Raw genomic sequence first — 273,697 nt, 5'->3', positions numbered from 1 at the left:
AGGGCAGTCACACTCAGAAATAAAAGGAACCTGATCAAATCTTACTCCAGTTGCGGATCTTAACCAAACATCGTAAGATTTGGTAGTTCAGCCTTCTTTGTTATTGACAAGACTGTATGTGGCAGCTCTTTCTAGAGCACTGTAGATATTCAAAGGAAGACCTTTTCTCTTGCTATCTGTAGTCCACCTGTAGTCCTGAAACTTCAGAGAAATTTTGCATAAGTGACCAACCAAAATGCTTTCTGAAGCTTGCACATGGCTAAATGATATAAAAAAACTCGTCACACCACTGGAGCGTCTCGGGAAATGCTATCTTACAAATATGGGTGGTGTGATTTCTCTTTAAAGAGACCATTGCTGTCTTATATGCTTTGAGCTCTTTTTCCTCTCTGACAGCTCTTCTGAAGCTCTTTATGAGTTGAACGAACACAAGAATCCTGTCAGTCACCACTGAGAAGCAATGCAGATTTACAGCACCATCACTCAACAGTTTAATCTTGGTCTGAAACCACACACAGTCTGTTTCCTTCTTGATCCTTCTTTTCTAGCAGTATCTCCTTGTACTCATCACCACCACTCAGAGTCCACTCCATGCCACTCTGTAAAGCCATAATACTGAGTGGACCAAATAGGCAGCCGCTCAGTGAGGGGAGTGTGACCCTTCCTAGTATCTTATCCCTTTAAAGAGTTTACAATCAAAACCTACCATATAGGAAGAAAAATGAGCTCAGTGGAATTGTTGAAGTGCCCTACAAAACACTTAGTGCTGGAGATAACAGCCTGTGGAGGCTGGAGTTACCCCTCTGCTGCAGCACAGGGCTGCTCGTCTCACTTTTTTGTTTTTTCCCAATGCAGATGAAGATGGAGAGAACACGCAGCAGAGGAAAGACAGTGATCGTCAGCAGATGGAGCGCAGCAGTAAGTGCCCCCGCCACCCTGCAGGGAACAGGGAGAGGTGTAGGCAACAAGGGTCCAAGAGTGATGGGTGAACAACGAGCCTGGGGATAACCTGACTTGGCGCCTGGGGGCAAGAAGGTGTGCTCCTCCACACCGCGTGCCAGGGCCACTCAGACATAGAATCATAGAATCATTGAATCATAGAATCATAGAATAAGGAAAAGACCTTTAAGATTATCAAGTCCAATCGTCAACCCTACACCACCATGTCTACTAAACCATGTCCTGAAGTGCCTCGTTACTAGTGATAGCTTCACACTGAACCATGCCTGACAAGATCCCCAAGGATGTTGCAACCGTTACTTACATGCCACAAATCCTCTTCTCTGCTGTGGAGCTCTGCACAGTGCAAGCAGAGGATGTGCCCCCCCAAGCAATGCTTGCTGGGGTTTCACAGCTGGCCACAGGGTCCAGTGAGGTTTTCTCCTTCCTGACCGCAGGGATGCAGTGAATTCCAGGGCTGCAGGAACAGCTCACTTGTTCATTTACGCTTCTGCATAACTATACAATAAGAGTCCTCAACAAGCCAAGCTTGTATCATTATAAGGGAGGAAAAGATCTGAGCATTGGGAAAGGCTGAGGAAGCAAGAGCCTGAGCCAGAAACAGCAGCAAATTCTATGTTTATACCTTCAAAATATATGGCTGTTCTCACTGTATTTCCCTTACAGAGGTTTTCTGCTTTTACACTTACAGTAGGAAGCACAGCAGCAGACTTTTTACTGCCCTGGCAAAATCCCACATCTGCCCGTTTTCTAGAAATCCCTCTCACAAGGCCAGACAGGCAGACCAGGGGGTTGCTGTGCCTGTTGGTCCTCCATGTTCTCTCCTGCCCCAGGTTTGCCCAAGGACTGCAGCGAGGTCTCTGCTGGCAGCCCCAGTGGCATTTACGTCATCCAGCCTGCCGGGCTGCACCCCATCGTGGTGTACTGCGAAATGAACGTGACGGACGGGGGCTGGACGGTCATCCAGAGGAACCGGCAGAGCACGGAGATCACCTGGGCCGAGTCCTGGAGCACTTACAAGTACGGCTTTGGGAATGTGCGCAGCGAGTACTGGCTGGGCACTGAGTACATCCATCAGATCTCCAGGCAGAAGGTCTACCAGGTCAGGTTTGTCATCTGGGATGCCGCAAACAACACCAAGTTTGCAGACTACAACCTCTTCAGTGTGGAAGATGAGTCCCAGGGCTACCGACTGAGGCTGGGAGCGTACTCGGGGACAGCAGAGGATGCCATGGCCTCAAACAGTGCTTCTACCGTGCACGACAACATGAAGTTCTCCGCCAAAGATCTGGATCAGGACACTTACAGCGGGAACTGTGCCTCCAGCTACGGGGGCGGGTGGTGGTACTCGGCGTGTTATGCTGTACGGCTGAACGTCAAGGGGGCCATAACGTGGGGCAGCCTGTGCAACGGGAACTGCAAAGCCTCTGCCATCCTCATCAAACCTGCTCCCTACTGCTAGTTGCATTTTTGTTTCCTTTCTGTCCAGCCTGAGGCTAATTCTGGCTCTGCAAAGAGAAGGAAAAAGGCAAAACCTGTCATGACCAAACCTGGTGTCCTTGGGGGGTCTCCGCTGAGGTTGGTCATACCCTAGCTACTGAAGAAACTCAGGCATCTTCTACTTCTTCTCCCTCCTGTAGATTCCTTCTGCTCCTCAACTGTGCCTTTATCCTTTTGTTCAGAGTCAGATCATTTTAATTATGTTAATAATCAGAACAGTATCTTGCAAAATCTGGAGTTTCCAGATCTGTTGTGTCCTCCAGATAAAATGTGAAACAGCCAAACACCAGTGGATCTATATGGCTGTATAAGTTAATTTACATCCTTAACTTCAGGCAAACTACCTAATTTTCACTTGCTGAAGATCTTGCTCAAGATATTAATGCGCACAGTCAAATTCCCACTCTGTACCTTCTGCATTTCAGCTTAATAGTTGTTAAATATTCAAATAAATCTATATTCAAAACACTGTCTCAATTGTAAAAGCCTATTTCAAATCTTTGAAGTGCTCACAGAGGTTAATGTGGTAGAAGGTTTCCACCACTGAAGCTCAGGTTTACTGCAGGACAGACATTGGGGACTGGAGGGCAAAAGCAATGCATAAATAAAACTTGAAATACTGCATGCAGACTTCTGCCTTTGCACACAGTAGTTTTGCGTAAGCATAGGAAATGTCAAAATGTTTTCACTTTTCTCAGCAAAGGTGCGTTTTGGGTTTTGTTGTCCATGCAACTGGCATCCCTAAGTGCCCTGGGGAGCTCTTCTCCTGAGCCAGGGCCACGATGACTTCCAAGAGTTGACAGCATGGAGGGAAGGCACCGTCCTGCCTTTGCTGTTTGGAAACTGAAAAGAGATTTCAAACTGCTGTAAAATTTCCATGTGGAAAGATGTCCCGTGTCCTTCAATCCATCCGTCTGGCATCCGCAGGATGCTCCTCGCAGGCGGGGAATCGTGCTGCTCTATCAGCCAGTGTGGTGGTTTGCAGGCGGGCACTGCTGCACTTACAGCAGGGTGACTTCCACAGCCACCAGCGGCAGGTGGAGGAAGCAGGATGAGTCCATTGGTGCCCTCATGTTCCCCTGGCAGGAGGACGTGACCTGGAAGCCCTCAAGCCGAAGGTGAGGAAGGGAGGCAGCCTGCCCTCAAAAACGTCCGCGTGACCCCTTGTTCCTGTGCCTGGACTTGCTAACGGCAGCCCCAACACACTGCCTGGGCATTCCAAGAGCTGAAGCACATGGAAGGCTGCAGGCCCAACACAGTTGGGCTTAACAAAGAAAGGCTGCGGGCTTAGCACAGTTTATAACTAACATGTCCCAGGAAAGGTGATATATGTGAGGTGTTTTATGTCTTCAGGGATTTTAAGACTGTGCTGAGACATCCCGTTTGTGGAGGAAGGACTCAGATCTGAACCAGCAGGAAAGAGCAAAGGGAGGGAAGAGCTCAGAAGAGCTCTGGCACGGGTATCAGCAGGTAAGCGAACAGACAGCATTTGCATTGATTTATGTCAGGACTCAACATTACAGCTCAGAAGATGCAGAAGTGTTCGAACAGGATGTATTGTCTCTGCCAGGGTCAAGCCTATGGACACACCAATTCCATCACTGACCATCAACTCACCAATGCAAAACAACGTTTCCCACAAAAATTTACATTTTTCTTGAAAGGATTGATATGTTCCCTTCTTTGAGAGAAGAAGTATGTCAACAGATGCCATCCATTTCAGCTTCCAGCCACTGTGCTAAAAATGCCTACAATGTGAATTTTAGAGTGTCTTTGGCTCAGTGAGTTGAGAGCTGCCTTCCTCATAAATGGAGAAAGACAGGCTAGCAAATAAAAATTGGTGAAAACAAATCTTTTATTATCTTGTTATGCTTGTGGGGGATTTTTTTTACACTATGGTTTTACTGGCTCTGTGTGTCTGCCTTTTGAAGTGGTATTTCTCTCCCTGCCTCCTACCACCTCCTGTTCAACCCCCTTTGCAGTGAGTCATGAGGTGCATGACAGGCAAGAGGAGGCAGCTGCCAGCTCAGAACTAAGACAGTACTCAGTGTAGGAGATGAGATAATAACTTCAATAAAATGTTCTCAGCTGTCAAATTTGGGAATTTCTTGTTGCATTTAGAAGTCTTTTTTTGATTAACTCTCTTGCCTTGAGATAGATGTGGAGATATGTGATTAAAGTGACCCTCCCCTGCAGGGTCCGATGGATATGCACCCGCCATACACCGCTGATATGGGGGAAGGCAGCAGAGAGGCAGCAGCACCCACCTGTGCTGCGTTCCCATCAGCATGTTCCCCTCCACAACAGGAAGGAGCATACCATCGGGTATCCCATCCTCGTGGTGAGTGTCCTTAGCTAAATGCCGAAGAGTCTTTTTTGTGCCGTGCCCTCTTGTTATCCCTAAACACTGTGACTTCCATCAAGTGATAACTTGCTTTTTCTACAAACTCCAGGGCTGCTGTGTGCCCCAACATCTCTTCTGATCTCTCCAGAGGGGCCCAGATGGTTTGTCCCATAGTATCAGAGACGCGGTGTGGCAAACTAGCCCTCTCCAGCAAGGTCCTCTTTCTAGGCAAGCAAGCTAGCACCCACCACCATCACGAAATGCACTTAAAACGCAAAGGCAATGTGAAAATACGTGAGTTGAGAACTATAGAGACGCATTGCTTACATTTCTCCTGGTCCCCAGAGGGTGCTCTTGCCCCAGGGTTTGCCAGGCAGCTTCCAGAGCGAAGGAAGCGTGGCAGGCAAGGAGAGCCCAGAAATATTGCCTAAGGCTGCAACTTTCTCTTCCATGCTTGTTATTCTGTCCTACTGCTGCAAGGAGCGCTGACAGCCCGTCAGCACAGGCTGAGCACAGGGGATGAGCAAGGCCGTCTGAGGAAGAAAGCACCAAGAATCGTGTTTTGTGGACAGACAGCAGAAAAATTCTTTCCAGGCAGAGGGAATACAATCACCTTTCTCTAAACTAGGGTTTCCCAACCTTTTCCAAAGGATTTAATTATTTGGGAGAAGAAACTGATATTCTACCTTCCCCAAAAAGCTTTCGCTACTTTCCCTTAGCTGTCCCCTTGTGATCTGACCCACTTCCACTTGGCGCTTGCACTTCCCCTCCCTGCGAGTGCACCCTCGGCCCTGGTTCCTCCCACGCCACATCAGGTGATGCCTGTGCGAAGACTGGCTCTCGGAGGAGCAGATGCCGATGCTCTGTGCCCTGTGTCTGCCTGCCGTAGTGCTCTTGCACACAGGGACTCCATCCCTGGGGTCTCCTCGTCATGGGCTTGCAGGAATACTCAGCCTCCTGACGCGGCTGCTGAGTTCTCTTTGTGCCTGTCTGCCTGCTGGGGAACAGGGCTGTGTGTCTAGTTCCCAAATTCACCTTTTGTGGGTTGTCTCTCTCCTTCATTTCACAGCATCCTGGTGAAATCCTGCCCAGATGAATAAATGCAGCTCCATGGGCACTCGCGCGCCCAGGGCAAGCCAAGGCTGGCCCCATTCGTGGGCAGAGGAAGCAGAGAAGTGATGCACGGTTGGCATGATATGGCAGCACCACCACAAGCAGGACTGTCACAGCTGTGACAAGTGGCAGTGCTCCCCCAGCTGTCCTTGCTCGCAGAGCAGAGAGCACTTCCAGCAGCAGAGACAGAAACGGGGCCAGGTCCCCATGGTGAGTCACACATCTTCAGATTTTAAGAGCAAAAGCCACCAGTGATTCTGACAAAGCCATTCTCTTTTGCCTGCTATTTCTCATTAAGGCCATATTTCACTTTCACTGCTTGTAATTACAAGCACTCTGTCTCTAGCAGGAATGCTGTGCTTTATCTGGGCCCTGCATTTCCCAGGCAGTCCCTGGAGCCCTTTCTGGTAATGTGCAAAGATCATTTGAGGTCACCTTCTCACGTATGTGCTATTTGGCCACACCAAAGGAGAGCTTGCCTTGGCACCTGAACCCTTCTGTGACTTTGGAGTGTCCTAAGATTAAAACCTTAAATCTGACCCCCACAGCGCAGCGCTGAGCCAACAGGCTGCAGTCTAGGAGCAAAGCACCAGTAGCTCCTGCTTCCACCTCCTCCAACCTCTACTAATTGAGCTCTGGGGTGATAATGGCATCTGGGATAGTTCTTGGCATTTTCTTGATTACAGAAAATCCTAACGAACAAGTAGCAACAACGCTGTATCTGGTTCTGAGCCATTTGGGGGGGGGTTTCTGCCACAGCAATCTGGAGATCCAGCCTTCCCAAACGAACGTGTTCACAACAAGATTGCAGATGACCATACCATCGTGACACTGGAACTTGCCATCACTCAGGGGTCCTCAGCCTCTGAGGTGAGACTGCATCTCAGCAACACCTTTGTTGGGATTTCTCTCCTGCCACCACCTGTGGCCTCATGTAGCAGCACCAAGGAGGGCCTAGGTGTTCCCAGAAACAAAGGGATGGCCATGCCAGCTCCTGGTGAAGAGTCTCATCTCCAGCGGGAAGTGCGTACAGTGAGCCCACGACAAGAGATTTCAGTCTCTTCCTCCATTCTTCAACTGCCGTGATGAAGAAGAGCCAGTGACCCCATGGGAAATCTGGCAAGACCACCAGCATGGCACCATCTCCTTCACCCACCCCTGCAAAGCGAGAACCACTGCAGGCACTGCTGGTTGGACTGTACCCAGGTTTTATGTGCCAGCATCCTGCAGTTCAATCCTTTAACATTAATCCAGTCCTCTCTGTGGGCCACCATTTGGTGGAGACTACCTACAGAAATTTCATCTGCTTCCTGACGGAAAATGGGGGCCTCGGAATTGTCTTCTAGGAAATGTGGTGAGCTTGCACAAGCAGGGATGGCAGGGTTCAGGAACACAGACCCTAGGCTACCTTCTGCTGCTATTACATTCAGAGGGGAGCGGGTAGCTGGCAGGGACGGGCAGCACTACAGCAGTCAAAGCAGGAGACAGAGGAGTACCTTGCTGCTTGTCCCAGGCATCCAGCTCTCTTCAGTGAGGCAGTGAAGGCTGAGAGAAGCTCTGAAGGACCACAGCCTCCACAGCACTGCTGTTTGTGCATAGCATGGGTGAGATGGCTATGACAGGCTGGAGATGCCTCTCACTCTGCGGGTTTGGTCTCTGTGCTCACCAGCTCCCGCCCGTGCAACAGGAGGCCTTGGGTGAGCGTGTACCTGTGTCCTGAGCTCCATGAGTGAGCTTGTTTCGTACACGCAGAGTATGTAGACCGTCAATTTTAATAGTTCCAGTCCTAAATCAGTTTATCTAACTCCTTGTTGAGTCCATTTAGACTTCTGGTTTCACAGCATCCTGAGATGAACCTGCTGGCCATTCTTTTGCCTGATGTCCCTGCTTGGTGTTGAATAACCATTGTCTAACCACTCTATTCCTGCTGCATCAGTGTCTTCATCCCTAGCACTCCTCACTTGTCCCTTTTCTAACACGGGCACTCCTGATCTATTCAGCCTTTTCTTGCAGGGATGCCATTCCCACCTCTGATCACCCAGTTTCCTCATCTTCCTTCCTCTTTCCCAGTTCTTCTACATCTTTTGTGAGCCAGGCACCAAGACTGCACACAGCTGCGAGCACCCTCTGGTTTATACAGCGGCAAGTGATGTTTTCTGCTGAAAGCCTTTCCTTGCAATTTCTAAAGCTTTTTCACTTTTTAATTGCTCCTGAACCTTCAGCTGATATTTTCAGAGAATTGCCTACAGTCACCCTCAGATCAGCCTCTTGAACAGTAATTGTTCAAGGAGGAGCTGCTGCCCCAGCGTTCACACACCGTTTCTGGTGTCTCACCCACACAAACTCACACTCACACTTACTCCTGGGCGCGCTTCCTCCTTCTTCAGGCTCAACCCTGGCTTCCCACAGCAGAGTCTCAGGCGTCAGATTTTATAAAATAATTAATTTAATTGAACGGTGCAGCAGCAGGATCAGCCCGGGCTGGGCTCCTCCAAGGAGAGGGACCCGGAACAAAGAAATCCTGGGACAATTACACCCCTGGGTCCCACACACCCGTCCCTCACGCGCTGCCCATGCATCCCTTAGTGCAATGGTGATTTTTTGGTCGGGGGTCTTCTGACATCTCACTGCATTCCTCTTCTCTGTCCAGGCAGGCTCTTACCTTGTTGATTTGCAGTTTCAGCTGAGGGTTGGAGCCTCCTGATCTTCTGCTTTACATTCCTTCTGCACCTGCACTCGCTGGCAGAACATGGGGAACTGAAGAGTCCCAGACTTGGGAAAAACACTACCAAAACATCAGTGTGATATCAAAACACTTTCCCATGCTAAAAGACTAATCACAGCACTGTACCAGCTGCTACGAAAACAACTCTATCGTGGTCTAAAGGCTTCAGCAAATCTAGCTACTCATGCTCAGTGAAGCTAAGCAAATGTCACAAATCACACCATATTATAATCCTAAGAAATTTATTCCAATTAAAATTTATTTATGTTAAACAACTAATATCGCTCAACAGTAATAGCTAATTTAGAGTCCACCACTGCGTACAGTTAGGGATGTACTTCACTTTATCCTTATCAACATTGAATTTCATTTGCAACTTTATCACCCACTCACTCTGCAGCCTGAAATCCTTCTGCAGCTTCCTCCAGCCACCTTTGGATATGACTGTTCTGAACTATTTTCTCCACCAGAAAATGCTGCCACCGTGCTATTTACTGCCTTTTCCCCATCACTTATGAATATGCTGGAAAACCCAGCCCCAGCAGAGATACTTGTAGCATCCAGTAGGCAATCTCTCTGCACTGTGGAAATTTACCAATTAGTCTTATCATTGCTTCCCAGCTTTTCAAGCTATTGATCTCCTATAGCTCAGTGTCTTTGAAAACTCTGTGATGGATCTTTTTAAAAGCTTTTTTTGGATTACATTATATTGATTGGCTCACTGTTGTCCACATACACCGCCTCTCCTTCCAACAACTATAACGGATTTCTGAGCCATGACTTTCCTCTAAAAAGCTATATTGATTCTTCCTCAAGTTATTGTATTTATCCACGAATTCCCACCAATTCCATGTTTATTACAATTTCTACCACTTTGCTAGGTGCAGAAATGAGTCTTCTAACTCTGAAGATCCTTAGATGAGTGACTGAGCCTTTCAAAACCAGAGGCTATCTGTGCCACCTCCATTCTCTTGGTAGGCAAGTAACAGGTCACAGCCCACCGTCAGCAGATTCGAAATGTTCTGGTGGTTTGGTGAGGGCTCCCGGGCGATGGTCTCTGGTCCTGGAGGTCTGGAGCTGTTCATCTGATGGATGAGATCGGCAACTTCTTTGCGTTGACTTCTCAGTTTTAATTCCTGCCACCAACCCCACAGGGGTTCGGAGGTGGAAACCCTCCGCACCGGTGCTCCCATGGCAAGCAGCCTCGGCACGGCAGGGTCCCCACCGCCAGCACTGTGGTGAATTCATGCAGTGCTCTTCCCTCTGTCCTCCCCACCCTCAGCATCCCTGGGGCATCTTCTGCAGAGCCTACAGGTGCTCTGGCAGACTTTCCGTTTCTGATAACTGTGAACAAGATTTTAGTATTAGTTTTTGTCTTTCACAAACTGCTTGGTAAACTTATTTTTGACCTGCCTTTAGTGGTTTTTACTTTCCACTTGCTGAAATTCATAATGCTTGATATTTTTCTTTTTCTTTGAAGGTGATTTACACCTTCTGAATGGCCTCCCATAGTCTCCTCCCCTCTCTTTGGTGTCCTTGCTGGCTCTTTTGATCCTCTCAGTATCTGGCTGTGGTTAAGTTGATCATATTTATTCCAAACCTTCACCACAGTGTCTGTAAATGCCCTCCCTACGTTTTAGCCTTTTGCCACTTTGGACAAGTGCTCTGGGAACTCTGATCTCTAACCTCCCATGTGACAGTGCACATTTTTGGGACACCCTTGGGACATCCATCTTGCGATGCACTCAGGACCACAACTCCCTTGCCGCACTCTCTCCGAGACTGTGTTGCATCTGTTGTACCATGGCTATACCTGGCATCGCACATTTTAGGATCCAAACAGTCAGTTACAAAATCCCTCAGCACTGCAGCCTTCCTGTTTCTGGGGGGGACCCCTGCTCTGGTCCACTGTCTGCTGGGGAAGAGTCCTCTGCAGGAGCCGTCACCCCTTCCCCAGGCTGGGTGCCCTTCGCCCATGAGATTTCCCTCCTCTGCAGCACAAGAGCTGCTGGACGGGGATGAGGGAGTTATGATGTACCTAAAAGCCTCACTGATGTATTTCCCTGCTTCCCTCAGACATACATTGTCCCAGAGGACCGAAGTCTGCCTGCAGCCAGTGAACAGATGGCAAATGATCCTGGGCAAAAACCTGTAAAGTCCCTTTTGCGCAGCATGGCCCTGCACAGAGGAGCGCTCCCGGAAAGCCTGCAGATATCTGATCTCTTTGTTTCTCTTGCGGTTTGCCTAATTCTTAGTTTCCTGGGACACCCACATGCCCATTATTGCTTTAAAATGTCTGCAGACAGTACTTTTAAAATTACTTCTCTCTTCTGCACCTTGACAGGCTGACAGGAATCACAGAGGGGGAAGAGACCTACGCAGTAACACAAATCTGGCTGAAAAATGAAAAAATGGTTCCTAAGTGAGGTTTGCACCAGTCAGTGTGAAGACTATCCAAAACAGCTATTTGTGCATATTCTTATTCCAGCTCTGAAAAATACCCTGGTTGGCTGCTCACTCCTCCAGAGCACCAGCAGGACCCCCTGTGCATACAGAGGGTACTCTGCTCCACCTGCAAGGTGGATTAAAGTTCAGCTGCCTGCAGCCATCTATGTTAGCTTTATGCCACCGCTCATCCCATGTTTTCATCGGAGGTGCCTAAATGCTGCACCTGGTGCTCTCCGGGCATGTGTGCTTATGCCAGGTTGTGGAGCTGGGGAAGAAGTTGCCAGAAACTAGAGAGAAAAAAAAGTGTTTGAGCCTGAAATGATACCCACTTTGTCCCCCTGCGGCTCTGGTCAGTGAGGAGATGCTTGTGACACAGGTCTGGCTGGCACGGCACATGCAAAGAGCTCTCAGTATTTATCAAAGATCAGCTGGCACGGAGCAGGGAAGGGGGCTGGCACATCAAGCCTTGCCTGCCTGCATCTCTCAGGACGCCTCGGAGGCGAAGGTAATCCATCCTAAGGACTGCATGACTACAACAAGGTGTGTAAATCCCACTGCACCTGAGGTCATCGTTGTCCTCTCTCGCATTCAGCGTTTGCAGCCCCTCTCCTGCTGGGTCACACCTTGGAGCAGGCTTTTGCCTGGGCTGTTTCTCAGCTTGGCACACGCCTCAGTGACTTGACGTGCTTTGTGCTGAGCTGGGTGCCCGTTGCTATAATTTTACCTGTTTGTGTCCCTTAATCTGTATTTGTTCCCTTGGAAGTGCAGGGAGATACATTAGGGCAGAGGCACTAGGTAAATACCGCCCGCTCCTCTCCCCGCCAGCGCGCAGCGAGCAGCGATTAACCCCGGGTAAACAGAGCCGACTGCCAGCGAACCCGTGGCCACCGGCGAGGCGGGGACAGGGGATCCGCAGCCGCTCCTCCCCGGGTTTGCAGAGGAAATAAAAGCCGGGGCCATCAGGCACGTTGGGAGAGCGGGACGGCGGCACAAAGCTGAAGCTCCTGTGGCAGGTGGCCGGTGGCTGGTGGCACGCTGCCGTGGCCTGGCTGACGGTGCGCCATGGGCGGGATCAGCTGCCACCACTATAAATAGGGCCGGCGGCTCGCCGCCCCAGCAAACCGAAAGCTGAACCTCGGAGCGTGGAGGAGACGGCGTGGTCCAGGGTGGGGCGAGCGGCACCAAGGAGGAGGTGTGGTGTGGGGTGTCCTGTGCTGGGGAGCCCAACGGCATGTGCTTGATGCCAGCGCGGCACCTGTAGGGCTCCAGCAGAACCAGGACGTGGATCACAGCGCTGGGGTGGGACGATAAGGGCTCCTCAGTAGGCGCTGAACGATGGCAGGAGCTCAGGTGGGGCTCTCAGGACCCTTCCCGGAGCCCCCGGTTGGGCCATGCCCCGTCTCTGACTCTGACTCGGACTCTGAGGATGCGGCCGGGGGCAGCGCAGGACCAGGTGCCGGGGCCCAGAACCCCTCCCAGGTCATCCACAGCGGCCACTTCATGGTGTCGTCCCCGCACAGCGACTCACTGCCCCGCCGGCGCCACCACTGTACTGAGCCCAAACCGGCTGATCCCCGGAGCATCGACCCGACCCTCACCCGGCTCTTCGAGTGCATGAGCCTGGAGTACAGGTGAGTCCCAGATCCCTCTCTCTGGCATGAGTCTCATGGACCCTCTCAGCTCTTTGAAGGCGTGAGGCTGTCCGAGCCCTACTGCCCCTCTGGGAACCTGCTGCTAACTGCCAAAGTGTCCTCGTCTTCTTGTCCTTTGGGTTGTGATGTACAATCTGCTCAAAAAAACCCATCCTGGGAGGTTTCAGGGAGAAAGAGCTGGTGCTGGGTTGTTGGCCATGGACCTAGATGAGAAGTTCCTCCTGTTGTCACGTGTAGCTTAACATTCTTCCACCTTCCAAAGAGCTCTGGAGTCACTGCACCCAGCTGTGGCACCCTCACGGCCAGGTCCTGCAAACTCTGTAGAGCAGCAATAACCCTGTGGGCAGCCAATGCTCAGTCTTTGGCAATCCAGCCCAGAGCAGGAGTCCTGCCTTCCCGTCCTTGATTCTGCCCACATGTCCCGAGGTTATTCCAGGACGTACAGCAGCACTCAGGGCTGGATGGCTGCATGGGGCTTTGTCCAGGGCCACCTGAAAGCTTTCCCACTTCTCTCCTGCAAAATCAGATGGGTGACTGCATTGTTCCCCCAACCACACAAATCACCCAGGATGCCAGGGGCCTGCTTGTCCCACAGCTCCTTGGTGGCAACAGGAGAGCCTGCATTGTGTCTCTTAGTGCCTTGGTCCACATTCTTGGAGGCAGGTCCCCTCTTTTGCAAAGGCCCCAAGGCTTTGAGTTCTTTCATCAGGGCGACTTGCTCTACTGGTGTCAGTACAAAACTGCTTGCATAGCTTTCCCAAAATGTCCAGATGAAAACCTGGAATGACAATGTCCTACTGATGCCGCATAAAAACAAAACCTCAGGAAAACAGCCTTGAAAAGTTGCCCATTGCCTTGTTCCATGCAGGGTGTCATTCAGTTGCTGACCTCTCAGGTATGCCTTGAAGTCCTCAAGTGCTCAACACGATGGAATATGTGGTCACTACCAGAGCAGCCCTGGTGACGCTGGGCACTGGGACAGCACTCCAAGGATACTAGTTGCCACATAGCTGTGTACATCTGGCCCATCGCCACATCCCAGATTGCATGGTTTTCCCACAGCCAGTGCGGCACAGCTCTCCTCTGAGGTGCTGGTGAAGCTGGCACTCTGTGGGAGCACGGTGATCTTCAGCATGGGGTGACCCAGCTGAGGGTCATGCTTCCTGGTCACGCAAGTCACCCCTGAGTGCCAGGCACAGGGAACACTGAAGCACTGGTGGCCCCACTCTCCTTTGCTCTCCCAGCCCCAAACTTGCCTTACTCTGAGCCTTGCAGCTTGGGGCTGGAGGACCAGACACTACTCCACCCCAGGGTGCTCAAGCTCTTGACTCCTGAGATGCCCCACAGCCTCTATGTGGCCCTGAGCTCTGGTGCTGCCCAGGCCGAAGGGAAAGGGACAGGGCGCAAGTGCTTTGGAGTGGCCCACAGCAGCTGTATGCCACCCAGGGCTGGCCATTACACTGAAGACAGGGCTCCATCACTCCACTTCTCTCTACCTGTTGGACTCTTTCAGGGCCTTGTTTCCCTCCTGCACACACCAGCCCTGAGCCTGGCCCCATGGCACACCGCAACTGCAGTTGGACAGTAGCCCTCAGTGAGGAGGATCCACATCAGCTACAAAGCATTAGTGCCACCACTGATGGCCACCCCGGAGTCCAGAACACTAGAGATGTCTCCTGGCTGCTTTGGTGCAAGACTAGGTCTTGCTCAGCACCTGTGGGAGCAGTTCTTGGTCTGCTGTGGAGCCAGGGTAACTGCAGGCCATGGGTTCCAACCAGGGAAATGTTGACATTGGATGTTCTCTGAACCTCATGATTGGTTCTTCTCTCTGGGAGTTCCTTCCATCCTTAGACGCACTCCCCCTCCACCTCTCAGCCATCATGCTCTGCAGCTTGCCAGCACCCTAAGAACAGGATGACAAGCACTGATCAGAGATTAGGTTCAGGTGAACCTGGGCCTGCGATGCAGTGCTGGATATGCCTGTCCACAGGTGGGACTGGACTCTGGCTCTAGAGCTGACCACTCTGCTGGCTAGCTGCTGTTCAGGCATTTCTCTTCTCCCTTTGGAAGCCCATGGCAGCTTTGCTAATACATTTTTGACAGACTTGTAAGCAGTAGTTGGAGGAAGGTATTAGAGGGGGGAAATAGACTTTAAAGATACTTGGTGCACCCCTACTTTTAGTTTTATCTGATTTGATACTTCTCTGCATCATCTGCCATTTCACCCCTTCCCTCCCAGCCAGGTTCCTCAGAAGGGGTGTTGGTGCAGCACAGCCTCAGTTGGAGTAGTCAGCCACATGTCCTCCAGTCTTCAGGAGTGCATCCACAGTGATGCTGTAGACTAACTCCCTATCAAAGCAGAAACCACACAGAGGTATCAGTTGGGAGGCACCTCTGGAGTTCTTAGTCCAACCCCTGTGCAGGGCAGGGCTAACTCCAAAGCCAGATCAGGTTGCTCAGGGGCATCACTCTGATGGATAGAGAGCAAGGATGGTGAGCCCACCACCTGTCCACCCTGTCCCACTCTCACAGGAAAGAGTCCTGTCCTTGGCTCTAACTGGAGTTTCCCTTGTTCCAGCTTGTGTCTGTTGCCTTTTGGCCTTTCTTGGTGCATGTCTGAGAAGTGTCTGGCTCCATCTCCTCTGTAGCCTCCTTTGGGTAGTTGAAGGCAGTAAGTAGATCCTCTCTTCACCTTCTCTTCTTCAGGCTGAACAAACCCGTCACTCACCCTCCTCTTCTGTCATATACCTTAGGTTCCAACCATCCTCCTCCAGGATCACTCCACTTTGTGAACCTCCCTCTTTTATTGGGGGGCTAGTCTGGACACAATATCCAGACTTGGCCTTAGGAGTGCTGAGCAGAGGGGAGCTATCACTTCTCCTGACCTGATGGTTCAGCTGTGACTGTTGCAGTCGCCCATCCCTTGCTGTCTGGGCTCACACCATTTCAAAGGCAATACACTAACTCTTTCTAAACAGTATCATTTTTCAATGGCTGTAGCAGAACTGTCCTTTGGGTAGCTGTAATCCCTCCTCTTTTCAGCATTCCTCTACAGCGCTTCACATATGTTTATGGCAGTCCTGTCTCAGCTTGAGCAATCGCCCCAAGGATCTGACGTATTATCCCCCCATGGGCTGGACTGTGCATCACCCCCTCGCTGGGAAAGAAACACTCTCTCCACATCAAGACTTGCTTCTAAGGATGTCTCAAAAAGAGGCAATCCCCCCCACTGAGATCTTTCTCCTGGGGCTGGGATAAAGCAGTCCCCAGGCCCTTTGTAGCCATTTTCCAGGACACTTCCAGCAGCTCTCCTTAATGATTCTCTTCCACTCTTTCTTCCTCTGCAACATGATGCATTTCTTGAATCCCTTCCTTAGACTGTTGTTTCTCCCATGGATGGACCTCCTTGCAGCACGCTTGCTTCTGCCATGTTCCCCCAAAAAGCTGAGCACGTGGAGCTGAACTCCTCCAGGAACTGTTCACACTTTGGCCTTAGCACAACCTCCCCAGCTGAGCAAGTTTTTTCTCCCAATCACCGCAGCATCACTCCCTGGTGTCCTGCCTTGCAGAGCTGGTCTCCTGGTCCCACACACCTTCCTGTGACCCACTGCAGGGAATCATTGGGTGACTGACCTGCAGAACTGTTCTCCTGAAGGGAGAAAAACTGGGTGCAGATGGGAACTGCAAACTGCAGCCACTCATGGTCTTATCTTGCACATGTCTATCTCGTGCTTCAGAAGAAGCCTCCTGTAGCTGTTCCCAGAGTCTTCTCCCCTACAAATAGTCAGAGGGGAGATTTAGCAGGTGGGGACATCAAACTAGTAAGTGACATGGACTATTTACTCTGCCCCTCTTGTGATTTAAAATAAGGCAGGGTTTGATTACACCCTCACATGCTGATTCCCTACTAATTCATCCTCCTGACAAGCTGACAGCAGGCTCTGAGCCTTTCCTAGGAGAAGTGGAATTGCTGCTTTAGCTTTGCCATACTCTCTAACTGATCCTCTGATTCACAGTGCCTGAAACTCTCATGCACAGGGGCAGAAAGCACTCATGCAGAGACCACAGCAATGCAGACACTGAGCTACCCTCTCCCCATTTCCTTCTCTCGGGATTAGCCTGCACTTTCCTTTGCCCTCCCGGCAAATTGCTCACCTCAGTTCACTACAGTTCATCAGCATTTGCCCGCAGCCCTATGCACTAGCTCAAACTGGCAGGAGATGACTCGCACCGATGTGGCTACATCCTGACATTGCTGGGTCCACCCGCACCATTCGATGAGGCTTCGGTCTCATCCAGACCTGAGACCGTCTGGGTCTGCCTATGCCCCTGCTGGAAGGCAGTGGGAGGCGAGGGATCGGAGCTCCGTGCCGATGGCAGGCCTGGCTTGGCAGATCCCTTTTGGACTTTGCGGTGGGTTGGGCAGCTTCTGCTATGAATTACCCGCACAATGGGCAATAGCGGGTCTGGCGAGGGGGAAAGGCTCATGCTTGGGCTGAACCCATCCATGCTGCAGTGTGGTTGTGCTGTCATTAGTGGCAGGGAGCTGCACACCATTTCTCTGTCATTTCCCAAGGATTTGGGGCTGATCCTGTTCAAGCAGTGTGCAGAGGAGCTGGGCTAGCGTGCAAGCCTGTTCCCATGCTGATGCACAGTGGGGTCATACCTCCAGACACCACCAAAATAACGGGCAGTGGAGATGTACCTAGCTTGGCTCACAGCTATCCAGCTTCCTGGACAACTTTGCAAGAGGATTTAAATTATTTCCCTTCTCATCTGGGGCACTTCATGCTTGTTTTGCATGGAGGTAAATGGCTGCCCGAGAGGCAGAGCTGTAAGGGCAGAGGAACTCCTATCTGGGAGTAAATACACAGAGCAGGTCCCTATCTAATCCCCAGAACAGCCTATTAACACCTTTGTTACAACACAGCCCTCGAATTACTCCAGATACACCCATGCATCTCGCTCCCTCCAGAGGCAGCAGCAGAGCTGGAGCAGCAGCATTTTCATCAGCACAACACGGTAAAGAAAAAAGCACATTCAGGTAGCGGACATTTGAAGTCAGATTTGAACACAGTCATTTTGTGCTTGGGGGCACTTTATAGGAAAGTTGTGGTTAGATTTTTAACATTCTTTCCCAGATTCTGGATTTTAAAACATAAAAATTCAAGAAAAAACGTGACTTTGGTAGCAAAATTTGTAAGAAATTGAACATGAGCTTTTAGGGCTTCCAGGAAAGGCTGTCCTCTTTCAGGCAGCCCAGGGCCAAGCTGCGTCCTGGCAGCCCAGGAAGCCAGGGGGGCTCTGACAGCCCATCAGGGCTCCTGCCACACTTGGGAAGGCCGAGCAAGCTGGTACCTGCCAGAGGACCCCCAGCTTCACTGTTTCCCTCCCGCTACTGCCCGTTTCTCTTCGTGCAGCCCTCCATCTCACTGGATCACCCTGCATCTCCTCCTTCCTCCTCTTGTTGATAGAGAACAAAATACTCATTTTGCCACGACAGCTGGGGCCACAACACCTTAAACTGCTGGGCAGGCTAAATGAATCATAGAGCAAACAAGGTGCTACTGGACAAAACAGAGTCGGTGCTGACCCACACCAGGTGTGGTCCCAGGCTGAGCCCTGCTCCCCCCTCACCCCATCCCACAAAGACCCCTTAGCCAATGGTGGGATCTGTGTCCCCATTCCCCTGGCAGCGTGGGCCAGCGAGACCCCCAGCCTGTTTAGGGCATCCCAAACCTTTCTCACGGCTCAGCGTGGGGTTTGCATCCATCTCCCTACGGAGATAATTTCAGGGAAGGGTGGGGCCATTTTCAAGGCAAACCAGGGAGCAAAGATCATCCTGATAAGCCCCAAAACTGAAAGGATCGTTAATGGGGAAAAAAGGCGGTTAGTGGCAAAGCCTAAAGGCATCTCCCCTCTGCCTTCCGGTCCCACAGCAACTCCATGGCCACGGCCCCACCAGCCTTGTGCGTGGCCGAGGTATCCATCTGCGGCCACAGGGCTGCAGTCCATGGGCTCGGGCTGCTCCTTTAAGCTGGCTGTCAGGGCGGGCGGCACCAGCGAGGAGCGTGGCTGGGTAGCCTTGACCGGCAGGATCTGGCCACATGCCCGGGGAAGCCGTCCCTTCCATTGGCTCCTCTGCTTGGCACCACCACACTGTTTGCATTGTGCCAGTGGGGAAAGTTCAAAATCCTGGTGATAGCGGAGTGGCCAGTGCATAGCCAAGTCCTTAACTCTCTGGGGGCTGGAGCCACGGGGACTCAGGTCCTTCCCCGGCCCCTGGGGCCATGGGTTGGGCTGGGTCTCCCTGGGCCACTGTCCCCGTCCACCCCTGCAGGTGGGAGCACCTGCTCCCAGACATGTCCCTGCATCAGGCCCTGGTGCCAGAGGGGTCCTTGTTCCCCACAGTGAGATGGGACAGCAGCACTCTCCTCTCCTCTCCTCTCCTCTCCTCTCCTCTCCTCTCCTCTCCTCTCCTCTCCTCTCCTCTCCTCTCCTCTCCTCTCCTCTCCTCTCCTCTCCTCTCCTCTCCTCTCCTCTCCTCTCCTCTCCTCTCCTCTCCTCTCCTCTCCTCCCCGGCACACTCCCTCCAGCTGCAGAGCTGTGTAGGACCAGCACGGGGCTCTCACTGCCTGCACTGCTGCCTGTTTGGGCTGCCTGGGTTGAGGACAGCACCCTGCCTGCAACAAGCCACCTGCCCGCTGGGCTGCACGGAGCTCTGAGCCGAGCTGGCTGAGAGAGGGAGTCCCACTTGCCATGCCATGCCATGCCGTGCCGTGCCATGCGGTGGGAGGCAGATTTCAAGGCAGGTTAATGCAGAATCAGCCAGAGTCTTTGAGGGTGCTCAAAGGTTTCACAAGCTTGAATGAACAAGTGTGCGACTTCTTAAAGCATTAGCCAGGTACTGGTCTCATCCCCAGCACCTCCCTGGAGACACAGCTCAAGGGCACCTTGGGGTGCCCCTGAGGAGATGCTGGCAATGGAGGAATACAGCACCCCTACACCCAGCCCAGCCTCTACCTTTCCTCCTCCCTGCATGTGCTAAGGATAAGTGGGCCTCAAAGCAGCACCGAGATCTTTAAGGGACAAACTCTTGGCTGTGGAGGGACATGGGCTTCCCAGGGAGGGGTGCCATGCAGATTCCAGCCTGCTCCCAAAAGGTTCCTCCATGCATCCAGCATTGCTCCAAGGCCACGCCTTGCTGGGCTCGCAGGGAGAGGTGAAGAGGACCCCAAAGTAAGGAAGAGGGACCCCAGCCTCCCCCATGGAGCTCCTGGGGCAGCAGGACCCTCAGCACCTCCCCGGCAGGTGCATGCGAGGAGGTCGTGTCCCTCAGCTGGAAGGGACACAGGACAATTAGTCAAATAAGACTGCCCACACTGTGGGTCCCATTAGGGACATCACTGCCACCACAACGAGCTGCAGAACACGGCTGCCTCTGGGAGCTGGGAAATGGGAAGGAGGGAGCCCAGCTCAGGCTGGGGGCCAGGGTTAGGGGCACAGGTCTGCAGGGATGGGTGTGGAGAAGAGCCCAAGGCAGTGCTGGGCTGAGGGCAGGGCTGGTCCCACTCTCTGCCCATCTTGGGGCATAGGCAAGCATCCCTTAATGTCCTTAACATCCTCCAGCTTGCTGTCCTGCCTTCCCAGAGCCATGCAGATGGCTGTCCCTGCCTGCCCTGCTGCCTGCGCCTGCCCCCAGCTGAAGGTAGCGTTTCCAAGCCTTGCCTGGCGTTAAAAGCAGAGTCAGAAATAGCTGCCCAAATGCTGTGATGAGGCAAGAGCCACAGCAACACATGTCCCCGGGTGTCTCGGTCGGGCAGGAGACTTCCCTTCCCATCCCCCGGGGCCGGGATGCAGCTGTCCTGGTTGGAGGCAGCGCAGTCCCTCCTCAGAGCTGAGGTTCAAGCCCTGATGAATCAAATCCTCTATGTGCTGTCTTTTAATCCCAGGGGCTTGGAGAGGCTCGTGTGGGTCTGTGAAGTTCACGGTTCAGGTCTGTGCTGCTCTCAGGGTGACCAGGAGCTCAGGGTGCTCCCGTGGGTGCTCCATAGGTGCCTGGCAAGCAACCTGCAGCGGAGTCACATGGCTGCACCTGCTCCAAACTTGCCACCAGGCTGGTGGCCCCAGGCATCTCTTGAGGCACAGCCCCCTTGGGGGGATCCTCAACTGGGAGGGCTCTGGTATGGTGCCCTTCAGCCTTTCCTTTTCTTGGCGTTTTAGTGGGAAGCTGGTGTCTCCAAAGTGGAAGAATTTCAAGGGGCTGCGGCTGCTTTGCCGGGATAAAATTCGTCTCAACAACGCTATCTGGAGAGCATGGTACATCCAGTGTGAGTACAGGGCCAGACCCCACTCTGTCTGCCCAGTGCTGGGAAATGCCAGGTGGGATGGGGCTGGCACCGGGGCAGCAATGTACGGGTGCATGGGCACCCTCCCCCACCCAGGGATGGAGCCATAGGTAAAGCCAGCTGTGTTTTCCCCGTGCAGATGTGGAGCGGAGGAAGAACCCTGTGTGCGGCTTCATCACCCCACTGGAGGGGTCGGAGGCTGATGAGCACCGAAAACCAGAGGTAGGGCATGGTGCCTCGCAGCTCTTTGGGCCAGGAGCAGGTCTAGGTGGCACAGGTGGGAGCTGGGGATGCAGGGGGAGCAGAGCTCGTTCTGTTTCATAGATTTGCTGGGAAAGGTGTTTCTGACATGGCACAAGGAAACCAGCCCTGGCTGCAGGGTGCTGTGGCTGGGGGGCTCAGCCGTGACACCCTGTCCTGCCCCTGCAGGCTGTTGTGCTGGAGGGCAACTACTGGAAACGCCGCATCGAGGTAGTGATGAGGGAGTACCACAAGTGGAGGATCTACTACAAGAAGCGGGTGAGTGGGTCTGCCCGTGCTGCTCCCCGTCCCGTGGCAGTGCCAGCGGTGGGACAGGACATCAGCGTGCCCAACATGGAGCCATGGCTGACCAGGAGCGGGACATGGCAGGCTCTTGCCAGCATGAGAGGGATGCTGGCTGCCCCCATGGTGCCGGTGGAGGGGAGCTCGGTGGGGACCCCATCCCCAGCTGCCTGCGGTGCCGCAGTGTGCTCCAGCAGCCTGACCTGAGCTGACTGTGCCCTGCTGGGTGCACGATCTGGGGCTGGGTTTGGCAGCGCACCCACAGCGCGCGTGTTGAAGTGGGTCAAACAGGTACACGGCTCACCCACAGCGCTCCAGTGGGGCCGGGATTTGCTGGCATGCTGCTGGCAGCCACATCTCACCCCAGCAGCACGTGCTGCCAGGCAGGCCGGCTGGCTCCGCGTCACTCCGGGTGCCCGCTCTCAGGCATGCTGGCACCACGACCTTGGCCGCCTGCCATGTGGGGTGGAGCGTGGTCCAGCCTCCTCCCCAGCTACTCGCTCCGAACCGATAAAGACCAGGGGTGCCACAGGCGGGCAGGGTGCTGGCAGCCTCACACCACCACACACCACTGGTCCGCCGCTGTGGCAGCTGCTCAGCCCAGACCCTGTGGAATAAAGGCAGATGTGAATTCATGGTGGCCACGCTGAGCACCCCAGGGAACACCCTCCTGAGCATTGATGCCCTCTGCCCTGCCCTGGCTCTGCCCCACACCGTGCCCACCCTGGCTGGGGAGTGATACAGGCTGTCTTCTCCTTCCAGCTCCGAAAGTCCACCCGGGAGGGAGAGCTCTCCAGCCCAAAGCAGGTGAGTCTGCTAGGGAAAGGTGCGGAGGGGGGAAAAGGGGGGTGCAATGTGGATCCCTGCACTAGGCAGCTTGGGAGAAGGGTGGATGAAAGCCCCAGGGCATGACAAACCCAATGGGATGGGACGCCAAGCATTTGGGATGCCGGATTCACCCTTCTGGAAGCACCAACATGCCAGCTGTGAAGCTTGGGAGTGATAAATGCTGTGGGGAGCATGGGAGCTGCCAGGGAGACCAGCTGGGGAGCCAGGCATGGACCCCACCCATGAGAAGTGCCCACCTGGCTCCTTTGCTTCACCTCATGCAGGATGAGGATGTCTGGAGGCCAACAGAGAAATGGTGCAACCAGCTCTTCTGCAATGTGGTGCCCATGCTGCTTGGGGATGAGGAAGAGGAGCCGGGGGGCAGGCAGCACTTCGACTTGGACACCTTCCTCTCAGACATCTCTGACACCCTCTTCACCATGACACAGACGCCCAGCACCCACCAGGCGCTCCCTGAGGATGGTAGGTGCCCCATACTGTGCTCTCACTGGAGGTGAGGAGGAGGTCCAGGCAGGCAGCATGCCCTGTAGCACCTTGCTGCCTCTTGGCTTAGTCCCTGAGAGATGCTGCCTGTGTTCTTTGGGCAGACAGGATCTCCTGGCATCCCTCCTGCCAGGGCAGGAGGAGGGGATGCTCCTGCCCTGCCCAAAAGGAGTGAGAGTTCCATGTGGGCTGGGTGAAAGCATCCTCACCTCCACTGGCTCCCCACGGACTGGCCCAGGCTGTCCCAGGTGGGATGGGCTGAGCAGCCCAGGGAATGCTAGCCCGGTGAAGGATCTAGCACCAGACCCCAGGGCAGGGCTGCCAGCCCTGGGTAAGCAATGGGCACATCCTGCCTTCCATGGCCACTCTTTGCTGTCCTGCCTGGCCAGGTCCCTGGAGGTCCTGCAGCACCAGGCTGGTCCTGCACCAAAGATCAGCCTTTCCCTGGGGTTCTTGGGCACTGGATGAGGTCCCAGAGGTGCTGGTGGGCAGGGTGGTGGGGACGGGATGGCCCTGGGTCTCTGTAAGGTGGATGCCCATCTCCCTGCCCATGCACTGCTACGGGGCAGGGTGCAGCGATGCGGGGTGACGTTGGGGTGCCAAGGAGGGGTGGCAGCCAGGCAGGGGTGAGGGCAGTGGTGGGAGGAGCCCTGAGGGAGAGTCTTGGGAGTGCAGTGGCTGGGCCCCGATGTTGCAGCTCTGCCCTCTTCCAGCGTATGTTGGGAATGCTGACATGATACACCCGGACTTGGCACCCCTGCAGCCCAGCCTGGATGATATGGAGATCTCAGGTAAGAGCCAGCCTGGATGTGGTACCACATCCCACACAGCCCAGCATGCTCTGCACCCCATGCAGACAGGGCCAGAGGGTTGGCCAGGCAGCAGCAGGAGCTGCTGGAGCAGACAGAAAGCACTGGACATCCACTGGCATGGAAAAAGCAGCGTGCATGGGTCATGGTGCTGTGGGGCAGGGGCTCGGCATGCCTGACTGCACCTGGGGCAGAGCAATGGCAGGTGAGGAAGGGCCTGGCCAGGAGCTGTGAGAGGGGATTTCTACAAACAAAGGGTCTTTCCAGGAGTGCCAAACCACCTTGTTTTGGCTGCAGACAGAGAAAGGACAATTGGCCCACACAAGAAAGAGGAAACCTCTAGAGAGCGTGTTCTGTGCTGCTGTGCCCCCTCCTCATCCCACTCCCTGGCCAGTCCCAGGCTGAGCAGCCCAGGGACTGCCTCAGAGCTGGGACCACGTGCTGGGCTGTGCTGTGTCCTCTGGGGACAGGTCACTGTCCCTGCCAGGCTGGCCTAGAGATAAACATGGCACTGGTGTCCAGCTGGGGCAAGAGGGACACTGTGAAACAGACAGTGGCAGCTTCCTCCCATGGGGCTGCCACCAGTGCTGCCAAGCCGGCTTTGAGCCATGAGTGTCCATGAGCACCGTGGAGTCAGCTGGGACATGTCCTGGTACCAGCTGTGCTGTGCAGTGTCCTTGTATGCCAGGGCAAGGCACCACTGGGACCAGCTTTGCCCTTGAAAGTGCCAGGGCTGGTGGCCTGGGCACACTTTGCAGGGTGGGAGCTGGTGTGGGCTGGTGGCTGAAGCCCTCCCAGCTACTGCTGGTGGCCTCAGGCGGCAGCAGCATCTCTAGACCCCTCTGTGCATCTATAAGCCCTCTGCAAGCTCTGTGGCCAGTCTCCACTTCCTTCGGTGGGAGGAAACGAGGGTGCTTGCACCATATGGCTGAGGGATGATGCAAGACCAGATGCTGGTGGGGAGGAGGCTGGGGCACTCTGATGTGCCAGGGCAGGAGGTGGGAAGGCTCTTGCCAACCCCCCTCGGCTCATTCCCCCCAGAGGTCCCATCAGGGTGAGCTGTGCTGGGCAGAAGGTCTGTCCCCATTGCTGGCCCTTTGCCTTCTGTCCCCGGGTGCCCCATGTGGCCATCAGTCACTGGGAGGTGGGACAGCTCCAGAAGGGTCAAACTGATAATTGTCAGTGTCCCTTACCCCTAGATGTCCTGCATGGTGCTGGAAAGCTGCACCAACCCCTTTCAAGCAGTACCTCGCTGCAGTGGTGTCACAACAGCAGCCCCAGCACCTCTCTTTGTGGGCCAAGCTGCCGTTTCTGCCATTGGCATGGCATGGTCCTGCGCTCAGCAGGAAATGGCAAGTGGCATGGCGGTGCCCATCTGGACCCATATATCTCTATGAGCAGTGAAGCTGTCATTTTTTTCCTGGGGAAAAGGCCTGCATTTTGCTCCGGGGTGATGCCTGGAAATGGGTTGAGTCTTACTGCAAGCCACTAAATTGCAGGAAAGCATCCCTTCCTGTTATGCCCATGCCCAGCGGTTCTGCATGGGGGGACTGCGGGGGCTGGGGAGGGTCCCAAACCCAGATGGGCTCTGGGATGGCATCCCAGGTGTGACTTGTTGTCTGCCCAGACACGGGCTGCTGAGAGAGGCTTGTGTGTCCCAGGGCAGGGCAGGGCAGCACCCTGCGGGGTGCTCCGAGACTTGTGGGTGGGAGTTTTGTCCCAGACATGGCATTTCCTGGGCATGGAGCAGCTCGCCCCAATGACGAGAGTCCTGCGACAGCCAGTGCTGCATGTGTGCGAGTGATGTGTATGCTGGTGCGACGCAGGTGTGTGCTGGGCTGCGTGGGTGTGCGGGGCAGAGGTGTAGGAGCAGAGAGGTGTGCACACACCATGCGGTGGGCAGTGCCGGGGGTGTGTGCCCACAGGCCTGTGGGAGGAGTGGGGAGAGGAGATGGGGTTGAACACTGGGTGCCAGAACTGCAGGTGCCAGCCAACCCAATTGTGTCCCCAAGGCCACCTTTCTAGCAGGGTGTGCAATGGCTTTTTGTGGCTCGGGAGCAGGGATCCCCCCCGGCAGCCTTGTGCCGAGCACTACGGTTCAAATGTTCAGGGTGGGCACCGCGACGGTTGGCACAGGGCTCCCGCAGGGTCACATGGCTGTCACCGTGTCTGGTAGCTGTGGCAGAGCTCGGCGCCTGTCAGTCAGCGTGTATAAACCAATCCCAAAATGAGGAAGCACCTCGTGTCCACAGCGGGTGCGGGAGCGTGGTGTGGGGCAGATGGAAAAGTTCTGACAGCAGAGGCGAGGGAGCAGCCTGGCCCCGTGCCCTGCTGGCACCGTGCTCCAGGTAGGACCCGCACTGGTACCGGGGAGCTGGGGTCTGGGCTGGCCTTCCTGTGGGGTGGCATCGCCCCACAGCACTGCAGGGCTCTCCCAGAGCCCGGGGCCAACACTGGAGGGTCCTTGGTTTGGGAAGGGGCTCTGTAGCTCCGAATCCTTCTGAGAGCAGCCCCAGGTTTGAACGTGATGCCAAAGGCATGGTGTGCCAACTGCACGGACTCTTCGTCCTCGAGCAGCAGCATGCCCTGGCCACGCTGCACAGCCTGGGAGCAGGTCAGGGTGATGCGACGGTGGAGAGGAGAATGGGCAAGAGCTGTGGGGTGGAGAAGGGGCAGGAGAAAGGAAGGACAGGGTGTCTGGGGGCTGCCAGCTGCCACGCGGGGCAGCATCCACCATCCATCCCTGCAGCACAGTGAGAGGCACAAGAGGAATCGAATCTGCAGAGCTGGGCACCAGAAATGCCTATAAATACCCACAGAGCTTCAGTGCTGGTGGCAGGGGATGGCATGGTGAGGGACAGTGGAGTGCTGGGGGCAATGTGGAGCTGGTGCGGCACCCTGGAGAGGCTGAGACCCTGCCTGGCAGCACCGCGACCCAGGCTGAGTGCCGGCCATGGAGGGGCAGGGGTGGCTCTGCCATGCTCCTGGGCATTCACTGGGCAGGGGGAAGGGGCGGTCTGAGGGCTCAGCAGGGCAGCTCAGCGGTGGTACTGCCCCATCTCGCACCGGTGTTACCCTCAGCTGGCAGCACATGGCTCTGTTGGAATCATCACCATGCTCAGCCCCATGGCATCCCTCTCTGCTGGCATGATTGCTCCTCGGGTGTAGATTCAAAAGGGTCTCAGGCCTTTGTGGGGCTCATCCAGGGCACCCCAGGAGATGGAGCCTGCTCCAGAGTCCTTGCAGCCTGCCGGTGCCCGTGGCACATGCCAGGCAGGCAGATCCAGTGTGTGAGCTCAGCCAGGCTCTCCTGCAGCAGCACGGGGCCTGGAGGCAGCAGTGCTCACACCAGTTGAGGGGTTGGGAGAATGGGAGCATCCAGAGGGGATGCAAGCGCCTGTGTCCTGGGGCAGCTGCTTGGGGACAGAGCCTGTGCCAGGGGCTGCTGGGCAGCTGCCTGCAAACCCAGCCAGAACTCCTGCTCCATCCTACGCGGAAGCATCCAGCAGCCCCATTCCCACCGCACAGCCATCCTCTCCAGGGAAAACCCTCCCGGTGGCGATGCCCGAGCCAGCCCTGGCACAGGCAGTGGCAGCGCCGGCACCAAGATGAGGTGTGAGTGGGGCTGATGTGCCCGGGGAGCTCATTTCACCAGGGAGGCAGCTGCCCGAAGTGTCAGGCCAGCCCTTTGCGCCACGGCGTCTGGGCCTGCGGAAGGAGCAGGGTTGTGGGAAGGGGAGAGGAAGGGAGAGGGAGTCACGGCAGGGTCATGGGGCTTGGCTTCGGGAAGGCTATGGGATGTGGTTAGCCACAGGCTGCATGCACGGCAGTGGTGGGGCAGGGAGATGAGCACTCACCGTGACCCGTGGGGACTGTCCCCCGTGGCTTGGGGATGCTGTGACCTGCTCCTCCGAGCCCTCCCGCCGTGGCTGCCCCACAGCCTGGGTGCTGTGGTCCCTGCCGCAGCCGGGGCTGGTTCAGGAGGAGCGGGACAGCCACGCACCCCGCTGTGAGTAGCGCTGGAGCACGTGGCGCCCAGCTGGGTGTCAGAGACAGGGACCTCACCCTTGGGTGGCACCCCGGGCGGGTTTTCCTGTCCCTATGCGTGTGGCAAGGCTGGCCCTGGGCGCATGGGCTGCCTCTTCCCTTCACGCTCTGGCGTTTCACAACCCGGGCACCAAATCTGCTGGCAGAGCTGCCCCTGCCCCACAAGGTGAAGGCAGGACTGGCAAATCTGTGGCAGTGCCAGTGATGGGGCACAGCTCCCCCCAGCATGACCCGGGGCTTGTCACCCCTCTCCAGGAAGGTCCCCTCATCCCCCTCACTCTGTTTCCACTTGGCCCTGCAGATATTTTCAGCGGCCACCGACCACCGCCACCGCAGACACAACCAGGCTACCAGGAGCCACCCTGCTTCGTGCCCATGGCCGAGCCCCTGTTCAGCAGTGGGGGGTCCCTGATGGGCACGCGGGGGCTGCCCGCCAGCCCCGAGGCCCCGCTCCCACCTGGCACCCTCCTCCAGGTGAGCGGGACCCCGGCCTGCGGCCCGCGGCTGCCGGTGCCCCAGCCACCCCCCCTGACCCTCCCGTGTCTCCCGCAGCCCGGCGGTGCCTGCCAGCTCAGCCTCCACGGCGCCTTCCTGGCCCCCGAGCTCCCCCCGGCCCCCCTGCCCCCCGAGCACCCTGCCGCGGCCCCTGGCAGCCTCAGCTCCCAGCTCCGACACAAGCCCCTGCTGCAGTACGGCCTCCCGGGCAAGTGCCTCGGCCTGGAGCCGCCGGGACCCCCCTACACGCCCCCCGGCCCATCCCCTGGTGCGCCGCTGCTGGGCCCAGACCCCCCGTTCTCTCCTGCCTCAGCCCCCCGCTCCAAGTTCCCCTATGTCGGCTCGCCTGGCGCCTCGCTCCTTGCCCACCCCACCTCCCCTCTCTCGGTGCCCTGCTTCGCCCCCCATGCCCCGGAGCTGGGCTACGCTGTGGGCATGGTGCCCTCGGGGTACCCTGGCCCAGCCGCCCCCCAGCTACTGCCCCCCGCCCTCCTGGGCGACCCCAGGTTTGCCCCCCCCAAGGGGCTGCCCCAGAGTGGGGGTGGGCAGCCGAAGGCGAAGCCCTGCGGCACCAAGGCGAAGAGGCTGCCAGGACCCCCTGCGCCGCCCCACCTGGCTGTGCCCAACCCCTGCCTGAGCCAGCTGCTGACCACAGGTAATGGGTCCGGGAGGCTGCGGGGGGGACACAGGGGTGGCCGGTGGCAGGGGGGGATGCTATGGGGAGGATCGGAGGGGCCCTGCTTTCTCTCCAGGGTTAAGACGCTGCAGATGCTGGGCAAAGCACATGGCTGTCCCCACAGTGGGGCAGAGCCAAACCCGTGGGTGAAGCTGTGTCCGGGGGAGCCCCCTGGCCTCAGCAGCCCCTGGAGGGAGACAGGGCCCAGGCGGCCCCAGGGCTTGGCCACAGGCACCACTGCAAAGTCCCAGTGTCCCCAACCTGGGCTCCATGGCCCCCCATGGATGGGCTGAGGGGTCATCAATGTCCTGCCCACCTTGGTTCCCGTGCCTGTGACGGGACAGGTCCCACCGAGGCTGTCATGTCTGGCCTGTGCTTGGCTGGGGACAGGCTGGGGGTCCCTGCCTGCACAAAGGCTCCCAAGGACATCCCCACTGCGGAGAGCAAAGGCACCTCTCCCCAGGGGCTGCTTCACCCTTCTCTGGGGCAGATGGGCAGGGCAGGGGCTGCAGCAACGCCGGTGCAGGGGCTGGCGGTCCCATGGGATAGGAAAGGTCAGCCCAGCCCCGACAGCCTCATGCAGCAGCACCCTTCTGCTCCCTGCCCTCTTGCAGCCAAGCAGGAGCCAGCCCTGGATGCCCCAGGCCTGATGGGCACAGGACTCATACCCACGTCCCCTGTCTCCCCGGTAAGCACTCGCCAACCCCCCAGGTTGGGAATTGCCCCCCATCTCAGGCAGTAGCCTCTCCTGCTCGCTGGGGCAGGGTAGAGCCACACTATGGCAGGTGGGGAGATGGGGCTCTGGGGGGGTTACCCACTGCAATATGGGGTGGGACAGGCATGGGGTGAAGGAGGGGACACTAGGATGTCACCTGAGTGTTTTCTCCTGTAAAAGAATCAGGGCAGAGTGGGAAAGACCCTGCTTGCAGGGCCCCTTATCCTGGCAATGCTGCCCTGGGGTGATGGGACTGGGGCTGCCCCCGCAGATGGTGGGATGTCCCATGGGGACAGGGCTGCATGTCCCCCTCCCTGGTCCCCTCACTGGCGTTCGGTTCTCAGTGCCCAGGCACTGACTGACTGAAGGGGAAGGTCCGGTCCCCGGCGTGCGTGGGGCGCTGGCCCCCTGACCTCCTGCTACCCTCTGCCTTCTCCCAGCAGCAGAGCACTGTCCCCAACGTCCCTGCCGCCTTCCTATCCAGAATGGCCCAGCTGAGCCCAGGGCTGGCTCCTGGCTCCAGCCCTTCCCAAGCGGTGCCGGTGCCAGGCACCCAGCCAGGCCCACTGCTGGTCCCCAAGGCAGAGCGGCTGTCACCCACCTCGGCTTGCGGTGAGTCTCAGGCACCCCAAGGAGCTCCACAGGACACCGCGTTTCCTGCAGGGAGCTTGGACCAAACGTTGTAGGAACACTTCATTTCAGCTTCAATCCCAGCTATTTACATTTACCCAGCTGAGCCTGGATGATTTCTTTCTGTGGTGGAGGGCACAGCGCCTTCATCTGCCTCCTTCTCCAGGGGCAGAAGCAGGAAAAGACAAAAAAGAGCAAAATGTCAGACTGTGGTTTTGAAAACCCAGACCTTGGTTTTCGAGCAGGAAGCTTTCATCTGCAGAAACCAGAGTGGCAGCTGGAAACCAGGCTCTGGTGGTGTTCCCAGTTTCGGTTTGGTGCTGCAGCTCACAGCCTTGCTGCCCTCGGGACTGGTGATTTCCACCCCAAGAAACGCCGGGAATTTAAAATGTCACATCCCAAATGTTCCCATTTCTGAGCAGCTGTAAAATGAGTGGGATTTGGGATAAGGCAAAGTGATAAGACGTTGTTGGATGCTGGACCAGAGCATCTGTGTCAGCTGGGTGGGGTGGCTGCCCCGGGGCCAGGGCAGCGCTGCAGGCTGCTCCTCTCTGCCTGTCCCAGCGCAGACCCTGGTGTCAGCCCGTCACAAGGGGCTGCTGCTGCTGCTGCTGCCCCTCTCCTCAGAGCATCACCTTTGCTTTTCCAGGCAGCGACTGGCCCAAGCCCGGCCAGGCTTCCCCAGGACCTGCTGTGGGGCTGGGTGCTGGCATCTCCCTGCACCACCCCGTGTCCCGGCGGGGCAGGCCTGAATCCAGCAAGGTACGGCAGCACTGCTTTCACTGTGGGGGCACCATCCCCATATGCATCCCCCTTTTCTGCTGCCCCCCAAACTCCCCCCCCCCTTGCTGCAAGGTTTGGGCCCCCCCATCCCCAATGGGGCAGGTGGCCCAGGGCCGTCCCCACTGCCAGGAGCTGCCTGACAGCGCTTGCCCACAGATGGAGAGCCGCCGCATCACGCACATCTCCGCCGAACAGAAGAGACGCTTCAACATCAAGCTGGGCTTCGACACGCTGCACAGCCTGGTGAGCACGCTGAGCGCCCAGCCCAGCATCAAGGTGAGCGCCCAGGGCTGCGTGGACCCACCCTGGGTCTGTCCCTGTGCACGGGGCTCCTGCCCTGCACCACAGCCCCCTGCAAGCCCACAACAGGCACGTGGAGACCTGCGCGGTGCAGCCATGCCAGGGTGGTCTGGGCTCTGGAGCCTGTGGCAGAAGCTGCCAAGGCTCAGCAGTGGGGAACACCGCACCTCGTGCTGCCACCCCACCGCATGAAGTGCCAGGTGCCCCACGCCCTGCCCACCCCGGGGCCTCCCTTCGCCATCTCACCCCTGCGGCCCCACAGGTCAGCAAGGCCACCACCTTGCAGAAGACAGCCGAGTACATCTGCAAGCTGCAGCAGGAGCGGGCAGCCCTGCAGGACGAGGCACAGCGGCTGCGGGAGCAGATCGAGGAGCTCAATGGCTCCATCAAGTAAGAGAGGCATGGCCAGGGGAGGCGGGAGGGAGCCACTGCCTACATCGGGGTAGCCAAGCAGGGCAAGCAGCAGCGCCGGAGAGGCAGCAGGACATGGCAAGTCTCCTGAGCACCTCCCAGGACCTGGATTTGACTCTGTGCCCCCTCAAACCCTGTTTCCAGGGTGGGGGATGCTCAAGACGCAGTGCTGTGTGGGACCAGAGTGTGGGGCCGTGCCCCACAGCTGCCCTGGGAGGGGGACACTTCCTGCCCAGCTCTGCTGAGAGCTGAGGTCTTGCCAGACCCTCTCCCCACCGGGTGGCCCCTGTGGCCCCCAGGCTCCTGAACATGGACCCACATACTGCTTGTGCCCTACAGCCTGTGCCAGGAGCAGCTGCCCGCCACGGGTGTGCCCATCACACACCAGCGCTTCGACCAGATGCGCAGCATGTTCAACGAGTATGTCCGCTCCTCCACACTGCAGAACTGGAAGTTCTGGATCGTATCCTTTGGGGCCGGCGCCTGCTGCTTGCTCTGACCCCTCCACCAAACATCGGGTCCTCTGGTTAACCCGCTCCTTCCAGGTCTGGGGGGTCCCTCTAGCTCGAGAGCCTCTGGGGACTAAGGGGAAATGTTTTCCAGTCAAAGGCACATGGTGGGAACATGCCAAGATGCTGTGGTTAGGAGGAAGCTTCTGTTACAAGGATGCAAACGGAGTAGGAGTAAATGGTCGGTCCTCAGGGAAAAGGAAAGTCACCAGCAGAGCTGAGCTTGTGCAGGGAAGAGCTCCTGGTGACATGGGACTTGCTCTGAGAGGCAGCAGCCATCAGCTAGGGATTAGACACAAAGCTGGGGACATGGTGGCTTGGCCTTGGTAGCCATGTGGCACACTCTGGAAACCCAGGTGTGCCCACACCCAGGACACAAGTCTGGGCTCCACACGGTGGAAAGGATGGAGGGGATCAAGGGCCAGGGAATGGGTGGTCAAAGGACTGGACCTGCTTCTCCATATGCAGGGATTAGACAGACTGGGACCATTAAGCCTGCAGAGACTGTGAGGTCTACACAATCCCAAGTGGCAGGGGGATGGGCAGGCCTTGCTGCCCACAGTCTGATCCAGTGCAGGCAGCCCAGGCAAGGCAGAGGTGACTCCTGACGCAGGGTTCGGGAGCACTGTGGAGCTCCTTCCACAGGACACTGGGGATGCTAAAGCCGACATGGGCTCCAGGACATGGTCACGGTGGAGGTATCTGCTGTGGATTCCTACATGCACAGAATCACCCATCCCCAGCGGTGGTCCCTGCAGGGTGGGAGCACCAGGAGAGTACACTGGACATGCTGGTGGTGTGCCCTGCTCCTGTGCACTCCAGAGGACACTGCACTGGCTCCTTGAACTACTCTGGAAGAGTTGTCTCATGTCTAATCAACCATTTCTGGCAGCCTCAGTCATGACAGGGGTTACACAGTTCTCCCACTGCCTGCCCTGGGTGACGCTCAGGTCCCCATCACCCCAGCAGTATGGGCTGGTGCCCAGCGTGGCACTGTGCTGAGGAGGGCACCCGGCAGGTCTGCCTCATGGCCAGGCAGGGAGCTTTGTCCTGCTGCCTGTAGGAGGGTGCTGCCCACACCTGGTGGGTGGGAGACCATGGCCTTGGCAAGGCTGGTCCTTAACTCCGCTGCTCCTATCAGTTCAGTATCATCATCCGGCCCCTCTTCGAGTCTTTCAATGGCATGGTCTCCACGGCCAGCATGGAGAGCCTCACCCAGACGTCTCTCGCCTGGCTGGACCAACACTGCTCCCTCCCAGCGCTTCGACCGAGTAGGTGGCTCTTCTCCTGTCTGTGCACCCTGAAGAAGCCAGGTTGGCCCACTGGCATGGGCTGACAGAAAAGCAGAAGGGAAAAGGATGGGAGGGTCCTGGGGGGCAGTGGGGCTAGTGCTGCACCACGCTTCTGCTGCACGGGAGGGAAGCACCCGTGGGACGTCTTGGGGCTGCGTGCTAAGTGCTTTTCCGCACTCCTTTCACACCCACGCTTCAGCTGAGCTGGCTGCTGCTGCCCTAACCCAAGAGCCTGGGTCCTGGCTCGGCAGAGCCCTACAGAGTGGGTTTCGCTCTTTCTGCTGGGGACGGTGGCAGGGAGCCTTGGTGCCATTCCAGGGGCTGGAGTGGGGACAGGAAGAGCCATCTTCCCCAGGATGGGTTAACCCGGGCCTCTTCCAGCCCCCAAGGCACGGGGGGCAGCTGACATGTACCATGTCTCCCTGCAGCCGTCCTGAGCTCCCTCCGGCAGCTGAGCATTTCCACCTCCATCCTGAGCGACCCGGCCTGCATCCCGGAGCAGGCGACGCGGGCAGTGGCAGGGATGGCAGGGATGGGCCATGGCGGCGGCTCCTCCTAGCTGCCCCCCAAGGGGCTTTCCCAGCCTTGCTAGGACCCTCGGTGCTGCCAGACGAACGCCCACCAACGCCAGCGAGGAGCCCCCAGCGGGGCTGCGGGGCCACCACGGCCAGGCTGCTGGAGCACGGGGCAGCGCTGGCTGGCAGCAGCCTGGGGCCGTGGGGGTCCCTCTCCCATGGGCACCGGCTCGGGGGGTCCCTGCTGCGGCAGGGGTGGGGGCCGCTGCCGGCCCCCTGGTCCTGCACCCCAGGGCCTGCCAGGCCCCCGAGCGGCTGGCGCAAGGTGGAGCCCTGGCACCCTCGGCCAGGAGGCCTGGCCACGGGGAGCACCTGGCGGGGCCCAGCCCTGCTGCCTGATAAAGGACTCGCTCTGCCCACGGGCCCAGCCTGGTTCTTCCTGCCCCGGGTCTGCTCTGGGGCAGGGCTGGGGAGCAGGACCGGGAGGGATGGGCAGGAATGGGCAGGAGCGGGCAGGGTGAGGGCAGGGGTGGGTGGGGGAGTGAGGGCTGGCGGGGGGGGGGGGCAGGGGTGGGCAGGGTGTGAGGGCAGGGGCGGATAGGGGGGTGTGGGCGGGGGTGGGCAGGATGTGAGGGCAGGGGCAGGCAGGGGGTGAGGGCAGGGGCAGGCAGAGAGCTGAGGGCAGGCCCGGAGCGGAGCAGTACCACCTCCGTTCCGCCAGGGGCCGCCCTGCGCGGAGCCCGCAGGGGGAACAGCGAGGAGCCTCACCCGCCCCCTTGGCGCGCATGCGTGCGAGGAGTGGAGGCCCCCCGCAAACCTCCATGCCCCGGCGCATGCGCGCGGTGCCCCGCGGGGCGGGGGCGGTCGGTGCCTCCCCGCTGGGGTGGCGGCGGCGGGAAGATGGAGGCGGTGGCGCTCGGCGGGTCGGTGGTGCCAGGCGTCCTCGCCTTCCTCCTCCTCATCCTCCTGCTGCTGCTGGCGGCCGCGCTGCGCCGCGCCGCCCCGCGGACATCACCCGCCCCCCCACCGGACGGTGAGTACCGCGGGGCTGGCCGGGCCGGGCGGCGCTGAGCTGAGCTGACCCGACCCGACCCGACCCGACCCGACCCTCCGCTCCCCGCAGGGCCCAGGGCGAACGGCGCCGCCGCCGCCAGGCCGGAGGAGTACAGGAAGGCGAAGCAGCCGTCGCGGGCCCGGAGGAACAAACCGCAGCAGCACGACTTCACCCACCGGCTGCTGGTCGCCGCCCTCAAGGTACCGTGTGTGCCCCGGTGCCCCGCCACCGCCCCCCCTTCCCGCTGTGACCGCGCTCTCTCCGTAGGGCCACAGCGGCTCCGTCTCCTGCCTGGACTTCAGCAGCAGCGGCAAGTACCTGGCGTCGTGCGGCAGCGACCGCACTGTCCGGCTGTGGAGCACCCGGGACTTCACGGCGCGGGAGCACCGCTGTCTGCGTGCCAACGTGGGGCTGGACCACGCCGAGCTTGTCCGCCTCAGCCCTGACTCGCGGTAGGGCCAGGCCTCCCCACGCCTCGTCACCATCGTCCCCCGGGATCGCTCACGGCGTATCGGCACCGTGGGGGCTGCGTCCCGCACGGGGTCTTGACGGTACCGCTGATTCGTGACAGCCACGGGTGCTTTAGTGTGGTGCTCGGAGCAAATATCCCAGTGCCCCGCTTGCCACCCCCGAGGAAGGCGCTTTTCAAGGCCTTTGCCAGCGGGTCCTGTGGTTGGGCTGAGCCTCTCCGGGGTGCTGGGAGAGAGCTCTGGCTGGCCGAGAGGGGTGGTGGAAAAGCACGCCTTGGCACTCCATGAAGCGGCCTCTGTCAGAGAGAGGACAGGAATCTCATTTCCAGATGTGGAGTAATAAATTCTGTTCTTTTCCATTCAGCATTGCAGTTGAGCTAACACAGGGACAGAACTTGGTGGCCTCGTAAAGCACGCAGCTTTTTACCTGCCAGCGTATCCCTTTCCCTGGGTGCCACTGAATGACCTATTAGCTTACCTGTTGTAGCTAGGCTGAGCTGAGGTAGCCCGTTTCTTAACGGTTTAGAGTGTCTGTGCTTCCACAGGGCGTTCATTGTTTGGCTGGCAAATGGCGAGACTGTGCGTGTCTATAAAATGACTAAGAAGGATGACGGCAGTTTCACCTTCACTGCAACTTCTGGAGACTTCCCAAAGAAGCACAAGGCTCCTGTCATTAACATAGGAATTGCAGAGACAGGTATGGAAATGAGCTGCTCGCTCATTTGGAGCTCAAAGGCTCCAGATTGGCTTTGATTTCCTTGAAAAGCAAGAGCTGCTGGGCTGAAAGTCTTGGAGTTTTTGACAACTTCAAGGCCCATTTCTGCACTGGTACTTGATTCTTTGTGGTCTCATAGGTGTTTTCTTTTTAACCTTTGTTTACTACTGAGTGAACTGAAAGATGTCTGTCCTTTTCAGACAGATTATATTCCCATAAACACAGAACTAGCTCCCCAATATGCACAGTCTCTTAATTTACGTTTTCAGGGATGCTGCTGCAAAGAGGTCTGGTCTCAATATTGAGAGGATCGCTGTTCTCTGGCCCACCATTCTCTCTTTAACCAGTCAAAAATCTCTCTAGTGAGTTCATATGGTCTGTCTGGGACTTCTGGGATATTGTAGAACAGAGTCTGGGGGGCAGGGGGTATGTGGTAGTAGTGAGGGCTTGATGGATTAATGCTTCGGATGTGTGGCAGCGGGCAGTTGGAAGTGGCTGGATCTGAGTTCACTTCTATAATAGGAGAGCAGAGAAAATGTTAACTGAGACCTTTGTTCAGCTGTGAAAGTGAAAACTTAAAACCTGCAACAAGTAGCTGAAAGGTAAACAGGCAACTCCCTGTCCGGGCTGAGGTGGAAAAGGGGACAGCGTTGCAAGTGGAAACAAGCAGGAGTCCAAACTGCTGACACAGCCAGTAATCACAGGCAATACCGGTGTGACTTATAGTCAGCTACCTGCCCGCAACCCGTGACTTGAAAGCTACAGATACCTCGAGTTGTGCTTTACCCCGCTGGGGAAGATCAAGTCTGCTGCATTACTCCTGTGGTACCAGCTTGGCGCTGAGCTCTGAAGCGGGATCTGAGGGGCGCTGGGGCAAGAAGCGCATGTGGCCTCTGCCGGCTGCTGCAGTCAGTGGTGCACTAAGGCATAACCAGGAGCCGAGTCTTCCAACAGTGCTCTTTACTCTGTCCTGGGAGATTGATGCTCCTTGAATTTTGGTGCTGCTTCTGGTTTTCTTGACTGCCGAGGTACAGGGAGAGGTTTCCCTGCTTAGGGACTGTCCCCAGCCTTTGGTAAGTCTGTGGCAGCGTTAGGCCTGGGAGTTCTCCTGATCTCTGCCTTTTTTCCCCCCAGGAAAGTTTATTATGACAGCTTCCAGTGACACTACCATCCTAATCTGGAGCCCGAAGGGTGAAGTCCTGGCCAGCATTAACACCAACCAGATGAACAATGCCTATGCCACAGTGTCGCCCTGCGGAAGGTGAGGGGTGGGAGGTGTTCCAGGCTGCTCCAGCTGTGGAGCTGCTGCAGGAGTGAACAGGAACCTCACTCCTTCGCAGAGGACATCATCAGTTCAGACCATTGGCAGTTAGCTGTTATTTTAATGCAATTTTCTGAGGGTTCCACATTTTTAAAAGGGATTCTGCCCCTGAGAGCAGCCCCTCCAGGAGCGCTGACCCTTGCCTGAGTGGTCTCAGACAGTCGGTGGGTTGCTGTTGTGCCTCAGTGCTGCTGTTCCTGGTAACCATCTCCATTGCCTCAGACAGCAGAAGTGGGACAATGCAAATGACGTATGCAAAGCAAACAGCATTTCTAAGTTGTGTGTAACCTTTTAAAGGTTAATTATAAAATTAAAATCCCTATTACTGGGAGGTTTGTTTATCAGGAAAATCTTGTTCTCTGCTGTGTCTCTAACTTGTTGCTGCTGGAAGACTTGCTGTGCTCCAAGCTCAGTGAGTTTGGGGATCAAAAGCCTTTAGCTTTTTTACTTTGGCCTAAGAGTTTCTCATTCCTAAGCTGCTCTGGTCCCTGGTGGCCTTCCGTAGTGTTCCCTTTACCAGCCTGGTTTCAGCAAAAAGTGAAAACTTCAGCTGACCAAAGCAAAGACTTGGCCCTAGGAGTCTGGATACGTTTGCCTTCGTGGAGCACCATCTTACGCACCTCTCTGTGCCAGAGGGCTCCCCCTGGCCCCTGCCTTGCTTGGGCGAGGCAGAGGAGAGCTCTGCAGGGCTGGCCCCACGGCCCAGCCCGAGGGGTGCTCTGTAACTGATACCCTCTGTCTTTGCTTGTTCGTTCACCCAGGTTTGTGGCGTCCTGTGGCTTTACCCCTGATGTGAAGGTGTGGGAGGTGTGTTTTGGCAAGAATGGAGACTTCCGGGAGGTGGCCAGGGCTTTTGAGCTGAAAGGCCACACCGCTGGTGTACATTCCTTCTCCTTTTCTAATGACTCGAGGAGGTGAGTGTGTGCTACCTGCAGTTCAGCCTGGTTCACCATCAGGACACGTGAGCTTGCCCCTTCCAGCATATGCCAGCTGCCTGCGCGGGGGCCCAGACCCCATGGAGGCGTGGGGGTGCTGCCACGCCACCTGTGTGTTCCCCGTGGGTTTCCTCCTGGGGCGCCTGTTCTCTGTGTGCCAGGAGGAGGATGAGGACTGTACATGTGCGCAGACTCACACCTCCCAAAAGAGTTCTATGGCCACAAAAGATTCCTGATGTGCAGGCGTGGCAGGGGAAGAGGTGCTGTCCAATTTCCTTGCGCTCACCCGTGCTCTGTCTCCTGGCTGTAGGATGGCGACTGTTTCCAAGGATGGGACGTGGAAGTTCTGGGACACAGACGTGGAATATAAGAAGCAACAGGATCCATACCTGCTTCTGACGGTGAAGTGCGAGGTGACAGAGCCTTGTCGCATCGCCCTGTCCCCCGACGCTCACGTTGTCGCCATCTCTAGCGGCGCAGACATTGTTGTGTACAACACGCGGAGAGGAGAGGAGGAGGAGCGCTTTCTCGGCGTGCACGGACAGTCCGTAACAGACTTGGCTTTTGACACCAACAGTCGTTACCTGGTGTCGGCTGGGGACCGTGCCATCCGCGTCTTCCACAACACCGCTGGTCACCGGGCGGTGGTGGAGGAGATGGAGACCATGCTGAAAAAAACTGCGAATAAAGCCACCCGGGAGAGGCTGGAGCAGCAGATCTCCAGTGCCCGCAAAGCGCTGGCCGCCATCTACGGCAAGAAGCACTAATCCCCCCTGCAGTGCCGCCTCCTGGCTCCCTCAGCCACGTTCTGCCTTTTGGGGATTTTTTTTTTAATAACGCTAAATAACTTGTAATAAATGAGTGCGCGATGAGGTTTAGAAATGGGATTTTTGTGTGGTTTTTTGGGGGTTTTTTATCTTTGATGCTACATCGGGGGGGGGGGGTGGTTCTGTTGCACGGGAACAGGCTTTAGCTGCCTGCATGCAGGCAGGGCTCCTTCCACCCGGGTCGGGGAGTTGAGTTGAGGCGATGCACGGCCCGGGGTGGCTCTAGGCCCGGTACGGCGCCTTAGGCGCCGTACCGGGCCTAGAGCCCGCCCGGGTCGTGCCCGACGGTAGGCAGGACTTGCCCTAACGTAAGATGGCGCCGGCGTCACCGTCGCCCCGTCACCGCGTGTCCTCCCCACCCTCAAAAGGGCGGGGCGAGCCGCGCAGGCGCACTACGCGGCGCTGCGCTTTTCCCTTCCCCCCCTTACTCCCTGCCTCCGGGCGTGGCGAGCGTGGTGACGCAGGACGCTCAAGGCGTGGGCGGGGCGCGCGCATGCGCGGAGAGAGGCGGCGGGTGCTGCGGAGCCGGGGCTGCCGGGGCTGCGGGCGCCATGTCGGGCCGCTCGGTGCGCGCCGAGACCCGCAGCCGCGCCAAGGATGACATCAAAAAAGTGATGGCGGCCATCGAGCGCGTCCGCAGATGGTGAGAGGCGGGGCCGCGGGGGGGGGGGGTGGGGCCTGCCCGGCGTGCAGCCAATCACCGCACCACACGGGTGCCGGTGGAGGTGCTCCGGTGGCGAGTATCCAATCAACGTGCTGCGTGGGGTAGCGGGCGGGGATAGCGAGGCAGCAGCCAATTAGCTTGTTCCCTTTGCTCGGGAGTGTGGAGGGGACCGGAAGTGCCGGTGATCGGCGGGTGGCTCGACCAATCACAACGAGGTGTGCGGGGTGAGGGGGCGGGGTGCGGCGGTGCCCTGGATTGGCGTTCCCTTGGGCCAATCGAGGGCTGGTGGGCGGGGCTTGTTGCCAGGGTACCCCCGGACCCCGTTTCCCTGGTAACTTCCCCGCGGTGAGGGGGGGTTCGGCGCCATTAATGGCTGTGTCCGCGCAGGGAGAAGAAGTGGGTGACGGTGGGCGATACCTCCCTGCGGATATTCAAGTGGGTGCCCGTGGCGGATAGCAAGGAGGTGGGTACCGCGCGGGGCCGGGCCCTTTCCCTCAGGGCCGCCCCGGGCCTGCCCCGTGGCGGGGGCCGGAGCCGAGCCGGGAGCTGCCGCCCCCAGCCCCGGCTGAGCAGCTCTCGTCAGTCGCTCCGCAGGGGGGAGCCCCGGGGGCTCCCCGGCGCAGCTGCTGCTTCCCCGGCCTCTCCAGCGGCGTCGGGGCCTCCCGACGGTTGTGCCTCGGAGCCGGCTCGCTCAGCCGTGAGCCTGGGCTGTCGTGTCTCCCGTGGATGTCCATCGGCCATCGCCCTGCAGCCATGCTGATGGATCTGGCTGCTCGCAGTCCTTCTTGCCTTAATCCCTAGAGGACTTGCTTTTATTTGGTGGTACTCCTCAATAGGTGTCAGCACCTCCTCTTACTCCCTATTCTGAACTCTTTGCAGCTGAATTTTACCTCTCAGTTAGAAAAGTGCCCAAAAAGGGAAAGGTCTGCACCAGCGCATCCCTCTGGGCTGCTGGGAGAAAGAGCAGGGAGCGGTTTGTGCATCCTCTTGCCAGTGGTGGGCTCCTGTAACCTTGTGTTTCTGTTTTTCTTTCTCTCCTCAAGAAAGAGAAATCCAAATCGAGTAGCAGCACTGCCCGAGAACCCAATGGCTTCCCAGCTGACACCTCTGCCAACTCCTCTCTCCTCCTGGAGTTCCAGGGTGAGTCTGGCTCAGCCTTCAAGCTGGTGAAAGACTCTGAGGCCATATAGAAGCTGGGATGTTGCTGGCTTATGTATGCTATGTGTATTGGTAAGAGCAACGTGTGTCTTCAGTGCAGGGTTGTGCTGAAACTGTTAAGTTTTGCAGTCAGCAGGAATCGTAATCATTTGCTTCTGGAATCTTCCTGTGGGAAGCTTCGTGGGGAACTGGAGGAGTGGGGGTTCCTGTTCCCACTTTGCAGTCCCTGCTGGGGAGAGGCTGGTAGTTGCCTGCGGCTGAACCCCCCCTGCTTCCAGCGGTGGCTTGCATGGACCTTAGGACGAAAGGGCAGAGGATCTCCTTGACCTTGCTCTTGATCCCGAAGCACTGCATCCAGCCACGAGCAGGACGGGCTCTGTAGTGGAGCTGAGCAAGGCTCAGGCAGTGCACGGACTCGCTGCCGGAGCAGAGCGTGTGCCTGTCCCCCACCTCTCCACTCAGCTTGCAGTGCAGCCAAGGAAAACCGGGGAATGTGTTGGCACTTCCAGTAGGTGTGGTGAGGAGGTTAGCACTGCAAGTCTGCAGTTTGGGACTGCTTTACCTGGAAGAGGCGCGTGCCAGGATTGCCTCCCTGTCTGGAGGCAGGTGCCAGGCGTTGCTCCTGCTTTAGATCACTGCCTTGCAAACAGGAGAGGTACAAAGCCCTGGTACGTGGGCAAGAGGTCTCCTGCCCTCGAATGCCCGGCTGCCTGGGGCCCTCGCCAGCTGCAGACAGGAGATTTGGCAGTGCAGTGCTTTGTGTCGCCCCTGCGCCTGCTGCTCGTTCTTTCTGAGCAGCCCAGGGTCGCTCTCTGCCCGCTCTCTCCCTGGGCAGAAGCACACCCTCTCCTGTGGGCCAGCCGTGTCCCAGCAGGGAGTCTCGTGCCCAGCAGCGCTTGCGTTGATTGGTGACAGTGGATCCCCTGTACTCTGACCGTCTCTGTCTCTGTGCTCTTCCTTCTCCCTAAGACCCCGGCTCTTGGTGCCACCCTCGGCTGCCTGTGCCCCTGGGTCAAGGTGCTCTTCTTCACTAGGTGCTGTTTCTGCAGATGAGAACAGCAACCAGAGCTCCCTGTCGGATGTCTACCAGCTCAAGGTGGACAGTAGCCCCAACTCCAGCCCCAGTCCCCAGCAGAGTGAGTCCATGAGTCCTGCCCACACGTCCGACTTCCGCACGGACGACTCGCAGCCACCCACACTGGGGCAGGAGACACTGGAAGGTGGGTGCTGGGCTGGGAAGGGAGAGGGTGGACAGCTGGGCCCGGGGAAGGCTCTGCCAGAGCCGTAGCTCATCCGGTGGGTGACTGAGGCACTGCTGGAAGTGGTCAGGGCAGCAGAGGTTTGTGTCTTCTGCCGGAGCTCTCCTCGCCTGGCTCAGCACTGAGCTAGGTACCGCCGTGCTCCTGGGTCGGCAGTTCCGTTAATCTTTCTGTTCTCCCCAGAGCCTTCCCTGCCTTCCTCGGAAGTTGCAGATGAGCCTCCCACTCTCACAAAGGAAGAGCCAGTCCCCCTTGAGACTCAGGTAAGGGAGGGGGGATTGAAACCGTGTCTAAATGCGCCTGCAGCTTGGCCCTTTCACCCTTGTTGCTGCTTCTTGTAGCAGAAATGTCTCGATGGATGGACTTGCTCTGCAGTCCCAAGGTGCCCTCCAGGAGCTCCCCAGCCTCCCGGCTGGTTCAGTTCAGATGTTAAAGTGTCAGGAAAGGATGTGGAAGTGGAGTCAAACAACAATTTTAGCTGACTCCAGGGCTGAAGTGGGTTCCCACTCCTGCTGCCTTGGGCCTTCCTCACAGATGAAAGCCAGGGGTGTCCCCACAGCCATGTCCAGGTCTGTGTGGCTTGGCGGGCACACTGAGCTCTGTCACTGCCCGTGACCTCTGCCTCTGGCTCTTGCAGGTAACTGAAGAGGAGGAGGACTCCGGTGCACCGCCTCTGAAGAGATTTTGTGCCGATCAGAACTCTGTGTGCCACACGGCCTCGGAGAGCTAGCCTGCCCGTCCCCGGGGAGAGCGCCTTCGCCAGCCCCTTGCAGAGCCGCCTGCCCTCCCCTGGGGACGGGGTGCTTCCCCCTGCCTGCCCCTTCCCTGGGGATGCCACTTGCGATCCAGCCTGCCCAGCCCTGCCCTGCCATGGGGGGCAGGAGTCTATGTCCCGGGCGGATGGGGCTGCCACCAGTACCTGCAACTTTGCCTCTATTTATTGGCTCCCTCTCTCCCTGCTGCCCTGCCCTGTAGTGGGGGTCTCTGGCGGGTGGCCTGTGTGTGCGGGGGCAGCTGTCTGCAGGGCTCCCTGCCCTCCGTGGGCACTGGCAGATGCCGTTTCCTTGCTTCTGGCTCCCCTGCCCCCCCCCCCCCCCCCCCCCCCGGGTGCCGAGAACGGGAGAGCCGCCCTCCAGCCGCACGAAGTGATTTTTCCCCTCCCGTGTGAACGCAGGCGGGAAGCGGGATGTGCGGGGGGGGGGGGCGGGGGCAGAGGCGGAGTCCCGCCCCGCGGCGGCAGGCACGTACTGGGACGCTGTGCAATAACTGCTAGTTTAAGCCATGGATATTCGGAGGAACCGGAGCGCTCCCCCCGCGGAGGGCAGGTACGGACCGGCCTCTGCTCTGCCGCCGGGCGCTGGCGAAGGCCCCCCCTCCCCCCCCCCCCCCCCCCCCCCCCCCTCCCCCCCATTCCCCACCCCCCACCCCGACAGACAGAGGACCCCTGCGCCGCTCTACGCACCCCCGTTCCCGGGACGCGTCAGGGTGCCGGGCCGCCCCAGGAAGCTCTCCCGCCCCGGGGCTCTGCCCCCGCCGCCAGCCCGCAGCCCCGCCGCCGCCCCACGCCCGGGCCGCCCCTCCCGGCTTCCCCCGCCACCACTGCATGTCCCGCCGAGTCTGTGATCGAGCCTGGCGAAGCCGAAGGCGCGGCCGCGCGTGGAAGTGGAAAGTTATTTTAGCACTGAATAGAATATTTTTAAAATTAAACTATTTGAAATACAGCGCCCGGTGTCTGCGGGGCGGGACCAGGCCGCCGGCGGGAAGTTCGTAGGGGGCGGGAGCGCCGGGAAAGGCCGCGCAGCGCCGGGAGCCGCCCCCCCCGGCTCCGGCAGCCCCAGCCCGGTGCCCGCGTCCGCCCCCGGGAAGGTACGAGCGGGCCCGCTGCGCCCCCGCCTTGTCCCCCCCACCACAGCCCGGGCCCGCGGTCCCCTCGGCCGGTGCCCAGCGTTATCCGGGGGCGGGCGGGAGGAGACGGAGCGCGGCCCCGAGCCGGCGGCGGGACCAGCCCGGCGCCATCTGCAACAGCCCCGCCGAGCGGGGCACCCCCCCTTCCCCTCCCCGGCCGCGCCGTCCCTCGGCGGGGGCCCGCTCCGTTCTGTTGCCCGCTCCCAGCCCGGGAGGCGCCGGGCAGATGGTTCCCGCGGCCCCCGCCCGCCCGGGGGCCCTGGCGTGGGGTCGGTAGGGCCGGTACTGTCAGCCGTCAGCTCCGGGATAGCTGGGGTATGTTTTGTAGGCAGCTTCAAGATACCGATTAGAGCCCGATATGCAAAAAGCCTAATAAATTAGCTTAATTAACACGACGTCTGTGGGTGTCTTTGCAATAGTCTGTCTTTGATTTGCTTGTGCGTTGCAAATAATGGTTTTTATATCCCAGGTTGTTAAATCTAGTGGGTAAGGCTAAGCCAAAGGCATATGGTTTCCTTGGTCACGCTGCCATGTATACTCATTAAGTGGTTTTAATAATTTATCATTTCAGGATCAGGATGGCCAGACAAGAAGGGCAGCTGCTGGTTAATTTGAAAACAAACTATCCCGATCTGGTGGTAGATATTGAGAAAATAGTTTTAGGAGAGAGATCCAGAAAGAAGACCTCTTGCAATCAGAAAAGGCAACGAAGGGAGCTTTCTATAGCGGTGTGCGCATTGCTGAATTCAGGAGGAGGAGTAGTGAGGATGGAGAGTGAAGACAAGAATTACTGCTTTCAGGAGCATGGCATTGGTCTGGACATAGAGCAAAGTCTCAGGGAGTGCATTGCCTGCGCCGAGACCAGTGAATACTTCACCTGGATGCAGCAGCGGAGTCACTTGCTGCTTTTTGTTAAAACATGGAGCTGTGGAGGTCCGGAGCAGAAAAATGCAGCCACAAAGCCGCGTATCTGTAGCTTGAGCACTGGTTTGTCCCATAGGTGTTTCACTTCAGTTCTCCCTATGACTTCAAGCGGCGCTGCTGAATTTCTGAGGAAGAAGGAAAGCTCTGCCAAGTGCCGTGATGAGAATGGGCCAAGCGCTAAGAAAGCTCTGATGAATTTTGATGGGGGAGCGAAGGAGACCCCTTTGAACACCGAAGAGCACAACATCCAAGATGCCGCTGCCAGGCTTTTAAAAAGAGACAAACTGATGTTTGGGGAGGTTCTGGGTTTCGCAGAGACAACACATATTGAATTTAAGAACTTCTCTACACAGAATATCTTGGAATACATTAGAAAAACCCTTCCCAATTATGCCTCTGCCTTTGCAAACACTCAGGGTGGTTATTTGTTTTTTGGAGTGAATGACATCGGTGAAGTCATTGGAAGCCATAGTAAAGTGGAGAAAGAAGCTTTAGAGAAAACAGTAGCTGATACCATGGGCTCACTGCCCGTCCATCACTTCTGCAGCTCTCAGGCTGGCGTGCAGTTTAAGACTCACACCCTGAGCGTTTGTGACGAAGCAGGCGGCTTGCAGGGCTACGTATGCGCTGTGCGAGTTGAACCGTTTTGCTGCGCTGTTTTCCACAATAACCCTGAATCCTGGATGGTGATGGGTGACACGATTGAAAGACTGAGCGTCAGGAAATGGACGGAGCTCATGACAGCTGCAGACCCAGGTAAAAGCTGCATTTGCATTAGTGCCAACTTCATTCCTGCCTCGGTTTGTAAACTTTCAGGCGGAAAGACCAACTTCCTTTGTTCTGTGTTCTCACCAAACCTAGAAACGGGGCTTTGGCCCATGGCACAGTCATAGGCACCAGGGGTGACGGTATGGTAACTGGCCTCTATGGCAAACCGTTCTGTGAGGTGTTCGTTACTCTCTGAACTGGTTCAGCAGGACTTTTTGAAGCACTCCCAACTGGAATAAGCCTTCCTAGGGATCCCATATGCCCCTAAATGAAGTGGAAGGATTCGGAATCTCCCAGGACTGGAAGCTTAATGGAAGCTTCGTCTTAATGAGAATCACAGAAAACTTTTGAAGCTGGCGTTGTCTGTTCAGATATTCGGGAGGGAGTGATGTCTTGGTGGAAATCTGGCCCCTTTAGGTTCCTAAAAGTTTATTTTGAAAAACAAAAAAGTCCTTACTGGTGCTGATCCCCATGGAGTGAAATCCCCAGTGCTTGATGCACTAGCAAGGATTAATCTCCATGCCCTGGTTTGATCTTTGTAGATCCACCATCTTGGCACCAGTTGTTTGCCAGCACTAGAGCAAAATAATCATTTTAGCTGTAATGGTGGTGTCAAACTGACCTGCAATTTTTCTTCTCCTTCTCCTTATCAAATACTAATCACATCTGTTACAAAGTCAGCAAAACTGCGGTAGCTACTAAAACCTGGTCAGTCGTCTCTTCAGAGATCAGCTTGAGGTTGAGAAAAGTCCTTTCAAGTCTGCAGCTCAGCCAGCAATGCGGAGCGTGCAGCAGGCCGCAAGCCACTCCCCCTTTTGAGGCTTACACGCATGTCGGATGCCTACCGAAACATCACTTGTACACCCAGTGTGGCTTCGTGGTTGTTAAAGGCTGTTTTGAAGGAGCAGGGGTGCAAGGCTTTGCTTGTTTTAAGGCATGTTGTCCCACTTTGTTGTGAAATCCTTCCCCTTCAAAAGCTGTGTCCTGCATTTTGTTCCATCACCTGTGTGGCGAGTCCTAGAGAGTTTATTCCGACTGCGGATTTGAATAAGAGTTTTTCAGTCTTAAGGTGAAACTATCCTTCCTTTCCTACAGATTCCCTGTAACACAGATTTCACTTGAGTGTGTGTCCATGGCAGTGACTGCATGAGCAAGGAATATACTAGCCAAAGGGGACCTCCTGTCCCAGCGGAGCCCTGGCCGTGCCAGGCGGCTCTGGCCCCATGTGAAATCTCTCCTGTGGCCTTGGTCTGCACTTAAAGCTGGCATGTGGTCTCTTCAAAGGACACAGTCACTTTGTGACTCTGCAAAAGACAGAGAGGGTCATGTTGAGAGGAGGGGAACAAAGCAGCAAGGTCTTCTGGAAATGTGCATCTACTGAAGAGACCCGTGTACACGTAGGTGGTTCCTGTAGGGTGCTGGTGCACTGAATGGGCACGTCAGGTGTCTTACCTGTGTGCTGGGGTCTCAACAGACTCATCCCACGTGGGGTCTAAATCTTGCCTTTGAACTGTAAAACCATCTGTGCTGTGAGCCCTCTCTCCTCTACAGCAAAAGATCCTGTTGGTTTGACAGGATCATTCTTAACTATGTAGGCAGCATTTTCTTGAGTAGGACTGCGAAGGGAGGTTTTAAATTAATCATTCTAGTTACTCTTTAGTGCTGGGTTTTAAAAGTTCATATGGAAGGATTTTGATGGATATAACATATCTTTTTCTTCCCCTAAGATCTTTCAAAGCTGGCTGATAAATTTGAGAATGAGCTCAGTTTGTCAAATAGTCCTCCTCTTGTCAAGCCAGTTTACTCAAAAGCGGGTCTCCAGTGTGTGTCTGAACTCCAAGAATGCCTCTACCCAGGTAAGATGTTTATTCTGGATATTTTTTTGAATTTAAGATTGTATTGGACAGAACTTCTAGGAATGTAATGTGATATGAGATTTTAGGCATACAACTGTTAGGTATTTAAAAGATGCAACTAATCCAAGAATGTTCAATTCCCTGATTTTTCAGGTGCTTCGATCTCTTCTCCCATTTTTGCCACTAAATATAATCCCTAATGCACACCATTGCTGAGGATATACCTACCGTCCCAGGGGTTTGAGCACTCTCTGTCCCTCTTATGCTCAAAAATCTTTCTATGGACAAAAAAGAGAATAATTTATTTCTAGCATAAATGAAATCTAAGTAGTCTAACCAAAGAATTATTTTTAGTCAAGATCTAGTTATTACAGGTAAAGGAAGAAAAAGACAATAAATTAATATCACTGTGAAAAAAGTAATAATAATAATAGTTACCTGCCTGTTTCCTAGTACCCACCCCTGTTCCTGGCCTTATACTCAGCCTTCCACCGCCACTCAGGATCCCGCTGTCGATGGTTCCAGTCTGCTGGGGGTTGTTAGGGCGAGTGGTCAGCATCCCCGGTTCTTCTGTAGCTGATGTTGATGGTTTCTTTATCCTACTCCAGGATTTGCTTGGGGTCACTTGCTGTAGGTTTGCTAACACACTTTTACACCTTGTTCTTTCTTCACTGGGCTGCAAGTTCAGTGCTCCGTTGGAGTTTAGTAAACAGTGTGTTTCACAGAACTTACATACTTGTTCTCTGTTACCCTTAAAACCAGTTTTGTCCAGCTCTGGGGCTGCATTTCTTTATCTGACCATCTGAGAGCTGTTTCTGGCCTTGGGGTCTCCTGTGCTCTGTCTCTCCCTGCCCCACACCTGAATTCAGCCCTGCATCCTGTATCCCACGTCTCAAGACCTCTGCTGTCTTACCAGACCTGTGTTTCTGCACTCTGCATCTTCATGTTATAGGCAGAAAGATCTCATCTCGTCCTGTGCAGAAGACCTGCCTGTTGCTGCTGTCTGTATAAATTGATGGTTGTTATCCACAGCCACCTGGTTATTAGAAAAAATGCCATTACAGACAAACCAAGTGAAAACAAAGCTCCAAACAGGTCAACAAAAATTCAACCAAAGTAACCAGACGAGCCTCTGACCGGAGACCTTGCAAACTCAGTGCAGGCCCCATGGCTTGGTGCTACCAACACTGCATTGCTGGTCTGCGGGGCCAGGCACCAAGCACGTGGGTATCGGATGTCTGACTGTCTTGGACGTTCATCTAACTTACTGCCCTGCTCACTGCTACGGGGGAACTTCAGGCTGGGACACGCCAGGGAAAGTAAAGCTCAGCCCTTACCGTGCAGGGGTGGAGAACCCTGCCTTGGTTTTATTTTTTAGGTGAAGACTTTGATTATTTCAGAAACACTGTGGCTATAAAAGCCAGGATGGTTGCTGAGCAACAAATACTCCCACATACCAAGCCCTGAAAAACAAGGTAATGGGAGTAGCTAAGGGCAATGTAAATCCTATAATGTTCCTGCAGAGCAGGGCTGTGGCTTTAGGTCAAGCCCTGAGACCAGGGGAGAGGTGCGGAATTCCAGGTCCTTGTCCAGTATCGCAATCACTCAAACAGATACCTTCTCATTAAACATAGTTCGTGGATTTTTTTTTCCAAATTCTGACCTAAGGATGTATGTATACTTGCTAATTTTTCTAATTATTTTTGTAATTTTGCTATCTTTTCACATACGTTTTCAGGATTACTCTCAGGTGATTGATTTACTGACGGGTTAATAGTTGTTTGGTACAGGATATGCAATTGCTGTTTCTTGATGAGAGTGTGGTTTTCTTAAATGGAAGGCTGTATGACACAGTGCAGATGTATGCTTGCATTTGAGATTTGTCTGTGTGTTATGAACGTGCATGGCTGTAATTTTAACCTGTAAATTTAAGACAAGATTTGTGTTAATATTTTTTAAAATTACTGTTCCTTGTTATTTTGGAGGAGCACCCAGTGTAGTGTTGTGATACCTTCATGTATTCCCCTATGTTTAACAGGAATGTGTATCTATACATCAAGAGACTGATGATGCTTCTAGGTGCCTTTTCGCTTGCTGTACGCATTGTGTTTTACCCGTCAGGAGTGTAGGAGATGCTGTAAGCAGGATGTTCCATCTGCTTCAACCACCAGTCTCTCACTGTGGCAGCAATATATCTGTCAGAGGAATACCTAAATAATGAGAAGGCAGATAGAAAGGAGGCAGATCCCTCCAAAGAGACTTTTTCTTATTCCATTTAGAAGTCAAGCATGCCTGAAGCATGGAGTTATACCTCTTTTATTCATATAAAAAATCCTCACAGATTTACCACCAGGTATCATGGGAGTGCGGAATTTTTTACTCACGCTAAATCATTTACTTTGATGACCTTGCGGTATAATATATTCCTTCAGTAACTAGTGTGTTGAATAAATTATTTGCTATATTTTGGTGTTCTAATCTTTGATTTCTTTTTTTCTAGTGGGTTCTAATGAAATCAAATGGAAACCAGAAACCATCTGCGCCGACCTGTTCTCAGAATATCCTGGATTAGAGGATTTAATGAAAAAACAAATCCATCCACTTAACAAGGGGGTACTGATATTTTCAAGGAGTTGGGCTGTTGACATCGGATTGCCACAAAACCAGGATGTTGTGTGTGATGCTCTCTTAGTAGCTGAAAATGCATATCCAGTTTTGTATACTGTAGTCAAGGATGCCTCTTCTGCCGAGTCTGAAAACTCGAGAGAAACTGCTTTTGCATTAAAGCAGAAACTAGTCAATGATGGGGGATACGCTTCAAGAGTGTGTGTGATTCCCCAAGTACTGCACCTGAATGGCACAAAGAACCAGATGGAAGTTGCGGAGGACGATGTTCCCCAGCAAGAAAACCTGTGTGATTATCCCAGTTTATACCCAGAGAATTACATCCTCACCTCCAGGGACATCCCTGCATTCCTGCGTGCACTTGTGATTGTCGTGCTGCGCTTTAAGTCATACTTAAGTGACCATCTTGGCTGTGAGATTTTCAACCTTCTCACTCTCAAACAGTATGAGCTCCTCTCCAAGAACCTGCACAAAACCAAGGAGCAGTTTGTCCTTGGTCTTCCTGGAACAGGGAAAACAATCGTGGCTTTGAAGATCATTGAGAGAATAAGAAACATTTTTCACTGTTCTGCAGAAGAGATACTCTACATTTGTGAAAATCAACCCTTGAAGAAGTTTGTGGGGTAAGCAGTAATGTGCATTTCCCCTTTTTTATTTCCTTCCATCCTCTGTACATGCAGCACAAACCCTGCTGATTCTGCATCCATTTGCCAAATATAGAACTTTGGCTGACACAAACACACAACAGTCATCTCAAGAAAGATGTTAATATTGAAAGTATTATTGAGCTGAGCTCTGGCCCAGATCCAGCGTTCGCTGACTACAGCGAGAATTCCACATTCAGTGATTGCTGGATTGTGTTAGGCCTTCAAAAGATGACGGCCTTAGCTTAACAGTCTATTATGGCTGGTGGGGCTAATGCAAGTTCTTGTGCAGCTGTGCTAGGAACTGGACCTTGGACCTGGGCCATCTAGACAAGGAGAACAGAAACGAATGCCCTTTTGGTAGCGGATTTCAGGCAGAGCAGTTCCCCAGTCCTGTTCTCACTGCGTTTCCACTTATGTCAACATGGAGAGGTCAGCCGGCCACCACAGTGGACAAGGCACCTTGCATCAGGGAATCGCAGCCTGGCTCAGGCATGGCAGTGCCCACGCAGCAGGCCCTGGCCCCAGCAGGCAGAAGGTCCAGCAGAAGTGCTGCCAGTCCCTGCTCACCCTGGGGAGAAAAGGAACTCCCTTCCGTGGGCCAGGCAGAGAGGGCAGAGGGTCACCCTGGGGAGCCTGGCCATGGGGTGCCCATGTAGGAAGGTGGGCCTGAGTCTCCTCCTCAGGTAGATCCAAAGTTGGTGAGGGCTGTGCAGCTATGCCTGTGCACAGCCATCCCGCTGGAATAAATGTTTCCATGGGGAAAATGATACAGCATGCTGCAGCTGAGATGGGAAGTTTTGCATTTTTAGACAGTAAGCAGCAATAGCCCTCCAAGGAAGAACCCACTGAGAAATGGAGGCAGTCAATATGGATTTGTCTGGTCATATCTTCTTCTTATTTACAATACTTTTTTTTTGGGGGGGGTGTTTCGGGGTTTTTTTTAGAAATGAGATCTGCCGGTCTGTGACACGTGTTGCCTTCTTAAATGGGAACTTCCCAGAAGTGAAACACATTGTGGCTGATGAAGCTCAGAATTTTCGTGAGGAAAACTGGCACCTATGTGCCCGGGAGCTAGTCAAGAACAAAAGTGGCGTTTTCTGGGTCTTCCTGGATTTCTTTCAGTCCACTCACCCATATGGCTGTGGTCTTAAGTTTTCAGAACTGTATCCTCGGGAATGGTTGACAAAAGTGGTCCGTAACGCCAAGCAAATATACAATGTCATGTTTAAGGTAATGGGGGAAATCCTCCAAAATCGTAACACATATATGCCCTGTAAGGTGCTGGCAGAGTTGTTCACACAGGCTGAATGTGCCCATTCTTTGCCAGGCGACTACATAATAAAAAAAAATATGGGAACACTTGAAATGGCAGAGTATGTGACCAGGAAGTGCAACAGCTATATCCAGCAAGGCTATCCTGTCAAAGATATTGCAATCCTGTGCAGTACACAGCATGCAGCCCAGGAGTTCGGTCAGATATTGGAACCTGAGCTAAAAAAACGAGTCAGGAAATTCAGGGTAAGGTTGGTCTTGGGGTCAGCGGAGAATGTTTTAGAAAATGTCATTGTTCTTGACAGCATCCGACGCTTCTCAGGCCTAGAAAGGAGGATTGTGTTTGGCATCCACCCTGTCCCTGCACAAGAGGAGGTAAAACTCAATCTTTTGCTCTGTGTGGCATCCAGAGCCAACACCAAACTCCATTTGCTGTATCACAAAGAAGAGACGTTTTTAAGAGACTCACCTTTAGACGACAGCTTGGGCTATGGACACTAGAATGCTTCACTCATTTTTTGGATCATAGAATGAATCATAGAATCACAGAATGGTTTGGGTTGCAAGGTACCCCAAAGCCCGTCCAGTTCCAACCCCTGCCATGGGCAGGGACACCCTCCACTAGCCCAGGTTGCCCAAAGCCCCATCCAACCTGGCCTTGAACACTGCCAGGGAGCCAGGGGCAGCCACAGCTTCTCTGGGCAACCTGTGCCAGGGCCTCAGCACCCTCACAGGGAAGAATTTCTTCCCAACATCTCATCTCCATCTCCCCTCCTGCAGCTTCAGGCCACTCCCCCTTGTCCTGTCATTCCCTGCCCTTGTCACCAGCCCCTCTCCAGCTTTCCTGGAGCCCCTGCAGGGACTGGAAGGGGCTCTAAGGTCTCCCCGGAGCCTTCTCTTCTCCAGGCTGAACCACCCCAACTCTCTCAGCCTGTCTCCACAGCAGAGGTGCTCCAGCCCTCTGACCATCTCCATGGCCTCCTCTGGACTCGCTCCAACAGCTCCATGTCCTTGTCCTGGGGACCCCCAGAGCTGGATGCAGTACTGCAGGGGGTCTCACCAGAGCAGAGTAGAGGTGCAGAGTTCAGCATTTTGTTCAGTGATATTATAGGGCAGCCTTAAGATTTTTTTTTTTAATGCCCTTTCTGTAGTCGATGCAAAAATAAAAAAATTATGCAGTTTCACATACATATTTCATCATGTGTAGGCCTGTAGGATGTCACAAAATTTACTTTAATTAAAGGACATTGCCACCTGGAGACAACAAATTGGTGAAAGTGGCAATTGCAGAAGGAAGTCAACAATTACAAACTACTTGGATAAACCATAGAACAGTTTGGAGACTTGTACTTTCAGTTCCTCTGCTCTTTAAGCTGATTGCATATTCTGACTTCTTTCAGCACTAACAGAGTGGAACCACTGGTTGGAAATGCAACAGGGGCCATCCCTGTTTACGTCCCTGCTGGTGCTGGTGCAAATGGTCAAAACTCTGCTTTTCTCAATGGTGGGGAGAATTTTGTGAATTTTTAGCCAAATCATCTCTTTTCTCATCCAAAAAGATAGAGCCACAGCTTGCTTTCGGTAGCTGCTCACATTTGTACCAACTCAAGCTGTTTAGAAACTGCAGTGGGTCACCAAGATTTCCCCATTCTAACTGGGACTATTGAAGTATCGAAGTCAACAGGCCACTGCAATGTAGTACATATGTTGACAGCCCAATTCTTACTGTCATGTCAAATTTGACATAAGCAGTATGGCTCTTCAAACTCTGATTGTGCAAAAACCTGTTGAGAATCTACCATATAATTACATCTTTCTGTGTCAGATTCCAACTGTTGCCAGAGCTTTGCCAATGTTTGTCTAGTAATGTAGTTCCTGTTATTGCTTACTCTTAGATTTTAAAAAGCTGAATAAATAGTGACATGATAATGTCATATTTGCCTGGGGAAAAAAAAAAAAAAGATATTTCACTGTGACTCTTGTAAAATTGTATCAGCTTTCTGCTTTTCTGTAATAAATTGCTTTTTCTTATTTTGAGATCTCTAGTATTTGTGGCGGCCAGCATTCCAGATCTGAAAATGCGAGAGCCTTGCAATACCTGCAGGGCCGCCTAGGAATTTCCACCATAGGTAATGGTCTGAGAAGGAAGAAGATCTAAATCCTACCAGGTTTGGTACTTCAGGCTGCTAGTGTGCCAGTTAACGTCAGCACTGCAGCACACTTAAGTGAATATGCCCTTATTTTTATTTTTTTTAACAGAATCCTAGAATCACCTGGAGCAGGTTGCACAGGATTGTGTCCAGGCAGGTCTTGAATCTCTCCAGAGAAGGAGACTCCCCAACCTCTCTGTGCAGCCTGTCCCAGTGCTCGGTTCACCCTCACAGTGAAGAAGTTTTTCTTCATATTGAGATGGAACTTCCTGTGTTCCAGTTTGTGCTCGTTGCCCCTTCTCCTGTCACTGGGCACCATTGAGAAGAGTGTGGCCCCATCCTCTAGACATCCGCCCTTTAGATATTTGTAAGTGTTGATGAGATCCTCTCTCAGTCTTCTTTCCTCCAGGTTGAACAGCCCCAGCTCTCTCAGCCTTTCTCATACAAGAGATGGTCCAGGCCCCTCATCATCCTTGTAGCCCTCCGCTGGACTCTGCCCAGTAGTTCCCCTCTGTCTTGAACTGGGGAGCCCAGAACTGGACACAGGACTACAGACGTGGCCTCACCAGGGCAGAGTAGAGGGGGAGGAGAACCTCCCTCGACCTGCTGGCCATGCTCTTCTTCATGCACCCCAGGATACCATTGGCCTTCTTGGCCACGACAGCACACTGCTGGCTCCTGGAGAGCTTGTTGTCCACCAGGGTTCCCAGGTCCTTCTCCACAGTGCTGCTTCTCAGCAGGTGAACTTCTAACCTGTATTGGTGCTTGGGGTTATTCCTCCCTAGGTGCAAGACCCTACACTTGCCCTTGTTGAATTTCATTTGGTTCCTCTTTGCTCAGTTCTCCAGTCTGTCCAGGTCTCACTGAATGGCAGCACAGCCTTCCGGTGTGTCAGCCACTCCTCCCAGTTTGGTATCATCAGAAAATTTGCTGAGGGCACGCTCTGTCCCCTCGTCCGGGTCATTGATCAATATGCTGAATAAGACTGGACCAAGCACTGACCCTTGGGGCACACCACTAGCTACAGGCCTCCAACTAGACTCTGCACCGCTTATCACAACCCTCTGGGCTCTGCCATTCAGCCAGTTCTCAACCCACCTCACTGTCCACTCATCCAACCCACGGTTCCTAAGCTTGCTAACGAGGATGTTATGAGAGGTGGTGTCAAAATCCTTGCTGAAGTCAAGTTAGACAACATCCACTGCTCTCTCTTCATCCACCCAGCTGGTCATGCCGTCATAGAAGGCTATCAGATTGGTCAGGCATGATTTCCCCTTGGTGAATCCATGCTGACCACTCCCAATAATCTTCTCCTCCACATGCTTATTGATGACCCCCAGAATGAGCTGTACCATCACCTTTCCAGGGACAGAGGTGAGGCTGACTGGCCTCTAGTTTCCTGCGTCCTCCTTCTTGCCCTTTTTGAAGACTGGAGTGACATTGGCTTTCCTCCAGTCCTCGGGCACCTCATGTGTTCCATGACCTTTCAAAGATGATTGAGAGCGGCCTAGCAATAACATCTGCCAGCTCCTTGAGCGCTCATGGGTGCATGCCCATGAGTTTGCCTAGGTGTTCTCTAACCTGATCCTCCTCAACCAAGGGAAGGTCTTCCTTTCACAAGACTTTCTCTCCTACCTCCAGGGTCTGGGATTCCTGAGGGCTGGCCTTAGCAGTAAAGACTGAAGCAAAGAAAGCATTCAGTAACTCCACCTTCTCTGTATCCTCCATCAGCCAGGCACCCACCTCATTCAGCAGCGGGCCCATATGTTCCCTAGTCTTCCTTTTGGTGCTGATGTATTTGAAAAAGCCCTTCTTGTTGTCCTTGACATCCCTTGCCAGTTTTAATTCCAGCTGGGCCTTAGCCTTCCTTGTTGCATCCCTACATTATCTGACTACATCCCTATATTCCTCCCAAGTGGCCAGTCCATTTTTCCATGTTCATTAGACTTCCTTCTTTCCTTTGAGTTTTTCCAGTTCCTTGCTCATCCATGTAGGTCTCCTGCCTCCTTTGCTTGATTCCCTATTCTTTGGGATGCACTGATCTTGAGCTCAGAGAAAGTGGTGCTTGAATATTGACCAGCTCTCTTGGGCCCTCTTCTACAGCCCTAACCCATGGGCTTCTCCCAAGCAGGTCTTTGAAGAGACCAGAGTGAGCTCTCCTGAAGTCAAGGGTTGTAATCCTAGTTATTGCTCTGCTCCTTCCATGCAGGATCCTGAACTCCACCATCTCATGGTCACTGCAGCCAAGGCTGCCTCCAACCTTCACATCCTCAACCAATCCTTCTTTGTTTGTTAGTACAAGGTCCAGCAGCACTCCTCTCCTCGTGGGCTTCTCCACCATTTGCATCAAAAAGTCAATGCTCTGCAGGAATCTCCTGGACTGTGTGTGCCTGGCTGTGTTGCCTTTCTAGCAGTATTTCCTGCAGATTTAAACTTGCCTTGACCAAAACATTCCTGGAGCAGCAGTGAGGAAGCAATTCCCAGCCCAGCATCCCAGGAGTAGTACGGGAGGGGAGCGCCCTGTGCAAGGGGGACCCTTCAGAGGTGGGGTCCCAGCTGGCAGAGCTGGGTTGCAGAGCCGTCAAGCACACTGACCTCGTGGGCAGTGACTCTGAAGAGGACCATGGGGCGACCAGGTTGCTGGGGGCATGGAGTCCATCTCAGGGCTGGCTCCAGGGAAGGGACCAGAGTAGCTAAGATGCTGGCTGAGGAGATGGTGCACAAGAAGGAAGAATACAGGTTCCCAGGGACACTTCTTCGAGCAGAGGTAGCATCATATGGTGTATGTGGATCTCCAGAATGTTTTCACAAGGCCCTTCACCAGAGGAGGCACAGCAGGAAAGGGCCAGGGAATACAGCAGAACTGGTGGCACCCAGCAGCTGGCGGCAACATGGTCGCTGAGGTGGGTTGTGTGGGGGACAGGGGTTGCCACCCGTGGAGGGACAGGCTCCTCGCCACTCAGGAGCAAGGCCCTGGTGTGAGGGTGGTGGTTGCCATGAGGCTGTCCTTCTCCTGGCAGCCAAACAGTCAAATGTTTGGGAAAGATAGGAAAGGGGTAGGGAATGAACCAGAGAAAGGGGCAGGTTCACAGTTGGCTCCTCACAGGTTTTGGCCCGGAGCCCCGTGCACGGGGTGTGGGGGACACTGCGGTGTGACCCTTCCCTCAGCGTTGGCAGGGGTTGTTGGGGTGGGGGGGCTTTGCTCTGGGGGGCCTCACACAGAGAGACGTGGGGGACACCCCTCACACAGAGGTTGTGGGGACCCCCCCACCCCCAATCCCTCCCCACCAGAGGCCAGGGGGACGCTCATGCAGAGGGACGTGGGAGACACCCCCCCCGAGGCTGTGCCTCACACGGAGGGATGTCAGAGAACCCCCTCACGTAGAAGCCGCCCTGGCGCAGATGTCGGGCGCGGCCCCGGGCCCAGCCGGTGCTGCCGCAGCGGGGACTGGAGGCAAAGGGCCACCCGAGGCCGAGCCGGGATCCGCCGTGCCCCGCGGGCGCCCGTGGGGGACCGGGCCCCGCCGCCGCCGCGGCTGGGAGGGGGGCGCGGCCGCCGGGCGCCCTCCGGCCGCCGGGGGTCGCTGTGTCTCCCGCGCCGCCCCGTCTCCATGGTGAGGCGGCGCCGCGGGCCATGGCGGACCCGCTGCAGAGCGCGGGCGGTGCCGTCTACCGCTCCCGCGACCCAGTGCACAACCTGCGCCTCCGGTGAGCGGCCGCCCTCGGCTCGGTCCAGTCCAGCCCGGCCCTCCGTGACGCTCCCTCCCTCCCTCCTTCCCTGCAGGGTCCGCATCCAGCGGGTCACGTCGGCCGGGCCCCTCCTGCCGCAGGCCCCGCCGCTGCTCGCCGGCCCGCGCGGCCCCGAGCTCCTGGGCCTGGCAGACCGCGCCGCTACCGGTACGTGGGGCGCCCGGGGCGGGGGTGGGGGGAGCGGGCGGGGGCAGCGCCGCCGGAGGTGACCGGGCCGTCTCCCGCAGGTGCCCGGCGGCCCCCGGACGAGGAGGAGGAGGAGGCCGAGGTGGGATGGCAGGAGAAGCTCTTCAGCCAGGTGGATGTGCGGCGGGGCGCGGGGGGCGGGCCGGGAGGAGGCTGGGGGGGGTGTGTGTGTGTCTCCTCGTTGTGCCGCCCGACGGCGCTTTCCTGTAGGGTCTCCCGCCTCGGGTGAGCCGCTGTGCCCCAGCCCCTCCAGGTGCCGGTGGGTGCCGCATGCCTGAGCAGTGTCGGAGCCGCCCCGGAGCTCGGGGCGTTTGCTGGGATTCCCAAAGGATCTTGTCTCTCTCTGTGGTGGCTTTGGAAATCTCAGCTGAAAAGTGTGTGGCTCTGACAGTGAAAGGCAGCTTTTGTGCTTTACGCGTGTGGTGCTCTCAGTTTGAGGTGGATCTGTACCAAAATGAGTCAGCCTGCCAGACTCCCCTGGACCGGCAGTACCACAAGGAGATCCTGAAACTGGAGAAGGCCGGAGGTCGGAAGAACTATCGCATCTTCACCTACATTGATCATGACCGATTCACCAACCTAGAGGAGGTACCAGCTCTTAGTTACACATAATCTATACAGCAGTGTCTGTCAAAACCACCAGCCTACTGGTGAGGGAATGTTTGGCAGTTCTTGGACATGCAGAAGCAAGCCAGATATCCTGTATGCAGGAGAACATACTGCTTCTGCAAAGCAGCTTCAGCTGGTGCCCCAGACCTGGGACGAGATGTCCCCGTTTCACAATGATGGTCATCGGGGCAGCTTGGAGGGACTTGGCTTTGCAGCATTTCTCTGTCGGTAACTTGCTGGGCGGTGTTTTTCTGTACTTTGCCGCAAGAACAGCGAATGAAATCTACAGTCTTTTAGCAGTTTTGTCCTTGCATGTGTGTGTGTACATACTTGATCTCTCCTCTAAGAGTGGAGTTGTGTTTGGAAAAGATGTCCTGTCCCTTTCTTGTGTTTGGGAAAGATGTCTTGTTATAATGTCCTTGTAAAATTAAGTTAGTTCCTGTCTGTTTCTCTTTTTCAGCACTGCCAGAAGGTAACTGACTCAGATCATGAGGTGCCATCATATCTGGCAGAGAGGATGGCCAACGTGAGGAGGAGAAGACAAGACCGTAGGCCAATGTGAGTGCAAAGTGGGACTCGGAGCTTGCTAATGCAGATTTCGTGGTCCCGGTGCCCCAGCTGCGGAGCAGCCTGGTCTGTGGAAGTTGGTGGCCTGAGCTGTGTCACTTGTAATCTGGCAGTTTGAGTCCTCATCACTGGGGGTTCGATGCTGCCTGTGCCGGACTGCTGAGGTGAGCTGTGACTTGTGCTGCTCTGTTGTTGACAGAGAAGCAAGTTCTCTGAAGTCAAAAATCATCACCTGGGAACCCTCAGAAGAATTTATAAAGAACAATCATGTGATTAACACTCCTGTCCAGACCATGTACATCATGGGGGACTTGGGACCTTACGGGAAGTAAGTAAAATTCTGAAGCAATCTTAATTTCCCAGAAGGAAACCCATCTTCCCTTCTACCTCAAATTTCCTGTTTCTTTCATTAGTTAAGGGGAGAGAATTCCAAGAGCTCAGTAACTCGGGCTGCTATTTCTTTCTGCCTCTTTCCTCAGTTGGGAGGTAACTGAGTGTATCCCTCCAAAAGGCTTCTTGAACTAATGTAGGAAAGTATGGATGTGTTTGTTCCCTTCTGTACCCCCATGTGCCTTTACCAGCTCTGCTCTTCCAGAGCAAGAAAGTGTCCGTGTTCTCTGTTTAGACTGTGTTTCTTGATGCCTTCCATTAGGCTCGGTCACAGGGAGTACGAACATGTTCTTTGCACAATAAAGGTGGATGGCAATGGGGTGATCACGGTGAAGCCTGACTTTACTGGCACCAAAGGAGCCTACCGGTGAGTGGGACAGGGCTGGTACCTCTCGTGGGACTGATACAGAGGGTTGAAATGGCTGTCTCCTGATTGCCCTTCAGGCACTGGGTCAGCACTTAAATTGAGGGATATTTTTTAGTTTTATTCCAGAGATTCTTAAGACAAGATTATCGTGTACTTGTGCTTGGTGCAACTGTGTGTGTGATGTGTGGGGCTTTGCTGCCACACCCTTGGGATACAGGTCATGCGTGTGCTGGACACAAGCAAGTCTCCCCCTTTTTGAGTCATTGATACCAGCAGGCACTTGGGAGCGAGGAGAGGGCCGTTAGTGCCCTTGTGCTACTGCACAGGCCTGGTGGAGGAGGGGGCTGCTGTGTCAGGATGGCACAGTTGATGCTGTTGCTGCCTGTGCCTATTCTCTGCGTAACGGGGGGGTCTTGCCCATGTGTTTTGGTGTTCTGCAGGATCGAGCTGGATGGAGAGAAGCGAGAGGTGTGGAAATACACCATTGAGAACGCATCTGTCCAAGTGCAGCCAGAGGAAGAGGAACGCGAGCAGCGTGTGTTCAGAGACGTAAGGACCAGCCTCCACTGATTATATTGACTAGCTCTCCTGATTTGACAGAGGCAGCTCAAACCCTCGCGTAGATGTAATTGTTAATGCTGTAGACACCTAGAGTTGACAAAATGAATGTCACTGGCGCTGAGGCCCATCATGCCCAGCAATTTGAGAACTCCAGCAAATACTCCCTGACCACTTCATTCCTTACTCTAGGAGGAGGCCTTGTCCAGTGTTGGTTGTGTTGGCCTCTGACTGCAGTGATCTGTGTGGTGAGAACTGATGAAAGAAGCCACCTAAATTTGTGCCTTTCTAGTGTCATCTGCCAATGGTTTTCCTTCCCTTTGAGCAGTGGGCAAACCCTTTCCTTGGTCTTCCTCTTGCTGCCTGTATACTTACCGAATGATTTCTTGTTACCCATAATGTCCCAGGATATTTGGATCTCATTTTATGTCTTAATGTTTCTGAATTGCCTTTTTGGCTATGGCAGTTTATAAAGGTACTTAATGTTTTAGTTTATCATTTGTATGTTTCCTTATTGTTTTTGTGGTGAATAAGGAAATCCTGATTTCACCACACTGGTCTCCCATCTGTTGATTTCATTGGAATAGTTTATGCCTGTGTTTTTAACATGTAATTTAAGATCTGCTGATTCTTCAGAGCTTCTTTTTCCCTTAGATTGGCCTTTGACAAGGTCTTCTCGTTAGGAGTTATGCATCTTTGTTCTATTAGATTCTTACATTTTCTGTATCTGCTATAACAATTAAAAAAAACCCTGTGTGCTAAGCCTCTCAACAATTTAAATTGATTTTATGTTAATATCCGTTACAATTTTTGCAATAAGTAAAAACATTTATAATCAAAAAGACCCTTTTTCTAATCTGCTTGTTCTGTTTTCAGCTGTACGGTCGGCACAAGGAATACCTCAGTGGTCTTGTAGGCTCAGAATTTGAAATGGTGAGTACCAGTGGGGCTCAGCAGGGACCTTGGCAGCTTTTACCTTGTGGCTTCCAACAGAAAATTGGGTCAAAGGGGACAGGTTGCAATTGATACGGGGCCTGCAGAGATCCATCCTGCTGCAGTCAGAGCAGTGGCAGAGTGCACTGAGCGCTGCAGTCTCTGTGAAACTGTATGTATTGTCTGAAGGCCTTTGACTATAATACTTTAAGAAGAAAGGAGGGTTTATATCTTTTAGGATAGTGATTGCTGTTAACTGCTTGAATGTTAAACACATCTGTTTGCCACTTTGTTCAAGTAAACAGCCCCTCCCACCTCCAAACTCCAGCACAGTTTTCCCTTCTCACTGAACTCACTGAACAGATGGCAATCTTTTTTGTTCAAATCTTGTTTGCCGAAGTATGACAGTTGTACTTTCTTGTACTTTGATGGAGTGTCTCAGCTTGTCCTATGTTTCTCCCCTGCCACCTTGGGCAAGTGCAGGAATACTACAGGAGAAGCAGGACTATGATGTCTGCAAGTGACTTCTTACTACATTTTATATCCATCTTGAAGTCTGTGAAAGACCTGATTTACAGAGCAGTGAACTCCTCTGCAGTCTAGGAATGTAGTCTCTCTAGGGAGCCTTCTGGAAAGGATGGTATGAGAAGTCATGATTCCTATCTGGCCAGCAGAGTGAAGCATTTGTGTATAAACATCTGTGAAATAGCCATGTGAGACCCTGTTGGGAGGGGATTGTATGAGGTTCCACCAGTGGTCATTGAGCCCGTTATCTTGTTTTTCTGTTTGTTCTTGCAGACTCTTCCTGGTACACTGCGGCTTTTTGTGAATGGAGAAATAGGTGAGTCCTTATTACAAACAGGAACTACAGGGGCAAATCTGGGTCTGCTGGGATGGCTGAGACGATGAAAGGTCCAAGGATTCTTGGATCACAGGCTGGTCCAGAGTAGGTGATTCTCTCCCTAGAATCCTTTACTTCCTCCTTCTCCTCCCCTGTTTTTGCAGACAAACTCCTTGAGTGGCATTTACAGATTGGAGGTTACAAATACTGCAGCTGTCCTAGGAAGGCATACAGATCTGAAAAAAGGAGAGCAGATTGGGAAGTTAATAGAGACTGTAGCAAAGAAAGCAATTAAATGTGTGACCTCCCTAATCTGGTTAGTGATATGGGGACAGGGCTAGTCTAGAGAAGGAATCTTTCATATTCATGTTACTTTGAAGACCCTGGCTTTTCCCAGCTTCCAGCAGTAACTCGTTGTTTCTGAGGTTATCGGTGCTGGCTCTCCCAAAAGCCTACAGTGAGTAGTGGAGGAGTTTGTGTGGAAGTGAGCAGCTGAAGTTCATTCTCTCTTCTTCTCAGTTTCAGCTCAAGGCTATGAGTATGACAACCTCTATGTTCATTTCTTCCTGGAGTTGCCTAACCGTAAGCATTCACATTTCCAGCCATGTCACAGCAGTTTAAGAAATGAAGCATGCTTTGGCCGGCCCATCAGATCAGCTCTCCTGAAAGTCAGTAAAAGTTAATGTAGGGGCTGGGATCTAATCAGAGCTTTTCAGAGCTAAAATTGCAGAACTTAATTGTTTGAACTAAACTCATGTCTGGGAGAAAGTGGCATCTTCCCCTCTTGTCTTTTCCAAATCAGGCTGGGACATAGAGGTCCAGTGGCTTCTCAACCAGTGGTGATGGTGTCCAGCAGTATAAAGAGTGAACTTTGGGTAGCCTTCCTGTCTCCTCCGTCTCAGCAGTAACCTTGCCTGATTTCCGTGCTCACCATCATGTTTTGTGCTGACACTAACATACTGAATTTTGACTGATAAATAAGGTTCCCAGCACTAACGTGTGCATTCTGCTGCATGTTTTATTCCCTTGAAGCTGTGGCTCTGGCTCCCCTCTATGGTTATATCCTGATGTTTGTCCAAAGAGGTACCACTTTTGCTTCTCAGTACATTTAGATAAGGTTCTGCTTTTCTCCTAAGATGGAGTTGGTGCTTTCCATCAATAGTTCAGGGCGTTGTGGAGAGCAGCCGTTGCCTGGAACAAGACGGGGTGGGACACACCTAGGGAAATTCAGTGTGGGTGATGTGATCTGTTACCCTGGTCATCTGGGACTGACATTCTCCTTTTGAGCTGCTCTGGTTTGTGAGCCCTCCCTCTCACCCAAAGCACTCACCACTGTGCTCATGTTCTCCTCCCAGAGTGGTCAAGCCCCACGTTCCAGCAGCTATCAGGAGTGACACAGACCTGTGCCACCAAGACAGTAGGCTGGGTAAGGATGCTTTTAAACCTGCCGAGCACAGTTTGAACAGGCATTCTCTGGAGTGGAACATGTGCAACAAGCTACAGATAGATTCAGCAGAGATCGTGACTTGAGAGCTCCTTTCAAGGGCAGAGCATGTTTGGGATTCTCCTCATTATGGTTATAGTTGCAATTTTTCAGGGTGCCACTGTGTCAGAATAAAACTAGACCAAATAAAACTTTTTGCTTCCTTTTGGATGGCTGATTGCCTTTGGAGCTTTGATTTTTGTGTTCTCAGAGTTAATGAAGCATTGTTCTGTCTTGCCTGGGGTAGGAATGCACACAGTCTCTACACTGATTTCTCAAAATGAACCCCTTCTGTCTGGGAAGTTGGTTCCATTGCTGTCTTCAGCTCCTCTCTTACAAAATTTGAATTTTATCAACTTTTTGATGTCTCTTATGTGAGCTAATTTGCATATTACAAAAATCATTATCATACAACATTTCAGTAATACCATCGTTTGAGGTATTTTGCTTGTCTCCTGTAAAGATTGTGGTGGTGTAACAGTTGTGCAGCTGGCTGAATTGCCGTTTGAAGTGTGTTACTCTTTCCCCTTTTTCATTATTTTTAACTGTTCCAGCGACATGGCACTTGGGAGTGTGTGCAGGTCCATCATGCAGTCAGCTGTTTGTTAGTGAGATGTGATTGATCTTGTTTGGGTGTCGTTACCTCTTCTCCACCATTAGTTCGTTTCTCCCTGCTCTCTGTGCCCCCTGCAATGCTAGTGATGAATTGTCTTGTCCAGGAATCTGATCTCCATCCTGTTCCTTTTCTAGGATAATGTGGCATACTTCTGCTACCCCTTCACTTTGGAGATGTTTTTCACCCAAGGAGATGAATCAGAAGGTGTGTGGCATGTTGTTGGCTCCTCACCAAGATGAAAGGACAGATTTAAACAAAGGGAAATGTTGCTCGTTCAGCAGATATTCACCCTGTCACCCCACAACCTCGGAACACATACTGTATTTGCCCTGCCCAGCAATGCATTAGCGTTTGTACGGATTCATTGATGTTGCCCTGCTTCCAGGCTATAGTCAGCTTTATCCAGTTGCAAAACTACTTGGATCTTAGTTTGTCTGTCTCAAAATGCCTGGCACGCTGCTCTGTGTTGCCATGCCCAGTGTACTGCAAAGAGCCCTGGGACGCTGCAGCAGAAGAAACAGGCAGCTTTTTTGTACATAACTAAAACTCTGTGCTGAGTCTTATGTTTGTAGACACACTCAGTGACCTGTATAATCTTTGTATAGTTTATGTCACTTTGAAACTTCCAGCTCTGTTTTAAGCTGGGCTTCTCTGCTGCCTATTCCTGCTGCTTCACTCTGCTGCTGCTGCCTCCTCACCAACCCCGTTGCTCTTTGGATTGCAATTGCTAGGGACAGCTTTGCGGCATGCCTTGCCACTTGAATCAGTGCATGCATTGTATTTGAGTATTCAACCAAGACTAATGAACTTTCAACCTAGAATAAACACGATGAGTTTGTTTCACTGTGGAAAAAAGAAATACTTGGACACCTGTAGGAGAATCCAAGTTAATAATCCCCCAATAATGGTGGGAAAGGTCAGAGATGAAAGGGTTCCCCTGTTTGGCATCAGATTGTTCACAAAAGATTGTCTTGTCTGGCCAAAGATAACTGAAGAACTAGTTTGGACTTGCTGTCAAACAAAGAGTTTCCCAAATTTTTAACATCATATCAATAATTATGTTTTCATCCTCAAATCTGAGGGTTCAGCTTTTACAGGGAAAAATAATCACCCATACATCCAGGTTTGTCATTGTAGAAGAAATACAGAAAGGACTTCCTACTAGTGGAGTTGGGCATTTAGCTTTTTTTTTGGTCTGTCATAGTCTCCCAAAGCTGTGATCTGCTCCCCTTCCTTGCAGACAGTCTTCCTCAGTGGCCTGTTCTCTACTTTGAGGTCCTGTCCCTGGACTTCTGGCAGAGGTATCGTGTTGAAGGATATGGTTCTTTGGTGCTGCCAGTATCTCCAGGTAAAACATCTTTGGGGCATTATGTTGATTGTCTGGGAGAGCGGTTCTCTTGGGAGTGGATTCAGCTAGTCGTGGGGAGGCTGCTTTGCCTGCTGAAGGGGATAGTTAGCTCTCTGTAGGGCAGCAAAGAAGGATTTGATGCATCCTGCACTGTTCTGCCTTTTTGTTGAGAAGCATCATGTGTTGCTGTCCGTGCTCCTTCGGTGGTTTTGTCACAAAATCTTGTGTGGCAAAGCTCTGGGGTGATGCTGCGTATCCATCTGTACCATAGCAGTAGCCCTCTCTGTCCCACATGGAATCTGAGGGTCACAACTATTCTGACACCCACGTGCAGTAAAGAGAAGCTCCTCATGGGCAGGGGGTACTTTCACCTCTGGCTGTGTGACTGTATGGGGCTGACTCACTGGGAAAATGTTATAGGGATACCGTGCAGTGTTTCCATTTGAGCCTACTGTGGTTTGGGTCAGCAGCTCTCCATCTGCTGTGCTGTCCTCTGTGACTGAATGGATTGTTGGTCATAGCTACTAAGCTGTCCTGTTGTCCTGGGACAGGTCTCCACACGCTCACCATCCCAACCTGGCGTCCTGTGGAGCTGGGGACAGTCGCTGAGCTGAGGAGATTTTTCATTGGTGGATCTCCTGAGCTGGAGGACATAACCTACATTAGGATACCATCAACCTTCAAGGTGGGCTTAGCTGCAGGGCATTGCTCTTGCTGGGAGATGGTACGTTATGCTCTCGGCTTCAGGTGTCTGTGGACAGCCTGGACCAGATTTGAACAAGGATGGGCTGGTGGTCCTGTCCCTCTGACTCAAGAAATGTCTCCTCTGTGAGACTCGTGAGCATGGACAGAGGAACAGGCAAATGCTGAGGCAGAGCTCTCTCCCTTCTGAGGTGTGTGCAGCTTAGAGAAGTGGGTTAATATGGACCAAAGCCTGGACTTTCCCCTGCCTGTGCTGGCCCTGCCCGGGAAGTGTGTTTCGGGTCAGCATTTGTTACCAGCTATAGACTTCTTCCTGCGTTTTTGTAAGGAGTCTGGGCTGTACTGTGCCTGGAACAGTTTCCCGAAGCAAGAAGCTGATGGGTGTGAGGCAGTCAGAAATTTCACATTCTTAAGAAAGCTGCAGAGGTACTTACTGGTGTAATGAACCAGTAGCACCTTTGTGTGGGAACGAGCCCCAATATACTTGTTGAAACCTTCCTCCAGCACGGCACTATCAGCTTGCTAGCGTATAGGTCCTGCCCTCAGCACAGCCTGGTACCATCTGCCCGTCTTTCTGACCTTGCTTTCTGCGTGTAGTGGGGAAGGGAGAGAGTCTGTGCCCACAGGAGTGCATGCTGCTGGTGGGTATGCTCATTTTCACTCGGGTCAGCCTGCTGCAGCAGTTTGCAGGCTGTGGTTATTCTAACTTGTGCCATCGTTGCAGGGAGAGCGTCTGAGCCGCTTTGGTTTTCGCACAGAGACAACAGGGAGTGTCACGTTCCGGCTTTACTGCCTGCAGCAGTCTAGGTAAGTGCAGCAAAGCGAATGCGAGCTCCATCTCATGTGCTGTGTTTTGGCAGCTCTGACCTCCTACTGTACTTCTGTGCAGAGCCTTTCTGGAAACCAGTGCCCTGAGGCAGCGTATGCAGAGTGTACTGGACCGGCTCGGAGGCTTCAGCCAGCAGAGCTCTGTCTACAACGTTTTGGGTAGGGTTTTCAGTGTCATTCTCCCTGGCAAGCCTTTGGCTCACTTTTGCCCCATTTTTACAGAGTGGGCAGGATATTTCAGGACACTCCATTACTGTGGGGATAATTCCCCCCCCCCAGAATCATAGAATCATTAAGGTTGGAAAAGACCTCTAAGATCATCAAGTCCAACCGTCAACCCAACACCAGCATGCCTACTAAACCATGTCCCGAAATGCCACGTCTACATGTTTTTTGAACACCGCCAGGGATGGTGACTCCACCACCTCTGGGCAGCCTGTTCCAATGCCTGACCACTCTTTTGGTGAAGAAATTTCTCCTAATATCCAATCTAAACCTCCCCTGGCACAACTTGAGGCCATTTCCTCTCATCCTATCACTTGTTACTTGGGAGAAGAGACCAACACCCACCTCACTACAACCTCCTTTCAGGTAGTCGTAGAGAGCGATAAGGTCTCCCCTCAGCCTCCTCTTCTCCAGACTAAACAACGCCAGTTCCCTCAGCTGCTCCTCATAAGACTTCTCCATGGGCTCTCTGAGTCCATAGCAGAAGTTAAATGTTCTGATCTGAGCTGGAAATGTCAGGAGGCATCAGCTCTCAGCAGACAGGAGGGATAACCACACTCTGAGGGCAAAGCCTGGGCTGGGGTGCCCAGTCTTGCCGGGCACTGAGCATAGCTTGTGGCACTGATGCGCAGGCTCTGTCTCAGATTCCATTATGCGCAGAGCAAAGACAGTGCTAGAAATAAGTGAAGAGAGCAGCAAGGACCAGGTGCTTTGTTGGTGGAACTTAGTAATAGGAAGTGAGACTCCTGCTCCAGGAGAGATGATGTTCACTGGACAGACTCATCCCTCCCCTTCCCTGTCTGATGTGTTCTGGCTTGCTGTCACCTGCTGTGTCGTAGAGGCTTTTCAGAGGGCACGGCGCCGGATGCAGGAAGCACGCGAGAGCCTTCCTCGAGACCTCATCGGCACCTCTGCCTCTGCTGTGCACCAGCTGCAGGAACCATGATCGACCACCTCCACTGCCTGGGAGCACTCAGCATCTTCTCTCTGACGTGAGCTCCCCTTGTTCAGCAGGAGCCAGTGCTGGTGCCTGGAAGCCTTTGAAGCCCTTTCTTTGTCATTTTCCCTGGATGGGGGAAGGAGTCTGTAACATCCAGACCCAGAATCTTTGCTTTCCACAGATACCTGTGGAAGGAGCCCCATTTTTTCAGGGCATTTTGTTACCAGACCCTAATAATACAGCCAATTATTCACACTTCTGCTGAGCAGACTAAAATACTGACATGGGACCTGCTAACCCTTTTACATCTTTTCAGGAATTGAATAGTAAATACTTTGGTAAATTTAGTTTTCTTCTTAAAGAAGAGGGTGATGTTGAAGGTCAAGGTATGAATGCTGTTTGAGATTTAATAAAATGAGTAGATAACTTCTTGAGAAGTGCTGATACTCATCTGCATTTGTAGTTGTAGGTCAGTCAAATAGTAAAATGAATCTGTCCACCTGTGCCTTAAGATTGGTTCATTCCTAGAGAGAGAGCTCTGCCATGCATAATATATGAAATCAAAGCAAAGGTAATATATGAAATCAAAGCAAAGGAATGACGCTTAACAGATTGAGAACTGGAGAAAAGGCTTACATTCTGTATTTCCTTGTATGTACCAGTAACATTTCTGGCTCTGCAGTGCTGAGCAGGAGGATTCATAGAATCACAGAATGGTTTGGGTTGGAAGGGACCTCAAAGTCCATCCAGTTCCACCCCCTGCCATGGGCAGGGACACCCTCCACTAGCCCAGGTTGCCCAAAGCCCCATCCAACCTGGCCTTGAACACTGCCAGGGAGCCAGGGGCAGCCACAGCTTCTGCGGGCAACCTGTGCCAGGGCCTCAGCACCCTCACAGGGAAGAATTTCTGCCTCACATCTCATCTCCATCTCCCCTCCTGCAGCTTCAGGCCATTCCCCTTGTCCTGTCACTCCCTGCCCTTGTCACCAGCCCCTCTCCAGCTTTCCTGGAGCCCCTGCAGGGACTGGAAGGGGCTCTAAGGTCTCCCCGGAGCCTTCTCTTCTCCAGGCTGAACCACCCCAACTCTCTCAGCCTGTGTCCATAGCAGAGGTGCTCCAGCCCTCTGACCATCTCCATGGCCTCCTCTGGACTCACTCCAACAGCTCCATGTCCTTCTTGTCCTGGGGACCCCGGAGCTGGACGCAGCACTGCAGGGGGGTGTCACCAGAGCGGGGTAGAGGGGCAGAATCCCCTCCCTCAACCTGCTGGTCATGCTGCTGGGGATGCAGCCCAGGACACGGGTGGCTTTCTGGGCTGCAAGCGCGCATTGCCAGATCATGTTGAGCTTCTCATCCCCCAACACCCCCAAGTCCTTCTCCTCAGGGCTGCTCTCCGTCCGTTCTCCACCCAGCCTGTAGTTGTGCTTGGGATTGCACTGACCCACGTGTAGGACCTTGCACTTGGCCTCGTTGAACTTCATGCAGTTTGCACGGGCCCACCTCTCCAGCCTGTCAAGGTCCCTCTGGATGGCATCCCTTCCCTTCAGCGTGTCGACCTGCCACACAGCTTGGTGTTGTCGGCAAACTTGCTGAGGGTGCACTCGATTCCACTGTCCCTGTCGCCGACAAAGATGTTAAACAGCGCCGGTCCCAGTACCGACCCCTGAGGGACGCCACCTGTCACCGTTCTCCACTTGGACATTGAACCATTGACCGCAACTCTGAGTGCGACCATCCAGCCAATTCCTTATCTGCTGAGTGGTCCATCCATCGAATCCATGTCTCTCCAATTTAGAGACAAGGATGTCATGCGGGACAGTGTCAAATGCCTTGCACAAGGTAGATGACATCTGTCGTTCTTCCCTTATCCACCGATGCTGTAACCCCATCATAGAAGGCCACCAAATTTGTCAGGCACGATTTGCCCTTAGTGAAGCTGTGTTGACAGTCACCAATCACCTCCTTATTTTCCATGTTTCTGAGCATAGTTTCCAGGAGGATCTGCCCCATGATCTTGCCAGGCACAGAGGTGAGACTGACCGGTCTGTAGTTCCCCGGGTCTTCCTTTTTTCCCTTCTTAAAAGTGGGGGTTATGTTTCTCCTTTTCCAGTCAGTGGGAACTTCACCAGACTGCCAGGACTTCTCCAATATGATGGAGAATGGCTTAGCAACTTCATCCGCCAGTACCCTCAGGACCCGGGGATGCATCTCATCAGGTCCCATGGACTTGTGCACCTTCAGGTTCCTCAGATAGTCTCTAACCTGATTTTCTCCTACCGTGTGTGGTTCTTCATTCTCCCAGTCCCTGCCTTTGCTTTCTGCAACTTGGGCGGTGGTGCTGGAGCCCTTGCTGGTGAAGACTGAGGCAAAAAAGTCATTGAGCACATTTTCCCTAGTCTTATTTTTATTGTTGTCGTACCTATCAAAGTTTTTCTTGTTGCCCTTGATGTCTCTGGGCAGATTTAATTCTGTCAGGGCTTTGGCTTTCCTAACCTGATCCCTGGCTGCTGAGACAGTTTCTCTGTATTCCTCCCAGGCCACCTGCCCTTGCTTCCAGCCTCTGCAGGCTTCCTTTTTGTGTTTGAGTTTGCTCAGGAGCTCCTTGTTCATCCATGCAGGCCTCTGGGCATTTTTGCCTGACTTCCTCTTTGTTGAGATGCATCGCTCCTGAGCTTGGAGGAGGTGACCCTTGAATACTAACCATCTTTCTTGGGCCCCTCTTCCCTCCAGGGCTTTGTCCCATGGTACTTTACCAAGCAGGTCCCTGAAGAGGCCAAAGTCTGCTCTCTTGAAGTCCAGGGCAGTGAGCTTGCTGTGTGCCCTCTTCGCTGCCCTGAGGATCTTGAACTCCACCATTTCATGGTCACTGCGGCCAAAGCTGCCCTTGAGCTTCACATTCCCCACCAGCCCCTCCTTGTTGGTGAGAACAAGGTCCACTATGGCACCTCTCCTCGTTGGCTCCTCTATCACATGGAGAAAGAAATTATCATCAATGCATTCAGGAACTTCCTGGATTGCTTGTGCCTTGCTGTGTCTCCTTCCGACGGATATCGGGGTGGTTGAAGTCCCCCATGAGGACCAGGGCTTGTGACCGTGAGGCTGCTCCTATCTGTCTATAGAGGCCTCATCCACTCCATCTTCCACCTGGTCGGGTGGCCTGTAGCAGACCCCCACTATAGTGTCCCCTTCCCCAGTGCTCCCTTTAATCCTGACTCATAAGCTCTCAGTCAGCTCCTCACCCGTCCCCAGGTGGAGCTGCATGCCCTACAGCTGGTCATTGACATAGAGGTGACACCCCCTCCTTGTCTGCCCTGCCTGTCCTTCCTAAAGAGTCTGTACCCTTCCATCCCAACACTCCAGTCATAGGAGCCATCCCACCACATCTCCATGATGCTGATGAGATCACAGCCCTGCAGGCATGCGCACATCTCCAACTCCTCTTGTCTATTGCCCATGCTACGTGCGTTTGCATAGAGCATTTCAGTTGCCCCCCCCCCCCCCGCCCTGATGAAGCTGGCTGACTGGCTGGAGTGACTAGAATTCCTTTCTGCTGCACTTTGGGTGCTCTCCTGCTGACCTGTGATCCTTCACCCAGCTCTGGGCAACTACTGCGGGCACTACCTGCGCTTCAGAGTCCCTTAGCGCGGCTCCCAGGGCTCCGTTGTCCTTCCTGATGCTCCTCAAACTGCTCCTCGCTGAGTCATGGGTGCCCACGTGAAACAGCAGCAGCGGATAACAGTCAGTGGACTGTACAAGGCTTGGTAGTCTCTCGGTGACTTCCCTGATCCGCGCTCCCGGTAAGCAGCACAGCTCTACAGGGAGTGTGTCAGGTCAGCACGTGGGTGCCCCTGCACTCTCGGAAGTACTGCTGCTGTCACCCGTCACCTTCTCCAGTCACTGGTTGGTAATCGGGGAGCAGAGCGGGCTGCCTTAGCTCCAGCATCTCTCCTGACGTGGCAGGTCTTTCCTCTTCTGTCTGCAGAGCAGTGAAGCGGTTCTGCAGGGGCCCCTCAGGCTTTGGGGGAAATCTCTTCCTCCTGCCAGCCCTTGCTGTCACAAGCTTCAATTCTTCTGCATTATTGCCCCCCTCCCTTCTGTGCACACGGTGGGGGAGTTTTTGGCTGTTTGGCCATGGGCCGTGGGTCCACTGCAGACTGCGCTTGGAACCAGCTACCTAACTCCTCCTCAACCTCCCTGGTGTTACGCAGCCTTCTCGCCACCTCCTGCGGCTCAGCCACCTGCTCCAGGAGATCCTCCACCTGGGCACACCTTTTGCAGGCATGTCTGCTGCCTGCCCCCGCCCCCGGAGAAAGGCCCGGGCACTTCCCGCAGCCTGAGGTCGGCACTGCAGCCTCCTCCTTCAGCAGCTCTGTCTGGGTGAGGGCACCGGCCACTGCTGGGGTAGGTGGTGGAGACCCCCCAGCTTTTGCTCTCAGACGAGCGCCCACCATCCTGCCGGTGGCTCAGAGGGAGGGTGGGTGCCCTTGACTTGTGCAGATGGTCACAGAACGGTCACAGAACGTCTCTGTGGATGTATCTGATTCTTTGTTTGAGAATACAACTGAAAACACGCATTCCCCTTAGTCCATAGCAGAACTTTGGCTGGGGCTGGATGGTTTGCAGACGATGAGGAGATTATAACATTTGCACAGCAGCTGAACTTTGAACTGTTCAAGCTGTTCATGTGAGCTATGGTTAATTGTTCCATCTCTGATTGCAGTACACTGCATGGCTTCCTGGGGAACCATGTGTGTACCCAGTTTTTACCCAGTTTCTTCTCCTGTACTTTTCTCACACTTTGTTTTCCATGTTTTTTTTGTTTTTGTTCCTGTCTCAAGTTCACAGGACCAAGGCTGCCTGCAGACTGACAGTGCTGTGTTGATTTGTGCATGAGTCACATTTCCCTGTGCTCTTCTCCTCTGCTCCCAGCATAAGGGGTAAGAAGAAAAATCTCAGGCTGAGATCATGGAGGTCTGGATGTGTCTGTAAAGTTAGAATTCACAGGCAGAACATGAAATAGGAATTGGCCTTTCTCCTTTTGCTCTGCACGTTCCTCCTTCCCAGGGAACGTGAGACTCATAGTTGCAGCCGTGTGTGATTTTTAGAACAGCCTCCTTTTCCCTGGTGCTCCATTGTCTTCCTCGCTCCCTTCCAGCCATTTTGCTCTTGTCCCAGCCTGCACCAGGAAAACCAAACTCCTGCATTTGTTCCTCCTTGACCTTTGTTGTAATTCCTAGATCTGTCCGGCCGCTTGAATGTGTCTGGCAATTTCAATTATAAAAGGATTTTTGCTCCCCTTCCTCGCTTGCCACCCCTCCGTTTTGATGGAGGAGGCTGCCAGCCTGTGTTAGGCAGCGTGGCCTGTTCCGCAGAGCACAGTGTGCCTGGCCTGGAGCTGGTGATGTGTCTTGTGCACGAGTCAGGTCTCCGCTTCAGGTTTTGTCGTGACGGCTGCGCAGCACGCACCCGGTGCCGGAGCAGCAGAACTGAGGTGTGTGCACTACCGTGGTCTTTATTGCTGCAGTCACGTTTCACAGAGACTGACCCCCTCAGTGCCCAGGATGAGAAGCGTTCCGTGAGTAGGTCATGCTCACTATCTCTTTTTTTTTTTTATCATAATTCATGTTGTGGCCCTGTATGCTTATTGCACGCTACCTAAGCAGTGCTTGATTTCCTTCTGGGTGTTTCTGTTGTGCTTATCGCTGCGAGCTGGCTGCGGTCTCTGAAGCCCTTTTCAGGATTGAGTTACAAGGTTAAGAGAATATTCTTTTTATCAATAAAGCAACAAAACACCTTTCTGATTGAGGTGACGCAGATCCTGTTAAAGAGTGGACTCCTCTGACTGGAAGATCGGGTTCCTGACTCGTGCTCGTTGCTCAGCACATTCGTACGGCAGGATTTGGTGTATTGAGCACTGAGATTACATGGAGGGGCAGCGAGGTTTGCGTAATGACGCTCGGTTTGCTAGTTAAAACCGAATAGTGTAAAATCTGACAGAAACTCAAGAGAGCAAAATTTAAAAATAAAAAATAGTTATAATCAAAGGAGCTGTTCTTACAAAGTAAGACGTTGTTAGCAGCTTTCCACCTTCGTGCTTGCAGCCTCCTTGGCCTGCCAGAACAAAGTGGTGCTCGCAAAAGCTGTTTTGGAGAAAGCCTTCAGCAAATGTTCTTTGAATATGCCCTTTTATAAATTAAACTAGCAAATTTCCATATACATCTGCATGTACGAAAATGTCACTGATCTTTTAATCAAAACTGGCATTTGGTGCGGGGCTTGTGCTCTGAGCTTGCCAAGGAGCCTGAGCGGCTGGAATGGGGGTGGTACATCCGGCAGGTATGTCCAGATGGAATGGGGATGGCCCCTGGGGAGGCCAGGGATGGCCCTGGAGCCATGTGGATTTCCCTCCCCTGTACAGAAGCATCCCCGCGGTTTGCACCGAAGGAGTGCCTTTGCTCTGAAACTCAACAGGAGGAAGAGGAGGAGGCGGCTGTGGGTGCACGAGAGCTGGGGACGGGCGGGCACCAGTTAATGGCACAGAGCAGCCTGGCGGGTGGGGGGATGCCGTGACCTGGAGCTGGAGGGCAGGAGGAGCCTGCAGCAGGCGCAGGCTCGACGGTGCTGCAGAGCTTTGGGGGGGCCAGAGTGGGTCTGGCAGTGAGACTCGGAGGTCCGTGCTGTTCCTGGTGCGTGGCCAGCAGCCCCCCAGCTCTGGCTACATCAGCTGCAGCAATGTAGCTGGTTTGTCTTGAGCTTTGTCTGCTTCTTCCTTCAGGGCAGGCTGGAGCTGTGATGGTTTTCAGAGTTCCAGCTGAACTTCCAGCTGAACGGGCATCTGTCTGAGGCTGAATCCTGCAATCTTACCAGCAATGTGGTCTGCATGGGGGCAGGAGCCAGCTGAAAGTCCCTAGGGGCCTTCTGGGTGTCTCATTAAATAAACTCTGCAAACAAAGGGTAATTGCAGAAACGGTTGGCTTGGTGGACGAAAAGGCTGTGGGCAATTGGCAGGGCTTGCAGGATGCAAATCAGCAGCCATTAGAAATTCCAGTGTGAATGTAACAGAAACAGAAAACCTAGAAATGAGTCATTCATGTGACTGGGGGAACAACGCTCCACCAAAGAACTCAGACCTCAGGAACAGGTTTTGCTCTCAACTGAGGAAGATTTGGGCTGTGATAACTTCAAACTAGAGCCTTGCCCCCAAACCTCAAACGCCTCCTTGGCTTGGTCCCATCCCAGCACTTGTGACGAGCCGGGGACACCGCGCTCTTCTCCCGATGTGACTGTGGGGGACGTTCTGGCCGGGGGGTGGGCTGTGCTGCCTGTCTCCACGCTGCCATCCTGGCAGCCAGAGATTGCACACCCAGGAGGTGTGAGCTGTGCTGGGGACGGACATCGGGCCGAGCGTGAAGTGAGGCTGCTGGCTCTGCGGGAGAAGGAGCTGCAGCAGACACGTGTCCTACAGAGCTTTGCCTTGCTGCTGCAGGGTGCGTGGGGAAGGAGAGGCATGTTTTATCTGCACTGCGGGGTTTAAGTGGTCATTATCAAACAACAGCCGGGGGATGTTGTTGGCTCAGTACATTTTAATTTTAGCCACTGGGTTGGAGTACTAGAAGAAAGCTCCCCGTGGGCCCTCTCCTGGCAGTGAAGTGGAGCAGTGGGCTGCTTTGCCTTTCGCCTCCAGCTGCCTTTTTATTATGCTTATTGTCTTCTCAAGGTGCAGCCTGTGTTCTCTAGAGCTAATGTCAATATTTCAATGCAAGGCAGAGTACACCTGACCTGAGCAAAATCACACTTCATTGGATCAGTTGAAAACTAAGTGCCCGTGTGCCCCTTTTCCTGCATTGAAATGATTGCTTTGGTTTGATTGAATGTCTCTCACTTCTTTGGTTCGAGCAGGTTTTTAAAGTGAACCCTAGTGCCATGCAGACTGGAAGGACTTCCCTTTCTCATCCGTCAAGATCCTTTTCTAGAGTAACACAAAAAATCAGGAAAGACTGATAGAATCAGACTTCTCTATAATTTATTCACAAGTTCTTATACTTTAAAAAAAAATAATGTGACTTTCAAAACAGTTGGGAGGATTTCTGCAATGCATGAAAGAGAAACTTGTCTTGGAGGTGTGTGATTCCAGATCTGAGAATGAGAGGACTGGTCCTTTGGGCAGGTGGGAAAGGTGAATTTTCTGTGACTTAATCTGACCTTAGAAAGTCAGAAAGGTCAAGCTGGACATCAAGATCCAGCCCACTGCTTTCCTTTAGGCAACATCACCTTGACTTAATCAAGAGAGATGTTTGTTCAACCTGTTCTTTACATGAAGATGGAGATTACTGATCATCCCTTCCAGATGTTTTTTTTTTTTTGCTGTAGCAAATTTTCTTGTACAGAGCAGTTGACACCGGCAGCTTGTGCATGAGCTGAGCAAAGCCTGTTGTCAGGCTGCTGTTGGAGGCGTGAGGAGGAGGGAGCGTGTGATTCCTGCCAGGTGGTTATTGTTTCTCTGGGGGGTTCCCGTCCCACACTGCCAGTGCCTGTGATATCTTGTTCTCTGCCACTAGTCTCCTTGTGATCGCTTTGATGCTCTCTTACGGCTCTGGCGATGCCGTTGGGAGTCTGAGAGATCAGATAAGCTGTAGACCCAAGTGAACGGCCACTTTTCCTGCTGCTGCTGGAAACACCAAGCCCAGCTTGCTTCTCAATGCTTTGCTTGCAATGTCGAACGTTTTCCACTGCAGTTGTGCTTGTAAGGGCTGGATTCGCTCCCTCTTCCCCTCTCTCACCCCTCCTTCTCCATCCTTTCCCCTTTCCTGTCCCATCTTGACTTTTTCTTCTTTGTGTGCATGTCACACACAGACATCTATATACATATAGATCTTTGTGTTTATTCTTTTCTGGATGTAGTTTTGGCCCTGCTTTCTCTTTGCACCCAGCTATGCCTCTTGCCCCTCGCTGTTAGCACACAAACGCTCTGCTCCCTTGTGCACCCCTGCAGCCCTTCACCCCATGGGACCAGAGCTGAGCCGTGATTCCGTGACACCAGCCTGTGCCACCCCCGCCTTCCTGGGGCTCCTGGCCTCGCCAGGCTCTCTGGGCCAAGCAGGAACACCCTGAGATGGTGCAAGGTGTGCAGAACGGCTGGGTGGTGTGGATGCAGCACACCCTACCAGCCTGGGCTGGCCAAACCTGCGGCCTGGGGAGAGACCCCTCGTGCACAGGGCACAGCTCTTCCCTTTTTTCCACACCAGTCAGATGCCTTTTTGGGTGCCCTACCTCAACCTCTGCAAGTCATAGCACAGTTTCCCTTCCCTCCTGACGTCATCTCCCTTGTTCACTGATGTCACCCGCTCCTAGGGGCTCAGCTGGACTCTTGCCCCACAGGCAGCGTGGGAACAGGAGTCCCGTCCTCAGAAAAGCCATGGCAAAGCATCCTCCTGTCGCTTGGGCGCAGGACATTGTAGATGACATTAGCTTTTCAAAAGCAACTTTTTAATGACCGTTGGCATGGAGACAGGCGTTTGGAGTAATCGCCGTTGGCGTCATCTCTGCTCCCCTAGCACAGGGAGAGGGAACCTACAGCTCATCAGCTGGATCCGCTTGTGACTGTGGTCGTGTGTGTCTTCCCCTGCACCGCTCCTCCCCAGCACCTCCGTGTTGGCCTGAGCACGTGCAGGCAGCCAGGTGCTGGGGGGAGCTCCCCGTGCAGGGAGGGGGTGTGCAGTGGCCCATCTTCGTTACCCCATCCCTGCCTTGCCTCTGAGATCCTGTCTCTGCCATGTCACAAGGCTTGGCCTGTGCTCTTGGCACCAAGTAAGACTCCTGGCTCCCTCAGCACTGCTGCTCTCTGCAGCTCTGGTCTTTGCCATCCCTGGACAGCTTTCCAGTCTATTCCTTGACATGTTACTTCTGGCAGCTGCTCCAGGACTTCTGTCCCATGCCTCCAAGAGGGAATAATGTCCCTGAAGTGGCAGGAGCGGCTGCAAAATGAATGAATGGTTTCAGGTGGTTTGTGAGCAGCAGCTGAGCTGCAAGCCTTGCAGGCCCTGCTCCCACGTCACGTGGAGCCTGGCTGAGCTCTGGATTTCAGTCATGGCCACGCTGCCAGCCACACTCAGGGCCAAGGGCTTGGTTTTCTCGGCATTTCTGGTGAGGATTAATTCTGCACCGCCTTGTGCATGTCTGAGCTCTTCCTGCCATCGGCAGCTGCAGCCCAGTCTCTCCCAATGGAGACGAGTCCTCAGAAACAGCAGGAGTGGTCTAAGATCAGCCGCAGACTTCACCAGCCATCCTCCTGCAACCTCTGCTCAGATACCTTTGTAATTCTTCATGTGTAAGTGGAACGTGTGTGACTGCTCAGGGTTCTGTGCTGGCAGCTGCCTGACTCACCTGAAACCTCGTAAGCGCAGATGCAGGCGCTGTTAAAGTGAAGTGTGTCTCTGACTTCTTTATTTTGCAGTCCTTGCTGCTGGCAGCAGGAATGAAGAGCTGTCTGAGCCTCCTCCACTTTGTCCCTGCGTCTCCAGGGCTTTTGGGGAGCTGATCTGCCCACAGCCGTGTCTCAGTTCCTGGGGTCAGAGGCTGCTTGAGAGGGTGTTGCTCAGTCCATTGTCTCAGCTTTGCCACACAAGGAAGATCCTGCAGCCCTGTGTGAGATGGAGGTGGCTCCCAGCACTGGAGGGAGGGCGCGTGGCCGGGGGCTGGCGGGAAGGGAGAGGGGACCTGCAGTCCTCACTGGAGGCGAGAAGCTGTTGGGACTAGAAATGGGAAAGGCTGTTGTGTAGCAAGCAGGGAAGTTTGCAAAGTGGGAATGCTAGCTTCCATGGTACGCTGGGGAGCTTAAGAGAGGAGGAAAGTGTTTATTTGGAAGCCTCTTGATGGGACCTAGCCAGAAAGGGTACTTCAGATGGAGACAGGGTGGTCCTGCTCAATGTCTGGCATGGAGAAAGGTGCTGACCTGTCTTGCTAGCAGGAGTCCCTGCTCTGGCAGCCTGGAGATCTTGCCCGGCATGCTGAGCAGTGGCAACGCGGACAGAGCTGAGCTGTGAGGCCACAGCGGTGCCATGAGGGGACAGGCAGGATGAGATGTTCAGTGTTAGTTCTAGCAGGGGAAAGGATGCTCCAGTGTGGCGACAGACAAAAGCATGGTCAGACCCATCCACGGTCTCAGCTGGGACAACCAGACCATGGTGTCCTGGCTCTGGTGAGAGGCAAGGATAGAGAGCTGGGTCTGGAAGGCTTCATTCTTTTCACCCGCCTTGGAGAGGGGTGAGTGTGGAGAGGCACATGGCGCTGCCTGAGGAACGGCCACTTCCCTCAGCAGGAGGCAAAGGGATGTTCGGGGAGGTGGAGGCAGAGGCAGGAAGGTGAATCCTCGTGGTGGGCAGTAGAGACCTGAGCTGTCACAACATGGAAGGACACCAGACATGGGCTTTTTCTTGCTGTATTATGGTGGCTTCATATGTTCCTCCATGGGTGAGACCATCCTTGGTGTTAAAGCATTTTGCAGCAACAAGGCCTTCTGTACCCCTCACGTGGGGTGTGGATGAAGTGAGCCCCTGCCCTAACAAGCTGCAGTGAGCAAGTGCAGCACAAACATTTGAGAAGCCCTGCAACAGCTGCCTGTGTCCAGGTAACTGATACAGCTGTCCCCAACTCTTAAGCTGTGCTAGCGAGACCTCTCTGTGCAGTGAGACCCTGCTCCCGCACTCCCAGCCGAGGTGTCCACAATCATCCCTTCATATCAGGGCTCTTGCAAGGCACCCAGATGGTGGTGGCCCAAACACAGACCCAGATGCCTGTTCCACTTCTTAGTGTGCGATGAGCTGTTTTTTGAGCTGATACGTGTATGTGATGGGAGCAAGAGCTTCAAATCCTCTGGAGGAAAGCTGGTCCCCTCCCATGCAGGAACCCCTTGGCCCAGATGGTCTCGGCTCTCCACAGAAGCCAGCGGGCAGCAGCACTCTGAAGAGCACCAGTCCTGTCTCAGAGTGACCTGGGCCCGTGTCTGCATGGGGCAGATGAGCGGAGCTGCTTGGAGAGGCTGCAGGTTGTTCCTGGAGGCAATGGGCTTGTGGGGGGGTGTGGCAGCAGTGTGTGGCATGGGCATGGAAGTGTGTTGCCATGCCAGGAGCCATCCGTGGGGATCCCGACGGTGGCTGGAGAAGGTGCTGAGGCTTGAGCACTGAGGTGCTGGCACCAGGTGTGATTTCAGCTGGTCTGCACCCACTGCTGTGGCTCCTTCTGGGCAGGAGGGTGGCTAGTGTGTGCATGGGTGGACTTGGGCACTGAAGAGACACCTCCTTGATGTGCCTGCCCAGCCTCCCCAGGAGGAGAAGACAGGAGAAGACAAAAGAACAGGGGCTCCCAGCCTCGATGGGGAGGGCTCGTGGGGGTGACAGCAGAGGGGACATCTTTTTGGAAATGCGCAGTGCTCTTGCCACTTGCCTAAATTAAGCCCTGTTCCTGGTGACAGGAACTCTCCCTGCCTGGTGGATGTGCCATGAAGCTCCTCTGCCTACCTGCAAAGGAGCACAGGGAGACACTGGTGGGAGGGGGAGTCCAAATAACACCCCTCTGGGTCCCTCCTGGGAGCCACCAACCTATGTGAGTCCCATTTGCGTGAGCCTGGGGGAGCACAGAGGCACGAGGGCAGGTGGGAACCCAAGCTAGGGACTCAAAGGCACACGCCTCAGGGCCCTGGTGTGAAGGCACCTGCTGGGGGGGCGGTATGTCTGCCTGGGGGCACGGGAGACGTTTCGGGATGCAGGGAAAGAGAATTTGGGGTTTGCACAGGACTTGTTATGGGACGTTCAAGAGAGGAAGCGAAGGTGGGGAAGGGGATGGATCTGGGTGATTCGGGGAAGAACATGGGAAAATATGGGAATGTATGTGGATCCCGCGAGGGCGACCCTGGCATTGACCCGGGGGTGCTGTCCCCAGGGGGGCCGAGCTCGCCAATGGTGGGTGCTCTCCTGGAGGAGTGGGACAGGGGCCCGCACCTCCGCTCCACCCGCCCGGGGGTGCCGGGGGTCTGACCCCCGCGGGTCCCTGCCGCGGCCGCCAGGGGGCGCCGCGCCCCAGCGCTGCGGGCAGGCGCGGGGGGCACCGGCAGCGCGCGGGGAGGCGGGCCGTGCGCGCGGCCGCGTGCCGGGGCCAGCCGTGTCCCCCAGGCCTGGCTGCCCGGGGCGGCACCGCCCTGCCGCCGGCGTGGGGCCCGAGCCGCGCTGCTCGGAAAGCCGAGCAAAGCCCCGTCGGTGATGGGCACGGCAGACCGAACCGTCAGGCAGCGCTTTGCTGGCGGAGCTGCAGGCGGCAGGAGGAGCGAGCGGGGTTTCGTTCCCTGAAGCGCTGCCAGCCACGGGCAGGGATGTCCGCCTATCCCCTCCGTGCGGCTCAGGAGGACGCGGCACCTGTTGGGGGAGGATGAAGGACGCAGCTTGAGAGCAGCGTCTCCTAGCCCGGGTGTCCTCCCCGCCGCGGCTCCGGGCTGCTCCCGTGGCGCAGGAAGACCTTCGCACCCCCAGCGCCAAGGCCCAGCGCCAGCGTGTTGGCATGGAGCACGCGGAGGGGTCAGGGCTCTCGGAGGCAGCGCAGCAGCCACGACGCTATCCTGGAGCTGAGGGCAGCGGAGACTGAAAGGCCAGGAGGAGGGCTGCAGGGAAGAACCCCTAAAAGCCACCAACACCAAATGTATCTGTGGTGGAGGTGGTGTAGCACCATGAGGGGAGCCCCGCTGTGCCCCTAAACCCCGGGGTCTCATCCCGCAGCTGCATCACTGCCAGGTGCACCAGGACGCCCGGGCTAAGCCCATGTCTGACAGGCTCCCAAGAAATCTCTCCGACACGGGCAGATGGCATCTCCCAGTCGGCTGGTGCTCCTTCATTTCATATCCCACATCAATTTGCTTGGCAAACGTCATCTTGCCATTTTGATTCTCTAAAATCAGTCAGGGTCCCATGGATGTTTAATCTGGGCATCTTAATTTTTCTATGGAAACATTTAAATGTGAGCAGGGTTCGCTCAGGCCATTTCTCGTCGAGGTATAGGTCTGGTTCCAGGGATTATCTGCTCAGTGCGTGAACCTGGAGGACCATGGGGAAGAGGTCTTTGTCAAGACACTGCATTTTGATGGCCGGACATTTCACAGGGAACAGGAGCTGGGTTTTGCTGGGACATTCTGCCTGGCTGGTTTAGGACACCAAAGGCTCTTCCTATGCAGAGCCACCCCGCACAGGACCGCTGGGAGGAGGAGACCTGAGCCTCCGCACCAGGTGCACCCCAGCACTGGGCACCCCAGGGATGCTGGGTATGTCAAGGGCGGCCAGAGCTGCAGCCAGTGGCCCTGAGGCTGGACCAGCCGGCCCTAGGGCAGCCCCAGAATGTGCAGGAACCTGCGGGCACAGGCTGTGGGAGGTCCCGTTCCTGCTCTGTCCCTGGGAAAGGGGGGGCATAGGGGCATCTCCCTGACGCCGCCAGTTCCCCCAAAAGCAGCAAACTGGCACCACCTGTTTGAGTCCTGTTGGCACCTCGCTGCTCTCTGCGAGCCTGGGGTTGGGGTCCCCCAGGGTGGACCTCCTCCCACCACCCCTGCCTGTCCCCGGGTGGGGTGGTCAGTGTGAGCCACTCCTGCTGGGGTCCCCAAACTGTGGTGTCTGCTGGATCCCCAGCCCCGGTGCTGCTGCTGCCCCAGTGACCCCCAGGTGTGACCCTGCAGCTGGGGCTGCCCTGCTGTGTGCTGCCCAGGAGAGCACCCTGATGTGACGTCCACAGGTGTGACCCCCCCCAAGGTGAAGGACCCAAGCTGAGCCACAAGTGTGAGCCCCAGGTGTGATCTCCCCTTGCTGTTATTCCCAGGTGTCACCTCCTCCTGAGGCCCCCCAAGTGTGATCCCCCCAAGTGTGACCCCCCCAGATGTGATCCCCCCAGTCGTCAGGCCCCCTAGGTGTGACCTCCAGGTGTGAGACCTCACGTGCTCTGCTCCGGTGACTCCCCCCCCTTTGACCCTCCGCAGCTGTGCCCCCTCTTCGGTCTTACTCGCCCCCCCCCCCCCGCGGTGTGAGACCCCATGTGTTCCCCCGCTCAGCGTGACCCCGACGTGTGACCCGGTGCCCCCCCCCCGGCTGTGCCCTCCCAGTCGCGCCCCCCGGATGCCCCCGCGCCCCCCCCGCCCCGCCCCGCTCCGCGCATGTGCCGCTCCCGCCCCTCCCCCGTGCGGCGGCCGGACCCAGCGGCGGCGGCGGGGCAGGATGAAGGACCGGACCGGGGAGCTGCGCGCTGTGAGTGGGGGTGCCGGCTGCGGAAGGGGGGCTGGGGGGGTGCGGGCAGCGCCTCTGCCCTTCCCCGGGGACCGCCCGGCGCCAGCTTGCTCCCCCTCCCCGGGCTGGGGGCCGGCATGCCCCGAGCGGCGGCGCCGGGGGAGGCTGTGCGGGGGCGGGGGGGGGCCGGGGCCGAGCCCCCCCCGACCCTCGCGGGAGTGTCGGGGCGGGAGTGGGGTCCTCAGGGCAGCGCCCCCCTTCCCTCCCCGCGGGCCGCTCCGGTTCCTCCCGGCGCCGGGCGGCTGCGGCTCCCGGGCGGGCGGTGCGAGCCGCGGGCGCTGCCCTGCAGGACCCCATCTCCCCCGGCAACGGGTGACCGCCTGCCCGGAGGGTCGAGCCGGCTGAAAGCGATCCCGGCTGGGGGAAAAAAAAAAAAAAAAAATGTTTATTTTTATCCGGAGCAGGGAGGGCAGCGCCCGGCGGGGATGCTGCGGGCAGAGGATGCCCCCGGGCAGCAGGGCCCTGCCCGTGCCGTGCCGGTGCACACCCGGGGCCGTCTCCCGCCCCGGCCGCCCTGCTCTGCACCCATTTTGCTTTTTCATCCTCCTGGCTCTGCTGATGTCATCTGGCCTGGGAAGAGCCGGGGGCCGCGCAGCCCTTCGGGTGCCGCCTTGCCGGGGGGATGCCAGCCCGTGCCCGCGGGCCCCTGCCCAGCGCTGCACCCCCCGCCCTCCCCCGCTGCCCCCCGCCACCCGGGCCCGGCACCTCCGCTGCCGCCGCAAACGGCCGCTCGGCGCCCGGTGCCGTGACCCCGGGGGTCCTGCCGAGGCCGCGGGGATGAGCGGGGGCTTCGGGCCCTGTCTGCGGCTGCAGCCTGTCCAGGGGGAGCGCCCGGTGGCACCGCGCTCTGTCCCCCCGGTGGGACACTCGCAGCCCCTTGGGGACCCCCCGCGGGTCAGGGGGGCTTGGCCAGGGGAGCACGGGCAGCAGCTTTGATGCGGAGCCCCTTGCTGCCCCTTCGCTGCCGGTGCCGCTGCCTGCTAGGGACCGTGGCGTTGTCACCACCCGTGTGGGCACCGGGACCCCGGGACCCCCTCGCTCACACTGGGGGGGTGGGGTGGGGGTGCTGCCACCCACAGTGCGGGGCCAAGCTCTGCAGCATGCGGGGGGCAGCAGAGATGCCTGGGGGGCCAAGAGCCTGAAATCCCAGGGTGCTGCTCCAGCATCCAGCCTCCCGTCTCGTGCCATCGCACCAGAGCTTGCTTTGCTGCTTTTCCTTGGTGGTTTTTTTTTAATTACTTCACTATTGGGTCTGTCGAGCCGTCTGGGAGGTGAGCGGAGAGGGAGGCAAGCGGGGACCCAGCTGCGCCATCTGCGCTCCATCCCAGAGGGGTGACCTGCGGGAGGGGAGGGGGTGACCCAGACGTGGAACGAGGGGTAGCGGGGACGACTGTGGGTGCCCAGGCTGGCTGGTCCCTACAGAGACCCCACCAGATTTGGTTTCGGCCGGCAGTTTGGCTCAGTCTGGAAAACATCAAGAGGATGGAGCTGGGGTGACGCCAGCGAGGGGCCGAGGGGGTGGCTGTCGATGCTGGAGGAGGAAGGGGCTATATAAAGAACAGCACCCCCCACCCTCCGCTCAGCCGGAGTGCCTGGAAGGCACCCAAACAGGGGGCTCTTTCTCCACCAACAGCACAGACTGTGAAATAGGATTGGAAAATAGGCTTTTTAATAATAATAGTAAAAACCAGCCTCGTGAATGTCCTCTTGGCAGCTGATGCTGGCTGAGAAATGATGCCATGGAGTATTTTAAAATCTCTCCATTCCTTTAAATATGTCTTAAGAAAAATAAAATGCGTTTTCACCCCACTTGCTGATGATCCTTATTCATCAGCCTAACGCCGAAGGGTGCAGCATCCTCCCCGGGGCTCCCTGCTGCATCCCGGGGCTCCTGGGCATGGATGTCTGCTTTGGAGCATCTGGATACCCCGGAGCTGAGCGGATGGCCGTGCCGGGGCAGGGCTGCAGGGAGCGGGGCAGTGTGCATGGGAAATGTGGATTTACAGCCTTGGTGGTGGCAGTCACCTGGGAGGAGCAAGATGCTGCAGTGGACGAAGTATAGGGAGTGTTTGGGCTTGTTTTTTCTGTGCTGCCAGTAGCCAGCTTCATTAACTGCCTGGGCCAGTTTCTTCCCATTTTAATATAGTATCTGAATTCTGCCAGGGATTATAAAAAAGAAGAATTTTTTTTTTTTTTAAAGATTTGGCTTTATTGGAGTCAAGGAGGGGGTGCTGGGCTTTCACTGCTGTGCAGAACAAGAGCTTCTCATGTCTTAATGGGATTTTTAAAATGGTACTTGAAATTCAAAATGCTAATCCTGTGTCTTTTCTGAACCTTGGCACTCCAGTTGTGTTCAAACTCACTGCAGCTTATCTAGTGCCCTGGGGGTGATGGTGCCCCCAGGCCAGCTCTGAACCAGGGACAGGAAATTTAGCTTACGCCTGAAAAATGTCCTCTTATTGTGGAGGAGGAGCAGCCGAGGCCTGGCTGAGAAGGCTGCCCGGAACGAGACCAGCAGAGCTTTGGTCTCAGCTGCTCCTGGGTAGGTGCCACGGCTCTGGCCACGGGTGGCATTTCCTGCCCATCCGGAGCGGGGTTGGAGCCGGTCCCCTTCCCCGAAACCCCCAGAAGCAGCTCCTCCTGCTGCAGTTGTCCCTATGCAGTGTTGGTGACAGAGCAGAGATAGGACAAAAATTATCCAGAAAATAATTTATTTTGCTTTTGGGACAGTCTCTAAGCTGCTGCTCCCTGTGCTCCAGGCACCTAAAATGTCTTTAGTCTCTGCTTGTGTTGTATCCTCCAAAGCTTGAGCGGAGCTGGGGCTGAGGGTGCTGCATTATAAAGAGCCATCAGGTGCCGTGGATGGAGGAACAGCCTGAAGCTCTGCTCAACAGATGAGGGCTTTGCTGTCCTGGCTCAGCGGGGTATCACGGCCAGGGACAAGATGGTGTGTGCATGCAGGACTGCAGGGGTCCCACGCTGCTCCATCCTGCCTGAGAGGTGGCAGCTCAGTTTGGGTGAGACATTGGATTTCCAGGGTGTGAGACGGGTCTAGACAGTAAAATAATTATGAATGATGTTTTGAGAGAGAGCAGGAGGAAGTGAGAGAGCTGTGCAAGTGTCATAGGATCACAGAGTGGTTTGGGTTGGAAGGGACCTCCAAAGATCATCCAGTCCAACCCCCCCTGCCGTGGGCAGGGACATCTTCCCCCAGCCCAGGTTGCCCAAAGCCCCATCCAGCCTGGCCTTGAACACTGCCAGGGAGCCAGGGGCAGCCACAGCTTCTCTGGGCAACCTGTGCCAGGGCCTCACCCCCGTCATGGTACAACATTTCTTCCCGATGTCCAACCTGACCCCACCCTCGTTCGGTTTAAGACCGTTGCCTTGTGCTGGGGACCCCAGAGCTGGGTGCAGTGCTCCAGGGGGGTCTCAGGAGAGCGGAGCAGAGGGGGAGCATCCCCTCCCTCGACCTGCTGGCCACGCTGCTGGTGATGCAGCCCAGGAGACGCTTGGCTTTCTGGGCTGCAAGTGCACCTTGCCGGCTGATGTCCCATTTGTCACCCACCTGTATCCCCCAGTCCTTCTCCGCAGGGTGCTCTCCCTCCCTCCCTCCTCCCCCAGTCTGTGCTGGTGCTGGGGATTGCCCTGACCCATGCGCAGAACCTTGCACTTGGCCTGGTTGAACTTCATGATGTTCACGTGGTCCCACTCCTCCAGCCTGTTGAGGTCCCTCTGGATGCCACCCCTTCCCTCCAGCGTGTTGGCTGCACCACTCAGCTTGGTGTCATCCACAAACTTGCTGAGGGTGCACTCGATCCCACTGTCTGTGTCGTTGATGAAGATGTTGAGCAGGCCACGGAAGTGGCGTTTGGCAGTTGCTGGTCCCAGAGTGCCCCGTTTCCAGCAGGACTCTATTCCCTGCACTTACTCCCCGTTGCTGAAGCAGTGAGATGGTGCCAGGCGCAGCAGGCTGCTGCGAAGTGCCTGCCTGGGCCAGGAGAGGGGCTTTCAAGGGGACACGGGCTGGAGGGGCGTGGGGGGAGCTGTGGCTGGGTGGCCCTGGGTGGTTCGAGTCAGGGTTGCTGTTGATGGAGGAACTCCATGTGCTTAGCATTACTGGCTGTTAAGAAATGTGTGGCTGGGTGATTTTGGGAGGATGGGACTCTGCTGTCCACATTTCATACAGCCAATTAGCAGAATTTCCAATAGTTACCAATTTTCAGTGACTGTAGCAGTTGCTGGGCTCTAATTGGGCTGGGAAAGACCACTTATCGGTTGACAGATCCTCTCCCAGTTCCCTGCCAGACAGCGCTGGCCTGATGTTTTATCTTGCAATTATGCGATGGAAGCGTTCCTTGAGATGCTAGGGTGGACACTGCCCAAATCGTGTGTTTGGGCGTGGTGGGGGGAGGTTTGGCAAGGCCAGTGTGCTTGTGGGATGGTGTCCAGGCCTGGCAGGTTTCAGTGCTGGCAGAAGCTCCCTCAGTGTGAGAAGGACCTTCTTCAGAGTGGTGACAGGAGAAGGAGGACAGTTTGGACCTGGAGGTCCCCCGCTGCATCCCAGCACAGACCTTGTGTGGTGGGACTGGTTGTCTGTCTGAGACTGGGCGGTTGCAGAGGTGTTTGTAGGATCGAAGCCTCAGCGGTTGCTTGCAACAAAGCAAGTGTACAAAGTGATGGTCACATTCCTGGTGACCTTCCTGTCGGGTCTAAAGGCTTGCCTTGCTCAGATTGAGAATTATCCCTCCTGGGTTTGAAGAGTTGCTCTTTATTTCATGTCCAGCTTTTGTTTCTCATCTTACCTCATGTTTGAGTGAGGAGCTGTTTCCAACCCACGGCAACGGGAGGGGCATGGATGCAAAACGAGACCTGCTTTTGCACATCTCCAGCTTGTAGAAATGATCAAAATGGTTTTGCAGGGCCCTTTTCTCCTGTGCCTGTCGCTCCTCTCTGGCAGCCGTTTCCAGGTGCCTTTCTCCAGCAACGTCCATGCGTTTGTGCCATGCTGCCGTCCTCCCCAGCCAGCTGAACCCCCCGGCTCCTGCCTGCCTGTCCAGTCCCTGTTGCCAGCGCTGCCTCCTGCCCGTGGGAGTTGCGGGGAGGTGTGCGTTAAAAATAAAAGGAGAGAGAAAGTGAGGTCGGCTCCAGGTCTGACTCCGTGGATCCATCCTCTTCCTTCCTGCAGCAGCTGAAATCGGCAGCGCGGCCCTCCGGGACATGCAGCCAGACCTTGCTCTATCCCCTCTCGTTAATAATCCCATGCTGCTCCTGCTGATGATTTCTCTCTAGGGGGCACAAACGTGAAGTCGACCAAAGTTGCTGTTTGCAGCAGGAGTCGGGTCTTGTCCATCTCTGTCTGGGCAGCGGGACTTTTCTGGAGCCACCTGCCGATGCAAAAGTCCCTGCTGACCCCAGAGAGATCTATAGTTGCTTGTTTAAATGCCATCTTCCTTTCCTTCTTTAACCCTCTTGGTTGCCCGGCATGCTTTTGAGCTCTTCTATTCAACCAAAAGGGTCACGTAAATAATTCAGCTTTGCTTCTTCCCTCACCCGTCGGGGAGCTGGGGCTGTCACGTGGCGGGCGACAGCCGGCGGCTCCATATTGCGTGTCCGCAGCCTGCACAGCCGCCCAGGCTGGCTGTGGTAGGCAGGGTGGGTAGTGATGCCGAAAAGCTGATTTTCGGGGGGCTGGAAGGAGCCCAGCTGCTGGGGATGTCTGTGCACCATCACTGCCCTTGGACCACTCCTGGCCCGACCATCTCCCCACCGTGAGGGTGCATCTCCAGGGCAGGGAAGCTGCTTTGTCTGCTCCCTCGTGGTCCTGGAGATTGGGAGGGGGTGAGACATGGTGAGTCCTTCCTCCCTGGGGTCTGCCATGCCTGTCAGTCAGGCATGGCAGAAGATAATGGCGATGATGTGAAGCGAGCCTGCAACGCCTGCCTTGCACGCTCCCCGTCTGAGACGTTCTTCTGCCCCCAGCAGTTGTGGGGTCCTGGGTGTCCCTGTGCTGCAGGGATGCCATTAGCAGCAGCGGGCACGCACCCGAGCACGGCAAGCCAAAGGAAACTTCAAATTGAGCAGCCCCTTTGCTGTGCTTTAAACATAGCAGCATGCAAAGCCCAGCCTTCAGGTCAGCTCTGGATGGCGTTTCATGTCCCCACCCCAGGAGGAGACCGGAGTCTGCAGCGGAGCTCTGCGCCCTGTGGGGAATGGGGCGATGGATTGGGGTTTGGGGCACAGGCGGGTTCAGCCCCCTCAGCACCAGCCTCAGAGGGGGACACTGAACCCTGGGGTCCCTTGGTGTCTGCTGGGGAGCTCAGGGTCTGGTGCGGTGGGGGCTTGGTGGTCCCACTGAAGTCAACCTGAATGCAGAAATACTCTTTGCCTCCTGAAACCTGGTGCCACGCTGTGAGCGCTGAAGAGTAATGAGACGTTGCGTTCGCACGCCACGTATGTTGGCTGCGTGCTGGATGTCTGAGAGGACTCGAGCCAAAGGGGTTTAGACTAATTCCCGTTGTTTTAATTGCAAGTGTCTTTGTCTTTGTGCGAGCTGCTCGGAAGCTATACAAATGTTTGTTTTGCTATGTATCTCCCCGTTAACAAGATTTCTCAGGAAATATGCAAAATTATCACTACAGGCAGAACATGTACAGTAAGGCTCATTAAGCTAAGTACTGTGATAAATTGCTACTTCCAGAAAATTATGTATATTAGCAAAAAGGAGGAGAGCGAGCCCAAGTGGAAGACCCGGGAAGACAGAGTGTGCAGTAACGTCCTGGCTCCGCGTGGCTGGAGGGCGACCTGAGCAGACGTGGCAGGGAAAGGCTGGATGTCCTTGGACCGCGGCGTCTGCGGGATTGTCCTTAGAGGACATGCATGGGGAGGGGGAGCGAGCAGAGAAGGACAGCTTGGGAAACAGAAACAGAGCGATGCTGTGTCAGGACCAGAGCAGGCATAAAGCCAAGGGCACTGTCTTTGCTTAGAAAAATTATAAAACGAGGCAACTTTGGAAGCACAAGGAGTAGAAAGTTTTGCTAAGCTGGAAGGCAGGGGGAGAGGGCGCAGGCTGCCTGCATCTCTGCCTTCGGCGGCCAGCGGCAGGGCTGGTGTCTGAAATGTGGGCACTGCTGTGCTGCCCAAACGGGGGAGCAAACTGATGGCTGTGAGCTGAGGACGGGCTGTGGCATGTGGTGTGGCGTGGGCTCGCAGAATGGTCTAGGCTGGACGGGACCTCCAAAGATCATCCAGTCCAACCCCCCCCTGCCATGGGCAGGGACATCTTCCCCCAGCCCAGGTTGCCCAAAGCCCCATCCAGCCTGGCCTTGAACACTGCCAGGGAGCCAGGGGCAGCCACAGCTTCTCTGGGCAACCTGTGCCAGGGCCTCACCCCCGTCATGGTACAACATTTCTTCCCGATGTCCAACCTGACCCCACCCTCGTTCGGTTTAAGACCGTTGCCTTGTGCTGGGGACCCCAGAGCTGGGCGCAGTGCTCCAGGGGGGTCTCAGGAGAGCGGAGCAGAGGGGCAGCATCCCCTCCCTCGACCTGCTGGTGGTGGTACAGCCCATATGTCTTTCTATGTGATGCTGGCATGGGATGGGGTAATATTTGCGAGGTGATGCTGTGAACCTGGAGGCACCCCACTGCCATTCCGGCAGAAGGCTGTAGTCATGGCCCTTCTCTACTGGTCTTGTCCATGACCTTCTCCACACTACTGTGTTTGAAAGCCTGCAGGTCAGGTCAAGAAGAAAGTTTCTTCAAGACCTTAGTTCTGCAGGACTGCTGCCGACACTGTGCGAGCAGCTCCGGGTGACTGGCTTAATGAAGCATCCTTGAATGTGAGTTGTGATAAGAAAAACACTGTGAAGCCACTTTAATTTTGGTGCTCATCTTTTCTTGAGCTGTGTACCCATGTTGTTGAGTTCAAGTTTTGTAAATAGATGTTTTATTTGCTTTTCTTTACCCTACCTTGAATATAAGCAGATAGTAGCAAGTGCTCAGGTCCCACGTGAGAGGTGTCCTGAAGCAACCTTCATCCTTCTTCAGTGTGATACTCTGAGTATTTCCAGCGGAGGTGCAGGAGATGCCCCTGTACAGCCATTCCTCTCTGGCAGGAGGGTCTCTTCCTCCATCACCTTTTGCAGGAGCCTTGGAAGTAATGAGTAGAGCGCAGGACTTCTGCTGACTGCTGGCCAAAAACGGTCCTTGGGAGCATCCAGAGGAGCATGGGAAGTTCTTCTGCTGCAGAGAAGAGATCAGGCTAAGGAAAAGCCTCCCCTCAGTCACCGAGGGTACTGGCACTGCCTGTGGGGAGATGTTGTCCAAGTCCCTTTGAAGTTGAGGCCAACGCTGTGCGTGTGCGGTGGTGTTCGAGACCTTGCTGTTGAAAGCATCCTCTTTGGCCTGTTTCGCAACCTTGTCGAGACCTGTTGTAGAGCATGTGCTTCTCCCTGCTGCCATCGGACAGCCGTTGCAGGACCACAGTCAACAAATCATTGAATGGTTCGTGTTGGAAGGGACCTTCAAAGATCATCCAGTCCAACCCCATTGCCATGGCGAGGGACATCATCTGACTGGATTTTAAAATTCCAGATTTCTTGCCCAAAATTATTTGTGTTCATTTATTCTTAGGCCAGTGTTCTCCTTCCCCTGGAGAAGGTTCCTCTTCCTCCTGCTACCTGCATCCACCAGCACCTCAGCGTTCACCACCAGGCACGGGGAACAAACCTGGGCTGCATAGTGTCAAAATCTGCTGCAAGATGGGACCGAGCTTTCTGTTAATACTGCGGTATTTCAGTTTCTAGTGGATACTTACAGACCCCAGTTTCTTTTCATGGGATCTAGCAAAAAAAAAAAAAAAAAAAAAAATCATCTGCTCAGGTTGTCCGGTGGGTTTTCAGAAGCTCACTGCCAGCCGTGGCCACTTCCTGTCCATGCAGTACTTCTGCTGTGATGTCTGCTGCAGATTTTCTAGTATTCAGTCTTCCTTTTTATCTACTGTTGCGTTCAGATCTTCCATCAAGTCCTGTGAGACTTCACGTTTGTGGTGTATGAAATGACTGTTCATTTTGGTTTTCCAGAAGACATTTCAGATTTGCCTTCTGGGAGGGTCAGCATCTCACCTGCATGGTGCTAAGGTTCCTTTATATGGTCAAGGCAAGAGCACCAAAGAAATGTCATTCCCACGTTTGAGCATTCATGACCATTTGAGCAACCTGGTCTAGTGGAAGATGTCCCTGCCCATGGCAGGGCAGTTGGACTGGATGATCTTTGAAGGTCTTTTCCAGCCCAGTACGTCCCATGAGTGTCTGTAGGCAGTGCAGTCTGATTTGAAGGATACCCATTTTATGGACTGCCTTGATTTTCATGTGTTAATCCTCTCCTGGTGACACGGGCCACAGGAGCTGTGGTGCCGCCAGCATCACCTCCTCTCCCTGAGGCTTTCCTTCTCTTTTCACCGGCAGCTTCCCAGTACAGACCTCCCGGTCACTGGTGGGCATCACCAGGGTTTGGTGTCAGTTGTAGAGCGCTTGGTAGACACCAAAGCATGGTGGTAATACTGGCAGAAACCTCTCTGTGCGCTGACTCTGGTGAATGTGCGACGGGGTGGAGAGGAGAGACGGGTGCCGTGGCTGCAGGTGCCGTTGCTGCCCGCGTGAAGCTCTGGTCTGCACAGAAACTGTAACAAGGATAGTGCCACCATCAGAAGGACGTTAAGAAATTAATTTCAGGCGAATTAAGTCTGTCTGCTGTTTTTCACCCAAATTATTCTTTAGCCATGGTTGCAAATTTGTGAAGTATTGACTGTAAAGCATCGATAGCTTTCCAGTAGATCATAGCACTGTCCATGTCCTAGAGGTACGGGAGGAGGTCAGTGAGCTCAGCAGGACTGGTGGCACCTCTGTCACCTCTGACATTTGTCCTTAATAGTTTGGTGGAATTTTACATGCTTGCTTCTAAAACTGAGCTTAAGAGTTGGCCATGGCTCTGATAAAAGGGTTGGGCTTTGTGCCAAAGCTCGGTAACGTAATTCTGCAGCAATGAAAGCCAACACCTAAGGACAAAACTCTTGGAAATCTTGTTCTCCCTTGCACTGCTAGTGTTGGAAATGGGAAACACCTGCAGACTCATGCAGATGTTGAATGCTAAAGTCATTTGTGCCTTCAATTTTTATTCATCAAAAAGTTGTTAGTGGGAAGTATGGGCTGGTTTTGGTGAATACTGGAACTGGACATAGCTGAGCTGAGGCTTGTGTGCTATAAAATATCCAGTTTATTATGGTGCATAGCTGTACTACATCTACCATCTGAAAAAAATGCTAAGACTGAGCCTGTAGGTAATTTAAGCCGTGGTCTCAGGTGGTTCAGCTCTCCAGGGCTCTCTCCTGGGGCTGTCCTCAGCCTTCACACCACCTCCCTAAAAACCCTCCAGAGCAGAACTTCAGCCTCTGGACTCCTGAGGAGAGGCTTGGTTTGGTTGCTGCAAAACACTAAAGCAAACCCGAAGGTGTGACACCTCCAAGGAGGAGGGTGGTGGCAGTTTGGTGGGTCGGAGATCCGCGGGCGCTTTGGACTTTGTTCACACGAAGCTTTGGCAGCACAGCTCCGGGGAGCTGCTCTTCTGCCGTCGAGCACCGCAGAGCTGGGCTGGGATGTTTCCAGGGATCTGGACATCCGTATGCTTGGATACGTGTCCTGTAGGCATTTTAAGATGGCCGAGAAGAGATCTCAGTGCAGCTCACTGCTGAGTTATTCTGACCTTGTCCTTCTTCTCAGCGACGTGCGCAGCCGCACGCTGGAGCCGCGAGGAGCGAGCTGCTGCAGGAGCTCTGGGCTGGCAGCAGCAGTTCCCCAGGCTCGTGGACTTGGACACGGGGAACGAGGCAACTGGTGTAGGACCCCCGTGTGCTGCTCCGTGTGTGGACGTGGTCCCAGCAACCACCCGGCGCTGCTCGGAGAGCGTCCTCCCGCTGAGCAGCCTTGTGTTGTGCGTCCCGCGGGGCGGTTTGGGTACAGAAAGGGCTGTCATTTTGCAAAGACAGTCAAGCCCAGATGGCTGAAATTTCTCAGGCTGGGCAGGTCAGCATGGAGGTGTCCAGTAAATAGGAAAAAACAAACAGATTCAGCCTGGAAGTGAAGCTGGTGAGCAGCATCCTGCATCTCTTAGGGACAAGGCCTTTTTTTACTTACCTTAATGGTCCCTGAAAGGGGGGTGGCGGCTGTTGTGGCTTTTTCCCTCTTGTCCTGCTTTTGTGAAGCTCGCCTTATCTCTGGTGGGGGGGGGAGTTGGGGGGGGGCGGGGGCAGCTGGAGGCAGGGCTGGGGCTGGCTGCCTGCTGTCTGCTGCCCGTTTGTGCAGCACGGGTGTTTCCTTGGAAAGGGTCGGCTCGCGCGGTTGTGAGTGCTGCTGGCAGGGCTCGGTGGAGGGATGAGCCGGGGGTCAGCATGGTCCCCTGCGATGCAGAGTTGCCCAGCGGTGGCTGAGCCCATTGCTCCTCTGCCCTGTGCAGCTCTGCTGCCTGTACCAGCTCCACAGACGCATCCAGACACGGTCAAATTCATCTGCAACGCTAACAGGAGAGGGCAGGAGCCTGTGTGTAGCCGCTGCAGAGATAATAGAGACCTCGTTACACCCTGCCGCAGCTTGCCCTGCCTCTGCCGCCTCTTGCTTTTCAGGGGAGAGCAGGCTTTGAGTCTTTTCGGTTGGTTTGTGCTCCTCTACCGTCTTGTAGAAAGCATCTGCAGAGGGAACAGGGCTGGTTTGAACTGGAGGGATGAATCTGCTCGATATCGAATTTATTAGCAGCGTTCTTGTTGCAGAACCCACAGAGCTGGGATGCTCTGGGGCTCTGGACTGTCTTTCCACCCGCTGCTCCGCTTTGCCAGGGAGGGTATCACAGCTCGGCTCTGCCTCCTCTTGGGATTTTGGCCCCTGTGGAGGGGCATGTTTAACCCTGTGAGCCCCCAAAAGACGCTGGAGGAGCTCTGCCTGACCTGCCCTCCCCACCCCGTTCCCTGTGCTCAGCAGCACCAGAGGCACCAGGGAGGCAGCAGCTCCCGGAGCCATCCCCACTGGCATGCTGCCTGCCGTGCTGCCCGCCACTTGGTCACCAGTGGGCTGTAGAAATAAAAAAACCCTGCGAAAGAATGGTTATCTTCACCTGTCCTGTGTGGGGGCGAAAGCCCAGAGCCCCCAGGTCCCCGGTGCTGCCTGACAGTGCCCGAGGCAGGAGCAGGTATTGAGGGAGGTTGGTCAAACCCCTCCTGCTCTTCTGCTCCAGGCATGCAGGTGGCAGAGCACCCTCTCCCCATGCCCGTGACACAGGCAGCGATCCGCGCTGCCCTGCGGTACCTATACGCATAAAGTCAGCATGGCCGGTGACCCACCGAGGTGCAGGGCAGCAGAGCTGCTTGCCGGCTGGTTGCGTTGATTAACTTGGGCTGGTCGCCTGCTGTAAGCTGGTTTTAGAGCTAGTCTCACCTAAGGAACTTAGACTTGTAGCACTTTGCTGTGGCTCTGTTTCCTCTCTCCCTGTAAGGAGTCTTGGGGCAGCCTTTCCTGCCTAAGGGTGCAACATGTCCGGCGTGCCCAGCGGACACGGAGGTGGATGAACGGCCGTTTCGGCAGCTGAGAAGCGCTGGGAGGATGGTGTGCGTGGTGTGCTTATGTGGCATTAGGAGTGCGTGCTCCTCACCTGTCACTGGCAGGCAAGCCCAGGCTTTTGAAGGTTGTGAATTGTTTGCTGCTTGTATGAGCAGCACCGGCAGGTGGGTTTGACCTAGACCGGAGCTTTCCATGTGGCTTTGAAAACCCGGGATGCTTACAGCTGGGACGCGTGAATTCAAAATGCCGTCGGCTGGGTGGACGCTTTAGGTTTCCTTGGGAAAGGTATTTTTGTTTTGTTTCTGCTTTGGCAGCAATGTACAGGAAGACACTTTAAGCCTGGGGTGTAGCCTGTGAGGGCCGGCAGCGTGCCTGGACCGAGCCCCAGGATGGAGGGAGATGCTGGGAGCAGATGATCCTTCAGCACCCTGCATCCCAGGGAGCTGTGGCTGCCCGGTGGTATCTCCTTCCCCTCGAGTCCTGGTTAGCCCTGCAGCTAATGCTGCCACTGCCTCCCTTGTGCGGGGGCGTTGGGTCGGAGGCGGTGGGACGATCAGCCTAACGCTGCGTGCTGTAGGCGGCATGGCACAGAGGGTAATTCCAGTGACGTGGGTTGGACAGATGGTGCCTTTCTCCGGCCCGAAGTGACACATGGCCTCCCGACCAGCAGGCTCCATCCTTGTAATTTCCTTCTCGCAGGGCTCCCGGCCGGGCTGTTGTGCAGCTCTCCCCGCGTGCAGCAGGGCAGTGCTGTGTTCAGTGCCTGCCCTAAATAAGGATCACCCCGCCTGTGCATCAGCGCTCTGCTGCGCCTGGGGCGCGAGCTGCCTTGAAAATAGAAGTGTCTCCAACAAGGCTGCCTGTGGCTTTGGCAGAAACCCTCTCCCTTGGCACTGGGTTGCCTTCCTCTGGGATTACTGGGTCTAACAAATGGAAGGGTCCAGTGGGCAGCGGGGATGGGACCAAGCAGCGATATGGTATCCTGTGTGCAATGAGCCAGGACGGTTTCGGACGTGGAAGGGATGGGCAAGAGGTGACAAGGAGGTGGGTGTCTTTGTGGGCAGCGTGCTGAGCTGCTGCCTTTCCTCTGCTGCCAGTACTGTCTGGCCTGCGTGGTCATGGTAAAAGCCTGCGTTTAAAGTTAACGATGGGGAATACTTTCCTCAGCAGCTTCAGAAGGGGGCTAAAAATTCCTGCAAATTAAGATCTTGCCAGAATGAAAGCAAGAAAAGCTGGATGGGCTTGGGGCAGTTGTGACAGAGGTGCATTTTCCTGTGCAGGACCGTAGAGGCTTGCTGGTGTTTCCCATCCTGCTTGCCCTGTGAGGGGGCTTTCGTAGGATCAGAGTGGTTTGGGCTGGAAGGGACCTCCAAAGATCATCCAGCCCAACCCCCCCTGCCGTGGGCAGGGACATCTTCCCCCAGCCCAGGTTGCCCAAAGCCCCATCCAGCCTGGCCTTGAACACTGCCAGGGAGCCAGGGGCAGCCACAGCTTCTCTGGGCAACCTGTGCCAGGGCCTCACCCCCGTCATGGTACAACATTTCTTCCCGATGTCCAACCTGACCCCACCCTCGTTCGGTTTAAGACCGTTGCCTTGTGCTGGGGACCCCAGAGCTGGGCGCAGTGCTCCAAGGGGGTCTCAGGAGAGCGGAGCAGAGGGGGAGCATCCCCTCCCTCGACCTGCTGGCCACGCTGCTGGTGATGCAGCCCAGGAGACGCTTGGCTTTCTGGGCTGCAAGTGCACCTTGCTGGCTGATGTCCCATTTGTCACCCCCCAGTCCTTCTCTGCAGGGTGCTCTCAGCCCCCTTTCTTTGACCGCTTCCCGTGGGTGGCCATCCTGTGGGGTGTCTGCCGAGGCGACGTGGGGCTGCAGGCAGGACACACGTGCCCTGGCAGAGCTGCTCTGCATGCAGAGCCCCTTGGGCCATCTGCCCCCAGCCTCGGCGCCAGCCCCCACCCCCTGCACAGCCCCTGCGCTGTGGAGTAAACCTCCGGGCAGGAGAATGTGCTGGGCTGCCTGCTGTGAGATGCGGGGTCAAGCCAGTCTGTCCATGGTGGGTGCTGGGGATGGGTTGGGTGGTGGGCTGGTGTCTTAGGAAAAGCTTCGTGGCATGGAGCTGGATCAGCAGAGCTGGAAGGAGCACAGAAAAGGAGTGGTACAGCAGGTGCAGGAGGTCAACTGGAATAACAGCCCCATTTCCTCTGAGAAATCTCTCCAAAACACAACCACCATACAGCAGCCTAACGGTTGCACTGAGCTCACGAAGAAGACACACCACAGCTGAAGTCCTATGCGTGGAGACCACTGGCTGCGGGGGCTGTCGGAGATATCCTTGTTGCTGGCACAGAGAGGCAGGGCAGGGTGGTGGGAGGAGGATGCTGTGACCTGGGGGTGCGTGTGTCTGGGGCGGTGTTTGCGTCGGTGGCTGCATCTTCCATCACTTGTGACGTGTGTCCCCTGGATCTGTTGGCATTATGTATTTCTGAGATCCTCGGAGGGGGGTGTAGGTGGGAGTTTGTTACCGCTCGTGCCGTTTGGGATAACGCCGGCACAAGGCAGGCAGAAACGGTGCCCGTTTGCGTGTGCTGGCAAAATGTCCTTCAGTCCGTGCACGAGTTAAGGTGTCGTGACTGCCCATCTGATGATCTCTGGGTACCACCTGTCTTAAGTGAAGGAAGTCGATGCTTAAAATCAAGCATGGCACAAACCAAGCGGGATTTCTAGTGGCATGTAAACTGCAGTGCAAACATGGATGGTAGCTACATCCACGTAGCACGCATCCATCCATGCAGACATCCTTCCTAGCTTTAGGAGGTGATGTTTTTAACCTCCTCGATGGTGAGCCCTCCTGCCTGCGCTGCTCCGGGAGCGAAGGGGCAGGTGAGGCATTGCTCTCGGTCTGTTTGTGGACCCCAAATGGACCTGTGCTTACAGCCAGCAGCAGCTGTGCTGGTGAAGCAGGGCTCGATCACTAAATGGATGATACAGTCGGCAGCGGAGCTGGGACTTGAGAGTGACAGCCTTTATTTTGCTGAGAGGGTTTTGAGTGAGGCCGGAGCAGGGAGAAGGCACGGGTCCCTCCGGCCTGGCTTCCTGGTGGCATCAGGGTGCAGGAGGGGTGTAACAGAGCCCTTGGCCAAATCCTGCCCCTGGCCCCGGGCCTACATGGGTGCTGATGGCTGTGGCCGTGCATCCAGTTCTGCTCTAAGCTTGAGTTGTGCCGGGCTGTGGTCGCTGGCGGGGAGCAGGAGAAGCTGGTGTGGACCTGGTGCAAGAGCAAACTGCTGAATTTTGAAAGTGAAAAGCTCTAGGGAAGAAGCTGGGTCCTGCTTGACGTAAAGGGCATTGCCTTCTGCGGAAAGTGTGCAGAGCTCTCTCTGCAAGTTCAGACAGGTACAGGCATACCTACGCAGGCAGGGGCCACTGACCCTGCTCCCAGTCCGTATTCTCAGCACGATGGTGTATTTTTAGCGACGCAGGGAAGAGATCCGAGTCAAAGCAAGAGGAAGCTCTAGGTGCTCATCCTCAGGTTTATCTTGCCCAGCTTCATCAAAATCTAAATGCTTCAACCCGTTCCCGGGCTGGCGGCTCCTGCCATGCCCTAGCCTCGCTGTGTAGGCAGCTTCTGCCCGCTGAGCCCATGGCGTGGGGGCCAGCTGCAGCCAAAATGGGGCTCCTGAATTCCTGGCTTCAGGAATGTTTCTTCTTTGTGCCCACAGAGTGGTGGGTCAGGGCAGCAACACATTGGCTTTTCCTTGTCAAGGTGAGATTTTCGCTGGAATCGTGGCAGCTCTTGAGTCTCAAAGTCTGTGGGTAAGCCATTTGTGAAGCGGTTCCCAAAGCAAAGGGTGCCACGAGTGGTGGCAAGGCTGAAAGCTGAGGTCTCTTCTGGGTCACCCCTCCCAAATCAGTCACCCTAGGTTGAAAAGACAATTTTAAGGGGAAGGATAGGTATTTCACCTGACTTATTTAATGATAAGAGGTGTCTCTCTGGAGACTGTATTGGCTAGCGCTACAGAGTGTGAAGGGGCCGTGGTTTGATATGTAAACATCTGCAAAATGTGGGACAGGTATGTGATGAGCAGAGACAGTCCTCCCTCTTAAATCTTCTCCATTCCACTGGCTGTTCCTCTCTAGTGAAGATGGAATAAGAAGAAACTTTTCTACCCCGTTAATTTTCTGTTTCCTCCCTCATGTATCTGCTTTGGATAATAATCTTTTAAATGTCTCCTTATCCAGAAGACTGTAATTTTTCTTTCCCCTGTGAGCTTGTGTCCTCTGCCTTGCTGGGATGGGAGGTGTTTTCATCTCTGGTGACAATGACACACACGCTATGGCAGACAAGGACAACCCCTCACATGCCTGCTGTGGCTTTGCTAGTTCTGTTGTGTTTTCTGTTCTCTCCCATCTTTCCTGAGCTCCGCAGCATCCCTCGTGCTTTCCCGTCGCTGCATCCCTCGTGCTTTCCCGTCGCTGCGTCCCTCGTGCTTTCCCGTCGCTGCGTCCCTCGTGCTTTCCCGTCGCTGCATCCCTTGTGTTTTCCCCTTGCAGCGTCCCATCTGTTTCCCATCGCTGTTGTTTGCAGAGCTGTTGTGCTCACACACAGCTGAGGATAGCTCACTCCAGCTGTCTGTAAATGCATAGATATTATGAGTCTTGTTCTGCGCTCGCCACGGGAGGCCACGCGATGTGGCAGCTGGCTGCAGTGGCGTTTTGTGTTATGCCTTTGTTGCCGGAGCTGGCCATCCTCTGCTCTCCTGGTGTCCCCATAGCGCTCTGGTGCGGCAGCATCCAGGGTGTCCCACACTCCGGCTGGTGTTTGCCTCCACTCCTGGGAGCAACTGAGTAAAGGAGAAGGGGAAGATGCCCCTGAGGAGCTACTGAAATGGAGCTGCAAACTTTGCAGAAGGCACTTGTTGATGCCTTGTTCTGTGTTGTTGCAGGCAAAGGACAGTGATGATGACGATGAAGTCACCGTCAGCGTGGACCGGGACCGCTTCATGGACGAGTTCTTTGAGCAGGTGAGACGTTTGTTTCTCCAGTGCAGCTTTAAAGCCAGTTCAGACCTTTCTGTTAGCGCTGGAGTGGGCTGTGGGGCTGTGGTACGGGCTTCCACCGCAGACAGGGAGCAGTGGTTGAGGTGGGGATGGGGCTTCTGCCCTGGCCGATGCTGCTCGGCTGATGCTGGGGGTCCTCAGAAGTTATGCTCAGAGCCAGGCTTCCACACAGACTGGGGCTGTCACGGGCTTACCTGCCCCTATGGATGCTTTGCTGCTCCACCTCCTCCTCCAGAAACCAGTGGGGCAGCTGGGCCGGGTGACCAGTCGGTGGGAGCGGGTGAGCCTCGCAGCCTGCCTGCCTCCAGCCTGCCGCTGAAGCGGACTGGCTCTCAAACCTCTCCCAAAAGCACCTCTGCAGAGTAGCAGTTTCTGCATGGGATTGATTTAATTTTGTGGCTCTCGTTACCAAACAAGAGGTTGTCTTCTGGCATGTGGGTGGCTGTAAGATCTGCCTGCAGATTTTTAGCACGCCCTTAGCATGGCATGTGTGTAGGGGGTGTTAAAATGTATCTGTACAGGCAGTGGAGTGGGGAATGAAAAAAGTCTGATATGCAGATGGAGGAAGATGAGCAAAGCGGTGGTGTGAGTCAAAGGAGAAGACAGAGCTAGAGAGTGGGCGGCCTGGCAGGCAGAGGGCACAAGTAGAGGTTCCCCCTCTTGGTGATGCCAACATGGCTCCTTGTAGTACAAGAGTGCGGGGACAATGCCAGAGTGGATTTGCTGGCAAATTTGGCCTCCCTGGTCTGCGGGTGAGGGTCAAACTGGGTTTCTTAGCCCCTGAAGCAAAGAGCCGTGGGGGACTGAGCGACGACTGAGCCTGGCTTGTGCATCCTCAGCAATGTTCTCCATGCTGGAGGTGCACAGTCTGGGAATCTGTAGGTCTGATGCTAATAAACCCCAGGTGTTTCTCAGTGCAGTGCAAAGGACACAGGATGTAGAGTCTGTATGACGTTGCTGTGACTGCAGAGCTGGCTGCTGGGATGTGCAAGGTCTGATTTCACGGCGGTCCTACAGTTGGAGTATCCAGCTGGAAAATATTCATCCAGGAGGACGTTTGCAGTGGTTCAGATCTATCATGGTTGCTTTGGGATAGGGTTTAATAATCCCTCCCCTTTCCAAAAGTCCAGGCCTCTCACAGTAGACCTGTTTTGTCCATCTCCACAGGTGGAAGAAATTCGAGGGTTCATTGATAAAATTTCAGAGAACGTGGAGGAAGTGAAGAGGAAGCACAGCGCCATTCTTGCTTCGCCCAACCCTGACGAAAGTGAGTGAGCCATGACCTGCTTACATCCCCACGGGCACTTGGCTGGGCTGTGCTGGGCCACTTGTGGGTGGACCGAGTCAGGCAGAAGTCCTCATGTCTTCAGATGGCCATGGCTGGAAAGAAACAAGCTGCTGAGGTGGCTGATGGCCAGGTTGAGGAAGGGCTGGGACCCGCATGGGAAGAAGATGGAGGGGTGACCGATGGCTTTCTAACCCTGAGTGGTGGTGAGGGTCCAGCGAGGCTGCTGCAGGGGAATTCCTGAAGGATGGGGCAACGTGGAGGCTGAAAAGATCTAATGGCTAGTTTTATTCTGGTTGGCCATTGTCTTGTCCTGGGCTGCCTGAGGAGGGTACATGGATGAGGCAGCACTTGCAGAATAGGCTGAGCATTGACTGCTTGGCCCAGAAATGGTGCAGCTCTTCTTTGAGCCCGTGGTATGCACTTGTGACCCTGTCATCTATGTCCTGAAGGACGTTTTGTTGCTGGCTGGTCAAAGAGTCTGTCCCTTCTGGACCTTACCGATGTATCTCTGTTTTCTTCCCCAGTCTTGTGTTCCTAAGAAGAGGTTTGTTGCCAGGACTAGAAGTTAAGGATAGCAGCACCCAAGAGGTGGCAACATTTGGGAGTCTGTGGGATCTGGCAGAGTTAGAGCTGTGGGTGAAGAGTTTCCCTGTCCCCAGGTGTGAGCAGTGCATCTCCTGGGCCAGCCAGAGGAGCTGGCATTGGCAGAGCACCAGAGGCTGGTGGGGTCGGCTGGGCTTCCTGAATGCGAAGGCTTTCCAGCTTTGGTGTCTGCAAACCCCTCGTTGGGGACCAGGTGGGACTGAGGTGCTGAGCTGTGCAAGGGAGAGCAGGGATGAGCACAGCTGAGTGGAGCTGCTTGTCGGTAGGGCTGAACCCTGGACAGGCTCACCCGCTGAGGGACATCATTTGAATGTCTCTGGTGCCCCAAGCTTGTCCTTCAGTCTTGCCGTGAACCCATGTGGGCTCTCCTTCGCCCACCTCCCTCATGGTGCTTGTAGTCGTGGGGCTGATGGTTGCTGCAGGGCCAGCCATGCGGGATGGCTCCGAGCTGCTGGCAGCCCTTGTCGTTGGCAAAGGTGTTGCTTTCATGGGCCAGTGGGTGGTTGCTGAGGAGCTGAACGCTGCTTGTGTCCTCCAGGCTTCAGTGGCCGTGGCACAAAGGTGTGCTTAGGGGGCTGGAAAGCTGAGACCAGGTCTCTGTCTTGCCATCTACTCTCCTCCCATCCACGTCGCTTCATTTGGCCAAGTGCAATTCCACATCTGCTTGTATCCAATTGTGAGTTGTTTCTAGATGTCCCAGGAGGGTGTCTGCACGCACAGGTTCTTGTGTCCAGCCCTATATCAAATCAATAGATATTGCTAATTGCTTGGAAGAACCTGTCCCTTCCTAAATTGTGTCATGCTCCCCTCTCCTGGCAGCTGCTCCTCAGCTAAAATTCACTTGGCCAAGCCTGGAAGTGAAGGATTTTCTCAAGTGAATTCATGTGTCTCAGACTGTTGCTCAATCATCCGCCAGGCTCTTTGGGTCTGCGCTTGCACTGTAAGCTTTTGCAGTGTTTCTGTTTGGGTGTTTTCAGGGAAGAGCTGTGATTGCTTCTGGCAGCTGGGCTCATACAGCGTGCATCGGCACAGTGTCCGCTCGAGGCTGAGCCGGAGCTTGGGCTGCGAAGGGCACTCATGGCCTAAAAGCATAATAATCTATTTAAAAGTCTGAGATCTGCAGTGAACAAGATACGGTGACATTGATGTGACTTCCAGAAGCATCCAGGACCTTGGGAGGGCTTCTGGTTTAGTTTTACAGTGTTACCTGGCTTTGGTATTGTAGAAAATTCAGTTTATAGTGCCAAAAACAGTTTGAGCAGCAAAAGAAGAGCCCACACCTTGTGTAGAAATCAGTGTTTTGTAATATTGTGGTGTGTGGTGGGGCTGATAGGTGCTCAATGGTAGACAGACTCACAGAATCAGAGAATGGTTTGGGTTGAAAGGGACCTTCAAAGATCATCCAGCCCAACCCCCCTGCCATGGGCAGGGACATCTTCCCCCAGCCCAGCTTGCCCAAAGCCCCATCCAACCTGGCCTTGAACCCTGCCAGGGAGCCAGGGGCAGCCACAGCTTCTGCGGGCAACCTGTGCCAGGGCCTCAGCACCCTCACAGGGAAGAATTTCTGCCTCACATCTCATCTCCATCTCCCCTCCTGCAGCTTCAGGCCATTCCCCTTGTCCTGTCACTCCCTGCCCTTGTCACCAGCCCCTCTCCAGCTTTCCTGGAGCCCCTGCAGGGACTGGAAGGGGCTCTAAGGTCTCCCCGGAGCCTTCTCTTCTCCAGGCTGAACCACCCCAACTCTCTCAGCCTGTGTCCATAGCAGAGGTGCTCCAGCCCTCTGACCATCTCCATGGCCTCCTCTGGACTCGCTCCAACAGCTCCATGTCCTTCTTGTCCTGGGGACCCCGGAGCTGGACGCAGCACTGCAGGGGGGTGTCACCAGAGCGGGGTAGAGGGGCAGAATCCCCTCCCTCAACCTGCTGGTCATGCTGCTGGGGATGCAGCCCAGGACACGGTTGGCTTTCTGGGCTGCAAGCGCTCATTGCCAGATCATGTTGAGCTTCTCATCCCCCAACACCCCCAAGTCCTTCTCCTCAGGGCTGCTCTCCGTCCGTTCTCCACCCAGCCTGTAGTTGTGCTTGGGATTGCACTGACCCACGTGTAGGACCTTGCACTTGGCCTCGTTGAACTTCATGCAGTTTGCACGGGCCCACCTCTCCAGCCTGTCAAGGTCCCTCTGGATGGCATCCCTTCCCTTCAGCGTGTCGACCTGCCACACAGCTTGGTGTTGTCGGCAAACTTGCTGAGGGTGCACTCGATTCCACTGTCCCTGTCGCCGACAAAGATGTTAAACAGCGCCGGTCCCAGTACCGACCCCTGAGGGACGCCACCTGTCACCGTTCTCCACTTGGACATTGAACCATTGACCGCAACTCTGAGTGCGACCATCCAGCCAATTCCTTATCTGCTGAGTGGTCCATCCATCGAATCCATGTCTCTCCAATTTAGAGACAAGGATGTCATGCGGGACAGTGTCAAATGCCTTGCACAAGGTAGATGACATCTGTCGTTCTTCCCTTATCCACCGATGCTGTAACCCCATCATAGAAGGCCACCAAATTTGTCAGGCACGATTTGCCCTTAGTGAAGCTGTGTTGACAGTCACCAATCACCTCCTTATTTTCCATGTTTCTGAGCATAGTTTCCAGGAGGATCTGCCCCATGATCTTGCCAGGCACAGAGGTGAGACTGACCGGTCTGTAGTTCCCCGGGTCTTCCTTTTTTCCCTTCTTAAAAGTGGGGGTTATGTTTCTCCTTTTCCAGTCAGTGGGAACTTCACCAGACTGCCAGGACTTCTCCAATATGATGGAGAATGGCTTAGCAACTTCATCCGCCAGTACCCTCAGGACCCGGGGATGCATCTCATCAGGTCCCATGGACTTGTGCACCTTCAGGTTCCTCAGATAGTCTCTAACCTGATTTTCTCCTACCGTGTGTGGTTCTTCATTCTCCCAGTCCCTGCCTTTGCTTTCTGCAACTTGGGCGGTGGTGCTGGAGCCCTTGCTGGTGAAGACTGAGGCAAAAAAGTCATTGAGCACGTTTTCCCTAGTCTTATTTTTATTGTTGTCGTACCTATCAAAGTTTTTCTTGTTGCCCTTGATGTCTCTGGGCAGATTTAATTCTGTCAGGGCTTTGGCTTTCCTAACCTGATCCCTGGCTGCTGAGACAGTTTCTCTGTATTCCTCCCAGGCCACCTGCCCTTGCTTCCAGCCTCTGCAGGCTTCCTTTTTGTGTTTGAGTTTGCTCAGGAGCTCCTTGTTCATCCATGCAGGCCTCTGGGCATTTTTGCCTGACTTCCTCTTTGTTGAGATGCATCGCTCCTGAGCTTGGAGGAGGTGACCCTTGAATACTAACCATCTTTCTTGGGCCCCTCTTCCCTCCAGGGCTTTGTCCCATGGTACTTTACCAAGCAGGTCCCTGAAGAGGCCAAAGTCTGCTCTCCTGAAGTCCAGGGCAGTGAGCTTGCTGTGTGCCCTCTTCGCTGCCCTGAGGATCTTGAACTCCACCATTTCATGGCAATCTTTTCAATTTCCCACCAACTCAGTGAGACCAAGAGCAGTATTGCTCCATGTCCATCTGCTCCTTCAAGCCCTGGTGAGTCGCACGAAGTGTGGCAGAAATCCAATGAAAGACGGGATTAACCTCCATATCAACCTTGGCTGGAGCTGAGTCCTGTGCTTTGGTGGGGTGAAGGCAGTGCAGGGCCCCATGGTGGTGAAGGCAGCACAGCGGGGAATGGCTGGTGCCGGCATGGTGCCTGGCAGCCCCCCCCCAACCTCCCCATGCTCCTGAGCTCACAGAGAACCTGGTAATTAATAGAAAGGCTTGTTGTAATCCAGGGAAGTGAATTTATTGAGATTAATTAAGAAGCATAGTTTCCATGAGGTACAGGAGGGTGCAGCCAAAGGGCACTAGAACATAGGCGGTGGAAGGCTGGTCTTGGTGTGTGCTCACTGGTGTTTGCTTTTTAATGTAGCAAGCAAACAACACCGGTGATGACAATCAAGGCAAGACGTCGCTCTCTGGAGGGGGCAAACTTGTGGGGGATTTGGGGTGCTGCTTGTCCCCTCTGGAACAGCACCTCAGTTATTTACTACTGATCTCTAGGCACTTTAGCATCACGTGAAACCTCTACTACAAGGTGATGGGAAGTCATCCTCCTAGGTATCAGAAGACAGACATGGACTTCTCATTCTTGTCTGGAGGCAAATGTGCTGTGCATAGCGCAGCTCAGTTTGGCATGTGGTGTAGCTCCTCCATCAAGAGATACAAACTCCTTAAACACCACCGGCAAGTCCCTCCTAGAGCTGGGGGGCCTTGGAGCGGGGCTTCAGAAGATCAGGGCAGAGCTGAGCTGATAATTTGGGAAACAGATGAACAGTGGTTGGAGTTGCTGTTGGAGGACTGAATGGATGGACGGATGGACAGTGCCTGCTGGCTGAATCGCTGCTTTTTCACGGTCTCTAATAGAAGAGGGAGACTCCGCAGGCACAGTCCTGTCGGGGCCTGTGTCTTAAATGACTGTGCTTAGGTGGATGCAGGCGCTTGGTGCTTTCCTGCCTGTGCTCTGCTGTGGCAGAAGAAGGTGAGGTCCAGGACCCTGTGTGAGACCTGGATTCACCCACCCGCCCAGCACGGGGCAGAGGTGCTGGGCTGGATCCGTGTGGCGCAGAAGGGCTCATCCCTCCCCGCTTTTCCTGCTGATCCCTCTTTTGGCTGCGCAGACTGTTCTCGGATCTGCGTTGCCGCTGCTGCCTGCTCTTATTTTGGCACCTGGTGGGAGGGCAGCTGGCTGGCTTTGCCACCGTGCCAGCAAGGTGGCAGCCCCCTGCCTGCCCACCTGCCTGCACCTTGCAGCTCTGACAGACTCGCACCCAGATGCGGGGGGACAGGGAGGGTCTCCCCGCCGGGCGGCTCCGTGCTGCAGGGTGGGCAGCACTGGAGCGGCTGAGGGGCTGTATTCCTCCTCAGGTCGGAGCCATCGCTGCTGCGACTCCTGATTTGAGTCACAGCTCCTGGTAAACCTGTTCCTAAAATCGTCCCAGTGAGGTGCTGCATCTGTTGTTGCTCCTGGTACTTGAAGCAGGCTGTTTGACCTCGGTCCTTGGTCCGGGCTGCTTCCCAGAGGAGTGGCTTTGGGTGGCAAGTCGCCAGATGGAGAGAAATGAAATGATGGGTTTTTCTTTCTGGAGCAGTCAGGAAGGACTTTGCCACTCGTCTTCTACGTGCATCGCATTCCTCCCGTGGCCATGCTCTGCAGCTCCTCATCGCTGTGTTATGTAACGGATGCTGTTCAGTGAATGAATTGCCTCCAGGAACGTAAATCGTCAGATCTGAAGTCTGGTCTTTCAGCCTGTCAGCTCAGTCCATCTCTGCAGGCTTTGGAAGACCCAATAAATATTTCAGACTTGGAAGTAGGTCCATTACGGCTCTGCACCAGGATGGAAGGGGAGGTTCAGTTGCATGTACACTTGACCTCCAGTTTCATAATTTAAGCTGTGCAGCCTTGAGGTGGTGGCTTTGGACACCAGGGCACAGGTCCCGTGTGACTTTGTTCAGGCCCTCTGTCTGCCGGAGGAGATTTGAGTTATTTGGAGAGTGGCCTCTGTGATTCCTAGCAGACCATCTCCTGGCAGAGAGATGTGCCAGGTGGTCGAGGACAAAAATTGTAGCTGCTCACCTCTCTGTCTCATGCGTTGAGGCAACACTGGCCAGTGCCAAAAAGGCAACTGAAATTGTCTTGGTGCCTAGGCTCCGGCCAGACACCTCTGAGCAGGCTCTGTGCTCTTGTGTAAGCATAACCTTGCTACTCACCAGGTCCTTCTGGTAGGTGTCACAGCTGGAAGCCCACTTTGCTCAGAAGAGATGCTGCTTGGGTGCTGCCAGGAGGAAGGGAGGCTGCAGCTGGTTCTTGCTGGAGCTGCTCTCCTCAGGTACTGTTTTCTGTGCCCTCTTAGCTCCATTTCCCACCATGCAGTGTTTTTTCTGGGGGTGCATTCACCCTGGTGCCTGGTCCCACCAGGGCAGAGAGGAGGTTTCCTTGAAGACCAGGAGTTGCAGTCATGCTGCGTTGGAGGCTTCAGGCTCAGGCTTGTGTGATGCTCCTTCAAGGAGGAGCAGTGTGAGAGGACAAATGAGGGTTTCCGTGAAAAGCCTGACACTGTTCTCCTGGCCTCTCTTTGCTCCTCCACCCTCTGTGCTGCTTCTTCTGGCTTCCCTGGGATGGGAAAGCAAAGCAGCCTGTCTCCCCATTCACCATACTGTTGTCACCCCTGATCTGCAGCCTCGTTGGTGCTGCCCCTGCCCCAGTCATGTCCTGCTCAGGTTTGGCCAGGTGAGGTTTTTGGTGCATGCAGGGCAGGTTCATCCCCGGGGTGGTACAAGGGCACGGCAAAGGCGGTTCCAGCTCCTCAGCATGAAGCAGGGATAGACTCGCAGAGTGGTTTGGGTTGGAAGGGACATGATGGGCTTGGGGACGTTGTGACAGAGGTGCATTTTCCTGTGCAGGACCGTAGAGGCTTGCTGGTGTTTCCCATCCTGCCTGCCCTGTGAGGGGGCTTTCGTAGGATCAGAGTGGTTTGGGTTGGAAGGGACCTCCAAAGATCATCCAGCCCAACCCCCCTGCCGTGGGCAGGGACATCTTCCCCCACCCAGGTTGCCCAAAGCCCCATCCAGCCTGGCCTTGAACACTGCCAGGGAGCCAGGGGCAGCCACAGCTTCTGTGGGCAACCTGTGCCAGGGCCTCACCCCCGTCATGGTACAACATTTCTTCCCGATGTCCAACCTGACCCCACCCTCGTTCGGTTTAAGACCGTTGCCTTGTGCTGGGGACCCCAGAGCTGGGCGCAGTGCTCCAGGGGGGTCTCAGGAGAGCGGAGCAGAGGGGGAGCATCCCCTCCCTCGACCTGCTGGCCACGCTGCTGGTGATGCAGCCCAGGAGACGCTTGGCTTTCTGGGCTGCAAGTGCACCTTGCCGGCTGATGTCCCATTTGTCACCCACCTGTATCCCCCAGTCCTTCTCCACAGGGTGCTCGCCCTCCTGCACTCCCGCCCTCCCTCCCTCCCCTCGGTTTGGGCATCCCAAGCACTACCAATGCCTGTGGTCATTATAGCAATGCCATGCTGTGCTCAGAGGCTGCCTTGGGTGGCTGTGTCCTGTCTCCGTGTCACACAGAGATGCTTTTGGTCACCCTTTCACACATTTCTCCAACTCCATCTTGAACAAGTTTTGTTTCTTCTCCCGGTAATTCTTGTTGAAGGACTGCTCTAGGACTTAACCTCTAGTGGTCAGGAGCTATCTTCTCATTTCCAGCCTGAGTCTATTTATGACCGATTTAGATACCAGCGTCATCCCAAGAACAAATATATTTAGCTTAAATAGCTGTTTGCCCTTCTGGCTTCATCCTGTCTGGTCCACGCAGCAGCTCGGTCATTTTGCAAGGGCTTTGTGCAATCCCTGCCTTCCCTGTCCCCTGCCCAAGCTCTGGTTTTGAAGGGCTGGGGTACCCCAGGGCATGAGGTCTCCAGGATTTTTGGGGAGCCCTGGCTGCTGGTCAGCATTTCTTGCTGGGTTCAGACTGGGTTGTCCTTCTCTTACCTTGCCATGTTGCTACCCCCGTGGAAGCTGAGGTTTGTCTGTGTGGGATGGGCCAGGCCTTCCCGTGCCCGGGTGGTGGGTGCTGGGTGCAAGCACCCGCAGGCGATGGGTGTTTGAAGGGGATGGGCAGAGCGAGGGTTGGCGGGTTATGGTGGCACCGCTGCCCGTGAGCAAGAGGCTCTGTTGTATGTCGGATTGTGGAGATGGCTGTGCGGGGAGAGGGCAGTCCAGCCCTCCCTGGTGTCTCTGGGGTATCCCTGGTGCAGCTGGGGAACAGGCTGGCGGAATGCCTGCCTTCAGCGCTAAACCAGCCCAGCACCTCAGCGGCATCACGGAGTGCAGGTGGAGCAGGGGCGAGCATGGGTGCAGGGTTGCTCACGCTGGTCCTCACCTTCCCTGACCACTGCTGCTGCTCAGCAGGGACCTGTGTGAGGCTCCCACAGCCGCATCATGCCCAGCACAGTGGCAGCCACTGCCAGCCCACAGGAGCAGGACGGGCAGCAACAGCTCCCACCACCGTGAGGCCACCACAGCTCCTGGGGCTGTGGGAGCTGCAGAGCTGGCGTCTTGAATTGGCACTGTGGAGCATTGTGGGAAAGCATGCAGGGACTTTCTGTGCATCATCCCGACACCGCCGCGAGGGTGCCTGGGACATCTCTGTCCTCTCTCCCTTGTGCCCGTGTGGCTGCTTCTTTTGTGTCCCCTTGACGTGCTGTGCGTTAGTCCGGGTGAGATTCCCTCTTGCCGTGCAGCGGCTGTGCAGCCCCCCTGCACGCCCAAGCTTCGTGATCACCAGCGCCTATTGTCCGCTCTGTCATCCTGAACAACGCTGGGTGATCTGCGACACTGAGCGAATGCAGAGTAAATATCAATTAACTGTAGTCTGATTCATGGCAACATAAAAAAGGAATAAAAATCAGCTGCTCTGTAATTATTTTGGGCTTAATTTAGACCAAACAGTTCGTGGCACTCCTGAAAGACGTGTTATCGCTGCCACAAGGTGCAGCTTTTGCTGAAAAACTCTATCTCCTTTAGGCTGTGCACCACATTGCACCCCAGAGCCTGCTGCGTGGCGCATGGCAGTGCCCTCCGTGGAGGTGAGTTTTGGAGCGGAAGCCTGTCCTTGCTGCTGGAGGTGTTGCTGCTCCTGTTGTACTGCAGAGGAGCTCCTGTGGCTCCTTGGCTTCCTTTGTCTTGCAGCAGCTTAGCCCCGGGACAATATCACAGCCCCTGTTCTTGCTGTGTCCCAGGTGGTTTGGGAAAGAGCGACTGGCAGGAGGCAAGCAGCCCTGGGGGTGAGGGGAGAGGGGGCCATCGCTGCCCCGAGCCCTGCTGCCCAATGCACCCTCATGTCTTTCTCTGCTGGCTCCTCTTGTCTGCGCGCGCATTCGGTCCTGCTTCCCACCCTGCGTCTCCTCCCCGTGCACTTACCAGCCTTGGCTGGTCCTTGAGCTGTGGTGAGGTCCAGGCAAGGGGGTGAGCCGAGCCGTGCCAGGGCCACAGCGTGCTGCACCAGTGGTCCCGGCTGCACATGAGGCTGCCTGCCCCTCTTCCACAGCCTGAGCTGTTTGTTTGTTCTTGCCCAGCAGACTGGCCAGGTTGGGTCTCTTCGAGCAAGTGATGGGGTCAGCAGGCTGGGTTGCTGACTGAGGCGTGCGGCTGCACGGCTGCCCTCAGGCTCTGCGCGCCTCTCCCTGCTGGATTCGTAGTCGTTGGTGCCGGCTGGACCCCGGATTCAAGGGTGGAGAAGGAGCCGGAGGCCCCTCTGCAGCAGCCAGGAGCCCTGCTCCAGCGGGCAGCAAGCTGGAGTGCGGCGCTGGCCCCAGCAGGCAGAATGCATGGGGACACACGCTGTGGCATGGGGACACACGATGCAGTGGCACCACTCCTGGGTGTTGCTTGCTTTTGACTCTGACCTGTGGTTGAGTTTCTCTTGCCTGCATACAGCGACCAGGATCCCCTCCCCATCCCCTTCTCTGCTCCACGTGACGTGAAAATTACTGTGATTTCCAGTGCTTTTACCTCTCAGGCTTGGTGTTGGCGGGGGAGGCAAGCAAGGGGGGCTCGAAGGCCGAAGGGTGAAAGAGGAGAGAGGCGAGGCTGCTTCGGGAAGCGCTCGGAAAAGGAAACGGCAAGATCAGGGGATTGCAGCCCGGTGTCAGCGCGGCGGGCAGACCTGTCTTGCCCTGCACGCTGACGTGCACGTGGCTTTTGCAGCACTGATGCTCTTTGGAGCCACATCCCCGCTGTACGAGCGGCCGTGTCACTCAGCAGCGCAGCTCAGTGCACAACAGCGTGCCCTTGCCTCGGGGCTGGTGGAGCACGGGGTGCTGGGAGTACTGCCTGCACAGGCAGAGAGGGGCAGAGACCCCAAGGTGAGGTGGGATGCTCTCCAACAGACCTCATCCAAACCCAGCAGTATAATCTTTGCAGCTAGATCGCAGCTTTCTCTTGCTAAATCTCCATTGTCTTGACACGAGGGGATAATCCATTATTTGCAGAAATGAGTTTAGGAGGGCTGAGATGAGCAAGCTGTAAATCCTGTTACTGTTCTTTCCCAGGATTACTTTGGTGCTGCTGCACGCTGCAGTGCGGGAAAGCCTTTGTGCTCTCCAGGCATGCCGAGAGCAGGGAGGCAGCCTGGATCTGGCCGACAGAGTGGGGCGAGGGTGCGGGCAGGAGGAGGAGGAGGATGGCCAGAGGTCCTGTGATATCCTGGGTCCCCAGCATCACCCGCGCCTAGGGATCATGCCGTGGGCACTGCTGCGACAAGGGGCTCCTGCTGTGGGGGGATTCCAAGAACCGGCTTTACGAAGCTATAGCTAATTTATTAAGAGATGAAAAAGTCAGGGATGGTGAACTGGAAACTACTGGAAACAGCTTGAGGAGGAATTACCGGTAAAAACCGAATGGGTTTTGGGCAGCTGGGACAATAGCAGCTATGCGTGTGTCTTTGGGTAACCTTTACCCACGTGCGGCAGGGTGGTGTGCATGATGGTGTGCGTGGTTGTCTTTCACGTGGAAGGAGGGGGAGGAGAAGTTGTTGATTACAGTGGACATTTTAGGTAAGCGGTGGGAGGAAGCAGGCGGACAGAGCAGGAAATCCGAGTGCTGAAGGACCCTGAGAGCTTTTAGTGTGGAGAAACAGGCGCACGGCAAAGAGCACGTGTGGGCTGAGTCTGGAAGAGGAGGTGGGACAGGTCTCTGGCAGGGGTGTGCGGGCGCTGCTTGGCCGGCTTGGTTAGGTGGTCACTCACGAAGGAGCAGAGACGCTGGCTGCAGCGTGGGAGGCTGGTGTTTGCCAGCGGTGGCCGTCCGTACCCATTGGGTCACGTTATGTCCAGGCTGTGGTGGTCAGAAACAGGGAGTCCCTGGGTCTGCTGTGTTGTCCTCTGGAGCGAACGGATGCGAGTGCTGCAGCCGGTTTGGCTGTCCACTGTTCGAGAACAATGTGTATCACCTGATGAAGACGTTGAGGAGAAACTGGGAGAGTGAACAAAGGGCTTACGGATGAGGTACCCAGCGGGAGACTGGGCGGCCTGCTGGGAGAGCAGGTTGGCCGGTGATGGGACCAGTGCTGAGATGCTCCTGCAGGGAGCAAAGCCCTGACGGTGCCTGGGAGCAGCCAGACAGACAAGCCCAGCCGGAGAGTGGGTTTGGTATCGGGGTGTGTGGCTCAGCACTGGGAAGAGGTCCCTGTCCCATCCCTGACAATTGTCAGTGGAGGGCAGAGGTTCTCATAAAACCAGTTCGTGGAACAGCAACCAGTGTCTCACTGGGTCAGGCTGGGAAATGGCAGGAACCGGTGAATCGAGCTGCTCTGCCTCGGCCCGCGGCAAACCCGGCTGCCGGGCACGTCTGCCCCGCGCGGGCAGGACCTGCCAGGCTGCCCACCGCCCTTCCCTGCCCCTCTGCGGTGGGCGCTTACTGCTGGGCTTGCTTCACTCCTTCCAGAACGGGAGCGGAGCTGTTCAGAGTGCAGGCGACACCGACAGTGCTGCTGGGAGTGTTCATGAGATACCTGTGACGGTTGACTTCTGAATAAAGAAGAGAAGACCCCTAGAAGAGGATCGTAGGCCAGTTGTGCTGGCCCTGTGCATGGTGGCGGGGCTGCGCTGCACATGGATCCGCACCCAGAGGGGCAGAAACCACCGCGCACGAAAAACAGGAGAGGAAGGACAATGCTGAAAATAAAGAGAATTTCCACTCTTGGCTTGGAGACCCAAAACAGTATTTCCCCCAGTACTCAAAAATAGTCTGCAGAAGTGTGGCCTAATACTATGATGCGGTAAGGCCAAAAAAAATTATTCTTGGGGGAAGGTTTGGAATATAATCCTGTTCCTTTTTTAAAAGGTACTTAACACAGTGCTGCTGTATATTTGATTGAATTGCTGCAGTAATCAAGTGTTTGAATGCTGTTCCAAATCTTTTCAGCTCGTTTTAGGAGAAAATATTCACGCAGAAAATATCTCCTATTTCTCCCTAAACTCCCCCCAAAATCCCTGTATTTTATTGCCTCGCGACACCGCCCACCTTCAGCACGTAGCTCCTGCCTACTCTCCCGACATGTCGCGCCAGCCCCCTCTCTCTCGAGCCTCTGCCTGCCACGTTCCGACTGCACCTGCATTTTTGATCCCGGGGGGCTACTGCCTGCTTGCCCGCCCCTCGGCGCTGCTGCCTGCCTGCCTGCCTGCTCCTCGGTGCTGCCGGGCTGTGCGTCCTGCGTTGGCGTGCGGGTGCCTCAGCAGCTGCACGGGGGTAGTTGGAAATAACGATTTCCCTGCAACCCAGGAAGATGATTAATCGCCGCACGGGATATTGCTGCCCATTTGCTGTTAATTGGGAGTCCTGCAGAGAGCTGGGCGGTGGGGGTCTGCCTCCTGGCAAGTGCCTGGGAGCTGCCGATTCGGAGCGGTTGCTGCTCCGGCAGCTGCCAGCTCCAGCCTGTGCAGGCAGAGCCCTGCTGCCTGCCCAGATCTGGCTGCCTGCCCAGCAAGGGCTTGTCATCTCCATTGGCGGAGGTGGCCTGATGTTTAATGAGGACATCGGAGGTCCCGACAGGAGCACCCGCAAGTAGATCCAGGACGTCCCTCGTGCCTTTGGGAGCTGCTGCTCTCCAGGGTGCAGACATCCACAGGGGTGTCCATCAGCCTTCCCATGGGGCACGCATGGACATCCACACGTGTGTTCACCAGCCCTGCCGCCCACATGCCAGGCATGCAGCCCGGGCATCCATGGGACGTTACTGGGTACAACTGGGACCTCCTCTTTCCTGATGTGGGCATTGTTTGTGGCCAGGAGCTGCCCAGAAGCTAGGTTCGGACTTGGGGTTTAGTTTTATTTCCCCTTGTCAGGCTCAATTTGCCATCTCCCTGGGTTGCCCACACCAAGTGGCTTGTGCCCACCTCCCTTCTGCCCAGCTTTAGGTGTTGGTGCAGGGGATGCAGGAGTGGGAGGAAGCCTTATGGGGTTGGCTTCATGCATGTTCCAAAGCCAGGACCGGTGTGTCCCCTGGCTCCTTCCCCTGCCATGGAGGTGGACTCTCTCCTGCTGGACAAGACACCAGATTATCTCAGGTCCTGGTGATGCTGAGGCTGTTTGCTCAGGGCATTCGGGGTGAATAGCAGGGACTGTGGTTGCTTTGCAAGTCTGGAGATGGCCACACTCTGGGGAGCCTGTGGGTAGGCGATGGCTTTGGGTGTCAGGGCCACAGTTACAGCTTCAGTCTGCAGACAGGAGAAAACCTGCTCCAGGGTGGGCTCTCCACGGGGTCAGAGCTTCCTTCAGGGCACATCCACCTGCTCAAGGTGGGGTCCTCCATGGGCTGCAGGGGGACAGCCTGCCTCACCATGGTCTTCTCCAGGGGCTGTAGTGGAATCTCTGTTCCAGTGCCTGGAGCACCTCCTCCCCCTCCTTCTTCACTGATCGTGGTGTCTGCAGAGTTGTTTCTCTCACATTTTCTCACAGTTGCTGTTGCACAGTGTTTTTTACCCTTTCTTAAATACATTATTACAGAGGCACCATCAGCATCACTGATGGGCTCAGCTTTGGCCAGCGGCAGGTCTGTCTTGAAGCCAGCTGGCTCTGGCTGTGCCCAGCGAAGGGGCAGCTGCTGGTGTCTTCTCACAGAGCCCACACCTGCAGCCCCTCTGCTGCCAGCACCTTCCCATGTAAACCCAACACACCTTTGTAAAAGCTCAATCTCTTTAGGCTTAGAAATTAATTAGCAGCTCACTCATTAAGCCAGCCAAGCTGTGGCCCTTGGTCATCAAAAACAGGTGCCTGTGCACATTCACATCTCAGCAGCCCCGTACTGCTGAGTGTGAAAGTTCATAAAATCATGGACTCGTGGTTTGGGCTGGAAGGGACCTCCAAAGATCATCCAGTCCAACCCCCCTGCCGTGGGCAGGGACATCTTCCCCCAGCCCAGGTTGCCCAAAGCCCCATCCAGCCTGGCCTTGAACACTGCCAGGGAGCCAGGGGCAGCCACAGCTTCTCTGGGCAACCTGTGCCAGGGCCTCACCCCCGTCATGGTACAACATTTCTTCCCGATGTCCAACCTGACCCCACCCTCGTTCGGTTTAAGACCGTTGCCTTGTGCTGGGGACCCCAGAGCTGGGCGCAGTGCTCCAAGGGGGTCTCAGGAGAGCGGAGCAGAGGGGGAGCATCCCCTCCCTCGACCTGCTGGCCACGCTGCTGGTGATGCAGCCCAGGAGATGCTTGGCTTTCTGGGCTGCAAGTGCACCTTGCCGGCTGATGTCCCATTTGTCACCCACCTGTATCCCCCAGTCCTTCTCCGCAGGGTGCTCTCCATCCATCCATCCATCCATCCATCCATCTATGCATCCATCCACTCCTCTGCGTGTTCCTGTCATACCTGCAGCAAATGGTTGTATTGGTTAGAGCGTCTAATTTTTTTCTTCTTGTTTTACTTAGCTTGAATAAATAAGTTGCAATGTCAGACTGTGAGCTCTGTTTCCAAGAAGGAACATCAGCCCTTAGGAACTGAAGGACTGCGTAGAGGTCATTGATGTCCCAAATCTCTTTTGGCAAATGAGACTGCAGCTGGAAAGCCCTTCTCCGCAGGGCTGCTCTCCATCCATCCCTCCATCCATCCCTCCATCCATCCCACCCATCCCCCAGTCTGTGCTGGTGCTGGGGATTGCCCAGACCCATGTGCAGAACCTTGCACTTGGCCTGGTTGAACTTCATGATGTTCACATGGTCCCACTCCTCCAGCCTGTTGAGGTCCCTCTGGATGCCACCCCTTCCCTCCAGCGTGTTGGCTGCACCACTCAGCTTGGTGTCATCCACAAACTTGCTGAGGGTGCACTCGATCCCACTGTCTGTGTCGTTGATGAAGGTATGAAATAGTGTTGGTCCCTGTATGGACACCATTTGTTACAGGTTTCCACTTGGACATCGAGCCATTGATGTGCCATCCAGCCACTTCCTTATCCTTCTATAGTCCATCCATCAAACCTCTATCTTTCCAATTGCAATTTCTTCAAGTTCCCCCAGCTTTCCCTCTGGTGAGAGCTCTGCTTCCGTGCCAGCTCACTTCAGCTGTGATTCAGCAGTCGTGCTGGGAGCCGTCTTGCCTATGCCAGCTTCTCTCTCATTTCTGTACTGGTTCGAACCTCCAAGGTCATGGCCAAGCCCGTGTTTGCTAGCAGTGGTGTCCGCGAGGAGGTGTGCCTCAGTCGTCGGGGCTTGTGTGGTTTTCAGGAGCGCTGTGGCCAAGCGCTGGGTCACCTGCCATGCTGGGAGGAGCGGGATGCCACCAGGGTCACGCACCCTGCCCAGCCAGCTTCCAGCAGGCATCGAGGTGAAACACCTGCACAGAAGCAACACAGCAGAGGAGCCATTCCCACTGCCCACTGCCGGGACAGCAGAGTGCCTCCCAGTCATCCAGCTGAAGATTTAACCAAAAATCCTCCTCTGTAGATGAGGTCCCTGCACAAACCCGCAGGCTGCACAGCTGGGCTGTGGGTCCTGCATCCCTGTGCGCTGCGGGGTCTGCAGGTGCCGTGCACACATCAGGTCTTCTGCATTGCCCCTCCACCCCAAATCCTCCCCAAAACACCAACCCCCAGCAGTGTTTCTGCAGACCCAGCTTTGGATGGACCTGACTCGCTGGGTGCTGGCTGGAGAGGAAGGAGCCCCATGTCTGCGTGTGTGCCCACTGTTGATGGGCTGCCCAGCTGCGGTGCCAGGCCAGCGGCACCCCCTCCTCGGATCTTGTAGGTGCCCACCCCGGATTTTGTTTCTTCAGCTAGAGCAGAGCTGCAGGAAAGGGGCCCTGAGGTATTTTCAGGTTAATTCATCAGGCGGGTATAAATCACAGATGTTAGGGCAGGGCTGGTGAAGCGAGCAACTGGGAGGTGAAACATCAAGGGAAGGTGCTGCCATAACCTGGGACAGTTGCTGCTTATGAGCTGGAGAAGGTGAAAAAAATCTCATTGACCTGTCACTTGGCTTCTTCCCCTGCAATTTGCTGCTTCATTATCAGGGCTTGGATCCCCTGCTGTCATAGGTGGGTGCTCACTGGTGCACGTTGCAGATGCTCTGCGGCTTTGTGTGCACAGGGTGGGATGGAGATGTGAGCGTGCACCCGAGTTGTGTCTACACCTTGGACACCCCCTCACTCATCTGGTGACCACCCAGCCTGCTGGGGCTCTCCCTGATGGCAATGTCCTGGCCTGCGGCTGGGGATGGTTTCATGGGACACGGTGCTGCTGAATGATTTTTCTCACACCCGAGACTTTCTGCATAACGTGGCTGGCTCATAGATGCCATTAACACAATCAGTAGATTGCAGGGCTGTCCTTTCAGAGACTTGTTGTGTCATTAGCACACTCCAGTTCCTTTCCTGTTGGCAATGGTGTGCCCATGTTTGGACCAGTCTCCTCTGGAGACGGCGACATGAGGACACGTGGGCTGGGGAGGTGTTCCCATAAATCCTGGCTTGTGACTGAGAGATTAGAAATGGGGTTTGGGTTGATCCTCCAGACTCAGCGGCCTGAATATTGCACAACACTTGCACCATGTTAGTGACAGTAATGGCCAGTGGCTGTCTGATCATCCTTGGCAAGCCAGAGGTAAGAGGAACCTTGCATGGTCCTTTCCTCTGCCCGGTCTCTCAGCCTGGGAGGGTTTTCTTTTTTTAGGGGCTTTCATTCATTTTTATCTACTTTTTTCTTGCTGGTGAGGGCTTTGGTCCAGGTCTCAGCTGGCAGATCCTTCCCTCTTGGCTCTTCTCTGCCAACGGGCACCAGAGCTCGGCGTCCCACATTGCTTCTGGTGGCCACAGAGTAACCCTCTCCTGGAACTGGTTTCTTTTTCCAGTGAGTTGTTCTTGATGACTTCTTGAAGACCAGGCTTTCCCCCCTCCTCCCCGTGCTTCCTTCACCTCTGGGAGCAGCCCTTGACGTGGTGTATGAAGGGTTATTACCAAAGCCATAAGGAGAGTCTGGAGCTGCGTGAGCCGAGGTTGCTGCCTCCGCATATTCCCTTGCTGGCGTCTGCTCTTAAAAGTGGGTTTCAGGCGAAGGCTGTGTTTGAGTTTGTGATGTCCTGGACTGGGGGCTGCTGTGTCCTGTGGTGATGTGGGAAGTGCTGATGTCCTGGGTGAGTGGGGTGTCGGGACAGTGCTGGCCCCTTGGGAGAAGAGCAGTTCGGTAGGGTGGGCACTGTCCGCACCATGGATGGTTTGTGAGACATGTTTTGGAAAGTTGCTTTTCTTCCTCCCCACTTTGTTAATTTTTTGGGCAAAACCCTTACAGTAATAAAGTGGATCTCTAAAATATGTGTTCTTGTCCCCTGAGGGGGCGTGCTCTGATGGAGCGGGGTGCAAGTATCTGCTGGTGGTCGCTGACTCAGGGGACCTGTATTTATTGGGGTCCCTGATGGGGTACACTGTGGTGCTGGGGAAGCTGGCTGCTCTCCTTGTGAGGCCAGTTGTAATTATCCTTGAAAGCTGGTGGTGATCAGGGAGGTGCTTGAGGACTGGAGGAAAGCAAATGTCCCTCCTGTCTTCAAGGAAGGGCCAGGAGGAGGATCAGGGGAGCTCCAGGCCAGTCAGCCTCCCTACGGCGCCTGTGAAGGAGCAGCTAATTCTGGAAACTCTTTCCAGGCACACAAAGGACAAGAAGGTGATCTGGAGCACAGGTTTACGAAGGGAAAAATCACACCTGACCAACCTGATAGTTTCCGCAGTGGCTGGCTCGGTGGGTGTGGGGGGAGCAGTGGGTGTTGTCTGTCTTGGCTTTAGCGAGACTTTTGACACTGTCCCCTGTAACGTCCCTGTTGACAACGTATGGGTCGGATAAGTGGGCAGTGAGGTGGATTGCAGACTGGCTGAGCTGCCAGGCTCATAGTGGTGCTCAGCACAAACGCCTGGCGGGAGGGGGTGAAGAAGACAGAGCCAGCCTCAACCACACGGTTGGAAAAGCAGCTCGTTTGTGCATGCAAGCCCTTTTGATATCTGATACGGAAACAGCAACTTTGACACAAAATGGAAGCTGAGAGCAGTTGTCCCTGAGCTGCATTGGGTACAGCTCCACCGAGCCCCCCCAGGAGGAGGGAGCTGGTGCCTGTGGAGCAGGGAGTGGGCGCAGCGCGGCGGGGAGATGAGCCGGGTCCTCCCTGCAGAAAGGGAGGAGGGCAGTTCCTGGCTGTGGGATGCAGGGGAGGGATTGGAGAGGAGAGGTGATACTGTGCTGTGAGCTCAGTGTCACAGCCAGGATGTTATCCCGGTACTCGAGGAAGAGGTGGGAGCAGTCTGGTTGCTTTGGGAGGAGTGTCCTCTGCCCCTTGTGCTGGTAACTGGGTGCTTTAACCTTTTGCTGGGCTCTGCCTGGGGTGTGGTGGAGCTGAATGGTCACTTCCATGGTGCACGTGGGTGCAGATCCTCTCTCAGCTTGCACAACCACCACCCAATGCATGCTGTAGTGGCTTGGCTTCCCCCACAGAATCATGGACTCACAGAGTGGTTTGGGTTGGAAAGGACCTTCAAAGATCATCCAGTCCAACCCCCCTGCCATGGGGGCAGGTTGCTCAAAGCCCTGTCCAACCTGACCTTGAACGCTTCCAACGATGGGGATCCAGTGAGTGGCAACTAGATATTTGTGTGACCAATGGAGGCTGCAGTTTGGTGTTGAAATCTTTCCTCATGTGGTCTTGGGTGTTGAAATCATCTTGACGTCCTGCTTCCTGAGCAGTCTTGTGGTTCTTGTTATTTGATGAGGACTTTGGCTACGTTGTGAGATCTCGCTGCCGATGCTGGTTGTGCCCCCAGGAGAGGGGTGTTGGGTGGAAGTGCTCCAGGAGAGCAGAGGATGATGGCAGCCACATTTGGGATGGAAACCGTTGAGGTGATGCACTGCTGTGCCCATGTGAGAAGAGCTATCGTGTGTGTTCTGGGTGTCACCCTGCATAGGGCTTGGCTGGGGCCTTGCTTGGAGGCTTCTCTTCAAGCAGCTGCAGAACTGCCAGGCATGTGATGGACTGCTGTGGTGGAGGGGTGACAGCCAGGTGACATCCCCATCTCCTTTGGCTCTATTTCTTATGAACCCAGTGTTAGGAGACTGGACCATGGGTCCCCCGGTACTGAGCCTGGAGAGCTGGAGATGAACAGATGACCAGTTCCTGCCTCCTGCTGCTCAGAGGACCCTGAAATGAGTGTTTTGAGCTCCAGACAGGCAGGTAACGTTACTGGGGGGACTGGGACCGAGCCCTACGTGGCAACTGTGTCACACCACAGCGCAGGCAAGCAAAGACCTCAAATCAGGGACTTGTCAGCCACATGTAGGACACCAAATCCCCTTCAAAATCCCAGTCTGAGGTCCCAGTTTAACGAGCAGAGTGAGGTGAATGGTGTGTGGGAAAGGCCCTGGCCGTGGGAGCAGGGCGCAGGGGTGTCTGCAGTCACGTGCAGAAGAGGTGGCAGAACGTGAGCATCAAAGGTGCTGGAGGATCTTGTGCACCCCAGGGTTACTGGGGGCTTTTTCTTCTCATGGCATTTCAGCCATCCAGGAAGTCTGCTGAGTTATAGCCTCAAATTAAGCAAAAAAGAAAAGTACTCTGACAAAAGAAACTGTGAGTATCAGTGTCAAATAGCAGTGGGGAACCTGTGCATTGCTGGTGGATGCTGATGCACATACTTCACATGGGAAGCAAGTGGTGATGAGCTATGGCATTGCAGCAGAAACACCCTAAACCTGAGACCTCTGGGGTTTGGGAGGCTTTTATTTTGTGTTTGGTTGGGGAAACGGGAAAAATTGTTGCTGTTTCAGGCAGGATGGCTGCGGAGGCTCTGGCCGGGCAGCACTAGGTTTGAAGGCTCTCGGAGGAGAGCACAGCTTGTACATTGCCCTGACGCTTCCCCTGTGGTGGCATTTCTCCTCCAGTGGCCCTGGAGACCTGCCTGCTGATCCTGCCTTAGTTTCTGTGGGTCCGCTGGAGAGAAATGTTTTCTGAGGGCAGGCACCGTAAATCTTGAGCTTGCTTTTAGTGCCAGCAGAGCCTGCTTAATAGGTTTAAACCTCTTGCAATCTCCTAGCACTGTTCATGAGTTTCCAGGCCCCACTGAGGTGGAGCAGAACTTAATCGAGTAATCAGATTATTAGCAAAAATGCAAATAAAAGAGCTGCTTTGGTTGCAAGTAAAAAAAAAAAAAAAAGCGCTGCCTGGAGAAGCACTCTGTTGTGAGCACCACGTGGCAGATAACGGAGGGTCAGGCAAGGCCAAATAATTGTCAGGGAAAGAAGACAAAATGCAGCTGGGATTTGGCCGCCTCTGATTTCTGACCTGGGGCTCTACCATGAAAGATTTTTCTTCTTAATCATATGAAGCTGTAGATGTTAGAAGCATTTATTGAGTCACTTCATGAGCATACCCTACTGGTAGAAGAGCTCACAAAGAGTTAATGGATGATTAATTAGCTTTGAGGTAAATAATTAATCAACTGGTGTAGAATCCAACAGGTCAGAACTTGGCTTCTGATCTGTAAATACTGATGTGTGCACAGCTGAAGACCATCTTGTGCAGATAATATTTATTACTAGCCTCCAGCCCTTTGCGAACCACTTCTTTGTGCACTTTTAATAAGAAGAGTGATCCATCATTTGTTGCTCAGATAACTGCCCGAGGTTCTCACAGCTGGTAGTGGCACTTAGGTGGTGGCATTTTGACCTGTAAATCTAAAATATCCCTGCATGGGAAGGGAAGCATGGCTCCTGTTCCATTTACAAGTGTGGCACTGTGAAACGGAGGAGATGAAGACCTCCCTGCTGTCTCCACGCTGGTGGCAGTGCCTGAAGGCAGGCTGTGGAAATGGGAGCAAGGTGTCTGTGGTGCTGATGGTTGTACAACTTGGTCAGCAGCAGGAGAAGTTATGCAGCACAGAGGTGAAATGGCACTGAGACATTGCATCTTGTGTTGGAAAGGGCTTCACCTGGGGAAAGCATCTCTGCTCTTGTATTTTGAGCTCTCTTGTGCTCCGGCTAGTGCTGGCTGAGGGGGGTTGCCCATTACCCTGGGTACCGAGTCCAGCCATCTTATGTCAGTAAGGATGAGGAGACTCTTATCCAGGACGAGGTGAAACCTTTTATGCAGGACAAAGTGAAACCTCTTATCCTGGACAAGGTGAAAGCTGCAAGGAGGAGTGAGAATTCAGGTTATTTATTAACTAGCATTATTCTATGTTTTCTTTATAGCAAGGGATCTCCGTACCAGATTCACTCTCTGCCTTAGAGGAAAGCACTGGTATTCTGTGGGTGTTCCCTGTTTTGGGCAGGTGCACATGAAGCCTGCTTGTGGAAGGCTTTGTGCCCAGTTGTCCTTAGAGCCTTTCTGTTTTCTCCATGCGCCTGCCAGTCAGAGCTGGAGGTCATCAGGAGGTGCCTTGACCTGATCATTTCCTATAGCAGTTACTGCCTGGACCTGATTGTTGTACTGTTTCTCCTCCCTGCCACCCAGTGCACTGGTGAATCAGAAAGCTAGAAGGTTGTCGCACGGTGGATCCCATGCAGTAGAGTTTTGGGGTGTTGTTGGCATGCTTGGCAAAATGTGCCACCATCCCCACGCGGAGGACCCACCCTGTGGGCACCCTACTGGTTTACTGACCCCATCTGAGATGGGTCAGATCAGAGATGTTCATTTAAATGCCCTTGATGTTGTTTTAGTCTGTTCTGACGGAAACTATCTCCAAAGCAGCTGTTGAGTGTGCATATGTGCAAGGGAGTGTGTGCCGTTTCCTACAACCCAACAGCTTCTCTGTTGGTGTTCTCATAGCTGTCACCTCCTTGGCCCTAGTCTGAGCCTAATGGAAGCCTTTCCCTCTAGAGTCTGGTCAAAAGTGGTGGGTACAAGTGTTGAAACTTCTTCCTCTGTTCCTCTAACTGCAGCCACAAAGGGAACAGCTCCTGGGGAAAGTTTTGGTGGAAAATAATCAAATCCTGTCATGCCCACGTGCAGACTTGAGCCTGTGTCAGTTCCAGCCTTTCTCTAGTGCTGTGACGTGAAACCATTACTTGTTCCATGCCTGTGGCTGACACTTTGAATATTGCTTGGCTTTTTACTGCAACATGTAAAGGTTTAGAGTTGCATTAGTATTTCAAAAATTGTAATAAATGGGCTGTTACAACTGAACAGGTTGTACAACTACACTGGGTTTCAAGTTCACTGTTTTTATCTCCAGGTCTTAATTTCCACTTCAAACAATTATTGCTCTTTAATCTCTTAAATTAAGCGCTGCCTTAAAAGACGTAGTCATAGAAAGGCTCAGCAGAAAGAGGACTTCAACCTCAGACAGAAAGCACCTGGGTTCAAGAAGGAGCTGACACCTTGAGGAGTCTCTGGAGCCCTGAGAGCAGCTGGGGTAGCTCAGTGTGCATCAGCATTTATGTAGAGCAAAGAAGCAAAGATGGGAAGACAGTGCAGTTTGTTTCTGTGGTTACTTCAGTTAATCAGTGGATAGAAAACCACAAGTTTCTCCTAAAAAGTTTCTGGGTCAAAAGCAACAGGAGCAGACTTGCTGGAAGGTTTTTTCTATGCTCCCTTTGCCTTTGGCTTGTTGGAACAACCTGTGATCCTACCTTGCTGTTCCCAGCTGCAGGGTGCCACTGATCCTAGGTAGCCAGGTCTTCTCTTTGAAGCTTTTCCATTGAAGAAACAAGGCTGAAGTTACCAAGTTCTCTTAGTTGACCAAAGCCACTGGTGAGAAACCATAGCCAGTGCGACCTCCACCAGTCCTTTCCTTTCTTGTTCTTTTTTTGCTAAAAAAAAAAAAAAAGTGAGAAGGTTTTGAGAGGAGATGGCAATGACGAGGCTTGAAAGGCAGCCTCTTTCTGTTGGAGGAACAGCAGAGAGAACCAGACGCTAAATCTGTTCTCTGGATGCAGGCAGTAAAGCCGTGTCATTGTGTGCGGGAGAACATCTTCTCTGTTCTACCTCAGCTTGGAAGGAGCACTGGAGTCTCCATGTTGCTTCTTGTCACCCCACCTATTGTTTTTTGATGAAAGACAATTCAAGCCTCGTGCTGATTCCCAGGTTTCTGGAGCCAAGGCCCTGCTGAGCACAGGGTCACCTGTAAAAGCATCAGCCTGTGGTGAAGGTAGAAGATGACACTATGTGCACAGCATCCTAAACTGAGGAGTGCTCTTTGAGAAGCATTTCGAAATTATGTGTGTAGTAACATTTTTTTCCATTGAAAGTGTAAAGGTTTTGAATCATGACAAAAAAACCCTAGCGTGTCCATGCCTTTATAATGCCTTTTTGCTGAGCAGGTTGCATATGTGAGAGAGGAGTTGGGATTTTTCTGTTCAGGTGTAGACTTTCAGAAGAATGCAGCTGAGTGACTCATGCCTGTTCAACCCAAGTCAGAAATTAGGACACTTTTATGCAAGGCATGTTAACGTCTCTTAAAAATGCTACAGCTATAAGAAGTGCCTTATTCTTGGCATCCATCTGGGTTCTTGCAGAGACGGTGCTTAGAGTGGGTAACAGCACCATGCATGGATTATATATCTCACCATGACCAAAAGGAATCTGGAGCTCCCAATCTGGAAGGTAATTTTGTGCTTTGAGAGTACTGCAAGGGTTTTTAATAGTTTATGGTGCTACAGGAAGGCAGCCTGGTGGGAAAGCGATTTGAAGGATGTAAGCAGAACATCACCCACCTTATTTTACTCTGGTTTTAAGAAGGTCCTGCTTAGCAGTTCCACTTCTGCAGTGGTGGAGCCACATCAACCGGAACTGCTGTCAAGATTTAGCCCTTAATCGTATTCTGTTTGTCCTGTTGTTCAGCTTTACGTGAAAAAATGCTGTCTAAAAGGAGTCATCAATGTATGCCATCGTAGCTGCATTTCCACGGTTGGCCCATCTGTGTACCAGCTCTGAGCAGGGTGTTGCTCGCAGCATCTGAACCCTGGGGAGCTCCTGCTCTCTCTCTCTCTCGATGCTCTGAGCTGCTTTTTGCAGCATCCTGAAGTGAAGAAACTAGTAGTTAGCTTTGCTGCTGAAAGGCTTCCCATCGGTAAGGTGGCGACTGATATGGATGGAGTGGCTGGGACTGGCATCCCATCAGCTCGCTGGTTGTGAGCAACAGAAGGAATGTGAAGAAATCCGTATTTTTCTGATTCTAGTAATTTCTTATGTGAAAAATCCAGATTTTTGTGATACAAACAGGCTTTTGTGAGTCCCTGGTGGTGTCTTCTTGCAGACAGCTGCTTCGACACCCCTGGCAGTGGGGATCACTGGTGCTGAGGCATGAGCCCACCTTGCTCCATTTCTAGCAAGAGGACCATGATGCTTGACTGCCAGGGTTGGTATTCAGGCAGTAACCCCTTCCTATTTCCAAACTTTGGATTCAGTAAGAGACCAAGTTAAGTTACATGAAGGCACTAACTTCTGAACTGTCCAAGTTTTTCCAAAGTGTGACGTGGAGTTTTAGGCAACAATTCTGACTTGGTGGGACCTGGGGCTTCGTTACATGTGCCTAGGGGTCATAATTAACATCACTGAATGAGTGCAAATGCAAAATCTGTCCCGCTTTGCACACAGGCAGAAACGTGCCCCGATGGAGTGGAGTGCTCCAGCCCGGCGGTGGCTGCCAGCTCTGAGCTGTTGCCCCCAGGCTTGGTTCCTGGTGGTGAGATGTGCTCTCCATCCTGATCCTCCAAAGGTGAATGCTGTGCAGTCTCCTTGGCTGTCTGCTGAGCTGCTCCTGCTCCGGTGCAGGCTCACCCTGTGCCCACCTGCACCGGGACGTTCAGGGTGCTGCTGCTGCCAGGGGTGGTAGGAAGGGGATTGGCGGGACTGGTTTCAACAGGTGGGGAGGTTCCGTGTCCTCCCTCAGAACAGCCCTGAGGGGGTTCCCAGACCCCCGGCCTGGGGCAGACTGGAAGCGAATCCGCTCTTGAGCGGCCTGTGCGGCCGGGGACGCGGTGCAGGGGGGCCACGGGATGAGCCTGCTGGCAGCAATGCTCATCTGCGCCATCCACTGCCACCACGAGCGTCTGTCTGGGGGCTTCAGCTCCCACATCCCCCCTCGCCTCCCCTTTCCTCTCGCTGGTTGTGTAGGAGCCCTGCCTTTGGCAGAGGCTGCACCGAGGGTGGACAGAAGTAGCTCGTGCAGAAGCTATTGAAATGTCAAGAGCGAGCAGGCAAAGCCCATCGCTGCGCGGTCACAGCGTTGACAAACCGCTGCCGCCTGCACGGTTGGGGCACATGCCCTCTGCTGTCGCGCAGGGATGTGGCACCTGCTGAGGGCTCGTTAAAACATTGTTAGAGTGTGGCTTGGACCAGGTACTGGGAAAACGCTAGATAAAAGCTGCTGCAAAGCCGTCTGCCCTTGCTGGCAGAGGAAGGGCCACCGCTGTGAGCCATGTCCTCCCCTCTGTGCCACCCAGCCTCACACCTGTGTCTGTCTGGGGAAGCACTGGTGGCAGGGAAGGGTCCTGGCCCCCATCTCTCTGTGCTGTCGGGGTGCAGGAGCAGCCGTCCGGGGTGCTGGGAGCTTCCTCTGCTGCATGGTGTCTTCTGCAGTGTGGGGGCAGAAGATCCCACCTTTCCTTGGCAGGAGGGAGATGATGAAACACCTAGGAAGAGCTTTGGAATTAGCTATTAAAACTTCGCAGGTTCCTAATGTGTAATAATTAATGAGAAGAGGAAATGGGCTTGTCCCAGATGAGATACGGGTGCACCCGGAGGGGAACTGCTCTGATTGCCAGTGTTTGCATATGTAATCGATACTGAAAGGCAGCTCCAACCTTAACTCTTACTGCTCTGGATGGTGTTTTAAGTGGGGAAAAAAAAAACCATTAGGGAGATTCAGCCCTTTGGAGCCAGCTGGCCACAGAACGCTGCGGGATCAGCAGCGCTGCTCCAGCCATTGGATGTCGATCCTTGTGGAGTGTGCTGCTGCAGCATATTCCCAGTTATTCCTTCTGCCTGTGGCATGCAGGCTGTCCAGGGAAGGAGGTGAAGAGCACTGCGTGTTACAGGATACAGCCAAATCTGACATGCAGAGGAAAAGGCAGCTGGTGATTTAGCCAGCCTGGGATGGGGGGGTTTGGCTGGGCTTTCTAGCCAGATAGCGCGGGGTCGGGCAGGACTGCAGTGCTGCCTGGGCACCTCTATGCCTTGAGCTGTGGTGTTTGTCCTGGTTCTCCCTCCAGTGAACTCAGTAACTTGAGTTTGACAAAGGAGGTGGTCCAGAAGATCAAGGTCTTGCTATAAAGACATAGTGAAGACTAACCAGCTCTTCAGTTTTCAGCATTTCCTCTTTGTAAGGTGATAGCAGATTGCAATGAAGATAGTCTTCTCTTGGGCTCTAGAATCTCCTTCTGTAAGGCATTTGCTCTCATTCTTGAACAATTTCTACTGTTAACCTCACCTCCTTGCTTTACTGGGTCTCCTCCATCTGCTTCAGCTACTTTCCAGATGCAGAAGTTCCCCTTGCATGTGTCCAGCAAGGTGCAGGCTGTCCCCCTTCCCTCTCTTACCCCCCAGACCAGGGCCAAGCATCAGTGGTGCTGCATGGGGGCAGGTGATGCTCTGCAGCCGTGTAACCTCCTGTGACACAGCTGTTTTTCCACAAATTTTGTGAAACACAGCACAACAGTTTCTCTTGTCTGGTCTGATACATCACAGGGCACTGAAGCTCCTTATTTTCACAGAATCACAGATTGGTTCAGCTGGGAAGGGACATCTGGAGGTCACCTGGTCCAACACCCCTGCTCAAGCTGGGTCACCTAGAGCAGGTTGCTCAGGACCATATCCAGATGGTATTTGAATATCTCCACGGATGGAGACTCCACAGTGTCTCTGGATGACCTGTGATCAGTCACCATCACAGTAAAAAACCCCTTTCCTTACAGAATCACAGGCTGGTTGAAGTTGGCAGAGAGCTCTGCTCCACAGCTGGAGACTGTGGTAGGTCAAAAGCAGGAAAGACTGAAAGCCTCCCATGCCAAAGGAGTTGGTCAAGTGATTTGTCCTTCATGAAGGAGAAAGAGCCGCAGTTGGTGGAGATTCCTGACAACCCAAGTGCAGATTTGGTGCTTAGTTTGGTCCTGAGCACATGAGCTTTGGATCAGAGAAGACTGCTTGAGGACACAGATCTTCATTATCAAGTGGACCATGTCTGGTGATGGCTAGTGTCTGGTCTTCAGAAGACGTTTGGAGACCATTATTAATTACTGAAATGGAAACAAGAAGAGCATATACTTCCCTGTCCATTGCACAGAGGTGTCGTATCTTCTGCAAGGCAGCATTTGAGTGCAGTCCCAGCACCAGGCTGGTAATCCTGTGGCCTGGCTGAGGCTGGTATGGGAAATCCTCGTCATCCCTTGACCCCAGGATGGTATTGAACAGGGGATCCACAGACTGCAAAAAGCAGGCAAGCCAAGCATTAGTGGACACCAACTACTTCCAGAAAATTGGATTGACTAGACCTTTTGCTGAGATTAGGTAACATTCAGACTGCTGTGTGTGTGAGCAGCTTTTCCACAAGCCAGCACCAACATGCAGCAATCAGGTGGCATCTCCAGCCCTCCTTTGGGTGAAATCCTGCTTTCTAGCCTCTGTGGTTCTTGATTTTCTCCTGGTACATCCTCATCTGGGAAATGTGGATGTTGGGACACAGGGTCAGTGTTGTGTTCGGAGGTGAGATCACAGCCGCCTTCTGTCTGCACTGCCCATCCTCAGCATGGTGTTGCATTGAGCCGGGGAGGCAGTTGTCTACCTCAGTCCTGCTCAGATTTGCTGTTTCCTGAGAAAAAATGCCTTTGATCCCTGCACGTATTGTCCTGCCATCGGCTGCTGCCTTCCTTGCTGGCTCTCATGTAAGCTCCTCCCAGCATATGACCGGATGCAAGGTACTGGAGTTGTATTTGGCTATTAGATTATTGCTCTCCATGGGAACCAGCTGAGATTTGTCCTTTTTCAGTATCTCTGTAATTGATTTTTAGCCTGGTTTTGTCATTAATCAAGTATGTCTTTAAATCAGATAGGTGAAGCAAGCACAGCTCTTCTGTGCTGCCTCTGCGAGCCAGTGAGTGGATTTTCCTCCAGCCTGCAAGCTCTTAATGAAAATGCTGAATTGAACTCGGCCCAGGAGTGACCCCCACATGGGACTTCATTTTTCCTCAGTCTGACTCCAAATCTTTAATCATCTGGTCCCTGTGTCCAGCCTGGCGTCGTGGGTGTGATATACCCGTCTAGCCCTGCCTGGCCCCTAGCTGCTACGTACTGCACAAACCCCAGACATACACCCTCCTTGCCGCTTCTCCTTCCTTACACATTTTGCTTTGATTAAAGCCTTCACCTCTCCTGGACCTAATTTTGGTTCTGAGCTCTGTTGGATCCACCCCACTGAAGTGTGCTCAGCAGCAGTGCCTTTTTCACATCTGCAGCAGCTGGAGGTTTCCGCTGTTTTCCTGAGCATCACCCGTGTGTGTTAAAGCTGTTGTTCACTGAGAGTTAGAGTTGGGCTTTGCAGTCTCGGCGAAAAACATTGCTGTCCCTGCGAGCTGCTGCAGAACTGCACACGTGTCTTGATGCAAGGTGCGGGCGGTGGCTGTGTGTTTTGTGCGTGGAGCACCCCACGCCTGCAGTGCGAGTGCTTTGGGTTTGGATAGAGGGGCCAGAGATGGGAGGATAACTTGGAAAAAGGCAGTTGGGGAAAAGTGTCTGTTAGAGTTTGGTGAGGAGGACCAGGATGCGCCATGACTGTAGTGTACAGGGTAGGGGACGCAGCCGCGTCTTCTAACACAGGATGCCCACAGACATTTAGAAGACACCCCAGTATGAGATTTCCTCAAGGATTCCCCCTGGGAAATACAAAACCTGGTGTCTAAAACGTAAAAATACCACCCTGCAGGGAGAGGGACATCCCTTCCTGGATGAGCTGGGGAGGAGAAGGGCTCCCGTGGCCACGTTGGAGTTGCTGAGTTCCCCAGGGAGGGTGAGCTTCGGGTGATGCTCTTGCATGAGGACCTTCTTCTGCCAGACGTGTGGGGTCAGCCAGCTGCATGGCAGCAGGGAGGTGCAGCAGGGGCTGTGGGTGCCTGCAGATGGCTTCACTTGCACAGTAGTTAAATTTCAAAGAGATTTTTTTAAGTATGCAAATGATTAGACAGGTAGCGGTGGTTGGCCGGCCAACTGCCAACAGCAGATGCTTGGGGCAAAGCGTGGAAGCTGGCAGGGCAGAGCCTGCCGTCGCACTAGGCCATTAGCTAAGAGCGAGCAGCACTGCGAATGGGGAAGGCAAATCCTGGCAGAGAGAGGAATCTGGAGGGTGAAGCGGCAGGGGAGGGGGAATTCAGCGTGCAGAGAGGGAACAGGCTGGGGGAGGAGGAATTAAGGGAGATGGATGCCAGGAGCAAGACGAGTCCAGCGTAGTGGGGGGGAGGAGGACTTTGGAGGAGGCTGCCGAGATGTCGGGTCAGGAGGGAATGGGTGAGCCGATGCTGAGGAGGAAGCGTGGGGCCCACCATGAGACAGCACACAAAAATATTTCCTATGCAAGAGCTGGGGAGGGCGAATGAGTACTTGGCAGTTGGTCTGTGCAATCCCAGACCTGCATCCATCCTGTTTCCCCTTCCTTTTTGTACAGCGCGAATGCATCCCTGCGTTGTTTTGCAGAAATTTTGTAGGCTGTTACTTTCTGTTTGTTCAAGCTATGTTCAATCTAACTTGTTAGACAAGTTGGTTTACCTCCCTTCCTACCACCATTCCCAGTTTCTCCGTTTCTATTTCATGCTGTCAAAGGTCACCTGCCCTTCTCTGAGGGGTGCTGAGCAAGGACAATGCAGGAGGTTTGGAGCAGTGAAGCAGGGAGCAAGCAAGGTTTGCTAGGCACGGTGGACCCCTTGCTTTCGGGATTCCCTGTTCCCTCCTCCATTGGAGGGGACATTTCCTCTGGTGAATTAATGAGCGTTGTGGAAAAGACGGCTGGTGACACGCCAGTGACGCTGGCGGCTGATGCCGTGCTGAGGAGCGGAAGGCTGGAGCAAGCGTGCCGGGGAGCACGTCTGCGCTGCCTGCCACAGCACACAGCTCCCGGTGCCGCCTGCCACCGGCTGCCGGGCCCCTGCCTGCGTGGGCAGCTCGAGCCGGGGCAGCTGGGAAGAGCTCACAAGCGGCAGTGTCTCCAGAGCCGCAGGGGCCGCTCAATGGGAGACGCTGGGCAGAGCTGGGCAGTGGTGGCAGGGAGGACCAGCCAGGGGCCACTGACGGGCTCACGCTGCCTGGGGTGGCAGGTCTCCGGCCGGCGGTGGGTGCCATCTCGTGCTCCTCAGGCAGGTCAGGGGGAAGTTCCTGATCAGGAACAATTTGTTTCTGATTTCTGTAAATTAACAAACAAACAAAAGAGCTCGGCAGCGAAGCAGCCTTTTGACGGGGATCATGGAAGAGGGCTCAGCCCCAGCACACGTCTCACGTGAAGGCACGGAGCTGGCTTACTGTTATGTTTGGAGATGTGGGTGCAGGAAAGGATGGACGGACCAAACCTTGCCTCTGTGGTCACCTGCTTACCCAGACCGTGGCCCTGGGGGCATGGGTGATGCCAGCCTCAGAGAATGAAGCCAGTTCCCAAAGTCAGGGAGAGCCGGCCTTGCCCCGAAGGGTCATCAATGGGGGCTTGGCAGAGCCGGCAGCCTCAGGGGCTCTGCAGTCTGTGTCAGCATCGTCCTGGCAGGTGACCCAGCAAAAAGTTTTAGGTTGGACATAAGGAAGACAAGTTTTATGATGAGGTGTCGTGGTTTAGGCCCAGCCGGCAGCTCACTCACCCCTCCCCCAGCGCGATGAGGAGGAGAAGTGTAACAAAAGGCTTGGGTCGAGATAAGGACAGGGAGAGATCACTCACTAATTATCATCATGAGCAAAACAGACTGAACTTAGAGAGGGAATTCATCTGATTTATTACTAAGCAAAACAGAGTAGAGGAATGAGAAATAAAATCAATTCCTAAAACACCTCCCCCCACCCCTCCCATCTTCCCAGGCTCAACTTCACTCCCGGCTTCAACCTCCGCCCCCCTCAGCGGCACAGGGGGACGGGGAATGGGGGTTACGGTCAGTTCAGCACACATTGTCTCTGCCGCTTCTTCATCCTCAGGGGGAGGACTCCTCTCATCGTTCCCCTGCTCCAACATGGAGTCTCTCCCACGGGCTACAGTCCTTCACGAACTGCTCCAGCGTGGTCTCTCCCATGGGGTGCAGAGCTTCAGGAGCAAACTGCTCCAACGTGGGGTCCCCCACGGGGTCACAAGTCCTGCCAGCAAACCTGCCCTGGCGTGGGCTCCCCTCTTCACAGGTCCACAGGTCCTGCCAGGAGCTCGCTCCAGCATGGGCTTCCCATGGGGCCACAGCCTCCTTCAGGTGCCTCCACCTGCTCTGGTGTGGGGTCCTCCATGGGCTGCAGGTGGACTCTCTACACTCCCTCATCCTTCCTCCATGGGCTGCAGGGGGACAGCCTGCTTCACCATGGTCTTCACCGCGGGCTACAAAACCCAACACAGGGCTGCATGGGTGGACCTGCGGGAGCTTCCCTGTAGGAGCTGTCTGCTCCCAGCAGAGCTGTTCCTGCCCCTGCCCAAGGGGGCTGGTGCACCAGACAGGCCAGGGGAGATGTCCAATGTAGGTCCTGATATAGGATTGTGGCACCTATGATCATGCAGTCCTGCAGAGTGGCATCTCATGTGGCCTGGGGTGGTCAGTGGCCCTCCAGAGCTCTGCCTCCTGCACTGGGCTCTGGGGTTTGGAGAGGTCCAAAACTAATTTTTTTTTTAATTATTTTTAGGGATTTTTAACTCAGTCTGATTCAGCTGGGGTTGCATTCAGTGACAGCCTTCTAGAAAAGGGTCAGATAAATGACTGCTACTCCTGGCCTGGGGAGAAAGCAGTGTGGGCTGGGGTGCTTAGGGGTGGTGGAGAGCACAGCTGGGTCACCGCGCTCATTGCAGGATGAGCACTTGCCTGATGGTGGATCAGAGCCAACCTCCTGAAGGAGGTGAGGATAAAAAGGGAAGAATGGGTGAAGGTGCTTTACTGTACAGCCAGAGTGCTAGGAATAAAGTTATCAAGGCACCTGAAACTCATGAAGGCCAAAGGCAAGGTCCTTTACCTGGGTCGGGGCAATCTCCAGTGCCAGCACAGACCAGGGGAGGGAGGGAGGGAGGGAGGGAGAGCGAGCACCCTGTGGAGAAGGACTGGGGGATACAGGTGGGTGACAAATGGGACATCAGCCGGCAAGGTGCACTTGCAGCCCAGAAAGCCAAGCGTCTCCTGGGCTGCATCACCAGCAGCGTGGCCAGCAGGTCGAGGGAGGGGATGCTCCCCCTCTGCTCCGCTCTCCTGAGACCCCCCTGGAGCACTGCGCCCAGCTCTGGGGTCCCCAGCACAAGGCAACAGTTTTAAACCGAACGAGGGTGGGGTCAGGTTGGACATCGGGAAGAAATGTTGTACCATGAGGGTGGTGAGGCCCTGGCACAGGTTGCCCAGAGAAGCTGTGGCTGCCCCTGGCTCCCTGGCAGTGTTCAAGGCCAGGCTGGATGGGGCTTTGGGCAAGCTGGGCTGGGGGAAGATGTCCCTGTCCACGGCAGGGGGTTGGACTGGGTCCCTTCCAACCCGAACCACTCTGAGTCCATGATCCTATGATTGAAGCATGGCACAAAAAGGAATTATTTAAGTCCCCCAGACATCTGTTATAAGACCAATAAACAGAGACTTGCAATTGCTTGTTTGTGATTCCAAATTCAGCCTAGTTCACATTACTCATACCTGCACGAAAGATTTGCATCGCTGGAGTGTGAAATGTCCTCGCCACAGCCTGGGCGGGAAGGACCCCCTGTGCGGCAGCACCGCTCATGTTCAGGTCTGAGCACCGGGGCTGGCTGGGCACCAGCAGCCTTCAGGGTGGTAGAAATGAGAAGCAAATCTTCCTGTCGTGCAAACGTGCCGTACTTGTGTCGAAGAGCCTTGATCCCCTTTTTGTCTCAGCAGACAAAGGGAAACCGAGGACAAGATGAAAAGCGAGAAGCTTTGGTGATGATCATGACTTGTTCCTTTATATTATGTGTGCACAGAATAAATTCAAAGCCCTATATTCTCACCGCATCTTTTTCTGTCTCTTACCGCTTTTCTGTAGCTCTTACTTTTGGAGTTGTACTTGCCAGTGATTTACGTTCATCTCCGTTTTCCCATACGTGGTGGGGAGGAGGAAGATATTTCCCCACCCTCTCCCAGCGGCACAGAAACTGGAGCTGGGAGTTTCAGGGAACTAAAAAGCCCAGCAAGCACCAGCCCAAAGGACGGTCTGAATTTTTTGTGATGTGCTTAAAGAAGAGCAGAAACCTCTCAGCCGTTTTGGTGCATTAGTAATAGAAAGTGGGAGAATAATGCAGAAAGGACAGGAATATATGGGAAATGCTTTTCTTGAGTGTTTGAGAAAACATGTGATGTATCTTATGATGATTAAATTCTTACGTTCCAACAGTAATTCAGGTTGTTGCGAAACAGTCGGTACCAAAAATAGACACTGCTGGATCCAGTCTACCTGAAGTTATCGATTGGGAAGTTTTCCAAGACCTGAGTAAGGTGGTGCCTCTACTGTTAGTGTTGATTTCCAATAAGTCTCTGCATACCTGATGGGCATCAGGAGCTCAGGAGGTAGCACAGCATTGATTTTTTAAAGAAAGAGAGATGGAATGAGCTGGGTAATTATTGACTGATTAACCCGACCTTGCTTCTGGGCAAAATAATAGAGTATGTGAAGTGAATTCGATCGAGAGAATTAAAGGAGGGTAAGACAATTAATGCAATTTGGTGTTGTAAAAAATAGATCTGAGCAGCTTTACTCGGTACCTCTACCTGCTGAGTGCCCATGGGAGGGCTGGGTTAGTTTTGCTCCCCATGAGCCCTGGCAGCGCCGTCCCGCTGCGCCCCGTGCCCGTCCCGCAGCTCCCCGGGAGTTTGCGTGTGGCCCCGAGCGGGGCGGGAGCGGGCAGCGAGGGGACGGGGCACTCGTGCAGCGCAGCTTGTGATGGTGCTTAGTGCCACCCTGGAGCAAACGCGGGGTGGATGGAGAGGCTCGGAGGAGGGTCCCAGGGAGGACGGGGTGCTGGGAAGAAAACAGGAGGAGGCCACGGAAAGGGAGAAAGCGGTTTGCTCGTGAGCCAGCTAATTGCTCCTGGAGAGGTGGGTGCCCTGAGACCTTGCAGGTAATGCTGTAAACCAGCGGGGCTGGAGATCTCAGACAGATTTGGGCTTGTGGTGGGCACATTTGCAGCTGGTGGGAGCAGCCATCCAAAGCCATTCATTCACATAAATTTTGCGGTCTTCACTGGGTGCCCCTCGTGGACACAGCTCTGGGCCAGGATGAGTTCCCAGGCCCTCGCCCGTGCAGCCCACCAGCCCGGTCCTGCGCAAAGCTACTGTGCTTTCATCAGGCCCGTTACCTGTTTGAGCCACGTTTCAGCAGGACCTCATGGCTGTGCAAACAGAACTACGCTCTTAAGCTTGCATTGTAACTCAGGATATGTAATTATTGCTGAAAAATGAGTTAAAAGATCTGCTAACCTCCCCCTGCGTTGAGCTATTGATACTTGCTGTTTCCTGTCAGCTCAGCAACCTCCCGCTTTCCGAACGGCAGCTCCATGGGAGCTATGAGCTGGAGTACTGGCATGGGACATGACAGGCTGGGGATGCCACAGGCAAGCCATGGGTCCCACTAGGTTTGCTGCTGAATGCAGACCGTTCCTTCTGTGGCTGTGATGGCAGGTGGCCCCATCAGCCCGCTGCAGGCAGGACGGGCAGCAGATCTTGGGAACCGTGGTGTTGCACAGGTTGGATATGAGGTCATGCAAATGTCCAGGCAGGGTTACAGCATTTACATGGCTCCCCTTCATCGCTGGCTTTTCATCACCAGCTGCAAACTGTTGGTTTAGTGTGAGTAATTGGAAAAAAAAAAAATCTCAATACTTCCTCCCCAAAAAGGGGAACTGGACCAAGGCACTGCACCGCACCTTTTGCAAAGGTTCATCACGAAAACAAAATACTTTGTTGCAAGCAAACTTTGATCCCATCGGTTTTGCTGCTGGATTATAAGCAACCAACAAGCGTGGCTGCAGGAGAAGCAGTTAATGTGTATCACGGCTCTCCCTTCATCCTGAGATTTGCCTCCCAGGGGGGTTTTCCAGTTCCGAGGCCAGCCCGGAGCAGCAGGAGCAGTCAGAGGAGGATGGCCATGGGATGAGAACACCCTAGGTGGTAGCTCAGCGACAGGCTGTGAAAGAATTTTGCATGCTGGGCTCCTGGGTGCGAGGCTACCCGTGGCCACTCCATTCTTGCAAGCCCAGTTGTTGGTGCAAAACTCCCAGTGTCCGGCCAGTGAAATCAGACTCGGCACTTCTCGGTGACTGCGGCTTAGTGCCTTTGCCTGGCTGGACCGGCAGCTGGCGAGGAGCACGCTGGGGTTCCAGGAAGTGCGAAACAGGATCCCTCACAACTAACATAAAAGTGCAGTCCCACTGATGTTACTGAGAACCAGCTTTTAATTACTTACAAATATGTAATAGAAACATCAGTTAAACATCTTTCTTGCTTCCTTTTTTGGTGACTTAAAAAGTCAAAAGCTACAGTTTTAATCTATCGCGGATCACCTCCAGACCCAGCTGGATGGTACAGATGCGGTGTTTTGGGGAGCACCTTTAGTCCCCAAGGATTTTTCAGACCCTTCCACACATCATCTTGGTTCTGCTCCTGTGTAAAAGCCTTGTGACATTTTGCACTGACATTGAACCCCGGCAGCATGTCTCCTTGCTGCATCGCAGGCAGGATTTGTCCTTCCTGGCACGCTGGAAATTAAAAATCCCAGGGCTGCTGGCCACACACAGTGGTACCGGACATGTCCTGTGCCCTCACTCCTGGCGAAGACAGATGGACAGCATTGCTGTGTCCTGTTTCTGCAGCTCGGCAAGCAACTGGAGCTCCTTGCGTTGCTTCTGTGTGGAAGGGACAATCCCAGCTCTGCTTGGGACAGTGGTCATGCAGCTCTCTCCTGCCTGCCCCTTGGTATGCTCCCCCATTCCGTCATACCTGCTGCAAATGGTTGTATTGGTCAGAGTTGAAAAATCTAGAAAATTAGGAAGGGGTTGAGTCAGTGTCTTGCAAACCAAATGTCTAATCTTTTTCTTCTTGTTTTACTTAGCTTGAATAAATAAGTTGCAATGTCAGACTGTGAACTCTGTTTCCAAGAAGGAGCATCAGCCCTTGGGAACTGAAGGACTGCGTAGAGGTCATTGATGTCCCAAATCTCTTTTGGCAAATGAGACTGCAGCTGGAAAGGGCTGCTCTCCATCCCTCCCTCCCTCCATCCCTCCATCCCTCCATCCCTCCATCCCTCCATCCATCCCACCCATCCTCCAGTCTGTGCTGGTGCTGGGGATTGCCCTGACCCATGTGCAGAACCTTGCACTTGGCCTGGTTGAACTTCATGATGTTCACATGGTCCCACTCCTCCAGCCTGTTGAGGTCCCTCTGGATGCCACCCCTTCCCTCCAGCGTGTTGGCTGCACCACTCAGCTTGGTGTCATCCACAAACTTGCTGAGGGTGCACTCGATCCCACTGTCTGTGTCGTTGATGAAGGTATGAAATAGTGTTGGTCCCTGTATGGACACCATTTGTTACAGGTTTCCACTTGGACATCGAGCCATTGATGTGCCATCCAGCCACTTCCTTATCCTTCTATAGTCCATCCATCAAACCTCTATCTCTCCAAGAAAAAGGCAAGAAAGTTGTGCGACACTGTATGAAAGGCCTTACAGAAGTCCAGGTAGATGACATCTGTAGATCTTCCCTTGTCCACTGATGAGATCACTCCATCATAGATGACCACCAGCTTAGGCACAATTTGTCCTTGGTGAAGCCATTTTGGTGGTCATCCATTACCTCCCTGTCATCCATATGTTTCAACGTGTCCAGGAGGATCTGCTCCGTGATCTTACTGGGCATGGAGGTGACGCTGACTGGTCAGTAGTTCCCAGCTTGGGGCTGGAACAGTCTTTCTAGCCGATCTCCTCCCTGGTGGTTTTTAAAACAGGTTTCATTTTTATTACTTCAAGGCCTTGAAACACTATGGAGAACACTTCAACCAACTCTGTAGATCCCTGGGAAGGATTCCTTATGGTTTGTTCCCAGAGACCAGATAGCTCATGTGGCTGCCAGGTCTGTGCTTCCTCTTTGCATTGACCTTTAAAAATACCCTACATTTTGTACATGTAAGTGCCAAGATAAACAGGCACATCAGTGGTAACCTGCAAAAGACAGAAGAAAAGTTTTAAGGCAATAAAGTTTTATTTTTTTTAAATTTCCTTGGAGGAACTGTGGTTAGGATCATCTTTATTTTTTTTACCGAAAGAGCTAACTCTTTGCCAAAAAGATCCTTCTTCCCAGCTTTGTCAGGTAACTCAGTTATGAATTAGTTTGAAATTGTACTTTCCTTGATTATGTTGGTTGGTTGCTGTCAGTAAAGAATTGAAGGTTGCAAAGAGGTGAAGATTTAGTAATCTGAATAGTAAGTGAGTGAGGAAGCTTCAATGGCTGAGAACCACACTGTGCGTGCGAAGTCACCGTCATGGTGATGCTCAGGCGTGCTGCGGTGGGCGGGCGTCAGTTGCCTGCAGTGAACTGTGACGGGTGGAGGTCTGGTGCCTGCTGCTGCCATCCTGCTCGCTGCTGGGCACTTGGGAGGCTTTTCCCCTCCTCCTTTATTGATGGTGGTGAAGGTCAATGCTGAGCGTTGGACTGTAGCCAGGAGTCCCCCCCCCGGCCCCGAGGAGCATCCTGTGTGGCAGCTCTGGGCACCGGTTCCTCGTGTTGTTCGTCCCCTTCCCTGAGGGGTGGGGGATGCTTTCGGGAGCTCAGCGAGCCGCAGGGAAGGGCAGCATGAGGGAATCGGTTTCTCCTCTTCCCCAGGCCGCTGAGGCTGTCCTGTGGCTGAGTGGTGTTGCCAGCCTGGGCTGGGTGTTTGCCCTCTGCCGGGGCCGGGCCCCTTTGAGGGAGTGCTGCTCTGCAGGAGAAGGGCCTGTACCCCTGCCTGCACCCCTGCCTCCCCTGTGCTGCCTGGGGTCCCCTCCAGGGCAGGTCACGCAGGCCCTGGAGCTTCTCAGGGGCATAGGGCTGGACCCCAGACGAAAGCCTCCTCTCCCCTCCAGCAGGGACTGGGGACACGGCCCCTCGGGGCTGGTGGCCATGGGGGCACCCCTGCTCCCCGCTGTGCTCGCTACCAGTGAAGCGGACATTCCGGGTCGGCTGTGGGATGCAGGAGCCTGGCCCATCCTCTTAAACATCACGTCTTGCCCCTCAGTGCCACTCTGCTCGCTGGGGTGACTCCGGCCGTAGCGGCGGCGATGTTGTGGTACTTCAGCTTCCTGTTGCTGAATGTTATTTGCCGTGAATGGTTAAATAGATTTGAGTGAGTCACTTAAACAGACGCCATGGATGTGAAAATAATTGTCTGGGAAGCCTGGGCCTGCCAGGTCGCCAAGTAATCCTCACACATCCTGTGACACAAAGCCAGCCAGAAGGAGTGTTTTCTCCCTGCTGCTCAGTTGGAAATATTTTGAGGGAGGGCAGCCCAGCCCCCTGTCCTGTGTCCCTCCACTCATCTGCGTGGTCCTGTCCCCTTCCAGAGCGGCCAGCTGGGCAGGGTGCTCACCTGCACTCACATCTGCATCCTCAGTGACAGCATCACTGCAGCACGTCCCTCAGCCCAAACTAACAGGGAGAAGGGAAAGCACGCAGCAGTGAGTTGTGTGAAACTGTTTCATAGGATCAAAGGTGGGAAGGGACCTTGGAGGTCCCTGGTCCAGTACCCTCCAGCAGGTCCATTAGATCAGGTCGCTCAGGCCTTCACCCAGCCACATGCTGAATATCCTTAAGGATGGACATCCCACTGCCTGTCTGGGTCCAGTGTTTGACCACCTTCATGATGACATTTTTTTTCCCTAATATCTAATTTGAATTTTGCATTTCCCAGCTTGGTCCATCACTGCTTGTCCTGTCCCTGTGCACCTCCAAGGACCAGCAAGAAGTCTGGCTCCAGCTCCTCTCCACCCTCCTGCTGGGTGGTCGTAGGCAGCAGTAGGAACCCCCTTTGCTTTCCCAGGTGAACAAGCCCAGCTCTCGGCCCGTCACCGTATTCGTGGCAGCCTGTTGTCCCCCGGCACTCCCGGATCTTTGTCCGCTTCCCTGCCAGCTGGCCCAGCCTGTCCAGGTGCAGGGAGTCACTCAGCCCAGGCTGGTTTGTTTCTTTATTAAATACACGTTCTTTCAAGAATGGGGAGAAAAAAAATAGTCACTTAAATGAGAATTCAAACTGAAAAACGTCTTCTTCCTTTCCCTGCATTTGTGCTTATTCTCTTGCAAATTCGTGATCGTACCATTTCCCCCGGTGAGGCCACTGTGTTGGCTTGCTCAGAAATACCTGGAGCCTGGGGTGAAGGTATTCGCAGACGTGCTCATTTTCTCCTTTTCCCAATAGTCCTGAAGCTCTTAGCTCTGAGTCAGAAATGTGTACAGCCATCGATATGATGTGACCTTCCCCCAGCACATTCCCATTATCATGATTTTCTAATTATGCCTGTGACTGCCAGCTGGGAGCGTACAGCACCAGAGCTACCACAGCCATTGAAATGACTCAGTTAATGTGCCTAGAGTCTATTAAACAAAGTTTTATTTAATTAAGTAAGTCTTGATCTCATCAAAATCAAGAGGGAGCATTAGGGTGGCAGCATTTCCAAGAAATCATATTTGAATGGCAGGTGGTTTGTACTTTCTTTAGTATCTGGATCTTCAGATATAGCAACATGCTGGTCTCACTGCTGAGTTTTGGGGTTGGCTGATCCCACGTTTGGGGCTGGGTTACATCCCTGGCAAGCCAGCTGGGCTGCCACGAGCCCATGGGTGAGCACAGGGCGTTTCATACCACCCAACCTGTGCAGGTGTGCAGCATGAAGGGCTGCACAGGCAGAGCATGGTTGGGTACCTGTGAGCTGGGCAAGGGTGCTGCAGCCCTACTGCTCTGATCAGGGGGCGGTGTCCAACAGATTCTGAAGCACAGGGTGGTGAGGCTCACCTGCATGTCTTGGCTTCTTCGAGGACTCTCTGGTTTCTGGGAGAGGAACCTGGTTGAGATCATAGACTCACAGACTGGTTTGGGCTGGAAGGGACCTCCAAAGATCGTCCAGTCCAACCCCCCTGCCATGGGCAGGGACATCTTCCCCCAGCCCAGCTTGCCCAAAGCCCCATCCAGCCTGGCCTTGAACACTGCCAGGGAGCCAGGGGCAGCCACAGCTTCTCTGGGCAACCTGTGCCAGGGCCTCACCCCCGTCATGGTACAACATTTCTTCCCGATGTCCAACCTGACCCCACCCTCGTTCGGTTTAAAACTGTTGCCTTGTGCTGGGGACCCCAGAGCTGGGCGCAGTGCTCCAGGGGGGTCTCAGGAGAGCGGAGCAGAGGGGGAGCATCCCCTCCCTCGACCTGCTGGCCACGCTGCTGGTGATGCAGCCCAGGAGACGCTTGGCTTTCTGGGCTGCAAGTGCACCTTGCCGGCTGATGTCCCATCTGTCACCCACCTGTATCCCCCAGTCCTTCTCCGTAGGGCTGATCAAGGAGCTTTGCTCCAATCTGGGTTTGTTGAGCAAGGCTTGTGGCTTGGAGATGCTGCTGCAGTGCAGAGAAAAGTCCTACAAGACACAAGTGCCTCAAGACGTGATGATTGCACTGTTAGTGGTGTTGAGCTCAGAGCCCATCACTGGTGTTTGTGCACGGGAGTGAGGGCAGATAGCGTCGTTGAGATCCTATCAGTCAGGCAGGGCTTGGAACTGCCCCAGCTGATTTGCTTCTCTCGAGTGCGGCATATGCTGTGGTTTCCTCCTCTCTCTAGCCGAGTCAGTAGTCCTGGCAGCCTGGGAGACTCTTGTGAAAGCTCTTGCAGTCGTGGAGAGGCAGCCCTGGGGAGATGCTGAGACTCACCGGTGAGCTCCATGCTCCACAGGGCTCTTCTCCCAGCGGGAGCTGCACGCAGATCGTGCAGGCGCGGATGGGATTTCTGTGGGCACAGAGAAGAAGGGGCTTTGCTTGTCCTTGGTTTTATTTGCAGATCCTGTGCCCCTGCCCGTTGAAATATGTGAATTGCTTTACAGCCTCCTCCCAGTGTTGGGCTGCTCAGAGTCATTTCTGAGACATGGGCTGTGGGACTGAGGGAGGTTTCTGACCACTTCAGCCCCTGCTTTTTTGCCAAAAGCAGTAAATTCAGGCTGGGGAGTGAAGGCACACACACACACTGGCTGTTAGTCAGGGCATGCAAGTGGAAGACGTGACCTTTTGTAACACCCTGGGGAGGGCTGGCCAGCATGGCAGGGGCTTGGCAAGATCATCCCTTGGTGACCAGAAGGCTTTTGGTGTCCAGCAGTGGTTTTCTCTCCACTACAGGAACCAGCACTGCGGATTGTGTCTCCCTTCCCTCCCACTTTCTGCAGAGCGCCGGGTACGGAGCAGGTTAGGGCTGTGCAGGCAGGGGCACCCCAGGACGGCTCCCTGGCTCCCTACTTGCCTGACCAGCAGCAGGGTCATTTCCAGGTTCAAAAACTGTGAGGAGAGTCCAATGGGGTGCACGGGGTGGGAGTGCTCCCAGTCTGGAGGTGTGAGTGCTCGCAGGTCTGGTCTCCACATGCCATGGGGCTCGGTAGCAGGTTTTAGCAGTGTGTCCAACACAGCCGTGTTTGTTCTTTTCTTTCTTCCCAGAAACAAAGGAGGAGCTGGAAGAGCTGATGTCTGACATAAAGAAGACAGCGAACAAAGTGCGCTCCAAGCTAAAGAGTGAGTATTTGCCTGTGATGCTGCTGTGGGGCTCTGCCCTCTGTGCTCCTGCCCTCAGCCACTGTGGGTCCCGTCCCGGGCTGGGGATGCAGCAGGCAGGGCACATTGCTGCCCTGGCTCCTGCTCCCTGCGCCCGCTGCTCAGCATGTCCTACTTGTCCCCCACAAGCAGAAATGCTGTGGGGCCCTGGCTGTCATCACAGCACTGTGCCAGCAGCAGCTGGTGTGTGACTCAGGTCAAGACAGAAGACAGTTTTGGGGTGGTTTGCTCTAGGTAGGGGAGGGAAGGTTGCGGATGCATAGCCCTGTCTGCATGTCTTCTGGCAACCTGAGCTGGCGCCGGGGTGGGGGGGTCACAGAGCTGAGGGAAGGGGCAGCCAGAAGTGGCATCTGCCACTGCTTTGCAAGGATCACCTGGGGTTGGGCATCACCTTTCCTCCCCTTGGATCCTCTAGCTGCTTTTATTTGCCCTTTGTGAATTTGCCCCCTTATGCCCCAATCCCAGGACAGAGGTGAGGGAACAGTGCCATGAGCACCTGGTGGGCAGACATTGGGCTCTCCTGGTGAGCCCTGGCTCTGAGCAAACCTGTGGCATAGCCAAAGCTTGGGTTGCCAGGACTGAGTGGTTGAAGAGGTGAGGGGTGCTGTGGGATTTGCGAGCCTCTAAGAAGAGGTGGCTCTTTGCCAGCGAGCCAGGTTGCCATGGGCAGCCTAGGCAGGCACAGCACTGGGGGGACCCATCCGGAGGGCCATAGTCCCTCTTCCCCATGCAGCTCTGGCTGGGGCCAGGTGGTGCTGCCAGGTTTCTGGCCGTGTGCTGGCATGGGGCGTGCTGCCATGGGGCTTGTGCTTCTCGCTGCCCCCATCCTGCTTCCACTGGGCTGGTCTTGCTTTTCCATCCCCAGTGTGGACTGCATCGCTGGTGGCTCTGCCCAAGGCAGTGTTGCATTCTGCTTATCCCGGCTATCTTGGCCCCTGGACGTGGGCTCTCTGGGGCAGTGGGTGGGAAGAAGGGGGCCGTCGGGCTCAAGGATGGTTATCCTGTCTCATCAGCACTCCCTGATGTCTTGGCATGCCTCCACCTTGGGGCCAATGTGACTGTTTGTTTCCACCATCAGAAGAGCCAATTAATCTCTTTGACAAGCAGGGGTGAGAACAACACGACCGTCAGCCTGCCGATGGCCAGGGTTGGACTGGAACACTCGGAGAAGCCCAGAAGCCCAAGATTGGACCCCAGGGGATTCAGGGGGTCAGTGAGGATGGCACCTTCTTGAGGCAGGAGACAGGTCACCCCAGCACAGCTCGGATTTGCCTACGGTGGTCTTGGACATCAGTATGGGATTTGGATAAGATTGTTGCAGGAGACCTAGCCATGTCTGAAGGGTGAGAGAGGAGCTGGTGCTTCCCCAATGGCAGCGGCATTCTCCCTAATCCCAGGGTTTCGTGGGAGGACTCAGATATGGCTGGAGCCATTTGTTAGGTTCATCACCACTGGCGTGTTCACGTCCCATGTGTATGCCAGAAGACTTGTACCTCCATTGTTCCCTTGCTGCCCTCTGTGCTCCTGACATGCGATTTCAGCCAGACCCAGGAAGGAGAGCTAGGGGCCAGCTTGCCCATTTCATAGACCAGGGGATCACTCCCCATGGACCAGAGCCCCCCCTGGCCATACTGGGGTTCCCTGGTGTCCAGGTGGGGACAGGGTTTAACCTATGCAGAACCGTGGTGGGTTGACCCTGGCTGGGGGCCAGGTGCCCACCAGAGCCGCTCTATCACTCCCCTCATTCACCAGTCAGGGGAGAAAAAAAAATAAAGTATAACGAGAAGCTTGTGGGTCAAGATAAGGACAGGGAGAGATCACTCACTAATTATCATCATGAGCAAAACAGACTGAACTTAGAGAGGGAATTCATCTGATTTATTACTAAGCAAAACAGAGTAGAGGAATGAGAAATAAAATCAATTCCTAAAACACCTCCCCCCACCCCTCCCATCTTCCCAGGCTCAACTTCACTCCCGGCTTCAACCTCCGCCCCCGTCAGCGGCACAGGGGGACGGGGAATGGGGGTTACGGTCAGTTCATCACACGGTGTTTCTGCCGCTTCTTCATCCTCAGGGGGAGGACTCCTCTCATCGTTCCCCTGCTCCAACGTGAGTCTCTCCCACAGGGTGCAGACCTTCAGGAGCAAACTGCTCCAGCGTGGGTCCCCCACGGGGTCACAAGTCCTGCCAGCAAACCTGCCCTGGCATGGGCTCCCCTCTCCACAGGTCCACAGGTCCTGCCAGGAGCTCGCTCCAGCATGGGCTTCCCACAGGCCGCAGCCTCCTTCAGGTGCCTCCACCTGCTCTGGTGTGGGGTCCTCCATGGGCTGCAGGTGGACTCTCTACACTCCCTCATCCTTCCTCCATGGGCTGCAGGGGGACAGCCTGCCTCACCATGGCCTTCACCACGGGCTGCAGGGGGATCTCTGCTCCGGCGCCTGGAGCACCTCCTGCCCCTCCTTCTGCCCTGACCTTGGTGTCTGCAGAGTTTCTTACATCTTCTTGCTCCTCTCTCTCTGGCTGCAAAAGCTCTCTCTAACTGGTTTTTTCCCTTCTTAAATATGTTATCACAGAGGCACTGATTGGCTTGGCCTTGGCCAGCGGCGGGTCCGTCTTGGAGGCGGCTGGCATTGGCTCTGTCAGACACAGGGGAAGGTTCTAGCAGCTTCTCACAGAAGCCACCCCTGTAGTGCCCCCCCCCCCGCTACCAAAACCTTGCCATGCAAACTCAACACAAGAACAAAAATCCTTTCCCATAGGTGTTTTGTTCTGTGGTTTTTAAGGGGCTTTGAGAGCCTGCAGGATTGCGGGACAGGCTCCAATTCTTGCTTCCTTCTTCTAGAAAAGACTCATTGGTATCGCATTTACCTGGAGCAAGAGATGATTAGTCCTTGCGCTTTGTCCCAAATCGACTCGTGGCCAGCATGATCAATGAAAGAAAACAGTCAAGACTGATGAAAAACACCATCTGCTGACAACGAATCGACTTCTTTAGGACAGACATTGCTCATGCAGTGGCTAATTCTAATTACCAGCTTCTTGGGAAAATGCAATTTTTATTAATTATCATAAATGCACAATGTTTGCCAATACTGTTCCTTGGGAACAGGGAACAGTTTATGACAAGTGTGGAGGAAGACCAGTTGCTGACGAAATATGCTGGGCAGGCAGCAGCCCGTGCGCTCGCAGGCAGGGAGCGCACAGGAGAAGTGCCGTGGCCGTTTGGCTGTGTGGGATGGGACCTTTCAGATAAGCTCTAGATACAGACGCTTGTTCCGGGAGAGAATAGGAGGGAGTGCAGAATTTGTGCTGATGTTCTCCAGCACTTTGCCGGAGCATGCTGTGCTGTTGGACACCTTCTGCAGCACTGTGAAGGGTTCCCCAGGCCCACAGTCTTCCTTACAGCACTGCTGTTCTCTGCAGGGTGGTACTGTGGGGCCACCCATGCTAATCGGCACGCAGCAGAAACACAGATGCCCACCACGGTGGTGGTTTCCTGCGCTCTGCTCTGCTGTGCTAGATGGTGATGGGGAGCCACTGGGCAGCTCCAGGGAATGGGGATCCCCTGCTGTAGGAGGAACCTGTCCCATGCTGGGCTCGTGGGACCTGCTCCAGAGTGGAAGGTGCTGGGGACAGCTGGGCTCAAAGAGCTGGGGGACATCTGCATTGGGAATGGGGTCTTCAGCCAAACGGAAGGGATGCTACCAGCTGACACCTGGAGGTCTACGTGGAGATGTATCTCTGCACACTGGGCCAGCCTGCTGATGGGAGCTTTCTTTCAGGCTTTTTAAGTCCCTGATTTTACGTTTTTAAATTAGCATGTCCCAAGCTGGCCTTGAGGAGCAGATTTGCACTGCCTTGCTCTGTGCCCCGCCCCGCAACCCCGTGCCCTCTCCCTGCCCAAACCGCAGTGGGATGCTGAGCAGGGCAGCACTCCTCCCCGCTGCGATTTATGGTCTCTGGGCAAGCGAGGAATTCATCTCCCTTAGTTACACTACCAGGTATAATTAAAAGGGCTTTGCTGCAGAGGAATGTTCAGCAAGATGAAGCGTGTTCCTGCCGGCCTGGTGGGTCCTCCCTGTGTGAGGCCGAGCACCTGGCAGACTTACTATTTTTAGGGTCCCTGGAGAAGTCTTGAGCTTTGGTATTTTGCAGAGACATTTTAACTCTGGGTTTCCTCCTCCCGCCTAGCAGGGGGAGAACAGCACTCCATTTTGTTTGAATACCCGAAAGCGCAGTGATCAGACCTCAGCATTACATCAATTTTGTACTGAAATCCTGACTTCCCGCCTGGGGGTGAGAGGTGCTGCCCTCGACAGCACCAGTTCTCGGCTGGCGGCCAGGCACCGAGTGCTTCACAGTAACGAAATGAGGCTTTGCTGCCCACCCAGGCTAAATCGCAGGCTGGAGTCAGGAGCTGGGGACTGCCCTGTTCCAGATGTTCCTCTGTTTGCAGGCTTCAGTCTTTTACAGTCCCTTTGCCAAACAATCCCGTTTACTTCTCTAAACAGCACAAAATAATCTGTGTCCCTCTATCCCGACCAGGTATTGAGCAGAGTATTGAACAAGAGGAAGGACTAAACAGGTCATCTGCTGACCTGCGGATAAGGAAAACTCAGGTGAGTCTCTGCCCTCTGGGAAGGGGAGGATGGGAAGCTGTGGAGGCAGCCGAGGGATCCCAGGAGGTGTTGGGAGAGGAGGACTGTGCTTGGCTTTCGTGCAGTCAAGTTCTGATGTGCAAATACCAGGAAAAGCAATGCATTTCCAAATGGATCAGTGAAAAAGCCAGCCTGAAAGGCCCGTGATATAAGTACGTGCACAGGGAGCTGTGGAGCGCATATTGGCTTTGTCCTTGTGTGCCTGGGTGTCTGCATGGACATACGGTGGGTGTGTTTCTGCACATTCATGTTAAGCATCCCACTAAAGGTGGTTTCAACTGGAGCAAAAATACCCTCTGAAGGACCAGCTTTGAGGGGAGAACGTTTGCCTGCAATGTGTTCAGAAACCTGAAGTCTCTGTGTTTCTGCAGTTCCTGGAAGGATGCTTGAACAGCTCGTAAATGAGACCAAGGGTTACTGATGAACTCACCTAAAATTTCACTTAAGCTGAGAAGATGGGTGATCTTTCAGAGAGTACTGTGCAGGCCTGCAGCCTGCTGGAAATGTTCTTCCCTGTTGGGCCTGTGGTTGCCCCTCCACTGGGCATCGATATGGCTTCACAGCCCAGGAAATATTAGACTTTTGAAGGGCTGATACAACCCTATCTCTTGTTCCCATGAAACCACCCATAACTAGCACCTTCTTTTGGTGGGCTTCTTAGCAGGGTTTTCCAGGGGTAGAGGTAGAGATGGGGTGCCCCTCCCTCTCCTCTGCCCGGGTGGTCTGGAGGCTGTGCTATGCACAGTTGTGATGAACAGTAGTGCTGCTCGCACTTCTGTCTGCAGCCAAGAGGGGGTGGAATATGTTTGCTCTACAAGAGATGGGGGTTAAGGGGCATGGGGCTTGTCCATAGGACTCACTAGAAGCTGGAAGTCACTGACCCTGCTTTGAGCTGGAGGTTGGGTTGCATGACCTCCTGAAGTCCCTTCCAGCCTGAATTATCCTACAATTCTGAGTAACTCCCCTCCCGCCCCGCAAAGTCAAGAAATAGGTTAGAAATACTTGATGAAAGAAGTGTTAGAGTGTCTTGTGGAGAGGCTTTTCTGTCTCAGGAGCAACTGATGGCAGTGGGAAGGTCTGATTGCTGTAGACGTCCCTGCTGGGTGCTGCTTGGGTCCTGGCCTGAGGCAGCTGGAAAGCGAAGGCAGGCCACGACATCTCTGTGATGGGTGCTAGTGGGAAGACTTTGAGAACACCAACAGAGAGAGCGCAGTCAATGGGGCCGTGGCAGAAGGTGCCAAAAGAAGATTTCCATGGGGAAGCAGCAGGCAGGCACAGCCCGGGAAGGCAGCACAAAGCGCCAGGGGAGTGCCGAGGGAAAGGATGTTGAGGGGCAGCTGGGGACAGGGGAGCTGACTGAGCTTCATGCCCCCCTCATACAGCCTGCAGCATCTTCACAGAGCTTGGGTTAACTCAGAAGCATTTGACTGCTAGTGACCTGAAGTCTCATAAGACAAGGTTACACATGGTCTCCAGGTGCTTTTGAAATCAGGGCTTGAATTCCTAAATAACGTGTACTTTGTGAAAGTAGGACATGCTTTTACTGATTTTCTGAAGTCAGAGCTATGCAATTCTCTTGGACATCCCAGGATTGCAGAGCATGTTGGGATGGAGGCAGGAGAGACCAACGCTGTGGCTCTAGAGGTCTCTGTTGGATCAGCCAGTGGTGCCAATTTATCTGGATCAGGCACCTTAGCCCCATCATGCGTGCAAGACTTCGTGCTGACCGGAGCTGCCATATTCTGCTTGCACCATGTGTGGGAGGGTAAGTGGCACCTGACACTGTGCTCACAAACATGTCGTTAACTCCAGGTTTTAGAGGAAAGTGGATCCAAAAGAGTGAATTTGCACTGGGTTGGCATCTTGTGTTGTGTGACCACAGCATTTTTTTATTGAGTCCATCCATTATCAGCTATGGCCTGAGCTCTAAAAGCTGAACTAGTTCAGTTTGATGAAATGGTACTAGACAGAGATTACTCATCTCCAGAAAAAGTGTACAAAGCAAGCAAGCATGTCATTTAGAGAAGGTATAACTTGGCCATACTACTCAGTAATGGGCTGACAATGTGGGTTAATTCTTGTGAAAGAACACGATGTTTTATGGCTTCGGATCCTCCATCTGCCAGAAGGAAAGTCAAACGCTTGATTACATGAACTGTTTGACGAGAGCTTCTCCCATCATCCGCATAACACCCTCGGTGGTGCATCTCCCTTCCAAGACCTTTCTAGAGAGGTGTTGTGTCTGCTCAGTGTTGGCTTTGTGGTGTTGCCCCAGGCCATGGGCACGATGGAGAAACGTGTCTGTGGGAGTCTTCGCAAGTCTGGGGTGTGACCTGGCTTCTCCCTTCTGCTTACGCTGGGGTACTGCTGCCTTTGGGGGCACCAGTGTGATGCTCCAGCAGACCCATGTTGAGGATGGGTGAACCTGTCCCTGCTGTACAAGAGTGATCAGATCCTGATGGCAGGATCAGGCCATCCACTGACAGTTGTGTGCCTAAGCCATGGCTGCTGCACCCTGCCATGGGATCCGAAGTTAGCACTGCCCCCTCTACACTTACCTGGAGTCTAAACCTACTGGCTCATGTATGAGCTGAAAGTCACTTGTCTCCTGCAAACCACCATGCATCAGGCTGTCATGGGGCTCTCATGGGGGAGAGATCACCCTCAGGTGACCCCAGGTGCCTGCTCAGCCTGCAGGTCCCCTCATTTCCAACTTCTCACGGGTGGTTCATGGTTCTCTGGACTGTTCTCTGTACTCTGCAATGTTCGGTTGCTTGGTCTTTGCTACAGAGGTCTTGTTGAAATGTTTATGCTTTGGGAAATGGCACAAGCAACTTGGTTGTGCAGAAGCAGTGAGCCTGGAGACCACTGCTCATGAGCAGGCAGTGTCCCGTGTGTCTCCTGTAGGGACAAGTAAGAAGGAGTTGGATGGAATGAATGGAAGCATACACATGTAAGCAGCAGAGAGAATGGCAGAAGAAGGGTTACAAGACTGGCATGAGTTGATAGCATCTAACCCAAAAGGTCATTGAGATGCCAGCCTGGATACATGCAGCTTCTAAGAAGGCTTGGGGTGAAAAACCATTGGGCAGCTTATAGAATCATAGAATCGTTTTGGTTGGAAAAGACTTTTACGATCATCAAGTCCAACCATTAACCTTGCACTGCCAAGTCCAACCACTAAACCATGTCCCTAAGCACCACATCTACGCACCTTTTAAATACCTCCAGGGATGGAGACTCAACCACTTCCCTGGGCAGCCTGTTCCAATGATTGATAACCCTTTAGGTGAAGCAATTTTTCCTAATATCCAATCTAAACCTCCCAGGGCCCAACTGGAGGCTGTTTCCTCTTGTTCTATCACTTGTTACTTGGGAGAAGAGACCAACACTCACCTGGCTACAAGCTCCTTGCAGGTAGTTGTAGACAGCAATCAGGTCTCCCCTGATCCTCCTTTTCTCCAGACTAAACAACCCCGGTTCCCTGAGCCGCTCCTCATCAGACTTGTTCTCCAGACGCTTCACCAGCTTCGTTGCTGCTCTTTGGACCTGCTCCAGCACCTCAATGTCTTTCTTGTAGAGAGGCTTTACTCTGGCACAGGAGGTGAGAGGACCTCTGAAGGTACTATACAATTTAAATCACTCCATAACTGTAAATCAGCTGTGCTGCCTAATGACGCTGAGGCAGGACAGGCCAATGGGGTGGAAGATCAGTGTTGCTGTCAGCTCCTGGCAAGCACAGAAGGTGCATCCCAAACCCCTCTGTGGCCATCATTAACAAAGAGTCCAGGAGATGTGAGGGGGACCCGTAGGACGTGTCACACACAAGTGCTGTTGGCTGTATGTCTTGCAGTGCATGTGAGTTTGGGGCATGAGAAAATTAGTGAATCCAGGAGGGAATGAAAACAGCTTTATTTTAAATTTATTTTTATTTAAAAAATCACCCTCCTGTTCAGTGCAGTCTTACACTGAGCTTTGCTGGCTCAGTTGCAGCACTCTGGTGTAGAGCTTCTTTGGTTCATGTGTATGTTTTAAGCAGCCTTGCCTGTCCTGGGTCAGCCATGGACTTGTGTGCTGAGAGCTCAGCGAGGCTGGAGATGTATCCCCAGGGAGAGTCAAGCTGTGGTGGCCAGGCAGACTATCTGCCGTTGCAAGGGGCCATATTGAGGGCATGCACGTTGGGTCCAGGGCACCCATGGGATGGCTGCATGGGTGGTGCAAGGCTATGAGCCTGTCACAGGTGTCTCGTCATTGCAATTTCTTAAAATCAGTCTTCTCTGGGCTGAGGCTTTGTCTTCTGCCCCACCATGCAGGGTTGCTGTGTAGTTTTTACTGCAGGTTGGCCAACCTTCTGGTGATCCTTTGGTGAAAGAACACCTGGCAAGATGCAGTCATTGCTCCAGCAGTGGAATCTGCCTCTGCATTGCTGCAGAGCAAGCTCCAGTGCCTTGTCCTCGCTGGTCATACTGGAGGATGTTGATGAAAATGAGGCATCATGGAGCAGAGAAGCAAGGCCTTGTTCTGCAGCAAAGATTGTGTTTCAGCAAACGATTAAACTGATAGACACCGGGAATTGCCAGAGTTGCTCTTCAGCACCCTGAGGTGGGGATCCAGGCCATGGATCTGCTGCTCCTGCAGGAGGTTTATACACAGATAACAGCTCAGTGAAAATCCTCCTTTCTCTAAGCACTCTGCAGTGAAGCCAGATGTAGTTTTGGTGTTTATAATTTATCTATCTCCTTTTGAGCCTGGGAAGCCACTTGTGAAGTCTGCTCTCCCATGCTGCAGTGCCGAATCAATACAGCAGCGACATTAACTGATCACCTTTGCAGAGGCAGATTCCAGCTTGGAGCCCAGCGCCCTCCCGGCCCTGTACAAGCGGCAAGAGGAGGTCATGGTTGAGCCTGAGGCAGGGGGGAAACAGTCTTCTGCAACACTGGGGCAAGAGAAAGGCTTGTCTCTAGAGCAAGAGGGAAGGAGAATTGCGGGGCCATAGCCAAGCCAAAGCAAAGGATGGTGCAACAGCACACAGCGAAGCAGGACAGCAGCAACTCCCTCTGCACGCCAGCTCTCCTGTCCCTGCCTGCAGGGATCCTGGCCTGGGCAGAGCTCTGCTCTAGCTGGGCGGTGTTGGGGGGAGTCAGCAGATCTCTTCCCGGAAAAAACCCTCTGCTGCAGAGACACTGCTGTGTGCTGACAGCAGCGCTGTGAAACCCCCACTGGGCTTTCCGCTCCGCTGTGCTCTTTGCTGTGCCCTTCAGGAGCTGTTTGCCATCTCAAATGCAGGTGCTGGGTAGCGGTGGCAGTGGCAGGGAGGGGGAGAGCAGGGAGGTGGCAGTGGAAGGTGGCTGTCCCTGGTGTTGGCTGTGGTGTGCCCTTATTTCCCAGGCAAAGGCATTACTTCTGCAGTGTGTAAGGAAAATAGAGGTGGCCAAAAATTGGTGCTGTGTAGCCCAGGGCTGTGAATTTGAGCAGGGTTGGATTTGCTCTGTGTTGAAGCTCTGTGGTTTGAACATTGTCCTGGCATGTTGGGAGAGGGGGATTCAGGGCTCTGCTCCCCCATAGAGTCATGGAATGGTTTGGGCTGGAAGGGACCTCCAAAGATCGTCCAGTCCAACCCCCCTGCCGTGAGCAGGGACATCTTCCCCCAGCCCAGGTTGCCCAAAGCCCCATCCAGCCTGGCCTTGAACACTGCCAGGGAGCCAGGGGCAGCCACAGCTTCTGTGGGCAACCTGTGCCAGGGCCTCACCCCCCTCATGGTACAACATTTCTTCCTGATGTCCAACCTGACCCCACCCTCGTTCAGTTTGAAACCGTTGCCCCTTGTCCTGTCACTGCAGGCCCTGGTCAAAAGTCTCTCTCCACCTTTCCTCTCAGCCCCCTTTAAGTACCGAGTGGCTGCAGTAAGGTCTCCCCGGAGCCGTCTCTTCTCCAGGCTGCACAACCCCAACTCTCTCAGCCATGGACCACTCAGTCAAGGAAGTGCTAATTATTTCTTCTAATTTCGGCATTTCTTAGCATTTCTTTAGGCTCTGAAGGTAATCAGGGGAGAGAAGCTCCTCTGGGCTGCAGCTTGGAGCCCCTGTGTTGGGGGGCTGACGTGGGCAATGTCTGCTTCGGGGGTTTGGCTTCTGACCTGGCTGCTCTCCCACTCTGGGCTTCTGCAGCTGTTCACCTTCCCAGGGATGCCAACTCCGTGCTGGGCCCCTGTGCCCAGCAGTGTGCGTGCCGAGCGTGCACACTCGCGTGCACAGGACGGGAGGTGAGCTGGGCGCAGAGCGGTGTTGCGCTGCTGGCTTTGCTCGTCACTGCGCACTGCGTCCAACAGGATGTGACAGCTCTGGCAGGGCTGACAAGCAGCGCGGCTGGGCTGCACGTGCCTGACGGGTGACCCGGCAACTGTTGTAGCTGGGGACAGCTACCCAGGGAACAGCGTGGGGCGAGCTTGCGGTAAGGCAATTGTCTGGCTGGAACACACCATTAGCGTGCAAACATCCCCGGCCCTTGCTTGCTTTCGTTTTGCCCCAGTACCCAGTGTGCTGCTGGTGCGATTTTGAATTTTTGGTGCTACAGGACAGATCCTCCGCAGGGGCACGGCATTGCCATGGAGCTATTGCAGCTGGCGTTAGCTGTGTTTGTAGTATGGGCGTCCCCCTTGGACTCCCGGCCTTCCAGGGACAAGCAACTAGAAATCTGGAACCCAAGTTTGTTCCTTGTCATGGGATCACAGCACAGTGGTGAGAAAGGAGCCCACGAGATCCCAGCCACAGAGCAGGGCCAGCTGCATCAGGGTGCTCATGGCCTTGTCCAGCTGCATTCTCAGTATCTAGAAAGATGGAGATGGCACGGCCGTTGGTCTGTCGGTCCTCTGGGCCCCAGTCCAGTGTATGACCATGCTCATGATGATTTTCCCCCTTAATATTTAACTGGAATTCCATGTGTCCCAGCTTGGTCTGTCACCTCTTGTCCTGCCCCTATCTACCTCCAAGAAGAGTCTGGCTTCACCTTCTCTCAGTTCTTCCACCGGGTTGTTGTAGGAACCAGAAAGATCCCCCTGAGCTTTGTCACCTTCAGCTGGCCAAACCCTGCCTGTCCTGATTTGTCCTGTGCTTCAGCCTGGACCACCTTGGTGGCCTCAACTGCCTTCACTCCCACGTGATGTGTTTTGGGGAGCCCCAAGCAGAACACAGCACTTTAGTTGTGGTCTCACAAGTGCTAGGTAGAAGTGAACGATCCCTGTCCTCGCCCTGCTGGCTGTCCTCCTGTGCACCCAGACAACAATGAGTTCTACCTTCACTGCTGACTCCTGGGCAGCCTGATGTCCATGAGGACTCTGGGAGCTCTAGGTGCTTTCTGGACAGCTGGCCCCCAGTCCATCCTGTGACATGCATCCCGTCCCCAACACAGGATGTTGCATTTGCCTTTGAGCTTCGTGGGGTTCCTGTCAGCCCCTTTCTCCAGACTGTTGAGGTCCCTCTGAATATCTGCCCTGTCTTCTATCACTCTCCCCAGATTGGTGTCTTCTGCAAACCTGCCAAAAACGCACTCCACTCCGCTGTCCCAGGTTACTGGTGAAGATGTTTAATGGTATTTTCAGACCCAGCATCGTTCTCCCAGGGGTTACCATTAGGAACTGGCCACTGTTTGGACTTTGTATCGCTGATCACAACCTGGCAGTCCAGACAATTTTCCACCAACCTTATCCAACCTGTGTCCTTTCAAAGTGGCTATAAGGATACCATGGGATGCTGTGCCAAAGGCCTTAAGCTCAGGGTGTGCACCACTCCCTGCTCTCCTCTTATCCACACAGCTAGTCTCGTCAGAGAAGGCCATCAGGATGGCACAGCATAGTTGCCCCTGGTAAATCCACACTGGCTGTTTCCAATTACCTTCTTGTCTTTCTGGGAGGATTTACTCAACGACCTTCCCAGTTACTGAGAGGAGGCTGAGGGGTTCCCCAGATCCTCCTCCCAGAAGATGTATGGTGTTTGCCGCCTTTTGCCAGTCCTCTGGAACCACCCACGATCGCTGCCGTCTTTGGAAGATGATGGAGAGACCCTTTGCGGTGACATTGGCCAGCTCCATCAGCATGCTCAGATGCATCCCACCTGATCCCGTGGACCTGTGCATTTCCAGTTGATTTAAGTACACCCAAAGCCTACATCCCTCTCCATGGGCAGTGTATCATGCCACCGGCCTCTGCCTAGAGGGCACTGGGAGGCCAAGGACAGACCTCACCAGTGATCACCAAGACGAAAGAAGAAATGGAAACCTTAGCGTTTGCCATGTGCCTGGTCACTAGAGCTCCTGCCCCACTGAGCAGTGGGGCCACAGCTTCCTTGGCCATCCTGAAGCTCTTTGGTACTTAGGGCAGCCCATCCTGCTGCCCTGCACACCGCTCCAGTTGAGCTCTGGCTCTCCCAGCTCCTCCCTGGGAGCTTGGGCAATGTGTCTGTGTTCTCCCAGAGCCCGGGGAACACAGCTCCCTGCTCCCACCTCCCTTCCCACATTTCTGCATGGGATTTGGGATGAGTTGAACTGGAGAACTGGTTTAGATATGCCTGGTACTTTAAGTGTGGTCCTTGTGTAAGTATTTCTGCAACAAGGACTTCGCTAATTTGTGTGGACTTTACTGTGAGTGAATCGCTCAGTGAAAGGAGAAATGAGGAGCCAATTCCCCTGTTAACATGTTGTAAATTAGGAGTAACTGAGCATTAAGATTATGGACTTTTATTCTGGCTTTGCTGTTGTCATCTCCGGACAGAAAAGCCTCATCAGACCTGGAGCTTTCATAGGGACGGGCTGTGTTGGAGCACGTGTCCCAGCCCATCGGGCAGGGCTGCTCCTCTGGCCACAGTCCTACTGTACCCGGTGGTGCTGGCCTCTTCCGCAGGGGCATGAGTCTGTCCCTCAGTGGCTGTCCCAAACTCCACAAGCCCGCAGCAAACTGGTCCCGGGGGCAGCCTGCCTGCTGGGCTGCTGCTGCCCCGAGGAAAAGGTGTTCTCATGTTCTAAATTCCTTACACGAAAACTGCTCTGTTCATCCCCATTTCACAGCAGCACCCTGCCTCGGTCAGCTCACCAGCAGCAGACAGATATGGGGGGCTTTGGGCTCACAGCTCCCAAGTGCATCTCCAGCCCAGAAGCGTTGCCAGTGATGCGGGTTCCCAGACATCTCGACAGCATTTTCCATCTTTCTATAAGTATCAAATTTTGAGTTCCTCGCAGAGCAAAAGCTGCTATTTACATTCTTCCAAATGTCAGTACTTTCGATCCTTGTTATTCAGAATAGCTTTTGCTCTAGCTGCTTTTGGGTTTGGTTTATCTAGCCAGTGCGGTGGAAACATTCACCTCGCTTGGACCAGTTCAAACACGGAAACAAAGCCAGGGGTGGGATCTCTGCTCCCCCTGCAACCCAGACGGGCTCAGCAGATAGGCTGGCACCCCCCTGCCGGACTCCCCCAGGGGATGAGCACTTCAGAAATGTCCTTCTCTTAATTAAAAACATTAAAGGCCATGGTCCCAGGTTTCAGTGTATGATTTGTGGGGGTCTCAAAGCCCCCTGTGGGTACCCAGAGCTGTATGAGCTCTTTGGAAATCCAGCTCGGTGGTTCATCAAACTGGGCTTCTTTCCTCGCATTTGGGGAGTGAAGAGTGAAACAACCCCATTTCCTAACTTTAGTTAATATTTTCTGTTTAATGAGTTTCTTTCAAATGCAAGGTACATTTTGATATGCTTTTTATTTACTCTAAATATTCAGGTAGTTTTATGCGATGACTGAAAGCCACTTAAAATACTTTTTCCAGCCCATTTTGCAATGAAACTTCGTGTTCCTTCAAAAATCAAATGCATTTTGTAGACATGTGGGATGCCTGTGGGAACATAAAACAACAATCTGACACAATAAACACTAAGTTAAATAACTTCTTAAGTAAAAGAGGTATAGTGTGGTATACCGATTAGCAGAAAGGGGTGTCATTCAACACCCAGGCTATATTTGGCTGCAGATCAACATACGTTGATGCTTTTCAGCTGAATGAGAATGAACAGCATTTTAGGAAAACAATTTTGAAAAGGCAGAAGAGTCGCTTGGATGGCACATCGTATCTTTGCCGGATTTCAAGCCGTGATGCTTAGGAGTTGTTTTGACCTTGCTTTGGGCTGGGCACCCCTCGAGCAGAGGCTGCCTGCTGAAGCTGGAGCTGACGGGGGCCTTTTGTGTGAGGTGTGGTGGGTTGACCCTGGCTGGAGGCCAGGTGCCCACCAGAGCCGCTCTCTCACTCTCCTCATTCACTAAACAGGGGAGAAAAGGCATAACGAAATGCTTGTAGGTCGAGATAAGGACAGGGAGAGATCACTCACTAATTGTTGTCACGAGCAAAACAGACCAAACTTAGAGAGGGAATTAATCTAATTTATTACTAGGCAAAACAGAGTAGAGGAATGAGAAAATAAAATCAACTCTTAAAACACTTCCCCCCACCCCTCCCATCTTCCCAGGCTCAACTTCACTCCCGGCTTCAACCTTCCCCCCCGTCAGCGGCACAGGGGGACGGGGAATGGGGGTTACGGTCAGTTCATCACACGTTGTTTCTGCCACTTCTTCATCCTCAGGGGGAGGACTCCTCTCATCGTTCCCCTGCTCCAGCATGGAGTCCCTCTCACGGGGTGCAGACCTTCAGGAGCAAACTGCTCCAGTGTGGGTCCCCCACAGGGTCACAAGTCCTGGGAGCAAACCTGCCCTGGCGTGGGCTCCCCTCTTCACGGGTCCACAGGTCCGGCCAGGAACTTGCTCCAGCGTGGGCTTCCCACAGGCCGCAGCCTCCTTCAGGTGCCTCCACCTGCTCCGGCGTGGGGTCCTCCACGGGCTGCAGGTGGAATCGCTACACCCCCTCATCCTTCCTCCATGGGCTGCAGGGGGACAGCCTGCTTCACCATGGCCTTCACCACGGGCTGCAGGGGGATCTCTGCTCCAGCGCCTGGAGCACCTCCTGCCCCTCCTTCTGCCCTGACCTTGGTGTCTGCAGAGTTTCTTACATCTTCTCACTCCTCTCTCCGGCTGCAAAAGCTCTCTCCCTCTAAGTGTTTTTCTACTTCTTAAATATGTTATCACAGAGGTGCTGATTGGCTTGGCCTTGGCCAGCGGCGGGCCCGTCTTGGAGCCGGCTGGCATTGGCTCTGTCAGACACAGGGGAAGGTTCTAGCAGCTTCTCACAGAAGCCACCCCTGTAGTGCTCCCCCCGCTACCAAAACCCTGCCACGCAAACCCAACACATGAGGTTTGCCAGTGGAGGAGGAATAAGATGAGCTGAGTCTGAGGCTCTGCCATAAATACCAAGCTGCTGCTTGCTTAGAATAGCTGCAAAGCAAACACAAGTATATCTTCAAGATGTCTCCAGTGCCGTCTCCTGGAGGTAGGGGTGTGTTGGCTGGGACTGCTCCGGGTGTACCAACACACAGTAGGAGCATCTGAGCGCTGGTGTGCACCAGGCACACCTGACCCTGCAGAGACGGTGCGTTGCACCAGCTGTCCCCTGCACAGAGGCTTTGAGAGCTGCTCCAGCTCAGCCCGGCTGGATGCAGCCCTTTGCTTCGGCTCTCTGTGAGCTCTAACTCTGTAAGGGTGAGCTCGGGCCATGCTGGTAGCCCTGAAAGTCCCAGGGGGATCACTCATCAGGAGTTTCTTCATCGTGTCAGTCTTTCTGTATCATCTTTCTATATCTTCTTTCTAATCCTTTCTGAATATCCTCTTTCCCTATCCCTTTTCCATTGCCTCCTCTCCTTTTACTTTCCACCATTTCTCCATATCTCCTGTTGCTCCCTGCTCCCTGGGTTGGGCTGTGCCAGCAGTTGGGGTAACACTTCTTTCGCCTACAGCGGTACCATTGGCTGGTCCCAGCTTGTGGGTGCCTGTTGCATGTGAGAGTGTTGCCGAGTGCCCAGGATGGGTGTGTGAGACGAGGCCGGTCCCATCAGTCATATGCCTTTACTTCTGCTGTATGGTTGAAGAAGAGCACAAGCGTTTCTTGCTTGACACGGTGTTGGATTTGGCTTCACTTGAGACTCGTGCACCATATTTGCTTTCTCTGGAAAGGGAGGCTTTCAGTCCTGCGGAGAAGGACTGGGGGATACAGGTGGGTGACAAATGGGACATCAGCCGGCAAGGTGCACTTGCAGCCCAGAAAGCCAAGCGTCTCCTGGGCTGCATCACCAGCAGCGTGGCCAGCAGGTCGAGGGAGGGGATGCTCCCCCTCTGCTCCGCTCTCCTGAGACCCCCCTGGAGCACTGCGCCCAGCTCTGGGGTCCCCAGCACAAGGCAATGGTCTTAAACCGAACGAGGGTGGGGTCAGGTTGGACATCAGGAAGAAATGTTGTACCATGAGGGTGGTGAGGCCCTGGCACAGGTTGCCCAGAGAAGCTGTGGCTGCCCCTGGCTCCCTGGCAGTGTTCAAGGCCAGGCTGGATGGGGCTTTGGGCAACCTGGGCTGGGGGAAGCTGTCCCTGCTCACGGCAGGGGGGTTGGACTGGATGATCTTCGGAGGTCCCTTCCAGCCCAAACCGTTCTGTGAGTCCATGATACTATGAAACTCAATTTCTGGCATATTGGGGAAATGGTTCATTCTAGAGATAGAAGTGTTTCAATGAAGGATGCACGTGGTGCTCTGTCCTGACCTTCCTGGAACATCTTCAGGGCTGTTTGCTGTGCTCAGCCTGGCAGGTAGATCAGACAGCAAGTCATGCCCCAGGGTGGGTGCTCACACAGGGGTGAGCTTCCCCCTGGGGGCAGCCGCCAGCACTGGGGGCATCAGCGTGTTCAGCAGGACCCTGATCAGGTGTAACTCAAAGGTTTTCTGCTGCGTTTCCTGGAGAATGGAATGCAGCCTGGTAAGATGAGGGTGCTCCGTGTGCGGGGGCTGACAGCTCTGCCACGCCGTCTGCCCTGGGCTGACAGCTCTGCAGGCGGCCGCTCACCCTGGGGCACGCGGTCACCCCCTGCATCGCCATGGGGCTGGTGCTCAGGGAGCCCAGGAAATGTGGGACTGTGCTTCTGGAGCAGGGACAATCACCCCAGACATCCCGTGTGCCCTGGCCCAGCCTGTGTGCCCCATCTCCTGGGCTCCCCCCCGCAGCTGTGCCCCAGCCGGGTAGGAGGTTCGATGGCTTGGGGTGCAGAGTTCCCCCTGGGCCTCCCTGCCCAGCTCCAGCACCACAAAGTGACCACCGTGGGTCCATCCTGCCCCCATGCCGGGTCCCCATGACACATCCCAGCAGCGTGGCAGGGGCAGGCAGGGCTTGACCCAGGGCACTGTTGTGGCCTCACCTCCGGGCTGCTTGGACACAAGCTGTGATACGGCATGAGGAGAGTGCTGCCAGCCGTGACCCACGGGTCTGTTGCCACCCCAGGGTGTCCTCCGGGGACTGAAGGCGGTGCTTGGGGTGGGCTTGGGCGAGGGATGTGTCTGGTCCACCCCCCTGGGGCCATGTCACCTGCTGCTGCCTGCCCCCCTTGTGCTCCGTCACACTCCTCAGAGCACTTTTGGGGCTAGAAATGCTTTTTTGGGCTGTTAGAAGTGCAGGGGGTGCTCAGGGCTGAGCCTTCCTCTGGCTCAGGGGTAGAAGGTCTCTCCCTGCACGACCCTCACCCCTACTCTCTCTTCCTCTCCCCTCCGCAGCACTCGACGCTGTCGCGCAAGTTTGTGGAGGTGATGTCCGAGTACAACGCCACTCAGACTGACTACCGGGAGCGCTGCAAGGGCAGGATTCAGAGGCAGCTGGAGATCAGTGAGTAAACCAGGAGGGGGAACACAGCCGGGCTGTGTGCGCTGGGAGGCCACATCCTGCACAGGCTCTTGCTGGCTCAGAGCTGCTCCCACAGCTGTGCAGAGCTCCCCCGTGAAAACCTGGGGGTGCGTGGGGGCTGTGCGCACACCCGTGGGAGCAACCGGGACACGGCTCCTGCTGGGGGATAGACACGTGGTGGTACCTTGCATTTCAGTGTCAAACCACAAAGATCTGGCAAAGCACAAAAACTCCTCTTGGTTTTTCTTAAATGCTGCATAGAGAGTGCAGAGAGCACAGGGAGAGAAATTTGCAGCTAATTTTGACTTCAAAGAAGCCTGCAGGAATTCCTGACTCCCATGTGTTGCCTTGTCTTGCCTTGGGTGATTTTCATCAGGGGTGAACTGAACTAAGTATAAAACCAGAGAAGCGAGCTCTTGAGATGGGGGCACTCGCTGCTCCCAGCGGTTTCCCTCGCCGCAGGAGCAGCACAACGCTCAGTGCCTGCCCCAGGCATCTCCCTAGACCCAGGACCATGATGGCTCTTCGCACCTGTAGTGGTATCTTCTGGCTGAAGGTGGGTCCCAGGTGACACCTCTGAGGCTGTCATCGCCATGGCACTAAGATCCCCCTGCATCATCCAGAGCCCATGGCTTAGGGGGAGCCTGGTCCTGCCTGTCCACAAAACCTGCTCTTCTGGTGGTTCTTCCGGGCAACCCGTGATACCTGGTTAGTTTTAGAGAAACATGGTCATCTCCCAGCAAAGAACAATTGTAGCACTACTGTAATAAGGGGAATAAGCAAACAAAGGAGAAGTCAGGGTATGCAGAAATTAAAAGATATTTTTGCAAATAATCTCATTTGTCAGAGAGGCGTCGTGGTTTTGGGCTCAAAATGAAAATCCGAAGCCTAGTCCAGTTGGTTTTTTTTTTTTCCCTCACAAACAAATGGGTGTTTTTCTTCCATTTCACAACTTGGTGTGAATAATAAGGTAGGAGATTTTGGAGTCAGAATGTTGTGCTCGAAGGTCACCTGTGGGATTGTCCTTCATGAGCTGCAGATGCCTGGGAATCTGGGAGCCAGTGGGGTATGGCAGTTTCTGTGGAGGGCTAGAAGGAGACTCGGCTGTGCAAGCCTTTCCTCTGTTAAGATGATTAGTCTTTATCATGTATAACAACAATGGAAATGTTTCACACTGGCTGAACGGAAAGGCTGACTGACATGAGGTTCAACAAGAGCTTGATGTTTAATGTAAAGCAGGATGATGAGTGTGTCACTGCTCCAGCTGACTGACTCATTCATCAGCTAATGTCATTCTGTAGGTGATACCCAGCCACAGGGGTGGCTTGTAATGTAAATAGGAATTTAATGTATCCCCATGCCCCCCTTCTAAGAGAGGAGAAGATTTGAAAGGACTTAGCCAGGTCTTTGATTGTCTGCAGACCTGAAAGAAACCTTCCTCTTGTTTTTCTGCTCCCAGATTTTGGAAGGACTCCACTGCTCTGCTTAAATTATGCAGATATATTAATTTATACTTGTCTTCACTCTGTCCATCCTGCTGGGCTGTCAGTGCCTGACAGGACTCAAGGAAAATGCTGCTCAGGCCTCACCATGGCGCAGTGGCTGGGTGCGGAGGAGGTGTCCTAGTTAATGATGGTGAGGGACCTGCTCTCCCTTCGGGGTGGAGCTGTGGCACAGATGCAGATGAAGGATGGGGTCTGTGCTGGGAAGGTGCACAATCCTGTGTGCAGTCCTTTGCAAAAGCTGCGTTCCTCTGCCAGCACGGTGGAAAAATCTCTTCTGACAGAAAGACTTGTCAAAAGCAGCAAGCTTATTGAGGTTTTATCAGGATTGCTTCCTGGGCAGAGATCTCTGCTCATCCTGGGGCATCCCAGCCAGCACCTTCAGTCCCTGCTGCTCTGGGGGCTCTTGAACAGGCTCTTTTGAACGGAGCTCAGCTGGTATGTGATGACTGCACAAAGCTCTATGAAATCCTCAGCTCTTGTTTTCAGCTGATGAATCCAAAGATAGAAAGTGCCGGGAGCTCTGACAGCGAAGCCAGTAAATGACTCAGGTTTTGAAAGGATGAGAGCAAGGACTTCTCAGCTGTTCTGGGGAGACTCCCCAGCACCCGGTGAGCTTCTCCATCCTAACAGCATCTGCTTCTTGCTCTGCAAGTGGGACAGTTGCAGAAGAAATGGTAATGTAGAGTCACTTCCCTGGGCCATAGTCACCCCTCTGGGCTCCCTACAGTCCTCCCGGGATCTGCCCCTTCTCCTGGTATAGGCACCGCTGTGTCTGTGTGTGCCAGAGGTTGTGCCGCAGTGACCCTTGCTGTCACCCCTGCCCGTCCAGCACATGCTGAGCCTGGGAGCCTGTCTGACGCGATGAAGTGGGTGTCCTCTCCTCTGCCACTGCTTCTGCCCCAGCCTCAGTCGGTGCCCTCACCCCCTTCTTGCTCACTCGCTCTGCTCCCAAACACACCAAGACTGCAGATGCCAGGGAGGCATCGTAGGATGCACCATATCCTGGGGTTGGTGACAGCAGGACAGATGCTCGGTGGCTGTCCTCCAGCTGGGCTGTGCCCCCCCCAGCGGCGTCCCTTTGTCTTCTGCTGGGAGCTGTGCTCCCCAGGCACGAGCCTCCGTGCTGCCTGCAGTGGGAGGTGTCAAGCATTCAGTTTTTTCCTCTCCATTTTGTCCGTTATGAGAAACGACATCTTAAATCTAATTAGGTTTTGCTCCCAGATAAATTGGATTTGAGCCTTGGAGGAGCTTTCTGTTGTGAGTGTGCAGCTTTGAAGCCATGAAGGTGCTGCACAGACGCTGCTTGTTTTTATGAACGGTTTTGTTATGTGTGAGACCAAGGAGCCAAAAATAAAGCATTTGCTGTTTCCGAAGGCACTGTGAGAATTAATCAGCCCCCGCCCCACTGTGCAAGACCAGGTTAACTGATGTGCAGAAATGCAAGGTGTGGATGCATCCCAAGCCGCCTTTGAGCCAGGAGAGTCTGGGGGCTGCTCCAGCCCTGGTGGCTCCTTGGGGCAGCCCTGGGTGGTCCCAGAGCCCCCAATGCTGAGATGGGCTTATTTAGGGTTCCCATGACACTTTCATTTCAGGAATGACCATGGGATTTATCTGAGCTAAAAATGTCTTGTTGGGTGGAAATGCCTGCACAGCGCTGGAAGTTGGCCCCTGCACCCCCCCCCGCTGCACTGAGCAGAAGGGGGCCTGAGGGATGGGGAGGTGGGTGGCATTTTGTGACATGCCAGGCGGGCTTTTATAGCAGAAGTCTGCTCATCCCAACACCACCACAGGCAGTGCTAGCTAGACCTGTCTGAGCAGGGGGACAGCCAAGTGGGTCATGTCACTCCTACTGGCTACCTCTACACACATGGGTGGATGGGGCAGTGTTACCCATCTCTCCATGAGTTGGGTGGAGCTGTGCCTAATGAGTGCTTGAAAGCCAGATCCAGACAGAGGAGCCCAGCCTTGGGAAGGTGCCTTGTACTCGGTGTTTCCAACCTGAGCCCTGGCTGTGAATTTGCGGGTGCTCGTGCAGCCCTGCACTGGGAGGAGGGATGCTGCGAGCCAAAGGAGCACAGCTCAGCCACTACAGTTAATTCAACTGTGGCATGTTTGACTTCTGCAGCCCCGAGGTGCCTGAAGTCTTCGCTATCTATAGAGCGTCTGGCATATGGAATTGGGCAAACTGGTATTCAGCGTCAGCTGGGTGATGGGTGTGAGCTGTGGCACTGGAGGCTTCCCTGGGAGCTTCCCCAGGGTCCTGCACACCCTGATGGAGCTGCTCCTGCCCCATCCCCTGGGAGCTGGTCCATGGGGACAGTCACTCCATCCAGCTGGGCATCACAGGGCCAAGGACTGTGCAGTGGCCTTGAGGTGGAAAGTCTTGTCGGTGGCTTCATGTCTCTGACTGTCTCAGAGCTTCTGATGGCCTTGCTGCACCATGACCTCTGCATCGTCTCTTGCCATTCTCTCCTTGCCAGCTCAGGGCTGTTTGCTTCTCCCTCTGTGGCGCAGCTCCCAGCAATGCTCTGTGCTGCTTTGCTCATTGGCAGAGCTTCTTCTCCCCAGGAAACTTTAATTTCTAGAGATGCCAAGTAAGAGACAGATGTATTCTGGAGCTCTCTGGGGAGGCAGAGGTCCAGTTCTCATGTTTTTCCAGTGTTTTGCCAAGTTTCAGGGCAGGGGTTTTCCCCCAGGCTCTTCCCCCTTTGTGGACACCTTGCATTGACTCAGTCCTTTCATTCCCATTTGTGGCTGTGCAGTAGCTCTGTGGTGATGTGGCAGCAGATCAACTCAGTATCTAGTACACTTTCATCTGATTTTATTGCTGTTGAGGAGCTAATGACAGCCTTTCCAAATCAGGAAGCTTAACCAGAAGGCGGTGGACTCCCTGGGAAGTCCTCTGGGGTCTTGCAGGTTGGCTGTATGGCTTTGGTGAGTGTTGTGCTGGACAGTGTGGGTGAGATGGAGCCTCTGGGCCTCATGCTTTGGCTCAGCATTAAAGCTGTGGCCTTTGGCCAAGCCTGCACTGACTGGCCAGTTGTTAATCCATGCGATGTCTTTATTCTCATCCTTTGCCTCACTGCAGCTTTTACCAACCCCATGCTCTGCAACAGGGGCCTGGGGCAGTGAGGAGGTGGTGAGAGCTGGGATGAGAACATGTGTACTGCATCCCATCCCACCTCTGCCTGCGAGAGATGTGGCATCTCCTGGAGCTGATCCCACTGCTTGCCCTCGGGGCTGTCTCTAGGGCTTGAATCCGATGGAGCAAGTAGCCTTTGATGCCCTGTGCCTGGCATGCTCCTGCTTGTCACTGTGCCAGTGGCTGTTCAGAGTTGAGTGTAGTCAACAGGAGGGTTTGTACATTTGTGGTGTTTGAGCCCTTGTTGTCCCTTCCTGGAACCAGGGCAGTTTCAGCCGAGAGCAAGGAGCCAACAGGCAGGAAAGGCTGGCAAGGAGGTGTCACGGGTTGCCCTGGGTGGAAGTGAACATCTGTCACCCTACAATACGTAACACCCTAAAATATGTTCCAGTGGCTGGAAATGGGCTGTGGACCCTTTCTGGAGGTGGGGAGGGTGATCAGCCCAAGGGGATGTTGGCATTACACAGCTCCTTAGACCCGTGAGTGCATACATGGCAGAGCTCAGCCCGCACCTGCAGCTATGAGCTCACGCCGGGTGCAGACAGGTTCTTCTCTTGCTGCAAAGCAGCAGCTTCTCAGGGTTTTGGGGGCACTAACAGGCCTTAGCTGTCCAGACCAGCCTCACACAGGACTTCTCCCTCTGCCCATGGGTCCAGGAGCTGTGTAAAATGAGGCCTGGGCCACCCAGCCCATCTCTGAGCCATGTTACAGAGGTGCCTGTCTTCAGCCCTGACTGGTCCTGTTCCCGGGGTGGGCTCAGGTCTGTGTTCAAGATAGCTTGCCTCTGGCCCTGTCTGTTGCAACTTTGGATCTTTGTTGTAGTCATGTCATAGGATCATGGACTCACAGAGTGTTTTGGATTGGAAGGGACCTTCAAAACCCCTTGCCATGGGCAGGGACATCTTCCCCCAGACCAGGTTGCTCAAAGCCCTGTCCAGCCTGACCTTGAACATTTCCAGGGATGGGGCACCCACAGCTTCTCTGGGCAACCTGTGCCAGTGTCCCCAGTCCTTTTCTGGCCATGTCTCCTGGAAGGACCCTGGCCCTACGTTGTAGCTCTGTCTCTAGTCCTGTCTCCAGCCCCATCTCCTGTTGATCCTGATGGGATTCTTTGGAGCTACCTGAGATCTGATTTCACAGCTTGTGTTGTCTGGCCCTGCTGCTGGACCATTCTCAGCATCTGTGCTGTGGGATGGGTGCTGGCTTGGTGAGGGCCCTGCATGTGCTAGGGCCACACTGGCTCTTGGCTCAGCCCTCCCTCCCCCCCCCCCCCCCCCTTCCAAAGCAACCCCACTCCAGCTCTGCAAAGGGATGGCTTCTGCTGTGGGGTCAGGGGCCCTGCCATCTGGCTCCGGCTGCTTCTCTTCACGGCTGCAGAACAAACATGGAGGAACAAGTTGTGGCTCCTCTCCCTCCCTGGTTCTTGGTGCTAATGTCCCATATGTGGATCATCTCTCTGCTGTGCTGGGCAAGTCCTTGTCATGGTTTAGCCCCGGCCGGCAACTAAGCCCCACACAGCCACTCCCCCGTGGTGGGATGGGGGAAGAGAATTGGAAGAGAGAAAGTGAGAAAACTTGTGGGTAGAGATAAAGACAGTTTAATAGGTAAAGCAAAAGTCACACGTGCAAGCACAGCAAACCAAGGAATTCATTCCCCACTTCCCATGGCAGGCAGGTGTTCAGCCACCCCCCAGAAAGTGGGGCTCCATCACGCATAACGGTGACTTGGGAAGACAAACGCCATCACTCCCAATGTTGCTGCCCCCCTGTCCTTCCTGTTCCCCCAGCCCCTTACATGCTGAGCATGACGCCATATGGTATGGAATGTCCCTTTGGTCACTGGGGTCAGCTGTCCCAGCTGTGTCCCCTCCCAACTCCTTGGGCACCCCCAGCCTCCTCGCTGGCGGGGTGGTGTGAGAAGCAGAAAAGGCCTTGGCTCTGTGTAAGTGCTGCTCAGCAGCAACAACAACATCTCTGCATAACAAAACCATCTCTATATTATCAACACTGTTTTCAGCACAAATCCAAAACACAGCTCCATACTAGCTACTATGAGGGAAATTCACTCTATCTCAGCTGAAACCAGGACAGTCCCTTTTCTTCCTTTTTATAAGCTTTATTGTACTTTTTAAAGATGTTCTTAAGGTCTGCTCTGTTCATTATTTGGTCTCATTGCAGTACATGGCTGGTTTTGAAGATGTACTCCATTTGCAGAGGAGAAGCTGTGGGCTGGGCTCCTTGCTGAGCCACTCAGCTGAGTCCCTTCCTTCAGCCCCCAGTGCCACTGGAGGGGAGCAGGCTCCATTTGAGGCTCCTCATGTCTGTCAAAGGCAACCGGCTTGTCCCCCAAGACTTACAGTGGTAGAAACTGGGGCTGGGAGAGCCCAGACTTGGCGGCACTGCCCTGGTGCTCTCCCTGCACCATCTGGGCCACCGTTCGCTGCATTCCTTTGCTCTCCCTGTTGAGCGTGTGGTCTCAGGGAGGTCTGGATGCTCCAGTTCCCACACAGCACCACAGCTTGTCGTGACCTGGACTGGTGGCCCAGGAGCCGTCCCATTACCTTGAAAGCTTGGTGCCCAGGCACAGCAGGACCGAGCTCATCCCATTGTGCTGTCTTCCTGTGCGCCCCGGGCTGCCTGTCCCACATTCATGCCAGACAGCCCTGGGTGTGCTAGGAACAATGCCAGCTCCTGCAGGGTCTGTGCCCTGGATCCCAGCTGCAAGAGACAGCTGGGCCATGCTCACAGCATCACTGAGCCATTCCTATCTGTTACTAAAATAAAAATCCCATTAGCTTTTTAGATTATGAGAGATTAGTCACATAAATACTAGAGGAATTTCTTCCTGGCTGTGGGCAGTTACCTTACAGAGAAAGTATTTCATTTCAAGAAAACCAATAAAAGAAAAATTTTGTTTTAAGGAATTTCCATTTTTCCCTCCTGGCCACTTTTTTCTCTGGTTCTTTTTTTATTTTCTATTTCTCTTCCAACTGTAACTGCTTTTCAGACACCCCAGCAAACGTCTCCTTCTCTTGTGCCACCTGTCGGTTGCAGTTCTATGTTGCTTTTAGAAGGCCCACGAGCTTGTCTGCAGCTCCTGCTCTCTCCTGCCATCTCCCATCTGTCCCGGTTGCTGTGGACGACCCATTGCAAGTGCTGGGGAAGCTGCTGCGCTGGATCCAGCCCTGCCCAATGCAGATGGGATGACACAGGCTTCAGGCGTCATCTCTTGGTTGCCAGGCCCCTTCACAGCTTTGTATGTAGGCTCTGGCCCCTGTGCTCAGGCGCTGTCACTGCCCTCTAGCTGGTCCTGCTCCTTGGAGGCCTTCAGGAGAACTGCTCCCCTCAGCTGCCTTCCCTTCAGCCCACCCCTTGCTTCCTTGCTTGTGCTTCCAGGAGAAGAAACAAATCTGGTGCAGGCAGCAAGAAGCCGTGCAACACTCTCACTGCCAGGTGAGAAGGTGCAGGCAAGAGGCAGATCAGAGGAACGTTCCCAGCTGCCTGCTACACATCTTGGAGCGTGCCCTCCAGCCTCCCAGAGCTCTAAGTCCCAGATGGTGTTTGCAAGGGACCCGGCATGTTTCTGCACCCTGCCACCATTGCCTGTCTTGGTGCTTTGTTTGTCACATGGCCCAGAAAGCATCCAGAAAGCTTTGTTACCTGCTTTTGATGACAAAGCTGCACATTCTTGGCCCAGCCATGGATGTAATCCCTGTTGGTCTGGTGGGAAATCAAAGCTGATGAGCATCTAGCAGATAACAAAGTCTTTGTACTGGAGTCTTCTGCTTGTTGGGTGTGTGGCTGGGTTTATTCCCTCTCCCTTCCTGCAGCCTCCTGGTGCCAGGACACAGCAAACAATGTCCACATGGCACTGGTAATGCTGCCCAGAGCCTGCAGGCTCCCACATGTTCCTGGCCGCCATCATCACCAATATCTGGTGATATGGTAATGTTTTCCTGAGGCAAAGTCAAAAATGCGCTTCCCTGTCATGGACACTCAGAGCGCTCACACATGGGGCCCCAGCAAGGAGCAGAGCACAGGAGCTCTGGCTGGTCTTCTCATTTCTGCATCTTGGGGCAACAGAATCATGGACTCACAGAATGGTTTGGGCTGGACGGGACCTCCAAAGATCATCCAGTCCAACCCCCCCCGCCCAGGTTGCCCAAAGCCCCATCCAGCCTGGCCTTGAACACTGCCAGGGAGCCAGGGGCAGCCACAGCTTCTCTGGGCAACCTGTGCCAGGGCCTCACCACCCTCATGGTACAACATTTCTTCCTGATGTCCAACCTGACCCCACCCTCGTTCGGTTTAAGACCGTTGCCTTGTGCTGGGGACCCCAGAGCTGGGCGCAGTGCTCCAGGGGGGTCTCAGGAGAGCGGAGCAGAGGGGGAGCATCCCCTCCCTCGACCTGCTGGCCACGCTGCTGGTGATGCAGCCCAGGAGACGCTTGGCTTTCTGGGCTGCAAGTGCACCTTGCCGGCTGATGTCCCATTTGTCACCCACCTGTATCCCCCAGTCCTTCTCCGCAGGGTGCTCTCCCTCCCTCCCTCCCTGCATCACCCAGTCTGCACAGGTACTGGGATTGCCCCGACCCAGGTGCAGGACCTTGGAAAGAAAGAGATGTGTAATGAATTGTGGAGGTGTCCTTGTTGGAGGAAATCCCCAGGCAGGTTGGCAGCATGCACCATGCCTGTGGGGTGGTGGCCAGGCATGGCTGGGCAGGCAGAGCCCCCCCCCCCCCCCCCCCCCCGCCCAGTGCTCCCTGGGGCATTGACACAGTTGTGATCAAGGTCTGGACCGGGTTAAAGGTTTCGGGCACCTCCCCAGTCTGAGCCCCTGGTGTGGCACTGCTGGAAGCCTGTAGCGTTGTCCTGTGGGCTGTCCCTGCACTCTCTTGGGTCTCCTCCATTCCCCCATTCAGAGGTGCCCTGGACTCATGCTAGAGAATGTTATTGTCCCTTTTGATACTACTGATGGAACCTGCAGGCTGCATGTCTCAGGAGAGTGCCGTACCAGACCCCAGCCCTGCCCTGCCCTGCCTGCCCTTCTGCTGGTTTCGGGTTCATCGGGCTTGGTGAAGTTGCTTCGTTAGCTGCTCCTGCCCATCTGCCCCCATTTGCTCCTGATCACACTGGTACGGTGTCTCCTGGCCTCTCTGCAGACAACCTTCCCACTCCACTGGGCAGCCCCAGTGAAAGCCTGCCCAACGCCGTTGTCTCTGTTTAGCACTGTAATTTCACAGGTCCCACCTGGCCGTTAGCCTGAAGAACACGCTGCAATTAATGGTAAAGGATCGGTGTAACCCACAGACTGATTAATACCCCTCTCTTCCAGCAGTGTGGAGTATGTCCATGGGGAGGGAAAGGCAACCATGCACAATGGGTGAATTGTTCCCAAAGGAGCTGTGGGGCTGAAGGTACCACCCTGGGGCCAAGGAGTAGGGTTGTGTTGCAGGGTGAAGGAGGGAGCCTGGTTTCTGTTACACAACTGCAGGGCTAAAACTCAGGTAGTCCAGTGCCTGCAAGCAGTGCCTGCAGGCCAGTTAGCCCTGCTGAGCCCAGTGTCCTTCTGGCATCCCTCCTCCTTCGCAGCCCACTGACTGGGCACTGGTGGCTGCTGGTCCTTTGGCACCACTCCCTGCCCTGCAGGAACGGGCAGCTTGACCAGGATGGACAGACGGGCTTTCCTGGGTGAGCTGGGCCAAGCTGGCAGTTTGACCCCCTTAAAAGGAGGGGTCGCAGGGCTGACACAGAGCCAGGCTGTGGGATGGCAGCCCTTCAAACTGCCCAGGGCACTCTTGGGGCTGGAAGCTTTGCTCCACTCCACCCTCTGGAGATGCCATGGAGCCAGCAGAGCCCTGCGGTAGGGCTGCAGGACCTGTGGCTGGGACAGGGGGCTCAACACCTGACCCGTGTTGTGTCGCTTGCAGCTGGCAGGACCACCACCAGTGAGGAGCTGGAGGACATGCTGGAGAGCGGCAACCCAGCCATCTTCTCCTCTGGGGTAAGCCCTGCATATCTGCCCTGGTCCAAGCCCAGCACAGGCAAAAGCCGAGCCAGCCCCCTCGTCCTGAGGGGGTTGGCTGGTGAACGTGCTGCCACAGTGGCCCCAGTACAGGAGTGATGAGCATAGGCCACGCAGGAGGTGCTCGTGTCTGGCCTGAGGATGCTGCCTGAGCAGGGGCTGCGTCCTAGCCGGAGGGCGGGGGGTTGCTGCAAACTGCCTGGCTGGGGTGGCTGGAGGTGCTCCTGCTCTTCTCTCTCTTGGTGCCGCTATTCCTGGCATCTGAGGGGCTGAGCACGGTGCTCAGTGGCCCTGTCTTCTTGTAGATCATTATGGATTCAAACATCACCAAGCAGGCACTGAATGAGATTGAGACACGGCACAGTGAAATCATCAAACTGGAGAACAGCATCCGAGAGCTGCACGACATGTTCATGGACATGGCCATGCTGGTGGAGAGCCAGGTATGAAGATGCCGCGGCCTGGTGGCTGGCTCTCCTGGGGAGGTTGGAGGGGGATGGGGCTGCCGGCAGTCTCCTACCTGGGTGGGTGCCGAGGGGAAAAACTCCCACTGGGGCTGAGCTGGGCTTCCCGGGGCCAGAGCCACTCACCCTGCACCCCAGAGCTGGGGGCTGCTGCGTGCCTGGGGTGGGAGGTTCAGTGATGGGCTCTGGAGGAGGGCAGCGAGTGGCTGCCACACAGGTGGAGATATCTTCATCTCCATGGGAGCACCAAGGCCTACCAGGCAAGCTCAGGGTGCCGCCAGCATTGGTGGTCCCACCAGGCCACCCCGGGCTGTGCTGCCAGCCTGTGGAGCCTGGCCCTTCAGCCGGGCACGTGCTCCAGTGTCTCTGCTCACCCCCCTTCTTGCCTGCCATGCTGCCACGGCCTGAGGAGACATCAGTGGCAGGTAAAGCCTCCCCAAGCCCCTGCTGGTGCTGCATGCTCTGCTCTGCATGGCTACACCCTGCATGTCTGCGGCTCTCGTGTGGCCATGGGCAAAGGTGGCATCCTGTCTGCCTTGGGGGACAGACGGGGGATTTGCAGAGCCTTGCCCCACTCTAAGGGTGAGACCATGCCAGCACCCCATGTTGCTCTGTGGGGCGGGAGGCTTCGAGCTGCTCACACCAGGAGCAGAGGGGTGCTGGGCTGGCAGCAGTGCTGGCAGCTGCCAGCTCTCCCCCAAGCATGGCACAGGTGGGAAGGAGAAGCAGCACCTTTAGGCAAGGCAGCCAGGCTGGTGTGTCACAGCTGTGGGACAGGGGCAGCAGGGAGCCTGGTGGGGAGTCAGTGCTTGGGGTGGGGGGTAACACCAGAGCACCCCTGGGCTTGCAAGGCTCGTCCTCCCTGTGGTGTTCAGCGGTAGGCTGAGAAATGAGCATTGCAGAGCTGCTGGCTGTGACCCCCTGGCTCTGTAGCCCCAATTCCCTCCATGCCATGCAGGAGTGCACTGGGCTTCGAGGGCCTCCCCCAGCCTCTCTGTGCACCCCTGCCAACCCTGTCGGTCACATGAACTGTTAGACTCTGTCTCCAGCTGCTGCAGGACCTGACTGCTTCCCTGTGCGGTCAGGAGGGGGCCAAAGGAGGTGGGCAGGCTGGGGGAGCTCACCCCCAGTCTATGTCCCCACATCCACAGGACTCCACATCTCCAGCCTACCCCTGCAGAGCAGAGCAGGAGTTCCTGCAGGACCTGACGGTCTGGCCTTGCCAGCCCTGCTCCGGGGCCCTCTGCTCTCAGCAAGGTGCTTGTGCGGATCAGAGCGATTGTCCCTGCATGTGCATGGCTTCATGAGCATCTCACATGGTGCTGCTGGTGCTGTCCTTGCTCCCCTTCCATGCCTCTGGTTTCAGCAGTGTGCAGTGCAGTGTCAGCGTAGGTCCTGTTGTGGCTTTGATGCCACCTGAAATATCAGACAGGGTAGACACCAGGCCAGGACCAGGCTGGGGAACCCCCTTGACCCTCACCCTTGCTTGCTGGGATGTGCAGAGAGGTCTCAGTGCTCTGGGACAGAGCCTGTGGTCCAGACCCCCCACCCCAGGGCATCCCGAGCACCCACTGCCTGCAGGCAGCTGACGGTTCCTCTCTCTCCTGTGCAGGGCTGCTGGGCAGGGTGACATCTGCATGGTGCTGGGGAGCAGTAGAGCAGGAAGGAGCTCATGTCTGCGCGGGCGTGTGGGCTCTGTCCCTGCTCTGCAGGGCGAGATGATCGACCGCATCGAGTACAACGTGGAGCACTCAGTGGACTACGTGGAGCGGGCTGTGTCTGACACCAAAAAAGCAGTGAAGTACCAAAGCAAAGCCAGACGGGTGAGTCATGGCACTGGCTGGGGCCTGTCTTCCCCTGTCTACTCTGCTGACACCTCCATCCCGGGGACAGGCCCCTGCCTGGCACCCCTGCCTGCACAGAGGAGCAGGCAGCATGGAGCAGCCTCACAGGTGCCTGGGCACTGCTTTAGCCCACACCACTGGGTGCAGTGTGGGTCCCGCTGGAGGCACCAGCTCAGAGCAAGCTCCCTCGCACAGGCTGCATGAGCGCTGATGATGAGCCATGGGGCAGGGTTGCTGCTTGCAGAGGGAGGAAAAGGGACCCTGTGGGCTAGGCCTGCTGTGAGAGCCACGGCCCTTGCCAAAAAAAAAGTAGAGAAAACACATGGTCCAGCTCCAACCCTAAGCGCAGAGTCAGCTGTCTGTCCTGGTCCCCACACCTGGTCCGTAGCAGCTCGACAGCTGAGGGATCCAGAGGCCACCAGCTCAGCTCTGCCAGCCCGGGGCTGAAGGGGGAGCTGGGGTGCCCATCCCTGCCCCAGGGCTGCTGGATCGGCTCCTGCGGTGCTGCTCAGAGCCTACCAGGGGCAAACAGGAACAGGGCAGATCACAGTCTCCAGCTCTCAGGACCAGCCTGCCACCAACACTCACAGTCCCTTCTCCCCTCTCTCCCTGTTGGTGCTGGGACACCCGAGCAGAAGAAGATCATGATCATAATCTGCTGCGTGATCCTGGGTATCGTCATTGCCTCCACCTTCGGCGGCATTTTCGGCTAGACTGACTCCACGGGACTGTTTGTGTGCGATGGATGGAGCCGCGTGTGCCATGGGGCCGTAGCCGCGCCGGAGCAAACCACGCAGCCCCAGAGCCTCCCAGCAGCATTTCAGTTTCTAATGCATGGTTGTTTGTGATGCTGTGTGTGCGGTGCGGTGCGTCTGTGTGGAGGGAGTGCCGGCCCCGGGGCACAGGCAGGGTGCAGGGGACAGTGATGGGTGCAAGGGGGACCCTGGGGGGGAAACCCAAGCTCTCATCACTGCTCCAGGCTGGGTGGCTGGCTGGGACCAGGTGGGGACAGAGGTGCCCTTGGGTGCTGCTGCTGCTCCTCCTGTGCTGGGCAGTCTGTGTTGGCAACAGCCCAAGATGAGGAGAGACCAGGGGTCTTCAGGAGCACAGAGCCCAGCCAACCTCCCCCAGCTTCCCCATCACCTCCAGCCAGAACTCTCCTGTCTGTCAGCCACATCTGTGCTTGCAAACACCTTTCCTTGGGCTGCTTTTCTCACGGGGCCCTTCCCCAGGGGTGTGCTCTGCCAGGCACTGCCTCCCCCCATCCCTGCCTGTCCTGTGGCCATGCCCGGCTGCAGGCCTCCATCCCTGCTGCTCTGCCGATGGCAGGGCTCCCCCTTCCCCAGGCAAGCCCTTGTCCTCCTGGTGTGGGTGCGAGGGGCTAGACACACTGCTGCTGGCAGTGGGTGCCTGATGGGATGAGGAGTTGCTGCTTGGGGCCACCACCGGTTGTTTAGGGATGGAGACAGGCCACATGGGAACCTGTGCCGCACCCTGGTGCTGGCTCAGCAGGGCAGGAGGGCACAGGTACTTTAAGGCCAGCATGTTTCACTGGCCACTCACCCTGCACCAAAGCCTCATCGTTCTGTTCTCAGCCCCAGCACATGGTGGCTCTGGTTCCTGCTGCCTCCAGGGCTGGGCTCTGGCTGTTGTGGTTTGGGGCTAGCTCTGATGCATGCAGACCCTTGGCAGTGCTTGCCTGGGAGCAGGGTTGCTTCCAGCCTCACTTCTCCACATAGGCACCCATGGCTGGGGGTTGGAGGCAGTTAGGCTTTCTCCTGACCTGATCCTAGGAGCAGCCCTTGTTGCATCCACTCCCCCTGCAAGCCAGGAGCAGCAGCCTTCCTCCTCTATCCTACCAGCTCCTGAGCAGGGCAGTGCCTGACCGGCCCTTCCATCTCTCTGCCACCTCTTGGCATCTGCCTGCCCCTGCCACCTCTTCCTAGCACAGTGCCCTTCTGTCTGCTCATCCCCTGGGCCATCCGGTGAGGCATCTGCACTTGGTGGGGTGCTGTGGGAGCACCTGGGTGCCCTGTGCCCTCCGTCATGCGCCCTACATGGATGCAACTGCTGTGGGGTGGCCTGAACCTGCTGGCCCCTTAGAGGGGCCCTGTGTTGCCACTGTCTGTTTCCCATGGGCTGGGGGCAGGGCTCTGCCCTCATGTTCCTCGGGAGACTTCAGGGCTCCAGCTGGCCCACACACATGCCAAAGCACCGCAGAGGAGCCCAGAGCAGGGTAGGCACCCAGAGCCAAGCTCATGGCCACACACTGGGGTAGGGGCTGGACACAAGCCCAGATGCTGGTAGCAGGAAAAGGGCACTTGACAGCAGCGAGTACTCCAGCTGCAGGCAGCAGCTCTGACCAGGGCGAGGGCAGGGCTTCTCCAACCCCACGCACCTCCACCCTGGCTGGGTGCTGTAGCACAGGCACTTGGCTGTGTGTCTGGTGCCCATGGGTGCGGGGTGAAAGGCAGCAGGCTGTAGCCAGGACACAGCACTGCCTTCCCCAGGTGCAGCCCAGCAGCAACCCAGGCACAGCTCTTTCCCTGTCACCGTTACCTGAGGTCCCACAATACAGCCCCTGGTTGGATTCAGCCACCGTTGGGAAGTGTGTCCAGCCCGGTCCCGTGTCCTGCCCAGCCCAAGCCCCCAGCAGGTGTGGCCATGGGAACATCCAAGACCAGAGTCCCCTTCTTTTACAATCCTCCAACAACTGATGCAAGCTACAGCACTGCAGCCTGTGCGTGCAAAAGGGCTTGGGGCACTGGGACCCATGCAAGTGTGGGCAGGCTGGCTTTGGAGCCCCCATCCAGGGCAGGAGGCAGGCATGGACAGGGTCCTTGCTCTGTGGGAATGTGTCTGGCTACAGAAAAGGGAGCTGGAGGTGATGCACGAGTGCCTGTTACTCCTGCCCCTGTGCAGCTCCCTGCCACCACAGTCTGCGTTCTGCTTAGCCAGCAAGAGCGCTGAGCCCTCTCCTCTGGGAAGCAATAACACTGCTGGCAGGGCAACTCCTGGGCAGGCAGGCAAAAAGATCCTCTCAGGCTCTCACCCAGCAGTGATGCCCACTGCTAGCACAAGGCAACTTTCTTCTTCCAAGCAGCGGCTTTTGTGGCACAAGCTCACGTGACATCAGGGCTGTGGCCCACCCGTCAAGGCACGAGGCCAAGAACAGCACGGGGTGGGGGGGGGGACCTCTCTGGCACTTGCTCCTTCCTTGTTGGTACCACCACTGCCAGCAGCTCCCCAGCAGCAGGAGCCACACGGGGTCACAGTCAGCAATTCTGCCACTGGCACTTTGCTGGGATCCTGCAGGCAGCGGTGCCCCCAGCGTCCAACCCGAGGGAGGCAGAGAAGCAGGCTGCCATCACTGTCCCACAGGCAGGCTCACACTGTCCTCGCTGTGAGGGGAGGGTGTTTTGGTGCAATAATTACCCCTGCACTATGGGAAGCCCCGTTCAGTTCCTTTTTACCTACCCATCGTTGCATGTACAGACCAAATCACCAACAGCGTGGTTGTGCTTTGGGGAGATATTTCACTTTTCTTTTCAACCCCCAACCTCAGACCGCTTGTCCTTTGGGTTACACCATCTCCATTCCAAGTGCCACCTGCCCTCCCAGCACTGGGAGTGTGTTGATGCAGTATTTCATGAGCAGTGTGGGGCACGCACAGCTTGCACTTGAACTGGGGATTGTTTTGGGTTTTTTTTGTAATTAATGTACTTGAAGGCTTTCCAAGCCCCCTGTGGAGTTGTACTGTTGCTGTACTGTGAGCTAAGTGTCCTTGTTTTCTATGTGGATCTTGACCCTGGCTTGCTCTGTCTCACTGGGCTGGATGACACTGTATGTTGCCTCTTTTGTCCTTCACCTTTTCCCTCCCTGCTAGCCTGCCTTTCTTCCCCCAAAGCTTTGGGTGCAAAACAGCTTCCCATTTTGTGGAATTTTTATGTAGAATAAACATTTGTAACTGTAAAGCTGTCTGGCAGCTCCCTGTTTCAGGGGAAGGGAGGAGGTGATGGGGAGCAAGGGCTTGGGGTACGGAAAACCCCAGCACCCTGGGAGCACTCAAGCACACAGGGTGGGCGTGATGCAAAGCACCCACAGGAAGAATTGCCACAGGAATAACACTTCTGCCAGGAGGCAATTTTTCCTAGTGGGACACACACTGCCTGACTCCCTGCCTGTGGATAGGGGGAAGCTGGCAGGGAACTAGGTGCTATGTTCCCACCTCAGGACTCCCTGCACTGAAGGCAGGACACAGGAGACCAGCATCACTTCCAACTCATTGACTGTTTAGTGAGGAGGCTGGATTTAATATTCTGGCTCACCTGGAGCTCCAGATGGTTCGCTGCACTCTCGGGAAGATAAGCAATGGCATTGCAGACACCAAGTGGCCAGAGCACTGTCTGCCACTCCACCAGTAAAACAGGGCTATAAGTTTTGCAGTTGGCTGTTGGGGAACACCCGAGGCAGTTTACACCTGCAAGAGCCACAATGACCTCTCCCAGGCCTGGGATGCCCATCTGTGCCATCCACAGGAGGCTCACTGGAGGGACCAACACACCATCTTCCACGCCAGCAGTGTCCAGAGCAATTCAGAAGCGAGGGCGGCGTTTTCGACCTGTGTATTTCGTGTCTGCTCGCACTTCCCTGTGGAGAAAAGAGAGCAACCAAGGACAATCCACAGGTCATTCTGGGAGGGGAAGGGATGCAGGTTCATGGCAAGAGTTTGAATGGGTGACGGCAGGCCACACCAGCAGTCAGCCTCAGCTGAGGTGGGACCCAGCTCAACTTACTTGCCCTGTCGTCGTCTACGCTCCTTCTTCTCAAGGATCCAGTCCCGGCTTTTCTTCACAGACTTGCCCTTGGTGTTTCTGAACCGCGTCCTACAGAGAAAGCAGACAGCAGGTGGAGAGGAACTGAGGTAGGCAGCACATTTTTTTTGCCCTGGAGGATTGCCGTCCAGAACTGGGCATGCCCTCTGCCTCACAAAACTGGCAAGTACCCCTCCCACCACCCCTGGGATTAGAGGCTCAGCCAGCACTAGGGCAGGTGGCCCAACAGTCCAACTCCAGATGCGCTGGGGGAGGAGGCTGCTTCCAGTCCCGGCTCTGAGCCAGGGATACCTACCTTCCACGGGCTGCAGCAGGCCAGCACTCCCATGCCATGTCTGATACACCAGCAGCATGCTGGGCTCTGGGATCTTGGGGGAATACAGGCTCAAGCACAACCACCTTCCCCTTGTCTGCTCTACTCTGAACAAAGCAGACAAAGCCTCTGGCTTTCCAACAAGTTGCCAGTTCTGCTATTGCCCTCCAAGAGCAGGTACCCCCTGGACTAAGTGAGCAGAGAACAGCAGTGTAAGAGGCAGGAAAACATGGCAGCCACAAGCTCCTGGCAGCCATGACGACTTTTCCTCTGTTTTTTGTTCTCTGTCTCTCCCACTGGCTGCAAGAGAGGCTCCTCCCTGCACCACTGCCATGGGAGGAGACCTGGCCAGCAGGAGAAACCCCCCAGGCCACAGCTAAGTAGAGTTAAGCAGATAATTTGACAGCAGAAGAAAGGGAATGCAAGGCTTCAGGCACAGCAGACTGCCTCCCCAACAAAAAAAGCCACACTTAGCATCACCAGCACTGTAAACATTGTCCCTCATCACCACTGGCCTATGCTACAGAGCTGAGCTGGAGAGTGCTGGACAGAAAACACACCTCAAACTGAATGCTCAGCTGCAGCTCCAGGGTGAATATCAACAACAGCCCCGTGACACCACAGCAAAGCCCTCCAAACTAACCCATTCCCTTCCTTGTGTCTGGGGCCCTTCAGTAAGATAAAGCAGTGCCCATTTGGGCTGCCAAGGGTCCTCCCAGTGCCCCCAGTCCCCTCCCTTCAGTCACTTCTCACATGGCAGCGCTGTGGTCCGCAAAACCCAGCCCTTATACCGCCCCCACTCCTTGCTTGGGGAGGACTTGCAGCTTCACCCTCTACACGATACCTCTCATTGGTGAACTTTGCCTGGTGTATCTCTTCTCCATCAGCACACTCAGTACCAAGGCCCTGAAAAGCAAAATTGGGAAGTTTTGTTCTCCTCTGGAGCAGACCAAGCTAAGTCATGCCATCTAAATCAAGGGGAACCCAGGGCTCTCCAAGGGGAAGGACTGGAGCAGGAACAAACTGGTCTTCCAGAAATTGTGGCAAAGAAAATAGATGTCAAGAGCAGAGGCCAGTGAAACTGACAGCAAATGTATAAATGAAGTCACATCTGCATGTGCAGAGCTGCCTGGCTCCCAGTCTGTGACTTTCCCACAGCTCTTCCACATCACACAGCAGCCAGGAAGGCAACTCTGCTGCCTCGTGGAGCTCCTCACCTTCGGTAACATGCCAGATGCCCCAACAAAGAGACAAAGGAAGAACCTGAAAGAACAAAAATAAGCAGCATGAAACGGGGAGTCAGCATGCGATTTCCAGTCCCCAAGCAAGACTCAGATTGTTTATAACAGAGTCTGATCTAAGCTCTGTCCAGGACTGTATGATGGGAGAAAGAACAGCTTGGGAAAAAAAAAAAAAAATCGTTGCTGAACCCAGGCCTCACCCCACACACATACACAGAGACACAGGACTCACTTCTTGGCTTTAGCGCTGTTGGGATAGTCTACCACCATTCCCCCAGTAAAGCCAGCTCTCATGGCTTGGGCTGTGATGAGCTCCAGCTGGAAAGAGAAGCACATGCAAGTTATTTAGCAGTCATCCACCAGCAATGCCCAAGAGACCTCTGGGCTCAACCATATCTAATGGTGCCTGCCAAAAATGGGTCATTCCTGCCAAGTTCCCAGTTCTGCAGTACAATTCAGACACCAGTCTGCTGCCTTTATGTGGTTCTCCCTGCTTCTCAGTCTAGCCTGGGTTAATCGGCACAGTAGATTCTCTAGGAGAGGGATACTGGGCTGTATTTTCCAGCCCTGGGGAGTTACAGTACAGTGCTGATGACTACAGGCCAGTCTTCAAACCCAGTCAGGGGAAAATCCAGCACAGCAGATCGTGTCCTGCCAATTTCTTTGATTTTAAGCCTCAGACAAGACACTCTGTGAAGCAACATAAATTGCATAGGGCATTCTCCTTACAGATTATTTTTTTTTGCTCCTGAAGAATTTTACAGATGGCGGGAAGGGCAGAGACACAGACCCAATGTGCAGGAACACAATGCATTCAGAGCACCAAACTCCACCCAGCTTTTCTGCCCATGGCTCTGCCTGTACCTCTTCCCCACTGACTGATGTCCTGTACCTGCTCTGAGTTCTCAGGGTATAGCTGCAGGACAGCTCGGGATCCTCGGGCCTACAGGAAATAAAGTCAGTCACAAACCTGTTTCAGTGCAGGCAACCCCTCTAGTCACCCAGTTCCTGGCCCAGACACTAGCGCCCACCTCCCCAAAGCCTCCTGGAGAAGTGTCCCGGGACAGCTGCTCAGACTGCAGAGCCAGCTCCTCCACAGCACAGCAAGGCACAGAGGTAACAGCAGAGATCAGAGAAGCATGAGACACCATGCAGGCAGCCAAGGAGGTAGCAAATGGGTGCTCCTGCCAGCCCTCTGTTTCAGAGCAGCATTTACTTAAAATATCTTGCTAAAATCACAGAATCAGAGAATGGTTTGGGCTGGAAGGGACCTTAAAGATCATCTAGTTCCAACCCCCCTGCTGCGGGCAGGGACACCCTCCACTAGACCACATTGCCCAAAGCCTCATCCAACCTGGTCTTAAACACTTCCAGGGATGGGGCCTCCACAACCTCTCTGGGCAACCTGTTCCAGTGCCTCATCACTCTAACAGTAAAGAATTTCTTTCTAACATCTAATCTAAATCGACCCTCCTTCAGCTTAAACCCTTTACCCCTTGTCCTGTCACTACACTTCCTGATGAACAGTCCCTCACCATCTGTCCTGTAGGCCCCTTCAGGTACTGGTAAGCCGCAATTAGATCTCACCGGAGCCGCCTTTTCTCCAGGCTGAACAATCCCAACTCTCTCAGCCTGTCCTCATAGGAGAGGTGCTCCAGCCCTCCGATCAGCTTCGTGGCCTCCTCTGGACTCGCCCCAACAGCTCAATGTCTCTCCTGTACTGGGGCCCCCAGAGCTGGACGCAGTACTGCAGGTGGGGTCTCACCAGAGCGGAGTAGAGGGGCAGGATCACCTCCCTGCTGGTCACGCCTCTTTTGATGCAGCCCAGGACATGGTTGGCTTTCTAGGCTGCCAGTGCACATTGCCGGCTCACGTTGAGCTTCTCATCAATTAACACCCCCAAGTCCTTCTCCTCGGGGCTGCTTTCAATCCATTCCTCGCCCAGCCTATAGTCATGCTTGGGATTGCGCCGACCCACGTGCAGGACCTTGCACTTGGCCTTGTTGAACTTCATGCAGTTTGCACGGGCCCACCTCTCCAGCCTGTCAAGGTCCCTCTGGATGGCATCCCTTCCCTCCAGCGTGTCGACCCGCCACACAGCTTGGTGTTGTCGGCAAACTTGCTGAGGGTGCACTCAATCCCACTGTCCATGTCGCTGACAAAGATGTTAAACAGCGCCAGTCCCAGTACCAACCCCTGAGGGATGCCACTCGTCACCGTTCTCCACTTGGACATTGAGCCGTTGACCACAACTCTTTGAGTGCGACCATCCAGCCAATTCCTTATCTGCTGAGTGGTCCATCCATCAAATCCATGTCTCTCCAATTTAGAGACAAGGATGTCATGCGGGACAGTGTCAAATGCCTTGCACAAGTCCAGGTAGATGATGTCAGCTGCCCTTCCCTTATCCACCGATGCTGTAACCCCATCATAGAAGGCCACCAAGTTTGTCAGGCACGATTTGGCCTTAGTGAAGCTGTGTTGGCTGTCACCAATCATCTCCTTATTTTCCATGTGCCTGAGCGTAGTCTCCAGGAGGGTCTGCTCCATAATCTTGCCAGGCACAGAGGTGAGACTGACTGGCCTGTAGTTCCCTGGGTCTTCCTTTTTTCCCTTCTTAAAAATGGGGGTTATGTTCCCCCTCTTCCAGTCGGCAGGAACTTCACCGGACTGCCAGGACTTCTCAAATATGATGGAAACTGGCCTAGCCACTTCATCAGCCAGTTCCCTCAAGACCCGCGGATGTATCTCATCCCATGGACTTGTGCACCTTCAGGTTCCTTAGATATTCTCAAACCTGATCTTATCCTACAGTGGGCGGTTCTGCATTCTCCCAGTCCCTGCCTTCTGTGACCTGGGCAGTGTGGCTCAAGCATTTGCCAGTGAAGACTGAGACAAAGAAGTCATTGAGTACCTCAGCCTTCTCCATATCCTGGGTAACCAGGTCACCTGTTTCATTCCAGAGGGGACCCACATTTTCCCTCGTCCTCCTTTTCCCACTAACATACCTATAGAAGCACCAGCAAGGATGTAAAAGTAGGTAGAGGCCTGACTGGGAGAGCATGACACTTACCAAGGCAGTATAAAGAGTTGAGAAGAATCGATAAAGGCGTTTTGAAGGACTGTGTGATTTCTTATCAGCATTACAAAGCCACTGCACTGCGGAAATACTGAGAAAGAAAAAACAAGACCCCCAGGACACTAAGGCATCGATTCTTTCGCAGAGCCTGTCACATCCCTTTGAGCTTACTTCCAGGGCTAAGCATGTGCTTCAGGGAAATGATTTCATTTTCTCTGTATAGCTTTGCCTTCTGTTTCGCAGTTACACGAACCCCTCTGGAGACTTGCTATGCCAAAACCCAACAAGGCACAGCAGTTACTCGAGCACAAAAGAATCAACAAGCATCCCTTTTAGGCCAGGTGCTTAGCTGTGGCCCTTGCATGGCCATGTAGGTTTTGCCAATGAGCAATCCCAAACATCGAGTGTTCAGATCAGCAACGGACAGACCCTGCTCCTTGCCAGCACCTTTCTGAGGTATTCTCTAAGCAGAAAAGTGTTTCTGTCCCCTTCACCTAGCCCTTCATCCCAAAACCAACCATCAAGCCTTTGATCTAGGGACTGACGTTGCAGCTGAACAATGGTACGTACTTTCTGTTTTCCTCCTTGGAGCATGTCTCGACCCTCCTGACAATATCCCCAATTTCATTTTATTTACTTCAATAAACTTCCTCGCTCACCAGCACAAAAAAAGACAAGCATCGCTTGGGAAACAGCTGTCAGAAGCTGCTTCTACCATCCAGAATCTCAGCAGCTTGTTCAGAAAGGTGGAGTCAAGTTTCACGGAGCAAAGAAAGCAACTGATAAGGACAGTCCTCTGTTATGCACCATACGTGGACCATGTGTACCATACAAACGATGCAGTTACGTGGAGCATCAAGAGAGCTCACTTATGTACACAAACTCACCTGATACAGCCATCAAACATGCCAGGCCTGAAGGGAATGCCATGACCCACATCTGCAAGGAGAAGGTCTCCTTCCACCTCCCTCTCCACAGCCACATCTGCACAGAAAAGAGCACGGCTCAGGAAACTAGGTCACACCTTCTGGGACCACCTCTGAGGTCAGCCAAGGGTGGCAGGGGAGGAGGGCCTGCTCACCCAGCATGGCAGGGCTGATGTCCATGCCAATCCAGTAGTGACCCTCGTCCGAGATGTAATCCCCACTCAGCCCGGAGCCACAGCTGGAAGGAGGAAGCAGGGAAAGCACAGGCATCATGGGCCTGGTCTGAGGGTGACCCTAGCCAGTTGCATCACTACAGCTGCCCATCCCTCTTCTTTAGCCCACAACAGAGAGGCACTGGTGACACAAGCCCTGGATGCTCCTTGCCCCGGCTAGCTGGCGGAAGACCCAGGCGCCCCGTGTGCCATGGCACAGGGCAGGGCCCACACTCACCCCACGTCCAGGAGGAGGCACGGCCGGCCCTCAGGCAGTCCCAGCAGCTCCACAGCCCGCTCCGACATCTGCGACTGGATCTCCACCACTCGGGAGCTACAAGGCACGGCTAGGGCATCGGCTGCAGGCGGCAACCCCACGGCGCGACCCCCTGCTCCCGCCCCACGGTGGGTTTCACACCCCTCCTGCACCGCTACACGGCGGGCTCACACTCCCCCATCCCCCAGGCCTCACGGCAGGACCCCACCCCCGGCGGGTTCCCCCGCTGTCAGTCCCACGAAGAGACGCCTCCCCCCCGCCACATCCGCACGACAGGACCCTTCCCCATCCGCGCGGCCCGGCAGCCCCGGAGCCATCGCTCCGCCGTACTTCTGCGTGTACTTCCGCGCCTCGGCCTCATCGTAGAACTGCAACAAGAGAGTGGCGGTAAGCGGTGAGGCCCGGGACCCCGGGGGGGGGGGGGCGGCCCGGCCCGGCCCGGCCCGCTCTGCTCTGCTCTCCGCCCGTCCGCCCCACTGCTCACCAGCTCCGGCGGCCCGCGGTGCTCGGGCCGGCGCCCACTGCCCGCCATGCTGCCGCGTGACGTCACTACGCGCCGCCGCGCGCGGAGGGCCCCGTCGCGCCCAAGATGGCGGCGGGCGGGCGCTGAGGCGGCGCGGTCCGATGGAGCCGGCAGCGTTCGGCCGCTTGCGGCGCCTCTTGCCCGCCGCCCCGCGGGCCCCGCGGCCCGGCCTCCCGCTGGCGCCGTCCCGCGGTGGGCAGACGGGCGGCGTCGGAGCTCCGCGCCGCGACCTGTACGAGGTGCTGGGGGTCCCAGCCACGGCGACGGCGGCGCAGATCAAGACGGCGTACTACGAGCAGTCGTTCCGCTACCACCCCGACCGCAACGCTGGCAGTACAGCCGCCGCCGCCCGCTTCGCCGCTGTTAGCGAGGCCTACCGGGTGCTGGGCAGCGCCGCCCTGCGCCGCAAGTACGACCGCGGCCTCCTCAGCTCTGAGGACCTGCGCGGCGCCCCCCAGCCCTCGGGCCGCCCGGCCGCCCCCGCCCCGCCGCCGCCCCGCGCCCCTGCTGCCTCCCGCCGCGGGTCCGTCCCGCCGCCCTTCGACTTCGACGCCTTCTATCGGGCACACTACGGGGAGCAGCTGGAGCGGGAGCGGGTGCTGCGGGCACGGCGGGAGCAGCTGCGCCTCCGCCGGGAGGAGGCCATGGCCCAGGGACGCTTCAAGCTCCTCTCTGACCTCTCGGTCGGGCTCATCTTCTTCCTGGGCTTCGCTATCCTCTATGGCCTCAAGTGACAGCAGGGCTGGGCAACCACTGGGGCACCCGCTCAGCTCCACTGCTGTGGCGGGACAGTGTCACCAGTGGGCATGGCAGCTGGCTGGGGGATGCCCACACAGTTGGCAGACACTGTGCACGGGGTCTGCTCCTCAGGCTGTGACGTTTCGTCTGCTGGTGTGACGTTCGGACATGGTACGTGACCAGCAGGCACCATGCGCGGGCTCTGCTCTTCAGGCAGTGTGATCTTCAGACATGGTGCACAACCAGCAGGTTCTGTGTGTGGGTTCTGCTCTGTGCGCTGTGACCTGATCTCTCTGTTGGCGTGACCTTCAGACACAGAGTGCAACTGGCAGACACAGTACACATCTGTGATGTGACCTGCAGACAGCGTGTGACCACTGGATACCGCGTGCAGGCTCTGCTCTGCAGGCTGCGATGTGCCCCTGCTGCCAGCGTGACCTTGCAGACATGATGTAGAGGCTCAACACGCTGCGTTGTTCCCCCTCTGTCAATATGAGCTGCAGACGCAGTGCCTGACAGGTAAATGCAGTCATGGACTCTGCTTTGTGGACTGTGACGTGTCCCCTCCATTGGCACTGCTGTTTGACCTTGGTGGGAACCATGTGCCTGTTTTAAGCCACAGCAGAGATTAAATGGCTGTCAGTGGTGTTTGTGTGCTGTGTGTGTTCGTGGGGGATGCTCTCACCGGTACTGAGTTATGGCTTCCTGTGGCTTTCTGTTAATCTGACACCTTCCACCTCTGTGCTGTCACACCTGTTGTTACTACATCTTTGGGGAGTTTTACGAGTGTTGGTCTCCAAACTGCATCATTGCCCTTGTCTGTCCCTGTTCAGGGCTTGCCTTGCCGTGTGGTGAGTATGGAAATCTTGGCTTCAGCACCCTGGAAGAATGAAACCTGGGCCCATGGCAGTTCGTCCTGGTCAGCATGCAACATTGCCTGGAGGTGCTGCCCAAAACACTTCTGTGTTCGGAACAGCCTGTCCTGTCTAGGGCTTGCCAGGAACTTTGCACAACACCATCCTGCACAGGCCTTCGTGGCTGGGAGTGGTACGCTTCAGAGCACTGAGTGGCATTACTTGTGTTTTGTGTCTATCTAAGCATCATTTGCACATAAGAGTATTTGCCTATTTAAGTATTGAAGTGTTTTAAGAACTTGTGTTTCCTTGTGTCTCTCAGAGCTTCTGTCTTTCCTTGGGTGAAGGTTTCACCTGTGCTATGCTGGTACTACATGGAGTGAGCAAAGCTTCACGGTATTGAACTCTGTGCCAAAGACTTCATCTGCATTACTTTGCACTGGATTTGCTGGGCCTGGCTGGCAGTGGTCTGTGCAGGAGCCAAGCCCTTGCCTCTCACTGCAGTGACCCTAGGTTGTGTTTTCTCCCAACACAAATATCTTAAAAGTAAATGCCCTGTGTTTTCCAGCTGCGGAGTTCAGTGCTGCTGAACTGAGCCTGATGCAGTAGCATGGCAGGGAGTGTAAAGTCTACTGGTACAGGGTATATGCTGTACAGGAGATCTTTCTGCCTTTTCTGGTAAGCATTGTACCGCTGCCAGCTGCAGACTCCGGACTGCTGTGTGTTCGGAGCAAATTCAGCCCAGGGGCAGATCTTTCCAGGATCCTCTCTGGTTGTCAGTCCATCCGTCTGTGTGGGATTATAGTCTTGAAATGTCAGCATGTGAAGAGCAGGATCCTGGCATTCAAGGGTATTGGTTACAGAGTGAAAGTCTCTGGAGTTGTGGCTCTGTGTCACACACTGATGCATTTTCATGCTGGAATGGGAAGCGGTGGGTACTAGGGAGCATCTCTGTAGTTCCTGGTGTCATGGCTTGCAGGTTGTTAAGGCAGCCCTGCCAAACATGAGGTGTCCTCTGGATTGATCTTTCTTAAATCTATGTGGTGCTGAGACCTGGGGCTGTGGGCTGTTCCCGCAGGCAGGCTCCATACCCACCCCTGAGCCAGCTTTGTGGCAGAGATAGAGTCTGGTTCAGTGCAGTGTGGAGCAGGAGGAACTGAGCCTAGCTGGTGTGCTGCCTGCATTGCTCTGCTCCCTAACACTGGGACAGGGAAGAGCTGCTCCGGTAAGCCGGCTGGGCTGACTCTCCTGCTCTGTGTCTGGTGCTTGTGTCTGAAATTGGGGGGTGAAGTGCCCAGGCACCAAAACTGAGCTAATCCATGTGCCTTTCAATGGATGGTTTGGGCAGTTTGTATTACTGGTTCGTTCTTCCTCAGGTCTCCATGATGTATCTTGAACATTAAAGATATCCAGCCATAAACTGGTGACAAAATGACACATCTTTCTTTTGGTAGGCTTGGGTGGTAAATATTCCTTGTACTTGCTGGAGAATGGAAGGCAGGGGATAGGCTGGTGTTTCACATAGTGACTCCAGCAGGATGAGAAGAGGGCAGGGAGGGGGGTCCTTTTTCCCTAAGGCTGTGCTGAGAACAGTGGGCATGCTGCCTGCAGTCAGTGGAGAGGGTAGGACGGCCTTCCTGGGTCACCGTGGACTTCACTCCTGCCTGCTGCAGACCCGTTCTGTGCTGCCTCTGACACATGGGGATTGCTGTGCACTTGTGACGTACGCTCTCTGCTTACCACACTCTCTGAACTCACGTGCTGCAGGCAGTGTTTAAGTTTTGCTGCTGAGTTTGATCAGAGGAGGGGAAGCACGGCGTGCAGGGTACAGAGGGATGCTTTGGGGCATCCAGTCTGTTACTTTTGGGGTGGTATTATGTATACCTCTCCCTAGTGTTACCTTCACTCTGGTCAAATCTGAATGCTCCTCTGCTCCAGGATGGATTTTAGTAGTTTGGACACAAAGTGGCTGGAGCTAGTCCAAATTCACAGACTGACTGTACCTCCCAGCACACCAGGTTTCTATCCCTTTGTCTTCTTGCGTCAATACTGTCACCACATTCTTGTCTTTCCCTAGTTGTTTCCCTTATGGAGAGGTGCCAAGAGCAACTGGATTTCTTGTGGCTTTCCTGTAGCCAGGTGAGCGCAGTTCTTGTGGGGTGTTGTGGCACAACTGTTAGGGGAAATACAGCCGGGCCTAACTGTGACAGCAGTGGGATGATGGTAGGAGCTTGTGTGAGCTGTAGGAGCTTGTGTGAGCTGTACAAGCCTAACAGGATCAGATGGTCAAAGTGGAAAAGGACAGGAAACAAGGCACAAGCGGGGCTGATAGGATGCATGAGTCTTGCTGCACAGGGATCTACGCTGTATTTAAACCCCATGTTCTACCCCTGCTGTGGCAGTCAGTGGCTGAGCAGTACTGTTGTCAAGAGGTGACTATTCAGTGCTCCCATCAGAGGGATGCTGAGCAATCAGAGGGTTACATAGCTGTCTTCAGAGAGGGAGAAGCGCCAGGCAGATCAGTGAGAGCCATGAGGAGTTTGCTTTCCCTCAAGGAAGGAGGGCTCCCTCAAGGAGGGGGCACAGGCTTGCGTACTGATCCAGCACCTTCCTCTGGCAGCTGGATCTGAGCCATGCAGCAGAGAGTGAAGCTCTGCAACTGCCTGTGGTCTTGGCTGTCTTCACACCTCAGGGACAACAAGGATGGATCTTTAAGGGTACTGAGACACAGAGAGTCATTTCTATGAGAGACAGAGACCATCTTCCTGCAGCTGGGGGCAAGGCAGCCGTAGGTAGGGGTCACAGCAGGGAACAGCTTCTGCTCCCAGGTCTACTGTGGGCTTTGCCTCCTTTTGAGGATGTAACCAGTTACTATAAAACAAATCTCAGTAATATACTACAATCGCAGCTGTTACACAGCCCCTTCCTGGCCCGTGCCCTGGGGATGGTGAGGATGGCAGTTCCAGCTGGGGAGGGAGTCACCATGAGTTGTCCGCATCCTGAGGCCTTTGCTGGGAGGAGTGTGACATTCCTCCTCCTAGCTCTCAAGTCCACTGGGGCCACTTTTACACATTTTCTGGCACATCCCACCCCTCTCTTCATTGCTCTGCAGCTCCACATTACATCTGCCTTTATAGTAAGTGACGTGTAGTACACGTGCTGGATGCTGGTTCTTTGCTCTCTTACCTCTGACACCAATTTTTTTCCTGCTCTTTGATTTGTGTCACTGAAAGGAACTGCCCAAGGGTGAGTTGCTGATGGGGCCTCAGCTATCACCCTATGCTCACCTCTGCAGGACTGTACTGCCTTACCCTGCACCTTCACCCCAGGGTTTATTCTGTGTAACTTCTTGTTACTCTTTCCTACCCTTGAATTACTAACAACAGACATCACACCAGGACACTGTAAAAGGGAAGTAAAACTAAGTAGTTAATGGACGCTTGGTAATTAGATGTTACAAACTAAGTAAATTCAAACAAAAGCTCCAGGCAAGCTGAGACAAGCCCAGATGGAGCTTGACAGCCCCCGCCCTGAGGTCTTGCAAGCTCAGTGCAGGCTCCATTCCCCAGTTCTATCCCTGTAACCGCAGGCTTGGGGTGCTCGGCTGCTCCCCTCGGCCGCTGGGACCACCCAGCCTGTGGGCATGGGATCCTGGTGCCTCATTAGGGCCTCTTCCCTCCATCTGGAGAAGCTGGGCTGCTCTTTGGGAAAGAAAGGGTTAAACCTGGCTCCCAGCAGATCTTTGGGGGTGCCAGCTGGACTGGGGGTATGAGGGGCAGAGACAAGGAGCTGCAGGCTGAGTGAGCAGGGTCCTGAGCAGCACTGGAGGGGGATGGCCATCACACCCCCTCTTGCCCCCCAAGTGGGGCTGGCCTGGCAGGGAAGGGCGGTGAGGGGACAGCCCTTGGGACAACCCCAGCCCTCACCTGCTCTGGGATCTGTGGGCAGAGCTCTGCACCCCGGTCCTGCTGCTGCTGGGACTGCAGTGGCTCTATTTCCCCAGGGAAGGGCCACATGGTTGGCAACACCCATGTATGGGGGGGCAGCTCCTCTCCCTTCAACAGAATCCCCTGCGGTGACTGCTCTGTTAATAGAGTTAACTGTTAATAGAGTTTCCTCTGTTAACAGCCCTGCTGCCTGTGCAGTGCCTGCTGCAGAGTGGGGCCCTGCTGAGGCACCCTGGCTCCACCCCTCGCTTGCTGGTCCCAGCCCGGGGGTTATCCGGCCTGGGGTTGCAGCTCAGTGGTTCTCCTTGGAGGCTGCCTGTGCTGGGGGTACCCTTTTTCTCCCAGGTGTCCTGTCCCTCCTGGGCTAGGGCCTGCTGCTTACCCAGCCTGGTTTCCAAAAAGCCAGGCCTGGGGGGGGTGGAGAAGGCCACAGAGCTGGCAGGGCCAGCTCCCTGCCTGCCCCTCCTGGGTTTGGCTGCGCACCAGCTGGCAGAGGGGCTGAGCTGGCCCCAGGCTGCTGCCTGGCCCAGTGCAGAAATGAATGCAGGTGCACACCTGGTGGCAACGCTTCCTCCTCCCCGGGCTGAGCAGGGGCACATTGACTGCCCTCGACATGGCCCTGCAGGGCAGGCAGTGCTTGGTGCAGACAGGGAGAGCCACAGTGCAGGCAAGGAGGGGCACAGAGGGATCACCCTGTGCTGCTGCCAGCTCCTGCCTGTTACCAATGTCCCATCTTGTGCCTCCTGCAGGACTTTGTCCTCAGCCCAGGCCTGCCTCCAGTATGGTGAGGCACTGACCATGTACTCCGGAAGCAAAGAGGCAGAATCCCACTGCTGCTGCGTTCGACACTCCCCACCAGAGCAACTGCAAGTGGGGGTCCGGCCACCCGCCTGAGGCACTACGTGCTCCAAACTGGACAGGAACAACTCCAGGGTCAGAGGAACCTCCCCAGGGCAGGGGCTTGCCTTGCTTGGCAGCTCCCTGGTGGTTAAAGGACTGTGGCTGAAGTGGGGTGGTGGCCAGCCCAGCAAGACCATAGGGGCTGCCAGGGCATGCCCACTGCTACCTGAGCTGGGCAGGCACCCAGGGGTGCTGCAGGGCTCCTATAGACTGAAAGCCAGCCATGGCCACAGCAGCCCAGTTCATTTTGTCCTTTGGACCGTTACTTTTAGTGCTGCCAGCTCTGGTGGGACACACTCACCCTCCCCAGGCTGGAGAGAGGCAGCTGCTCACCTTGACAGTTCACACTCATGGGGCTGCATTTGCCCTTGCCGTAAGGTGACTCAGTACCTGCCAGTACTCCCATTCTCGGGGCCAGAGAATTTTGTCCTGGAACTGGTGACAGACCCATGCAGCATTGCCTTGGACTGCCCAGCCCTGGGGAGCCATGCAAGGCAGGCACTGGCTGGAGAGATGCACTGGTTGTGCCTGGCTGGTTTTTGGGCGGCTTGGCTCCTCGTGCATGGTTGCATGTGTGCTAGTGCCAGCCATCGTGCTGTGCCTGGTCCCGTCTTGCAGGGCAGTGACACAGCTCGTCAGCATTGCCATTGACTGGCATTCAGCCCATACAAGTGCCTGGCTCTGGGCTCCAGCATGCACCATATCCTCACGCCATTGCCTTGGCGTCCTTTCCTCCAGAGCCAAGTGCTAAGGTGGCCTTCCTCTCCCTGGTGGGCATCCAGATCCCCAGGGAGAAGCCTTGTGCTTACCTACCACCATCCCTCGTGTGTGTGTGCTCGGAGCCCTCATAGCTCGACACACATCCCACTTGGGCCCACGTCCCCATGCTGCACCCACAGCTCTTGTCATCTCACACAGTACCTAGTGCAGACCTCGGGGTAGCCTGGGCAACTGTCTGGGAGACCCCAGTGCATCCTGGCCCCCTCCAGACACAGCACAGGTGGTCCCACACAGACCAAGTGCCCCTGCTTGGTCTCCTTGTTTCCCTGGTTATGTTAGCCCTGTGGGGCTGGTACAGGAACCCAACCAAGCTCTCATGCCATGGTTGCCAGCCTACTACTATCCATCCTGCTGGCACGTGGCAAGCCACACAGCCTGACTGCGGCCATCAGGCATGTCCTTGCACCTTTCATTGACAGACTGAGCCCAAACTGAGCTGGGTGGGACCCAGAAAAGCAGGAGGTGCTCTGTGAAGCCCCAGATATTCCAGTGACTACCATCTCCTTGCCTGCCAGTAAAGCCATGGCGGCTGGTTCCCATTTTATCCTGGTCTTAAATGTGTTTTAACTGGTTATACTGGATGAGTGGCCCCAGTCCCACAAGTGAGGGCTGGAGTTTGGAGTAAGGGTGGGGTACCCTCAGTGGTGGAGGGGGTGATCAGACACTGCAAGGCAATGGTCCATATTTTGTGGTGCTTTGTAGCCAGAGTCCCTTGCTGCTTTGGATGATTTCTAAGCAGCCTGTGTAATAGGGGCTGCAGCTGGAGGAACCAGGACTATTCCCGCACCAGCCTTGTCTCACCATCGCGTGAAATTAAGGAAAGCAATAGAGGAGTCCGGGATGGAAGAGGGTGAGCGCAGGCCTCCTGCTATCTTTTCCAGTTGTGGCTGAAGTCAGGACTAGTGCAAGAGGGCGGACAGGAAATGGGTGCTAAAAACTCGGCAAGGCTGCACACAGGCCAATGAGACCAGCTGCTGGGAGCTGTGAGTGAGCCTGGCTGGCTGTGGGTATAACCCTTCACAGGGACAGGGCTTGGCTGCTGAAACAAGGCATCTCTGGTTACCAGAGGTCTTCACCATGTGCAGGGTCAAACTGCTGCGAGATGGTCCCTGGCACCTGCCTGGAGGCAAACACACTCACTGGGCTCTCTGCCCCCCTTGCAGGGACTCTCACCTTCACCAGGGTGTTGATGGGCTGAGCCAAGTGCAGGTGCAATGCCTGGGGGCTTCCCAGGCTGGAGGACCCTCCTTGACTGCCAGTCGCCTCCAAGCCTGGCCAGTGTACCCCCACAACCACTTCCTCCCTGCCTGTCCCATCCCTCTGTTCATAGCCAGAGCCAAGGGGTAACACAGAGTATGGAAAAGAGCCTTTATTTAGAAAGCACGTGGTGCCCAGTGCTCCAGGGCCCTCTCCCCTGCTATCTCCCACCTGACTGAGCCTGCTGACATCCATGCAAACCACCCGCCCCCACCTCCTATCACTGTTCCTCTTGCTGTGGATGCAAAGACATCCCCTCCAGCAGCTCCCCAGGAGCAGGACCCACTGCCTAGTCATGACGCCTGCCCCATCCCACCCCCCACCAAGCACCCACCCCTGTGCCTGCCCAACAGACACTGCAGCCCCTTGGAGCTGTGCCTACACCGTGCACCCACCCCCACGTGCTCCCTGGCCAGGGTGTTCCTGCACAGCACCTGTGGAGGCACAGCACCAGGAGCAGGGACATCCCCCGTCCCTGCCCTGCTATCGGTGTGGAGGCTCCTGCTTTTGGTATTGCGGCCGCTGCTGCCTGCGGAAGGGCTGGGGGCTGAGCAGGCGGATGTGTCCAATGAGGCGCAGGGGTGAGCCCGGGCTGGGGATTTTGGAGCAGGGAGATGGTGGCTGGTGTCCCAGGGCTGGGAGATGGTGTCTGGGAGGTGCAGCTGGCATGGCAAAGGGCACAACAGCCTCCGAGGGCATAAGAAAAGCGGGCACAAAGCCATAGGAGAGATCAAAGGCTTTGGGGGCTACTCCACTCCGCAAGGGGGCAAGGCGGGCTGGTGCTGGGCTAGCCAGGGCACCTGGGTGCTCCGTGGGGCACGTAGGGTCCCTGCCCACCAGATTCTTCTGCAGCAGCTCCTGCAGTTTCTCCAGCTGTGTCCGGCAGACATGGGAGCGTGTGCGGCTCTGGCAGAAGGACTCCAGAAAAGAATCAAGGGGCACATCCTGGGCCAGGAACTGCTCTATCTGTGCCTGTGGGACAGGCAGTGGGACAGCATCAAGCCAAGAGAGCCGTGGGACCACAGAGGGAGCCCAGGTGGCCGAGCCTCCCTGCTCCCAGCCTCTTCTCCAGGGCCTGGCACACAGGAGAGTGTGGAGAGGAGTCTGGGGCCCAGGCGAGGACGGGGCAGCAGCACAGGGGTCTCGATTGACTCACCTCCGACTCTGCCTCAGAGGCATCGAGCTTGGCTTGGAGCTGGACTAGGGCGCTCTGCAGGCTCCACTTCTCCAGGTACGCCTCTGTGTCGGGAGGGGACAGGACTGCTAACAAACCTCCCCTGGACATCCCCACTGCTGGGGCTGCGGTCTTTCCCATCCCCAAGCATCAGCTCCCTCCCCCCCACCCCCATCAAACTGAAACACCCCCAAACACATCCCTGGAGCCACCTGCACACTGAAGCCCGCATCCCACTGTGGCATCAGTCCCAGCTGAGGGCTGGCAGCATCACCCCCCATTGCTCCTGATCATGCCCGGGCCATTTCCCTGTGGCAGGTTCAAGGCTGCTGAGCCCACCGGGGCCCTCATATTAACACAGGTTGCTCTGGCCATGCCAGGCTCTGCCTTGTCCCATCGGCTGCGCCCCACTCACCCAGGCGCTGCTGCTTGTCCCAACATGCCTCTCGTATTTCCTGCAGCTCCTGGTACTTGATGGCTAGGGAAGCCTTCCCGTCCTCCAGCCGCGGGCGCAGGGACAGGTTCACCCTGGCCAAGGTGCAGTTTGAAGCCAAACACATATCTCGCTCCAGCTGCAGACTCTGAAACTGTACGGATGGGAAGGGAGGGGCGGGGGGGTGTCAGCACTGGGAGAAATGAGCAGAACCAGTCAGAGCTGGCAGCCTGCTGGGAGGGGGTCCGCCTCCATCCAGGGGTGAACTCTCTCCTCCTGCACTGTCCCCATACCTCTGCTCTGCCTGGAAAGGGGCTGCGTCCTAGGGGGGATGCAATGACTGGACCCGGGCTATGAATGGCACAGGGTAGCTTACCCTGAATGTGGCAACCCTCACGGCTGGCTGCCCAGCCCCCTTTGCAGAGGAAGGGACTCAGTAGCTAAGAAGGATGCCAAGAGGAAGACACACACCCTCTCTCGATGCACACACATCTTCCGCCCACGCAGCGAGGGGAGTAGAGCGTGGTGCCGGTCTGTGCTTTGGGAGGCCCAGGGGAAAGATGCAGAAATCAGGCTGAGAATGATTTCAGAATAACCTGACTTTGTTCCCGCAGAGGAGCGCCAGGAGCCGCTGGAGCCGGGGAGCTCTCGGGGCTCATCCCAGCGGCGGGGAACGAAGCGAGACGTGGAGGGCGCAGCGAGGGGCCAGGGCCTCCCAGCCTCCCCCAGATCTCGGGGCAGCGGCTGTGGCCCTGCTCAGGGGTTCGGTGGCCCGAGGCCGCCGAGCGGGCGATGGCTGCCGGAACCCCGAGCAGCACCAGGAGCCCCGGGCAGCCGCCGGCCGGGACGCTCAAGATGAGGTTTCCCCCCCGGCCACCCCCGCCCAGCCCGGTGGGTTTTGCTGCTCCTCCAGACCCCCCGGGCTCGGCGGGAGGGATTCCAGGTATCGAGGGAAGACCACCGAGCAGCGGTGCCGGGGACCGGCGGGTGATGCCCCGCCCCACGGGGCACGGCCATGCAGCCCCCGGTGCTGCACGGCTCCGCTCCGCCGGCTGCGGGACACAGACCCCCGGGCCCCCGCCCGGGCCCCCCCCAACCGTACCTTCCTGCTGAGGCGGGCTGCGCGCTGCAGCCGGGGCTCGTCCTGCAGCAGGGCGCGGAGCTGCGCGGTGCTGAGCGCCCCGAAAAGGCGCGGGGAGCCGGGCGGCGCCGGGGGCCGGGCCATGGGCCGGGGCACGGGCGGACACGAGCCGGGAGCCCCCCGCCACCGGGAGCCGCGCACGCCCCACGCCCCGCCCCGCCCCGCCGGCCCCGCTGGTCTTAAAGGAGCCGCAGCTGAGCACGAGGCGCTCCGGTTCTGCATCGCGCCGCCCCCAGCTGAGGGGGGAACCGGCACTGCACCCCGTGTGTGTATCCTGCTCCCCGCTCTGTGCATCCTGCACTTCACCTCGCTGCGCGTACCCTGCACCACACTGCGTGTATCCTGCACGGCACCCCACTGTGTGCATCCTGTTCCCCGCTCTGGGCATCCGCTGCGCTGCTGTGTGCCTCCTGCAACATCCTGCACTTCTCACTCTGTGCACCCGGCACTGCAACCCGCACTGTGCATCCTGTGCACTGCGCTCCGCTCTGTGCATCCCGCATCACACTGTGTGCATCCTGCGCTGCGCCCCACTGTGTGCATCCTGCACTGCACGGTGTGTGCCCTGTGCTGCACCACGCTGTGTGCATCCTGCTTGTCGCTGCATTGGCTTCATCCTATACTTCACAGCATTGCACTTGTGCATCCTGTGGACACCCTGGCACCACTGTACCCATCGGCTCAGGAGAGATAAGAGTGAGAGCAATGGTGCGCCCTGTCACTGCTGGCCCTGTGCAGGTCCCCTTGGTCCCTTGGGGAAGGGACAGGTGGGAGCACTGCCCCACTTGTGATGGGGAACTGCTCGCCGCAGGGTGTTGTGGTCACTAAATATTTGCAGGGATCCAGAGACCTAAAAGAAAAATTCAGGGAGCAGAAACCTGCCTGAGGACTATCAGCTCCACTTCAGGACATCTCTGTGTTGGACACTGTCCTTGTATCTTTGCCTCTTTAAGTAAAAGATGTGGTGGATAAGCCGGGGAAAAGTAGCAAACCAGGAGCTCATGGGAGGTGAGGATTGCTTCCTGTGGCAGTTTTACCTTAGTGAAAAAGCACAGCTGCAGGGAGAGCCATGCACTGCCGCTGCAGTGGGGACTGCTCTGTCCTGGCCAGGACATTTCCGTGGAGGGAAGCAGCGTTTAATGTCCACTGCTTAACTTCAGGTGTCACCTCAAACTGACACTGGCTGCTGGAGATGAGTGAAGGGAAGCTGCCAGGGAGCTGCTGGGGGCTGGCGGTCACTGCTGTTGGGTGGCCAAGAGCCCAGCAGGATTTAGGAAGCATTTGGATGGGTAGCTTGGAATAAAGAGCTGTGTGGAGCTGGTGCTGTTGTAGGAGAGATGAGAACCTGTCTGTACACTGGGACGTGCTGTGGTGGAGTGACAAGACAGCAATGCAGAGACACTCACTTGCTGAGCCCATCCTCTTGGACTGGTAGGTGCCAGCCCTGTTGTACTGTCAGGATATTTTAGGATGTTCTCCTGCATCTCCTGGCCTGTGTCTCTTCACTGCCTTTGGAGAGCCCTAGCAGAAGACAACACTGCTGGGATGAGGATTGTTTGCAAATGCAACTCCAATTTTGCCTGTCACTTGGAAACCCCAGAGGCCCAGGCGCAGCAGCAGTGTCATTTCACAGTCTGCCCAGTGCCACCTGATGTCATTGAGCCTGCTGGCTTTGGAAGCCAAATCCACTCTGGGGGGCAACACGGTGGGGTCACCTTCCTGACAGCTATACTCCACCTGTTGCTACCATCTCATGTCCCTCTTCCAGCCAATGTCAAGTTCATCATGGAGCTGCCCTGTGCCTCCCCTCCCTGTGCTGTCGTGCCCATTGCAAGGCAGACATGGGCTGTACTCTGAGGTCCCACTAGTCCTCTGTGCTGTACTTTGGGGGGACTCAGTGCTTAGTGCTGGAGGCCCTCAGGAGAGTGACTGCAGCCTGTTTCACCCAAGACCTGCTTTCAGTAGAAGTAGCCCTGAGCCCTCATCTTCCTCAGACATCCCTAGGTGCAGGTGCCCACTGTGCTCTGCAGTGCTGAAGGCAGTTCTCTGGAGCAGTGTAAGGTACTTTCTGGCTCAGAGATCCTCCACTGCTCACTTCTTTCAGTATTTTCTAACTTCTCAGACCTTTCTGGATGGCTCCCAGTGGACACCGGGGTCTGCAGCTGGCAGGCAAGGGCTGGGTTTTCCCTCTTAGCCATGGTCCTGGAAGTGGAACTCACTGCTGTTGCGGTGCTGCCCCAAGACAAAGACAGAAATGGTTTGTGAAGGTGAAGGTGCTTCTCAAACAGTCTGTCCTGGCAGTGCCATAGTGATGTCGGGTGGAGAAGCTTTACAGGCCTTGTCCTGCAGCCTCACAGCATCAGCTCTGCCTGCACCTTTCCTGGCAAAGGTTCATCTAAATTGGTCTCAGAAACCTGGGCATGGTGAGCCCATTCCTGGAATGAGCTCTTCCTTCGTTAGAGTCTCTCCTAAATCAAGTGATTCCTAATATGTAACCAACTTCTCTTTTGCTTCCATTTAAGTTCACTGCTGCTTAGTCACAGTAGAAAGATTTGCTGATGACTTTGAAATCATGTTTCTGCAGGATCAAAGCATGACTGTGCAGACAGACACGTGGTGACAAATCTTGACAGACACAGCCTCCCAGCAGGAGCGAGACCTTGGCACCAGGACATTGCCACAGCTTTTGACCCTGGACTGTGAACATGTTGGTGATGTGGGAAGAGTTCTCCCACATGACAGTTCCCTTCTGAACCCTCCCATGCAGATCATAGGTCCTTTATCTCAGTGTAACCACCCCCCCAAGCTCCAGTCCTAGCACCTGACGTGGGATTTCTTGGGTCTCAGTGGGAGTACATCAGAGATACAGAACAGATGTTCATTAATGGAGAATGAGCTCAAGGAAGCAAATTTATTGGGATGCTTTACCAGGTGCTGCAGAGAGGCACAGAGTATATGGAAATTTGTGGCACATAGCTTTTTTGCTTGCAAGTTCTGGAGGCAGCTAAGACACTCTGATGAAAAGTCATTCCAGGGATGAGTGTCTTCCTCCCTCAGGAAAGCTACATGTGGAATCCACACATTTCACAAGTGATTTTTTTTATTCTTCATTATGGACATAATAGCAAGGAATCATTGGCAAGCACAGGGGAAAGGAGCTGAGCAGAGGGGGAGCCTGCACTCAGAGAGGGGAAATGGAAAGTGGCATTTCACTAAAACCCTACTACCCTTGGGCTCCCCTCTCTGCTCCAGAAAGGCTCAAGCTCTTTGGCCATGCAGAGCCTTCACAGAATGTCCAGCGTGGACAGGACAGGGAAGAAGCACTAACAATACGAAGCTGGTTTGATGAGGATAAGGGAGGATTTGCAGTTCCCTTTGCACAGGCTGCCCCATGTCATGCCGCCCTTGAAATTCAGCCGTACAGAATAACACGCCGAGTACCACCACCCACCCTCATAGCTGTAGGCACAGTTCTTACTGTAAGTGTCCTGATCCCGGTCCTTTGTGGAAAACTTCATGTTGTCATGCATGGTGTTGGGATTGTCTGCGGTCATGGCATCCCCTGCCGTCCCTGTGTAGGAGCCCAACCTCAGCCGGTAGCCGTGGGACTCATCTTCCACACTGAAGAGGTTGTAGTCTGCGAAATTGGTGTTGTCTGTGGAGTCCTGGATGATAAACCTGACCTGGTAGACCTTCTGCTTGGCGATCTGATGGATGTACTCAGTGCCCAGCCAGTACTCGCTGCGCACATTCCCAAAGCCGTACTTGTAGGTGCTCCAGGACTCGGCCCAGGTGACTGGTGTGTCTTTCTGGTTCCTCTGGATGACCGTCCAGCCCCCGTTTGTCATATTCATTTCACAGTACACCACGAGGTGGTGGAGCCCTTTCGGCTGAATGATGTAGACACCGCTGTGGCTGCCAGCAGGGATCTCACTGCAGTCCTTGGGCCAACCTGGGGCAGGAAACCGAGACGGTTATTAAATCCCACACACTGAATGGGACACTGAAAGCACCTGATAACTTTTTTTGTGCCTATATCCTATTGCATACACATTCTTGGGTTGTATTACTGCCATGTGCTTACAGGAGTAAATCAAAGTCTTGAAATTATCAATGGAAGAGTTGGGCTTCCCCAAGATGGGATTCAAACTGATGCAGACACACTGCCAAAATGTCTTGGCCTGGTGAGACCAAGCCAGACATCGCCTTCACCCAGCACACAATGCACCCTAGCCCAGGCAGGATTCAGTCTTGCAGTGCTGTGGTGATGTGCCTGTAGCATGCAGGTGATGTATCACCACACGGGAAAATGCAAATCTGGGTTATAAAGCCATTTGCTGTTACAGCATGGAGACTTTAGACCTTTATAGTAATCTCAGAAACCCTAGAGACAGTGTGATCAAAACATCCATATTACTAGTAATTAAATCGGCCCTTGAGATCTCAGTAGGGCAAATCCGTCATTTTTTCTGGGCTTATCTGAGTAGCTCTTTAGAGACTTCCTGACTTCTTTGTTTTGATTATGGTCTTTCCATGCTCCAGAGTGTCAGCCCCTTATACAACAAACAGCTGAATGCACCTACACACTTCTGGGAAGGGACTTGCTCCACTCCTAGTACCTCTGCTACTGGTTATTCCTACCCAGTGAAGCCATATCTTGTGGTCCTATGGGCTAATGCTGACTGAGTTCAGTAACGCAGTCAGTCTCTGTCTTACCCAGTCTTCTCATCAACTGTATAGTGAAAATACGAAAATAACCAATCACCAATCACTTCCCAAAGACCAATAATGAATCATCACTTTGCAGTTTGGATCTTTAGGTGGAAAATGCTAAAGATCCTCATCAACTACTGTATCCTGGACATGGCTGGTAATAGAGTCCCCCTGAGGTTATGAGCTGTGGCACCTCTGTAGCCTATCAGAAAATCAACCTTTTTCCTGGGAGGAGCCAGTGCACATGTAGGGCATGGACTAAGGTAGCTGAGAGCTCTTCATGAGCCTCTAGGCTCCTGGCAATAATGAAACCTCATGAGTACATGTGCTCCTTGAGAAGAGACTTACCACGGCCTGCCGGTGGGTGGGGGCCAATGTCTCTGACCTGCCGAACATGCTTGTCACCATTATCTAAATTAACAAGAACAGAGGAGACAGGAGTGAGTGTTGAGAGTAGACATGTCAAATGCCTGCTGGGAGAGCATGATCTTCTACAGATGATATTCCTGTTTTTCTGTGGTTGCTCTTGATTCCAGAGAGACTTTACAATTTCAGATATAAGCCAGTTGGTAGTTTGAGGGAATTTATATGGTGTTAGAATGGGGCAGATGCGTCTTTGGTGAGAAGGATTCGAGTGCACTGTGTAGGAGAAAGACCCTGAATGGTGGTGGCAACACTGGAAAGATGGTTGTAAAAGTGCAATAGAAGCAGTTAGAAAGGGACTCAGGAAGAAGAGGGATTAGAGAGGGAAGAAACGTGAGAGCGGACACAGGAAAACTGGTGCAGGTATCAGGAGTTGGGAGAGGGGCTCTGTTCAGCTGGCTCAGGAGGGACTTTGAAGGGTGTTGCTGGAAGAGAGGATGGGTTAGAGTGAATTAATGCAATTCTTTTGCAAGGACATCTTGTGTGTCTCTGCTGATGGCTACAAAACAGAGGAATGAATCACAGGCTTATGGAATGACAAAAACCATTCCTGTCCCCTCTCTGAAACAGACACCTAAACCTGCAGCTGCTTGTCTCTGACATCCTCAAATATCTGCTTCCTGCTTTCACTCTCAGCTGGTGCCTTCCTGTCCCTGCCCTCATGAAGTGTTTAACTTAAGCCTCTTGCACTGTGTATAAACCCATTCCTTCTCTTACTACACCCAGAGTACACTTTTTCCTGCAGACAGACTATCATATTGCTTTCATTTCCTCCTCCGTGGTCTTCTGATTTTGGGGCTAAACCATTCAGCTTTCCCTGACACAGTCTGCCTGCCAGATTTTTGACCCCTTTCCTTTTGACTCTCCCCCACTGTGTTTTGAAGCCCACCAGTGAACATGGTGGTTGGCCTGAGCCTGTGTGGAGTGGGAAACACCAATGTAACATGGTCTGGAGGACTTTCCTACCATGGTATTTACTTTTACTACAACCATATGAAGCTGTCCACTCATGTTCATTTTGTAAGCCATAGTCTGCCTCTGCTCCTTTCTGCCTTCACTTCCCATCCATTAGGAAGCACTCCTCCACAAGTCAAGACTTTCGAATGTTAGCCTATCTGCTCTGGCATGCCTCCTTTCTTACACATCTTGCATTCATACTGCTCATGTTTTCAGAGCACCCTACCAGTGATCTGAATGAGAGATGAGCATGAAGCCCAGAGCACACTCCCTTTCTCTATTCAGACTTGCAGTTCTTGGTGAAGCCCAAACTCTTGTCTCAGTCACAGGTGCTCCCTGTGTTGGCAGTGTCCTGACCTTTGCAGTGAAAGCTGATGTGAAACCAGCATTTCTGCCAAGAACTCTTCCTCCTCTCTTGGAAGGGAACCAGCTCTTTCTGTATGTCATGTCATGTCATGTCATGTCATGTCATGTCATGTCATGTCATGCCATGCCATGCCATGTCCCACCCGCAGCCCCCAGTTTTATTCCAGGAGCATTTCTTGGAGGTTTCCTCATTGCTCCAATATAACCTGGTATTTGTAGGTTACTCTGTGCTGTCATCTGGCTGATTGCTCTATGTCACCATCACTACTTTAGACTCTTTGTAGCAATTTCACTTAGTTCCTCTTTGCATTCACCTCTCTCTTGAATTCAGTTCTCTGCTGACCTTGTGATTTCCAGAGGTGGCTACTGTTCTCCACGTCCTCAAAATACACTGTGATTGTTTGCCTTTAACACTGCTTCTCCAAGGAAGAGCCCACGGCCCAGAACACCCGTGGCTCGGTCTTGCTGCCAAAGAGACCGAACCTGTCCCTTTTCCTAGGATCCTGTGAACTCTGGGCTTTGGACTATTGGACTCACTTATGAGCAGAAGAACTTCATGACAGATAGAAGAGACAGACAGCAAGCAGAGGACTCTCAGATGATTCTTGTTCCAGTAAGGCAGCCTACATTGCATTGGCATTGCCCAGATGTAGAGCGGTACTTAGTCCTTCCTCCATGTTACAGAGGTGTGTTTAGGCTGGTGAGGAGGTCTGTGTAGGATTTGACTGAACATGACCTTGTTTGCCACTTCCTATTGTAGTGGTATACTTACCGAGCTGGGAGGACTCCGGGGGAACGTTCTTAACATCATCCAGCGTGCCATTGAAGATATGCGAGTTTACTATGTACAAGAAAGGAAGAGATGTTGCCAGGGCTAGCAGGCAGGTGAAAAGCAGGAGACAAAAGCACTGGGTAGCTGGGAAGAGATTGGAAAAAAAAAAGAAAGAGATCATAACTCTTCCATTAGAGAGCCATGAATCCCATTTGACTCCTTTACTTGCAGAGTAAAATAAGAAAATAAAATTTTTTATGTGTAGAGCTCCCTGCTGCAGCCATAAGCCCCAATTCACTCATTTAGATGAGCCGTCATATGCTCATTGGCAGGAGTCACCTGCTCTTGGTGGTTTTTTGAGATAGAAGAAGTGTGAAAACATTGTCCAAACCCGAAGTGACTGTAATCAGAAGTCCCTGTAAAAAAAAAGTATCAGTGCTGGAGATAACAAGCAGAGTGAACATGGAAGGAGGAATCCTCTTTCCTTCCAGCTCCCATCACACTCTCGTGACACACTCACATGGGACTACATCTGCCTCCAGTCCAGGCCTGTGGGCAGTAAGAACCCAGACGTCTGGGTGGGAACAAGCCTCAGGCAGGGCTGTGTGTTCTGTATGAAAGCAGCATGACTGAGAGGGGCAGCACAAACTTTCACGAATTACTGCTTGGCTGGTGCAAATTATGTCCATTATATGGTTATATGGCTACTTCAAAATTTCCGTACATAACCAGCTGCTCTGGTTTACTCTTCTACAGAGCAGCTAGGGAAAACAGCACACTTTTTGCAATATTGAATCTAAATAAAATAATAGAAAGTTTATCATGATTCCTAGAGAGTGGGACATTGTGGAGACACCTGCCCATGGGGAAATCTGTTTGTGATATGATACATGTAGCTCACCCTGGCAGATTACCAATGTGATCCCTCCACTGTTCAAAAAGGAGAAGAGCCAAACCTATTGTACTGCCCTGGGATACCTGGGTTTGGCACTGTTCCCTGAGATGACTGAGAAGGACAACAATCAATGATACCAGCCTGGAACTGCTGTGTGCGATTGCAGCCACCCTAGAGACACGCACCCCTTGCTGAGAATGCCCAGAGTCATCCCAATCATTTGTGCTGGTCACAGTTTTACAGCAAAAGTCTTTTAAACACACTTCGGTCAAACTGATTTGCTTCTTAATTCCTACATAACATTTAGTGTCTTGATACATTTGTGTTTAGAGGCATGCTTAAAGACATGGCTTCTTTAGGCCACCAGAGAATCAACGCTCCCTCCGCTGCTGGCCCATTCCCCCATGAATGGTCATGAAAGGTCTGAGTAGGAAGGAGATGCAAGGGAGACGATCAGTCTCTCTTGTGTGTTCTTCTAGGGACAGCAGTGTGCTTTCGAGTGTCTAACCTCCAGATCTTGATACCTGTTCAATATTGCTCCTTAAGCAAGAATATCTAAAAAATCCATTTTCTATTCTAGAGTATTTAATACTTTCCTTGGAGAACTTAAAATTACAAAGAATGTTTGGTAAATATGAGGCTTATAAAATGGGCTATCTGACGCTCCAGGGCTACACTGATACAGCCTGAAAACAGCAGAACATGCAGACTCCTGCTCCAGTTGCCAGCCCAGGGCACAGCAAGCCCAGTCCAGGTAATGGACTTAGCGCTGGGATGCCCAGGGTGTAGGGAGAAGGGAGCCTGGCAGAAGACAAAGTGCCAGGATGCCCTGTGCAGCCACACGCAGCAGTGCTGTGCCCTCCCGTCCCATCCCACACTCACCCATGTCGTCTCAGTGGGGACCCTGCAGAGCAGGAAGCCGAGCGGGTTTGGCCTGGCTGGAGGGGCGTCCAGCCTGAAAGTTATAGGGCTCAGCAGGGGAGGGGGTGGAGGCACGAGACCCAAACCACAGCACTTGTCCTGTGCTCTTCATCATTAAGTGATATGTCCTCAGGCAATGAAGGCTGTGTCTCACAAAGGTGAAGAGCTTTCTTCAGAGGCAAAGTAAATAATTTGGTGCCAGTAAGCGAATGCCTTAAACTAACCACAATTTACAGTGCCTGGCTGCCCCCCTGCCCTGGCAGGGTTTCCCCAGGGAATGGCATCCTCTGGGCACCTCTGCAAACTTCAACTCGTAAGTAAATACCCAGATGACATTCCCCCTCCTGCATGGAAATCAAACATCAGGCGTAAATCACTCTCTCCCAGAGCAGGCATCGAGCCCAACAGCCAACGGGTATCCCATTGGACCCTTCAGGGAAGAGGTACTCTAGTGTTCCTGGCAAATTGTGCACTGAACTTCAGAAAGTGCCACTCCAGGTGCCTCCTGATGTGCCTGGCCTGCCACTACCACACTGCCTCTTGCACAATGTGCACTGTGGTCTCCCCTGGCACTGTGGCCCTTGCAGCAGTCACAAGGGAGTTTCAGGAACTGTGATGTGGCACTGATGTAAAATGGTCTCACTTCAAGGCCCTCTCTGGTACTAGGAGTGCTTACGCCACGGATTTCTTACAGAAAATGCCAGACCATCCTTTTCCTAGGGATTGATACCCCCAGTATTCTGAGTTATGAGGACTTCTGTACCCCAGCATCCACCTTGTGCTGGACAGCACAAGATGGCCAGAGCCTGCAGAGGAGCAGGCTGGGATTTTGTCACAAGCTGTTTGCTTGCAGCATGGCTGCCTGGTCAGGAAGGCTCCTGTGCATGCCCTGCTGTGCTGCTGCTTATGCACAACAGCAGATGCAGGCAAAGGCAGGCAGCAATCCTCAGCAGAGCTTCACCAACAACTTCCAGTCCCTGGCCAGCTTTTCCAGGAGGCTGTGGCCAATGTTTGGGTTAGGATGTGCAAAGCAGGCAGGGGCAAGGCCATAGAGGGGATTTCTCTGAAACCTCAGCTGTGTCCTGGGGCCCAGCTTCCTGCTTGGTATATGTTTGATATTGAAAGAGGCACAGTTGTGGCACAGATCTGTTTACTGCTGCATCCTGGTCTGCATCTCAAAAAATGCAGCCAGGAGGGTGAGGGAAGGGATTATTCACTTGCACATGTGAGATGGCAGCTGGAGTGCTGTGTCCTGTGTGGGACTCCCCCGTGCACAAGCAATTAAAACTCCAGAAGGAGTCCAGCTAAGACCAAGACAGTTGAGGCAGGAACACAGGTCATATGTGGACAGGCTGAGAGAGATGGGCTTGTTCAGCCTGGAGAAGGGAAGGCTGAGATGGGATCTTCTTGCTGCCTATAGCTAGCTGGTGGAAGGGTGGAGAGCAGACGGAGTCAGGCTCCTCACAGCACTGTGTCTCGTTCTGGACCCCTCATTACAAAAAACATATTCACAGACTGGGGTAAGTCCAGTGGAGGCCACTAGACTGGTCAGGGACCTGGAGCTCAGGATGTATCAGGAGAATCGGAGAGAACTGGGCTTGCTCCACCTGGAGAAGAGCAGGCAATGGGGATGTCTTATTGATGACTACGACTGCCTCACGGGAGGATACAGAGATCATGGAGCCAGACTGTTTAAGGAGGTGCAAGGTGGTGGGATGAGAAGCAATGTATCTAAGTTGCAACATGGAAATTCCAGTTAGAAATAGGGACTTTTTTAACATGAGGTTTGTCAAATACTGGAACAGGTTCCCAGAGACAGGTTGTGGGATTTCTATCCTTAGAGGTGTTCAAGACTTGACTGGACAAGGACCTGATTTTTTAGATCTGCTTTGAGCAGAAGTTGGACTAGATGGTCTCCAGAGGTCCACCTGAACCTAAATTACTCTATCACCCTGTGATTCTATGACTCTCCTTGGAGGTGTGCAGGGATAGGATAAGAGGCAACAGACATAAGGGAAGGGAGGGAAATTAGATTAAAAAAAATTAAACGTGAGGGTGTTCAAAGACTGAAAAAAAGTCGTGGGACCTCCATTCTTTGACATATTCACAACTTCCCCAGACATGACCCTAAGCAACCCATTCTGAGTTGTCCCTGCTTTGGCCTCAAGATCAGACCAGAGACATTTGGAGGTCCTCCTGGTCTCAGTTACCCTGTGTTTCTCTGGTTCTGGAGGAGGGCCACAAAGATGATGAGCGGGCTGGAGTGCCTCTCCTGTGAGGACAGGCTGAGAGAGTTGGGCTTGTTCAGCCTGGAGAACAGAAGGCTCTGGGGAGACCTTATTACAGCCTTCCAGTAACTACAGGGGGCCTACAGGAAAGCTGGAGAGAGACTGTTTATCAGGGAGTGTAGTGATAGGACAAGGGGTAATGGGTTTAAACTAAAAGAGGGTAGATTTAGATTAGATATTAGGAAAAAATTCTTTACGATGAGGGTGGTGAGGCCCTGGCACAGGGTGCCCAGAGAAGCTGTGGCTGCCCCACCCCTGGAAGTGTTTAAGGCCAGGTTGGATGAGGCTTTGGGCAATGTGGTCTAGTGGAGGGTGTCCCTGCCCATGGCAGGGGGGTTGGAACTAGATGGTCTTTGAGGTCTTTCCAACCCAAACCATCTGTGATTCTGTGATTCTGTGATGAGTTCCCTCCCCAGCCATTATGCCTCTATTTCTGCAGGAGCACAGCCATGGTACCAGGCCTTGTGCAAGATGCAGAGCTGGCTGCAGCAGAACATGCCTTGAGAAGCCACTTTGTAAGCCCAAAGAGCTATAGCAAAAGCCTGAGGGCCTATGGAGCCTGTACAGCCAGCCAGGCTGGTGTGATTTGCACTTTCAGGATTAACTGCTACTGTCATGGCCCTGAGTGCACCAGTACGCCTTAATGGCTGGTGACCAGTCTGACCTGGGACCTTCACCTGGGCCCATAAGACCTGTTTCAGCTTGGCCCTGGGCCTTGAGTCCTAACTTGAGCACTGTGTGAGTGCTGGTCTCCAGTCCCCTCTCTGGCCTTGTTTTCTGTATGGATCTTAAACCTACACTGTAGATAGCTGATTTCCTGGATGGACTACTCAGATCCATGTTGTAGTTTATCTTCAGCCCTGTCTTTTGCACTGTGTCCTTTTGTCCAGGATCTTGGACCCGGTTGACTGCTTGCCTTGCCTGGACCTGTTGCCAACACTCAACTCTGCCTGCTGTGCTTAGACCCAGCAGGACGGAGCCCCGCCAGCAAGGGCATTGTGTCCTCAGGGTTCACCCTTGGCTGCTCCCAGAGACCTGGTTCATGCCTTTGTTCTTCTCCCTTGAGTCCTTCATGGTGCCCCCTGCTCTGGAGTGCAACCACTGGTTGTTGTCCTCAGCTCTGCTTCCAACCTGTATCTGCTCAGAGGTCCTCTTGCAGCTATCTTAGAAAGAGGTCTCACGTCAGCATGATTTAGGAAACCTTTGTTTGATAGCTTTGAAGACACCATCCACTGGAATATTTGTGCTAAAGTCAAACCCAGGGTCTCTGGTGGACTATTTGGAGCAGCCCAGTGGAGCCTGCTGTACACAGGGGCGGGGGATGAATTCCATGCCATGACGTGTGGGGCCCATGTTCCTGCTGCATGTGGCAGCCCTGTTGCCAGCAGTGATGCCAGTGGTGGCTCACCAGCAGCAGCCTGCCTGCCAGCCATGGTACAGGCACCCCACCACACACCAAGGCGTTGCATTGCTCAGTGCTGGCATTAGCTCCGGGGGGAGCCCGTGGGAGCCCCTAAGTCACCCACTTCCCCAGTCCCCACAGAAAGGGGACATAGCCCCTCTGCCTGGGGTCCTTCCCAGGGCAGCTTGGGCTCTTTTCCCTCCATGGACCTGGGAGTGCTGCTTTTATGGTTCTCCCAAACTAAATGAGGCTGCAGACAAGGACTCCCAACCTCTAACCAAACAAGCAGGGGTGAGATCTAAGGGTTCAGATGGAAGTTGATCCAGGGATCCCTTACCTCAGAGAGGTCTGGATGCCTCTGTCCATCCAGACCTGCAAGTTGCACTGCTTGATGTAGGCTCCTGCAGTATGGAAAGTTTGGTGGGAGCGTCAGCTTGACACTGGCTTGCTGTGAACACCAGGTTTAAAACTGTGCCATGAAGACATCTGGTCAGTAGGCTACTGAAACCAACACAGGAGAAGAAAGTAGAAGGGCCACATCTTTATCCTCTTAAAACTGGCTTAGCAAAGTGGTGGAGCTGTCTGCACCTTCTGGCACGAAGAACAGCCCTCCCAAACAATCCGTCCTGAGAGCATTTTGTTCCCATAGCGGGAGCAACCTCTGGTCCACATTGCTGGTGCTGGGGGGATATCTGCAGGGTCTCACCAGGCCACAGACAGGGGTTGGGAAGGAGAGTGGCAAAGGGACACACAGGGACCTGTTTGTTACCTGGCGCCCTTGCCCTCTACTCAGAACATGCAGACTGGGGTGCCAGGGACACTGTGTATATAGTGACTTCTGGTTGCTGGACTCTGGTTCCAGTCCAATGACTTAACTCATTGATCCCGAAAGCTTCTGGCAGGGAGTTAGCAAGGAGGCATGTTGCTTGAGGACCTGTCCTCATCTTTCCAAGGTCACCTTTGGGAGTGGGCAAATAGAAGACCTAATCTCTCCTCCTTTGCTAGTTTCTGTGTGTATGTCCTTAAAAAGCTGGGTCTTTCCACTTCAGTTTGATCATGGGTCTCCAGAATTTGCTCCAAATGAGCAATTCACATGTAGTGTTTGTGTAGCTGGGAGAGTCAATAATTGAAATCCCTTATCATGGAGGGGATTATTTTGTACTTCTCTGGCTGGAAGGGCGTGCCTCCCTCCTCTCAGGGGATTTAGTTGTGCTGTCACGGGATCTGAAAACTGCTCAAGTCACAATCTGCAAGTGCCTCTACAAATAACAAGTGTGAACACAAGTGGGTGTGTGCAGTGCCTATAAAGTCACCATGGAAATCTCGGCATGGGAGGGTACACCACTGGGTTCCTGCTCTCTGCTCAGCCGTGCTGTTGTGATGGGTGAGTTATCTTCCCAGTGGCACACTGCATTCATGTGTGGTGCTGGGCTCAAACAAGACCTGACTGGGTGAGTATACAAAGGCACAAGATGATTAGCAGGACAGCAGCCATGATCTCGCCTGGGTGATGCATGCTGCCAGGCACCCTGGTAGCAGACAGGACACAAGACTAAAGCACCAAACGACACAAATGCTTGGTGCCAGTCTATGCTTTCCCCAGGCTACCTATTTCCTGTATTCCTATGTCCTGTCAAGAGAGGTTAATGTGGAGACCTAGATTTCAACTTGGTCCTTTCCCTTTCTGACCAATGCATGTGGTACATGTGGTTGCACAAGGATCCTTCCTCAGGCATGATGGCATCTCCCCCAGTAACTGAGCTAGTGCAGGGTGTAGGGGTGTGCTGGTGGCCAGCACAGGGGGTTTGGGCTTGTATCACTGTGTGGACCCAGTAGACTTCCTCCTGTCTGCTTCGGAGCTGGTATCTGTGCACCCCATCCTTTGGATCAGGTTTTTCACTATCTGTCGTTGGGTTGGAGTGACTTATGTAAAAGGCTTAAGCATGATTGTTGGGCTTGTTCAGCCTGGAGAAAAGAAGACTCCGGTGAGATCTAATTGCGGCTTACCAGTACCTGAAGGGGCCTACAGGACAGATGGTGAGGGACTGTTCATCAGGAAGTGTAGTGACAGGACAAGGGGTAAAGGGTTTAAGCTGAAGGAGGGTCGATTTAGATTAGATGTTAGAAAGAAATTCTTTACTGTTAGAGTGATGAGGCACTGGAACAGGTTGCCCAGAGAGGTTGTGGAGGCCCCATCCCTGGAAGTGTTTAAGACCAGGTTGGATGAGGCTTTGGGCAATGTGGTCTAGTGGAGGGCGTCCCTGCCCGTAGCAGGGGGGTTGGAACTAGATGATCTTTAAGGTCCCTTCCAGCCCAAACCATTCTATGATTCTATGATTCTATGATTCTATGATTAAAAAGAACTGTTTCTTGTGATCCCTCCCCCTGGCAAACTACTCTCCCCAGATCTAGCCAAGTCATTGTCCTCTCTTAGCTACTCTTGGACTGTAGGTTCCAAGAAAAGATCTGCAGGTTGCTGTCTGGTGCAGGGAAGGGGCTGATCAGGAGGGTGACAAAGCCATTTCTCATCATACTTCAGCCCTGCAGGGCCAGAGCCTGCACTGAAGCAGCAGCTTCTACCACCCCAGGAGCACCCTGCTTCTGCCTGCACTATGTCCTTCCCTGGTCTGAGCTCCCTGGGGGCTGTTGGCAGGGACAGAAGGGACTGCCCAGTGATCCTAATGGCTCTGGGCTGTTTCCTTCCCAGGGCTCCAGGCTGGGATGAGTTGGCTCCGTGGGGACCTTGTCCTCCTACCCACAGTGGTGGCGATGCTTCTCCTCTGCACAAGCGCTGGCCCAGCAGTACCCACTGCCAGCTCCCGGAGTGGTGAGTATGGAGGTGGTGGGGGGCACTGGCTGGACACCAAGGCGCAGAGCAGGAAAGTGTCTCCCTAGCTCAGCACTGACTCTCAGGTGCTAGGAAGGTGAGCATGCACCCAGACTGATGCACAACACAACAGCTCCTCACACACACAAACCCCTGGGCCATGGCTTGTAAGGTAAGCAGCCTGACACTGGTCAAGCCATCCTCACCCCCTTGGTGGCTCCATGCTGAAACCAAGGGGTTTCTGGCCAAACACCATAACTCCATAACTTGGCAGGATTGCTCTGTGGTGCTTGTGTCTTTTCACACTTCAGTTCTAGGAGAGATCATCCCAGCAATTTTTTTTTTTTTTTTAGCTCTTGTTGGATTAGGAGTATTCCCTTCCTCTCTGCAAGGGAGGGTGGTACTACCTGCAAGACCTGTGTGCCTGAGAAAAGCAGAATTTCATGGGCTGAATTGAAATTACCCACAGCAAATTGTCCCTCATCAGACACAAAACAAGAAAACAAATTAGACAGCAAATAAGTTTGGCAAGTAAGTCACGACAGATCAGTCCTGCTAACATAAATTGCAACAAGCTGGGGGAAGAGATCCTTATAAGATCAATGTAGGACTTAGCCTTCTTTTGCAATACTATGACCCCCAGGGAAAACATAAATTTTTATTACCTATCCTCATCCAGTGGAGCATTTTGGACAATTCTGATCCTTGCAAAAGCTGTAGCTCAGTATACCAAGGGACTTGTGTGAGGGCCAGATGTACTTGGAGGACATCACTGGCATCTGGAAGATTTTTTTCCCCTCTTTTCTTTGCCAGATGCATTAGAAGACTCCAAATGAAATAGCAAGCCATGAGAAATAGATCCTAGGGCTTTTATCAGGGTCTCTCTCTTAGAGACCTTTGGTTGCCCTGTGGATGAGCCAGTGGAAAAGCCACTTTACACTGTGGAGCAGACCACAGATAAAACCAGCCCTTTTTGTCCTGACTCCTCACTCCCCTACAGGAGCTCCTTGTTGCCCTGACAGACTCATATGAGCCTTCTCTCTCCCACCCCACCCTGTGTTTGCCACTGTGCTCTCACAGGGTTCCCCGCAGACTGCAGCCATCTCCGCAAGACCAGCCCCAGCGGGGTGTATGTCATCCAGCCGGCAGGGTCACCCCCACGCGTGGTGTGGTGTGACATGGACACCGAAGGCAAGGGCTGGACTGTTGTCCAGAGAAACTCTCATGACACTGAGATCACGTGGAAGCAATCCTGGACCACCTACAAGTACGGCTTCGGGAACGTGCAGGGTGATCACTGGCTGGGCACCGAGTACCTGCACCTGCTGACACAGCAGGGCACCTACAAGGTCCGCTTCATCGTGCGGAATAAGGCCAACGTCACCCATTACGCCGAGTACGACATCTTCAGGGTGGAGAGCGAGGCCAGTGGGTACCCGCTGAGGCTGGGCCGGTTTTCTGGTGATGGGGATGACTATCTGACCAGCTATCACCCCAAGAAGGGTGGCATACATGACAACATGAAGTTCAGCACGACCGACAGGGACCAGGACCAGTACAGTGGGAACTGTGCCAACAGCTACGGGGGCTGGTGGTATGACAGGTGCCAGAACGTCCTGCTCAATGCCAAAAAACACATCCTTTGGCCAGGATTCTGTGATAATGGCGACTGCTCATCCTCCCTCATCCTGGTCAAACCCACAGATGTGTGCTGACTGTGCCGCAGCACCCAGCCTCCCAGGAGTTTGTGGGAGTGCCACCGTCCCCAGCTCAGTGCCCCGTTCCCATGCCTGCCAACAGCCCTGGGCCAGCCCCAGCACACGTCCTGCGCTGCCTGCAGCTCCTGCACCATCACCAGCTGAAACAGGAGCAATTGCCCGGAGCCCCGGGCACACAGGCAGCTTCACCCCGTGCCGTGGTGCTGGCCAGCCCTGGGATGCAGGCACTGGTTTGGGGTGGGCGGCCCACTCCTGTCCTGGGGAGGGGGAGACAGTGCAAGTTCCCTTCCCTGTGCAATCGGTGTATCCCTGCTTTGCTCAGGCCCTGCTCCCTCGGCCCCATACACCCCACAGCTCTGCTACCCATGGTGGGAGAAATCAGCTGCAATAAACCCTGGAGCCAGACTTTGCTGCCTTGTGTCTACCTGTTGCTGTGACACTGCACATAAGCGTGTGGGGATCACTCTGTCTAGTCCCCAGGGTGGTGGATCGGGGAGGGGGGGAAGTAGGTGATTTATACAGGTCCTCTCCTGGGCGAGGAGACATACCTGCCCAAGGGATGCTAGATCTCCCTGGGACATGCGGAGCTCACCTCTCCCAGGGCTGATGTGGTGGCTGCTGTTTTCAAAATGATTTATTTGCTCAGAGAGTGCAGGGCCAGGTCAGCTGTGAAACTGATTCTGCTCCCAGGCTGAGCTGAGGCAGAGCTGGTGTGGCATGCAGGGGGTTTGTGCTGGTTTTTCTTTTCTTTCTTTTTTTTTTTTTTTTCTGAAATATTTCAATGTTCCATAGTGAAAGACCTGACACTGATTCTCCCTGCTGATGTTTGTCCCCCAGCCTGTAACATAAGCTTTTCTCCCTTTAGTACGGTTGTTGTACACAGCTGAGTACAACCGTTGCACCTAATTCTGTCTGTGGTTTGGTTCTCAGGTGTCTGGATGCAATATTGCTTCCAATGGCTTGTTCCAGCTACTCTGCACTGAGCTGTGGCTGTAAGACTATGATTAGCCAACAGAGCCAGCAAAGCCCTTGCCTGTAGTTTCCCCCGTCCATGGCTGGGTGATTGCTCTATGCTGGGAAGGGGAAGAAACTACCACAGATTGGAGTGTGAACAGGGTGGCAGCATCCCTGAGGGCATGAGAGATGTGGGTAAGTCAGTCCCACCATACTCTACTGCAGAGGGGGAATGTGGCTATGGATCTTCTTTGCAACAGAGGGAAGTTTGAACTTAGGGCTTGAAAGAAGCCACAGTTCCTCTCCTCTGTCTTTGGAAGAAAAGCTGAGCTCGAGGAAAGCTTGTGGCTATTAACCCTGTACAACTTGGGACTCTCAGGCCAGGTCTATGACTGAGGTCCCAGGGCACCCTGCAGAGCTATGGCAGTGCCGTGTTCCTGAAGGGGCTGCACAGGCAGCCTTGGCTGCCCTGGAGACCTCTGTGGGCCTGCGGCCCTGATGCGTGGGGACATGAATGCATGAGGGTGATGCTGTTTGAGCTGACTTGAGAGTAGCATTTCTGGACTGAGAGATATGTCTGCTCATTTAAAAATTCATTTGCACTCCAGCCTGGACGTACAACCTAACCGGAGGGGAGAGGCTTGACAGAAAAGGACTTGGGGTTCCTGGTAAACAGCAATTTGCCCAGGAGTTAGCAATGCACTCTTGCAGTGGTGAAGGTGAACTGCATCCTGGGCTGTATTAGCAAGAGTGCAGCCAGCAAGACATCACTCCCCTCTGCTCAGCACTGGGAGACCACATCACAGGTACCATGTCCACTATTGAGCTATCCAGTGCACAGAGATACCACCACACTGGAGCAAGCCCATAAGGACCCAAGCTGATCCAGGCCTCTTGAAATTCTGGGATCCTTGCCGTGTCAGCCTGCCTCAGCTCTTAAACCTGCCCCAGATATCCCAACCATGCAGTGCTGTGTGGCCTTGCAGTGCTGTTGTCCCTTTCTCCCTTTCTTCCCTGTCCGATCTTCCAGTTACCTCCCAAGGCCTGGGCACATATTCACAAGGTTAACAAGGCAGGATGCTGATGGCCTGGCTTGCTGTCTCTGGTTAGCTCCAAGTCATGGCTGGTAGGGCTGAACTGAGCTCCTACCCTCTTGGCCACATGGTACTGCATTCCCTTTTTGAAAGATGCCACCTTGAAACTCAGCTCTCTTCTTTAAGTGAAAGTTTTGTCTTTAATTCCTCATTTGAGTCTTATGAAAAAAATTCCCTTTCAAAGTCTTTACTTCACCAGGAGCCTCGGGGCTGCTCCTGGCAAGAAACCAGCAGCAGTTGCGAGAATTTTCCAAACAAATGAAGGACATTTACACATGTCTGTGCAGGTTCTGAAAACAATTTTATTCTGCAGGATGAACACAGACTACAGCAGGGATATGGTGTGTACATAGCCTGCCTGGGCTCAGAGCAGTTTAGATCAGTGATGACTGATACTCTTCTGCTGAAGTCACCTATACCCGCAAAGCAAAAAGAGAGTCAGACCTTGCTGGATCAGGAAGGTTTTAGGTTTCTGAACACAGTTTTCTCCCCAGAAGGAACATGCTTGGAAACTTCAGTGTTTATAAAGACTTGTTCTAATAATGATCCCTAAAAACCTCCTGCAGGTGAAAGGCCAGACACAAAGCAGGGAGCTTTGTTACTTTTCAAGAGAAGAGGAAAAGAAAACATTTCTTGATATACAGGAAAAACCCTATTCACCCCCAGCCCCCCAGTCAACAAAACAGGCCCCAGCAGGGTGCTGGTCTGGCCATGTGCTCAGTGCAGACAGGAGGGGGAAGAGCACTAATGGTACAGAGCTGGTTTGATGAGGATGGCAGAGGCTTTGCAGTTCCCATTGCACAGGCTGCCCCACGTTATGGCCCCCTTGACGTTCAGCCGTACAGCATAACACGCCGAGTACCACCACCCACCCCCGTAGCTGGAGGCACAGTTCCCGCTGTAAGTGTCCTGATCCCGATCCTTTGTGGAAAACTTCATGTTGTTGTGCACATTCCTGGGATTGTCTGAGGTCATGGCATCCTCCGCTGTCCCTGCGTATGTTCCCAGCCTCAGTCGGTAGCCCTGGGACTCATCTTCCAGGCTGAAGAGGTTGTAGTCTGCAAACTTGATGTTATTTGCGGCATCCCAGATGACAAACCTGACCTGGTAGACCTTCTGCCTGGAGATCTGATGGATGTACTCAGTGCCCAGCCAGTACTCGCTGCGCACATTCCCAAAGCCGTACTTGTAGGTGCTCCAGGACTCGGCCCAGGTGATCTCCGTGCTCTGCCGGTTCCTCTGGATGACCGTCCAGCCCCCGTCCGTCACGTTCATTTTGCAGTACACCACGATGGGGTGCAGCCCGGCAGGCTGGATGACGTAAATGCCGCTGGGGCTGCCAGCAGAGACCTCGCTGCAGTCCTTGGGCCAACCTGGGGCAGGAGAGAGGCTGAGTTAACAAAAGCTTGTGCAATGGGAAAGACCATGTTTCAGCCTGTGCCAGGAGAGAGGGACATCTGTCCAGAATACCTGGGCAATAATCAGCTGTCCCAGCCCAGAGAGGGCTTGGCTGGAGGTGAGAGTGGGTTGGCCTCAGCCTTCTATTCCTCTTCCACATGGGACACCTAACAGGAGGCAGCCCCAGCAAAAGGCCCCAGACCCAATGGGCTAGGCTGGTATCAGGCCAGGAGACTGATATGGACACTAGTGGGCTCCTTTGGGTCTCCTGAAAAAGGGGTTGTGTCACTAAAACAGGGTCACACTGGGGAGGAAGGTGAAGAGGACCTTGCCCCCTTGCCCCTTCCTGTAACTAAGGAGAAAAATGACCCCTCCAAGCACACAGACACCCTTACCAGTCTGCACAGTGCACGCACACACACGCGCACGCACATGCACATTGGGTAAACCTCCTCACATCTGCCATCCTCCATCCTGCAGCAGGGCCAGAGCTAGGGACGTTTAGGGCCCTTCCCCACCTGGAGCTTGCTGTACATGAGCACAACACACTGGATCCCACCTGTGCTGGCAGATGTGATCTCCCCATGCCTTCAGCACGCTTGCTGCAGGACCTCCCACTGCTGTTTAGCTCATCCTGGTGGATGGGCAGAGCTCTCCTCCCCAGCTGATGCCGCCTCTCCCCAGCCCACCTGCCTGTATACACTATGGAGGTGTTTTTTTGATCCGAGGCATCATAGCACACCCTTTCCCATTTTACCAAGCCTCCACTGGCCCAGAGCATGGGCTGGGGCTGTTCACCAGCCAGGGCTGGCCCAGACCAAGGAACTGAAAGAGATTGGTGAGAGCACTGCGATGCCCACGGGATGCTACGTACTGGTTTTCTTCAGAGCGCTTGCCGAAGTGTTGGAGGGAGATTTCTTGAAGATGTTTAGGGTTTGTATGTGCATGGAGTGGCCAGGGGCAGCCAAGACCAGCACGCAAGCAAGGAGTAGAAGGCACTGGGCTGCTAGAAAGGGAAAAGATGGGAGAAAAGATGAAATGTGATGTTCCCTCCAGAGAGGTGGGAAATCCCTTGGCTCCAGCACTGCACAGTGTAACATGACCATGTGACATGCAGGAGTGCACCCAGCATTCTGGGCAGCATCAGACTGGTCTGTGCAAGCTGGAAAGCTTGATAAAAGGCCTCAACTCTTTTGCCCAAGGGGTAGACAACCTTGCCTTTTCCCCTTGACCAGCTCCCAAAAAGTTATGCCTGAGATGATAGTTTTGGGTGTAGCAAAGCACCCAACAACTGTCTGAGCCAGGTTTCATTCCTGGCCCCTGAAGCAGGGGACTGGCTGGGGTGAGCCAGAAGGCAGGGCACAAACTGCTGGTGTTCGAAGGGGTGGCAGGTGAGCATGCCCTCAGAGGGCACGGATGCCACTGCTCCCCATCAGTGTGTGAGGACCAGTGCGTGTGGCCTCTCCCTATTGCTGGGCTGACCTACCTGTGCTCCTCCCATTGCTAGCAAAGAGCGCACCGCTTCCCAGCCCAGTACTCACCCATGGTGTCCATGCGGGAATGCCCTCTGGAGCACAAAGCTGTGTAGCAGCAGGTCTCACAGAGGCATTTGTAGTGTCCTCTGCAGTGGGCGGGGTAACTGGGTCCTACACCACCACCCCACCACCCCCTCTTGGCTTCCTTTCTTCTGGAGGAGGAAATCAGGCTGGGTTTCCTTTGTGCTCTTAGAAAACACAAGCCAAGATGAAGGTGCCTGTCGTTGTAGGTGCATAGCTTCCTGAGCTACAAAGAAAATAACCCCTGTGCCAGCAAGAGTCCTTGGAATGGTCTCTTCTGAGAGTGCTTAACTGCTTGGATGGAATTTCCCCTGGGAACAGCATATTTGGGAGCTTTGAAGAGTGCAGGTCAGTAAATAAACACTTGAATGCCAGTCACAAACCAGTGTGGAGAGCAAACACTGGGGATGTCCCCACCTCCCACCATTACAGCAGGGTTCTGTCAGGTCAATTGGTTCTTGTTTAATGTGTTTTTGACAAGCCCAGACTAGCTCTTGGTGGGGAAGTCAGAGCGGCCCCAGACTCCCAGAGTTGTGGGAGAGTATTTGGAGCAGCTGGTGTTTTCTGGACTGCACGACAGCAGGCAGAGGGTTGTGGTGGAGATGATCTCCATCTGGGGGAAGCAGGAGAGGTCTCTCTTCCCTGGTGGGCCACAGTTCTGAATGGGCCTGCTGAAAGACACCATCTAAAAGGTTTCTGTAGGCCAGTTGAGACAGCTGTGGTCTCTGGGACACTGGGTTTGGGATACTGGTCATGCAGGATAGATGACTACAGAGGAAAGTGTCTGCCGAGGAATGGAGCGAAACTCGGCAGATGGAGGCAGCAATGGGGATCTGAGCATGTACAGAGGGGAATGGAGGGGTCTGAGCATGTGCAGAGGGTAAAGCAGAAAGCTTGTCCCTGTGTGCATAGAGAGGGAATGGAGGGGATCCAAGCGCGCATGGAGGGAAAACTGAGTGGAATTGAGGGTGCACGGAGGGACTGGAAAGGATCTGATGGTGGAACCCATAGGAACTGAGCACCTGCAGAAGGGATGGGTGGGATCTGAGTGTTGATGGAGAGCAATAGTGGGAATCTGAGGGCACTTATCATTGAAAAGAGGGATGTGAGTGTGCACAGAGGGGAGAAGTCAGCACTAAGCAGACACTGTAAGGAACAGAGGAGATCTGAGTGTTCAAGAGGGGAACATGGGAGATCTGGGTGTATACAGAGGGAAACAGAGGACACTTGAGTGTACAAGGAGGGGAATGGAGGGGATGTGTTTGTGCAAGGAGGACAACAGAGGGGTTCCAAGAGAGCACAACGAAGGGAATGGAGAGGATATGAAAGCAGCTGGATAGGAATGGAGAGCATCTGAGAGTGCTTGGAAGTGAACAGAATGAGTCCGAGGGGATCTAGAAGCACCCAGAAGGGAACAGAGGGAATCTGAAAGCATGTAGAGGGGCCATGTTTTGGATGTAAGGCACTCAGAAAGGATGGCAGGAACTGGGGTGTGTGCAAAGGGGAGTCGAGTTGATCTGAGCATGCATGGATGGGAACTGTGGGGTTCAAAGGCACAAGTAGGGGAGCAGAGAGGATCTACAAGCACTCAGAAGGGAATGGGGAGTAATTGAGAGTCCACAGAGGGAAACAGAGGGAGCCTGATCATGCATAGAGAAGAATGGAAGGGACCACAGTGGCATGTGGGGTAACAGAGAGTGCATGGAGGGAAATGGAGGGGATCAGAATGCACACAGAATTGAATGAATGATTTTGATGTGCCCTCTGATGCTCCCCAGGGTCTTTTATTTGCCCTCTGGTGCAATGCAGAGGCTTCCATTTGATCCTGTCATCCCCCAAGAATAATTCCATTTAACTTTTGGTACACCCAAAAGAAGGTGCAGCTTTGGAGGCCTCCGATTTCCCCCCTGTACACCTCAGAATCCTCCATTTGCCTTCTGGTGCCTCCTAGAGCCCTCTATTTTCTTTGCAGTGCATCCCAGTATCTTACATTTGCTTACCTTTTCATGCCAGAGCCTTTTGTATGCCCTCAGGTGCTACCCAAGCCCTCCACTGCCTTCTCACACACCCTGTTTCCCTTTGCAAATCCTGTCACCCCAGAGGCCCCAGCAGGGTCCTGGGCAGTAGGGACCTCTTTGTGCAGAATGCTCAGTAGAAAGTCAGGATAAGACTCCAGTCTGGAGATAGTGACAGTTTGTTGCTTGCTGGGGCCACAGACCCAGCATGTCTCCAGAGAGAGGGAAGGTCTGAGGTCAAGCCTGAAGCCAAGTCAGTGGATTCCATCAGGGGCAGAACTGGAGGAACAAGACTGGGTGCAGACATAGCTGCTGCACACCTTCCAAGTAGCCAGTGGTAAAAGCGCAGCTTAAAAGCAGCTCTTCAGGGGAAGGAGGAGCAGGCCCTCACTTCTAGCTTTTTTCACAAGAGCCCTTTTCAGTGAAGGGGCTGACTTTGGACGTGGCCAGCTAAACTCCTTAACTCAGTGAACTACACTCTGAGAAGGGGGAAAAGACTCAAGGGTGCTGGCACCAGCCCATCCTCACAAGCAGTAATGTGGGAATCTCTGGAACAACCCATGCAGAGCCCTGTGGTAGGGGAAGTAACCCCTGATGACTCTTGGGGCCAGCTCCTGCCTTGAGATGTGGGTCTCCCCTTCCCACAGCGAAACACAAGGATCCCAATTGCCTGTTAAAGACAGGTTTGTACTTCCAGAACTAAGGCCAAAGGATAGAGTCTCTGGGTGCCCAAGTGCCATGGTTACTCTGAGGTCTCTTGGGTCACCGCCCCACCATGTGTTCTTCTCCTACCTGTAACAGTGACAGTGTTTGGGGTGGGTTGGGTAAGGGTCTGGGTACTCTGGGCAAATTCAGAGGCCACAAACCTTGATTCAACTAGAGGATTGTTTTGGAGGGTGTGCCTATCCAGGAGGGTGAGGATAGGGGGTAGTGCAATGTGAGACCTTAGTAAGTGTGGTCTGACCAGGCCCTCTTTGCTGTCATTGAAGGAAGATGTTTTCTGGCACTGGGGAAACAAGGGGTTTGCTGAGGCAGGTGGCAACTTGATGGCCTCTCTTGCCATCTCATTGGGATGCAATGGCAAGATGTGAAAGGACCTCTTGAGATCACCTGGTCCATTCCCTCCTCCAGAAAGGTCAGCTACAGCAGGCCACCAGGAAAGTGTCCGCTTGCATTTTGAATATCTGAAGGATGGAGACTCCCTCCCTGGGCAACCTGTGCCAGTATTTGGTCACCCTCACAGTGAAAAAGTGGTTTCTTGTGTTCAGATGGAACTGCCTATAAGTCAATTTGTGCCCATTGCCTCTTGTCCTGGCACTGGGCACCAGTGGAATGAGCCTGGCTCCCACTTTTTCATACCGTCCCTTCAGGTATTTATATACATTGATAAGATTCCTCTCTGAGCCTTCTTTTGTCCAGGCCGAACAGTCCCAGCTCTCTCAATCTTTCCTCAAAAGAGAGATGCTCCAGTCCCTTAATCATCATTGTGGCTCTTCAATGGACTCTGTCTAGCATGTCCATGTCTCTCTCACACTGGGGAAGCCAGAACTGGACTCCAGGTATGGCCTCACCAGTGCTGAATAAAGGGAAAGGCTTGCCTGCCTCGACCTGCTGACAATACTCCTCCTAATGCAGCCCAGGATGCTGTTGGCATTCTTTACCATGACTGTATATTGCTGGCTGATAGTCAGTTTCTTGCCCGCCAGGATCTCCGTGTCCTTTTTTGCAGACCTACCTTGCACCTGGGTGGCCCCAGGATTGACTCCTGGAGTACAGCACTGGTGACTGGTGTTCAACCAGACTTTGTGCCACTGATCAGCACTCTCTGGGCCTGTCCATTCAGCTGGTTTTCAGTCCACCTCCCTGTTCATTTATCTAAGCTATATTTTGCCAGTTTGTCTGTTAGGATGTTTTCAGAGACAGTGTCAAAAGCTTACTAAAATGGAGGTAAACAATATCCACTGTTCTCCTCTCATCCATTATGCTAGTCCCTCATTATAGAAGGCTATCAGGTTACTTAAATATGATTTACCCTTTGTAAATCCATGCTGACTACTCCAGATCACCTTCTTGTCTTTCATGTGCCTGGAAATGGTTTCCAGGACTAGCTGCTTCATCACCTTCCCAGGGAATAAGGTGAAGCTGACCAGTTTGTGGTTCCCTGGTTCCTCCTTCTTGATCTTGATGATAGGAGTGACATTTACTTTCCTCCAGTCTTCAGGCACTTCTCCCAATTGCCAGGATTGATCAAAGATTATTGCAATGACATTGGCCAGGTCCCTCAGCACTTGCAGGTGCATCTCATCAGGGCCTATGGACTTCTGTATGTCCAGATTGCTTAAGTATTCCCTAACCTGATCCTCTTCCACCAAGAGTACATCTTACTTGCTTCAGACTTTCCCCCTGATCTCTTGGGCCTGGGATTCCTGAAGGCTGATCTTCCCAGTAAAGACAGAAGTGAAGAAGTCATTGGCCTTTTCCATGTCCTGTGTCACCAGGGCCCCTGAATGGGGATTCAGCAGCAGAACCCCATATTTCCTATTATTTCTTTTAGGTACTTGTAGAAAACTTTCTTGCTGCCCTACGCATCCCTTGCCAGATTCAACTCCAGGCCAGCCTTGGCTTTCCTAACCCCATCTCTGAATGACTGGACATCTCTTTATTCCATCAGCCATCATACTCTGCTTCCATCTCTTGAACACTTCCTTTATATGCAGGAAATATATAAAAAAATAATGTAAATATATATAATAAAAACATGCACCCTGTCTCCATCTACTTCTTTGCTTTTGGGGGGAGAACTGTGGGCTTGTGACCTCCACTTCTATGGGTTCTTCTGCTTGGGGTGGCAAGGTAGGTGGTGCAGAGTGTAGCACATCACCTCTGAGGATGCTGAAACACTCTGTGATGCACTGCCAGCCTCCTCTCCGAATTGATAGCCAGGTCTGAGAGCTGCCTCAGTCTCTGGGGAGGGTCCACTCTGGACGTCTCATCACTGAGACCTCAGTCAGCCTCAACCTGCAGTGGGCCATAAGGACTCATTCCCCTGGGTGAGTCCCTTTGGACAGTCTCAGGAACTGGATTTTGTACTTGGCAGTTGATGGCTTCTGTGCTAGAGCTCCAGCAAGGCTGCCTGAGCTGCTGCTGTACAGCTGAGCCCCCTGCCCCCTAAATGGCTCCAGAGCATGCAATAAGGAGTCAGGGTCCTGGAGGACAGAGTCACTGCAATCCATGTTGCAAATGACTATTTAGCAAGCCCTCCACTGTGGGACTGCAACAAACCAGCTCCCTTTCTGCCCTCAGCTGCTCCATGTTGTGGTGAGCCCCTCCAGCGCTCGCCATGGCCTGTGGCAGAGACAAGAAAAGAGCCTGAGAGGTCTGAGAGGAGGGAAGAGCCCTTGCCCGGTGGCTGCATCTTTCTGTCACCCTCCTTTGCCTGTTGTGTGTGCTCCTGTCATCAGCATTCAGGACGGGAAGAGTTTCATCCCCTTCCCTTTGCTTCACACAGCCATCTGCCTGAGGGAAACCTGTGACCGAAAGGAGTGTGATTCCCACCGCCCCCATCTCCCCTAGTCCACTTGTTAGCTGCAGAAGGAATAGGCAGGGATCACAAAAACACGGTGAGTTCCTAATGGGAAATATTATTACTTGGATGAGAAATTTGAGCTGCAGCCTCCATGATGAGCACACGGTGGCTCTGTTGTGTTACAACAGATGACTGCAAGAGGAGAAGGTCCTTGCTGGGGTCAGGACTGGCCTCTGTGGGGTGGGGGAGCACAGGCTGGGACTTCAGCCCACAGATTGCAGCTCAGGCTCCTCAACCATAACCAGCACTGACAGCACTGCAGATTTAAATATAGCTGGAATGTCAGCCCGGATGACGAAGCATCTTACCAATTGCTCAGGACTGAACGCGCCAATGGGATATGGGCATATTCTGCATGTACTACATTTGCACCCTGGGTTTTTTCATATTTTTCTGGTAGTTGCTTTTTCTGACTTGTCTTGGTACTTTTAAAGACAACATAGAGCACTGTATATACCATGATCACAATCTTAAGAGTTTGTGGTGGTGGTGGTTTTTTTTAATCTCTTCAAGGAATTGTATAGCATTCTTCCTCTACTGTTTGGCCATTTTGTTACAGACATAATGTCAGCTGGGTTTACGGTCATACAAAACTAAATATGTGATAAAATGCTTTTAGGCAAACAATCAGAGGAGAAAGTAACTTGGCATTTGTAGTGGCCATGACATATAAAGGTATTATTATACATGAGTATCTTTAATACATCAGTATCAAGAGAAAGCTTTCCTACAGATCAGAACTTCCCTTAGTGCTAGCTGTTGAAATGCAGAGTCAGAAGTGTCAGAACTATATTTTGGACTGCTTATGCACTGTCCAGTACCCAGTTTTTCTGTATGCAAGCCCATAGATTTATGTATGCAGGCCTAAGACCCCCAGATCTCTATCTCCAGCATAGTCCAGATTTTTAGAACTCTGTGGTTGTTTTTAGATTGTTCTCATTTGCACATGCCACCCCCAATGCAGAAAAGCAATTGCAGAAATTTTGGTCCTCAGGGATGGATCCACGTGTCAAGCTCCCCTAGGGTGAATCCAGGCATTTGGAATCCCCTGGGGGACCCTGTTGTCCAGGTCTGTGGGATGTCCGAGGATCACTGAGGTCTGGGAGGCTCCGGCATTGCCAGGTGGCCCTGGGAGGCAGAAGGAGGAATGCAGAAAGAGGAAGAGGGGGAGCAGACCCTATATCTCCATCTGGGGGGGGGGGGGGTGTGTGGAATCACGGGGCATCTGGGGGGCCCAAGGAGAAACTGGGGGTTCCTGGGAGCAACTGATGGTTATAAGAGTGAAAGTATGGGACTCTGGCAATTGGGTCAACTGACTGTAACTGGGGCCCCCAAAGGGACAGTGGGGGTTCTGGAGAAAATGGGGAAAGCGGCAGGGTCTCAGGGGCAATTAGGTAATCTGGAGGAAGCAAGGCAGCCTGGAGTGGTCCTGGGTGCAAGGGAGGAGTCCCAGAATGGGCCAGAGGACAATGGGAGTCTCAGGGGGCCCTGTGAGTTTAGGAGTCCTGGCAGTCTATGGCTCCCCCTTGGACATCCAGGTCCCCTCGCATTTGTAGGGAATCCTGAGGGACTGAGGGTCCAGGGGGGTTTGGGAGTCCGATGCTAGTCTGCGGGGAGCCTCAGAAGGATGGGGATTTTGAGGGTAAGGTTTACCAGGTCAGGAGGACTCACATCAGCAGCAGCATGAGCGCCATGGAGCCAAGTGCCAGCCCTAGCGATCCCATGTGGTGCAGGGAGGTCCTGCCATGAGGCCAGCGCAGCACAGCTCTGAACCGAGCCTGGAGTCCCTGCTCTGCCTCCACGCTCCCCCCTGATACTGTGGGAACCAGGCACCTCGGGTCATGGGGCACACCCCCCCAGGGACCAGGTGTGCCTTCAGCACCTGCTCCAGCCACAGATCTCACTGCCCCAAGGGACTTAGGTGTCTGGGGGTCCCTGCTTCACTCCATGTGCCCCACTGCCCCCAGAGGAGCCAGGCATCAGGGAACACCTGCTCCACTCCACCTGTCCACCATGGACCAAGGTGTCCTGGCAACTTGCTACACCCCCATGCATCACCCTTCCATGGATGCAGGTGTCTGGGGTCCCACCCCACCCCACACTGCTCACTGCCCCCAGGGCACTCAGACATCTGGGCGCACCGTTGAGGTAGAAGTACTTGCGGACTAAGGGCTCAGAAAGGACTCCAAGGCGACAGGCGATGGTTCCTGGCGTGGGATCCTGGATGGTCAGACTGAGAGGTCCCTCCGCACTCCCCTGCAGCTCCTCAAACAATGCCAGATCCTGTGTGCGCAGCTGGGGCATGGGGGAACACAGCAGCACAGCTTGGTCCACCAGGTACACAAAACAGTGTACACGTGCATGCAAAGGCACCCATATCCTGCATATGCTCGTCATGTCCCCTTCATGCTTCTTGTACCCTTTGCTCATGCATGTGCATGTACCGCATGTCCCATACGTTCTCATGCCCTCTGTGTGTGAGCACACAGGGAGGCACAAGCAGAGCATATGCAAAAGTCACTTCCTTCACACATGTGCACACAAGTGCACATGAATCTGCAAACACACAAGTGTCCTGCCTCCTGCTTGCATGCACCCTTCACATGGGTGAGCACTTGCATCCTGTGCATGCTTACACACGTGCTACTTATAGCACTTGCTACTTACAGCACACATGTGTACTGTATAAGCAATACCTGTATCTATTGATAGTCCTCATGCTAAGTGCACAACTGTGTGCATACAGGCCTTGCTACCCATACCCATGTCTGCGTACACCCTTGCACACGCATTTCCAACTCACATCTTTGGCAAACATCCAGGTAATGGGCAGGTTGGGGGGGGTGGCAAATGGCACATCGCAGTGCAGTGTGATGACTTCATCCACGCGGGCCCACATGTCCTGCACTGGGAGCATTGACAGGCATGTGAGTTTGCATCTGCTCATGCACTTAGAGAAAGGATTGTGCTCCTGTGTGACTGCATGTGCTCATTGTGGGGATGGGTATCCGTGCAACTTGGGACGCTCTTGTGTGTTCATGGTGGGCCCAGCAGGCATGCCCACATGTGAGAAATGAGGGTTACCCCCAGAGCCCTGGAGGCCAGGTGGGGCTTAGCCCAGCCTGGATGCCTGGGTCTACCATGGCCCCATACCTGGGCAGTCCAGAGGAAACTGGCAGTCCACAAGGCGGCAGGTAGCACACTGGAAGATGCGGGCAGCTGGCTGGTATCCTTGGAGGGAGAGACTTGGTGGTCCCAGGGGGATGGGAGATGTACTAGGGGAAGGGTGGGGAAGACAGAGGGATGGGCACTCACCACAGGGGGGGATGCAGTCTGGAGCTGGTGGGGAGGAAGCAGCATTAGACTGGGGATCATTGGAGATCCACATCCCTGTGATGAGCTGTCAGGGCTCAGCCCTTGTCCAGCCCAGATGTAGTCCCTAAAGGTTTCTCCAGGATGGAGGTGCCCAGGGTGGGGGTCTCTGTGACAGTTCCTTGGGGTTCTCCAGGGTGGGAGTCCTGGGTGTGTCCCCACTGGCCCCATACCTTCCTCCAGATGGCTCAGCTTCACCCAGGTTATGTTGATGGCTTCCTGCAGAGACACCTCAAAGGGCTCTGGGGTGTCCCAGATGTCCAGGTGAGACAATGTGCCCTCCCCCTGATCCCCATAAACCCTCCCTGGACCTCATAGACCTCCTGTACAACTCACCTTGACCCCATATATCCATCTTGGAGTCTCATATATCCCACCATAAAATCCCCCAGAAGCTGTATATCTGGAAGCCCCTATACCCTCAGGATTCCCCAAATATCCCCTTACAGCCCCCCGACCTCCATATATCCTATATTTCACCACACCCCCCATTCAAGGCCTCCACATCCCATCTTCCACGCCCTATGTCCTGGCCCTACCTCCTGACATGTCCCACATCCCCTGCTCACTCTTGTCTCTGTGCTTCTCCAGAAAATGCAGGGCATCCATGATGATCTTCCGAAGTGCCTCATGCTGCCCTGACCCTGTGACCAGTACAGGGGCACTGAGACCAGTACAGGGCTGGGGTTGGAGGTTCAGAGATGGGAGGGTGCAGTAAAAGCTGGGAGTTTCCAGGGGTTCCTGGAGTCCTGATCAGGGTCTAAAGATACTGGAGATTTCTGAGGTCCTAGGTAGGGCCAGGGGGTCCCAGGGAGTCCCCTGGTCAAGGTTGGGTGACTCTCAGGGACCTAGGCAGGGTTGGGGTTCCCCAAGGTCCCTGGGGTCCAGGTCAGGACTGAGGAGACTGGCATAGTTGGGAGTCCCTAAGGTGCTTGTCTGGGGTGGGTCTCTGGGGTCCCTGTTTAGGAAAGGGGTCACCAACTGCCTGGGATCCTGGCCAGTGTCAGTGTGAGGGCCTTGGTTGAAGTGGGGAAACCCAGAGGGCTCTGGGGTCCTGTTTGGGGTGGGAGTCCCCTTGGAATGGAGGTCCCTGGTAGGATGGAGGTGCCAGTCAGGATGGGAGTCCTTGGGCAGGGTCCCTGTTGGCTGTCCCTGGGGTCCCATGACGCACCCACAGTGACAGAGGCAAGTGGCGCAGCAGCCTGGACAAGGGCCTCAAGGCAGTGTCGATGTCGAGGGTTGTTGAGGGGGGCCCCAGTAATGTCACGGCAGAGCCGTGCCCGCTGAATGGGAGGCCCAAAGCAGAGCAAGCAGGGATGCACCCCGGGGAGCCAGGACACCAAGGCCACCCACTGCCACAATCCAGGTCCCCCTGCCTGGATGCCTGTGTTTGCAGGGAGCCAGGGGGCCAGCACCAGCATCAGGGGCACCCACCACCACCCCATGGCCCCAAAGCAGAGCACCCAGATGCCTGGGTCCCCAGGGAACAGCAGGGTTCCTAGGCGGGGCCTGGGCACCTAGATCCCCACAGAACAGTAGGGTTCCTAGGTGGAGCCCGGGTGCCTGGGTCCCCAGGGGACAGTGGGTTTCCTAGGCAGGTCCAAGATGCCTGGGTCCCCTCTTGAAAGGAGTGGAGATACCCAGACACATGGGTCCCTGAGGTGTGTGGGTTGGAGAAGGGGTTCCCAGTCCCTCAATTTGGTCTCTCCAAATCCTCTACCTTCAGTTCCTGCCAGTCACATGACTTGGTGTCCCAAAATCCCCTCTATTTAGATGTCTAATTCCTTGCCTTCACCCCCTATAATCCCGGCTCGTCTGTACCCCCAGTCCAGTCTCTTGTAGTTCCCAAATCTTTCCTTGAAACCTATGCAAGGTGTCTCCTTTTCATTCCTCTCTATCCCATCTCATGAATACATCCATACTCACCAGCTGAGGCAAGCTGCCCTGGACCTGGCCCGACCCATAGTGGAGCGGCAGATCTTTGGGCACAGGGAGGTTTCCCAAGGCAGGGAAACACCAGGGGAGTGGAGAGACCCACCGGGAGCCAGGTATCCTCCCCCCACCAGGCTGAAGGCAGTAGCTTAAAGGAAAGGAGCAAGTCCATGCTCAGGGCAGGAGATGAACCCCCTCCTTCCCAGGTACTTCTGTACAACAGGTATGAGGCTCTGGCTGTGGAATACCAGTCAATGGATGATGTGGATGATGGCCCATCTACGCCAGATATGTTGCTAAGGTCAGAAAGGCCTACGCCCTGTATCACGACCACCTCCACGAGGAAGAAAAGCCAGGTTATAGTTGTAGGTGATTCCTTTCTAAGGGGAACAGAGATGCCAGTATATTGGATGGAACTTCCTCTTAGGGACGTTTGCTGCCTCCATGGAGCCTGGGTTAAGGACATCACTAGGGAAATTCCTAGCCTGGTACAGCCCTCAGACTATTACCCATTACTGCTCTTCCATGTGGGTGGCAGTGAAGCAACAATGCGTAGTCCAAGGACAATCAGACTTTGTTGTCTGAAATATGAAAGAAGGATTTGGACTGTGTATTCTGAGCTGTGTATACATTATTGTTTATTGCTTGAGAATAAGATAATTAGGGATTTGAGAACAGGAGGACCATCCTTGGAACATACAAATGTATTTAATTAGAATGAGGTATACTTAGATAAGATGTAGCAAAGGAATCTTGATCAGAGGAACACTTGTTATAGACAAGGAGATGTACATCCTTGAGAGCCAAAAGTCAGCAAAAGTCCTCTAATTGGTGTCCTTAGAGTGAACCATCTCATTATAATATGAAAACCACACCTCCAGTGCTAAAAACACCCCCTCCCAGATAAAGACCCCTACTCACTGAACATGCATAGTGAATTTAGAAGGTACTCTGTCTTTAAATCAGAGTGAAGAGTTAACCAATTGTAGTTTGGAAGGTGTGAATAGTAGCAGAACTAACACCCTGGACTGTGTAAATATACGATGTAACTGTAACCGATGTGCTAGTTCTGTGGGAAACTACCTAGCACCCATCTTTGCGCAAATATGGAATAAACAGTATCTCGTCTCTGTGTGTAAGGTTGGCTCATTGCAGGCAGCAACATTGGAAGAAACAGACAGACCCAATTATTAATACATGGCTCCATGGCTGGTGTCACCACTACAGTTTTGGGGGTTTCGATAATGTGATAGCATACACGACACCAGGCTTGCTGGTGTCAAATGGGATTCACCTTTCTCAAAGGGGGAAGAAGGTTTTTGCTCACGAGCAAGCAGGGCTCACTGACAGAGCTTTAAACTAGACTTAAAGGGGGAGGGGGATAATATCAGGCCTGTCTGTGACAAGCTGTGGAATGACACACAAAGGTTAGAGGGACTGGGTGCTAGTGAGGGCCCTCAGCCTGTTGCTCTGAGATGTGCTGGGTACACTGCAGCACACTTGAAGTCTTACGGAGATGAGCTAGGGGCTCCTGAGTTAATAGGAGCCAACAAAGAAACACTGGTGAAATACCTCAAAGGAATTAAGAGATGTTCCTCTAAGAAGGTGACATGACCAAAAGCCCAGCTGAACTGCCTCTACACCAATGCATGCAGCACGGGCAACAAACAAGAGGAGCCGGAAGCCACCATGCTGCTAGAAAGCTGCAACCTAGTTGTCATTACTAAAACTTGGTGGGATGAATCCCATGACTGGTCTGCCCCTGTTACTCTTCCTAGAAAATAAAGAGCACCCAGGTTTTCATCCTTCCTGGACCATTGCACACCATACTATCATATAGTCCCCTTCCATGACCCCCGCTAGCCTACCAGCTTTACCTCCTTCCCTGGGGAGGTGATGGAGCAACACATCCTGAAAACAACTTCCATCTTATACTGCGGTAATGGGCAGTAGTCAGCATGGATTTACCATCTAAGGTAATTCTGCCTTATACCATATCACATATGACCCAGGAATGTCAGCTTAATCATACCAAATGAACCTTCCAGGGACTAGTGCTTGGAGGCTGTCCCCTCCTGAGTTCCAGCTGGCCACTGATCCTGACAGAGAACTAGACCTCAAGCTTTTCTGAGTCCTGAAGTACCAGCAATTTTCTTACTGTTTTCCAGAACTTCCACCAACAGCAAACCTCATTTTACCTTACCTATTGAAACACCCCCCATGACTTATGCTGCCTCCAGATTTAGTACTGTCCCAGTCAATGTGAACCACTCAAGAACAGTTGGGTGAACTCACCTAGTACTGGCTGTGTCGCATGCAGTAGTCACACTCAGTAGGTCAGGAACCCTCAGAGTTCCATCTGGGTCACCAAATTATTGCCAAATTTGCTTGCATTTTTCTATTCATCTCGTTTATGTGTGGGTACTGGAAAGAAGGCTGCAGAAGTATGTGCTAGCTAAAACCCCTTTTTTATTGCCAGCAATAAAGGTGGCTCTTGGATGGGAGCATGAGTAGGCTCCCATGTTACAACTCTTGATTCCTTGTAAGCACTCTGAAGACTATTCACATAGTCACATAGGAATTAGGGCTTCTCCCCCCAAAAAAGATGGTGGGATCAATAGCCCAACTGAAGTGCGTTTACACTAATGCACGCAGCATGGGCAACAAACAGGAGGAGCCGGAAGCCACTGTGTGGCTGGAAAACTACAATATAGTTGCAGTCACGGAAACATGGTGGGATGACCCATAACTGGAGTGGTGCAATGGATAGCTATAAACTCTTCAGAAGGGAGAGGCAAGGAAGGAGAGGCGGTGGGGTATCCCTGTATGTTAGGGAGTGTTTTGCCTGTCTAGAGCTTGACGATGGTGATGAAAGGGTTGAGTGTTGTCCTGGTTCTGGCAAGGATAGAGTTAATTTCACAAGGAGCCAGGACAGGTGAGCCAGCCTGGCCAGGGGCTATTCCATACCATGTGACGTCATGCTCACCATAAAAGGGGGCTAGTCGCGCAGGGGCAGGTTCAGTGTGGCTCTGGGACTGGCTGAGCATCTGGTCGGTCGTGGGATTGGTAAATTGTTCTCTGTTATCACCCATTGTGAATATCTGTTATCAGTACTGTTGTTGAATGTTTCCCTCTCCCTTGCTGTCCCAAGGTGAGTGAGCAGCGCGTGGTGCTCAGCTGCTGGCTGGGGCTAAACCACGTCAGTCCTTCTGGCGCCCAACATGGGGCTCGAGGGGTTGTGATAACGACAAGTCTGACCCAAGTGTGTGTGTTGGGTTTGTGTGGCAAGGTTTTGGTAGCGGGGGCGGGCTACAGGGGTGGCTTCTGTGAGAAGCTGCTAGAACCTTCCCCTGTGTCTGATAGAGCCAATGCCAGCCGGCTCCAAGACGGACCCGCCGCTGGCCAAGGCCAAGCCAATCAGCGCCTCTGTGATAACATATTTAAGAAGAAAAAAAAAAAACCAGTTAAGAGAGAGCTTTTGCAGCCGGAGAGAGGAGTGAGAAGGTGTAAGAAACTCTGCAGACACCAAGGTCAGTGCAGAAGGAGGGGGAGGAGTTGCTCCAGGCACAGGAGCAGAGATCCCCCTGCAGCCCGTGGTGAAGGCCATGGTGAAGCAGGCTGTCCCCCTGCAGCCCATGGAGGAAGGATGAGGGGGTGTAGCGATTCCACCTGCAGCCCGTGGAGGACCCCACGCTGGAGCAGGTGGAGGCACCTGAAGGAGGCTGTGGCCCGTTGGAAGCCCACGCTGGAGCAAGTTCCTGGCCGGACCTGTGGACCCGTGAAGAGGGGAGCCCATATCAGGGCAGGTTTGCTGGCAGGACTTGTGACCTCATGGGGGACCCCACGCTGGAGCAGTTTGCTCCTGAAGGTCTGCACCCCGTGAGAGGGACTCCATGCTGGAGCAGGGGAACGATGAGAGGAGTCCTCCCCCTGAGGATGAAGAAGCGGCAGAAACACCATCTGATGAACTGACTGTAACCCCCATTCCCCGTCCCCCTGTGCCACTGAGGGTGGGGAGGAGGTTGAAGCCGGGAGTGAAGTCGAGCCTGGGAAGATGGGAGGGGTGGGGGGAGGTGTTTTAAGATTTGATTTTATTTCTCATTCCTCTACTCTGTTTTGCCTAGTAATAAATTAGATGAATTCCCTCTCTTAAGTTCGGTCTCTTTTGCTCGTGACAACAATTAGTGAGTGATCTCTCCCTGTCCTTATCTCGACACACAAGTGTTTTGTTATACCTTTTCTCCCCTGTTTAGTGAAGGAGGGGAGTGATAGAGCGGCTCTGGTGGGCACCTGGCCTCCAGCCAGGGTCAACCCATCACAGTGTGTTAAAACAAAGTTGTTATAAGCATTTATAATGTAATTGAAACAGTCGCTGGTCATAATGATGTTCTGTTTGGTCACATGGCTCTGGTTTGTAAACCCGTGTTTACTCTATGTAATCCCTGCGGCGCTGTTTACCACCTCTGGAAGAGGGGTTCCTGTTCTCATATCGTTGTATTGTGTGATATAGACTTATGATAAGATATCATCGACGGTCATGAGTCTGAGCTGGTACTTGTATGTAGCATTTCTGTCAGGCCCGTACCTTGGTCAATATCTTTCAGAACTGATTAATAATTGCACCCAATCTATGGGGAAGACAGGGGGGATACCTTCTCCCACTCTTTCACCTCCCCTTTCCCCTTTTGGTTGATTACAACAATTTTTGAGAATTTTGACTACCCTTGGAATGTTCAGGCCAGTATATTCCTATTGCTAGGTCTCCTGCATGCTTTCCAAGTCCTGTTCAGGGTTAGCAAAAATTGTTTCAAGAATACCACCCAGGGATCTTCCCCAAGGCTGAATGGTCAGGGCTGGCATGGCATGTGGGAGAGTATGGGCAGGTATCTAGAGACCTTTTCACCCCCAATGGTTTGGAGCTTCACTCCCGAACAGCTGCAAGACCCTGATAAAATGGTAGAATATTTGAAAGAAAAATGCTGTGGGTATTCTAAGGAGACACAACTTACTGCGCTGTGCTGGGCCCTGGCCACAATCTATCAAATACTGCTTGATAGTAGACAGCACCATTCAGAGGGAGAGAGCGGACCCACAGGCCCTGCAGCTACCCAAGCCCCCGCAACAGGCACTGCAGCTACCCAAACCCCCGCAACAGGCACAGCAGCCGAGCCAAAAGATCAACCCATACCAGTATCAGTCGCCCCTATACACAAAAAGAAATACACAAGGAAATCGGTTCAGTTAGTGAAAGATGATGATGAACCGGGACCATCATGAGAACAAGAAGAGCCAGAACCAGAAGTGATCACCTGATCCCTGTCCCTGAGTGAGCTGCGAGATATGCGGAAAGACTTCAGCCACCTTCCAGGGGAGCACATTATGCTCCGCTGCTGGGATAACGGGGCCAGTAGCCTGGAACTGGAGGGCAGGGAGGCCAAGCAGCTGGGTTCCTTGTCTAGGGAAGGGGGCACTGACAAGGTGATTGGGAAGAAGGCACAGGCCCTGAGCCTCTGGAGGTGACTCCTGTCAAGTGTGAGGGAAAGGTATCCTTTCAGCAAAGATGTCGTATGTCAGCCAGGCAAGTGGACCACCATGGAGAGAGGTATCCAATATCTGAGGGAATTAGCTGTGCGGAAGATGGTTTATTATGATCCGGACAACGCCCAGTTGCCCACAGACCCCAATGAAGTCCAATGTACCCGACCCATGTGGCGAAAATTTGTGCGAAGTGCACCATCATCGTATGCCAACTCACTGGCAGTAATTGACTGGAAAAATGAAGAGGCACCCACAGTGGATGAAGTGGCTGGTCGACTCCAGCAATATGAAGAGAGCCTTTCTTCCTCCCTCGTCTCGGCTGTGGAGAAACTGTCCCAGGATGTCCAGCAACTCAAAGAGGATATATCGTACTCCCCACCTGTACAGACCCGTATTTCAGCTGTTAGGAGTAAGCGTTTTTCTGCTCTGGAGAGGGGATATAGAGCATATGTACCACGAAGTATCCTGTGGTTTTATCTGCGTGACCACAGAGAAGACATGAGGAAATGGGATGGGAAGCCTACCTCAACCCTGTGGGCATGCGTACATGAGCTACAAGGCAAGACAGCTGTACAAAGGGACTCTTCCAGAAAGAATGCTGCTCCAGTTTCCACCCGGCAGCCCCCCAGACCAAGTGGAAGGCCTGATCACACTTATGATCCTCTTGAAGGGACTTCTAAGTCCTTTCTGCAAGAGATGAGTAGTGAATATGATGAGCAGGATTAGAGGGGCCCTGCCTCCAGCCAGGTGGAGGAAAGGGACAAGAGAGTGTATTGGACTGTGTGGGTCCTATGGCCTGGCACGTCAGATCCACAGGAGTACAAGGCTCTAGTGGACACCGATGCACAGTGCACCCTAATGCCATCGAGCTATGAAGGGGTGGAACCGATATCTATTTCTGGTGTGACGGGGGGATCCCAACAGTTGACTCTGTTGGAGGCTGAAGTGAGTCTAACTGGGAATGAGTGGGAAAAGCACCCCATTGTGACTGGGCCAGAGGCTCCATGCATCCTGGGCATAGACTGCCTCCAGAGAAGGTATATGGAAGACCCAAAAGGCTACCGGTGGCCTTTTGGAATAGCTGCCTTGGAAGCGGAGGAAACTGAACCGTTGTCTAGTTTGCCAAGTCTCTCGGAGGACCCTTCTGTTGTAGGGTTGCTGAGGGTTGAAGAGCAACAGGTGCCGATCGCTACCACAACTGTGCACCGGCGGCAATACTGCACCAACAGAGACTCCCTGGTTCCCATCCACAAGCTAATTCGTCAACTGGAGGGTCAGGGAGTGATCAGCAGAACCCACTCACCCTTTAACAGTCCCATATGGCCAGTGCAGAAGTCCAGTGGAGAGTGGAGGCTGACGGTAGACTATTGTGGCCTGAATGAAGTCACACCGCTGATGAGTGCTGCTGTGCCAGACATGCTGGAACTTCCATATGAACTGGAGACAAAGGCAGCACAGTGGTACGCCACAATTGATATAGCTAATGCATTTTTCTCGATCCCTTTGGCAGCAGAGTGCAGGCCACAGTTTGCCTTCACTTGGAGGGGCGTCCAGTACACCTGGAATTGACTGCCCCAGGGGTGGAAACCCAGCCCCACCATTTGCCATGGACTGATCCAGACTGCACTGGGAAAGGGTGAAGCCCCAGAGCACCTGCAATACATTGATGACATCATTGTATGGGGCAACTCAGCAGAGGAAGTTTCTGAGAAAGGGAAGAAAATAATCCAAATCCTGCTGCAGGCTGGCTTTGCCATAAAATGAAGTAAGGTGAAGGGGCCTGAGCAGGAAATCCAATTTTTAGGAATAAGGTGGCATGATGGGCGGCGTCAGATCCCAATGGATATTATCAACAAAATAGCAGCCATGTCTCCACCAACCAACAAAAAGGAGACACAGGCCACCTTAGGCGTTGTGGGTTTCTGGAGAATGCACATTCCAAATTACAGTCTGATAGTAAGCCCTCTCTACCACGTAACCCGGAAGAAGAATGATTTCAAATGGGGCCCTGAGCAATGACAAGCCTTTGAACAAATTAAACAAGAAATAGTTCATGCCGTAGCTCTTGGGCCAGTCCGGGCAGGACCAGATGTAAAAAATGTACTCTACACCACAGCCGGGGAGAACGGCCCTACCTGGAGTCTCTGGCAGAAAGCACCAGGGGAGACTCGAGGTCGACCCCTGGGGTTTTGGAGTTGGGGATACAGAGGATCCGAGGCCCGCTACACTCCAACGGAAAAGGAGATATTGGCAGCCTATGAAGGGGTTCGAGCTGCTTCAGAGGTGATTGGCACTGAAGCACAGCTCCTCTTGGCACCCCGACTGCCAGTGCTGGGCTGGATGTTCAAAGAGAGGGCTCCTACACACCATGCAACCGATGCTATGTGGAGTAAGTGGGTTGCACTGATTACACAGTGGGCTCGAATAGGAAACCCCAATCGTCCAGGAATTCTGGAAGTGATCACAGACTGGCCAGAAGGGAAAGATTTCGGAATGTCACCAGAGGAGGAGGTGACACGTGCTGAAGAAGCCCCACCATATAATAAACTAACAGAAGATGAGAAACCATATGCCCTGTTCACCGATGGGTCCTGTTGCATCGTGGGAAAGCATCGAAGGTGGAAGGCTGCTGTATGGAGTCCTACATGGCGAGTTGCAGAAGCTGCTGAAGGAGAAGGTGAATCGAGCCAGTTTGCAGAGGTGAAAGCCATCCAGTTGGCTTTAGATATTGCTGAAAGAGAAAAGTGGCCAACACTGTACCTCTATACTGACTCACGGATGGTGGCCAATGCCCTGTGGGGGTGGTTACAGCAGTGGAAGCGGAGCAACTGGCAATGCAGAGGCAAACCTATCTGGGCTGCCCCATTGTGGCAAGATATTGCTGCCCAGATAGAGAAGCTAATTGTAAAGGTATGTCATGTAGATGCCCACGTATCCAAGAGTCGGGCCACTGAGGAACTTCAGAACAACCAGCAGGTGGATCAGGCTGCCAAGATTGAAGTGGCTCAGGTGGATTTGGACTGGCAGCGTAAGGGTGAATTGTTCATAGCTCGGTGGGCCCATGACACCTCAGGCCATCAAGGAAGAGATGTGACATATAGATGGGCCCGTGATCGAGGGGTGGACTTGAGCATGGACGCCATCTCACAGGTCATCCATCAATGTGAAACGTGCTGCCATCAAGCAAGCCAAGCGGGTAAAGCCTCTGTGGTATGGAGGACGATGGCTGAAATATAAATGTGGGGAAGCATGGCAAATCGACTACATCACACTCCCACAAAGCCGCCAAGGCAAGTGTCATGTTCTTACAATGGTGGAAGTAACCACTGGATTGCTGGAAACATATCCTGTGCCCCATGCCGCTGCCCGGAACACGATTCTGGGTCTTGAAAAGCAAGTCCTGTGGTGACATGGCACCCCAGAGAGAACTGAGTCAGACAACGGGATTCATTTTTGGAACAACCTCATAGACACCTGGGCCAAAGAGCATAGTATTGAGTGGGTGCATCACATCCCCTATCATGCACTAGCCTCTGGGAAAACTGAAAGGTAAAATGGACTGCTAAAAACTACCCTGAGAGCAATGGGTGGTGGGACCCTCAAACACTGGGACACACGTTTAGCAAAGGCCACCTAGTTAGTTAACAGTACGGGATCTGCCAATCCACCTGGCCCTGCCCAATCAAAATTTCCACGCCCAGTAGAAAGGGATAAAGTTTCTGTAGTGCGCATGAAAAATATGTTGGGAAAAACAGTTTGGGTTATCCCTGCTTCAGACAAAGGCAAGCCCATCTGCAGGATTGCTTTTGCTCGGGGACCAGGGTGCACTTGGTGGGTGATGAGAAAGGATGGGGAAGTCTGGTGTGTACCTCAAGGGGATTTGATTTTGTGTGAAAATATCCAATAAATTAAATTGTGTGATGTTAATAGCTATATACTGTATCAATGGTATGACCATAAGAATCACCCAAAACTAATGATTGATGGACTTTGAAACTGAACAAAGTGCCACGATGATGGAACTAGAACTGACTTCAACTGGTGCCCAGGAACTTCATTGAAAATCACATCTTTGACATCCAGACTGTGAGCACGGACCATACCAGATACACCAGCTGTGAAAACTCTGGATGCAGAGCGTGCAACAATCCAGCAGCACGCACCATTGCTCCTGCTCTGAGAGACTGTAATGGCAGATGGAACCCAAAGCCATAGACTAAATGAACTCGACAGACATTTTAGAGCGATGGCCCATAGAGTAAGGGAATGAGATCTGTGAAATAATCTGGGCATGACGTAGATGGTATAGAATAAGGGGCAGATAATGTCCTGGTTCTGGCAAGGATAGAGTTAATTTCACAAGGAGCCAGGACAGGTGAGCCAGCCTGGCCGGGGGCTATTCCATACCATGTGACATCATGCTCACCATAAAAGGGGGCTAGTCGGGCAGGGGCAGGTTCGGTGTGGCTCCGGGACTGGCTGAGCAGGCTGAACATCTGGTAGGTTGGTGGATCGGTCGTGGGATTGGTAAATTGTTTTCTGTTATTACCCATTGTGAATATCAGTACTGTTGTTGATTGTTTCCCTCCCCCTTGCTGTCCCAGTAAACTGCCCTTATCCCAATCCACGAGGCTTTGCCTTTGTTTTTCCGTTCTCCTCCCCATCCCGCCAGGGAGGGGTGAGCGAGCGGCATGTGGTGCTCAGCTGCCGGCTGGGGCTAAACCATGTCAAGTGTTTATGGGTAAGAATCAGGGGAAAGGCCAATAAGGCAGATATCATGGTGCGAGTCTGTTACAGACCACCCAAGCAGGATGAAGAGGCAGATGAAATATTCTATAAGCAGCTGGGAGAAGTCTCATGGCCACTAACCCTTGTTCTCATGGGGGACTTCAACTTACCAGATGTCTGCTGGAAATACAATACATTATAACGTATTATTATTATAATTACATTCACAACAAAAGGAGGACTAAGGAGAATTTCCATCCTTTGTTGAATGCAGGGGGGAACATAGTGACAAAGACTGAGGAAAAGGCTGAGGAACCTAATGCCTTCTTTGCCTCAGTCTTTAGCAGTAAGACCAGTTGTTCTCTTGGGTACTCAGCCCCCTGTTCTGGAAGACAGGGACCAGAATGCAGCCCCCATAATCCAAGGGGAAATGGTTATTAACGTCCTACACTACTTAGACACACACAGGTCTATGGGGCTGGATGGGATCCACCCAAGGGTACTGAGGAAGCTGGTGGAAGTGCTCACCAAGCCACTTTCCATCATCTATCAGCAGTCCTGGCTAACCCCGGAGGTCCCAGTTGACTGGAGGTTAGCCAATGTGATGCCCATCCACAGGAAGGGCCAGAAGGAGGATCCAGGGAACTACAGGCCTGTCAGCCTGACCTTGGTGCTGGGGAACGTTATGGAACAGATCATCTTGAGTGTTGTCATGTGGCATATACAGGATAACCAAGGCCCAGCCAGCATGGTTTTATGAAAGGCAGGTCCTGTTGGACCAACCTGATCTCCTTCTATGACAAGGCAACCCTCTTAGTGGAGGAAGGAAAGGCTGTGGATGTTGTCTACTTAGACTTTACTAAAGCCTTTGGCACTGTTTCCCACAGCATTCTCCTGGAGAAACTGGCTCCTCATGGCTTGGACAGGCGTACGCTTTGCTGGGTAAAAAACTGGTTGGATGGCCAGGCCCAAAGAGTTATGCTGAATGGAGTTAAATTCAGTTGGGGGCCGGTCATGAGTGGCGTTCCCCAGGGCTCAGTTCTGTTTAATATCTTTATCAATGATCTGGACAAGGGGATCGAGGGCACCCTCAGTAAGTTTGCAGATGACACCAAGTTGGGTGGGAGTGTCGATCTGCGTGAGGGTAGGAGGGCTCTACAGAGGGATCTGGACAGGCTGAATCAATCAGCTGAGGTCAATTGTATGAGGGTCAACAAGGCTCAGTGCTGGATCCTGCACTTGGGTCACAACAACCATGTGCAACACTACAGGCTTGGGGATGAGTGGCTGCAAATCTGCCTGGTGGAAAAGGACCTGGTGGTGTTGGTTGACAACTGGCTGAATATGAGCTGCCAGTGTACCCAGGTGGCCAAGAAGGCCAACAGCATGCTGGCTTGTATCAGAAATAGTGTGGCTAGCAGGACTAGGAAAGCAATTGTCCCTTTGTACTTGGCACTGCTGAGGCCGCACCTCAAAAATGGTGTTCAGTTTTGGGCCCCTCACTACAAGGAGGACATTGAGGTGCTGGAGCATGTCCAAAGAAGAGCAACAAAGCTGGTGAAGGGTCTGGAGCACAAGTCTTACAAGGAGCGGCTGAGGGAACTGGTGTTTAGCCTGAAGAAAAGAAGGCTCACAAGAGACCTTATAATTCTCCACAACTACCTGAAAGGAGGTTGTAGCCAGGTGGGTGTCGGTCTCTTTTCCCAAGTAACAAGTGATAGGACAAGAGGAAATGGCCTCAGATTGCTCCAGAGGAGGTTTAGATTGGATATTAGGAAAAAATTTCTTCACCAAAAGGGCTATCAAGCATTGGCACCCAAGGAAGTGGTTGAGTCACCATTCCTGGAGGTATTTAAAAGATGTGCAGATGTGTCACTTAGCGACATGGTTTAGTGGTGGACTTGGCAGTACTAGGTTTACAGTTGGACTCAATGATCTTAGAGGTCTTTTATGACCTCAATGATTCTATGATTTTATAGTCTTCAGCCACAGAAAATTGACGTAGTGCCATCTGTGTTTTAGCACAACTCAACCAAATGGTGACAGGTCTGTATGAGACTCTGAGCAGGGACAAAGAGATTGGGAACACAAGACCTACAGACTTGCACTCAGGATTTGGGTTCTAAACTCCACAATATGCTTAAAAAATATTGTACAATACTGGACAAAAATTTACATGAAGAACTTTACTGTTTCATAAGTGCTGTTTGGAATTATGATGTGAGATATTCTGGCAGATCATGCCACGGTGTGAAAGTCCTGTCTTTTTGCATAATACCAACTGTGTGTCCTGGTTTTGGCTGGGATAGAGTTAATTTTCTTCCTAGTAGCTGGCATAGTGCTGTGTTTGGATTTATATGAGAATAATGTTAATAACACACTAATGTTTTTAGGCGTTGCTAAGTAATGCTTATACTAAGTCAAGGACTTTTCAACTTCCCATGTTTTGCCAGCGAGGAGGTGCACAAGAAACAAAGAGAGAGCATAGCCGGGACAGCTGACCCAAATTGGCCAAAGGGATATTCCATACCATATGATGTCATGCTCAGTATACAAACTGGGGGGGATCACTGCTCGGGGACGGGGCTGGGCATTGGTCAGCGGGTGGTGAGCAATTGTACTGTGCATCACTCGTTTTGTATATTCTTTTAGAAGAATGCTGTGGGAGACTGTGTTGAAGGCTTTATGCTACAGGCTTGGGGCAGAGTGGCTGGAAAGCTGCCTGGAGAAAAAGGACCTGGGGGTGCTGGTTGACTGCCAGCTGAACGTGAGCCGGCAGTGTGCCCAGGTGGCCAAGAAGGCCAACAGCATGCTGGCTTGCATCAGGAATAGTGTGGCCAGCAGGAACAGGGCAGTGATCATTCCCCCTGTACGTGGCTCTGGTGAGGCCACACCTTGAGTACTGTGTTCAGTTTTGGGTCCCTCACTACAAGGAGGACATTGAGGTGCTGGAGCGTGTCCAGAGAAGGGCAACAAAGCTGGTGAAGGGTCTGGAGTACAAGTCTTACGAGGAGCAGCTGAGGGAACTGGGGTTGTTTAGCCTGGAGAAGAGGAGGTTGAGGGGAGACATCGCTCTCTACAACTACCTGAAAGGAGGTTGTAGCCAGGTGAGTGTTGGTCTCTTCTCCCAAGTAACAAGTGATAGGACAAGAGGAAATGGCCCAAAATTGCTCCAGGGGATGTTTAGGTTGGATATTAGGAAAAATTTCTTCACTGAAAGGGTGGTCAGACATTTGAACAGGCTCCCCAGAGAGGTGGTGGAGTCATCGTCCCTGGAGGTGTTCAAAAAGCGTGTAGACATGGCACTTTGGGACATGGTCTATTAGACATAGTGTTATTGGGTTGATGGTTGGACTTGATGATCCTAGAGGTCTTTTCCAACCTTAAAGATTCTATGATTCTATATATCATGCAATGGCTCAGTCAAGCCACAGTTCAGTCTAGCTCAGCTTCTTACCATCGATGCCTCTATTTTTGTGGTAAATTGAGGCAAAGTAACTTAGGATATACTGAAAGGAACGCTGATGGCTTTTCAGAACCAAAATCCACATTATAAACGTGTCAGAGTGCTATCAAATCACTTAATCAATAAGTACATGTTAGTAAAGGACTTATTCTTCCATATTATCCAAACAAATACGTGAATTGCAATGGAAGTAGGACTACTCCACAAATAAGAGCTATAGAAACTGAGCTGCAATTGTTATATTCTTGTTAAAATCTGAGATTCTGTTTAGTTACTGAGTTTCAGAAAAGTCACAAGTCGTATTGATCATCTGCTTGAACAGGAGGGACTTTTTTTTAATTACAGATCTATCTTTCATAGATTATGTTTTAAAGCCTGTGCCAGCTGTATTCTGAAGTGTGATCAGCACAGCAGAGACCTCAACATGTATTCAAAAATATTATGTGTCCAAGTGTGTTCATATAAGTCTAGTCCCTTAATATTTCAGCTACATTTTGAACCACCTCCTCATCACCTGCACTCTGACATATGGGAAACATTTCCAACTATTCATGAGCTTCTCTGTTCACAGTAAAAAATTGTGATTTGGCCTTTAGCTTGGGCTGACAGCACAGACTTTGTAGAAGTGTTCTGAAATGAAACAACATTTTTTTAGTAGTTAGTTTCTCACTGAGAATTGCTTAATGCGTGGTGCCTGGAGCCATCCTACAGGACAATACAGTGGCTGTATGCTTTGTTTAAATTTAAGTAATATGCCAATCCCTTACTCTGGCACCTCCCTTTGATGGCAAAACATTTTCTTGTCCTTCTAGCATTCATGATCAATTTTCTTAAATAATCCAATGATAGGATTTGGCTTTGGGAACCTGTCAGAAAAAAAAGCTGCGATATGCATCATCATCATCTCAGTTTCCTTTGCTATTTATAATAAATTGACACAGAGGCACTGAAGTTACACAATTTATTTCTTAGGAAATGGGATGCTCCATGGCAGAAGCATCCCCACCAGGTTGCAGTTCCCCACTGCAGCCCCTCTGCTATGGTTGGGGATTCTTAGGCTCAGGAACCCACACTGCAGGTGCCCCAAAACTGCCCCAAACTCTGTCAGGGTAGGGCTCTCTTGCCCTGTCACTGTGATGGTGCTATGGCTAAAAGAGCTCCCACGGTTGGGCACAGTCATGAATGCCCATGCTTCTCAGCTCATGCTTCGGGAGGCCTGCCTTGCCAGGTGCTGAGAACTGTACTCGTGATGGCCTTGAGGAGTGAGTGTTTCAGAGGCCTTGTTGGCAGGGTCCTCCCTGCTGGCTCTTGTTGGGTTTGACTTCATTTGGAGGCATGCGGGACAGCGACAATGCTTTACGCATCGGTCCTCCTGTGGACCTCTTGAGGCATTTAGGCCACATTTTCCACCAGGCTTCTCCTGTTCTTTTTCTTTCCTGTGCGTGAGAGTGCCTTCTGCAAGGGGCCAAAGGGTAGAGGGGTGGTTTCTTGTCCAAACAGGAGCTTGCATCTGGTGGGGTTCTGCAGAGCTCTGTCTCGTGCCTGCACATTGCTGTGCAGTGCCATTGGCGACTGAGGGGAGGGAGGTGACAGAAAAACACTGGCCTGGGCTGATGGAGCCTCGCCTGCCCCTCCAGGTGCTGGAGTTCCTACTGTGGTCCTCCAGGATGGGCTGCCTGGGGAAACAGCACGGTGCTCTTTCTTCATCCTGGTGCCTTCTTCCTCTTTCCAGGTACAAGCTTGAGACCGTGCCTAAAATGAGAACAGTGAAAGCAGACCCGACAGGACAGGTGAAGGCCAGCCCAGAGCAGGGCTGGGGAACAGGTGATGGCAGTGGAAAGAAAGGTAAGGGACCAGCAGGTTGCTGGCAGGGGGCTGTAGGTTTTCCTTCCTCCGTGTCTGGAGGGGATTGGAGCTGAGGTTACGCCAAGGTGCCTGGAAGAGGGAGAGGCACCTCCTGTGACTCTCTGTACCCGTTACGCTAAAGCTGCAGCGACCCATTGTGGAACAAGGTCTCAGGACAGCCCGCACCACAAATGGCTGCTGGGACTGCTGAAGGACACCTTCCCAGTGGCCTCCACTCCCCAGCCTGTGCTGCAAACAGTGCAAAGCTCTAACCCTGCTTCTTTCCATCATCGTCTCAGATGTTGCAGAAGCAATGCCTTTGGTGTGTCCCTGTCCCAGCAGCAAATCTGAGTGTATGGGACCAATCCAGAAATCCAAGAGCCGGCTCCTCTTGTGCTAATTGATTGCCCTCCCCAGAACGACTCGTGGAGACCACCAGCATCTCCCAGGGAGCCCCTATTTCAGCACACGGATGAGAGCAAGCCATCCAAACAGTTTTCCCCAGGGAACAATGGTGCGCTGTAGGCATAAGGAGCTGGACAAAAAAGCAGTGTTGGAAAAGGCCTAAGGCCTCCCAGGAAACATGGCTTTCATCCAAAGGGATGAAAAGGAACACCTTCATCAGTGTTACCACAGGCTTCAGCAGACCTGCACATCACTCTTGTTGGAACTAGGACACAATAGGCACCCAGTTGCCAGAACAACTCCAAGATACCTTTCTGAAAAATCGTCTCATTTCCTGTTTCCAGACGATCTTGCCGAGAAGCGCCTCCTTCGTCGAGCGAGGCTTTCTCCAAAGCGCTTACCTGCAATGAGTGTAAAGTCAGAGCAGGGTCAGAAAGCCGAGGGCAGTGAGCCTCGTGCCAGGTGAGACACTTGCAGATGACAGCGTGCTCTCGTCTCTGTGGGAGCGAGATGTTTCTCCTGGACACAGAGGCTAGACAAACTCAAAGTGCGGTTATCCCATGTGCCACTAACTAATGGTTTCTTGGGAGACTCTGCTGGCAGCATCATTTCTTTCTTTGCTCCTGACCCTCTTCCTCTGTTGCTCCAGCAAGAGAGGGCCTGGGCCCAGGCATCCTGAGTTTTAGTGGGGCTGTTGGGCACACCTGAGTCTGACAGCTTGGGAGGGGGTCTTGTCTGTCTCTGACAGCTTGTGGTGGGGCGGGGGGGGGGGGGGGTGTTTCTTCTCTGTCTCTGTGGACTTGATCAGAAGGAGGCAAGTAGAGCACATTCTGCTGCAGAAGCAGGCGCGCCGCACGGAAGCACAAGATGCAGAACCAGCTCCTCCTGCACTCCTGCCAATGCACCGTGTTCTGTCTTTGCAGGTGGCTACCGGCCATCCAGGGGACCTCCTTGAAGGAAAAGGAGGAGAAGGAGAAACTAATTCCTCTGGTCGAACCCAGAACAGTAGACTTCATTGCCAGAACTATTGAGAGGAGAGAAAAGGTACCTGACACAGGCTGCTGCAGCGAGCGTGTCATACTGGACGGTCGAGAAGCGTTGCTGCGTGCATGCCGATTCTCACAAGATTCTTCACTGTGTGTTCACGGGACCAGCGCCTAGTTGCTTTGGTGCTTCCGTGAAGAGAGGTGGGCTACCTTGTCATTTGAGAAGCTACTGTTCACTTCCACTAACCTCATGAAACACACCCAAAGATGTTGCTTGTGGATCTGTCTGCCAGCAACGTGACTGCAAGGCTTGCCTGGGATAGCCAGCTGCCAGGTGGTTTGTAGCCTGGTGGTTGCTTAGCTCCCTGGTCATTACAGACAGGCTCTTTGGTGGAGCTTGCAGGAACCTGGGAGCAAACCAGCGTGGAGAGAAAGGCAGAAGAGAAGGGGCAGCAGGGAGGGCAGGAATGAAAAGAGCTCAGCCCTCTGCAGGGCAGACTAATGCTGCTTGCTGTTGCATTTTGGTCACCCTCCAGAACAAACACGCAAAGAAGAAGGAGAAGCTTCCACACCACCTCCAGAAATACATTGATGTAGAGAAAAAGAAGAAAACAGAGCTGGCGGAAGAGGAAACAACTAAACGGCCAACCCCGCCAGCACACAAAGCGAAGGCCAAGAGCGAGAAGAAGTCGCCCAAAGCAAAGGCCGACAGAGAAAAGGAGATGCAGAGGAGCCAGGTACTTTGAACTCGTGCAGAAAAAGAGCACTTTCTCCTCCAGGCGGGCTGAGATTGCAAGGTACCTCTACCAGGGAAGTCGTCAGAGCAGCGTTGCTGCAGCAGAGCTGGGCGGTGACTGCTGCCTTTCCTGAGCAAGAGGGGCGAGAGGGAGTTGTAGTGAAACCTTGGGGACACGCATGCATCACCCCAAGGGCGTGCTGAGGCCCTTCTCCTGGTTTTCCTCGTCCCACTAGGGTCCCAGCCAGAAGTGCTCTGGGGGTCTGCACGCTGGGAAGCAGCATGCTCCGGGTGCGGGGTGCTGTATGAGAGTCTCTTCCTGTGCAGGAATCCAGTTCATCTGAGCAATCATCAGTCAGCCCCTCGACTAGCACGGAGATGGGGAGTCCAGCCCCGACCTCCTGGAGACAATGATGGAGGACTGGGAAGAAGCCGGAGAAGAGGCACCCACGGTCCACGAGGACGACGCTGTCCCCCATAAGCGGTAAGAGTGCGCCGGCTCCAGCCAAGGCCTGGGGCAGTGGGGTGGTGGTGAGCCAAGGAAGCCAGCCCCTGAGCCATGGGACTGCATAGGTCGCCCGGGGATTTCTCCAGCCGCGGGAATGCGCTGGGCTAGAGCCCGATGGCAGGGCCCACAGCAGGTGCTTGACACTCCTCCTGCCTCCAAGGGGCTGAGGGGCCAAATGGGGCCATGAGTGTGTGGGGCTGGGTGCAGGGAGAGGCAGGAGGCTCAGGGAGACTTTGTCCTTGCTATTGCAGGAGCCTTTCCCCACGGACACACCAGGCCCTGCGGGAGGTGGTGACGCGCATCCTGGGGCAGGTGGCCCGCAGGCACAGGGGACAGAGGGATGACCAGATGGATCTGCAGGACAAGCTCAAGTGGTAAATCTCCCCAGACACAGGCAGTACTTCCTCTGCCGCAGTGCCCTTCCTCCCACTCCCCGCAGCACTCGGGGAGAGAGGCGCTTTTACTGCTACCGGCCTCTCGGCAGAGCCGCATTCTGCAGCCACAGCAGGCGCCCAGCTGGGGAGCCCGGCTGGTGAGCGCTCTGCCTGTGCTCACATCAACTCGTCCCACTGTGTGTCTGCAGCGAGCTGGCAGTGCTGCAGTGGCGTCGGTCGAGGCAAGAGGCACACAGCAGCCAACAACTGTGGGAAGCTGGACCCCAACCTGCACCCCCTGCTCGTCCAGGGAAGAGGGTGGCAGGACCGGTATGTGGCATGGGCTCCTGGAGGGACTGTGTTGTATCCACCTTTAGAAAAGCACCGTTACACGGATGTCATGTCTTACAAGACCCCTTAGCGCGTGCTTAGCTGAAGGCTGAAGCCCTTCTCCCCAGGCTTTCTCAAGAGGCGGCAGGTGGTTCTGTCCAAGACAGCCTTGACTTCTGCCATCTTCAGAACCACCCAAAGACTTGATTTGGTGGTGTTTGTAATGGCGACGGCACTGCCAGGCTTGCCTGGGATGGCAAGCAGCTGGGTTGCTTTCAGCCCCGTGGTCACTTGGCTCAGGGGTCGTTGCAGAAAGGCTTTGCGGTCGGGCCTGTGAGGACTGCGAGCAAACCAGGGCTGACGCAGAGGCTGAAGAGAAGGGGCAGGAGGGAGGGGGAGAGCTAAAATCCCCCCAGCTCTGCGCCGGGGAGACTAACTCTGTCTGCTGCTGCATTGCCTTGGCCCTGCAGGCAGAGCCCCATGTGTGCACGGAGGAGGAAGGATGCAAGCTCTGGGATTCCTTGCGCAAGAAGTGCCAGCAGAAGGCAAGGGCAAAAGTGACACCCCCGAAGGCGTGGAACAAAGAGCGAGAGCAATGGGAGGCCTAGGTACTGCAGGCAGTGAAAAACAATTAGGAAAAGAGCACTCTTCTCCTGCCGGGGAGCCAAGGTGGGAAGGTCCCAAAGCCCTCGGAGCGGTGGAGCTGACTGTCCTTGCGTGGGGCTGCACCAGCTTGAGGCACCTTCCCTGCGGCCCAGCGACATCTCCTGAGCTCACCCCTCTCTCTCTGTGCAGGGCTCCTGCTTTCGTGGCACTCTGGAGTGGTGGGGAGAGGGCAGAAAAGAGCCATCCGTGGAGGATGAGGAGAGCCCCAAGGACAAGTTCAGTCTTTGCATTTCAGGGTTCTCACCTCTGCAAAGGTGAGTGTGGGCCAGCTGCAGGCCAGGCCTGGGCCAGCTGGAGGCTGGTGACACAGCTGTGGTGGGGGAAGCAAATCCCAGCGCCACAGGGCTGGACAGGGACAGCATCCTCTCCTTGCTCGTTCCATGGGAATGGCATGGGTCAGTTCCTGATGCAAACTGCCTTTCTGCAGCCCCAAGCACAGCCGGCACTGAGAGGCCTGCGGGGCTGAATGGGACCGTGGAGGTGGGGGCAAGTGGAGAGGGGAGAGGCAGGTGGGTCTCGGTCGAGATGTGAGACTTTCTCCTTGCTGCGGTAGGAGTCTTTCCCCATGGACCCACTGGGCTTTGAGAGGAGCAGCAACCCGCCTCCTCGAGAAGGTAGAGGGAAGAGCCCATTGCCATGGTGGTGAGGAGGAGTCCTGCAGGTAAGAATCTCCAAAAATTCCCAGTGTTTGCCCCTGCCCTGCACTGCCCACCCTTCTTTTGACTCCCTGCAGCCCCTGGACAAAGATGGTCTTTTCCTGACAGCCCTCGGGGCGTGGAGAGCAGCAGGCTGGGATTGCATGACAGGGACCGTGGGCCTGCTCTCTCAGCACCGAAGCAGAGCCCACCACACGTCTCCTGACTAGACTTGTAGTGTTGCTCTGCACCTCTTTGTGCATACAAGACTACAGAGCTTTGTATTCAACTCCGCAGCTCAGGGGAGCAGATCTAGTCCACGTCAGCGAGTGCCAGGAGAGCCTCTTGGGCACAGGGGCTCCCGAGAGAGATGTCCAGCAGGAGCCTCCTCCAGCATGACGAGCGCCAGTGCTGGCCAGCGGGGCTGTAACAGCTTTGCTTCTGCCTGTTCAATAAAGCCCCATCTGCAACCCCCTGGGTCTGACAGTGTGGGTCTTTCCTTGGTGGCTGTGAAATCTCCACTAGGCAGTGGGTGAGCTTTGGTGGGGCAGGGAAAGGGCACTGCAGGACAGAGGGCTGGGGCTTCAGCCCTGCTCCAAGGGCAGCCCTCTCCCAAAGCTTTAGTGTTCTGGCTCGGCTGCAGCCCTGCTCTTTGTGGCCCGTAGACCTCTGGTCCCTGGCTTCGTGCCCTGCCGCGGCTGCACATCCCTGCTGAGGAGGGGATTTTCCCCAGGGGGTGAGGAGGGTGAGGAGGAGGAGGGGAAGGAAGAAGAGGAGGAGGAGGAGAAGGAAGAGTAGTGCCGAGCACCCAGGGGAGCAGAGCTGCAGGGGGAAGCCTCCAGGGGCTCGCACAGCCCGGGCACTGCAGGGTGCCCAGGCCAGTGCTGTCAGGGGTACCCAGAGCTGTGCAGGCACCACCGTGTGCTGTGGCAACAATGAAAGCTCAGGCAGGAACTGTGCCTAGGGAGCGGGAAGTTATGGGGGGCAGCTTTTCTGTGGGTAGCTTGACTCTGCCAAAGCTCTGCTCGGGCTCCCGAGCCTTTTGTTCGACACCTCTTGGTTAGAAAGGCAGGGTGGAGAGGAGGTGAGATGGGGATACCTCTGAAAAACTCCTCTCCAGACACCTGGGTTGGCTTACAGCATGCAACGGGGGGCCTGAGGGTGGGCTGCGCAGTAGGAGGGCAGGAATCCCGAGACTGCTGGCGCTTGGGCGCCCACACCCTGCGTGGGCTGCACGGGGACTCCATGCAGGTGGTGGCAGTGATGCTTCCAGAGCCCAGGCAGGCTTAATGGAGCTACACGAGGTTGGGTCAGTCTGTCAATCCTCTGGGCGACTTTTTCCTGAAAAGCCCTGATTTTGTGGGGACCGGAGTTTGCCTACATAGAAATATACCATTTCCATTTTACACTGCGGGATTGCTGCGCCTGTCTCCATACGTGCTGAGAGACTACTGCTGGATGTGCAGAGGGAGTAAGGGGCTCCTCAGCGACCCAAGACTCACAGGGTGTGGGTCGGGGCTGCACCCCAGTGTCACAGACCCTCACAAACCAGGCCGGGCCAATTAACAGACTAAAAGCAAGATTTATTGTTACAAGAGGGAAGCAAAAATCAAACTAAGTTTTACTCTAACTGAAACAGCTTTGAGACTCCAACAGACATTGACAATGCACAGGTTCAGGATGTCGGTCGGGATGTTAGTACTATACCGCTGACTTAAGAGCTCCTAAGGTTCATGGCTGATGACCCAAAATGCACAAACCCACTCACCCATGTAAGATGAGGTCGCTCAATCTGCACGGAAGATGAACCGTAGATAGTGTGCCAGAGTGGAGGTCTCGATGCAATGATCACTTTCCTGTGAAAATGACACATATTTGGAAACCAGTCCGCCTGTGTGTGGCAGATAAACCTGCCCTGACCAAGCCCGCGGAAGAACATTCCTGCCACAGTTTGAATTACGCCCACAAGTGGTCACTTCAGTTGACAGGTGATGAAGCTGAGGTCTTAGGCCAACGGGAGGCCTACGTGACCATATATGACCACAGGTCAGATTGGGATTGCTTATAAATGGAGTCCCGTGAGAGAGTCATTTTGGGTCGGTCTCCCTCAGAGCAGCGGGTCTGCGGTCGGGGGCTCTCCCTGTGGGTAGGGGCGTCCCCCACAGTTCATCTTCTGTACACATTGAGAGACCTCATCTTACATGGAGAGGAAGAGGGGACAGCTGCGAGCCCCTCGCAGGGAGGCAGGGATCCCCTGGCATCCCGATTGTCCCAGCGGCAGCAGCGCAACAAACCTTGCCTGTGCCAGAATCCAGCCACTCCTGTCACCTATGCTGAGAGAGATGTCACTCCAGCATGGGTCCTCCACGGGGTCACAAGTCCTGCTAGCAAACCTGCTCTGGCCTGGGCTCCTCTCTCCACAGGTCCACAGGTCCTGCCAGGAGCTTGCTCCAGCGTGGGCTTCCCACGGGGTCACAGCCTCCCTCAGGTGCCTCCACCTGCTCCGGCGTGGGGTCCTCCACAAGCTGGGCAGGATGGATAACAAGGTTGCTGAGCTTGCAAAACGGAGAAAATGAAGAAGAGGTCGCCCAACTGTGTACGCTGAAGAAGAGGAGAAAGAGGAAGATTTGAGGAGGACGACCCCTGACGACCACCTGAGAAAGAAACTGCGCAGGCATATCAGGACATTAGCATGTATTCATGAGTTCCCAGAATAACAATGAATATGTATTAAATTTATCGAAAACCTAATGAATATGTAACTCTTTTGTAATATGAATCACGTACAATTTGTTTCTCGTCGAGACGCACGTTCGTGGAAATATCCCCGTGCGACTCCCAGTGCTGCAATAAAGGATACCTGCTTAATAGTCGCATTGGCTATTGAGTGAATTTTCACTCTCCACCCAAATCATGGATTCGTCCAGGAGACATTAGATGGAAGCGGAACTCCTATATAAGTATATTCCGTGGCCGGAATATTTAGGCATCTGAGTGCAGATCCAACGATCATTCCAGTGTAAGATTTGGGTGATGTTTTGGACTAGGGAGAAGTGTAGATTTTGATTCTATCCTTCTACCTGATTGAGACATGGCTCAGGACTATTATTATCACGAGTAATGTCCAATTGATCATAATGTCCTTTCTATTTTTATCTGAAGGGATGATTGTGATTCCACAGTCCATGATGCAGGGGCCTTCTTGATCCTTGAATAATGAATCCACGCGGGCTGCTCTTTGATCTTGATTGTAGTGAAGGTTGTTAACAGCACTTGAAACAGTCCATTCCACTTCTCTTCCAACGGTTTACCTGCGAAATTCTTAACATAAACCCAGTCTCTGGATTAAAAAGGATGTATGGGTTGATCTAATCCTCTAACTCGTGTTGCTAGAACAGTTTGTTCGATTACATTTAACTGTCTCTGTAAACTAATTAGGTACTGATACAGGTATCCTTCACCAAGTTGGGTAAGATCCTCCCCTGAATAGTGCAATCGATACAGCCTCCCATATAAAATTTCAAAAGGGCTAATATTTTTTTTAGATCTCAGTTTTGTCCGAATTCTTAGTAGGGCTAATGGGAGGGCTTGATTCCATTGCAAGTTTGTCTCTTGACAAATCTTAGCTAGTTGTTGTTTGATTAAATGGTTCATTTTTTTCACTTGGCCACTAGCTTGTGGTCTGTGAGGGGTGGGTAATTGCCAATCAATTCCTAAGATTTTTACTGATTTTTGTTACTACTTTTGCACAAAAGTGAGTACCTCTATCTGAGGATATTGTTGCGGGTACCCCAAATCGTGGTATTCTTTCATTTAGTAACGTTTTTGTTACCTCTCTAGCCTTGTTGGTTCTACAGGGAAATGCCTCTGGCCAGCCTGTGAAGGTATCCGTTAACACCAACAAATATTCTGTATCCCCCTTTTCTGGGGAGTTCAGAAAAATCTATTTGCCAATGTTGCCCCGGACTATTATCTTTTCCTATTACACCCATCTGAATTTTGTTTGACATATTTAGGTTATTTTTTAAAGAAATTTCACACCTTTGGGTTACTTGTTTCACAGTGGTGTACAAATTTCGACTTGCTAGTTTCTGGTTTAATTGTTTATATAAAGTGTCTGTACCCCAATGTGTTTTCTTATGTTCATCTAAAACTAATTTCCATAACAAATGAGAGGGTACTATTATTCATCCATCTGGAATGTAAAACCATCCATCTTTTCCTTTGTTACCTTCTAAGTCATTGATTAATTTTTTATCTTCTTTGGAATATTTATCTGGCTCTAAATCAGAATTTGGAATTTGAAGTTTACCGTCTGGAATTAAGGCCGCCATCACTTTACCTTTTTCTGCTGTCTTTCTAGCTTCTGAGTCTGCCAATTTACTGCCAATCTCTTGGTCGGTGTTACCTTTTTGGTGTCCTTTACAAGGCATAATAGCTACTTTTTCTGGAAGATTTACAGCTGCTAGTAAATTTAGAATTTCTTTTGCATGTTTAATATATTTTCCTTGAGCAGTGAGAAGTCCTCTTTCCTTCCAGATAGCACCATGGGCATGTACAACCCCAAAGGCATCCTTTGAATCTGTCCAGATATTAACCTTCTTCCCTCTTGCCAGCTCTAATGCTCGGGTTAGGGCAATGATTTCAGCCTTTTGTGCAGGTAATGATTTTGCTTCGATTACCTTTTGGGTAGTGGTCACAGCATACCCCGCTTGGCGTTCTCCGTGTTTCACAAAGCTGCTTCTGTCTGTATACCAGGAGTCCTCGGCATCATGGAGCGGCTCCTCTTTTAGATTGGGGCGGCTGGAATATACGGCTTCCGTTGTTTTTAAACAGTCGTGGACCACCGGCTCCGAGATTTCCCCGCTAAGGAAAGAAGCTGGGTTCACAATGTTAGCGGTGACTATAGTTATATCATCTTGTTGCACTAGTATCGCTTGGTATTTCAGAAATCTAGAGGGGGAAAGCCAATGTCCTTCTTTTTGTTCTAACACGGCTGAAACCATATGAGACACCATGACTGTCATTTTCTGGCCCATTGTAAGTTTGCGTGCTTCCTGTACAGTCAGGATAACTGCAGCTACTGCTCGTAGACATCCAGGCCACCCTCTGCTTACTTCATCCAATTGCTTGGAAAAGTAAGCTACTGCTCTTTTATAAGGGCCTAGTTGTTGGGCCAGCACCCCTAAGGCTATTCCTTGCCTCCCATGAGAAAGCAGCCAGAAGGGTTTAGACACGTCAGGAAGACCTAGGGCCGGTGCTCTCATCAGTTGTGTTTTCAGTTGTTCAAAGGCTCTTTTTGCTTCTCCCGTCCAGGTCAACTTTAACTGATTATCTTTTAGTAATTGATACAGCAGTTTTACTAAGAGTCCATAATTATATATCCGTAATCTGCACCATCCTGTCATACCTAAAAAGGTCCTAAGTTCTTTCACAGTTCCCGGCAATGGCGTGTGGCCAATAGCTTCTTTTTGACCTTTACCGAGTTCTCTTTGCCCTCCTGAGATCTCAAATCCAAGGTAAGTGACTTGTTGCTGAATCACTTGGGCCTTTTGCTGGGAAACTTTGTACCCACTCAATCCTAGAAAATTTAACAAGCCCACTGTCCATTGGGCACAGTCCGCCTCCGTAGTTGTAGCCGCTAGTAAATCATCCACATATTGTAATAAAGTCCCCATCCGAGATGGAGGAGTCCATGTTTCAAGTTCTCGGGCCAGCTGGTTCCCAAAGACAGTAGGGCTATTCTTAAATCCTTGAGGTAACACTGTCCAAGTTAATTGTGTTTTTCTGCCTGTTTCAGGATTTTCCCATTCAAAAGCAAACAGCTTCTGACTGTCTGCTGCCAAGGGCAGACAGAAGAAAGCATCCTTTAGGTCCAGTATGGTAAACCAGATTTGAACATTTTTCAATTGAGTTAATAATGTATAGGGGTTTGCAACCACTGGGTGCAAATCATCTACAATCTTATTTATGGCTCTTAAATTCTGTACTAGCCGATAATTCTTCCCATCCGGTTTCTTCACCGGTAAAATCGGGGTATTAAATTCTGATTCGCATTATATGAGCAACCCATATTCTATAAAGTTGAGCATTAACCTTTTTAATCCCTTTTTGGCCTCTATTTTTAATGGGTATTATTTTTCTCTTACCGGATTTGTTCCAGGTTTAAGGATAATTCTTACAGGTTCCGCTCTTCTGGATCTACCCGGGACCTCATTAGCCCATACCAAAGGCGTCACTGCATTCTTCACCTCCTCGGGAATTCCTTTGTTAGTCTTAGGTTGTTCCTGCAACATAAAAACTCTTGCCTCGATGGCTTGAGATTCAGGGATTAATAATTGAACTTCCCCATCTTTAAAGGTGATCTGCATTTCCAATTTACTCAATAGGTGCCATCCCAAGAGTGGTATAGGACATCCAGGCATATATAAAAATTGGTGAGTTACCCATTGTTTTCCGAGCTTAAAATCTAAAGGATGGAAAAAGGCACGCTGTTCCGCTTTCCCTGTGGCACTCACGTTTATTGTATCATCGCTCAATTTTCTTTGATAAGTATTTAACAGAATAAGTCGCCCCAGTATCTACAAGAAAAATCTATTTTCCTTTTTCCCAGCTCTACTGTAGCCAGGAGTTCTGCTGGGGAGGTTTCCCCCGGTCCCCTTCAGGACTTAGTTCAGGGGAACTGAGGTGGAAAGGGAGTTTCTTGATTGTATTGTGCCTCCTCCAGAACCTCTGGACTGATAGGAATAGGAGCCCTAAAACGGTCCTTAAATTTCTGACAATCCCATTTCCAATGTCCCAATTCTTTACAATGTGCACACTGATGATCTCCTAAGGTATTGCTGGTATTTTGTGCTGGAGGGGCCTCGCCTCTCCCCCATAGTATTGCCGTCATCCCCTGAAGTTACTGTTTGCTGAGGCTCCCTGCAGTGCAGCTCTCAGGTTACCCTCTCTTTCCCTGTCTCTCCGTGCCTGTCTCCGCTCTCTTTTGTTTTGTTGTTGCTCTTCTTTAATTTCCTTCTCTTGCTCTCTGTTATCAAAAAACATCCATGCAACCTCCAACATCTTTCATTAATTCCAAATCATGCTCCTCATCACGCCCGCACTTCAAACCCCGTTGCCCCGTACTACAAGCAGAGCAACACCTTCACAGCCTCCCGCTGCCTTTTCCTGCTGTTCTAATGCTGATGCCAGGGGGTCTTGCAGGGTAAACCCACAGTCCTTCAGCCTCTCAGGATGATTTTGCAAGGTGAAAAACACATCAACATAAGGTACCTCATCCCATTGCTTTTCCCTTCTACAAAACAACATCAATTGTAGCATTGTATTATATTCCAAATTCTTATTCTTGGGCCATTTTTCCTGATCATCCAATTTATCCATCGGTCACCAGTGATTATACTATTTTATCAGAGTTCTCTTATCTGTTACACCTCCCGGTGAACCTTCTATTTCTTTCCAATGTCTCAGTATGCACCCTAATGGACTCTTTTTCAAGATTCCTCCACTCTGACTGTTTCTCATTTTATTTGTTTAAATTTCTATCTCGCCAACCACGAACAATCTTTACTATTTTGGGTGCACGCTCCTTCTTTTCCCAAGGGGTCCACACTTAGCACACTCTATGTCTGTCCCAGATTGAATCCACAATCTCTGCTTATACCATAAACATTCAAAAAATAATTATCGATTCACAATATTTTTAGGGTGTCAAAGGCAATATTCTGGTTCCCACGTTTATCAAAAATTCTACGTCAGGGGCTGCATCATTCAGATTTTTAGTTAGTCTTTTAACACGGCAATAAAGGACATCCAAACTTACATGTCAACGCTACTATTAATCTAAGATAATTATCCACAAGGGTATCATTAATCATTCGCTTCGTCCTTCTCCAGCTGTTTCCCTCGCAGGATAACAGAACCGCGGATCCGGGCTCCACACGCGCTTCGTATGTGATTGTACGTCTCACACACTCACACAAATTCAAACACATCAAGTTATATTTGAGAAAAAAACCTTCTTGAAACAGTAACTGTTAAGCTCCTAGACAACCAGTACCTCCAGATAGTTACTTTTTAAATGTATGCGAATAAGATGCTAGCAGTCCCGCATACGCTCACCCTGTGTTATGAAAATTAAACAAAAAAAAAAGCAAAATATTTTAAAGAATACCTTTCAATAGCTGGTCCTTGTCTGTCCCCGCAGTGATCCGATTGAGGAGAGGAGTCTCTCCGGAGAAATCCCCGGGGGTACCCAAGAGAGTCCCAATCTCAATGGGTCCTGCAGCCGGGCAGAGAGGGTCCCATCTGGGTCACCAACGTGAATCGAAAAAATTCACTCAATAGCCAATGCGACTATTAAGCAGGTATCCTTTATTGCAGCGCTGGGAGTCGCACGGGGATATTTCCACGAACGTGCGTCTCGACGAGAAACAAATTGTACGTGATTCATATTACAAAAGAGTTACATATTCATTAGGTTTTCAATAAATTTAATACATATTCATTGTTATTCTGGGAACTCATGAATACATGCTAATGTCCTGATATGCCTGCGCAGTTTCTTTCTCAGGTGGTCGTCAGGGGTCGTCCTCCTCAAATCTTCCTCTTTCTCCTCTTCTTCAGCGTACACAGTTGGGCGACCTCTTCTTCATTATCTCCGTTTTGCAAGCTCAGCAACCTTGTTATCCATCCTGCCCAGACGGTCCCAGGCTTGTTGGCGTATTGGGCCCCCTTTATCAGGGTGCCTCAAACTTTGTGTCTTTTTCTAGTTCATACCCAAGGACTGTTCCCTAAGTTACGGCTTCTCTTATCCTGTTTCTACATTCCAACTATTTTACTACAGAAAAGTGAGTACTGTGCTTGTCTTTAATCTTTTAAAGTAATTTTTCTACGGGCGCCCGGTCCGTGGCTTAGATATTGGGTTTGCGGCGAAACAGACCCGGAACGTTGCTCCAAGTAGCGTTCCGATTCGCTGAAATTCCCCGTAGTCAGAGAGCAAGAATCGTGAATGTTGCTTGGCGGTTTGAAATCTGAGGCTTTCTCTGAAAGCTGACCTGCCAGAATGAGCCGAAAGCAGGCCGAATGCCAATAGGGATGCCGCATAAAAGGTCCTCTTCTTGACAGGAGAAGAGCTTGGCGAAACGTCAGCGCCGTTTCCCGTAGGGCCTCCGACGTACCGGTTCAGCAAGCATGGGCTTTGTGCGATTCCCTCGGGGATGATCGCAAACAAACGTTGTACGGCAGAGAGTATCTTAGCTTACTTTCCATCTCCTGCTCGGTTACTTGCAGAATATTTAATTTGGCGTCGCACGGACCCAGAGGGACGGGTCCCCAACTCATGCTGGTAGGGCAACCCCAGTACCAGCCGGTAAAATCGGAAAAGAGTACGATGTTTTGAAACGTTTGCCTTGCGAGGAGAAGGGCCGTCTCTCGTTAGGCAACTGAATTCGGTGACCGATTTCCACGCCTCACGCGTGTGCGTGCGCGCACACGCACCCCACCCCCCCCCCCAACAGGCAGGCTTTGAAGGAGGCAGTCCCTAAGGCAATGCGATCTAAAACGTGGAAGTTTTTTTTCTATTTTTAATAGTTTCTTACGGATAGGAGGCTCGTGTGAGCATTTAGCCTGTCCCGTCCTTAATTCTGAACCCACTGGCTGGTGCAGAAGAACGGTCGCGTGACAAAAACAGCATGAAATTTGTCCCTGTGCCGGATGTGTCCCGTGGTAAAGGAGTACATCTGTTATTCCGGCGTGAAAGATGTTTGATGAGCGTACCGCATCGTCAGAGCTGCTCTTGGTCTGCCTGCAAGCCGTGGGTTATGATTTAGAAATACGTTCACCTACCGTTCCTTAACTGTGTGGTTTTGGTTTTTATTTTTTCAAAGAAAGGGTGGCTTTTTCGTCGATCTCTTTGTGAGAATATCAAATCAGGCGGCGGTAAATACGTAGAAGCGACTAGGCGTACTACGGCGTGTACCGGACAGTGTTGGCGTGCCGCTCTGCTAGCAGTGGAGAGCCAGATGAGGCTGCCTGTGGTAAGTACTCGTTCTGCCTCCGGCTGAACGGAAAGATTCTCATGTTGAGGGTTCCTGGGCTTGTCTGTGTGATTAGCATTACTTTTTTTTTTTTTTTTTTTTAATATGAAACAGGGTCAGATAATTGTTGATGAGTGGGACTTTGCGTACTCCTTTAGGTAGCTTTTCGTACTGAAGCTTAGATCAGTTACAAAACTTAATCTTTGTGCAGTTTACGCGTTTTGTAGCATCTGTGGCAGAAACAACTACAAAGACATTTATCCTGTAGGTAAGCTGAAAATAAAAATGCGGTTTCTCACCTGATTTTTCTTTCGGAGGAACGCTCGCCCCCAGCGGCTGGTTTTTTTGCTAGTGTTGTTGGGGGGAAGGAACAGCGGCGCTTGCCTGGTTTCTTCCCCTAGCCAGGGACCTGAAACTTTGTTTTCCTCAGGTGTTTCACTAGAAATTTACAAGTGTCGGTGGTCAACAGTGGCAGAGAATTGGGTGGCGTTTTCAATTTCAAAGGGAAGGAACATGTTGATGTTAATTCTGTTACCAAAAGTGAAGTACCAGCTGCTTCCTCTTTCTAGATCTTCTCTCCTTTTGCCGTCCTCCCCGAGGGGTAACGTGGCCACGCTGTATACCTTTTCTGTTCTGGTACCGTTCGTTTGATACGCAGGAGCGCTGTGAAATAAATAGAAGGGCTACGGACAGACATCTGCCATCGTTGCGGCTGCCTTAAATCGTGTATTTGTCCCTTTAGCCCGTCATTTCCTTTCCACTCAGTTGAGTTACGTGCAGCGTTAGGTTCCAGTCGAGAGCGGTGCCGCTGAACAATGCTCTTGGAGCGTGTGCGGAGGAGGGCGACCGAGATGGCGAGAGGTCTCCAAGGCAAGACTTAGGGGGAACGGCTGAGGTCACTTGGTTTGTTCAGCTTGGAGAAGGGAAGGCCAAGGGGTGACCTCATCGCAGTCTACACCTTCCTCGAGGGGGACGGCGGAGGGGGAGGCGCTGACCTCCGCTCTCTCCGGTGACCGGCACTAGGACCCGAGGAAACGGGACGAAGCTGCGTCAGGGAAAGTTCAGACCGGATGTTGGGAAAAGGCTTTTCACTGAGAGGGCGGTCGGTCACGGAACAGGCTCCCCAGGGAAGCGGTCGCAGCCACCGAGCCTGTCAGGAGTTCAAGGAGCGTCTGAACAATGCTCTTAGTCGCACGGTTTAGTTTTAGGTAGTCCCGCGTGGAGCGGGGGCTTGGTCTCGGTGATCCGTATGGGTCCCTTCCAACTTGAGATACTCTATGATTCTGTGAAATCTTCTGGTTAGAAACGACCTTATTGTAATAGAGAATTCGCTGAACGTGGCTTTGTGCAAGGACTGTCGTCTTGGAATATCTTTTTTTTTTTTTTCCCCCACAGATATGAGAAAAGCTCTGTCCAGAGATATGGAGACGAAATCAGTTGTACCTCATCCTGTGACACCGGAAGACATTGAGTAACTGTAAGCTGTGATGCTCAGTGAAATTACTAAGAGTGTTAAGTTTCCCGTGCCTTTGCTTTCACTCTCCCATTCTCTTGTCTTGTGGCACGTCGCATTTTTTGAGGCCGTGGAAGCGACATCGGGAGCGATGGGTTGTCAGAACCAGGTCCTCCCGCCTGTCGCTGGTTTTGCTTACCTTCGCCGTCTCTGTGTACCAGTCTGCAGCTCTCTCTCTCTGTTCCTCAATCCCTGTCTTCTCTTCTCTGTTCTACTTTGTTTCACTGCGTATGTCCCGTTCCCTGTCCCACCTTTATCCTTCCTTCCTTCTTCCTCCCCTTTTTCTTTGTCCTTTTGTCCTGCTCCCCGACCCTGTTTCTCACTCCATCTGACCGTCCTTTTCCTGGCACCTTTGTGTCTCTGCTCCTTGCCCCCGTCTTTCTCTCCCCTCTGCCCAGTCCTCGTCTCCCTCTTTTGTCTCTCTGTCCCTCTGTCCTCCTTCTGCCTCTGCCCCTCTGTCCTGCTCCCTGCCCCTCTTTTTCTCACTCTGCCCCAGCGTCCCGCTCCCCGGTCCTCTTTCCCTCTGTTGATCTCTCCTTCTCCCTGCTCCCCAGCCCGGTTCTCTCATGCTCCCGCTTCCTTTTTTTATTCTCTGTTGCTCTGTCCTGCTCCCCGTGCCGCTGTCCCTCGCTGTACCTCTCGGTCCGGCTCCCTGCCCTTATTCTCTTTTCCTCCCTCGCCGTGGCGCTGCCCACCCAGGGTCGTTTCTGCCTCTCTGTCCCGCTCCCCGTCCTTGTTTGTCGGTCGCCGTCCCGCTGCCTCTCTTCCTGCCGCTTCTTCCTCCCTCTCTGTCAGGCTCCCTGTCCCCGTCGTCCTTCACTCGCCGTCCCTTTCCTTGCCTCGTGCTTTCTCGCTCGCCGCCGCCGCCGCCCCCCCCTATCCAGCTGGCTGCCACTTTTCTCCTCTCTTCTAGCGTCCTGCAGCTGGCTCCTCGGTTTTGGCGGCAGCCTGCACATAGCAGCCCAGCTCTCCAGCAGCCTGACGGACCGACCGTGTGTCTGTTCCACGCCGGACTGGCGAGCGTGGCTCTGGGTAGGACAGCCGAGGTGCCCCAGGGCCGGGCCCCGAGCCCTGGTGCGGAGTCTCTCCCGGGACCGGCTCTGTGTGTGACTGAATAAACGCTTGCGGTCTCTTTTGCCGTGCCAGCTGCGTTGGTGCTTCCTTTGTGGGGGGCGAGGGGCCGTGATGGAGGGCAGGGGAGGAGGTGTGGGGGGGTCAGGCGATGGCCCCCTGTTCATGCGGGGCTCCAGCTGTGGGTTGGGGCTGGAGGAGCCCCAGGTGCAGGCAGTGAGGCTGCTGGTGCCCCAGGTGCGGGCAGTGAGGCTGATGGCCACGGCCCCTCCCTATAAGGGGCTGCTGGTGTGCAGTGGCTGCTGTGAGCCAAGGGAGGAGTGGAGGTGTTGCTGGGCTGTGGCTGCACAGAGGGAGAATGTGAGTGGGGCAGTGCGGGTGCCTCTGAGGGGGGGTGGGTGGCAGGGTCCGGGTCAGAGGCATGGAGCCGTGTGGTGGGTGGGGGGGTCTGCGCCGTGTCGCAGCCGGGCGGCGAGGGTTGCCTGGAGCCGGCGGGTGTCTGTGCCGTGTCGGAGCTTGCGGGGGGGTGCTGGCTGGCGGTCCAGCCTGGAGCCACGCTGCGGAGCTCGGTGCTGCTGTCGCGGCTCCGCGGGGATTTCAGTGAGTTGGTGCGAGGGAATGGGACAGTGTCCCCGCAGGGTCAGGAAGCGTGGAAGGCTGCCTCCTGCAGCATGCTGGGAGCTGTAGTCTTATGGCACTCGGCTGACATGCGGTGTTTGCCAGTGTGTGCCGGCAGGTGTTGTTTCCCCTTTTGGAAAAGGCACTGTCTGCCTCTCACCTCAACAAAAATGCTCTAGCTCTGGTTAGCCCACACAGCTGCTCCCAGCTGCAGCACCTCTTCTGTAGCCTGTCCCATAGCCACAGACTGCTGCCTGACCCTGTCTTCATGTTAGCATGCTGGCCCTCAAAGATAGTTTATTGCACCATAAATGCTGGTGTCATTAGCATCAGTTTGGAGAAAACAGTGGTGTCTCCAAAAGCTCCTCCAGAAGAAGGGGTTGCTGCTTCAGGAGAGCTACAGTCATCACTGTGGATGAGAGTTGCTGGTTGTTTCCCTCTCCCAGAGGCAGCGGTGAGGGCTCAGTTGTTGGTTCCTCTCTGGGGATGTTGTTTGCTGCATCTGCCTCAGGTTTGTGTGGGTTGCCTTTGGCTTCCTTCTCCTAGAGGCCCAAGCGAAAAAGGATAGCTGGACACTTACTGGCCACAGAGAGGAGCTGCTGCGGCCCAACCCAGAGGCCAGAAAAAGGCAACGCAGCTGAAGAATAAAATAAAGGGGATCCAGCTGGCAGCTTCCTCTAGCTGCAGGCAGGAGACCGTCTCTCCGGGTTAAGAAGAACACCTCTTAGCATAGTCCTCGGCAGATCCGATCTCTAACGTGCGCCACAGGGTTTGTACGCGTCGCTAAAAGCACAGTACAGCCACCTAGCGTGTGCGAGGTTATGTATCTGGAAAGCCTTATATTGTAAAAGCTGTAGAGAGCAATCTATTCTTTTAGGCGCATGACAGTCAAGCAACCGGAGCCTCAGAGGAAGGGAGGAGGAGGGGTAAGAGAGATGAGTCCGAACCATCAGATTCTCTCAGCAGCTCCGAAAGACCCTTAGAACTGCATCGTCCCTCTTCTGCGTTGCGTCCCGTCCCTCCCTGTTGAGAAATTCTTTTACCAAACAACGATTAGCTTTGAATTTAACAAGGCCTACGAGCGATTAACATGTACGGAGAAGATATCCTAACCTTGAGAACAGAAACATCCCAGCAGGATTGCCCAAACAGGCTTGATAAGGAAGAACAGCTTGGCCGGACAACAGAGTTGGGGAACATGGAAGGAGAAGAAACCGTCCTCAAGACTTGTGACCATAAAAGGGAAAAAGGAGCGGGGGGCTAACTCCCCAAATGACCACCGAGGACCACCTGAGACCCCCATGCAGCGTAGTTTTGCAATGCCAGCATTATGTAAATATGGCAGAGATTTCTCAGAAAATGTATGAATATTCACATCTTAAGGTATGTAAAGGATGAACTTTTGGTTTAGGGTATGCGCGATAGGCAGAACTATCCCCCGTGCATCTGGTGCCGAATAAAGCAATGCCTGCTTTCTAATGCTAAAACGGAGTATCGGAGAGTTTATTATCCCCTATTTGGTGACAGTTTCTGGCGACACAGATGGGACCCCGTCTCTGAGACTTCTCGGACCATCGGACCTCCAGCACCCACCGAGTATTTTTTGGGGAGATCGCTGATCCTCTGATGCGTGGAGGTCCAGTGCACGGCCCCTGGGAGCGGTAAGGTATTGCTTTTCTTTATACGTAAGGGTGGAAAAATCCTTGCACAATTGGGTTATGGATATTCCAGTAAAGGGTTTAGTAGACATTAATATGGGGATGCTTGGAATACACTAATATGGTTAAAGGGAAAATTGGTCGGGGTATACATCGCATGTATTCTCCCAGAGGTTAATTATGGGATCGGGACAATCCCGAGAGGGCAGGATTGGAAAGAATACTCCTTTGGGTTGTGTTCTGAGAAACTGGAGTAAATTGGGGGGACACCCCCTGACACAGAAAAAGCTTGTCGCACATTGTCAATGTGGGTGGGCGATGTATAAATTAGTGGAGAAGAATGGCGTAGAGATGGCAGCGTAACGTATAATACTATGCTTCAATTAATGTTATTTTGCAGAAGGGAGGGAAAATGGGATGAAGTTCCCTATGTTGATCTATTCTTTGCTTTACGAGATCATCTTGAACGGAGCAGGGAATGTAAACTAATACAGAGAGATGCTTTGGTTCTGACCAAAGGAAAAGATAATCAGAAACTCTCTCAGCGTCGTCGTTCGGTGCGTAGTATCGGTAAATGGCGCGTCAAATACGGAGGACCGGGCGAGGAGGAAGCGGGAACGTTGGTTGCGCCCCCGGGAAAGGATAGAAGGAATGAAAGGGAGGAGGAGGAGGTTTCTGATGAAGGGGAATCTTTTGCTGGCAGCGAGGAATTCAGTCCTATTACAGGGAGAACAAGGGGAGGATCGGGAGGTCGAGTTGCACGAGCTCCGCCGTGACAGACGGTAGGGGCAGAGGGACCAGTGACCGTTAAAGTACCTTTCTCAGTGACTGATTTATGCTCGTGGAAAAAGTTGGCGGTTGTCTATAGGGAAGATCCTAATAAGGTGATAGAGATGATAATCAGGACTCAGGATCCAGACTGGAATGATTTGCAGGTCGTCTTAGATAATCCGCTAACAGCGGATGAGCGAACTCTGGTACTTGCAAAGGCAAAGGAAGAAGCAGAAAGAATATGTGCACAAGCAGGAGAACAAGGCACTGTTAATGATTGTCTTCCACCAGCTGATCCTCACTGGGATCCTAATAACCTGGTTCATTGATATCTGTTGACCAGATACCAGAGGTTAATCATGTTTGGAGCTTGGCATGCCATACCTGAGGCCAAAAATCTGTCTAAGATATATCAGATAGTCCAGGGTTGGAATGAATCCCCATCAGAATATTATGAGAGATTGGTTTCTACTGCCAGAAAATATACCGATTTGGATCCTTAAAAGGAGGGAGATGCCTTGCAGTTAGCATTTATCTTTGTGGGACAGGCAGCTCCGGATATTTGAAGAAAGTTACAAAAGCTAGAGGGAGAGGATTCGAGGAATTGGAGCAAGTTGTTGGAAAGGGCGTGGAAAGCGTATAATAACAGAGAAGCGGTTAAAGAGAATCAGGAAAGGAAAATAGTTGCTGCACTGACGAATGCTGGGAGAGGAGCTCGCAGAGGAAGAGGAGAAAGGGGAAGAGGAGTATCTGCTCGGTCAGGTCCAAATCAGTGTGCAATTTGCAGACAGGAGGGGCACTGGAAAAGAGAACGGCCCCGAGGGGAGAGGTGGAGAGTCCAGACTAAGACCAGAACAGGTTCAAATAGCCACCAGGCTTCTTATCCTAGACAGAGGTACTGATCAATGATGGGGACTGGGGTAAGTCTCAAAAGAAGCCCCAACAGAACCCCAGGTCACAAGAACGTTGGGGCATGAGGAAGTAGATTTTCTGGTAGATACTGTTGCATCCTACTCAGTAATTAATACTTGTCAAGGGAAACCAAGCCAAGAGAATGTGGTGGTTGTTGGTGCTACAGGGAAAAAGGAAAGGAGACCGTTCTTTCAACTGCTAGATTTTAATATTGGGAAACAGCGAGTAACCCATCAGTTTTTATATATGCTAGAGTGCCCCGTTCCCTCGCTGGGAAGAGACCTCCTCACCAAAGTCAGAGCACAAATAACTTTCAAAAGAGGAAGGATATGTGTAAACAAAAAACCCCCACAAAACCAAAAAACCTATATCTAAATCTTTAGATGCTCAAGTTTATGTGTTACAGGACCCAGTTCAAATGGAACCGGAAATCCCGCAGGAAATAGAGAACGCAATAATCCCATCAGAACTCCGGGAAGGTCATGAGCCGCAGAACCGGTAAAGTTTCAGTTAAAGCCGGGAGCTGAACCAGTAAGGCAGAAACAACACTTTGCGGTTAGAGGCTAGAGTAGGACTAGAGACGTTAATAAATAATTTTAAAACATTTGGGCTGTAGGTTGAATGCCAGTCAGCATTTAACACTCCCATTGTGCCGGTAAAGAAACCTCATTCAAATGAGTACCGTTTGGTATGAGACCCGAGAGCCATCAATCAAATTGTAGAAGATATCTGCCCAGTGGTGGCTAACCCATATACAGTACTTAGAACAAGGAAAGAAACGGACACATAGTTTACAATTCTAGACTTAAAGGATGCTGTCTTTTGCATACCCTTGGACAAAGAGATTCAGGAGCTGTTTGTCTTCGAATGGGAAAGCCCCACGACAGGGCGAAAAATTCAATTGGCTTGGACAGTTCTTCCCCAGGGGTTTAAAAATAGCCCTGCTCTGTTTGGGAATCAATTAGCCAAAGAGTTAGAAGAACGGAAGCAACATAATGAGGAGTCTATTGCAATAATACGTGGATGATGTGTTAACTGCGGCCGAGTCACCCGATAAGCGCATGGGAATCACTACAAGCCTTTTAAATTTCTTGGGACGAGCAGGGTATTGAGTGTCTAAAAGGAAGGCTCAACTAGTAAACCAACAAGTATTATATTTAGGGTTCACTGTTTCCCAAGGATTGCGGAGCCCAGGGACAGAGAGGAAAGAAGCTAAGTGTCAAATACCAGAACTGACTTCGAAAAGGGAACCGCGGGCTTTTCTGGGAACGGCAGGGTGGTGCACATCATGGATAACGGACTATGGATTAATAGTACAACTGCTTTACAAGGCATTGAAAGACTCAGGAGACATTTCGGTCTGGACCCCGCAGTGTCGTCGAGCCTTTGAGTCGCCTAAAAGAACCTTAATGTTGGCCCCACCTCTAGGATCACCAAATCTGACTAAACCTTTTGAATTATTTGTTCATGAAAGGTTTCTCCTGGCTCGGGGAGTCCTCGCCCAACACTTGGGATCCCGGAAGAGACCGGTGTGATACTTTTCCAAACAGCCGGACAACGTGAGTAAAGGCTGGCCGTCCCGCCTCTGGGCCGTAGCGGCGATGGTATCGCCGATTCGAGAGGCCCAGAAGCTCGCTACGGGGCAACGGATGACTGTGTACGTGCCCCGTGCCGTGACAGCAGTACCGGAGCAAAAAGGAAATCGCCAGTTATTGCCAAACAGAATGATGAACTATCAAGCCATCTTATTGGAGATGGATGATGTGAACTGAAAGGTAACATCTATGATTAATCCTGCATTATTTCTATCCACCTCTTTGGAAGATAGCAGGGAAATAAAATGCAACTGTTTGCAAACAGTCGAACGGGTCTATGCTAGCCGAGAGGACCCGAAGGATACCCCACTTGAACACCCCGATTGGGAATTATATACAGATGGAAGCAGTTACATGGAAAAAGGAAGATGGTCGGCAGCTTACGCAGTGGTTTTACAGGAAAAGGCGATTGAAGCAAAGGCTCTTCCACCTAACACCTCAGCACGGAAGGTGGAATTAGCGGCACTTGAAAGGGCATTAACGCGCTCTCAAGGAAAGCGAGTAAATATTCGGACAGGCTCCAAGTATGCCTTCGGAGTGGCACACGCTCACGGACCTATCTGGAACGAGAGAGGTCTATTGTCAGCTGAAGGGTCCCCCATTAAACGTGGAGAAAGTACCGTAAAGCTCTCAAAGAGCGTCCAATTACCAGCAGAGGTTGCAGCGATGCACCGTAAGGCTCATCAATTTGAAAATACCAAAATCAATGTGGGAAACAGGTTGGTGGATCAGGCAGCCAAGGAGGGCATCTTTTTGATTGTCCCTAATAAACACAGTAACCTTCCCAAGCATAGGCCGTGATATCGGGAACAAGACGACCAATCGGCTAAAGCTCTAAATGCTAGTAGAAATCCAGAAGGACGGTGAATTACACCCGAAAACCAACTTATAGTAACCCAACCTATAACGAGGGAAATTGCAAAGGAGAAACATCAATCTATGCACTGGGGAATTGAGGCCATGATAAATGATTGGAAGGGACAGATTTTGACCGTTAGAATGACCAGAATTATAAAAAGTATAGTAAAGAAATGTGAAATTTGTCTAAAGAACAATCCTCAGAATTTTAGATGGCCACCTACGGGAGTTGTTAGAAAAGGGAATAGTCTGGGTCATTACTGGCAAATAGATTTTTCTGAATTGCCCCATCAAAACCGTTACCAACATTTATCAGTGCTAGCGGACATCTTTTCTGGATGGCCAGAGGCTTTTCCCTGTCGCACCAACGAGGCTAGAGAAGCGGTAAAGGTATTAATGAAAGAAGTAATTCCCAGATTTCGAGTACCAGTAGGAATGCCCTCTGATAGGGGTCCTCACTTTGTGGCTGAAATCCTTCAAAATTTGGCTCGTATATCGGGAATACAGCGGGACCCGCACGCTCCGTGGAGGCCACAATCTAGCGGAAAGGTAGAAAGAACGAATCGGAGTTTGAAGAGACAGATAAGCAAGATCCGTCAAGAAACTAACCTCAAATGGCCCCAGGCCCTTCCACTAGCTTTGCTGAGAATTAGAATTAGACCCTCTTCTGAAGACCAACTTGGTCCATATGAGATACCGTACAGAAAACCTTATCGAGCGGTAAACTAGCCTGGACCTTTGCAGGTCAAAGGAAATCAAGATTTAAAAGAATGTGTAATGAGAATGGGAAAGATCCTTTCCTCGTTACATAGACACGTGGTTCTTTCTTCACCTCTGGGCTCAGATACACATGTTCATCCTCACTAGCCTGGAGATTGGGTCTATATGAAGGTCCGGAATGAGGAACCCCTTCAGCAAAGATGGAAAGGACCTTATTAAGTGATACTAAGTACTTTTACCACTGTTAAGGTTGCAGGGAAGGAGTCTTAGATTCACTACGCTCGAGCGGAGCCGGCCTCTGCTCCTCCTGATCTACTGTGGACCGGTGAGAATCCATTGTGCGACTCAGGTTAACCAAAGTTTATTTGTGAACTTTGAAGAAACCAGGGACCGCTCCGTGAATTGCCCCTGGTCGAACGGAGGGGCTTATTTTAAGTATCCCTGCGATCAAGCTTTTCTAAGTATTGGTTTGTTACTTACGATAGGGTTTTGTGTATTTTGTAAATATGTTCTGTGCGAGCATCAGCTGTTCAATCCTA

General features: G+C 53.9%; 15 protein-coding genes and 1 long non-coding RNA gene across 33 annotated transcripts in view; 10 read left to right on the top strand and 6 right to left on the bottom strand.

Moving 5' to 3' along the window:
* The window catches only part of LOC129215272 (fibrinogen-like protein 1-like protein), a 3,914-nt gene extending 1,492 nt beyond the window's left edge, over positions 1–2,422 (top strand). The window contains exons 3-4 of the mRNA XM_054848083.1: positions 856–918; positions 1,794–2,422. Coding sequence (XP_054704058.1) covers positions 856–918; positions 1,794–2,422 — 692 coding nt within the window. The remainder of the gene's footprint in view (positions 1–855; positions 919–1,793) is intronic.
* Positions 2,423–12,076: 9,654 nt separating this feature from the next.
* MLXIPL (MLX interacting protein like) lies at positions 12,077–34,661 on the top strand. Of its 4 annotated transcripts, none has more exons than XM_054847131.1 (17): positions 12,077–12,721; positions 20,966–21,072; positions 21,230–21,312; positions 21,520–21,609; positions 22,396–22,440; positions 22,746–22,944; positions 23,679–23,756; positions 28,123–28,295; positions 28,374–28,971; positions 29,607–29,680; positions 30,151–30,319; positions 30,987–31,099; positions 31,277–31,396; positions 31,683–31,810; positions 32,171–32,294; positions 33,482–33,611; positions 34,061–34,661. In XM_054847131.1, the coding sequence occupies exons 1-17, from the start codon at positions 12,426–12,428 to the stop codon at positions 34,189–34,191; spliced, it is 2,658 nt and encodes an 885-aa protein (XP_054703106.1). In that variant the 5' UTR covers positions 12,077–12,425; the 3' UTR covers positions 34,192–34,661. The 4 variants fall into 4 exon arrangements, with proteins under 4 accessions (XP_054703106.1, XP_054703105.1, XP_054703107.1 ...); XM_054847130.1 differs by having other exon boundaries at positions 30,148–30,319; XM_054847132.1 differs by lacking the exon at positions 30,151–30,319 and having other exon boundaries at positions 28,823–28,971.
* A 259-nt stretch (positions 34,662–34,920) lies between these two features.
* TBL2 (transducin beta like 2) lies at positions 34,921–39,524 on the top strand. 4 transcript variants are annotated; one of them, XM_054847135.1, is made up of 7 exons: positions 34,921–35,180; positions 35,271–35,401; positions 35,507–35,653; positions 36,217–36,368; positions 37,521–37,647; positions 38,469–38,621; positions 38,953–39,524. In XM_054847135.1, exons 4-7 carry the CDS (start codon positions 36,266–36,268, stop codon positions 39,407–39,409), a joined length of 840 nt encoding a protein of 279 aa, XP_054703110.1. In that variant the 5' UTR covers positions 34,921–35,180; positions 35,271–35,401; positions 35,507–35,653; positions 36,217–36,265; the 3' UTR covers positions 39,410–39,524. The 4 variants fall into 4 exon arrangements, with proteins under 4 accessions (XP_054703110.1, XP_054703109.1, XP_054703112.1 ...); XM_054847134.1 differs by having other exon boundaries at positions 34,981–35,180; positions 35,469–35,653; XM_054847137.1 differs by lacking the exons at positions 34,921–35,180; positions 35,271–35,401; positions 35,507–35,653 and adding an exon at positions 35,655–35,752.
* Positions 39,525–39,937: 413 nt separating this feature from the next.
* On the top strand, positions 39,938–44,956 carry BCL7B (BAF chromatin remodeling complex subunit BCL7B). 2 transcript variants are annotated; one of them, XM_054847141.1, is made up of 6 exons: positions 39,938–40,112; positions 40,521–40,596; positions 41,177–41,273; positions 42,341–42,511; positions 42,734–42,813; positions 43,188–44,956. In XM_054847141.1, exons 1-6 carry the CDS (start codon positions 40,021–40,023, stop codon positions 43,278–43,280), a joined length of 609 nt encoding a protein of 202 aa, XP_054703116.1. In that variant the 5' UTR covers positions 39,938–40,020; the 3' UTR covers positions 43,281–44,956. The 2 variants fall into 2 exon arrangements, with proteins under 2 accessions (XP_054703116.1, XP_054703115.1); XM_054847140.1 differs by having other exon boundaries at positions 42,326–42,511; positions 43,188–44,955.
* On the top strand, positions 43,765–54,577 carry LOC129214878 (schlafen family member 11-like). The gene is made up of 5 exons (XM_054847127.1): positions 43,765–43,875; positions 45,027–46,135; positions 47,875–48,003; positions 50,504–51,251; positions 52,220–54,577. The coding sequence occupies exons 1-5, from the start codon at positions 43,832–43,834 to the stop codon at positions 53,046–53,048; spliced, it is 2,859 nt and encodes a 952-aa protein (XP_054703102.1). The 5' UTR covers positions 43,765–43,831; the 3' UTR covers positions 53,049–54,577.
* Positions 54,578–58,305: 3,728 nt separating this feature from the next.
* On the top strand, positions 58,306–69,539 carry MKS1 (MKS transition zone complex subunit 1). Its single transcript, XM_054847133.1, has 18 exons — positions 58,306–58,405; positions 58,482–58,594; positions 58,675–58,745; positions 59,066–59,221; positions 59,703–59,800; positions 60,009–60,137; positions 60,462–60,566; positions 61,007–61,115; positions 62,001–62,057; positions 62,856–62,898; positions 63,418–63,480; positions 64,254–64,324; positions 65,132–65,201; positions 66,238–66,345; positions 66,897–67,030; positions 67,772–67,854; positions 67,937–68,034; positions 68,940–69,539. The coding sequence occupies exons 1-18, from the start codon at positions 58,332–58,334 to the stop codon at positions 69,044–69,046; spliced, it is 1,689 nt and encodes a 562-aa protein (XP_054703108.1). The 5' UTR covers positions 58,306–58,331; the 3' UTR covers positions 69,047–69,539.
* Positions 69,540–84,228: 14,689 nt separating this feature from the next.
* On the top strand, positions 84,229–181,343 carry STX1A (syntaxin 1A). Of its 2 annotated transcripts, XM_054847718.1 has the most exons (10): positions 84,229–84,311; positions 101,898–101,975; positions 103,179–103,278; positions 145,817–145,891; positions 150,478–150,551; positions 164,265–164,373; positions 174,967–175,040; positions 175,367–175,504; positions 177,238–177,348; positions 178,005–181,343. In XM_054847718.1, the coding sequence occupies exons 1-10, from the start codon at positions 84,282–84,284 to the stop codon at positions 178,080–178,082; spliced, it is 867 nt and encodes a 288-aa protein (XP_054703693.1). In that variant the 5' UTR covers positions 84,229–84,281; the 3' UTR covers positions 178,083–181,343. The 2 variants fall into 2 exon arrangements, with proteins under 2 accessions (XP_054703693.1, XP_054703694.1); XM_054847719.1 differs by lacking the exon at positions 178,005–181,343 and having other exon boundaries at positions 177,138–177,274.
* A 318-nt stretch (positions 181,344–181,661) lies between these two features.
* On the bottom strand, positions 181,662–188,830 carry BUD23 (BUD23 rRNA methyltransferase and ribosome maturation factor). Of its 2 annotated transcripts, XM_054847724.1 has the most exons (12): positions 188,737–188,830; positions 188,583–188,620; positions 188,214–188,309; positions 187,919–188,001; positions 187,725–187,821; positions 186,832–186,928; positions 184,651–184,701; positions 183,991–184,076; positions 183,735–183,780; positions 183,362–183,423; positions 182,166–182,255; positions 181,662–182,019 (listed from the first exon to the last, which is right to left on the bottom strand). In XM_054847724.1, exons 1-12 carry the CDS (start codon positions 188,782–188,784, stop codon positions 181,965–181,967), a joined length of 849 nt encoding a protein of 282 aa, XP_054703699.1. In that variant the 5' UTR covers positions 188,785–188,830; the 3' UTR covers positions 181,662–181,964. The 2 variants fall into 2 exon arrangements, with proteins under 2 accessions (XP_054703699.1, XP_054703698.1); XM_054847723.1 differs by lacking the exon at positions 184,651–184,701.
* A 46-nt stretch (positions 188,831–188,876) lies between these two features.
* Positions 188,877–250,110, top strand: DNAJC30 (DnaJ heat shock protein family (Hsp40) member C30). Of its 3 annotated transcripts, none has more exons than XM_054847729.1 (2): positions 188,877–190,032; positions 250,094–250,110. In XM_054847729.1, exon 1 carries the CDS (start codon positions 188,877–188,879, stop codon positions 189,507–189,509), a length of 633 nt encoding a protein of 210 aa, XP_054703704.1. In that variant the 3' UTR covers positions 189,510–190,032; positions 250,094–250,110. The 3 variants fall into 3 exon arrangements, with proteins under 3 accessions (XP_054703704.1, XP_054703705.1, XP_054703703.1); XM_054847730.1 differs by lacking the exon at positions 250,094–250,110 and adding an exon at positions 190,690–191,787; XM_054847728.1 differs by lacking the exon at positions 250,094–250,110 and adding an exon at positions 190,347–191,787.
* Positions 197,348–200,304, bottom strand: VPS37D (VPS37D subunit of ESCRT-I). The gene is made up of 4 exons (XM_054847715.1): positions 199,961–200,304; positions 198,841–199,012; positions 198,408–198,490; positions 197,348–198,223 (listed from the first exon to the last, which is right to left on the bottom strand). The coding sequence occupies exons 1-4, from the start codon at positions 200,291–200,293 to the stop codon at positions 197,735–197,737; spliced, it is 1,077 nt and encodes a 358-aa protein (XP_054703690.1). The 5' UTR covers positions 200,294–200,304; the 3' UTR covers positions 197,348–197,734.
* Positions 202,897–209,337, bottom strand: LOC129215100 (fibrinogen-like protein 1-like protein). Its single transcript, XM_054847720.1, has 4 exons — positions 209,008–209,337; positions 207,231–207,374; positions 205,061–205,123; positions 202,897–203,951 (listed from the first exon to the last, which is right to left on the bottom strand). The coding sequence occupies exons 1-4, from the start codon at positions 209,009–209,011 to the stop codon at positions 203,323–203,325; spliced, it is 840 nt and encodes a 279-aa protein (XP_054703695.1). The 5' UTR covers positions 209,012–209,337; the 3' UTR covers positions 202,897–203,322.
* Positions 213,905–217,686, top strand: LOC129215101 (fibrinogen-like protein 1-like protein). The gene is made up of 3 exons (XM_054847721.1): positions 213,905–214,120; positions 215,444–215,563; positions 216,644–217,686. Exons 1-3 carry the CDS (start codon positions 214,051–214,053, stop codon positions 217,276–217,278), a joined length of 825 nt encoding a protein of 274 aa, XP_054703696.1. The 5' UTR covers positions 213,905–214,050; the 3' UTR covers positions 217,279–217,686.
* Positions 219,612–222,459, bottom strand: LOC129215104 (fibrinogen-like protein 1-like protein). Of its 3 annotated transcripts, none has more exons than XM_054847726.1 (3): positions 222,269–222,457; positions 221,602–221,730; positions 219,612–220,702 (listed from the first exon to the last, which is right to left on the bottom strand). In XM_054847726.1, exons 1-3 carry the CDS (start codon positions 222,279–222,281, stop codon positions 220,074–220,076), a joined length of 771 nt encoding a protein of 256 aa, XP_054703701.1. In that variant the 5' UTR covers positions 222,282–222,457; the 3' UTR covers positions 219,612–220,073. The 3 variants fall into 3 exon arrangements, with proteins under 3 accessions (XP_054703701.1, XP_054703700.1, XP_054703702.1); XM_054847725.1 differs by having other exon boundaries at positions 221,602–221,733; positions 222,269–222,452; XM_054847727.1 differs by lacking the exon at positions 221,602–221,730 and having other exon boundaries at positions 222,269–222,459.
* On the bottom strand, positions 229,534–233,720 carry SPACA6 (sperm acrosome associated 6). The gene is given in 8 exon segments (XM_054848082.1): positions 229,534–229,700; positions 230,026–230,179; positions 230,688–230,791; positions 231,038–231,115; positions 231,200–231,223; positions 231,430–231,498; positions 231,826–231,900; positions 232,428–233,720. Coding segments are annotated over 8 exon segments (945 nt in total). The 5' UTR covers positions 232,702–233,720.
* A 948-nt stretch (positions 250,111–251,058) lies between the features above and the next one.
* Positions 251,059–253,932, top strand: LOC129215106 (uncharacterized). Its single transcript, XR_008579891.1, has 5 exons — positions 251,059–251,376; positions 251,652–252,712; positions 252,900–253,024; positions 253,324–253,431; positions 253,703–253,932. It is a non-coding gene; the product is annotated as an uncharacterized LOC129215106 (long non-coding RNA).
* A 1,126-nt stretch (positions 253,933–255,058) lies between these two features.
* On the bottom strand, positions 255,059–263,450 carry LOC129215097 (uncharacterized). 5 transcript variants are annotated; one of them, XR_008579889.1, is made up of 3 exons: positions 258,816–260,512; positions 258,088–258,271; positions 255,059–256,716 (listed from the first exon to the last, which is right to left on the bottom strand). XR_008579889.1 is itself a non-coding variant. In XM_054847716.1 (3 exons), the coding sequence occupies exons 2-3, from the start codon at positions 259,081–259,083 to the stop codon at positions 257,593–257,595; spliced, it is 960 nt and encodes a 319-aa protein (XP_054703691.1). In that variant the 5' UTR covers positions 259,084–259,692; positions 261,579–263,450; the 3' UTR covers positions 255,059–257,592. The 5 variants fall into 5 exon arrangements, 2 of the variants coding, with proteins under 2 accessions (XP_054703691.1, XP_054703692.1); XR_008579890.1 differs by having other exon boundaries at positions 255,059–258,271; positions 258,816–258,986; positions 259,555–260,512; XM_054847716.1 differs by adding an exon at positions 261,579–263,450 and having other exon boundaries at positions 255,059–258,284; positions 258,816–259,692.
* Between the last annotated feature and the right edge of the window lie 10,247 nt (positions 263,451–273,697).

Source organism: Grus americana, chromosome 19, assembly GCF_028858705.1.
Source record: "Grus americana isolate bGruAme1 chromosome 19, bGruAme1.mat, whole genome shotgun sequence".
In the NCBI taxonomy this organism is placed as follows: domain Eukaryota; kingdom Metazoa; phylum Chordata; class Aves; order Gruiformes; family Gruidae; genus Grus; species Grus americana.
The sequence above is the reverse complement of the archived record's forward strand: the minus strand, read 5'-3'. Positions and strand labels throughout refer to the sequence as shown.

Coding starts and splice junctions, on each gene's coding strand:
- MLXIPL (XM_054847128.1), top strand. CDS start 12,426: ATGGCAGGAGCTCAGGTGGGGCTCTCAGGACCCTTCCCGGAGCCCCCG. Junction 28,972..29,606: donor GAGCCAGCTGCTGACCACAG/GTAATGGGTCCG, acceptor GCCCTCTTGCAG/CCAAGCAGGAGCCAGCCCTG. Junction 30,320..30,986: donor GTCACCCACCTCGGCTTGCG/GTGAGTCTCAGG, acceptor TTGCTTTTCCAG/GCAGCGACTGGCCCAAGCCC.
- TBL2 (XM_054847134.1), top strand. CDS start 35,048: ATGGAGGCGGTGGCGCTCGGCGGGTCGGTGGTGCCAGGCGTCCTCGCC. Junction 35,402..35,468: donor TGCTGGTCGCCGCCCTCAAG/GTACCGTGTGTG, acceptor CTCTCTCCGTAG/GGCCACAGCGGCTCCGTCTC. Junction 35,654..36,216: donor CGCCTCAGCCCTGACTCGCG/GTAGGGCCAGGC, acceptor GTGCTTCCACAG/GGCGTTCATTGTTTGGCTGG.
- BCL7B (XM_054847140.1), top strand. CDS start 40,021: ATGTCGGGCCGCTCGGTGCGCGCCGAGACCCGCAGCCGCGCCAAGGAT. Junction 40,113..40,520: donor ATCGAGCGCGTCCGCAGATG/GTGAGAGGCGGG, acceptor GTGTCCGCGCAG/GGAGAAGAAGTGGGTGACGG. Junction 40,597..41,176: donor CCGTGGCGGATAGCAAGGAG/GTGGGTACCGCG, acceptor TCTCTCCTCAAG/AAAGAGAAATCCAAATCGAG.
- LOC129214878 (XM_054847127.1), top strand. CDS start 43,832: ATGGATATTCGGAGGAACCGGAGCGCTCCCCCCGCGGAGGGCAG. Junction 46,136..47,874: donor CATGACAGCTGCAGACCCAG/GTAAAAGCTGCA, acceptor TCTTCCCCTAAG/ATCTTTCAAAGCTGGCTGAT. Junction 48,004..50,503: donor CCAAGAATGCCTCTACCCAG/GTAAGATGTTTA, acceptor CTTTTTTTCTAG/TGGGTTCTAATGAAATCAAA.
- MKS1 (XM_054847133.1), top strand. CDS start 58,332: ATGGCGGACCCGCTGCAGAGCGCGGGCGGTGCCGTCTACCGCTCCCGC. Junction 58,746..59,065: donor AGGAGAAGCTCTTCAGCCAG/GTGGATGTGCGG, acceptor TGGTGCTCTCAG/TTTGAGGTGGATCTGTACCA. Junction 63,481..64,253: donor CTTCCTGGAGTTGCCTAACC/GTAAGCATTCAC, acceptor TTCTCCTCCCAG/AGTGGTCAAGCCCCACGTTC.
- STX1A (XM_054847718.1), top strand. CDS start 84,282: ATGAAGGACCGGACCGGGGAGCTGCGCGCT. Junction 145,892..150,477: donor AGTGCGCTCCAAGCTAAAGA/GTGAGTATTTGC, acceptor TATCCCGACCAG/GTATTGAGCAGAGTATTGAA. Junction 175,041..175,366: donor CAGCCATCTTCTCCTCTGGG/GTAAGCCCTGCA, acceptor GTCTTCTTGTAG/ATCATTATGGATTCAAACAT.
- BUD23 (XM_054847724.1), bottom strand. CDS start 188,784: ATGGCGGGCAGTGGGCGCCGGCCCGAGCACCGCGGGCCGCCGGAGCTG. Junction 188,621..188,736: donor ACCGCGGGCCGCCGGAGCTG/GTGAGCAGTGGG, acceptor CTCTTGTTGCAG/TTCTACGATGAGGCCGAGGC. Junction 186,929..187,724: donor ATGTTTGATGGCTGTATCAG/GTGAGTTTGTGT, acceptor TTTCTTTCTCAG/TATTTCCGCAGTGCAGTGGC.
- DNAJC30 (XM_054847729.1), top strand. CDS start 188,877: ATGGAGCCGGCAGCGTTCGGCCGCTTGCGGCGCCTCTTGCCCGCCGCC.
- VPS37D (XM_054847715.1), bottom strand. CDS start 200,293: ATGCACAGAGCGGGGAGCAGGATACACACACGGGGTGCAGTGCCGGTT. Junction 199,013..199,960: donor CAGCCCGCCTCAGCAGGAAG/GTACGGTTGGGG, acceptor CCATCCGTACAG/TTTCAGAGTCTGCAGCTGGA. Junction 198,491..198,840: donor GGACAAGCAGCAGCGCCTGG/GTGAGTGGGGCG, acceptor CTCCCGACACAG/AGGCGTACCTGGAGAAGTGG.
- LOC129215100 (XM_054847720.1), bottom strand. Junction 205,124..207,230: donor CCCGGAGTCCTCCCAGCTCG/GTAAGTATACCA, acceptor TTGTTAATTTAG/ATAATGGTGACAAGCATGTT. Junction 203,952..205,060: donor CCACCCACCGGCAGGCCGTG/GTAAGTCTCTTC, acceptor TTCCTGCCCCAG/GTTGGCCCAAGGACTGCAGT.
- LOC129215101 (XM_054847721.1), top strand. CDS start 214,051: ATGGAAATCTCGGCATGGGAGGGTACACCACTGGGTTCCTGCTCTCTG. Junction 214,121..215,443: donor CAGCCGTGCTGTTGTGATGG/GTGAGTTATCTT, acceptor TTTCCTTCCCAG/GGCTCCAGGCTGGGATGAGT. Junction 215,564..216,643: donor CACTGCCAGCTCCCGGAGTG/GTGAGTATGGAG, acceptor GTGCTCTCACAG/GGTTCCCCGCAGACTGCAGC.
- LOC129215104 (XM_054847725.1), bottom strand. Junction 220,703..221,601: donor AAGCGCTCTGAAGAAAACCA/GTACGTAGCATC, acceptor CTCCTGCCCCAG/GTTGGCCCAAGGACTGCAGC.
- LOC129215097 (XM_054847716.1), bottom strand. CDS start 259,083: ATGGGGACTTTATTACAATATGTGGATGATTTACTAGCGGCTACAACT. Junction 258,285..258,815: donor AGAACTTAGGACCTTTTTAG/GTATGACAGGAT, acceptor TTGTGAACCCAG/CTTCTTTCCTTAGCGGGGAA.